The sequence below is a fragment of the Emys orbicularis genome, chromosome 1, assembly GCF_028017835.1.
Source record: "Emys orbicularis isolate rEmyOrb1 chromosome 1, rEmyOrb1.hap1, whole genome shotgun sequence".
Classification (NCBI taxonomy): Eukaryota; Metazoa; Chordata; order Testudines; family Emydidae; genus Emys; species Emys orbicularis.
The window spans coordinates 231,146,735-231,435,092 of record NC_088683.1 but is presented as its reverse complement, the minus strand read 5'-3'; the positions used below and the strand labels follow the sequence as shown (position 1 = coordinate 231,435,092).

Here is a 288,358-nt window from a genome sequence, read left to right as displayed (position 1 = left end):
AACAGATCATAAGGTTGCAGTGAACTGAGGTTTCAAGTTTGATGTTTGTGTGCAGAGAAAATTGCCCAACTTCCAGAGGATCTGACCGATATTGTAGCAGTGACATCCCTGTTAGCATTAAGTCTGTCTGCATGGTCACCATAGAACCCTATTCTTAAGGATTTATAAATAAATGTTGGTTTAAATTTCCGCTATGCCAATTTTGGCTAGGCATGAATTCAACAAAACAACACACATCCCAGCCTGTTGTGTCTAGGAATAGGGGACTGTCCCTTTAAATAGTTTGCAAGCTTTCTACTGGCACTTACTGTGTTCTGTTTTAGAACCCATCTGGAGCAGCAGTGTGTGTGTAGCTAGCCCTAGCATGTTTGTGTTTAGTTAGTAAATGTGGTTATTTGGGACCCAGGTAGTGTGTTTGTGTTCATGTTGTTGTATAGCCAGCAAGAAACCCAACATTTTGTAACCAAACAAAAATGAAATAATTATACTATTCTGAGATTACATGGGTGGAAATATAAATTACTGGGCCAGATTTTCTAGCACACTCAAGTTGCTTTGCGCTCTTCTGGCGATGCATGCTAACTGTAAACCTGGCTAGCTCAGCTTGGTTTATAGTTGCTCTGTGTCCCTGGAGTAGTGCAAAGCAGACAGAGATGACTAGTGAATTTAGCCCACTGTTTTTAGATACTTTTTTGAACTCTAATAACTTTCACAGCAACTGTGAATAAAGTGGATTTATACCCAAACTCTCAGCCAAATTCTGACCCCCAGAAATGCAATGTATATCTGAGAATTTTGCTGACCTCTGCTTTAATCCTTTGTTGATGAGACCTGATTTGGTATGGCAATACCTATATACTGCAGGCAGTAGAGAATTACCGCATCCCATTGTGCCATATTGTTCTCATTCTCCACATGGAATTTCCATGAATAGTGTTTTGATGCCAGCCGCCATTGGCTTGACTGAAGGAAGTGTCCTTAAATCAGAAATATTTCCACACAATGCTAAAAAAGAGAGCAGAATTTGATGTTAAGACCATTTGTCCAGACCTTCTAATTGAAATCAGTGGGATTTAGGCACCTAAATACTTTTGGGGATCTAGGCCTTTGTGTTGAATCTGCCTGTTTCTCATCAATAACTGTTTTGTGTAGACTCTGTAACATGAAGAGTTAGCTGCAGAATCAGTGTTTGGCATTTTGCCCTCCTGGTGGTTTTGCTCAGAAAAATAAACATTACTATTAAGTTACTTTGTTCAGAAATGTTGCTTCTGCACTATTGTTTTTGTTTAATCCCATACAGATTCTAGTGCACACGAGCCTCAGCTAAATTACTATAGATACAGCAGCCCCTGGGATACATTGACACTATATTCACATCCGTGAGAGTTCACCTAAATTTACATTCCCTGCATTGTAATGGCTTGTGTCAAAGCCTTTATGTTATTTAAAAGGACACCGCCAAGTATTTTTCATACTTAATGTTTATGTCCTTTCTTTCCCAAGGTTAATAAAGTAGCCATTGTTTTGTTTGATGGTGGGCAAGGTGGCGGTCAACTATTGAGTAAACTTTATACAATTAAGAGGGAATTCTAGATTTACTTACGTGACAACAATTGTACCTCTGCCCTGAAAGAGCTCCAAGCATTCCCTGAGTTAAATAGGATAACTGAAATGAAGTTATTTTTAGAGTGGATGGTGACAGCCAACCTGCAAAGAACACACTGAAGTGCACAACAGTTATGAGAGGGGACACTTTTGCAAGAGAATCAAGGCCTGGTCTTACAAATAGTGGCATGCTCATGCAGAGCAGATGGGAAGTAAAGTTTGCAAAGTTCAGTTTTGGACAGGGAAGCGACTATGTAAAACCGTCACCTGAATGGATCTGTCCCCTGTATACTCAGAGTCTCATAGCTGCTTACAGGACTCCTCTGACAAACATAAAGTTGTTTTGCTTTGTTGATTCTTGTTAGCGTTGCAGAGCCAGCAAAGCTATGGGAGAATGACCTGGATTCTCTTCTGGATCATGTAACAACAGCAGAATTGCTTTTTCTAATTGCAGAAAATCCCAAAAGTCCAGTTTATCTTTCAGATCTCAGGGTGAGTTTCTACAGCTGGCATATGGAAGAAAAATATCTTTCTACTTATAAACAAACCTTCCCACCCTGTTTAGGATAGTTAGGACCCACAAGGACCTACGTCTCTGTACAGGAATGTTTCAAGCCCTTTGTAGCCTTGCAGGGCCAGACACAATCTGATGCTATGTCTGTAATCCATTTTTATTACTGTTCAGTGATGGTTGGAACAGGCCTTTAATTTCCCTTGATTTCAGTGGGAGCCCAAAGCAAATTTACTTGGGGCCACCTTTCTAAGGAATATTACAGAAGTGTGTATGCTATGGGCAGAACCATTAGCACTCAGTATTAGGGTTTTTGTGTACAACCTCATTATTTTAGTAGGTGTACGGATCAGTAAGAAGACAGGTCACTGTCCAAGGAGCTTATAATTAAGGTTGGTTAAATAATTTTTTTAAATGGCTTTTGAAACAATATGAAAGTTTAGTGAAAATATCTGCATTGTTTGAAATTTTCCCGGTTTTCAATGAGATAGATCTAAATGAAAATTGAACAAAGGCTCTACCTACTCTCTGCCATTCTCCACCCACTTGTTGCAGTCCTGAAGCACTTGCTGTCCCATCCACCCTCCCGAGCCTGGCACTGGTGAACGGGGAATCTATTCACTTGTCTTTCCATCACACTTTGTCAAAGTCCAGGAGAACAGAACACCGCTTTGGCAAGTACACATATATTACTGTATGCTGCACTTTGCTGTAATGTATATGCACCTCTACCCCGATATAAAGTGACACAATGTAACACGAATTCAGATATAACGTGGTAAAGCAGTGCTCCGGGGGGGCGGGCCTGCGCACTCCGGTGGATTAAAGCAAGTTCGATATAACGCGGTTTCACCTATATGCGGTAAGATTTTTTGGCTCCCGAGGACAGCGTTATATCGAGGTAGAGGTGTACTTTGTTCCTGAAAAGCATTCTGAGCTTATTGATAGTACAATGCATTTATTTGCATCTGAAGTATGTGGATGGGGGTGAAGACCATGGAAAGGATATGCAGACATACGCTCCTTTAGGTTTCTTAAAAAACAACAACAACCCCAAACCTGCTATTTTGTGCAATCTGCCTCATTCTAGGCCCTCAGACCACTTTGGTGAGCGTGAGGTAAGAATCTGGATGGCTACACAGGCAAATAAGATTGCTCTTCAGAAACATTTTTTGAGCCCTACGATCTCTTTCCTGGAAGGGATAGTTTATTAGTATCCAGAGATGGAGTGGCTCCATCAGAGGCAGGGAAATTACCCCAATCTTCTCTTTAGGTTGGTGACAGCACATCAGCACATTTCTATCTATCTTGACACTATTTGAACTTTTGATTTGTATGGGTTTATGATTTAGAAACACGCCAAAGAGAGTTAATGTTACATTCAAGCAAAATATTAAAATGTACAGCTGCAACTTGGAGACATAATGCCTCAACTTAGATATGGGTTGCACTTACAAAACTTCAAAAGCTTCTTTAAATGTCATGGTGTTCTATGTGATTTCCTTTACGATCTGTGACTGCCTGCCTGACATGATTTCATTTTATTATGCTTTGAAGCATTTGCCATCTAAGAGCTTTGTGAGTTAACTTTAGCAATCGCTGGAATGAAAAGTTCTCTGTGCTGCAGTAGCTGCTGAGTTGTAAGCATTATTTCTTTTTATAATAATAAATGGAGATATACCTATCTCATAGAACTCGAAGGGACCCTAAAAGGTCATTGAGTCCAGCCCCCTGCCTTCACTAGCAGGACCAAGTACTGATTTTGCCCCAGGTCCCTAAATGGCCCCCTCAAGGATTGAGCTCACAACCTGCAGTTTAGCAGGCTAATGCTCAAACCACTGAGCTATCCCTCCCCCTATTTTAATTTGTATTATTGTTCAGTGTGTTTTAAAGGTGGATGAAAAAAAATTAAATGGATAAATGAGAAAACTTTCATGATCCCATATCATTAACAAAATCCATAGGGTGTCTAGAAATCAAAAGTAAACACATTTTAAAACAACATATTGGGGGTGAGGGGTGGAATCCCTTTTATACTTACCTGTCAGGACCTAAGTTCAAGGTTCTGGGGTTGTTTTGGAATAGTTAATGATATTAGAAGCACGTGAAGTCCCAGAAGGACTCCCTTCTTTCCTTTGGGGTATAATGTTATCACCTTTTGCAGGGGAAATGTGGAACCCTGAATTTAGGACTAGGCTAGACCTGTGCGGAATGTTTTCAAAGAAACATGAAACCTTATAAAACTCACTTGGTTTTGGATTTCATACATATATAGGGCAATTGAAGGGTTTGCATCAATAGGAGAAATTCTTGGTTTTGCTTAAACCTGTGTTTACTCAATGTTGCTTTGAAATTTTGCATTCATTCAAACTCAGAGTGAAACTTAGTGGGGGTTGTACACCCAAATGAATGGAAACTGAAGAAAATATTGGCACAAATCCCTCCAAAGTGAAGAGAACAAGTCTTAAAAAAATGTTATGATTTAGTTCAGTGTGAGCAACGAAGTTTGGAGCGGTTCTCAATTTATTTAAGCTGGTTTGTCACTTTATGAATTTGACAGCCTTGAATAATATTAAATATTGTGAGAAAATGTTTTCATTGCATATGATTTGCAGGCATATTTCTAATGTTTTATCAGAATTTTTCCTTGTGTTTCTTATCTGTAGTGACTAGCATGTATACCTACTATACAACTCATGTACTGGTTTCTGCAGATGTGCACCTTTCCCTAATTAGATGGAAGTCAGACATGTTCAAGTGTATCATCAGCTTGCTACATAACAGTTAAAGTAGATTTTCCTAAAGCTCAAGTGATAGGGCCTGTGCCTCAATTTTATTCCCACTTCAGCCTATGAATTCTTGGACATCCACTATATACGTTGTTATAACAGCTGTGAAGTGGTACTCAGACCCAGAGTCATTTTGCTGAATGGCAAAGAACTACCCCAAAAAAGCAGTGTGATATCCTGACATTGCATCTCTCATTGACTCAAAATCATTTTGTGTTAATGCAACACCTGAAAACATGCCTCCCCAAATGTCAGCACATCATGCTGTGATTATTTTATGGTTTTCTGTAATACCATCTGATAAAATATCACCATCTTATCTCTGACCTTCATTAGTCCTTTCCGTTGCTTTGTATCCAGCAGCTTTGGAAACAATCCTATTTGCTCTGTTTGGGACCAAAGATAATGTAAAGTAGCCCCAGTTCAACCCATGGAGCACCACAAGATCCCACAGGTATCTTTAGACCACCAGGTCTGTTGTTAGCCTCATGAATTAGAAGTGTGAATTAGTGTCAACTTCTGTGAGTCGTGTTTTCTGTTAAAATGCTTCCTGGATCTAAAAATATTTCAGGGTTTAGATTTCTAAGTCTATACTATGCCTTTCCAATGACTGTTCCCTTAGTTTGGTGTGTCATCCATGGTTATTAACAGTATTTTTCCTTATTCATGTTACAAAAAGGTAACCCACATCTCTATACCATATTTCATCTAGAGCTTTAATAGCCTAGTAACTAATCCACCAAAGCCAAGCAGCTAGTGTAGAGTGAAAAGTTTGGGAGAAGGCAGTCTATGTAAACTTTTCAAAGTTCTGCTATAATCAAAGATGTCAGAACCATATTTTTATACGTTCTCCCATTGTAGGGAAAGCTATGGTGTGTAGGTAACCTGTGACTCATTCAATAAATTAAAATAAGTACAAAAGAACTTATAAAAATGCAGGGCTTTGTATTTAGTTCAAAGTGTAAATGGAAGTTCTTAAAAAGCTCTTTATGAAGACAGGAAATAGTCTCTTTCTCTCAAACTCTGAATTTATAAACCTTGCATGGACCAAGTTTTTAGCTGCAGAACTACAGAGATCTTCATTCGCCTTGCGTGCTATATAATACTTTTGCATATGCATTGGCCATAAACTTGGAAACTTCATGATGTGCACGTGGCTAGCAGATATAACTGGGTGATTCTGTTATCATTACCCTGTTCTATCCTTCCCGCCTATTGATTGTTATACTCACTTATTTTCATTATCCATATATTTAAGTGAAAATGAGAGACATAAAAGACTACAATTTGATCAGTCAGCCACTGTCGATGGTTTATCACATATGCCAATATTTCTAAATGCATGTAGGCATGGTAATTTTCAAACTCCAAATGGCAATGTTTAAACTAATGACTAAATATGACTCTTAATAGTGATCAATAAGAGGAAAAGGTTCAATGAAAATACCTAATTTTGTTTCATTATATGTTTTTCAGCAAACCTGGAGCATCATTGTTAAAATCTCATCCACACAAGGAAGGCCAGCATGACTAGTTTTAATTCTCCCTATTTAAGTTATCTAAGTTAATTTAAATGATCAACTAAACCAGGGGTCGGCAACCTTTCAGAAGTGGTGTGCCGAGTCTTCATTTATTCACTCTTATTTAAGGTTTCGCGTGCCAGTAATACATGTTAATGTTTTTAGAAGGTCTCTTTCTATAAGTCTATAATATATAACTAAACTATTGTTGTATGTAAAGTAAATAAGGTTTTTAAAATGTTTAAGAAGCTTCATTTAAAATTAAATTAAAATGCAGAACCCCCCGGACCGCTGGCCTGGACCCAGGCAGTGTGAGTGCCACTGAAAATCAGCTCGCGTGCCGCCTTTGGCTCGCGTGCCATAGGTTGCCTACCCCTGATCTAAACAATATTCTCCATCTTACTACTGTGGGGCATTAGCAAACCTGACAAGACAGTGCTTGAAGGTGAGGTAACATGTCCGGCCATAACTCTAGAATGTTTTTTTGCTTGCTGCTTTATTTTTCATTTAGGATCTACAACAGCTATGGCCTTGTCTAGACAAGGATTTAAAGGTGGGATGTTATTCTGAGCAAGGTAACTCAAGCTAATTAACACCTTCTAAAACTATAGTCAAGGCAAAGCAGCTGTACTTTAGAACATGCTAAACTGGTCGAATTGAAACTTAGGATCTACCAGTTCTTTAGAAGATGCTGAAGTGATAGGTCCTAGGTTTCAATTCAGCCAGTTTTAGCATGTTGTTAAGTACAGCTACTTTGTCTTGCCTAGAGGTTTCAGAAGGTGTTAATTAGCTTGAGTTACCTATCTAGAGCTGACATTGCACCTTTTAAAATCCTAGTATAGACATAGCCTATAGCTATATTTCTTGGTGGGAGGAGAGGGAGGTTGAAGAATAATACTTCCTTGGGAGGGCATTATATAATGAAGGGGCTAAGAAGAACTATAATTTAGCTGGCTTGGAAATGAAAAGAACATAGGTTTTTGTTTTACATGTACAGGACTCTGTGTGTGTGTTAATTACAGGATGAGGTAACACCAACTGATGACTGAGATTGCTTTGACTCAGTATCTGGGCTTCTACAGCAGAATATCGCTGTAAGTGAAGGAATGATAGTGACACAAGGACACACCCTTTTGAGCATGTGATACAAACACACAGAAATGACAGAACTTTTTGGCTGGATCAGACAAAATACTTTTGGCCGTGTGTCTTGGTTTAGCACCGGTCTAGCAGTGCTTTCCATAGTATTCACTGAGGTGGGTTTGGCCTTGACTTTATTTTTTCTCTCTTTCTGAAAGCTTGCCAATAAAATATTCTTCTCTTCAAGGCAACAGTTCCACAAATCAGTTCAATTAACTGGGACAATTACTGATTGTGCAGTACAATGACTCTGGAGCCAAAGTGTGATATGACCTTGATAGAGTCAGGGGTGAGGAGTATGTTATAGCTTGGGCCTTAGGGATGAAGGAGCTGTGATCTGCCGTCAAAAGAAGGCCATAAGCTGGCTGTTGTGAACGTGGAGAACAGCTGAATGACTTGAAAGACATTGGTATAGTTAGCCATCTTGCCACACAAATACCACCAGTGGAATTCAACATACAGAAAAGAAAATCCTTTTGTCTATAGTAACAATATATTTTTGGGGGTTGTGTAGGATATGAGAGCTCAGAAAACTGGCACTATGTTTCTCCATGCAGTACACCGAGAGGAGAAATTAGAGGCAAAGGAAAGGTACACAGAATCCATCACCAGCATAATAACTATTGGTCTATGAGCCATATAACCATCCTAGCACTGGATCTTATTAAAAAACATGTCTACTACAGAAGGTAAAAAAACCTCTCCTGGCGCTGATGAAGAAAGGCAGAGAATGGCCAGTAATGGAACTGAAATATATAACATCCATGCCAAGATTGCATAACCTTCTTGTTCCTACCAGAGGTTTCCAAAGTATGAACACTGGATAATGTTTTTATTGAATTTGGCTATCTCTTTTCCATGACACTCTAGTGTCAGATGCGCTGTACTGGTGCAAGAGTGGGAGCAAAGATTGCTTTGTTTTGCTCCCTCAATCCTGAAGCCAGCTGAGGACCAATCTGGTCCCAAGAATAAGTTAGAGCAGCCATATAGCTGCTCAAACGTACACCCAGCTGCCCACAGCCACAAGGGTCTGTTCTGGCAGCAGGGCCAGCTCTGGCTTTTTTGCCACCCCAACCAAAAAAACCCCCCCAAAATGTGCAGGGTGGCCGGAGCGGCGAAGGAAAAAAAAACAACAACCGTGGAAGGCGGCCGGAGCCAGGGTGCAAACTTTTGCTGCCACTTACTTGGCGGCTCATGGCTGCCTCCCCGGGCTGTGCTGGCTAGCGGGACTCCCTGCGCTGCAGACGTGCCCGGGCAGCGGAGTGCGCGCCCCGGCTGGGGGGGGGCAGTGGGGGGGAGAGAGAGAACGGGGGTGGCCAGAGCTTTCTTCAGCCGGGGCGCTCGCCACTCGGCCCCTCCCACCGCGCCGCCTGCTGGAAGGGCTCCACGCCGCTCCCGCTTGCAGGTGAATTGAAGGTCGGCGGGGAGGGAAGGACACGGGCTGCTGGGCTTGCTGCAGACCTGGCACCGGCTGGGGCAGACGGAGTGCACAGCCCGCTCCCAGCAGGGTGCTCCCCTCCTCCGCACCACCACCCCCTACAGGGTGGCCGGAGCGGCGAACCAAAAAAAAAAAAAGGAAAAAAAAGGGCGGCCGTGCCACCATAGGATTGGACGGAATGCCGCCCCTTAGAATCTGCCACCCCAAGCACGAGCTTGCTCGGCTGATGCCTGGAGCCGGCCCTGTCTGGCAGTCAGAGATTACTTTGGGCATTTCCTAGCTATGTTTCTTTTCTCCCAGCCACACCCCCTGCACCTGGGATAGGAGGGGATGGCATAGGAGCTACCAGGCAGGGTGAATCCTCAGGGGTCAGATACACCAGCTTTATAGCTGCTTTGCTCTGCTATAAAGCAGCCAGAGGGGAAGCTAGTATCTGGATATCCCTTTAAAAATATCACAGGGGTAGCCAAATCATTTGAAACCTTCCTAACAAATGCCGAGAAAAAGATTGGCTTGTCAAGCTGTTGGCTGGGGGGGGGGTCTCTGCTACCAAAACTAGCAATTTCAGCTTTTTATTTTAACTGCACCTTTTCCCCATTTGTAATAAAGGGTGTTCTCTGGGGTTCTGTTTTATTCTCTTGTGCTAGTTATACATCTTTATCTTCAACAATTAGCCAAATGCACTTCAAAATAGAAAACTTGTTTCATGTTGTATCTACACCGGACAGTCAAAGAACATTTTTGGACAATTCCATTAGAAATCATGTCATAGTTTTGATGCTTCTAGGGTGTTTCGCCTCAGGGGCTCAGCTAGGGCATTGACGAAGATAAAACATCTACGACACTAATTCAATGAATTAAAACAACTTTGACAGAAAAAAGCACTTTCTGTTGTTTAGTCTGAGGATGCTATCTAATTAAAAACAGGGAAACATGCAAACACACAAATGAGAGGAATAACCTTCCTCATGGCTATGGGTGGTTTCTGTGGTCTGACCAGCTGATCTGACCTGGCAAGCTTCCTGACTTTGATGGTGGCATTATTAGGGATGGGTGAAGTAGGTTCATTTCTGATTGTACCAGTTAAGACACAAAGTTCTGTGAACTAGTAATACCCAAGCTCAAATTCCTCTGACAGAAGGGTTTTATTTGCTTTGCTGCTTTGCTAGTAGCCAGCCCTCTGCCACCATGTACTCTGAGGGTGGGCTCATGAGCAGAGACTCTTCTAAGATAACTGTCGTGTAGCAGAAGCACTGACCTGCTATGCAGATGGGCTTCTAGAGAGCAGCCTTCTTATTAGGCAGCTGCATTCGCCTATAACTCATAGACTCATAGACTTTAAGGTCAGAAGGGACCATTATGATCATCTCTAGTCTGACCTCCTGCACAACACAGGCCACAGAATCTCACCCACCCACTCCTGTAACAAAACCCTAACCTATGTCTGAGTTATTGAAGTCCTCCAATCGTGGTTTAAAGACCTCAAGGTGCAGAGAATCCTCCAGCAAAAGACCCGTGCCCCACGCTGCAGAGGAAGGTGAAAAACCTCCAGGGCCTCTGCCAATCTGCCCTGGAGGAAAATTCCTTCCCAACCCCAAATATGGAGATCAGTTAAACCCTGAGCATGTGGGCAAGACTCACCAGGCAGCATGCAGGAAAGAATTCTCTGTAGTAACTCAGATCCCATTCCACCTAACATCCCATCACAGACCATTGGGCATATTTACCTGCTAATAATCAAAGATCAATTAATTGCCAAAATTAGGCTATCCCATCATACCATCCCCTCCATAAACTGGGTTCTCCCTTTCCAGTTGTGCTTTGAGGATTGGTTCCTAAAGCCTAAAAAAGTACCCGAAATGTCCAGCATCTCCCCTCATATAGAAATGCAGCCACAAGAATAGATCAACTGAAAGGACATTGCAGCTTTTGTAATTACTTGAAATTCTGAACTATTCAAAAGTGCTGTTCACCTACTGCTGCTAAATATCAAGGTAGATAGAAATACAATGTATGATCCAGCAATTGAGTAAGGTAGGAAGACATATCACCTAGTCTGACATAACACCGCCATTTTGAAACCCTTTGCCTTGGGTTGTGATAAATGATTCAGGAGCAAAATATATGCAACCTAAAGGTCACTTTTATACTTCAGTGTAAGCAAAGGCAAAGCTGAAGGGAGTGATAGTGATTCAGGGCCACATGTGGATCTCTGGGTCACTGAGTTCTGAATGTGATGTGATGTGTACAACAAGCAAAAATCCCTTTCCTAGAACCGCATAGAGGGAATTTGCTGTTGCTAAGCTGGCACCTGATAAAATGATGGAGTCGATTTTCAGTGCTCATTGAGCAAAGCATCCACAATCGATCTTTCAAAAAAATGTGTGAGATAATGAAAAGTAACTTTCTGATGTGTTGTACAAATGGTCTGCATTACTGATGAAAAGCTCAACCCAAGTGCAGTCTGATAAAAGAGGAACAATAGGGTTAGCAGCAATGGAAACTGTCAGTGAAGGTGAAACAGGTGAGAATGCTGTGGGCCATGTAGAAACATGTCTGTCTATTTCAGAGTTAATTACTAGCTTACTGTTTGTCTCCATTTCAGCTAAATGCTAATGCAGCCTTGAAATTATTTTCACTGAGGCTAATGGATCATGGGTATTGCTTTCAGAAAGAGTATAGCTTTTCTACAGAGAACACTGTTCTGTTTATCCATATCCCAATTAATGGTAACTCCTAGGGTATACAAACCTGGGGTACCCCCAGGGTCTACAGAGCTCTAAACGATCAGTCTGTAGCTAACCAGCTAGGAAAACCTATTTAACAATTTAACATGCGTCAAGACCTGAAGACTCAGTCAGACTGATCAAAGTGGTTCCTTTCCATCTGAAATACTATCAGTATCTGAAAGTTTCAGGAGACGTGAACAGGATGTTATGGTATTTGTTATACTGTTTTGCAAAATATATACAACATAAAAATAAAGAATGTTACAGTATAACATCAAAATATTACAAAGCATCATGGTATTGGCAATCTGCTTGGCACAACAGTTTCTCAGACATTTCTGCGTGCTTCTAATGTAATGAAAATACAGCTGTGCTGTTATTGTTTGTTCCTTGCAAAAACTTTTATATGGTGCTGCAAATATATGGAGAACATATATGTTGTGAACACTTTTATATTCTTTATTGGAAATAGCTTAACTGGAATGGGAGCAGGACTGGGCTCGAAATGAATCAAAGGACTTCAAAACATTTTTAAAATAACATTTTCCCTTTATAGAGCATGGCAGCCCATTTTTCTTTGGTTTTCCTCTCTTTTAATATAAATATTGGATGTTTTGGCTTCTGCTGAAGGCAGAAAGAAGCCGGGGAGGTATCTTTGGTGCTGGCAAACCACTGGAAATATCTGAGAACAGGAGCTTATCAGAGTAGAGGAATTATAGTAGCCAGTCAGAGTAGGGCGACTTGGGTATTCCAAGCGAGGCTGTCTTCAGTGGTTCAGTAATGATCTACACTGGCTGAAGATCTGTTTTTGAATGTAGAATTATTAGGAAATAACCATACACTGATTGTACAAATCTCTGACTGAGAGCCCATTATTAGCTAATAACAAAGCAGAACACAGGGATTTGCATGCAGTATGGGTATCAGATAAAAGGGAAGGATACGGACTCAGAACTTACTTAGGCATGCAGGTAAAAATGAATGCTTCATTCAGTAAGTTAGGTGGCCACAGGGCACCATAGACTGACTTTATGGAAGATAATACAAATACCCCCAATCCTAGTCAAGGAAGCATTCACTTCTGTGACAGCAGACTGGGACCATTACAGAGAAGTATGCCCTTGAATGCCATTTGGTTGAGGATCCAATCAGCTGGTGGTTGGGCACATCTGCAGGATGACCTGAGAAATATCTAAAACTGCCAGTGAGGAAAATCAATCCCAGAGCTCAATGACTGTGCAGAAGGCCAAAGTCAGAGTATGATTAACAGTGAGTAAAGAGGAAACTGCACCCTGATGCTATCTATTTCAGTAACACAGAGCCCAAAGTGAGTGCATAATGCTAGGGAGACAATATTTCTTAAAGCATTCATGGTCCTGGGATTCAGGAATCTATCTGCATTAAGAAATAAAATCATGGCTATCAGATTACCTTCTCAGACTCAATAATGTTGGAGAAAAAGAGGCCTTAGCAGCGATTCTAGCATCTAATGAGTGTAGAACTGTATCCTGCTTGTGAGTGTCAGTCTGCAATACTTTAACATTTTCAATTCTTCCATCACTTGTGACAGATATGAGCCAGAATAAACTTGGAAGAAACCCAGAGGGATACAAATATAGCATTTGCCTCTGTAAACATACTATCTCATTTATACATCAAAGTGCACCCAGGTAAGCAGTGCTATCAGTAGTAAGGAACAGTTTCTCCAGGGTTTGAATAGCTAAACATGGATTACTTGATTGGCATAAGGAAGACCTAATAAGCCATTTAAAAATGAGCTAAGTAGAGCAGGAACTAGGCATTTCAAAGAACAAGCGACTCACATAGCTGTGAGAAATAGTTGGAGTGAAATCCTGGGCTCACTGAAGTGAATTTCAAAACTCCCGTTGACTTTAACAGGGCCAGGATTTTACCCTTGGTGTTAAAAGCATCTCCTCTCTGAAAGGTATTAGTAATTATATAAATATCCAAGGGGAAGTCAAAGACCATATCGTACAGCAGCAAGTCCTCATTGAGCAGGAATCAGGTAACCCTGTTATCCTTCTCCTTTTGTCACTAAGGCACAGATCCTGGAATCAATGGGAATTAGGCTCCTAAATACTTTTCAGAATCTGGGCCGGAGTTCATATAACACCAAGGACTGATTTTGCTTGCAGAAGCGGAATCAATATTTAGGTAATGTCTAGCATTTACTGGCTTGGAATCTCTGGGTTATATTACCATAGGTATCCAGAGCCACTGATGGCCCACATTATCCTACACCATGATGTGAATAATAACAGTATCTTAAAAATCCATGCTCTCATGTGGTCCCTGCCTGCTACTTGGTGGGTATTTCATTGTCTGAAGCAGATTTCTGGGTGAGAAGATGCTGACTTTTACTTGGAGGAATACCACTAGTTGGTTAGGAAGTGATGCTGTGTAGAGAATCCAATCCCTTCTGATCCACAGAACTAAGCTCTGTGGTTTATCCATCAATTGGCTTCCAATGTTTTTCCTCCTTCAAAATTGCCCACTCCAGATGCACCTGATCTGGCTACATTGAATTACTGGTAAAAGACGGGACAATCAGCCCTATATTTTTAATGCACATTTTGTTATCTAAAATGTTCTTGTAAAATATTCCGCATCTGGGAACCTGCAATCTCTGCTTGCTGTTAAATTACTTCAAGTGTCGGTATCAGAAACGGCTGCTGTAGGTTCCTCCTTAACACTGTTGTATCTAATTTGCTTGTTTACGGTAAAGCCAAGGATTAGTGCTACTAACAGTTCAGATAATTTGACAACACGAAGTGAAACCCACGGGAACTCAAGCATTAATTACCACATTTTATTCTAAGAAACCTGCTTTTAATAATTGATGCAAAGTATGTGTTGCTGCCACTGTTCATTGTTTAATTACTTTTTCTGATCAAACACATTAATGAAGGAAGACCTAATAAATCATGCAAGAACACAGCGAAGTACTTAATTAATATGTGTTGCATTGATTGATGGTAATAGAAAACCACAGCAATCTTGAAACGGTGCTCATATGTGACCATGCACAATTACAAGGGCACCTTCAAACAAGTTCATTTTTTTTTTTAAAACGAAAATGAGAGACAAGGAGTCCTTTTTAAATTAAAGCAGTGGGAGAGATTTTCACTGGAATAGTCTGGGGGAGTGGATTAAATCTAGTTTAGGTCCAGCTTGAAAGCTGGAGCTGTGATGTATGTAAGCGATTGTGCAGCCTGTTCGGCGGGGGGTGGGGAACAAACTCCACGCTCCCAACAGAACAGCCCATTTCTTTTCAACGGTCCCTTTCAGTGGGTTTTCCTGTGGGAGAGGCCCTCAGTTATCACTGGGCTGTGACCAATGGCAAATGCTGACTTTTAAATGGTGATCACATTACACCCCCATCTCCTCACATGTATAGTTTACTTGTCATCAGATCAGCTACAAATAGGAACAGGTCCTCTCCAATGTCCTCTGTGCACAATTCCCTCCTTTTGAGGAAATAGCATTTCATAGAATGCAGTCTCTCCGCTGATATCAGGCACCAACCCTTCATCCTGGCAGTTGCTGCAGCTCAGTTGCTGCTCCCTGGGTTCTGGCTGTGCCTGTGGGATGTGCTGCTGGGACTTCGCTGTCCCATGTAGCTCTGGGCAGTCGTAGGGAGGGAACACTCGCACCATGGGGTGGATTTTCAAAGGTATTTATGTACCTAAAGTTACAGCTATGTGCCCAATAGGATTTTCAGAAGTTCCTAGCTGCCTAACTCCCCCTGAACTCAATAGGAGTTAGTTGCCTAACTGTCCAGGTGCTCTTGTAAGTCCCACTAGGTTTCTCTGTCCCTATGCAACTGCCCTGACATGCCCTGGATGTACTTATTTGAGTAAACGTTGCTAACCTACCCCATACCAGGGTGTGGCTCCTCATGGCTGCTACTACAGTTCAGTCTCTGCTCCTAGGGGGGTGACTGTGTCCATAGGAGTCAGTGTTCTTTCTTTCTTTTCCCATATGGCCCGAAGGGCTTCCCCGTTGGAGGTTACGATCAACATACTCACTGCCTATTCCCCCCCCCCCAAGAACTTTCTTTTCTTTTTCTCTTTGTTAACAAACAAAACTAAACAACAAAACACAAAAGTTCCTCATGTGTCACAGAAGCTGACCTGTCCTTCCCCAGAAAGAACAGTAATTGCTGTTAAAAAGCAAATGAGCTGAGAGTTTGGCTAACGAGGCCTTCAGAAACACTCAATCTGCTGTGTTCCAGATTTCACCAACTCTCAGATAAGAGATGTGGGGTTATTTTTTCCCCCTTGCCTCATATCAACACACACATTCCTTTATATGCTTCTGGAACTTCTTCATAACAGTTTTCTTAGTTTTTGGTTCTGAAAGCGATAAACTTTGGAAGTGAATTCTGCCATTTTTATTTAGGGATGACTATGTCCTGTGGATTTGAATATAAGCTTGGAACGTAACAAGGAAACCAAAACAAAATGGCCAAGGGGATTTCAGACTTCACTAGTGGTTCACTTCAGAAGCAGGGAATTGATAGTCTCTATCAGTCATAAGATCATTCATAGAGTACTACATTCAGTTTGGAACACTGCTATTTAGAAATGTTCTTGATCAGTTGGAAGGAACTCAGGGAAATAAAGGCAACCAACAGAGGGTGTGAAAAGAACAAAATCTGTATAGCATGAGCAAATAAAAACTAGGGTATGCAAATATAAGGTGAACTGTTTTTCTAAGGAAAGCCAAAAGGGAAAATAATACATAATGTAATGAGAAAAGAAATGCCAAAAAAGTCACAAACAGACCACTTTTAGGTTTATACATATCAGGTTTGATTCATTAATTCTGTTGGGGTTTTTCTGGAAGACATCCAACAAGTTGGTGGGTTGGGCTGGGAAGTGATGGCAGAATGGTGAAGTGGATAGACGTTGAGTCAGATTCTCTGTCTTTTCATGGGGACTGCACTGAGGGTCCCTCTGAAGTTCATGCTATTGTGGATGGGCTTGGGAAATCATTCTCAAGCTTCATTTGATCATTCTGAGTTGAGTCATTGTTCACATTTAGTGCAGATATGTGCGTCATATTCCTTAGAGGGGATGTGCAGATGAGTGAGTGTGATGGGGGTTGGAAAGATAACCTGCAATAACAATTCTGTCATCTTATTTTATGAACGAGGTTGGTTTAAAGTAACAAAACTAAACAAAATCAACAAGCCAAACCAATCAGTTTGTGCTCTGCATTCCCAGCATACCTAGAAGGCTTTGGGAATCACAATTCCAGACGATTGTAACATATATTTATATGATCAGATACAGCATTTGAAAGGGAACAATTTATCTGGTATAATCTGTTCTCTTCCCATCATGCTCAGTTAAGCATACGCCAGATATCTTGCATGCGAGGGTGGAATAAATAAACTGAACCAGTCTCCTCTTAGAATTGAAGATGAAGCAATAGGCATGTCAGATGATTACACCAGATCTGTCTCAGGGACAAATGTCAAACTACCCTATGCATTCTTCTCTTTAGGGGTGATCTAATGGCTCCATTGATATCAGTGGCAAAACTCCCACTGACTTCAATAGACCCTGGATTTCACCCTTGATGTTTTAACCCAGCAAACCTCAGGTTTGTCTGAAACAGGAGTTTTGGGTGTACTAATTTAGCTATTGTAGTTATATGGAGAAAAAGTAACCAACACCTCAAGAAGAAAATAAAAGGAAAATGCATACATTTTTCACATGGACTATTCATTATTGGGGAGTTTTCAGCTGTCATTAGTTACACATCCAAAAATATGTACCGTCAAACCTAAACTGATTAATCAGATGAACCATAGATCAGTAAAGCAGTTTCTCCCCTCCTTGCCAACTCTCTTTAATCTTGTTCGGACATAATTAATGGAGTGGATTGAAATTTTTGATGAAAAGTATGGGGGGAATTGAATGAGTTTTTCACATAAATTGTTTTCCATTTTTGGACCAGCTCTAATAATTTACTCCTCAGATTAGTTAACCATGGGTTTGCTTCTCACCTTTATTACTAGTAAAAAAGGGAGTCTTTGCCAAACCATTTCAAAATATCTCCCTTCCTCTGTCCCTTGTAACCAAAATTAGGTGCCACATTGCACCACATTCCCCTTCCCACCCATATGGATCCATGAGAAGATACTGCTGATGCTTCTATTATCACCTTCCACGTAAGGATTCAGACACAGATCCACACAGGGACTTAGGCACCTAAGTCTTAAGCCTCACTAAGACTTAGGCCTAACTTAAGTCAACTAAGTTTTAGGCCTCACTGTGATCCATAAACCCCCCACTTGGCTGCTGTAGGCACCTAAATTCACTCAGCACCTTAATTTTTGTTGTAAAATGTCCCCATGCACCAATTTCTACCTCTGGGTACGTGCACTGCTGCCTCCCTCTATGTACCCAGGTGCCTATCTCATGCCTAAACCCAGTGATCAAGAAACTGGGGGAAGATAGGCATTCTTCTGCCTGTCTCACCTGCAGGGCCTATCTGGTAGTAGGTGTGCTTTGAGCATGGCTACCAGATTGGGGCCCATTCAAAATCTGGCAGGAGAGAGAGGTTGTGGTGATAGTGGTGCCATGTGTAAAATTTACTCCAGTGGTTAGAGCACTTGCTTGGGATGCAGAAGCCCAAGTTCAATTCCCCTCTCTGCCTGATGGTGAGAGCAAGGATTTGAACATGGTAAGAGCCCTACCCACTGAGCTATGGGATATTCTGATAGGGGGCTCCCTCAGTCTCTTCTGTTGAAGCTGTTCTATTTGGATGGCTAGAGAGAAAGAGAGTGAGAATAACTCTATAGCCCAATGATTAGGGCACCTACATGAGAGACCCCCCCCCCCAGGGTCCAGTCCACCTGCTCCAATGACTCTTTAGGAGAGGGGTTTCTGCTTGTGGATTGCTAGTAGAGCTAGGCATCTACCTGCAGCCTGAACATAGGCACCTAACTCCATGAGAGCAGCAGGCCTTAGGAAACACCCTTCTCACAGACATCTGCTATTGGCTAGCTTAGGCAGCTCCCTACTTAGCATGCTGGCTTTCGTGCATCCTGTTATTAGGCACCTCTCTCCCCCCAGGCATTGTGTAGGGAGCCTAGGCACCTAACTCAGGCTTTGTGGATCGTAGTGGTGTTCTTGTGGATTTCTAGACACCTAAAAGTTAGGTGTGGCCATGCTGAGCATGGCAATGCCTAAGCTCCTTTGAGGGTCTGGGTTCCAGGGAGAAGAAAGTCTTCGTAGTAATGATGCAGAGGGCAGGTGTGTAGAGGAGAAAGGCTGCTAACATCATTAGAATCCCCTTTCAGAAAAAGGCTGATTATGCCCGGGCCCTCCGTAGTATTACAAATGATAGGCAGATCTCAAGAATCTAAGTTCAGGTTTGGTTAACCACCTTGTAGTTTGGATGATTGGGAAGCAGCTTACCCCCTATGGGCTTTTAGGCAAGCCAACGGTCTCACTTCCTTCCTTCCACTCTGATCTTTAGACCTGCCTGATAGGCTTGTCGATCCACATCTGCATAGTTGGATGGCTGGCCCTAAAATCCTGGAGTGGAGGACAGCTAAGCCAGAAACTTTATATAAAATAACACTGGTCTACAATTTTTGAGAAGTCGTCTGCTTCAGAGATAAATTGTGCTATTTATTATGTATTTTGATGTGCTGAATTCAAATATGACAATTAAAACAACTGATTGGCTACTGTTTCTAAGATATTTAAGTTTTTACATTTTATGTCTATGTATATTGTGTAGATAGTAGAGTTTTAATCATAAATTGTAAACCTAGGTTTTTTCATGTGTTTATGGTTGCTTTACATAATAATATTTCACCTGTCCTGTTTATGTAACACTTTAAAAATCAGCAAAAGGGTTATATAAATAAAATTTATTATGAAACAAAAGGCAAAAAAACTATTCTGTACATAGTTTAGTCCTATTCAGTGTCTACTCGGCGCTTCTTGGCTTGTCTCTTGTATTCATTAAATGGAGCATCTCTTCTCACTGTCCAGCAATAGTCTGCAAGCATTGATGGGCTCCATTTGCCCTGATAGCGTTTCTCCATTGTTGCAATGTCCTGGTGAAATCGCTCGCCGTGCTCGTTGCTCACTGCTCCGCAGTTCGGTGGAAAAAAATCTAGATGAGAGTGCAAAAAATGGATCTTTAGTGACATGATGCAACCAAGGCTTTTGTATGCCTTGAGGAGGTTTTCCACCAACAACCTGTAGTTGTCTGCCTTGTTGTTTCCGAGAAAATTTATTGCCACTAACTGGAAGGCTTTCCATGCTGTCTTTTCCTTGTCACGCAGTGCATGGTCAAATGCATCATCTCGAAGAAGTTCACGAATCTGAGGACCAACAAAGACACCTTCCTTTATCTTAGCTTCACTTAACCTTGGAAATTTTCCACGGAGGTACTTGAAAGCTGCTTGTGTTTTGTCAATGGCCTTGACAAAGTTCTTCATCAGACCCAGCTTGATGTGTAAGGGTGGTAACAAAATCTTCCTTGATTCAACAAGTGGTGGATGCTGAACACTTTTCCTCCCAGGCTCCAATGACTGTCGGAGTGGCCAATCTTTCTTGATGTAGTGGGAATCTCTTGCACGACTATCCCATTCGCAGAGAAAACAGCAGTACTTTGTGTATCCAGTCTGCAGACCAAGCAAGAGAGCAACAACCTTCAAATCGCCACAAAGCTGCCACTGATGTTGGTCATAGTTTATGCACCTCAAAAGTTGTTTCATGTTGTCATAGGTTTCCTTCCTATGGACTGCATGACCAACTGGAATTGATGGCAAAACATTGCCATTATGCAGTAAAACAGCTTTAAGACTCGTCTTCGATGAATCAATGAACAGTCTCCACTCATCTGGATCGTGAACGATGTTGAGGGCTGCCATCACACCATCGATGTTGAATGATGTTAGTTAGCTAAAAATGTCAAAAGTGGCCTCAGTTCTTTGGGTGACCAACATGAGACTATTTTTTTGTTTTAAGGGGCCTAGCCCTCTCAGCTCCCAGTGACTTTAATTAGAGTTGTGGGAGCTGAGTATCTCTACCATCCCTCCATGTCTGAGATTGGATCCCCACAAACTTGAGCCACCGAAAATCACTAGTCACTTTAAACAAATGTTGCTGCAAGTCATATGCTCAATGTGCTACAAAGAGCCAATGGCAGTTGAGAATGAGACCCAGGTCATCTGATTTCCAAGCCCCACAAGCCAAGGTTGAGGACCAAAGAATGGAATAGTGGACTTACCAGCTGCCCCGCAAAAGACACGGAAGAGGAAGTAGTGGGTGCCTGGCCAGTCTCCATAATAAAGCCGGGGAGAGAAGTGACAAACTGGTTACAGTCCAAAGAGGGATTGAGGGGTAGTGGGCCTGCTGACCTATGTCCTACAAATGCTGATGGGATTAGCGGACTAATGAGTCATCCTCTGAGACAGAGACTAGGGTGCCGAATGGGAGCTGCAGGCTGCTATGACTTCTCCAAGATGTACCATGTGTTGAACAGCCAGCTCTACATAGTATCAGTGTGGAGTTTTTGGTTCTAAACAAATCTTACTATTGTTTTCAGACCCAGAGCCTACTTTGTGTGCCTTATGTGAGGTGAAGGGTGTTCTATCTGACTGTATTTTGTTCCTCAAGGTTTTCTTCCAAATGGCTTTTGGATATGTTTATTGTTTATACTTAAACATTTTTTCCCTCTCCTGTTGATCTAATTAGTGCCTGAGTGACAACAACTTGTTTTTGGAAACTTGCCTGCTTTAGAACAAGAAAAGGTAGTAAATAAAATAAGGGTAGCACCATAATATTAGCTATTGCATATGCACATTAGACTGCCACTAGCAATGAGCACTGGTAACTTGGGGTCAAATTGTGGGGACCATAATATATATCATCAAATTACCACTCTTATTCCTGCTGTTCATGCACATCATTGTCCACTAGGCCACAACAGAACAAGACCTCTTTTTGTGATGGTATCCGCCTTCTGGCGGACAATACAAAATATAGGTCCAGCCTGCAAGTGGTGGAGCACCTGATGAGAGGTACTGAGTGCACCCAGCTCCCATTGATTTCAAAGGGGTTGAATGGGAAATGAATTTAGTGGACATAAAGGGTGCTCAGCACCTGGTAGAAGATACTTTGCACCTTGCCATTAGGAAAACAGCAAATCAAATGCCCCTCCCCACTTTCACAGCACACAAATGAAAGCTCAATGGACTGCTTGACTAACCTTCAGAAAGTCTGAGGCATAATAAAAAGGGCATCTGCTTCACATGTGTAAAGGTTTGGAACGGCTTAGAATTCTATGATATCACTTCCCTTAGGAAATCAAAGTAATGATTTGGATAATTGCTCTTTATTTTTATACCCATTTTAATATTGTAAGACAGACACCAAAGGTATTTGTGTCCTGTGACTCTGATGTTTTTTGGAACATAAATGAAAGGAGACGGCTGATCTACATTACCTAGGCAAAAGATCATATAGTAGTCTCTAAACTTGAATTATTCATAAGCAAGTAATACATAATTAGAACAATGAAAAGCTGAGACACTGCAGATTTTTTTTTATTTTTAAAAGCACAAATTATACTAGCACATGAGCATTGTCTTAGGGCATCTCAAGAACCACGTATATAAAATGACACACAATCCTCATAAGCATCAGTCAGATTAATTGAATAAATATGTTAGACTAATGCACATTCTGGAATGATGCCACAGGGTGAAATACAGTGAAGGAGGCCACCTCTCTCTTTCAAGCTCTCTCTCTCCCCACCCCTCTTCAGCTGAAGTTTTGCTGTAACATACCTTAGGGCTAAATTGAACCCTTGTTCAGTGCCATAAATGTTGGGTGAAGCACAATTGCACTACCCCGTGAGCAGTTCAGGGAAGGACCTGGGTCTCAATTACAATTCCTTCCCTGGTTCCTCTTTTCTGGAGAAAGTAATTTGCACTATCCTTTACCAGGTGCAGAATCCTTCCCCCACTCTTCCCACTTACTGACTCATCTCCGCTGGCCCATGCATAGGGACGGAAGGAGCTAACCTATTCTTTGCTCACCCACTCTGGGGAGAGTGTGGAAGTTCTGGGCGTGCAGCCCATGTTCTTCCCCTCTTCTACCAACTCCTGCTTTGTGCCTGGACCTCCCCTATAAAGAGGCCATGCAGAAGTCTTGCTCCTTCTTATGTCCCTGATCAGCCACATTGGGGCCAGTCACAATCTGACTTTTAGAGAATAAAAACACTCTCAAACTCTTCAGGAATAAATTGTGATGTACTTTCTATGTCCCTGTACTCTCCCTCCTAGTTGAGGATCCAGCATTGTTTGAGGTTCCATGAAAGCTTTTGAACAGTGGATTTTTTGGAAGGGGGTTAGTTTTAAATCTTTTCTAAAACATTTTCTAACTTGAAAAAGTAAATACTATTTAAAGTAAAGAATTTTAAATTAATCCTAATCTGGGTGTGTTGCTGAGTCAGCAAGGGTTAAGCAACCAACAGGCTGAGGCCTTGGCTACACTTGCGAGTTACAGCGCTGTAAAGGCTCCCCCAGCGCTGTAACTCACTCCCCGTCCACACTGGCAAGGCATTTGCAGCGCTGTATCTCTGTGGTTGCAGCGCTGCATGTACTCCACCTCTCCGAGAGGAACAGCGAGTATTGCGCTGCCGCTGCAGCACTGCGGTGCCAGTGTGGCCGCCCAATGCGCTGTGAATGGCCTCCAGAATTATTCGGCAGTATCCCACAATGCCTGTTCTAGCCACTCTGGTCATCAGTTCAAACTCTACTGCCCTGGCCTCAGGTAACCAACCATGTGACCGACCCTTTACATTCCCCAGGAATTTTAAAAATCCCCTTCCTGTTTGCTCAGCCCGGCATGGCGTGGAGTGCTATCAGCGAATCTTTCCAGGTGACCATGCCTCCACGCGCCAAGCGAGCCCCAGCATGGAGCAATGGCGAGTTGCTGGACCTCATCAGTGTTTGGGGGGAGGAAGCTGTACAGTCCCAGCTGCGCTCCAGCCGTAGCAATTACGATACCTTCAGGTCTCAAAGGACATGATGGAAAGGGGCCATGACTGGGACGCCCTGCAGTGCGGGATTAAAGTCAAGGAGCTGCGGAGTGCCTACCGCAAAGCCCGCGACGCAAACGGCCGCTTGGGTGCTCCCCTCGCGACCTGCCGATTCTAAAAAGAGCTGGATGCGATACTTGGGGTTAACCCCACCTCCACTCCGAGCACCACCATGGACACTTCAGAGCCGGTGGGGGGAGGGGGGGAGGAGGAAGAGGAGGAGGAGGAGGAGGAGGAGGAGGAAAACGGGAGTGATGGTGGTGGGCCGGATGGAGACACCCCGGAATCCCTGGAGTCATGCAGCCAGGAGCTCTTCTCGAGCCAGGAGGAAGGTAGCCAGTCACAGCGGCCGGTACTTGGTGGAGGACAAACAGAAGAGCAGGTTCCCGGTAAGCGGGTTTTTTTTTCGGGAAGGAATTTTTTCGGTGTGGGCTCTTTGGGAGAGGAGGGTTAGGCATGCATGCCTAGATGCGGAATAGTGCATTGATGTGGTTTATCACATCGCGGTAATCAGCCTCGGTAATCTCCTCGAATGTCTCATCCAGAACGTGTGCAATGCGCTTGCGCAGGTTTATCGGGAGAGCCACCGTGGTCCTTGTCCCAGCCAGGCTAACGTGTCCGTGCCACTGTGCCGCGAGGGGCGGGGGGACCATTGCTGCACACAGGCAAGCTGCATATGGGCCAGGGCGGAAGCCGCATTGCAGTAGAAGACCCTCCCTTGCTTCCCAGGTCACCCTCAGCAGCGAGATATCATCCAGGACGAACTCCTGTGGAAAATGTTGGGACAGTGTTCAGTGTAGGTGCCCCCTGAAGCTGTTGGCTCTCCCCAAGGCACAGAAACCCAGAGGACAGTGCAGCCCTGAAACAATCAGTCCCCCTTACTCACCATTTTGAGGCTCCCGTGGGATATGTGTGCTCTGTTTCGGACGGGAAAATTATGCTATTGTGTAGACCCTGTGTGTTTTCTACTCCTTAAGTGCGGGGGGGATCATTACTCTGTCTGGTATGAACAATGCTGCCTCTGTTAAATGTTGCATTTTGCCTATACAGCTGCATCAACCTTGAGACCTCAGCCGTCCCTCTTATCGCCTGCTCAGAGACTGCAAAGACTCGGGAAGAGACCGCGAAAAAGCAAAGAAGACATGCTGCAAGAAGTGATGCGGCAATCTATTAAAGAGAATGAGAAAGCACAGAACTGGAGGGAGAGAGAAAGCAGGATCCGTCAGAAAAACGCAGCGCACCGGCGGCAAAGCACCGCGCACCGGCAGCAAAGCACTGATAGGCTCATAAGCATCCTGGAGCGCCAAGCAGATGCTATCCAGGAGCTGGTAGCCATGCAGAAAGAGGAGCAGTACCGCAAACGCCACCCCCCCTACAGTCCTTGTCCCAAAACTCTTTCCGTTGTGCCCCACTGTCACCTCCAACCCACTTTCCCCAACTTCCGTGTTCTTCATGCCACCCGCTGCCTCCAACACCAGTATCTTCACCACCCAGCCCTGAAAACCACGACCCTTACCCTCTGCACTCAACCCCCATCACCATGCAGTATAGCTGTCCTGAAGTGCAGCACTCACTGCACAGCACACCAGACAGGACATACGCGAATCTGTGATTGTACTGTTCCCCACTCCACCCCCTTGTTTCTTGTCAATAAATATTTTTTTTTTCTTTTCAATAAATGGATTCTTTGGCTTTGAAAACATTCTTTATTATTGCATAAAGTAAAAGCCTCCTTAGCCCAGGAACTAAACAGGCACTGCAAGTCTGCTTGTCTGCTTAGCAAACACTGATTCCTAAAGATTGGAACTACTGCACTTCACTCCTGTGCAGGGCACCAGACATCACTGCTGGTTTTCAGCCTCAAATTGCTCCCTCAAGGCATCCCTAATCCTGCAGCCCCGCGCTGGGCCCCTGTAATAGCCCTGCTCTCTGGCTGTGCAAATTCAGCCTCCAGGTGTTGAACCTCGGAGGTCCATGCCTGAGTGAAGCTTTCACTCTTCCCTTCACAAATATTATGGAGGGCACAGCACGCAGATATAACCGCGGGAATGCTGTTTTCGGCCAAGTCCAGTTTCCCATACAGAGATCGCCAGCGGGCCTTTAAACGGCCAAAGGCACACTCCACAGTCATTCGGCACCGGCTCAGCCTGTAGTTGAACCGTTCCTTGCTGCTGTCAAGGCTCCCTGTGTAGGGTTTCATGAGCGCCGGCATTAACGGGTAAGCGGGATCTCCAAGGATCACAATGGGCATTTCAACTTCCCCTACCGTGATCTTCCGCTCTGGGAAAAAAGTCCCGGCCTGCATCTTCCTGAACAGCCAAGTGTTCCGAAAGATGCGTGCGTCATGCACCTTTCCGGGCCAGCCTGTGTTAATGTCAATGAAACACCCACGGTGATCCACAAGCGCCTGGAGAACCATAGAGAAATACCCCTTCCGATTAACGTACTCGGATCCTAGGTGGGGTGGTGCCAGAATAGGAATGTGCATCCCATCTATCGCTCCTCCACAGTTAGGGAACCCCATTTGTGCAAAGCCATCCACTATTTCCTGCACGTTACCCAGAGTCACGGTTCTTCTCAGTAGGATGCGATTAATGGCCTTGCAAACTTGCATCAACACGATTCCAACGGTCGACTTTCCCACTCCAAACTGGTTTGTACCGACCGGTAGCTGTCTGAAGTTGCCAGCTTCCAGATTGCAATATCCACCCACTTCTCCACTGGCAGGGCAGCTCTCAATCTCGTGTCCTTGCGCCGCAGGGTGGGGGCAAGCTCCTCACACAGTCCCATGAAAGTGGCTTTTCTCATCCAAAAGTTCTGCAGCCACTGCTCGTCATCCCAGACTTCCATGACGATGTGATCCCACCACTCGGTGCTTGTTTCCCGAGCCCAAAAGTGGCGTTCCACGGTGCTGAGCATGTCCGTGAATGCCACAAGCAATTTCGTGTCGTACGTGTTACGCGGCTCGATAGCATCGTCGGACTCCTCACTCTCACTGTCACTTTGGATCTTAAGGAATAGTTCGACAGCCAAACGTGACGTGCTGGCGAGACTCGTCAGCATACGCCTCAGCAGTTCGGACTCCATTTCCCGCAGACAGATCGCGCTGCACAGAAACCGTTGAAAGATGGCGCCAAAGGTGGACGGAAACAAAGGGATTTCTGGGATGCGAAGCGATGCATCACAGGGCATTGGGACAGGACCCAGAATTCCCCGCACCCACGCCCCCTTCCCACAACCCACGGCGCCAGAATGGGAAAAGGTGCTCTGTGGGTTAGCTGCCCATAATGCACCGCTCCCAGTAGCGCTGCAATTGCCGCAAATGTGGCCACGACAGTGCGCTGGACAGACTGTGGACAGACTGCAGCGCTTTCCCTACTCAGCTGCACGAAGTCAGGTTTAACTCACAGCGCTGTACATCTGCAAGTGTAGCCAAGGCCTAAGTGACCTAAATGCAAACCTTAAATACATATTAGAAGAGTACTGAAACAGGGCCATTCCTTGTAGATAGTTAGCAAAGCCATGTTAAATAGATTACAGCCCTTGAATGGTAAGCCTGTATTGATAGAGAATTAAGAATAGATTTGTCTGTTTTTACTTATATCTTGTTAGAAGTTTAACAATGTGATCTAATTAGCTTGTAGGTGCTAAAATTCTATTCCTGACTATAATGTATCATTACTGTATTCTATTGATTCAGCTATCAAAAGGGGATATTATCATTTAGATGGGACTTGTGGTGTAATAATATTGTCTTCATTTCTCTTTGAAATTTATAGTAAACTACCTGTGAAGTGTTTGATGGTTAATGAATGCAACTAAGTTACTGGTGTATGCCTAGGAAATAGATTCGCTTCAAGGCAACAATATACATTTCCTATTCTTCAGCCAAGGAGGGCCTGCTGAACTTCAGCTATAAAGAAAGTCTTGGACCTGAGCCTTGCTATCTCAGATCTGCTTAAATTTTGTCAGGAAAAGTCTAAGTCTGTAAGACTGAGGTGTCCAGGTCTACTCTGGATTAACCCTGCAGTTTCTCATGGAAGAGTTTGAACAAACTCTGTACGTGGACTGCCTATTGGACCATAACCTTTTAAATTGATTGTAGAAGGATTTTACAAATCAGCAGCCTCACCATCTCTGCCATGAAACTGACCTAAGAACCTTACTCGTGTCTTTATTCAGACACATATCATTTTTAACTACAGTAACTCTTTTTATTAAGAAATCTTACATTTAGGTCAGAAGGATTGTCTGTAAGCCTGTATTTGGGTGAGATCTGAAACATTCATTGTGACCTGGTAGGTAATGTGTCCGATCTTTTAGGATTGATGGAACTTTATATATGGTGAATAAGGTTTTTAGTATATAATCACTATCTTAGACTTGGCTGTCTAGGTGGGAGCCAAAGGCTGAATTGCTTAAAGGGGACTGTATTTTGACTTCTTGGTAACCAGTAAGGTATTAGAAAAGCTGTTTTGTTGCTGGCTTGGTGAAATCTAGTTACAGAATAAGCCATCAGTTTTGGGGGTTGTCTACCCTATTCTTTGCAGTTTGCCTTGATTGAGCTTTCTCAGCATAGCCCCTCCAGCGACCACAGTCACTATGTTATTTTATAAATGAAAGGAAACAGGTATTTTTCCTAACCAAAACCACCCCTTTGGCTGACTTGGTAGCATAAGCTGGATATGTTGGTGGGGACATTTGTCAAACAGGGCCGGCTCCAGGCACCAGGCACCCAAGCACATGCCTGGGGCGGCAACTGGTAAGGGGCGGCGGGGGGAGCACGGTGCGGCATTCCACGGGGGGGGGGCGCTCCGGCGGCGCGGCGCTCGGCGGGGGGGCAGCGCAGGGCGCGGTGTTCCGGCGGCGCGGGGCGCTGGGGGGGGGGCGGCGCGCGGCGCTCGGGGGGGGGGTTCTGGCGGCACTCGGCGGGGGGGCTCGGGGGCGGCACTTTTTTTTGCTGCTTGGGGCAGCAAAAAAGTTAGAGCCGGCCCTGTTGTCAAAGACTTCCCCATGTCAGACACCTCAATACCTGCTAGTCAGCATTGGCCCCTATGGCTCAGTCTGACACTTGGAGGAACATCCAGGTTGATCCCTTCTCTGGTACAAGCTCCTCAGTTTGTTGTGGTGTGAGATCAGGGTTTTGCTGTGTGTCATGAGATGTCTTTCCAGTGCTCTTCCATCTGCCCAGCCAATGGGTTTGGCAGACCAGCCAATGGTAGCAAATCATACCTCTCCATCACAGTTCAAAATGGTTCCATTGGTGGGAGGTGGGGAATAGCAGGAGTAATTGGAGGTAACCATGTAAGATTGTGTGTGTAACCTACTTGTCAGTGTGTTACATGTCCCACTCTTTGACCCTATCCACTGAGGATATGGGTTTGTTACAGCTTTTAACCTGAGAGCCTGGCCCGTTAATTCAAACTATAGAGATTCATGCATTTAGCTCTAGCGGTCTCTGGTTCAGTCCTCAATGTTGGCCAAGATGACAGCTGTTGCATGTGCAGCTTTCTGCTGCTGAAGGGAGAACAAGTTTTACTACCCCTTTTGGCAATTGCTGTGGGGAAGGGGTGTCTTTCACGCCCATCTCTTACAGAACTAGCCAGTGCCGAATATGCTACCTGGGCTGTGCACTAATTCCCAGGTTTTGGACCCAAAATGTGCAGATTCTCTTAGGGATGGTAATGTGACAAATGTTTGGTTTGGATCTAATTTGTATGTTAATCTTTCACCTCAGAAGGTATTTGGAATCACTTGGATAGTTGCCTGGAGAAAAGTATAGGCCGTATATAGTTATTAAGGGCTTTCTGAGCACCTGCACCTGCAATTGGAGTCATTGGGAGCTTCAGGTTTATGTTGGCGTAGGACAGAATGAGTTTCAGAAAGAAAAACATTGGTGAATTTTTCCTGTTCCGGATTCAGGGAAACACCTACGTCCATGGGAGTTAAGCAGGTTCTTTAGTGCTGTCCTGAATAAGGATGCTTTCCTGTACACTAGAGTTGATTGGAAAATGGTAATAAAATTAGTGCATTTTTTTCAACTTCTTCACCCTCTCTGTAAAGACTTGTGATGAGCCCAGTCCCACTCCCTAAAAAATGCCAAAGCTACACGGCACTGAAGGCATCAGATAGTCTCATCATCACAGAAATGTAACTAGGTGCAAAAAGACACACACTCCATATAATATCTCTCCCCAAAACCACTATGTATTCAAAATCCTATCCAGCTTTTTAAGAGATGGTAACAAAAGTATATTATAACATTACTTGTAGGGTTTTTTTCTTCTTGCAGTGCTGTAAACAACTTCTAGGTGTTTCAACTCCTTTATCTCATGTTGTCTTCTCCTGGTTTACTGAATTATTAATCAGATTGTTCAGTTCATATAGTACCTTCTATTTGTATGGGATTTTAATTCCAGTGGGTGGGGCAGTTTAACCAGAGCTAGCGGAATGGGAATTCAGCACGAAGAGTAGACAAGTAAATCAGAGAGAGTGGCTAACTGAAAGGGGAATGTTTCTTTGTGACCTGACTTAAGTTTCCGTGACACTGAGAGTATGTCTTTGGTGGAGTGTTCTTTTTTTTTTTAATTCAGTCTCATCTGACGGGAAGGAGTTGAAAGACCCAGAATTAAAAAGAACCTCTCAATAATTAATTTAATAAGGAAATGTTGAATGCATACTCTCAAAAATGAATGGAGGAGAGAAGGAAAATTAATATAAAGCCCTACATATTTTGACACCTGGAATGGCTTTCAGCTGATTTTTAAAGCCCTTTAGAAATACTCGAATGTGGCAGCATAATTCTAAATGTGTCACTTTCCCACTGCAAGGTGGAAATTAAAGACCAAACTTCAGATGCTGTGTGTAGATGACTTAATTTTCAGTGAACACAAATTAAGGCCCCAGTCCTGCAATATTTAGTGTGCAGGTGAATTGCTTTGCCTGTTCAGAGCCCCATTGACTTCAGCAGGTACCTTCACAGACCCCCCAAAAAGGTCTGCCTGTATGTTACATGTTGCAGAATCAAGACCTAAAATTGTGAAAACGCCTTATTTCTGACTTGCGCTTAATTATCCCTAAAACAAGTATGTGCTTGGTGGGCCCAAGTCTGCAACCCTATCATATGACTAGTCCACCTGGCACCATATCTGTAAAAATGTTCCCTTTCTTACTGTGAATGACAAGTAATCTTCAATAATTCACCATATTTATTTCCCATAATTAATAAAGCCAATCCAGTAAAAACCCTTTGAAATATAATTAGTATTCCATAATGATGAGAATAAAACCCATCTAACAATATAAAAACTGCCAATTTTTAACAAGAGCAACAGAGTGGGTGAGGTTATATCTTTTGTTGGACCAACTTCTGTTGGTGGAAGAGACAAGCTTCCGATAAAAGGTATTACCTCACCCACTTTGTCTCTCTCATATCCTGGAACCAGCACTGCTACAACATCTCTACAGTACAAATTTGTATTGCTTCATCACTGATTAATCTGCAGGCACATAAGCAAGCACTCATATGCCTAGCAGAGCCGATTATGAATGAATATTAGATAGAAATCTGTGAGGAATACTCATTGGACTAACTGTGTATAATGTGATTTACATTGGTTAAAAACAGAATAACAACACAGGATGAATTTGACCTAAGTGAACACGTCTTGCTTAGAGCTGGTCAAAAAAATGTAGACTGAACAACTTTCTGTTGGAAAATGCAGTTTCATCAAAATTGACATATTTCTGTAAAATATATTCATTTAAATTAAATTTGTGATGGGAAAAAGTCAAAATGAATCATTTCTAGTTATTTCAATAATGCTGAAAGGTTTTGTTTCAATATGGTAAAAATCTCCTGTTTTGAATTTATTGTTTGATTAATTTTGTTTCAACATTTATATTATATTTAATATGAGTTTTAATATTATATTTCATACATTCAACCTTATTGAAATGAAATATTTTACATTATGGGGAAGGTTTCAACATTACTGAAATCCCAAATTGATTTTTTTTAGAATTCTTGTTCCCTTGACAATTTTGAAATTTCAGCCTTTCCCCCCCATTTGGAATGAAAACAAATTTTGAATTTCCTATTGGAATGGAAATTCCAATTTCTGACCAGTTCTTGTCCTGTTGCATAAAATCGTTACATTAAATATAGTTAGGCTGACTTTAGTCTCCCTCTGCTCCCCTTTTTTGATTCTGCTCCCACCTCAAAGTAAATCAGGAGTAACTCCTTTGAAATCAGTGGGTCAAATTCTCTGCTTGTGCAAAGGGGTAAAGCTCTATAGAAGTCAATGTTTACAACAGCAGAGCTTGTTTATAACAGGAGACAATCTGGCCCAATGGAGTTAAACTGCTATAAAATTGGCATAAGTGAGATCAGGATTAAGGTCCTGATACAATTTACTCAGATTGACTTCTTTGGGCTTTGGATCAGGCCCTAAACACACAGAGTCCAGTGCCAATATTCTGATTCTTAATGGTGCCAGTTGCACCGATTACCACCAATCATGTTTCATGTTAGTTACAGAAGATAACTGAAGTGAGTTTTAAAGCCTTTCACAAATGGTCCAAGTTACCCCTTCAATTTTTAATGACATCTCACTCTGCTGGCCACCAGCTAATGACAAATCTTCTTGCACATTGAGTGATAAAGTGTATTACTTTGAGTAACTTCAGGAATATATGTGGCTTCCCCTTATTTAAGACCAACCTAAGTGGAAGACGTGTCTGCTTTTACTGGCTTTTACCTGATTGTAACTAAGTGGTATCTCTGCGGGGTGGAATCACTTAATGGGAAAGCTACCGTAAAGCACCTTGATGTGATAAAGCACGATGAAAGTTTGTTGGTTTTGTTCACTGCTGGGTTCTATTACCAGGGATCATTTAAAACCTAAATAGGAAAACAATCCCTTGCTCACTGCAATAGTTCAGAAGAATCTGGCCCAGCCATTCTAAACCTAGAAAAAATTAGAACTAAGTTTTCAAAACAAGAAGGGATAGTGTTAAAGTATATGCTGGTCATAAATGTTCTCTGTTAGCCTGAGCAAGGCACACTGCCAAAAAATTCATTATACCAGCTACTTTTAGGCTAACAAAATCTAACTACAGTGTGATGAAGAATTCCTTTGAATAGATTACTATTAGTATTTTATTTTTATTATGCTTTCCATGCAGGTTTTTATAAAACCTGGTCATCAATGTTCAGCTAAAAGTAATTGTAGGGTTTTCTGAGCCTGTTGAGCTTTTTATTACAGTTGAAATAAAATGTAATGCAAAATAGTTTTATTACTCTGATGCACAGAACTTTGCATGTTCAGTATGTCCTGACAGAGCTGTTATTAAATGATGTTAAGGACATTTTACCACTATGTTTAATGAACTAAAAAAGAATACGCTGTATCAGATCGTCCTTGTGAATTGTAGGCTGGATCCTGAACTGTGGAGCATTTGGTATAGCTCAGGCAGGGGGATACAAATGTATTTTTGTGCCCCACTCTCCTGATTAGCGCACCCTCAAGGCTGTGGTAATCGTTGTTAGCTGCCAAGAGCCCTCAGCAGCAAGGGTTGCTGGGGTATAGAGAAAACCCAGCCTTATCTCCTGTGCTGGGGGCCAGGCCGAGTGTGGCACAGGAGCCACTATCATGGTTCTATGCCCCTGAGATTTTCTGTGCACATGGAGAATTCACAAGAGGCTAGACTTTTGGGTAAGCCAACTTTAGGGTTTCTTGGAATACTGCATGAATCATGGCCCAGGATCTGGCCCAGGATCTAGCCCAGGGGTCGGCAACCTGCAGCGTGTGAACTGATTTTTCGTGGCACTTTGCTGCCAGTCAGAGTCTCAGCCACCGGCCCTGTTCAGCTTGCTGCCTGCCTGGATGAACGGAACCCTATGCTGGTAGCAGGCTGAGTGGGGCCGGCAGCTGGGACCCTGGCTGGCAGCAGGCTGAGGGGCTCAGTCCGCTGCCGGTCTGGGGTTCCGGCCGCCAGCCCCACTCAGCCTGCTGCTGGCCTGGATGGACGGAACCCCGGGCCGGCAGTGGGCTGAGCGGGACCTGCGATCAGGACCCTGCCTGGCAGGGGCCGGCGGACAGAACCCCAGACCGGCAGTGGGCTGAGGTTCCCAGTCCGCTGCTGGTCTGAGGTTCCATCTGCCGCCCTCGCTGCCAGTCTGAGGTTCCGTCCGCCGGCTCCTGCCAGTGGGGGTCCTGGCAGCCGGCCCCGCTCAGCCCACTGCCGGCCCGGGGTTCCGGCCACAAGTCCCTGGCACGCAAAACCTTAAATTACAGTAAATAAATGAAGACTTGGCACACCACTTCTCAAAGGTTGCTGACCCCTGATCTAGCCCAATGACTTTGTAACTACAGCTACGTCTATACTGCAGCTGGGAACGTGTTTCCCAGTGCAGGTAGGCAAACAGGTGGTACCTCTGCATGAGCTAGTGCACTAAAAATAGCAGTGTGGCCACGGTGGCATAACAGGAGGCACAGATAGAGGCTCAGGCTAGCCACCCGAGTCTAAACCCACCTGACCTCCTGTGTACGTACTTGGGTGACTAGTCTGAACTGTTGCCCATGCTGCTGTGGCCACACTGTTATTTGGAGCACATGAGCTCAAACAGAACTAGCGCTTGTCTGCTTATCCGCACTGGGAAACACACTCCCCACTGTTGTGTAGACATACCCTGGATTTCGTAAAATATTTTAAACATGTGAACCTTTTAACTGCTGGTGGTTCCAATATATAACCCTACCGATTGACTAAACACGCCCATAAAATTCAGCACAGGCATAAGTGCTTTGTTGGATCAAGGCCTTTGTGTACTCTCTCACTGCTAGTGAAAATGGTGGGCTGCTGCTGCAGCAGGGAGTGGCTCCATGACTACAGTGACAGGGGTGCAGATCTGTTTATCACCCCACTTTCAATCAGCCCTATTAATAAGGTTCTGTATTTGTTATTGTGGCTTTTACTGTTGTTATTTATTACCTGTATTAGAGTATAGTCTAGTGCCCCAAACAAGATCAGGTTTCCACTGTGCTAGGCATTGTACAAACAAATAGTGAAAGTACCAATCCTAAAGAATTTACAGTCTAAGTAGACAAGAGGCCCAGAGAGGTGAAGTGACTCTCAGTGGTCACACAGCAGGTTAGTAGCAGAGCTGCAATAAGAACCCAAGACTCCTGCCTCTCGTACAGGGTCCCTTTCACTAGACCACATTGTCATCCCAATTTTTTATCTATCTAATCTCTCTATCTTGGCTTTTATAAGCTGCAAATTGCCATGATATCTCAGTTCCAGGGATGAGGCCCAAACGCTATATTATGTTTGGTTTTATCAACCTGCATTGAAAGTTGATTTGATGCATGTGAACTCTGAGGTAAACTGAGTGCATACTGATTTAGTAGAAAAATGGAACAATATGCAGCAAATAATCTATTTGACAAATGTAACCTCTGTATCTGTGCCTGGAACATCTGGAGTAGGACTGAGAATCTGACCAAATATATCTAAGAGTGGCATATATCTAAGAAGGACTGGGTTCTACTATACCTCTATTGTCTCCTAATGAGGACGCTGGAAATGAAACCCCAATATGGAACTTCATTTATTAAATAGTTTCCATGTAAGACTGTATTGATTGTTGTGTCCTGAATATCCGAATGGAAATGATACCAGGGCAATTATATCTATTTCTGGAAAATTATACAGAAGTGAATTCTGAAACATGACGTTCTGATTCAGTAATAAGTATCCGGAGACACATACAGCACAACATTTAGAAATCCAGGGGAAAGTGCCAGGAAAAATGAAGCATCAGGAGCAGGTGGCAATTTAACACTGTTTATCTCAAGATGTAATGGTCTGTCTCTTTTTGGTAGAAATTGGATTCCAAAGCTAAATTTAGGCCTGTTAGGAGCTAACCAGCTCATTGACCCAGTAGAGGAATTATGTATTAAACAGACTTCTCTGTTCAAACCAGGAATAGGTTTTGTTGATAGCATTGAGGCAAAAAGTATATTTCAAAGAGAGCAATTCCAAAATTCTGTAAAGCTAGACCAAGCTTCTGAAGTAAGAGACTCTGTGAAACAGCAGTGCAGGGAGGTAGGAAATGAAGGGATAATCTCCCCTGTTATATTTGAACTGTAGCGAAAACAGATGGTGGTGTACCAGTACATGAGGATTATAAAGTGGCAATTAATCTTTTCTCAGATGTGGATCAATACCCCCTTCCTAAAACTCAGGATTTATTTTGTATGTTGGCAGGAGGACAGACGCTTACCAAGTTAGATTTGACACAGGCTTACCAGCAGGTGGTGCTGGATTATAAATCTATTTTGCCATTAATTATTAAAAGGATTATTCCAAAGTAACTCATTGCCCTGTGGTGTAAGCTGGTGCAACAACTTTTTTCAAATCTTTACAGAGCAGCCAGTTACTGGAGAAACAGAAGAGCACTTTTGCAAATTGAAAGTGGTACTAAGCATATTGCACAGCTGAGTTGGGAGTAAAGAAAACAAGCTAGAAACTTTTGCATGAGAGTGATATTACTTAGGCACCAGAACTAGTGGTGCAGGAATTCAACTACTTAAATTAAAAATAGAAGTTATAGAGCTAGCACCAGTTGCAAGTTTTCCTGGCATTAGTATACTACTGTGGAATACACATTTAATGCTTTCCACCTCTGGCAAAACCCATGAGCTAATTGTTACTGAAAGGCTGATCATGGGTATGCCAACAAGTATACATTGGCCACTAATTTATTGAAGAACATATGCAAAAAAGTGCCACGCTCAACCTCCATTGCTGAGTCTGCATAGTGAAGGCATATAATCAGGTACTAGCAATGTCTGTTTGTATCTTATTTTTTTGAATGACGTTTTATTATTGGTATAAACTTTGTAATACCAGAAGCCAAATGAATAAACTGGAACAGATTGATAAGAGCATGAAAAAAAATATTCTGACTAGAAATAGCTGAAAAGTGAGTGGGTTATTTTAAAAAAAAAAATCCCCCTATTTTTCTACCGACAAGTCAAAATACAAAAAAATTTCAGCCACCTCCACTGTTAGTAAAAACAAGCAAACAAAGAAAAACAGGTAAAACAAAACTGAACATCTTATTTTCCCCCAGTTTTCCTCAAATTTTTGAGTGTTTTTCATTCAAATTCAACATTTGAAAACATTCATCTAGTTCTACTTCCCACTCTACTTGCACCATTATTGTTTGTCCCTGTACCCTAAGGATTCCCTACTCCCTTTTTTGCTCTTCTCCCCTTAAAGTCCTCACCTGGAGGTGGCTTTCCTTCTGACAGAAGAAGCCAGGGTGCAAGCTGCCTTCAGAGTCTTGAGTCAAGACCTCTTTTTTTGTCTTCCAGGGGGGCAACAAGAGAAGAATTTGAATTGTTCTTTCCACCAATAATAATAATACCTAATTCTTAGATAGTACTGTTTATCAGTAGATCTCAAAGCACTTCATAAACTTTACTGTAACAATTCTCATAACACTCCTTGTGAGGTATTATTATCCCCATTTTACAGATGGGGAACCGAGGCAGTAAAGATAAACAACTTGAGCAAGGTCACACGGGAAGTCTTTGGCAGAGCAGGGACTTAAACCTAAGTTTCCCAAGTCCCAGGCTAGTCCCCTAACCACTGGACTATCCTTCCTTTCTACTTGGAGGTAGAGCTTCCTATTTCTACGGCCTTCCCACCTAAAAGCTTGGGACAGGTTACTTGCTTGCATTTCTACAATGGAAAAACAGACTGATTTTTTTCATTAAAACTGATTCCACACATGTCAGATTAAGTCTAAAGTGATATTGTTTTCTCTATTCAGACACAGCCTCGCTAGTGTTGTTCAAGGAGGTCACTGATAATATGCTTCTGAATTATGTTGGCCTATTGCAAAAATCATTACACTTGTTTCGTAGACTGAATCTACAATAGCACTCAATACTTTTACAGAGCATTTAAGTGCTATACAGCTATTGTCTGAAATACACCTACAATTTCACAATGAAGAACCTTTTCGTGATTCATCCATTTCACAGAGCTGAACAAACAGTTCTTTATCTCTCTGACTCTCAAGTACTTTATCAGCAGATTGTGCAGATGTTACCACAGTCCCATTAAAAGTAATTGTAGGCAGTAATACAGACAATTATTTCTGACTGCCTGAGCTGTTGATCATCTCAGTTCAAGGAAACAATATGAATATCCTCTGCCTTCATTCCATATCTTGTCCTGTTTAATTGACAGGCCTGCAATACTTACGCGTTGCTGTGGATTGTGCTTTCCTGTCAAAAGATATTTTGAATTCAAGATGTGGATTTACATTGTTTTGCTATTATGGTAAATTAGTGCTTCTTTCTGCGGATAGTTACAGAAATGTGAAAGAACTGAAGGGCTGGAGTTAATGGGGCTCCGGCTATAATAATCTGGACACTTGCGTTCAAATATTGCTGACAAATGTGTTTATCTTCCCAATCTAGTTTACAGAAGATTTTACAAACCAGTATTCATTCCTCAAGCACAACAGCTCCATTGCCTCTGCGTTTTATCTCCCTTTTCAACTCAGAGATCTCATTTGCTTCCACTTGCTAACCTCTGTGTTATCCCTAATTCTGAATTCTCTTCCCTTCCCACATCTCACACAAATCTGCCTATTATTGTCTTCACAATACTGCCAGTGCATGTCACTCCCTTTGCTGCAGCATGGCTGAAATATTCATCATTGCTTAATCTCATAGACTTTAAGGTCAGAAGGAACCATCATGATCATCTAGTCTAACCTCCTGCACATGGCAGGCCACAGAACCTCAGCAACTCCTGAAATAGACCCCTAACCTCTGGCTGAGTTACTGACGTCCTCAAATGATGGTTTAAAGTCTTTGAGTTGCCATTTACTCTTGTTTAAACCTGCAAGAGACCTGTGCCTCATGCTGCAGAGGAAGGTAAAAATCCCCCAGGGTCTCAGCCAATTTGACCTGGGGGGAAATTCCTTCCTGACCCCTAATATGGCAATCAGACCCTGAGCATGTGGGCAAGACCCACCAGCCGGATACTTGGGAAAGAATTCTCTGTAGTAACTCAGAGCCTCTTCCCACCTAGTGTCCCATCTCCAGCAGTTGGGGATTTTTGCTACTATTTTTTCCAGAGCCAGATCAGAAGTGACGATGGTCTTTATACAACCCACCACGGTCTTCCCTTCAGCAAGAGGGTAAACTCCATTCCTCCAGCCCCTTCTTGATGAAAAGAAATTGTTTGGGAAATCAAAATGTTCCCATTTGTAAACTTGCCCCAAGTTTTGGGTTTGTAAAGAAACACACAGAAAGGTGAGTTTTTACCCAGTCTGGGGTTCTGTTATGAAAGTAATTTTCCATCTTTATCTGCACCAGCCCTAGCACAGGTCCCAGGGATGAATTCCCACATGAGAACCCAGCCTTTACTTGTTAACTAAGCATATTTAACATGGGAATTATTGACACACTAAATATGGAAAACCACAATGCTAGTCACATTTTAAGTGCCACATGGGAAGCCTCTGGCACAGCTGGGAATAAAATTCAAATCTCCAGACACCAGGCACTCGTTCACTTCTGTTAGTGTGGAGGCAAGCATCAGAATAAATAAACATATGTGTTTTAAGTAACAAGATTAATAGAAGACAAAAAGTACAGAAGAAGATCAGTGCTTTGTTTCAGGTGCCTTTTGAGAATGCAGGCTGTTGTCTTGGTACCAGCCTATGCCCTGTACTGCCAGATTGACTCATCAAAATAAGTCACTCTTACGTGCTGCTGGCTTTGTTTCCAGAAATGCCAAGCACTCAAAAAATCTCATTGGAGTCAATGGGGATTGCGGATATTCCTTTGAAAATCAGGCCATAGCATTTCTCAAGGTGAGAGGTAAGGAGAGAAGTTTTAATTCACATCCCAAATAATCTTTAATACACAATAAATTCAGCTAGCTTAAAAAAAAGTTCTGATACATTTTGTTCTTTTATTAAAAATTTAAAAACCAGAGAAGCTGAACATTTACTTTCCATGATGTCCTTAATATTTACATTACATAGCTTATTAAAAAGAAACTAGATTGCTCTAGGGATTCCTTAGTGGTTATTTTATGCCAGTTTTGCATTTTAATGTGTTCTCAAATCCGAGGCTGCTGTCTATAGCTCACTGTCTAGAGAAATGCAAATTAGTTAAAGCCTCAATATTTCTGGAACAAAGCTGTCTAGCATCTAGTTGAAACTACATCTGCAGTATCTCTGTTTATCTTAACCATGTTTAACACTGTCATTAATTAAAACCAGTAGCAGTGGTGCTTTCAGAACAAAATTTTCAGATCTGGGTGGTGTTTGAAACTCCGCATAGGATGATGATGTATCTCTCTTCAGCTACTCCTGTTAATAGAGCAAACTGTCTGGGAACTAGACATCCCAAAAAGTCTGTTTTTTCTGAAAAATAAATAATATATAACTATTTATTGGAGAAGTGGGTGAGGGAGAGGAAAGAGGAGGGGGGAGGGATCTATAATCTTATTAGGAAAGAGCTTTTGGAACTAGTAGAAATATCACTGTTCACCATTTCACTGAGGTTGTTCCAGGGAACTCTCTTCCCAAAATCTTGCAGTTTAGAGCTTTATAAGTGAACAGGGAGATTTATACAGGACAGAGCATGAAGATCTAGCTGTTGGCACTTCAATTGACGATTCCAAAAGTCAGTTGATTCAGATCAGTATCATAGTTCTGCAAAACCAGCATCTGTTTAAAATATTTTTCTACATATTTTTGCCCGTGGAAGCTTGAATTCAAGAACGTGTTTCAATAACCATCCTTTTTCGCTGATGGTGGAGAATTGTATTTCAGAGCGTGGTAGTAGATGAAACCCCACAGAGAATGGCACAGACAGATGTAGCTCTTTATCTGTCTCTTAGGTGTAGAAAGCTATCTGGGAGCAAGGCTTCAGAAAGGGCCATCCATTTAACTGGATTGGTGCCTGTCCCTTTAACTGAAGTGGCATTAAAAAGCACAAGTTCAGACTCATTAGTAATCCAGGGGAAAGGTGGTGAGAAATGGAAAACTGACTACTGCAAAACCAGTAAAAATCATCACAAATATTTTCCTCTGCAACTAATAGATAAATAATGTATATTTTCATAATTGCCTTTAAAACATATGCATGTCTGACTGAAATATATGAGCTTGTCTAGCAGGAAAACAAATGCCACTTAAAACCAGAGGACTATCTTGGAGTGCATTTTCAGTTAATTGATGCAAATTGTGCCTAAGTGCAGTGTTTTGTAATTGCTATCAGAAGGAATAGCAGGCTTCATCAATGCGAATGATTCAAAGTCAAATGCATGGAGCGTCACCTCCAGTTGTGGTACCTCATCATGACTTTCCTTGCTAATCCTGGTAATGTGCCATTTGTGTGCTGTGTTGTCTGGAACTGAATAAAATTGTCCATAGGTGTGCTCTAAGAGAAGTCTAGAAATAACTAGGCAACTTTGAGATGCTCTCTTTCCTACTGACAAAATGTTATAATTGGGCCTTCTGGAAATGGAAATGGAATTGGGCCTTCAAGTTTAAATTGGGCCTTCTGGAAATGCGTCAGGAATATTTATATGCGGGACTGAGCACCTTCTAATTACTAAAAATGGCGATGCCCACTCGTTACTTTGTGACTCACCGCCCATTGTTTTGATGCCCAGTCTGGAGTAGATCTTTCTTGGCTGCTGTCTGCTAAACATTGTCATCCTTTCAGCTGCTCAAATATTGTAATGAGCCTTGTTGGTTCTATACAACATAGAGAGCTTCTAGAGAGCACAGGAAAAGGAAAGACCACGCTCAAGAGAAGTGAAAGCCAGAGGCTACGAGATCAGGTGAGAGGCAGCATCCTGGGAGCAGAGAGAAACCTGGGGAGTAAGCAGCTTGGGAACTGGGACCGAAAAGTTGAGAACCTGATTCATTCCCTCTGCAGACAGGAGAACAGTGTGAAGAGGTTATTCTTATACACCTCTATTTTGTGGCCTGGTTTGTCTCCGACTTTCAATGAGAATTAGACTCCTAAGTGCCTAAATCATTTTGAAAACAGCACTTTGGACAATTTAACCCTATATCTTTTGTATTCTATTTGTTCTGATTGTACTTTTGGATAGACCAGATAGTTCTAACATCACATAAAATCAGTGTAGCTGGTGCCCTAATTTAGGAAAAGCGAATAACCAAAATATAGGGAAATTCTTCTCACACTTTGAGAAGCAAAAATGACATTATACGTTAAATCTGATTATCATGGCATTTTAAAGCACTTTTATGTTGGTATGCATTAGGGAACATGCATACAGTTACTTTGTACTGTGTTAAGCTCAACCCTGCAGCCATTCTGAACAAGGAACTCCCATGAGCAACTTCCTTTTTCTATGCACTAAGTGGCTACAAAACTGAGTCACTTGTATCCCTTATATAATATTCAATATTTCAATTCACTTTTTCTCCTGCATTCTTTATACCAAGGGTGGCCAAACATACTGACCCTCCAAGCCAAATAAAACAATCTTCAGAAGTTCGAGAGCAGGGGCACGCCTGCCAGGGCTCAGGGCTTCAGCCCTGCGGTGGGGTGGTGGGGTTAAGGGCTTCTGCCCTGCAGGGAAGGGGGGCTCAGGGCTTCAGCCCTGTGGGAGGCGCCTGCCAGGGCTCAGGGCTTCAGCCTTGAGGGGAAGAGTCTCGGGGTTCCAGCCCCACTCCTGCTGAAGCCCTGAGCCCTGGCAGGCATGAAGCCCTGAGATGCCCCTCCCTGCTGGGCAGAAGCCAGAAGTGATGCATGAGGGGGCACATAGGGTCACGTGCCTCCCCAAATTTTTACCAGGGTTTGCTGGCCCTGCTCAGACACATGGTGCCACTGGACCCCCCTCCCTGCACAGCAGCTGTTGGAGCCGGCAAGCTGGCAGCTGCGGCCATGGGAAGAAACAGCAGCAAACATCTGGGAGCTGCAGGGAGAACCGCTGAGGATAAGGGGGTGTATGCCTGGCAGGTGTGTAACTCAAGTTGTTGGGGGGGGGTGAACCTTGAAATTGTGCCCCCCCATTCTCAGCAGTTATCTCTGGCAGAAGCCCTGAGCCCCAGCATCCCACCACAGGGCAGAAGCCCCGAGCTCCCCACTCCCAGTCTGGTAGGCGGAGAATGGGGGGATGGGAGGGCTCCACGAGCCGTACTTTACCTGTAAAAGAGCCACATGGAACTCATAAGCTGCGGTTTGGCCACCCCTGCTCTATATGTTTCTATTGCATTAATGAAAAATAAGTGTGCAGGCCCTCTGGTGGAAAACATAATAGCTCTAAACTCCCATAGCTTCTAACTAACGCTGGGCAAATTGTTATTCAATGCATTGTTTTTTCACCAAGAAATGCTTTTTTTTCAGGGTCCAAAACACCTATTTTGATCAGGTGGGGAAAATTTATTTTAAGAGTTGAAACCTTTTCATTTTAACTATTTCATTTTGACTTTTCTCTTTAAAACAACATTTCGATTTTAAATTTGGTGGTTTTAAAAAAGAAAACACAAAGGGTGAAAACCACCCAAAATGGCCAAATAAAAATGAAAAACTCAGTGTCAAAAATTCATTTTCAGTTGACTGAAATGTTTTGGTGACTCAGAATGAAACAAAAAACAAACAAAACAAAACTCACCCCTTCCCCCCTGTGCCAAAAAATAGTCTCAGATCAACCTGAAACATTTCACTTGACTTGAAATGAATTGTTTCAGATTTTTCATTTGACAAAACATTTGTTTTATTTTGCATGAAAACAGATTTTTTCCAGATGTTTTTGTTCAGTCATTTGTACTAATCAAAAACCTCTGTAAAACAGGTGGATTTATTATAGGATGGATTTACTTCAAGAGTTCTTTATGGTTCCAGAAGGGGAAAGGTGGGCAGATTTGGGCCATGGGCTAAGATCCCTCTGTCCCTGGCTTCCTCTAAAGCAGGCCCTTCCACTGCACTGGGTTCTAGCCCAGCGACCCTATAACCATCAGCCATGGTCTACACCGTTCCCTTCCTTGCTGCGATTTTCCTGGGCTTCTTCGTACCCTGCTTTCTAAGGCTTTCATTCTCCACAATTCCTCTGGGGTTGACCATTCTTCCACGGCTGGGATACCAGGGCTTATTCTTCCCCCAGGTTTCCTCCTCCCCACCTCTCTGGTTGCAGCGAATGACTGCAGACTCTTCCCCTACAGCCCTCCTGCTAGCATAGGCTTCCTCTCTTTATTCCTCTCCCATCTTCTCCCCCAGCCGGGCTTCATCCACTATTAGTATTTATAAATCCCTGGGCCTCCCTTCAGGTGCAACTGTGAAGGTTAATTTGCCTCTTCCGGGCCAGTGCTGGTGTGGGGGTAAATACCGCATCACAGTATGGCTTATACTTTCAATAGATGGCAGTCTTTATTCTACGTCAGTACAGAACTAATGCCGTAGCATGGTATTAGGGGGAGACACTGCGCTACTGGAACTGCCAACGTTTGGATGAGGCATAATACTCAGATCCTAAACAACTGTGGTCATTTAAATATTCTATAGCTCTGTTCATCCCAGAACAGTACTGTTAACTCCAACCAGCCAGCTGAATCCCAACTGGATAATCCTGTTCTGGTGACCTACCTTCCTCCTACATTTTGCTGGATTAGCGACTCTTCACTTTTTCTGTCCTGAACTGTTGTATGGTGTTACTGTACACTGACAATGCAGATGTGGCTGCATTTTAGTGGCAAGTGAACAGATCCTTGTGCATAGATAGATAGTGCATACACTTTGTTGTGCATAATGGGATCTCTGGATGTAAGGGAGTAAGAAATTCAGTGGGAGTTGAGTGCCCAGTCCCTTAGGCTCCTTTGCAAATCCCAGTGTATATAACTAATACTACATCAAAGAGGCATCTTCCTATCTCAATAGTGTGTTTTCATTATCCATGTGTATTATGAAGGTTGGGATGCCTTGGACTGTCCCTTCTTGCAACACAACTGGAAATAGCTGATGAATTATGTTTTGTACCAAAACGGTAAATCTTTGAGACTAGAGAACATGGAGAGTGGAACGTAAGAGAAATCTAATCTTTATACATCAGTAGTAATGGAAAATGACAATTCAGGACCACATTTATCAATTATTTCATTAATCAACTATCTCATTCAACATTCCATGAATGGTCTAATTTCTGTAATAGGGGAAGAGGGCTGTGGATCATGTCATATAGCCATGGTACCTGTTATACTGTGAGGCTATCTGGGATCTGAGAGATTTTTTTTCTATGGATTAGGCTTAAAATTCTTTGCAGTGAGCAGCACTGGCTTTGGGGACTGAGTGACAGCCTAGCATGTGACTAAATGGGCAGATTGGAGGTTACTTGGAGAAATCTGTCTTTGAAAATAAAGAAATAAATAAAAACAGTGAACTACCAATCTGTTGCAGCTAGACAGTTTATATCGGACCTAATGTTTTATGATATGTTGCAGCACATCCATGACTTTATGATTGATGCTCAGTCACTGGGAAGGAAATTAAATGACGAAAGATTGTGTTCCAAAGAAAACACAAGACAAAATAAATGAACGTTTGCTAACTGAAAAATGCTAACATGTGTAGCTAAAGTAATGTTTTTGTGTTTATAAGAGGATGTTACAAATAATGTAAAAAACAGAAATAAATGTCTAAATTCCCTTCTATAACCCCAGGGTGAAGCTGAACTCTGTTTGAAGGCAATAGACAGGCTCTCCTTGATTTCAGTGTGAGGTGGATCAGGACCTAAATGTCAGAACGCCCACTGATATTAACATGAGTTCTACACAAAGCCTTCATGAGCTCATCCCTGCAAATCAGGAAGAAGAATTTAGCCTGAAAACTAAAATAAATAACTTTAAAAATTAAAAATTCTTTACCATGCTTCTGTTAAAATGTTTATAAAACTTATTTAAGCCTTTATTCATGAGTTGAATGTTCAACTGGTTTTATTGGGTAAAATTTCCTTTAGAAATTGAGGGTAGTTTCCACTTCTTGCACTGGAATTGGCTAGTGAAGTAATAGGAAGATTTGGGCAGAACACTCATAAAATAAATCTTTTAAATTCTGTGCATTGCATATTTACAAAAAACATCACCAATGCCACATGATAAGCCTTCAGAGAGTAAAAACCAGGATGAATAGACTTCTTTAGTGCTACTCTAAAGGGACCATCTCTGTCCACTGGGTAAATAATTTGAGATTTTAAACCATGAAAGAAAACTTATCTTCCTGATAGGCTTGAGCTTTTAGTGAATACCACAGCTTGACGTGGACTGAGCTACTTTTTACTACCCATCTAGCTTTAAGTATTTTAAACAAATGCCATAATAGTTGAAGGGAAAGGCTTCAGCAGATATGCACCAAAGAAGATCTGTCTAAACAAGATGAATTCCTTTTCTTCACATCCTAGTCTCTTTGCCTTAATCTCACTGCTGTCCTTTAAACCTGAATGACAAACTTGATAGATGTTCAAAAAATCACATCTTCACTTCTCCCCATCTTGGCAATATTTTCTTAAAAACAGAGGGAAGGGATAGAAACAGAAGATAATGAGGAGCTGGAATATAAGGCTTATTATTTTGATTCAAATGCATGAATTAGTTTCTTAATGAGCATTGTGGATACCTAATGTAATTTGAAGGGCATAGTTTACCACAGAATAAAATGATTTGGTTAGGTGACTTCACATCTTGAAATGCTCAGTGATCACTGTCAGAGTTACAAGGTAACTGAACCTGTATCGCTCTTCCCCTGGTCCACTCCAAGACTGCCCATTCAGGTCTCAGATCTCCTAATGTAATCTGTCTCTGGACAGGGACCCTTGCGCCACTCCCTTCTGACTGGGGTTTTCTAAGGCTGCACAGCTCCCTGCCTTACAGTGTGCTATCCTCAGCAAGCTGGGCCGCCTAACTGCACCTGTGTGTTACTTTACTGGTTACCACAAAGTTGTTTCTAAACAAACACAGTTATTCATGAAGTAAAAGCATTACAGAGAAAACACAATAAAAACAATAAACAGATTTAAACAGTAAATGCACCAGGAGTCACCCATCAGTCTTATGGAGTCCTAGTCAGCCAAAATCTCTCCAACCCTTCCTCAAGGGTTGGGGTCCTCCCTTAGACACAAGGTCCGGACCATTTGCTGGATCAGAAAGAAGGCCTGAGTCAGTTTAAACCCAGCCTGTTCTTTGACTGTTGGTCTCTGGAAAACCCAGTTTGAACCAGTATATGCAAGCCTCCCTATCATGTGGTGCCTCTCTGGGGGGGTTTACAAACTAAGGGATTCGCCATAATCACCCCCATTGTTTTTGGTTCCTGGAGGAGTTTTGGTAACACCCTCTAGGAGAGCCTTCACAGTACAGTTAAAGGGACACAGCAGTTCAATAGTCCAGATTGTACCCTGGGGAATGTCATAGTGGTGCAGCGAACAGATATGAATTTGTACAGGACTGTTAAACCACTGTGTCCCTTTAATTCTGCAGCCCAGGGTGCCTTTTACACTGCTTTGCTAGTGAAAAGCACATCTCCTGGCTCTGCTCACACAGAGCCATTAGCATGTAAAGTCACTCCCAACAAAGGTCCATGAATGCTTGCCCAGCCTCTCATGAACTGCATACAGGGTGACACCTGCAAATTCTTAGCCCTAGCCTTGCACCCCAAGAAATGGGCATCTTGTCCTGTCCAGCACACTACTGAGCAATGCAAGCTCATTAACAGTCTGTCATTTCATCAAAGAAAATTATTGTGCGCCAGCCATTGTACCAGATTTTGCACCACCTAACCTGAGTAGAGTTTCCCCAAACACTTCAATCAAAACACACTAGTTTAGCTAAAACAATAAAACAAGTTTATTAACTAGAGAAAGATAGATTTTAAGTGATTACAAGTGGTAAAGCATAAAAGTCAGAATTGGTTACAAAAGATATAAAAAGCTAAAACCGCAATCTAATTCCTAATCTTTACCAAGCTAAATAAGATTTGAAATCAAAAAGGTTTCTCTCACCCAAAAACCTTCAGCAGTCCATACTAACTGGAAAGCCTTCCAGCTGGGACCTCTCCCCCCAATTCAATGATGCTCCTATTGTCTTTCAAGTGATCTTGTTGCCATGAGTAGAGATGGGGAAGAAGAGGTGGCCAGAGGCCTTTTTTCCTCCTTCTTATATTCTGACGCTTTGTACTGGAAAAGACTTTGCTGCGTAATGGGGTCAGCAGTTCCATTGCATATGTGCTCTGCCAGCTGTCTATCAGGTGAATTGCAAATACTTTGTTTATATCCTCCCCTCCACCCCTCTTTGAGGATTACCCCCAGCTGGGATTCAGGTGACAGTCAGTCGGTTTGCACTGGACTGCCTGTTGTTTTCCATTGCTAATATGTAAAGTTCTCACTTACACCCTTCTTCCTGCCAAAGGATGACCACTTATCTAGGTGATAGAGGCGATAGTTCCTGGTGGTTTCATTTGATTATGCTGATCCCTCACTGTGCCTTTGTCTTTGAAAAACTAGTTTGGCCCTGCTTTTCTAACCCGGTAACATGCTACAGTAAAATCATTGTTATACAGTAGAGGCTCATAACTTTACATACAAAGTTGCCACACATATTTTACCAGGATAATAATGTTCAGTAGATTCTGTGTTTAAAATGATACCTCACAAAACATACTTTGTATACAATATATCATAATCATATAATAGGGCTGAACATGGGCTACAGAGTGTCACAAGGGGTACAGGCTGTCACACCTTCCCCTCTGGAGCTGGCCCACAGTGATGCATAACTTAATACAGCACTGTCCTCTAGGGGACTACATGTGGTTGAAATATCTGTTGCAATCCCATTCAGCCTGGAATTTTCAAATTGTAAACTCCTAAGTGAGGGAAGCTAAGACAGCTACTTGGATGTTACCTGGAGTTATCTAAGATGTCTTATTGAGAGCCATCTTCAAATGCCAAGAGGTTATTCTAGTGCAATGATTGAATATGATGATGAAATTCTGTAATTTCATTGGAAATAAGTAAGGTATGAACTATGTAGTGTTGCTGTAGCCTTGTTGGTCCCAGGATATTAGAGACATAAGGTGGGTGAGATAATATCTTTTATTGGACCAACTTCTGTTGGTGAGAGAGACAAGTTTTCTGAGCTTACATAGAGCTCATCTTCAGGTCTTGGAATTGAATGTAGTGGTCAGAGTGTTATAGATGGTGAGAACTCTGGGGATGGTGTTTTGTTTAATGCATTTGGTCAGGAAATAGATGTCACTGTTTAGTTTTGTTTCCTTTTTCTTCATATGTGAAGTTTGCATTTCAGATGTAAGCTTGAAAGCTTGTCTTTCTCACCAACAGCAGTTGGTCCAATAAAATATATTACCTCACCCACCTTGTCTATCTAAGGCATGAACTGTAATTTAAGGTTTAAAACCCTTGTGGATAATGATATTTTCCTCCTTTATAAAGTGCTTTGAGAACTACTGATGAAAGTGCTATGTAAGATCTTTTTTATATTATTATTATTTATTATTAATTTATTATTATTTCTATTTATTTAAGTTTGTTTTACCCGGGTTTAAAGGATACAAATTTAGATTTATAGTGTGGGATTTTCAAAAATAATGAGTGGGTAAAACTCACATTTACTTCAGTGGGAGCAGAGTTGAACCAACACTGAGCATTCTGTGAAATCCCACCCCCATGAACTAACCCAGAGGTAGCAGAACTGTGGGACAGGGAAGGCTCCCACCCCCCGCAATGGAAATATTGTAGGGACTCCACCCCTGTGTAGACTCGTGCATGTTCAGAGCGGATGGAGATGAGAGTGGGATCTGAAGTGGTTGCCTTGGGGCCCAGCTGGGAGCCGGGAATAGGTTCTGGAGAAGCTGGAATGGGCCCAGGAGCAGGAAGGAATCCCCAGGACCCTCCTTCCCAGCTGGGAGCTGGCTCCACCCTCCTCCCCGAATAAGTATCTGTACCTCCCCCTCACTCCCAGCCCTCCACACCCACCCCATTCTCAGGATGCTGCTACCCTCCTCCCTCCTGAGCTAACCACTAGTTAGCATCTGTCCTTTGAAGAAAAAATAATTAATACAGAAGTCTTTTTTAATGCAGATATCAATAGCTGGAAAAGAAATTTGATTATTTTTTTTACCATAAGTTGATGGGCTGCTTTTTTTTCTTAATTCCACTGTCTCTGTTCACACTAGTCAAGCAGCAAAGACTCTGAACATTTCACTACTACAAAGTGAGTACTCAGTTGTTGGAATATACTCTTTCAGAGCTATCTGGATGGGCAGTTTCCTGGACAGTGTTGTCAAGAATCACTAGCACCTAGATTATTTTAGGGGTATACCATAGGTACCTTATTGTAAACCATTACTTTTCATTGTGAAATTGACTAAAGCTTTGCCATAAGCAGAAAAAGTTGCTGAACTGGTTTGAAGGCAAAGAAAGCCCTTTATTGTTAAATGCCTTAAAGACTGACCAGTTTAACAAGCACAATTGTTGTTGTGGTGAGCACTTACAGGGGCTGAATGAGTTCCAATTCCAATTGACTTCAGTTTGGCTTATATTTTGCCAGGAAATGAGAAAAGGCTGGGAGAATGACTTTTGTTTTTTTTGTAGTGTGTAAACAATTAAAGGATAGATATGAAAGGATCCACAATCTCTATAGGAGTCTCGTCTCCTCTCAGTTTGTACTGTGTAACGAATGCATAATTTATCTATGTGTCAATAGTTATTGTCAATAGTAATGCACTGAGGGGGGGACATTGGTAACTCTTCACCAGACCTTATTATTTCTACTCTATAGACTACTGCTTAATACACTGATTTAATATTTATAAGTCAGATTTATGTTGGTGCTGCAACAATAATATGAGTACAATGTTATTGATGCAAATTTTGCTTGGTTGCTTAATTATTTCTCAAAGATGAAAGAGAAGAGATTAGCACATAAATATCTTCTGTAATGTATTTTTCTTTTATCATCGCTCTGTAAGCTGTCACTCAATATTGGAGGACATCACCAAATGTGAGAAGAGGCCAGTTGATATTTTAAACCTTTGAATATTGACGTCATATTTTTTGTTTGAAATTTTAAGTTAAGAGAATATAAAGGTTGCATAGTTAAGCACTAAGAAGTTAGGAAATGCACAGGCAGCCTTAATTTTGGCCCGCTATGCATATACATTATGATATGTTTTTTAATTGTATGACCATATACATCTCAAATAATACTTTTTATACAAATGTGGATAGCAACGTGTTCCATTTTGTAGTACCATGTACTATTCTGTATATGCTGGACAGAGTCCATGAATGTCATTTATATGAAAAGTCCATAGCATGCCAATCTGACACAATATTTGATAAATAAATAACATACTGCATAGCAGCTTTCATCTTTGGGTTTCAAAGTCCTTTACAGATATGGGCAGTCTGTGGTGTTTCTGTATGATGACCATACAGATGTGGCTGCATTTCAGTGGTGGGTGAAACACTCCTGGTGCATATATATATGCACAGAGAGAGAGAAAGTGAAAACTTTGTTGAGCATAGTGGGATAATATATGGAGATATACCTATCTCATAGAACTGGAAGGGACCCCAAGAGGTCATCAAGTCCAGCCCCCTGCCTTCACTAGCAGGACCAAGTACTGATTTTGCCCCAGATCCCTAAAGTGACCCCCTCAAGGATTCAACTCACAACCCTGGGTTTAGCAGGCCAATGCTCAAACCACTGAGCTATCCCTCCCCCTTTGGATCTTTGGATAGCAGTAATAATATCTTAAGGGGGAAAAAAAGGAAACAGATCCAGCAAGGATAAATGACTTGCCCAAGCTGGTGGCAGAACCAGGGATAAATCACCACTTTACGCTCTAATGCTCAGTCCCTTGCCCTAGCCACAAGACTGATAGAAAAGTTTGATGTTATAAAGTTTATGAATACAGTAATCGCTCTAAAATTAATAATAATTTAGATGATACTTTGCAGGTCACCTTTAAGCATAGGGAAAACTAATTTTGAACTTCGAAACCAGTGATACTGAGCTTATGGGTCCAGAACTACCAAAGATTTCCTAGGGTCTTTCATCCAGTTTTGATATTTAATGGGAATTCGTATCACTGGAATACTCACAACTCTGCTTGGTGCCCATGAGGTAGTGGGGTTACCGGGAATAATTGGAATGAAGATACTGAGATTGCTCCCTTTCCTTCCTAGCTGCCAGAAGAGGTAGAGAGTGTGTGAGATAGAGAAGAGAAACAGCCCTTCATCCCAGCAGCCAGAACTGTGGGGAGAACACACATACACACCCATCCCTCCTGTTCTTAATTAAACAATTGAAGGTTGGAGAGAGAAAATAAGAGAGGACACATTACGTGGAATGAGGCCATGAAGAGCCACAAAATAATCAGTGTTTCATTGTGTGACGGGTTGGATCACAGAAACCCCCTTGGGAGCTGCCACCTAATGTGCAAAGACTACCCCTGCTCCTGTTTTCCCTGCCAGCTCAGGACTCCAGCACCCTGTCTTGCTGAGTCAGACACTCCTGTCTGGCTCCAACACAGACCCAGGGTCTGAATCACTTGTCCCAAAGCTGCAAGTTTACCTGAAAACAGCTCACAGAAGTGTGCTTGTCTTTAGCACTCAGATGCCCAACTCCCAATGGGGTCTAAACCCAGATAAATCCGTTTTACCCTGCATAAAGCTTATGCAGAGTAAACTCATAAATTGTTCGCCCTCTATAACACTGATAGAGAGATATGCACAGTTGTTTGCTCCCCCAGGTATTAATACATACTCTGAGTAAATTACTAAATAAAAAGTGATTTTATTAAATACAGACAGTAGGATTTAAGTGGTTCCAAGTAGTAACAGACAGAACAAAGTAAGTCACCAAGCAAAATAAAATAAAATGGGCAAATCTATGTCTAATCAAGCTAAATACAGATAATCTCACCCTCAGAGATGCTTCAGTAAGTTTTTCTCAGACTGGACACCTTCCAGGCCTGGGCACAATTCTTTCCCCTGGTACAGCTCTTGTTCCAGCTCAGCTGATAGCTAGGGGATTCTTCATGATGGCTCCTCTCTCCCTTTGTTCTCTTCCACCCCTTTATATATCTTTTGCATAAGGCGGGAACCCTTTGTCCCTCTGGGTTTCCACCCCCACCCCCACTGGAAAAGCACCAGGTTAAAGATGGATTCCAGTTCAGGTGACATGATCACATGTCTCTGCAAGACTTCATTGCCCACTTGCCAGCACACACATATACAGGAAGACTAACAGGTAAACACAGCCATCTGCAGACAATGGTCCTGGTTAATGGGAGTCATCAAGATTCCAAACCATCATTAATGGCCCACACTTTACATAATTACAATAGGCCCTCAGAGTTATGTTTTATATTTCTAGTTTTAGATACAAGAGTGGTACATTTCTACAAATAGGATGATCACACTCAGTAGATTATAAGCTTTGTAATGATACCTTACAAGAGACCTTTTGCACGAAGCATATCCCAGTTACATTATATTCACTTATTATCATGTTTTTATAAAACCATATAGACTGCACAACGTCACACATTGTAATATTTGTGTCTTGATATTTCATCAATACTGAACATTCTGTTGGACTGTGACAAAGAAATATCATAGCACAAATATCATAAGGCAATGTCAGGATATCACTCAGCAAGTTTTTTTCTTTTTCTTTTTTTACATTCTGGGACACTGTACACAGACGTAGTGGCGCCCACATTTTGGATTTACTGGGGCATACATAATCTTGATGATATAGAACCAGGACAACTGCACACAATAGCACAGACTCCAACATGACTAATTATCTAAATCATTCATATTTTGTATTACTATTGTTTTCGGCATGTTCTTCACCAGGCATAAAAAATTAAAAGAGCAGTTTAAGGAAACTCTTGTAATCCATTTACAAATAAATTAAGCTTTGCCAGTCTTCTTCTGTCTGTAAACATGATTATACCATTCTAGATCTCAACATACTTAAGACTTGATAGGATGCCATATTACAAAGACAATTTAAATAATGTTATTGTGACTAAGCTTAGCGAGCATTAAAAGGAGTAAAGTTAAGAAAAAAAACAGTTTTGTTGCAAATCAGGGAGGATGCAGATTTGATTAAAATATCAAAGTCCAAGACTTACAAATATCAGTATCACAACACAGGCATATTTAGCTTGATGGCTTTAAGGAAAGACTGTATAATGTGTGGCATGGCTTAGTATATCATTTTTAGTGTCTACTAAAATCACTAATCTATAGTACAAAGCAAGATGTTCTGTACATCAGATCAATGTACAACAGCTGGAGCAAAGTAACTGCTGGAAATGAAATGAAGAACTGTGACAGAGTTTTTATGTACATATGTACTGGAATCTAGTGTTCGCTAGATAAATCATCCTACTAGTCTGATATACCAGAACTCTTTGTTAGCCACCCAATCAGACATATATTAGACAAACCTTTTGTGTCGTTCTTTCTTGCTGTGGTTTTCTGTAATGCACTCCTTCAGAACTTAATAAATTAGAAATGTTAAAAATGACCTCTGGTCAAAAATTCAATTCAGCTATCAAAATTAAAAGATATGGTTGCTGACTTGACTTGTCTTTCATGGTTGTGGTTAGCTCAGATAAACTAAACAAATGAGATGGGCAGGAGCATGCAGATGCGTAATACTCATAAGCTTGTTGAGTGTAGGTTCATGCATAACAAAAGAAAGAGAATGATTTAGTTTACATTATTGATCTTAATGGGAATGGCCACAATTAGGTGATGTCTACTCTACCCTGCAGTTCGAACTACAGGGGTATGAATAGCAGTGCATGCCAAAGGGCTGTGCTGTAACTCCCCTGTGCGGACGCTGCAGGTGCTAACTAAAAGGTTCCTAGTTCACATTACCAAAAAGGATTACCTAAAGTATTACCTAAAGTGAACTAGGAACCCTTTCATTCACAACCATAGTGTCCACACGAGGGAATTACAGCAGTCCTTTGGAGCACACTGCTATTCACACCCCTGTAGTCTGAACTGTGGGGCAGTGTAGACAAGCCCTCAGTTTACATCTGAGGTAGTGTATAGAAATTGTACTTGATGTTTCCACTCACTTGAGATAAAAGCCATATTTGGTGGAAAGGCAGCTTTTTAACATTCTCCTGGTATTTATTATGGGCTAGACTGTGACTTAGACTGCAAGCCCATGAAAGGGGAATAAGACTCTCCATCCACACCAACCAGACCAAGTGTGTAGAAGTACACAGGGTTGCCTGCTTATTCCCTCCCCAGAACCGCTGCAGGGGGAAAGGGAATGAGAACAGCTATGGCTCCACCCTCCCTGCATCTTGGCTAGGGTACCTGAATCAGCACAGTGCAGGGGGATAGTAATTTACTGCAGGTCTACGCCAAACTACTTTTGGATGTCATGGCCCATTTCCCTCCAAATCAGCAACTACTTTCTAAAGTGAAGAAGGCTCAAGCTTCATAAGAAGAGATTTGCAAAGCATCCACGTAGGCATCAGTTTATGACCCACAACATAGCCATGGCTGGCCTGGGTCAACTGGCGTGGGCTTGGGTTAGAGAGCTATAAAATTGCAGTGTAGACATTTGGGCTTGGGCAGGAACCCAGTTTCTGAGACCCTGTGATGAGGGAGAGTTAAATAATGCAGCTTTGCATTATTTCTCAGGCATCTGGGTGATCAGAAGATTTGCTGGGCCAGATCCTCACTTAGAAATCAGATTAGCTCCATTGAAGTCAATTTATACAAGTTCAGGATGATACCGTTTTAGTTTAACTCAAACATTTCTGTTTTAGCACATCTATTAAAGATCATATATTGGACTTGATTATTTTTCTATTTGACTCTTTGGGCCCCATCTAAAGCCCACTGAGATCAATGGAGAGGCTACCAATTGCTTTCAATGGTCTTTGGATCTGACCCTTTCTCTACTCTACAGCAGACAGTGCACACTTAGAGTCAGATCCTCATCATCTGCTCTGAATTGGTACATTTTTACTGCGATCAACTGAGCGATGTCAATTTACCTCAGCTGGGCGATCTGGCTTTTAATGTAAGTCCACGATTTTGGCCTCCTTTTTAATCCAGTCACACCTTTTACATTTTTCTTTTTAATTGCAATGACTTATATTAAACAGTTTCAAGATGCTCTAGATGACTTTTGACCCAAAACATATGAGTTCATTTATTTCTGCCTTTGAACTTTTGAGTTTCATTAAGAATGCAATGTCTTTTGAGGTTGCTTCGGGAACATACCACAAATAGATGTGTGTGGTTTTTAAATGAGACCTCAATAGTAGAACATTTTCCAGCCTATTTCTTATCATCCCCCTAGGCACTCCTCTGTGATAAGGGTGTTGAATGTGGAGGGATGATGTCCTGAGGCCGAATGGCATGTGACGAGATTATGTGTATTCTTTGAGCCATAGAAAGAAATGGCATATGTCAGAATACTATGAAGCCTTCATCAACACTAAGGTTAGGTATTATTCAAGTTTTAGGATCATAGATACAGATATAAAACTTCTTCTACTAGAAGGAGCCTTCCACTGTAGGTTGCTTAATAACTGATGTCCATCAGTGAATGTTTGTGATAAGGTTTGTAACTATTTTCTGACTATGCTTTGTAAAATAGTCAAATATTATCCTTTTCCTAGTTCATGGATCTATCATGAAAATACAGTGTTTCCTGTCAACAGTTCATCAAAATTGGATACAACTTTCTCCCTCACTATCTGATTAGCAGCATTCAAAATTCAGTACAACTTTTCATGGTCTGTTTTCAAGTTTTGGGTTGGTTTAGTTGGATTTTGTCATATGGTTAAGTCATATGTTGTTGCTTCCTGATGCCTGATTGGCTTGAGTATCTACCTAAGTTGCTCAGGAAGGTCAGCAGAAGCCATTTGGACTTTGATTTTTCATGCTTTGTAGAAAAATGGGGGCAATGTATGCTCCCTAAAGATGCCAGAGGAGGAAACGGAGCTGCCAAGAAGCAAAGAAGCCAAGGAGGGAAGCGGGTGATGAGCCTCTCCCTCTCATGAAGACAACACGAGGTTGGGGGTTAGTAGGTTGTCAGTGGGGTGGTTTGACAGAAGACCTGTTGAAGCAAGGGAGATGAAGTGCTTTGCTTAACAGGGATTCATTTAAGCAAGTTTAAATCTTATGATGAATCAGGATCATTGTACTCATAGTGGAAAGAAGGAATTTATAAGGGAATACTCTCTCTATAGACTCATTGACAGAGATATTTTTTTTCTCCCTTGATGACTTGCCAGTTAAACACAAGCTCCCTGTGTCCACAATCAGAAAACTATACCAAATTTAAGAAGGTATTTCACAGAATAGCTGATTAGCATAAGGATAAAATCTGGACACTTTCCCACTACATATTTAGATCTAGATTGTGGCTCTTCCTCATGAATGAAGAGAGCAGATTGCACCCCTGGGTGTGTCAGAGCTGCTCTGCAGGCCAGTGTGTTAGTATGCATGTCAAAAGCAGGATGCGGTCAGGACCCTACATCTTCCACTCCTCACCTCTTTCTTGGAATCCTGCTTTCTATAGCACAGAGGCTGATATCAGGAGTGCCCCTGTACAGCTAGAAAATGTGTGGGTGTATGTGTGTGTGGAGGTGTGGAGTGGGGGGAAATTGGGGGAAGCTTCTTGAATGCATACAGAAATTTTGAAAGGGAATATATCTAAAATATACTGTATCAGGTGACAGATCACATCAGTTGCTAGTGAAGGAAACACAAATCTGCATGCACAGATCATGTAGCAATGGATTTAAATGTTCTCAAATATTTAAAAATAATCCCTCTTTCCATAAACGCTGGAATGATGCTAAAATGGCTGTGGCTAGATACAAAATGACAAATACTGTGAGAGTAAATTAATAGTAGGAATATACAGATCCTGTGGGAATGTGGAATTATAAAGTAATCCTGGAAGAAGCACTTAGAGGGATCAATCCTGCAAGGTCCTGACCAATGTGTTGAGCACCCTCAACTCCCATTGACATCAGAGGGAGTTGAGGGCACTCAACATGTCACATGAGTGTTCAGCACCTGGCACAGTAGAACTCGGAGAGAGTAAATATGGAGTGTGGCTACTGTTTAGTTGTGACCCATTTGTACGATTATTTTTTCTTCTCCTCTGTGTAACATGAGAAAATAATGAGGAAGGGTGACTCCATAGAGTATTAGTCAGAGCTAAAGCATATTCCTAAAAAGAAAAAACCTCATGTATTAAAAATGTTTGCAATAAGTGTCACCACAATTAATGGCCTAGCAGCCTGAGAGAGGGTTCTCCTCAGATTCAATAATCTGTTGTTTATACAGCACCATAGGTTTGCATGGAATCTTATAGAAATATAAACAACAGGCCCCAAGGAGATTACACTGTAAGGGTACGTCTACACTACCCATCTGGGATCGATTTATTGTGTCTAGTGTAGCAAGAGGTGGAAGCGGAGTCGATGGGGGAGCGGCAGCAGTCGACCCCACGCCATGAGGACGCGAGGTAAGTCGACCTAAGATACGTCGACTTCAGCTACGCTATTCTCGTAGCTGAAGTTGCGTATGTTAAGTCGATCCTTAGCCTGCATCTAAGGCCTGGTCTACACTGTGGGGGGGAGGGGATCGACTTAAAATACACAACTTCAGCTACGAGAATAGCATAGCTGAAGTCAACGTATCTTAGGTCGACTTACCTCACGTCCTCATGGCGCGGGGTCGACTACCGCCACTCCCCCGTCGACTCCACTTCCACCTCTCGCTGTGGTGGAGTACAGGAGTCGATGGCAGAGCGATCGGGGATCGATTTATCACATCTACACTAGACGCAATAAATTGATCCCCGATAGATCGATCACTACCCGCCGATCCGGCGGGTAGTGTAGACGCACCCTTAGGCAGTTGTTCAGTGGGGTAGAGGGAATAAGGAGCTCCTGGAGTAGGGGGTTGTCCCAATAGCAACCTCTGAACACAGGGGCATGTAAAAGAAGCTGCCAAGGTTGTCCCTTAGGAGCAACTCACCAAAAAAGGGGTAGAGAGTGTCCCATCATGTGCTGATGAGCCAGCCAAGCAGGGTCAAGAGAAGTGCACTGTGCTCCTTGAAGGTAGCAAATTACTCTCTTGAGACCAGCAGAAGGAGCATTGGGAGACATGGTGTGTCTCTGAGGCAGAATATTTCCCCTGTGATTTATGGTGCTCAATACCACCCCTCACAAGAGGCTAGGCCTTAAAGAAACAACCCATTTCTACACAAATGTAGATATGCCCCACATTTCTAGTGTGGGGCATATCTACATGGGGGCACTCAAGAAAGTTAAGATGAATCAACTAAAGGTGTGAAGTCAATGTGCACTGAGTGTCAACCCCCTGTGTGGACACTTCCATTCAGGGATAAAGTGGCCTTAGTTCCCTGTAATTTAAATCTTCCTCCACTGAGTGAGAGTATTGGGGGGATGGGATGTTAAAACACTTTAATTTATGCTTATTGACTTCACACCTTTAGCTGATTAACTCTAAACCAGGGGTGCCAATCTATGGCATGCGTGCCAAAGGCAGCAGGTGAGCTGATTTTCAGTGGCACTCACAATGCCCGGGTTCTGGCCACCGGTCTGGGGGGCTCTGCATTTTAATTTAATTTTAAATGAAGCTTCTTAAACATTTTAGAAACCTTATTTACTTTACATACAACAATAGTTTAGTTATATATTATAGACTTAGAAAAAGAGACCTTCTAAAAACATTAATATGTATTACTGGCATGTGAAACCTTAAATTAGAGTGAATAAATGAAGACTCGGCACACCACTTCTGAAAGGTTGCTGACCCCTGCTCTAAACTTTCCTGAGTGTCCCTGTGTGGACAAGTCCTTAGAGACTGTCCCTATTTCTTTGCCCTCTATAGAGTTTGCGTGGGAGGGAAAAACACTTGCAGTGATGACTGACCCTCTCTCCACCATCACTTCACAAGAGAGGGGGACATCTGTGCATGGAAGGTCCTCTCTATGTATGAATGATAGTAGCATGCCCTGAATCCTAAGACAGAGATCCTCGTTGTTTTGAGTTGCTCAGATAAATAGAGCTATTCACATAAAACATGCTGTTATTTCTTATTATGGTTTATTAGACCAAATTTTAAAACATTTACGCACTTTTTTTATTCAGCCCTTCAATGTATTCCATCCTTAATCAGAAAAAAACTCATTGAAATTAGCAAGAGCTTTTCCCCACAAAGGACAGAATAAAACCCTGATTAAAACTTCAGGATTTGAACCGTTGTTGTTGTTATGCCTCTTGTGACATTTTTACACATACTTCTTTTAAAAAAATTGAGGACAGGATATTTGGAGGAATGTTTTGAGAAAAACAGCTGAGAAACACAGAAACAGCTGTTAAGAGGCACCGCTTGGAAAAACTTGGCTAGTTAAAAATGTTCAGAACTTATTTAGTTACAATTTATACACTTAAAGTATCAGTTGCTACCTCTTGAATGAATATCTATACATCTGCCTGCCCCTAAAAGCAAGAGTCATGTCACAAAAACTATTTAAATACCCTCCACAAAGAGATACCCGAGGTAGGCAATGATTTCTTTGGCATGACATCCACAAGCATTCCTGAGATTCCTCACATTTTTAAGCAGGTGGCAGTGTAGGTTAAAGAGACATAATAGATATTTCCTGTTGTTGGAAGAAGTTGTTACTTCACAATTTTCCTTCAGTCCAAATTTTTAGGAATAATTTACCTAGCATTATCAGCAACTGCCTGCCTGAGAGTGGGAGCTAGAAAGGCTTTTTTAAATGTATGCCTTTGTCTAAGGAGAGAGGAATCCCACTATGTTATGATATTTCCAGGAGAGTCTCCCAGGCAGCACTTCCCAGAATGAGATACCACAGTACCAAACATATGGCTTCTCTTGTTTAATACCATTTTAATCAGAATTATCTGCTGGAGGTATTGTTGGATGTCAGAGTACAGTGATTCAGCATACATTTGTGATATGTTGTTAGATATTGGTGGTCGTGATTTTAACAAATACACTCTGTCTTTGACATTTCATGTACTGGATCTTCCAAGCTGCAGCTGATGTTGTTGTCCTGGTGGAGAAAGGAGGGGAGGGAATTGTGTTAGGTTTATATTTGTACATTTTACTCCTTTTGTGGTCTTTTAGGAGAGTTGTTGTATTATCATAAAGGAGCAGAAAATCAATGACTGGTAACTTCTGTGCCTGGCCAATAAGTCTTTTTTTTTTTAAATGGTACTGTACCTGACTAAATACAAACAACTATTTCCAGTTTAATGAACAATGCTAAATAGCCTTGATCCTTGACTAACTTGGGAACACAGCAACAGCTCTTCATAGGTAATTTTTAAAGATGACGACAATCATTAGAAAAAATGTGCTATAAACTGTGGATTTTTTCACATCAAATGTAATGAGAAATATCTTTGTATTTGGCGTTTTAAAATATTTGTTTTGTGGGAACCTATTTAAATGAGTGAAATAGTGTTTCCGGTGAACTGAGTTAATGGAAGGGAAGGAGGATGAGGATATAGCTGAACATAAAGCGGAGGTAGGAAAAGTAACTTGTTTGTTTGGGAGGTGTTAAAGGGGATAAATGCCTTTTCTTTCTCCATTGATTGATTGATTTCCAGAATGCTAACATAGCAGGTTCCAATAAATTCATTTATTTACCTAAAAGAAATTACTGAACTATTTTTATGACAGTCATAGGCTCCATCCTCAGGTGTGCTGGGCCCTGTTCAGTGTACCTACAAGGGATAAAGGTGATACTGTGCTACCTTTGTACCGTCCCCAATGCTGGGACCACCTATGGACTGCTTCAGTCCCTGGTGCCCTTCAGGGCTGCTCTAATGTGTGCCAGCTTGTAACAACCTCAGAAAGGCCATAGCAATTATCAGTACCAATGTTAGCTCTTTATGTACCTCAGATGCACCAAGTGATGTGGCACATCTTCACTGAATTAAGTTCTCAGTCACACCAAGTCTCACTCCACTTTATTACATGAAGACATAACAAATAAATAAACAATACAGGGGCTGGGAGACACCTTGGATAGAGCACTGGACTGGGAGTCAGGAGACCTGGGCTCTGTCACTGACCTGCCGAGTGACTTTTGGCAAGTCCTTTCACCTCATCTTCCGTGGGAACCAAAGGCAAGAGAAGTGGGGGAGTGGATGAAGGAACCACATCACCTGTCTCCTCCCTCACGAGGGGCAAACTGGCCCTCGCTGCTCCCACAAATGCTCTGGGAGGGCTCTCCCCCCCTTCTCCACAAGCACTCAGGTCTTGGGGCCCCTTCTCTCTTTTTCATAATGGCTGAGGAATGGGCCTTTTCTGTCTGGAGAGAGGCCATTCACCAGCACACACCTCCCCATCAGGCAGAGGGCGCAGGGCTGCATTCCTGCCCTACAGGTAGCCCTCAGATACCTGGCCAGAGGTCAGGGGCTGCTCTCGCCTGCCCTTTCCCACTGGGACAAGGGGGCAGCCGTTTTCTCCCCCCATCTCCTGGGGCTTGGGGGGGCGGTGTTCCCTCTCCCCGGGGGTGGCTGAGAGCCACGGCAGGAGGGTGATATTTTTTGCCTCTTCCCTAGGGGAAGCAGAGCAGGAGGCAGCTTCCCCAACCTTCTCCACTGGGACTGGCAAGGGGGCCTCCTCTCCCCCCCCCTTTCCCTTTCCTAGGGCCAGTGACCCGTCTCCACAGGGGCCAAAGCAATGGAGGCCCCTGCTGCTTCGGGGGGGCGGGGGTGCAGAGCCACCCAGGCCACCTCCGCCCTACCCTTCCTCCAGGCCGTGTAGATAGGTTCCCCCAGTGTCCTGCCTAGGGCCCTGCCCCTGCCCCTGCTCAGCCCCTGGTGTGGAGGGGCCAGGGAAGCGTTCCACGCAGAGGGGCTGGGAGTTTTCTGAGTTACCCTGTTTCCACCCCGCTTTGCCGCTCTGCCCTGTCACCCTCCTTCCTCCTCCTTCCCCCCCCCTCCCCCCCGAACAGCTGGGCACGGGAGAGGCAAGCAACATCTGCAACATCTGGCTTCATCTGCCGGCCGGCGCCGGGCGCCTCCCTGCCCCTGGCGCAGGGAAATGGAGCCAATGCGATTCTGTAGCACACAAACGGAGCCCTGCAAACGGGGAGGCGGCGGGAGAGTTAGTCACTCTTTGGGGAGGAAACGGCTCTGAACTCGAGTCACGTTCTGTGCTTGCTGCCCCTCTCTCCCCCCGCTGGAGAAAGATGCATGCGCACAAGCTGGGCTCGGAGCTGTCCAAGTGCTGAAATTTATAGGCAGGGTAAGCTCCCGTCTCATTCCGGCACAGGAGCGTAGCTTTTTCTGCAGCCCACACCAATCATTCCACAGCAACATTTACAACTCGCTGCCGGGAGTGGGGGGGGGGGAAAAGGAAAGAAACAGCCCCACGACGACTCATAGATACTGATTTCCAAAGCAAAAGGGAAATCAAACAAACCCACAACAGATAGCTCTCCAGCGCGGCAGCGATTTCCTTTTGCATGATGTTCTTAAGGTAGCAGGGCAATTTTTATTTTATTTTTTCATCATTCCGTAAAAGCAGCCGGGGGAACCACCAGTTCTGATGCTTTGTCTCTTTTGTATTGGCTGCTGGGGATGAGCCTGGGTTTGACCTGACCATGATTCCGAGGACTGGCACTTCTTATTTTTTACCCCCAATTTGTAGACATCCAGATCTCCTCTTTTTGATTGTCAAGAAAATCAAATTATTGCTGGATTTGGGAATCTAGACAGCACAAGGTACTTCCCCCTGCTTCTCTCTGGAATCGTTTCTGGGATATTTTCCATAATCATCACACAAAACAGGAGGAATGAACGGGAAGCTAGTGAAAATTTTGACAGCCTTGTTTGCATTTTTCTTAGAGACAAACCACTTCAGGTAGGTGAAATAACTATATGCTGATATTTACCAAAAGATGTGGAAAACATAGCTATAAGCAACCACGTTACATTAACCTAGTTTATTTGCTACGTCTGAAAGTATTTCATATTAATTTTATATAGGCAATACCTCTTACACTGGAAGAGCCCCGTTGCTTGGTAACACACACCAAAAATCCAAGTTTGTGCAATACATTTTCCACTCCTCTGATTTAAAGACACGTTTTTACAATGCCATATTAATAACGTCTACATAGCTGAACAACATTTTCATCGTTTTTTCCCTTTTGGAATGCAATATACTCTCTCCACTCCCAGTGGAAGTTATTTAGTAGGTTGCCTTGTTTTTATCTCCCAAGCTTGTCAGGGATGTGGTTATTTGTATCTACAGAACCAGCCCTCTGATTCTGGGAAGACCTTGGACCAATCAATAATTCCTTTACACTCCTTACTTCAAGCAGCAGTATATAGGAATGTTCTTGAAATTTCAAAGAAGAGAGGAGATATTGCTTCAGTTAATTGAGTTTTTCTTACCATTCCAAAAAAACATTGGAGGGTTATTTGTCAAAGCAATGGTTCACCTGAGTTTCATTAATGTAATATGTTGTGTGTGTGTGTGTATAGTATATATGTATGCACATATAAAAAGTGTGTGTGTGTGTACAGTGACAGAGTGAAATATTATTTATATTCACAAGTTTGGGATGGCCACATCATTCAGCATGGTGGTTCCAAGTGGAAACACAAGTGATTTGTGTTAGGTCATTCCAAATAAGTATACTGAATGGCTACCCACTTTTTTATTATTGTATATTACATTTATACCAGTTAAGTGGAGAATAATTTCTGTCGTTGTTAAAATATCAAAAGCAGTACCACGTCATTGTCAGAAAAATGGAACCCGCAATATCACAAATGGAACCTGATAATATCACAAATGTTGAAGACAACATAGTATTCTAACAATTCTAATATTTTAGTGGGGGGAAATAGTATTTTATTTCCTTTAGATTTCAGATCATCATGTTTGTTTAGCGGTTTGCAGATAGGTACACACGCATTGATGATAAAAAATAGTAACAAGAAATACTGCTCAAAGTGAATGATGTCTTTTGGGCACATATTTAAATACACCAATACTGTAGAAGACATTGTGATAGGCTTACTTCTGATACTTCTCAGAGATACTATTAAAATATAAAATAGATAATTTAGGAACCAAACGAATTAGTCATATTTTTAAACTCACTGATTTAATAATGGTTATGACAGAATTCATGTCCCTGCAGTCCAAATTTGTTCAAGTGCTTCTAGTTTATTTTTTCTAGGGAACAACCATCTGAGATTCCCTTCCCCTGAAATATCTAATATGCTGTATACACAAAGCTACAAAGGCATGGTGGTACTATTAACTTAATGCTAAAACCTCAAGACACAGACCTATTCAAAAAAGTCTGGATATAAAAACAAATTAAAGGGAAAGATGGGGGAAAGGACCATTATCATTGTTCGCTGTGGGTAGAAGATTAAAATCAGATGTGTTTGCTTCTCAAACCCTTTTCAGGGAAAATAAACACCCAGCTGGTAAAGAATTGGGTCTTTAATTAACACAATTTAAAACCAACTTAGATGGAATCTGTAAAGACTATTGCTGCTCCCATGTTTTTGTTTTGTTCTGTTTTGGATATTAACAAAGTCAACAATTTTCACTGTTGTGTGATGAGTTTTGCCAATCATGGTATGGAAGTTTGAAGCCACCTTAGGACCAGCTTAAAGTGAAAATGGTTTCAGTAGCATACATGTAACTCTGACAATAACATGAATTCGGAGATCAAAGTCCTCAGGAGAATGTTTTAAACAATCAGATAAGTTGAAGACATCTATTTAAAATCCTACAGTTTTAACAATTTTCTTTTTATAGTCTAAGTATTCTATAGAGCAAATTGTGATGCACTGATATATTTCTCTTACTTGAAACTTATTTTCACTTCTAAAATAAAGTTTTCTGATGAAAACAAGGATCCATTTTCTACCTATCTATTCATTAGTACAATCAATGTTGACAAAGATTTTTGTAAAGAGTATTATAATTTCCTCCCTAAAAATAAAGGCAACGAGAGCTGAATAGTCGCTAATGGTGGCTAATAATTTGTTTAGGGCGGCTTTCTGTAAAGAACATGATTCCAGATCTGGAAAATCCCCCTCACAGACCCTGTCTCCTTCAGATTTTTTGGACAAATTGATGGGAAGGACATCAGGATATGATGCAAGAATCAGACCAAATTTTAAAGGTAAGTTTCTCTATTGATCAACTAATTGGAAGTCTTCTTGACATACTATGGGTTTTGATAACTTTACATCTGTGGCCCGATTCTCCTTTCCACTATTCCACTTTTGCAGAATAATCATTCCATTGAAATCAATTATTTCATTGACATAAAACTGGAGAAGCACAGTGGAGAATCAGGCTCCTGGTGCTTTAGATGGAGCCGTCTTTTGGAATGTAGCCATACATTAAATAATATTTGTAAAGGATCCAGGTTTTGGTTTTGCTAGAAGTCACTTCTGTAAATCTCTCTAGTTACTGAGCTAAACAATAAACAGAAGTATGTTCCAGGTTCCCTTACTAAATACAATTGGATTTGCTGATTTCTGAAGTTTCTAGACATACAGGGCTAAATCCTGAACTCTCAAGCAAAGCCCAAGTAAAAGGGCTGTGCTCATGTAAAACTCTGAGGGAGATGAAGGAATTAGGGGCCAGGGCACCCACATAGTAGACTTCTTCCAGCCATTACTGGCTATGGGGTAGGATAGTGGACATAGCCCAATTCTCCTTTCCTGTGCTGATTTAGGGTTGCCTAGGTTTGTGCTTTGGCTTGGCCACTCCCTGCCCTGCCCTATTCTCACACCATTTTCTTTGCTGTGTGGAGAATGACCATAAGCATCTTAGCATCAGCACATGTGAGGCTGCAGATGCTGAGGCTTCCACAGCTTTGGCCACTAGTCAGTGGATAAGCAGTGTTTCCACTGCTTTTGCCCTTTCAACATTCATGCCAGTGAGTTCAGGATTCGGTCCCCAGACAAGAAGAGGGGACATCAAGTTTTCTCTTAAGCATTTAGAATGGCTCAAGAGCTCTACAGTTCTACCAAACTGCCTTTTTTAAAAAAAACAAAGAAATCTAAGCTCAAAGTGCAGTTATTTTTTGAAAAGTGACCATGTGAAAATGTGCTTTTCCTCAATAGGTCTGCTCCCCTGTGTGTATTTCAGATGCATATCTGCTGGCTCTGGTTACCATTTTTTTTTACTACTTTTTACTCCTATTAATTCTGCAATGAAAGCTGTTGGCATGAAAGAATATTGTTCAGCCAGTGGATGCTGCTAGTATGAGAGAGGGAGCTCACACATCAGTGACAGCAATGTTAATTAAATTTCAAATCAAGAACCATTTTCTGCCTTCACTCCCTCCTGTGCAAACTGCTGAATTTGGAATGTGGAATCTTTTTTACTGTTTATGATGCATGAGCCAGAAAGAAGCTAGTGTGAATTCCAGATTCCAAGTAAAGCTGAAGAAACTGCCAGACAAACTGTGGCCCCAATTCAGGAAAGCACTTAGGCATTGACATTAATGGCGTCTTAGCATGTGCTTAAGTGCTTTCCCGTAGCAGGGGCTGTGTTGTTATAGTAAAAACAACAACTCCAAATCATTTTCTGCTCTCACTCACACCCCATGCACTCACATGGACTTCAGTGAAGTTTGACAGGGTGTAAAGGAAGGCAGAATTTGTCCTGAATTGAACAGATAAATAATTGTTAAGGACAGATTCTGCCTGGCCATTCCATGGGGGTATAGTTGGGGAGGAGAATGCAATAAGCCATCCCATGCTACACCTTGTGTACATCAGACCAGACACAATAGCAGTCTGTATACACAAGGGTGAACAGATTGCTTCTTCCCTACTTCCTGGGAGACATGTAGCACCTCCAAGGGAGAAGGGTGGGAGCAGAGAGGCCTGTGGCTCTCTCTTTCAGTGCACTGGTACGCAGAGCTGACTGGCTGCGTCGGAGATAATAAGCTACATCCAATAAAAGCAGGGATGCTGTTCCATTCCAAAGTGCTTGACATGAGTTACTTTCAATGTTCCCCCAGGGAGGTGGTGGCTCCCCACTGATTCCAAAGGAGGGCTGTGCCTGCAAGGCTCAGTTAAGCCTTGGAGGTCAATAAACACAGAACCCCCCCAGTGCTGTTTTCACAAAGTCATTTTTCAGAGCAGAACTTCACTTTGTAGCATTTTAAAATCAGAAATTCAGCTTCGATATTTGCACAAGTTCCCTTCTTCTGAATCTTTCTGTGAAGGGTCTAACAGGTCATGTCATTCTTTTCTATCATCCTATCCTCTCTACAAAGCCATCATGTTTGGTGAACCAGAGTGAAGATGCTATGCATGGAGTTTTGAACTTCACGCCACCAGTGAAATCCCTGAATAACCATAAGCAGCCTTGTGGCCTATTTACTATAGATTCCAGGTTCCAGTTAGTTAGCTGAAAAACACAACTTTGGCCAATGTCCAGATCTCATTAAAATTTTCCCAAAAGTACAAAAGTAGAAAGCATTGTCTTTCTAGTTTTGCATAATTTCCCCTTAAAATAAACACATGAATAAATAAAAAGGCAGATGGCTTGTGGGGAGGATCATAGTGAATTTCTGTTACGAATCTGGATATTATAAAGGTGTTTTTGTACTGAGTTCAGTATTATGATCATGTTACAAAACATATTTCAGTTTCTAAGATTTTACTGATCTATTTTACTTTGCTTTTGTGATCGGATCCATCAATACAATAGCAACATTCAAAGCAGCAGAAATGTATTAAAGTGTAAAATGTCAAATTATTACATTCTTGATTACACTGTATATTTGAAAACAATATATTCAATCATTTTAAGCCAAAAAGGTGTTCGAAAGAGAAGTCTCTTAAAATAGATCTATTATTTGACTTTGCATATGGTTATGGAACAGGTAAATATTATTAACTGAATTTTAAAAAAGAAACTGTGAACCAAAGTATTTTGGATATTGTTTATGCATTCATCCAGATTACTTCTGCTTCATATCAATAACAGTTCAATCACACAGCTTTTTTTCTGGTCTATAACTGCTATTTTTTGCTTTGTCAGAAAAGAGTCTGGTATTCATGAAGAAGGCAATTCTGTTGCATCCTCTTATTTTATGCTACTGAATGTACATTAATTTAAATACATTTATATGACAGGTTTCAAAGTCTGAGTCACTGGAAAACAGCTATTTGATTAACTTCTGACATAAAGGCAACTCGCTTTAGCGTAAGGGAAAAATGATTGTTCACTTAAGCAAAATGTTTTATCCAAATAGAGTAATTTTTCTCATTTGCATTCTTGAATAAAAAATTCAGATGGATTAAGTGAAAGCAACAAAGTGAATATCAAATAATTTAAATATCAGACATTGATGACACAAGGCGACATTTAGCTCTTTTAGCAACAATACTGTTCAGTGTAGAGTCTTTTCTACTCTGATGACCTTATGAATTATCACTGTCATTTGCCATTATTTTGAATAGAAAATTGTTTCCCAGTTCCTATAGGCCTAATAAGAGATTGTGTGCAAAACCACCAGGGGATGAGAGTGATTGTCACCATGATGGGCACCACAGGGAGAGTTAAGGACACAGTGGCAGTCTCAGCTAAGAATTTCCTTGCTTTGAGCCTTCTAAGTCAAACATGTAGGGTATGTCTACACTTCAATTAGACTCCTGTGACTGGCCTGTGCCAGCTGACTCAGGCTTGTGGGGCTCGGGCTAAGAGGATGTTTAACTGCCATGTAGATGTTGGGGCTTGGACTGGAGCCCAGGCTATGGGACCGTCCCCCCTTGCAGGGTCCCAGACTTTGGGCTCCAGCCCAAGCCCAAATGTCTACACCACAATTAAACAGCTCCTTAGCTTGAGCCCTGTGAGCCCGAGTCAGCTGACACAGCCAGCTGCGGGTGTTTAAATGCAGTGTAGACATACTCCTAGGTGGCCTGCACTTTATCTTGCATTTACTTAATTTGAAGGTCCTAATAGCTTAACAAAGGCCAGTGAGATGAATGTTAAACCATAAATATTTAAAGGCCCAATCCAATTCTGATTGAAGTCAATGGGAATCCTTCCATTGACTCAAGTCAGCATTGGATCAGGTGCTATTACTCAAGTTGATGTTTCTCTCTTTTAGCTACCTTGTCAGGATAACTTTGTTTCTAAAAGATAATAAGTGCAAGTTGTCCCGCACATACAGTTCACTAACATAATATTAACATCCTGTCTTAAATTACAAAAACAAAGAAATTCTAAGTGGAGAGGGGCGCTTTCTCTTTAACTTACTTCATTTTTTTTAGGGATAGCTGTAGTAATGGAAGAGGGCATCTGTGCTGTAATATGATAGCCAAGGATATGCTTTCTGGTAGATAAGACCAGGAGATAATGAAATAATGTTGCAGTGTTCTATCATGGATTACCACCTGTTCACCTCAGGCTGACTCAGCATGACGTGCAAAAGCACATGCAATGGCATGATGACCATGCATATCAACAACTTAATCACAACATGGATCATGGGGGTGACAGAAGCCTAAAATTAGAATCTCCTTGCATTTGTTGATCTTTAAAGTTATTTTAATTATTTTTTAATTTCCATTTGTTACAACTGTATAGTCTAAAAACAAATTTAAAATTTAAACACACACTACAGCAAATCAAATATGAAAAACCATTTTCCAGCTATAATAATCTGTCCTTCACACCAAATGAAGTAGGAATGAACACATCTGACAGTCTTTCAGCAGAAGTTTGCACTGGATTCTCACTATCGTTCAATCCTGCAGGCTGCTGAAAGCAGCATGAAGAGCCAACCAAAATATCAGTATTGTGCTGGGTGAAATCCTGGCCCTGTCAAAGTCAATGGCAAAACTCTCATTGTCTTCAATGGGGCAAGGATTTCATCTCCACTGTTTGCTCAGTACCTGTACACTGAGGTTTAACAAAATAGGAAAAAATGAACACAGCCCTCACCAATGTGGGCAATTCTCTACATCCACACTGAAAAGACCACAGGGGAGGCAGGACAATGGGCATGAAAGGGAGTGGAGGTAAGATTCTCAGCTGGTGTAAATAACACATCTCCATTCATTTCAGAGTAGCTATACTGATTTACACAAGTTCAGGATCTGGTTCAGTGGGCATAGGTACTTATATGCAATTCAGTGAATGTCTTAGATTTATTTTAGGATTTTCAATTACTCCTATTGCCAGCCAGGAGCAGCTCGCTCCAGTGCGCTTAATAGTTGCAGCTAAAGGAAAATATGAGTAGGTGAAGCTGTGAGGAACTAACCATCATATTCAGCCTGGCTGTGTTGACATAAATTCAGAGGCAGGGAACCAGTGGCTTTTGCTGGGGGTGGGTGGGTGGGGAACATAGATGACAAAGACAGCCCAACAAGTGGGCAGTGCTGGACAAGACGGGAAAGTGGTCTGGGTGACCTGAAGATGTATTAACACATCTTTTCCGTAGTCTATGCCAATGAGTCTTCCATGTAATCCTGCCTGTAATCTAAAACCTAAGTGGAAATTCTGAGGGAGGGTGGCAGTAAGAATACAGGACCTCTTTGACATGCTGACCTCACAAGACAGTTCCCCTCTGGGGCACAGGAGAATTAGCTGGTGCAGTGGGAAGTAACATGCATCTCCCTGCACGAGCTTTGGTGAATCTATTTTTCTCACAGCCAATGGCTCATGATGGCTGTTGAGCGCAATGTTCTCACCAGCCCACAAGCACCATCTCCCTTCAGCTTTACTCCACTCTCCTCGGCTTAATCCTCATGATTCTTTAAGGAATTAACAAAGCACCAGGCTCTATCAGTGATTCAGAGTCACTCTCTCACAACCCTTCTCAGCTTCCCTGAAAAATCCAGCCCTATGTGTTAATTCACCAATCCAGGGACCGATCCTGCACATGCCTCTGCAGGAGAGAGTGATGGTCTAGATCCAGTTATACCAGAGGCCTCCCCCTCTGGTTGACTAAGATGATTATCTGCCTGCTTTGAGCTGTGGGGCAGGGGGTGGTGATGTCTGTGTGTGGCATGGGGTGGGGAGGATTTGGCCCCATTGTTTCTGAGGGTACACTCTATTTTGGCATAGAAGAGGTTAACAGTGTTGGTTACAGTGATGCTGTTAAACTTCATGTTTAGAGCTATAGTTACATCTAGCGGTTTTCCTTTAAGCCATGATTTGTTAAAGAATCTTTCCATTTTTTGTGTGCACTTACATGGAGGGGTCCAGCAGCAGTGCACTTTCCTTTTCCACCAGATATAGTGCTGCTATTGCAATATATTGTGTGGTATCTTGCCCCAAAGCTGTTGTTTCTGGGGCAAGAGCGCATGTGAAACTCACTGAAGTCTTGTGAAGAGAGAGGAAGTTTGGGCGTGTGATGGCTGTAGTTGTGAAAGATTAGCTTGCTATTATAATTGTGCCATGTCATTTTCGTGCTTAGTCAGTGGGTTTAAATCGGAATAATAAACATGGACTAAAAATTAGCCTCACAAATGTTACAGGAAATGCTGTTTATGCACTTTAACTCCTTGGCATCAAATTTTCCCTTATGTTTGAATCCATTGCTTGTTTGTCTACGGCACGTACCTGAAATAAATTAGCATGTAACAAGAGGAAGAGAAGCATTATGTGACAAGGGAAGGGGAATGAATGGAGCCACAGTTGACACATGACAATGTCATTTCTTGATGTGCTAAGAAGAGGCACTGTATGCAAATGACTCAACATGGATCAAAAGATGACAATTTAAAATAAATACCTTTTTATTTATTTTAAATAAAATAAACTCCTGTAAAATATAACAGATAAAAATTGAAAACCTCACCATGCAGCATTGGCTGTGAACCTGGAGAACTATATTTGAGCATGGCTAACAACCTTCATAAGGCCAGACTTCAATGGCTAGCAGCTAACATCCCTCCTAAGACCAGACAAAATGAGTATTCAAAAACTGGGTATTTGTCATACCATTCAAGATCCATAAGGGACAAATCTAACAGATGGCAAAATCCTGTGATCTCTTGATTGGGTGCATCAAAGGAGCCAAAGGGTGCAGCTTACCCTCCTGCTAGTGCATCCACATTGTAAATAGGCAGGCTTCTCCTTTGAGAGCAGGTGGATGGCCCTGGCCAACGATCTGTCAGTCTGGGGACATGGCCATGCAGTCATCCTCCCTACATATATGCTGCCATTGCCTGTGAGCGTTAGGGGGAACACCGCTATGGGGATAAATGTCATGAACAATATTCTGCCCTGAAATACTTCCAATTGATTTCTGAGGAAGTTGTGTGCATATCTGAGTGAAGAATTTGGCTGTATATAAGGACAAACTATTAATAAACAATTGTTTTATCCTTTGTGTGAAACACAGTAAAGGGAATGCAATCCAGCCTCAGTCTGTTGGCATGCACCGCTCATTTTCTGTTTTAATGGATAAACCTATATTTACCATAGCTATGCAAGGAACATCCTCTTTTCTATTTCTGTTTAAATTCCTGTATACCTGCTATAGTCTGCAAGGGCACTGATGGGGGCTTATGTTTCGTGCCCATCACTCTTTAATTTAGGGTTCTCTTCCAATATACCAGTGAGGCCAATAGGAGTTCCATGGACTGAAAGTGATCACTGTCATTATGGTGTGTTGTCTTTATTCAGAATCAGTGATTTAATTAAGTGATATCAGTGGATTTGACTGTTGCTATGGAATATTGGTCTGCTGCTGCCACTTAAACTACAGAGGGAATTTATGAAAAACAAATGTCAAAGCAAAACCCAAGATCTTTGATATCAAAGAAGGAGACAGTGATCTTCCGATAAAATTCTATTTAAATTGTTTTATTTTGATGATATCAAATAGCTAAATATCCTGCTTAGATTTAAATATTTCATGCAATGGAGGTTGATGCACTGGAATTACTCACCCAGCTAACATCTTGATGTGTTCCGATTGCCTTAGAAAACACATGCAATTGACATATATATATATTTAATGTGTATAGATATATAATGTGTTTATGTATTTATATATAAACTTACATATACACAAGAACATAAGAATGGCCATACTGGGTCAGATCAATGGTTCACCTATCCCAGTATCCTGACTTCCAGTAGTGGCTGGTGCCAGATGCTTCAGAGGGAATGAACAGAACAGGACCTTCTTCTGAGTGCTGGTCCCTGTGTGTATTCCACACATGGGGTACACATGCACACCAGGCGCCTGAATCCAGAAATTCTTCAAAGCAGTGTCCATTGGCCCGCACATGCCCAGTAGCTCTCCTTGTGCTCCCAACCAAGGATGTAAGAGGCAGTGTGAGTCGATGCCTCTCCTGTTCCTTCTTACCATTGCATGGCCTGAGTTGGAATGGTGTCCTCCTTCACTCTTTCGTATAACTTGCAAAGAAAGAAAACATTTGTAACTAGTAATATATCTTGGCTTAGTAGTTAGTATTTAAAGTATTTATTTTCCCCCGGTTGGGGAATCCCTCCCTGGCTCCAGGACTATGCACAGAGTCCTGGGATTCAAGAATTGCATCTTCTGCCCTTTCTCCTTCTCCATTAGTAATGAACATCAGTGGTGCCTGTACTGTGTGGGTGAGGTGCATATCTCTGCAAAGTGCAGTATTTGTTGCTCCTTCCCACCCAGAACTCAAGAAGCCCTGGAGCTTAACCTATGAAAGCACCTGATGGAGAAAGCTATGAGGCCCCTCTCCCATCTGCGCCAGGGAGACACCCCCCACCCAGTATATTTGCACAGTAAGTTACTCAACTATTGGATCTCTTTTCATCCCAAATGAACATAAAGTTGTGCTTATGTTGTTCCAGAGGAGGCATGGGTTACAACTCCAAGGGCAATGCTTGTCTGCTGTCTTGGGTGAACATCCTCAGATATGCCTTTCTTTCCATTCCCCTACTTCCACAAGTCCTGGGGAAGATACGTCTGACAGAGCCAACATCATTCTTCTAGCTCCCTACTGGCTCAGACAGTTCTGGTTCATGGAACTTCCAACAATGTCTTCCCACTCACTAGTCAGAATCTGCCCATTACTAGATCTCCTAACCCAGGATGGGGGGGCGGGGTGGGAAATCAAACATCCCAATCTGAGCTCATTCGACCTCATGGCCTGGTGTTTGGATGGAGTCAGAAATAGAATGCTCATGCGTGGCCCCCATTCAGAAGATCCTCAATCAAAGTAGAAAGGATTCTTTTAGAACCTACTATCTGGCCAAATGGAGATGCTTTTTGGCCTGGGCACAACTCCACCAATGTTCTATGGATACCTTAAGCATCCTGGTTATCCCTAGACTATCTTCTGTGTCTGAAGACTTCAGGTCTTTCTATTAGTTCGCTGTGAGTAAACGTAGTAGTGATTAGTGCCTTCCTCCCTCTGGTGGAAAGATGTTCCATCTTTACTCACCCTGCTACAATATGATTTATGAAAGATCTCATCAGGACCTTCCCACCAGTGCTTAAACCTACATCTCAATGGGACCTTAACCTTGTCCAGTTGACACTCATAGGTCTGCCTTTCGAACCCCTGGCAACGTGTGCCATGAAGAATGTGGCATTCTTAGTGGCTGTCACTTTGTACAGGGGGATCAGTGAGCTCAGAGCTACCATGGCGGATCCTCCTTATACAGTGTTTCACAAAGAAAAGTTTTCTGTCCAACTACACTCCACATTTCTCCCTGAGATTGATTCAGAACTCAGAAACAATCAAATAATACACTTATCTGTATTTTTGTCTGAAACCCCACTCTTCCTCTGAAGATAACAGACTTCACTCCCTTGATGTTCGGCATGCCCTAGCGTTCTACCTGCAAAGAACCAAACCCATTAGGAAATCACTGAGACTTTTTAATCGCCATAGCAGCGAGATTGTGTGGGCAAGCCATATCCTCCCAGAGGATTCTAAGTGGGTTTTGGGATGCATTTTACAGTGCTAAAAGGTAGCAAAACTTCCTCTCCCTGGAGCTGTCACAGCTCATTCTATGCGAGCACAAGCTGCCTCCATGGCATCTCTATCAAACATTCTGCTGCAGGACATCTGCAGAGTGGCCACCTGGAGTTCTGTCCACATGTTTGTGACACACTATACCCTAGTTTATGCCTTGGTAGCAGTGGGATCAGCAGTATTGCAAGAATTTTTGCTACCAATTTCCTCGCATCTACCTTCAGTCTGACACTCCTTGCCAATCACCTATGTGAGAAAGACACATAGGGACCATCACTTGAAAAAGAAATGGAGGTTACTTACGGTAACTGGAGGTTCTTCAAGATGTGTTGTCCCTATCTGTATTCCACTACCCTCCCTCCACCCCTCTGCTTCAGATCCTGTTGGATTTGTGGTAAAAAGAGGAACTGGAGAGGCGTCGACCTGCACTGCCTCTTATACTCTTGGCTGGGAGCACAAGGAGAACTACTGTGTATGTGCGGGCCAATGGACACTACTTTGAAGAATTTATGAAGTTGGGCACATGGTGAGCATGCGTACCCCATGTGTGGAGTGCATATAGGGACTACACATCTCAAAGAACCTAAGTGATCTCTCTCCTGCCATCTATCTCCACCCTCTGACAAACAGAGGCTAGGGACACCATTCCTTACCCATCCTGGCTAATAGCCATTAATGGACTTAACCTCCATGAATTTATCTAGTTCTCTTTTAAACCCTGTTATAGTCCTAGCCTTCACAACCTCCTCAGGCAAGGAGTTCCACAAGTGGATTGTGCGCTGTGTAAAGAAGAACTTCCTTTTATTTGTTTTAAACCTGCTGTCCATTAATTTCATTTGGTGGCCCCTCATTCTTATATTATGGGAACAAGTAAATAACTTCCTTATTCACTTTCTCCACACCACTCATGATTTTATGTACCTCTATCATATCCCCCTTAGTCTCCTCTTTTCCAAGCAGAAAAGTCCTAGCCTCTTTAATCTCTCCTCATATGGGACCCATTCCAAACCTCTAATCATTTTAGTTGCCCTTCTCTGAACCTTTTCTAATGCCAGTATATCTTTTTTGAGATGGGAAGACCACATCTGTACGCAATATTCAAGATGTGGGGGTACCATGGATTTATAGAAGGGCATTAAAATATTCTCTGTCTTATTTTCTATCCCTTTTTGAATGATTCCTAACATCCTGTTTGCTTTTTTGACTGCTGCTGCACACTGCATGGACGTCTTCAGAGAATTATCCACGATGACTCCAAGATCTATTTCCTGATTAGTTGTAGCTAAATTAGCCCCCATCATATTGTATGTATAGTTGGGGTTATTTTTCCAATGTGCATTACTTTACATTTATCCACATTAAATTTCATTTGCCATTTTGTTGCCCAATCAGTTAGTTTTGTGAGATCTTTTTGAAGTTCTTCACAGTCTGCTTTGGTCTTAACTACCTTGAGCAGTTTAGTATCATCTGCAAACTTTGCCACCTCACTGTTTACCCCTTTCTCCAGATCATTTATGAATAAGTGAATAAGATTGGTCCTAGGACTGACCCTTGGGGAACACCACTAGTTACCCTTCTCCATTCTGAAAATTTACCATTTATTCCTACCCTTTGTTCCCTGTCTTTTAACCAGTTCTCAATCCATGAAAGGATCTTCCCTCTTATCTCATGACAACTTAATTTATGTAAGAGCCTTTGGTGAGGGACCTTGTCAAAGGCTTTCTGGAAATCTAAGTACACTATGTCCACTCGATCCCCCTTGTCCACATGTTTGTTGACCCCTTCAAAGAACTGTAATAGATTAGTAAGACATGATTTCCCTTTACAGAAACCATGTTGACTTTTGCCCAACAATTTATGTTCTTCTATGTGTCTGACAATTTTATTCTTTACTATTGTTTCAACTAATTTGCCCAGTACTGATGTTAGACTTACTGCTCTGTAATTACCAGGATCACCTCTAGAGCCCTTTTTAAATATTGGCTTTACATTAGCTATCTTCCAGTCATTGGGTACAGAAGCTGATTTAAAGGACAGGTTACAAACCATAGTTACAAACCTCCAGTGACAGTAAGTAATCTCCACATTTATCAATGATCCATCCCCTGTCATCCAGTCCCATCTTCTGGCAGTCTGAGGTGTAGGGACACCCAGAGACCATGGGGTTGCATCCTTGACCATCATGGCTAATATCCATTGATGACTCCAAGATCTCTTTCTTGAGTGGTAATAACTAATTTAGACCCTATCATTTTGTATGTATAGTTGGGTGTGACAATGTTGGGACTCACCACCGCAACGCCTCCTGCTGGTTGTCTCCAGGAATTAGCTCAGTCCAGTGGAGCGACCTCTCCTGGTGGTGTCCCACCCACTGTCTCGCCCTTGGTTGGCGTCTGAGCCCGCATCGCTCCCCAGCTCGCGGCGTCCTCTTCCGGACCACTGCCCTCCGGCAGTGCCCCTTTGTCCATCCACACCCCCTTCTGGGGGGCTGGGTGATCAGCAGTCTTTCAATGCCCCAGCCACCATGTCCAACCACATCCCCAAAGTCTAATCCCTCCTATCAGGGATCTGGCGTAGTCTGAGATGGCCGCTCCCCATGGTCGATGGCTGGGTGTACTGCAAGGGGGGAAGAGGGGGATCCAGGCCCACCCTCTGCTCTGGGTCCTGGCCCAGGGACCCTCTGGCAGCAGCCTTGCTGTCCTCCTTCTCTCCCCTCATCTGTCCAGTTCCCTGGGCCACTTCCCCTATGGCCCCTTGCACCCACTAGGCCAGGGGTCGGCAACGTTTGGCATGCGGCTTGCCAGGGTAAGCACCCTGGCGGGCCGGGCCAGTTTTATTTACCTGCTGACGCGGCAGGTTCGGCCGATCGCGGCCCCCACTGGCCGCGGTTCGCCGTCCCGGGCCAATGGGGGCGGCGAGAAGCCGCGGCCAGCACATCGCTCGCCCGCGCCGCTTCCCCAGCTGGAGGCCGCGATCGGCTGAACCTGCCGCGTCAGCAGGTAAATAAAACTGGCCCGGCCCGCCAGGGTGCTTACCCTGGTGAGCTGCATGCCAAAAGTTGCCGACCCCTGCGCTAGGCCCTTCCCTTCAGGGCCTGCAGCCTGGCAGGCTACGGGCTAGAGTTCTCTTCTGCTCCTTGAGCCTGGCCAGCACTGTGCTGTCCATGGTGCTAGTCTCCCAGCTCTGGAGACAGACTTTCCCCTGTCAAAGGTCTGGGACAGACTGCCTGCTGCTCTCTGGTGCAGCCTTTATATAGGGTTTAGCCTAGCCCTGATTGGCTGGCTCTAATGTCGGCCCTGATTGGCTCTCAGTAAGCCCTTTCCTGATTGGCTGTCGGCCTGCGCAGGCGCTCTGGCCTACTCCAGCCCCCTCTCACCTGGGGGTGGGGCACTCGCCCCGCCACATTGGGGTTACATTTTCCAATGTGCATCACTTTGCATTTATCAAAATTGAATTTCATCTGCCATTTTCTTGTGAGAAAATGTGAGATTCCTTTGTTAACTCTTCGCAGTCAGCTTTGCTCTTAACTATCTTGACTAATTTTGTATCGTCTGCAAACTTTTGCCACCTCATTGTGTATGTTTTTTCTCAAATCATTTATGAATATGTTGAACAGCACTGATCCCAATACAGATTCTTGGGGGACTCTGCTATTTACTTCTCTCTTATCTGAAAACAGACCATTTATTTCTACCCTTTGATTCCTGTCTTTTAACCAGTTACTGATTTATGAGAGGGCCTTCCCTCTTATCCCATGACTGCCTACTTTGCTTAAGAGATTTGGTGAGAGATCTTGTCAAAGTCTTTCTGAAAGTTCAAGTACAATATATCCACTGGATCACCCTTGTTGTCATGTTTGTTGATGCCCTCAAAGAATTCTAATAGATTGGTGAGGCATGATTTCCCTATACAAACGGCATGTTGACTCTTTGCCAACATATTGTGTTCATCTATGTGTCTGATAATTCTGTTCTTTACTATAGTTTCAATCAATTTGCATGGTACTGAAGATAGGCTTGTTGGCCTGTAAAAGCCAGGATCCTTTTTTAAAAATCAGTGTCATATTAGCTATTCACCAGTCATCCTGTACATCTGTACAGAGGCTGATTTAAGCAATAGGTTACATACCACAGTTAATAGTTCTGTAATTTCATATTTGAGTTCCTTCAGACCACTTGGGTGAATACCATCTGGTCCTGGTGACTTATTACTATTTAATTTATCAATTTGTTCAAAAAGCTCATCTACTGACACCTCAGTCTGGGACAGTTCCTGAGATTTGTCATCGAAAAAGAAAAGCTCAGGTGTGGGAATCTCCCTCACATCCTCTTCAGTGAAATCTGATGCAAGGAATTCATTTAGCTTCTCCACAATGGCCTTATTTTCCTTGAGTGCTTCTTTAGCATCTTGATCATTCAGTGGCCCCACTGATAGTTTTGCAGGTTTCCTGCTTCTGATATACTTTTAAAAGTTGCTGTTAGTTTGTGTCTTTTGTTAGTTGCTCTTCAAATTCTTTTTCAGCCTTTCTAATTACACTTTTACACTAAAGTTGCCAGAGTTTATGTTCCTTTCTATTTTCCTCAGTAGGATTTGACTTCCAGTTTTTAAAAGATGTCTTTTTGTCTTTAACTGCCTCTTTTACTCTGTTAGGCATGGTGGCATTTTTGGGGGTCCTCTTACTGTTTTTTTATTTGGGATATACATATAATATGAGCCTCTATTATTCTGTTTTTTAAAAGTTTTCATGCAGTTTTCAGGCATTTCACTCTTGTGACTGTTCCTTTTAATTTCCATTTAACTAGCCTCCTTGGTTTTGTGTAGTTCCCCTTTTCTAAGTTAAATCCTACTGTGTGGTATTTCTTTAGTATTTTCCTCCCTACAGGGGTGTTAAATTTAATTATATTATGGTTGCTATTGCCAAGTGGTTCCGCTATATTCTCCTTTTGAACCAGATCCTGTGCTCTACTTAGGACTAAATCAAGAATTTCCTCTCCCCTTGTTGGTTCCAGGACTAGCTGCTCCAAGAAGGAGTCATTTATGGTGTCTAGAAACTATCTCTGCATCCCATCCCGAGGTGACATGTACCCAGTCAATATGCGGATAATTGAAATCCCCATCACCAGGGTCTGCTGCTGCTCCCCAGCTAGAAGCATGGGCTGCCACACCCAATCTCAGTTAAGGAGGTTTACTCTTTTATAACAAAGGTTGACAAACAAGCAGAAGGCAGTCTTAAGTCAAGACCTTGTCCCTAGCTTCAAGCCCACCCCTCCCTGGGGTCTCCGGATCGCCAGCTTCTGGAAACTTCCTTGTCTCTTCTTGGAGCCAAAGCTGCCTTCTCATATTTGTATACAAGCAGTTATAACATTTGTCAATATTTAGTTGTCTGTCTTTATGTGATGTAACTGAATGGGACTCTCTCGTTTGACTTTGGTTCCTACCTGTGTTTAATCAATGTCTGCCCTCTCCTCTTTACTAGGATATAGAGTATCCCCTTTCATGAATCCTTCCCTGAGGGATGTGTCTATCTGAACTGTGTGCTCCTCCACACCTGTCAGCTTTCCCCTAGTCCTTAGTTTAAAAACTCCTCAACAACCTTTTTAATTTTACATGCCAGCAATCTGGTTCTGTTCTGGTTTAGGTGGAGCCCATCCTTCCTGTATAGGCTCCTCCTTTCCCCAAAAGTTCCCCAGTTCCTAATAGACCTAAATTCCTCCTCTGAACACAATTATCTCATCCATGCATTAAGACCCTGCAGTTCTGCCTGTCTACCTAGTCCTGCACGTGGAACTGAAAACATTTCAGAGAATGCTACCATGGAGGTCCTGGACTTCAATCTCTTATCTAGCAATCCAAATTTGGCTTCCAGGACCTCTTTCCTACCTATCCCTATGTCATTGGTACCTATATGTATCACAACCACTAGCTCTTCCCCAGCATGGCATATAAGTCTGTCTAGATGTCTCAAGGATTCCACAACCTTTGCACCGGGCAGGCAATTCACCATGCAGTTCTTCCTGTCATCACAAACCCAACTATCTTTATTTCTAATAATTGAATCACTGATTACTATTCCCTGTCTCCTCCTAACACAGGGGTCCCCTCCCCCCGAGAGGTATCCTTAGGATTCCATGACATCATATGGAAGGAAGGTCCCCAACTATGCGATTGTTTCCTTCCACTCCAGTTGGATGTTCTCCTTCCCTGAGACTTTCATCCTTCTCAACAGCACAGAGGCTGTGAGACCAGGGATTGGACCGTTCTACTGGGTCCTGGAAAGTCTCATCTATGTACCTCTCTGTCTCCCTTAGCTCCTCCAGTTCAGCCACTCTGGTCTCAAGAGCCCATATTCGGTCTCTGAGGGCCATGAGCTGCTTGCACTGAATGCACACACATGCCAACTGCCCACAAGGCAGGTGATCTTACATACTGCATTCAGTACAATAAACTGGATAGCCACCACCCTATTGCAGGACGTCTGCCTGCATTATTTTTACTCTTGCAGGGTTGTTTGGTTGTTTATTTGTTCTGTGTGTGTGTGTGTGTGTGTGTGTGTGTGTCTTTGTTTGTTTTGGGTGGGGGGGGGGACTATTGGCTTAAGTTTAGAGAATGTTTATTGAGTGTATCTGGCTCTCATGCTCCATCTCTGAACTCTCTCACAAAACTCTCCTGTTTGCTGCTCCTATTTGCTAGCTCCTCTAGTCACTTAGGAGCTAGCATTTTATACCCTTGTTCTCCCTGAGTTAGCCCTGACCGCTTGTCAAGGGATCAAAAAGGGATTAGGGAATCAAAGGATGGCAGGCTAGAGCCTCCCTAGGAAGCGCTCAGCCTTGCCTAGGAGGTCGCAAGGCTCAGCACACAGCTCCCCCCCCACCCCAAACAGAGCATATGACAAACTTCAATGAAGCAGGCACAGGGCAAGCAAACAAACAAACAAACTAACAGACAACAAACTCACCCCCAGGGTCATGTAGTCTCCTCCTTCGCCTGGAGAACTCCCTTGCAAAACTGCCCTGATTTGCTGCTCCTGTTCGCACATAAATGCACACACGCTCATAACAAACTGAAAGTGTGGAGGGTCCATGGCTCGCAGGGACTTCATATCATGGGAATTGAGCTGCAATTTTCATTTCCAAATGACAGTAGCTTATAAGATCAGGCTAGTCTGAGGTGTTTTTCTGGGGAAAAACCCCTCAGCATATTTACCTGTGCTCAAATGTTAACTTCCTGTCTCAAAACAAACCTTTTTAAAAGTTTGATCAGATTGAATGGACAAGCTATAGCCACATAGAAATAGCTGTGAAGGAGAATTTTGCACCTTTCATGATACATACCCCCTTGGAACTATAGTTTTGCCACGCTTTTAAAGTGTGTGTGCTTATTTTGTATGTTCAAAGCAGAATGTTAATTCATTTTTTCTATAGATGAAAAGGTAAATATTCTTTTATAAATCACTGCAAATATAATTAATTTAGGTTAATTTCTGCCACTCTTACATTAATTAGCTTGTTCTGCATGAAGCTCCATTGCTTCATGGGGCTACTTGTACAGTAAAATGCTATTCAACATGAATAAGGGTTGTATAATCTAGAATGTTCAAAATGCAGAAAATCTAGAACCTCTGTGCCCATGTGAAGCCTCAATGAAGTTCCTTGTAGCCTCTAATGAGCACCCTCTCCCAGAAGACATAATTTCAGTAAAGCAGGTAATCTAGCACAGATATAAAATGCACCGGTTAGCCCAGTTTACAAGATGGTGCCATTCTTTTCACTTAATATACAGGAAGAATTGGTGACAATGACAGTTTATTGGTGAAATGAATCACTGAAGTGCGTTTTAAGAAGGAATCTGAGTGAAGAGAGAGTGGTTGTTTGGTGCATAGGGAATGGGAAACTGTTGCATGCATAAGAGGTAGCACAGAAGGAAAGTATAAAGGTGAGTGGAGAAGGATACAAGTGAGCACTAATGTAGAAGGCTGTGGTAGAGTTTAGAAACAATTTAGAGAGAGTAGGATGAAATGAGAGCAGAGTTATACAGGGTCATAGAAGTGAGGCCAGTAGCTTGAGAATAATACATAAGTTAATAGGTAGCTAATGAAGGCATTCATATAGGGAGTGATATGAGCTGAGAAGGAAGGGGAAATTTATTTTCAGAGCAGTATTCTGCATGGATTGCAAAGGGAACTAGTGGCAATACAAGGAGGTTAAAGAGAAGGAGATTGCAGTAATGGAGGTGTTCAAAATGTAGATAACTGTTCTAATGGTAGACTTTGGAAACAATGTGAAGGAACAGGACCCAAGCAGAAAGGAAAAGAGTCAAAATTGTTTCTGAGTTTGGCACATGGGTAATAGGGAGAATAGTGGAATTATTGATCAATACAGGTCTTGATCCTGTATTCACTGAACTCCAAAGCTCCAATTCACTTCTTTGGTAAAGGATCAGGCCTTAGAGAAGGGAAGGAGTGGGAGGATTTGGGTGTGAAACTAAGGAATTCAGAAATAAGACATCATATGGTTTGTGAAAATGTATATGGGTGAAAGTGATCATGAAAGAATAGATTTCATTATTCTAATGAAAGAAAGGAATGGGAGCAGCAGAATAAGAACATCAGACTTCAAAAAGCAGACTTTAACAAACTCAGAGAATTGGTAGGTAAAGGCCAATGGGAAGAAAATATAAGGAATAAAGGAGTTTGGGAGAGCTGGCAGTTTCTCAAGGGAAAATATTAAAGGCACAACTGCCAACTATTCCAATGTGAAAGAAAAATAGGAATAGGGCTGTGATGGGTTGTCCCCCTTTAAGGTGCCACCTGATGTACTGAGATACCGCTGAGTCTGCCTGCTCTGCCTGCCTGGACCCCCTTTACGCTGTCTTGGTGAGCCAGGCTCTTAAACATCCTCTAGCACACACAGGCAGGGCCACACCCAGCTGCAGAAAGACACAAACACTGAGATCAGCTGTGGGAAGACTCAGCTTAAGGGACTTGCCCCAGCACTCAGGTGCCCATCTCCCTTGGAGTGCAGACCCAAAGGTATAGTGTCTTGTGCTGTATAGAATAATCTGCACAGTGCAAGCTCATAAAAATTCGCCCTCTTCCTCAATGTGAAGAGAGATGTGCACACCTTCTTGCCCCGCCCCCCTGTTAGAAATGGCACAAACTGGGTTTAATAAAACAAAATAAATTTATTCACTATAAAAGGCAGATTTTAAGGGATAGAAAACAGAACAAAGCAGATTACTAAGCAAAAAAACAACAAAAAACAAAAACAAAAAAACAAAGCTAACAAACTAAGCTTGGATCACTAAAGAAATTGGCTACAAATAGTAATTTCTCACCCTAAATGTTGTCTCAGGCAGATTACAGAGATTCTTGGAAGCCAGTTGCACTGCCCTGCAGCTTGAAACTTCAGGTATTATTCCTCACAGGCTAGACACCCTTCCAGGCTGGGCTCAACTCTTCTCCCCCAAGTTCAGTTCTTGTTTCCAGGTGTTTCCCAATGTCTGTTTGGGAGGGGAGGCAGAGGAGAACCTCGATGATGTCACTCCCCTGCCTTATATAGCTCTTGTGTATGGCAGGAACCCTTTGTCTTCCAGTGGAAACACACTGGCAATCCAAGGGGGAGGGGGGGTCACATATCTTTGCAAGGTCATAGCAGTCATTGCTTGCAGGCTGCTTGGAGCATCCACAGGAAGACTAAGCTCTTTTACAGTCCATTGTCTTTACTGATGGGCCATCAGCCCTGTCTGACTTTTCCATTGTTGTACCTGAAGGGCTAGTTGTGGGGGTCACCCAAAGTAGCACATTTGAAATACAGATACATGGTCAATATTCCTAGCTTCAGATACAAAAATGATACATGCATACAAACTGGATAAACACATTCAGTAGATCATAACCTTTTCAATGATACCTCACATGAGCCATCTTGCGTAAAGTATATCTCAGTTATGCCATATCCATATCATAAGTATATTTCCATAAAGAATATGGAGTGTAATGTCACAATGGCTCCATCAGGAACTCTTTAATGACCTGAAAAGCAAAAACATATCCTATGAAAAGTGGAAATATGGACAAATTCTGAAGAAGTAGGACAAAAGAATAGTACAAGCATGTAGGATAAAATCAGGAAGGCTAAGGCACAAACTAACATACACAAAGGGGATGTAAAAAGCAATAAGAAGTTGTTCTATAAATACATTAGGATGAAGGGAAAACTGAAGGAAAGTGTAGATCCTCTACTTAGTGGGGAAGGAGAGCCAACAACAGATGAGATCAAGAAGGCTGAGGTGTTTAATGCCTCTTTTGCTTCAGTTTTTACTAAAAAGGTTAATGGTGACAGATACTCAACACAATTAATATTAACAACAAGGAGGAAGAAATGCAAACCAAAATAGAGACAGAATTGGTTAAAGAATATTTAGATAAATTAGATGTATTCAAGTCGGCAGGTCCTGATGAAATTCATCTTAGGGTACTTAAGGAACTAGCTGCAGCAATCTCGGAACTGTTAGTAATTATTTTTGAGAACTTGTGGAGGACGGGTGAGGTCCTAGAGGACTGGAGTACCTATCTTTAAAAAGGGAGAACAAAGGAGACTTGGGAAATTACAAAGCAGTCAGTCTATATTAGATGTCTGGAAAGATACTGGAACAAATTATTAAGCAATCAATTTGTAAGCATCTAGAGGATAATCAGGAATAGCCAGCATGGATTTGTGAAGAACAAATCATGCCAAACCAACCTAATTTCCTTTTTGACAGGGTTACTGGCTTAGTGAAGCAGTAGTGATATATTTTTATTTTAGTAAGGCTTTTGACACAATCCCACAACATATTCTCATGAGCAAACTAGGGAAATGTTTCTAGATGAAATTCCTATAAGGTGGATGCACAACTGGTTGAAAGACCATTCTCAAAGAATAGTTATCAGTGGTTTGCTGTCAAACTGGGAGGATGAATCCAGAGGGAGTCACAGGAGTCAGTCCTGGGTCTGGTACTATTCAATATTTTCATTAATGATTTGGATACTTCTGGAGTATACTTATAAAATGTATGGATGACACCAAACTGGGAGGAATTACAAGCACTTTGGAGGAATGGATTAGAATTGAAAATGGCCTTGAGAATTTGGAGATTGGTCTCAAATCAACAAGATGAAATTCAATAAAAATGCATGTATGAAGTATTTCGCTTGGAATGGAAAAAATCAAATGCATCTACAAAATGGGGAATAACTGGCTACGAGGTAGTATTGCTGAGAAGAATGTGGGGGTTATAGTGGAGCAGAAGTTGAATATGAGTCAGCAACATGATGCAGTTGTGGAAAAGGTTATTTTCGTTCTGGGGTGTATTAACAGGAGTGTCATCTGTAAGACACAGGAGAACATTGTCTTGCTCTGCTTGCAACAGGTGATGTTTGTCATTGAAGGTTTTTAAGAACCGGTTGGACACACACCTGTCAGAGATTGTCTAGGTTTACTTGGTCCTGCCTCAGTCCAGATGACTTCTCAAGGTCCCTTCCAGTCCTACATCTCTATGATTCTACATTAAGTGGGGGAGTACACAGAACAGAACAATAGAGCAGTGCATTATGAGTGAAAATTGAATTGTAGACTGGATTGGTGAGAATTTCAATATGAATCTTTTTTCACATTAATCCACAAACACCTACCTTTATTTCACAATGCATCTTTTGTTTATCACCTGGTTCTACTATGTGGTAGTTTGGATGAGCATTCATAAAAAATATTAAAAATAATAGTGGATGGGAGGCGTTTGGCTGATCCCATGCTGGAATGCAAATTTCATGATTTTTTATTTGACCATATTAAGGAATTTCTCATTGTAACATGCTTCTGGGGACACCCAAAGCTGTGAGCTACTGTGTTACCCATCTGCCTCAGCAAGAGTGAATTTTGCTAGAGATTAGACTGTGTCAGCTCCCTGACACACCAGTCTGTTTTTCTTACTGGCAAACTTCTTGAGACTCTACCAGTCTTAACCTTGTCTAGCGGTAATAATCAGTGTGAATTCCAGCCCCCGAGCTCCTCAGAGATGTCTCTTTGCACTGCACAGCACTTATCTCTGTACATTCACAGACAATATTAAGTTTGCTGCTCTTTTATAGAGTCAGTAAATTAAAGCTTATTAACTTATCAAGTGGAAGCACATCCTCTCCTTCAAACACAGCGCTGAGGTGGTTTATAGTAAAAATAAAACACATTTATTAACTGATGGTCATAGGTTAAGTGATAGCAAGTAGAAGGAATAAAGCTAGAAATGGTCACAAACAAGTAAAAGTGAAGATACGCTTTCTAATGTGACAGACCTAACTCTACAAGCTACAGTCTTTGTTCAAGGTAGTTTCCTCACTACTCTTCCTTTCCCAGAAATAGCTGCTAACTCTTAGAGTCCTCAAAGAGTCCAAGGTGCTGGTTTTCCTTGTCTCCTCAGGTGAAGGATAACTTAGTCTTTCAGTGTGTCCTTATATCTCAAAGTCTGCCCATGTTTTGAGGTTTAAATTGATCCCCTGGGGTTCAGTCTCCTGCCTCCTCTCAGGGGCCGACCCCATCTTGATTAAGGTGTCCCTGGGGTGCTCCCATGTGATGCTTTTCAGTGATGAGCTGCCAAAAATCTTAGGAACCAGTTCCCCACCGGGTCTTCGGCAGCACGGCAGCAGCGGATCCTTCAATGCCGGAGCGAGTGAAGGACCCACCGCCAAAGTGCCGCGGAAGACCCAGTAGGGAACCGCCCGGTGAGTACAAGCCCCACCTGCCTCCCAAAACAGCCTATCCCCGCCCCCCATCCAAATCCCACCCATGTCCTGCCTCTGACTGCCCCCCTCAGAACCTGCAATCCATAACCCCCCCCCCACTCCTTGTCCCCTGACCACTCCCACCCTAACTGCCCCCCAGGACCCCACCCCCTACCCAACTCGCCCTGCTCCCTGTCCCCTGACTGCCCCGACCACCCCGACAGACCCCTGGAACTCCCACGCCTACCCAACCCCCCCCCCATTCCCCGTCCCCTGACCACCACCACCCAGAGCCTCTGCCCCCTCCAACCCCCCCGTCCCCAAGACTCCCTGCCCCTTATCCATCCTGACCTCTTACAATGCCACTTACCCCCGCCTCCCCGCTCTCCCAGAGCCTCAGCGCATGGAGTCCAGGGGCGGCCCTGGACAGTGCTGCAGCAGCCTGGCTCCAGCGGGGCCTGAGCTCCCACCTGTCGGCCGCAGCTCATAGTCCTGCCCTGGCCTTACCACGCGGCTCTGAGCCGGGGGAGAGCCTCCGATTCTCGTGGGGCCCCTGTGGGGCAAATTGCCCCACTTGCCCCCCCTCCCGGGCGGCCCTGGAGCTCGCAGCCCCTTACCTTGCCGGCGGCTGCTCAAAGCGGCAGGTCTGGGGAGCTGAGCTGCACCGGCGGCTTGGCATGCTGCAGCTCTGGGGGAGCGGGGGAGGGGCCGCGGGAGGTCCCAGCTGGGACTCCTGGGAGCTCAGGTGGGGGACCTGAGTTGTTTGCCCACCCGCCCGGCCCTTTAACAGCCGGTTCTCCACCGGTGTCTAATTTTAGCAACCGGTTCTTGCGAACCGGCTCCAGCTCATGCTTCCTGATGCAATTTTACAATATAAATGTTCTCTTCCTGCAACTCTTGATACAAATGAATAGTCCATTGAATTTAGTCACACCTGGTTTGAGGTGTTGGGACTCTTTTCTTTGTCTGGAGAAAACCTGTTTATCAACTCCTGACATGCCTGGTTTAAACACCTTTTAGTCCCAGACTTTAAAGGATAATATCCATGAGTATCCATAAAACCACCCCCAGCATTGTCATATACATTTCCCAAGGATATTATTGACCAGTGTGTTATTTCAAACGATCCCTTACAAGGCATATTGTGTACAAATAGCATTGCAGTAGTGTGTAGGGTGCTGAGGCTCACACTCATGCCTTGGCACAGATTATGCACTTTACATGTTGATCAACAGCACAGAGCCATTAATGCAAAGCAACTGGCTGTTTTCACAGACTATTGGGAAACAACTGCCTTTGCAATCTGCTCACACTGATAGTCCTGGAGCTGTCAGCTCTCATGCCTGAAAAGCTGCTACCTTCCCATTCTCTGGTTCCAATGAGCACTCTCTAGAGCCCAGACAAGAAGAATACTCCTGGGTCTTCACACACCAATCAATAATAAAGACAATCAATTCAAATTCCCAAGAGGAAGAAATAAGTGGTAGCAATTGCTCTGTTACAATGGAGTAATGAAGATGGATTTGCAGAGCTAAATGGCTTGCAGTGGAGTGGGTCAATTAAATTGGAATGGAAGGGCATGAAAGAAGAGGACTCACAAGGTATTTTTGGGTTGAAATATATAGGAAGAATTAAAGGTGTAAGACAAAGTTTTCAAAAGTGAGTTAGGCATCTAAGAATCTAACTCCTATTGCAAGTCAATGGGACTTAGGCTCCTAAAACAGCTAGGTGCTTTTAAAATTTTTACCCATAGTCTATTTTCATGCACAGAGATTTATGCGTGTAACTGTATATTATGAAAATAAGGAGACTGGATAGTTCAGGAGATTGGCAATTGCATATAGTGCCTTCACCTCTAGATCACTGGTCTGGGGGCAGAGCTGCTAAGCAAAGACTCAATGTTAGACAGCCTAAGGGCTTGTCTACATGTCAGGTTACTGTTTGCTGCACAGTAACGTCCCATGTGATCACTGCTACAGTGCAGTGAAAGTTCTGGAGAGCAGCTTAGTGTACTACTGCTTCAAAGCCTAGTATACTAAGCTGAGCTGCAGGACTTTCGCAGCACTGATCGCAGGGGATGTTATTGCATGACAAGTTGCTGTGCGGTAGATTCATACGTTGGTTTGCTGCAAAGTAACTTTCTGTGTAGACAAGCCCTAAGTGAAATGATCTCAGTACAGTAACCCCATAATTGGCTCCTACATGCATTTCTACTGGGAATCTCATCAGAAAGGGACAGAAATTAATAGGCATGGTGAATGTACTCTCCTATAATTCCAAGAGGTGGTCCCTCTAGTGCAGAGCTGAGGCTCTTGTGTGGTGTGAGGAAACTTACCCCGCTCCTCTGGTTCCTGTCCTATGGACAGAGGTCATCACTCTTCAGGGATGTTAATCCAGAAACTTTCAGGAGCTCTTTAATGCACATAAAAATTGGACTTAACTGAGATTTTCTTTCCTCAAAACTTTGCTGGGATTTTACCTACATGACTCTCATTAAATTCAACAGGAGATACTCAGCCAAAACCCTATGCAACACTTCAAAACTGTATTGCTGAATGTGTAGTGTTTGACCTCAGTGTATGTCAATATGCAGATAGCTCTGGTAGTAGCTACTCGAGAGGAAATGCTTCCTTTTTGTGACTCATTCTGTAATCACCTTGATCTGTCATGCCTCTGTCTTTGGTGGGAGGACAGGACATTCTTGGTGAAGAACCTTTAACTCTGGAACTTGCATCTCTTTGGTCTGACAGTCTGAGTCTATTGACATTGAGGGTATATGTTGCAAGGCTGTATATTTGCTCGGGTTTTTTCCTGAGGTCAATCAAAGGCAGGACACATGTTAATCCTCTGTGTGAGGAAAAGAGTTCTGTTACTGTTGCCCATTATGTTTATTTAGATTGATTGATTGATTGATTTTGGGGGGGGGGGTGCGCAATTTTTTATTGTTCATCTGCACAGGCGAAGGATATTAGGCACAGGATCTACAAATTGCAATGTAAGTAAAATCAAAATGCCTCTCAGATAAATAAGGACATACCTAAATTGTGGTGCAGCATGTCAAAATTTATGGATTGTCATGGGGAAAAAAGGCAAATGTGCCGAGGAAGTCATGAATATTTTATCTTACATTTACCCTGCTTATCTGATTGGCTGTAATGATCACAGTGGGTGTGATCCAGCTCCAGGTGAAGTCACTGGAAAGTCCCCCATTGAGTTTAGCGGGAACTGGACTCACATGCTGATGGAGTGCATGCATTCAGTACAAGGACAATATATAAAACAACAGTAGTATCACACCAAGCCACTCAAACCAACACCATGCAACCCAAAGCATCTAGCAGCCCGACTTTCCATTTGCCAAATCCTTCCCCCAAACAATCCCAAAGCACACTAATCCAACCATTCAGCTTCTGAACCAGTTTGCCATCCCTGGGTCCTAACAAGTACAATTCACATACAATCAACTGCTGAACCAGGATTCAGCTCTGACAATAAGCCAGACTTCCATTCGAGGTACCAACCCTGTTTTCCCTCAGTTCTGTAGGATAAACACCTGACATAATTTCTCAGATGATGAACACTCCTACTAGGAACACATCAACCCTACCTTTGAGCTGTGAAGTTAAAAAACAGAGAGAATTGGCAAAAATTTTAAAAAATCACAGAAGATGGAAAAAGGGCCATACTGATAAAGCAGTAAGCTGCCAGCGCACCATAATGTCAAAACAGATTTTTTTCCAGGCATAAGGATACATTTTATACACACCACATAAAACACACTCAGAGTCAGAAGGGCCAGATTCTACTACTCTTATTGATTTCAGCAGAACTTCTTGCAGAGCAAGGCATTGCTCAGAGTGACTAAAAGTGACAGATTCAGGCTCTGTATTAACACAGTGCCAGTAAAGGGTGAGATGAGTAATTTACATAAACCCCTTTGTTGGGAGCAGCATGAAGCAGCAGTGGCACAGATAGAGCAGTAGGAGGTGTTCTGACTCCTGGCATGTAGGCATAGGGTGTCTCTCATGTAAAGGATCCTACCAAATTCACAGTCCATTTTGGTCAATTTCAGAGTCATGGGATTTTAAAATTGGTCAATTTCACGGTTTCAGTTGTTTACATCTGAAATTTCATGGTGTAGCCGTAGGGGTCCCATCCCAAAAGGGAGTCGTGGGGGTCACAAAGCTGTTGTCGAGGTCGGGATCATGGGATTGCCACTCTCACTTCCGTGCTGCCTTCAGAGCTTCCTGCAGCCAGGGGAGGTTCCCAGAGGGGGTCTGATCTCTCGCATGCTGTTGGGAGTGCTCCAGCTGGGGGCTCCTAGCTGCTAGTCCCAGCTGGGCTGGGGAGGGATGGTACTTCCTCTTCCCCTGCATGGTCACTCTCAGGGGGGAGATCAGACCCACCTCTGGGTACCTCCCCCAGCTGCAGGAAACTCCACAGCAGCACAGAAGTCCCCTCACTCTGAAGGCAGTGCAGCCGTGGAGTTTCCTGCAGCCAGGGGAGGTACCCAGAGGCAGCTCTGATCTCCCCCCAAAAGTGGACATGCAGAGGAAGAGGAAGTCCCATCCCTCCTCAGCCCCGCCGGGGTTAGCAACTGGAGCCTGGTGCCCAGTAGGAGCCCCTGACTGGGGCACTCCCAGCCCTGCCCCACCCTCTTCCCTCCAATAGCTAGATTTCATGGGGGAGATCTGATTTCATGGTGTCAGGGTTCCTTCCCCACTCTGAACTCTAGGGTACAGATGTGGGGACCCGCATGAAAGCCCCCTAAGCTTATTTCTACCAGCTTAGGTTAAAACCTGGTACTCTGCCACCACCAAGTGATTTAACAAGAAACAGGGAAAGGACCACTTGGAGTTCCTCTTCCCCCAAAATATCCCCCCAAGCCCTTACACCCCCTTTTCTGGGGAGGCTTGAGAATAATATCCTAACCAATTGGTTACAAAGTGATCAAAGAGCCAAACCCCTGGGTCTTTGGACAATAGAAAAATCAGTCCGGTTCTTAAAAGAAGGATTTTATTAAAAAGAAAAGGTAAAAATCATCTCTGTAAAATCAGGATGGGAAATAACTTTACAGGGTAATCAGATTCAAAGAGCCCAGAGGAACCCCCTCTAGCCTTAGTTTCAAAGTTACAGCAAAACAGGGATAAACCCTCTAGCAAAAGGAACATTCACAAGTTGAGAAAACAAAGATAAACTAATATGCCTTGCCTGGCTATTACTTACAAGTTGAAAAATGAGAGACTTGTTCAGAAACATTTGGAGAACATGGATTGATGTCCGGTCCCTCTTAGTCCCAAGAATGAACAACACCAAAACAAAGAGCACAAACAAAAGCCTCCTCCCACCCCGAATATTTGAAAGTACCTTGTCCCCTTATTAGGCCTTTGGGTCAGGTGTCAGCCAGGTTACCTGAGCTTCTTAACCCTTTACAGGTAAAAGGATTTTGGTGTCTCTGGCCAGGAGGGATTTTATAGTATTGTGTACAGAAGGCTTGTTACCCTTCACTTTATAGTTATGACACATGGTCTGTGAGGCGTTTTTCATGGCCGTGAGTTTGGTAGGGCCCTACTCATGTATCATAGTGAGTTTGGTAGGGCCCTACTCATGTATCATAGCTTTGCACCCAGCGTGCTTCCTGTAGGCCCTGCCCTATGAACTGGTGCCCCATGGACATGGAGAGAGTTAGAGCCCAGATCCTATGTCCACCTTTCTGTGCCCACTTTGGGGTGCTGTGCACCATCAGGGGAATAGAGGATGGAACACTTCCTGTGCTCAGGAGCTGCATTTCTGCCTGGCCTTCTGCTCCTTGCACATTTCCCCCCACTGTGCACCTATGAAAGGATCAGGCTAGGTCAGGGGTGGGCAAACTTTTTGGCCCGAGGGCCATATCGATCGGGGAATAGAAATGGTATGGTGGGCCATGAATGCTCACAAAATTGGGGTTGGAGTGCGGGAGGTGATGTGGGCTCTGGGGTGGGGCTGTGGATGAGGAGTTTGGGGTGCAGGAGGGTGCTCCAGACTGGGATCGAGGGGTTTAGAGAGCAGGAGGGGGATCAGGGCTGGGGCAAGGGTTTGGGGCATGGGGAAAGGCTCAGGGGGTGCAGGCTCTGAGCGGTGCTTACCTTAAGCAGCCCCCCGAAGCAGCGGCATGTCCCTGCTCTGGCTCCTATGCGGAGGCGTGGCCAGGTGGCTCTGTGCGCTGCCCCATCTGCAGACACTGCCACTGCAGCTCCCACTGGAGCACGTAGGAGCCGGAGCGGGGACATGCCGCAGCTTCCGGGAGCCACGTGGTACGGCCCCGACTCAGCGCCCCGGCTGGAGCGCCGGAACGGGACTGAGCTGTGTGGTGCAGCTTGCGGGCCGGCTGAAAACGGCTCACAGGCCAGATTTGGCCTGCGGGCCGTAGTTTGCCCACCCCTGGGCTAGGCAGAATAAGTTTATTCTATTGTTGATACACGTATGTCAGTTCCACAAAATGCAATTCCATAGTCTCAGTACTACAGCAGGTACCCAGAATTGTGCGTTGTCATAGTCAGATGATACTAGACACAACGTGTTCAGTTAACTAAGCTATTGTAAAGAAGAAGGCACTTAAAGATGATATTGGCTTTAGCTTGATCAAGCAGAATAATAATTTTGGGTCTATTTGTTTGTTCCAGCAAATTGGATCCTCGTAAAATACCATGCAATTACTGCATTTCAGAGGTCCCTGAGATCTTTGTCCTCTTTTTGTGCTTAATGGCTGAAATTGTCATCAATGAAGAACAAAAGAGATTTAAGGCTATTAATGGTTACAATATATTGCACTATGGAGAATGTTTCTAAATAGGCCCTAAAGGAAAGGGATTTCTATTTTTATTAGGCACTGTCATACTTAGGGAAACAGCATGATGCACTCCAAAAAGACATCAGAGTAAACAAAGTACATTACTCTTTGGTGAGAAATGTCACATTTATAAGTAAGCATTCAGGGGACCACATGTGCATTTGGTCCCCCTACTTCTTGCCTCTTGTGAGTGACGTGTTGCTCCCTCTTTCCTCACAGTTAACACTCTAGCTAGGTGTCTCTGTTTAGATGGAAGAAAAAGTTGTATTTGTCCAAAGCTCATGGCAGCTAAAATCAATATATGTTTTCCTGGCTCTTCTTCTAGTTTCAACAGTCTCGCTCCTGCAGGCTGGTATGGCGAAGAGGTGGTGCTATGGCCAGACTTTCTCCTCACCCCTGCTACGGAGCATTAGACCCCTGTGGAGTGCAGATAGTAAGCAGAGCCTGCATTCTTCTGAGCATAGGCACTGCAACTTACATGGACCATGCAACGTAGGAGGAAGGCTCCTTGATTTCCCCACTCTTCTCCTGTGCACCTCCATAAAGGCCAGCTACAATCTGGCTCTCAGTTTTTCACCTGGTCCTTAGGCAAACTCACTGATTTCAATGTGAGTTTGTCTGGTATAGGGCTAGATTATGCCTTTAGGTATATCCCTGAGCAAATGCTGTGTAAATTGCATCACTTCAGGAAGGCCCTGCACCTTAAAACTGGCACCTTTCTGCAGCAGTTACCTCCTTACTTCTCCCTTGCTTTGGGAGGTGGAGGAAGTAATTTGCTGCTGTCCTCTATCACCTGCAAACTGCAGAGTTCCCAGGCCAGCTCAGCTGTGCTTACTGGCATATTGGTGACTGGAGTCAAGGCTCTGCTCATTCCCCATCCATTCCCTGCCCACCTGCTCCAGGTGGGGGTAATAATGGGTGCTTAGCACTCACTCTCTTATTCCTGTATGCCCAGACCCAAGATGTGGGAATCCCACACTGGGCGATTAGCGGTGTTCTTACTTCCCTGTGGGAGCACATAGTTCGAGGGAGACTCTAGGCCTAAGGAGAGAATTTACAATGAGTTGTGACCTCAAGGGTAGCCCCTGAATATGCTTGTCATTCTTCACTCAGCCTGTTAGGATTTTCACATTCATTTTCTGTGTATGTGAAAAGAAGTGTTTTTCCTTCGCTATCTCTGATTGTGCTTACGCATCTTTCCACTCCCCCCACCCCCCAGTTCATGTATTGTGCCTGTATCCCATTCTTTGATTTTCAATAATTATTCTTTCCTTATATACCCCTTTGCCCAAATAAATGTCCAAGGAAAATTGTCAAACACCTGGGAATTGTTTTATACCTCTCATATAATGACAACACCATTGACATTGTAGTTAAAGAGAATCTGATTCACGTGAAGAAAAAAGTCACCATGTGCAGACTGAATACTAGAGAGTACAGACTTTGGATGAAGGTGAAAAAAACTCTCCAGGGCAAGGAGAAAAGCTAAATCTAGAAATGACCATATCTAGTAAATGAGGCATTCAACATAAGACACCAGCACCAGAGAATGTGCATCAAAGGCCACTGACAAAAACAGAGTTAACAACTGGAAAAGCCTCAGCAGACAATTCTATGCACACTTAATTCAATTCAGCAGTACTCCTGTGTGATGGAGTGTACAGACCCCCCTCTAGCAGCTGGCAGGGAGAGGCTTACACGCTACTCATAGAGAGGAAAGTCCACAGCTACATATCATAAATATGGGAACTGTCAAAAAAGCATGTCTCAGCCAACTCTGGAGAATTATCTCTAGGATACTGAGGGCTCGATTCAGGAAAATATTCTGTGAGGTACTAAGTAGCCTCTAGTTACAGGAGGTGTGCTGCACTTTAAAGCACCAGGCCTCTTTTAGAAAGATGCACACTAGGAAGTCTGGTTAGCTGGCATTAGGCTCAGGCCTGCTGGGGAGATGATGGGATCATAAATACTATGAAACCCTAGCTATCTGGCAGACAAGCAGTTGCCCTCTTTCTGATGGATTCACACTTCAGCTATCCTTTTTTGGGACTAACTCCATTCGGAAACCAGGATGAAGATTTTTTTAAATTTTAAATAATCATAATAATACCTAGCTCTTATATGGATCCAAAATGTATAGGTAATCCAGTCAGTAGAATGTCAAAACCCTGGAGTATGGTTGCATACTCAGCCATGGTTTATCCTATTCTAGAAGACTAAAAAGTAGCCAAAAATAATGTAATAATACTTAATGAAAGGATTAGATGCATAGCAAAACAGAGGACTTGATTTAACATCCAGTTTTGCTTGGTTTTTAGAGGTAGGGATTTGATTAGTCAAATCAGGTGAAAGCTTGTGGGTTTTGGAACAGACCCTTATGGGTTTGGAACAGGCTCTGAAACCTCAAGTGCAGTTGAAGAGTTTTTGCCACTGTAATGCCAAATGCACTATTCGATGAGATAATCTTCAAGAAGGGATACAAGTGTATGAAACTTTTTTAAATTAAAAGTGCTGTGAACACTCTTTCCTTAAAGCCACACTTCCCCTTTAAGGCCAACAAACGATTATCCCCCACACCCTCTGTGAACTACTAACAAAACCAACAAAAGAAAAATCTTCAAAAGAAAAAAATAGAGGGAATTAAGATGTGTGCCAAACTGGACCGCGGAGTCATTTTGCTTTTTTATTACACGTATCTCCTATTCTTTCCCTAGACATTATTTAACTAGGCCCCCATTTACAATGTGCAAACAGACTAACTTCACTGGGGCTCTCTGCAGGTGCAGCCCCCTATCCCACATTATGCATGTTGCAAGACTGGGGCCATAGAGTATAAGTTTATTTGGCAAATGCCTTTTTTATCTGTAAAGTACCTATTATAAATCATATGATGGATTTATAAATAAATGCAAATAAGGAACAACAAATTCATGCCTCATTAATAAATTGGAATTATTTCAGGATAGCAAGGCGAACGTGCAGAAAAGGAGAGTGGATGCATTGGCAATATTTAGATATACAGAAATGTTGGCCAAAATTCCACAGCTGGAATGAATGCCTTGAGTGAGAAGATATGAAATGAGCAAAATGTTGGGTTTACTAGACTGAAACTTGGGAGAAGGGAAGAAAAGGAAATGCTGTTAAAAACTACACCTCTGACTGAGAAAAAGAGAACAATGCAGCACTTCATTTGCAGTAGCTTTTAGGCTGGTATTTGTTCCAAGACAAAAGAGAAATTTGCACAAAAACCTTTTGTTAATAAAACTAAGATTGCTGGACTCCACTGAAATGCACTTTTAAACACCCCAAAGGAATGTTACTTTTTTACTTTTACAAATATTCTATGCCTTTCATAAAAATGCAAATGTGAAATACAGAAATTTTAAATATCAGGAAAATTTTAAGATTAAAAAATTGGTAATGGGAAAATAGAAAAAAAGTATGTAATATTAACTGCATATGTGAAATCTGCCACTGCCTGAATTCAATCATCTAGCCTTAGTCCAATCTGATTGATTAGGAATTCATTTAAAACCACCTCTTTGTTACATCATAGCTAAAGAGCTAGTAGTTAAAAATTAAATATCATTTAGGCTCCCTTCATGTTTATACACTTCAGTGATTCCTAAATAATGGGGAAGGTTGGAGTGGGGGACAGAGGAAATAGTGTTGCTGTCTACTAAAAGCTGTGCCTAGTCAAGATTGGTAGTGACCAAACATTGTTATGCTTAAGAGGCATCTTGGTGTCTGATGTGAAAAGGGTTGGTTGTCTGAATCCTGTTTTTAATGGACAGGAGTCTACATTAATAGTTGCCCTTGTTGGAAGTCTCAGCAGAAAGGCCAAGGACTGAATGGAATAGGCATGATGACTGAACCGCCAGAGATGGTCTCTTCATCGCTGGGCTGAGATGTGGGGCAATGTGGGAAGATTACAATGCTGCTGCCTGTGTTGTTCTGGTTTGGTGGATTAACAAAGAACTTTTGTGTCTAATGTTGTCAATCGAACACTTTTCATAAATCCTCACATGAAAAAAGTAAAAATATTTTCTGACAAAACCAGTCTAATCAAAGTAGTTGTGGTGATATTGTTTCTTTGAGGGACATGCACATGACTTTGACTGTGAAATCTCACTTTTCTACTTAGTTTCATCCACATCTGTACCAGTCTGTACAGATGTCGATGGATCTGTGCTTTTGCTTCACTGTATATTGCAACATTTTTATTGCATTCCACAGGTCCTCCAGTAAACGTTACTTGCAATATTTTTATCAACAGTTTTGGATCAGTCACAGAAACCACAATGGTAAGTGTTATGATGCCACTGGCAAGAAAACAACAATACTTGATATGTCATGAACAGAACCTGTCAATTTTTCTATTTATTGTTCAACTTGCAGGTCCTCCTGTAAATGTTACCTGCAACATATTTATCAACAGCTTTGGTTCAATAGCAGAAACTACAATGGTGAGTGGGACTGACCATTGAAGCCATCTTGTGAAGGAGTGGGATGTGGTATAGAATGGTGCTATTATAGATGTGGGGATACTTACTGAGTTCCTAAGCTACTAAGAATGTACCTATAGTATTAAAATACAATAAACTTTACATACCATAGTGCTAAAGGTTAGGAATAGCTACTGTTGGTGTTTGCTTTTTTTGTCAGAAACGGTGCTCTAAATAATAAATACTTTGTCAAAGTAGTAAAAAATATGGTTATGACTTAAATAAATGTATCCTCTGGATATACACATGGAAATCAAGGTTAACTGTAAGAGAAATGTCCAATGGCTCTGTCTCACATTTGCATCATAATGCTACAATTAGAGCTTTACATATTTTAGTAATCTCCAGGGCTATAAATTAGAGTTGTGTGACATTTCAGTAATGAAACTGAAATGAACCAGATACAACTCTTCTGACTTCAGGTTTTGTTACAGATGGGAAACTTTGACCATTTCACCAAAACATGTGTGAACCTATAGGGACAATCTTAACTACATTTAAGTGAATTTGGCCTATTTATGGTTTTGAGATTGAAACCAGGAAAAACTCAACCCAACATCAGGTAGACTGAGACAATTTTCTCCCAGATTTGCTTTGAGTCTTTGCTTTTGTTTGAACCTGACAACTCAAAGCAAAGTGGAGTGGATGTTAATCTATACAATTAGGTTCAAAGAACAGATTCCCCACAAATCTTTGTGAACCTTAAGTGCTGAGATTCATACATCTCTACTATAATTTAAAAAGAGAAGAACTTTTGGTGCACATGCTCCCTTCTAGTGCTCATAATTCCTGTTAATGCTGAAGGGACTTTTTTTAAAATAGCATAGCGCTCCGGACAGGTAGTATTTGGCCATCTTCCCATTCATGGATTCTTACGCTACAAACAGGCCTATAGACTTTGATGGGACTATACATGGAGCCAAGCTACGGTGATTGAGTGTGGTGGAGTCTTGTCCATAGTACTTTAAGTGTTCAACCCACTACAGAAACTAGAAATGGGTTGGCACCACAGAATGAATTCATATTTGAATACTTGAAAATTCCGGAGTATTTGGATCCAGGGATTTAGTTCAGTCTACTATAGATAAGGTTAGGTTTTGGAGGGGGCATATTGCAATTTGGATTCAGATTTAACCTTCCCCTGCCCCCTCCTACCTAAAAATCAGGTGTATTCACAACCCCATTGAAATGAGAATATATCTCACTCCACAACAAAATCCAATGAGATTCCTGTGCACCACTTTAAAGAAAGAGCTGTGAGCTATTCTGAAGTAATCACACAGCAGTTCTGACACTGTGTTGTTTAGTCCCCTTATGGCTCCATCCTATGCTGCTGAGTGCCTTATAGACCTGCTGAAGTCAAAGACAGTAGAGATTTCTCAGCACTTGGCAGGATCAAACCCCTATAATCAACATCAAACACATTATCTATAAAAAGACATGGCAAATCAAGCACAGGTTTTAAATAATATGGTTATAAATGTTGCCCTGAAATGTTTGCATTCTGAAAGAACATGTGTGTATCTTAGCTAGTTAATAGATACCTGATTTAAATATTTATTTAAATTATGCCATCATTTTAAATTTTAAAAAGCACTGAAGAGATTTAGGAGCTCAAGTCCTACAGAAATGAGTGGGACTTATTCTCCTAAATCCTTTGGTGCTTTTGAAAAACCTCTATCTAACTTTTCACTAAAGAATCAATGAACTGCATTTTTAACAAACTAGACAACTTTCTTACATAATATGGAAAGAGAGTGTCCCCAATATAAACAATAAGGGGATACAGCAGAGTGGAGGCAGTATAGATTATAACTTACAGCAGTGGTTTTCAACTTGTGGTTCATGGAGCCTGGGGATCCGCAAACTATGTCTAAGAGGTCCGCAAAAGGTGACAGTGAAAATAAAGTTTCAGATCCCAGAAAAGGCATTCCATTTTTCTGATCAGTCAAAAGTATGTGAATACCCCCACCTACAGGTCAAAACCTGGGATTATTGTTGTTACCATAGAAACCCACAGTTTAGCGCCCTTTCTCACATTGCATCAAATGCCGTGTCAAGCCTGTGCAACATTTATAGCTGAATTCTGTTCAGTCAGTTTTCAGTGTAAGACTTCTATAGTGAGGGACCACAGGTTGAATTTCCAAAGGAGACCGCAACTCCTTTCGAAATTTTTTAGGGGTCCGCAAATGAAAAAGGTTGAAAAGCATTGACTTACAGTATTTATACATAGTCTTTTAAAATGACCTTGACAAGAAAATCAAAACAACATTGAAACTCAGAGGGAGGGGAAAAATCAGAATACCACATAATTTATAACAATCAACGGACTTTATTTTCAGTATCCTTAAAGTCTTGGTAAGATTTCCTAAATCTAAAGGATTCTGAGAAGAAAGTTCTATGCACATAGTCATGGGTTTTGCATTCAGTCACACATTTTTCTGTTGGTCTTAGCACATAGAGAGAGAGGCACAGCATTAAGTAGCAAAAATCCTGCACGTCACTGGCTTTACAAGATGGCATTCAATGAAAATATTTGCACGACCTAATGCTGATTGCATTAATTAGACTCCTTCATTGCTTTGATTAAATCCCCTCATTGCATTTTATTATCTATCAAATATGTTAATGTGCACCTTTTCAATGTTCATTAACACATTCTGCTGAAAAAAGCTAAACACTCAAGTAAATGAAAACAAAGACTGTTGGCTTCCTTGTTTTGCTTTATTCATAATATCTGCAGATAGTGTTGAATGAGTTCTGTTAAAGTGGGTGCTGTTTCAGCCGTTTGATATTGATTTTCCTAATACTGTTATCACATTAATGACTAGTTTAGAGTATGTTTTTAAAATGTTCCTAGAGGCAGGCATCAATTACTGCTCATCTACTTTGCTTTCCAAAGTAAATTTAATTATGTGCTGAAAAGTTTTGCATCCCTTGTGATAAATAATGAGGGCTTTTTTTTGCTATCTAGAACTCATTTTGTTCCCATCAAATGCTCTTGATGATTTTGACATAAAACTAAAATAAAAAAAATAAAAAAATTGTAAGTAGGTTATACATTAGATTGAAAATCAAAAGAAGACACTTATGTCTCAGAGGACCAAAATGCTTAAAGTACTTAGGTTTTAAGTACTAAAGGCGATATTTTCAGAACATTGCTTGGAAGAGGCATATTGAAAACCTTTGGGGACCAAATTCGGCTCTCAGATGAGCTCACTGGGAGAAAGGCAGGATTTGGGGCCCAATTCTGCAGTATTTGCTCAGGCAAAATTCTTATTAACACCAACAGGCATCATTTCTGACTTCTGAGTAGGACGGATACAGGAGTGAAATTCAACCTGTAGGTCAGCATAAGTCTCTTGCCTCACTTAAGTCCCACTCAAACCCTCTTTTGAAGGTTTAAATGGAACTTAAGTGGTGGATATACCTTGTGCAAGTTCCCTGCAGAGGCGTGAATTTCATGTGATCTGAATGCATGAGAACAATTTGACCCTGGGTAAACTGGTGGAATGGGCCCTTTGTCCTTAAACAGTAACAGGTTCTGTGTTCACAGTCAGCAGTGGTTTTGAAATGATACCTAGTTTGATACCTTTGTACTAATGATGAAAGGTTGGTGGGAAACTGAAGTTAATTTTGTATTTTGTTGGTGGGCTTTTCTTAAAAAAAACCCTCCATATCAGCCCAACTCCACTCCCTTTGAAATCAGTGGGAGTTTTATTGATGATTTCAATGGGAGCAGAGTTAAGCCAATGCTAAGGACTTTTGAAAATTCCACCTTACATGTTTACTACCCTAATTTACTGAAATTTCTCAGCTTTGGGTTTTTTTAATTGTAATGGTATGAATACATTTTGAAGTATGCATTTATTAAAAATATTTATTTTAAAAAAATTCAGTTTATAAAACACAACTTGCAGTTCTGCTGTGAGTTTTCACTCTCAATTCTATGAAATGATCCATAGAGACAAAATGCAGCCTTGTTAATTCTTCTGAATTGTATTACACAAATGGGACGGTATCACTTTTTTTTTTATTCCAAAGGAAATTGTTTTCTTCCCTGTGAGGATGATGTACATTATGCCAGAACAGTGGTAGATAACAAAGGGCCTGATACAAAGCCATTTTATGTCAATGGGAGTTTTTCCATTGTCTTCACTTTGGATCAGGCCTTATGTTATGAAGAGTGGGCCAACTCATCCTTCATGTAACTCCACTGATCAAAGCAGAGATACAGCGGGGACGAAGTTGGTCCGCTGACATAACTATTTTGAATGCTTTTACACGTGCAGAATTAATTAGCAAAACCTCAGCATGAAATAGCTGTGATTAAATATCATAGATGAGTAATCTATCTCAAGTTGAGCAACACTGCCAGAGAATTCAGTTGTTCATTGTAGCTAATGACCAGGGGGTTTTAGCTATTGCCCATGGAGAAGCTAAGAGCAGTTTATAGATTGACAAACTAATTGTTCATTATAGACATGCCTAATGGCAAGGATATTGTATTGCTGGTGTGTACTTTAATCAATGGTTGACATTTGGGATAAGTTCTCTGCTGGCTTCAGTGGCATTCCACCCACTTACTCCAGCAAATAAATTAGCCCTTTCTTTACAACTGGTAAAGTGCAAGAGAACTTTGTTGTGGCTGCCTGGACAGTGTCATCTTTTCACTATAAAAAATGGGATGCCAAGTTAGCCACTTAGGCCCTGGTTCAGCCAGGTATTTAAGCATGTGCATTACATTAAGTACATGAGTAGTCTCACAGAAGTCTGTGTACTCAAGCACCTGGCTGATTCAGGGCCCTACAACAGGTCATTTAACAACTCTCTGCCAGATAATATTAATATTTAGAATTTATATAGCATAGTTCTCTGACCCTCTTGCAAATGCATTGTGCTGCTGAGGCTGGGAGGGGCAGCTGATTCCCCCAGACACCTGAATCACATCCTTGGGTGAATAAAGCCCTGTTGGGGGAAGGGTGGGATGGAAAAAAGCCCCACGGAATGCACAGCACTCTGACAGATCTCCAGCTAGCACAGCAGCTGTCTGCAGTCCGAGTAATTTAGAACAGTCCTGCAGCTCTTCTAAGTTACATTGCTGGCTATTTTGGTCCCCAGCTGGCCCAGGACCTTCTACCGCCCTTTCTGCGCAGCCAATTTCCTGAGTTGTGTCTAGTATTAACTTGGTGCATCCATGGGTTGAGCCCATAATCTTCAAAGAATTTTTGACTATCAACTAATAAATAATAATAATATTAACAACAATAATTAATATTCAACCCTCCTTTGTGAAAAAGTGTGTGCGGTTACCCCCACTTGATAGTGGGGAACCGAGGTAAACAAGTTAAATGACTTGCCCAGGGCCACAGATGGGATTAGAACTTGGAGTTTTTGTTTCCCAGTCCTGTGTTCAGACCTCATTTCTCTGTGACGCCAGCAAATGCAATTAGCTAAAGTTTGTGAATCGGTTCTTCAGCTGGTGTAAATCAGCCCTCTGTGAGTGGTTTAATACCTTCCACCCATTCCTGCCTTCAGGAATTTACCAAATAACTCATGTGCTGTCCGATACGCCAAATTGTGATATCATTCTCAGAAAAGACTGCTTTCCAGGATGATATTCATAGCATCAGCAAAAAAACATAATCTCAGAGAAATACAAAATTGTAGACAAGATACTGTATCATTGTACGTAACCTACGGTCCTCCTAGCATTCCACACCCTCCTGCTTACCCTGTTGCAAAGAGGCAGCAGAGAAAGAAATCCAGGACTACCTTTTAAAGTTTGTGTTTCATTTTAATTTTTCATCAAGACGGGAAGCAAAAATAATTAGAGACAAAGAGGGGCTATAATAATGCTATTCTGCTTCTCACAAAAATGTGCTGAGAAAATATTTCCAAATATACCAGAATGATCGATCTGAATATTATCCTTCCAGCTGTGTCAGTAAAGGATCATTTAAGGCTGTTGGTATTTAAATTCAGCTTTGGTATAATGTATATCATCCTATACTAACTCTTCTAACAAAAAGTACTTGGCAGTTCATTCCTTCTAATCTAAATTAGTGTGTACTGCAGCTGATGAAAGCATATTTCTTTTATAGGTTTTTAGGAAATTTAAAGACTGTAATGATTTAAGTGAACAATTATAGAAGTGTCCTGGAAATAAAAAATCCCTTTGCTTTCATTTAACTTCAGTATGTGTCCTACTTCAGAGAAATTAAAAGCCACTCACACAGTTGAATATATTAACTTTATATCCTAAGCAATCTCCCCTCTTTCCTGCTAGCACTTCCCCTCTTTCCTGTAGTAATTTTGTTAGAGTATTTTCATATCTTTGTAGTGGAAATTGTCCCATGTACATTTACAAGATAATTACTGTATTTCTAAGGCTGAGAAAATGAGTAAAGGAGACGCCTAGAGTGTGTCTCCGTATGTGATACAAAGATGCTTTGGCAATTTAGAACTCAAAATATTTGTTTAATCATAAACCATATGAAACTACATAGCACAGAAAAAAATGGCTTGTGAAAAATATATGTAGGCTTTTCTTTGAAAAATTCTATCAGTGCCTCTAATAATTGACTTTCCATGAGCTCAGCCCCCCAATATCAGCCCCTTATTACTCTCTGACACTCATATTTGGCTCATATCCACACAGGCAAAATTAAAAAAAAAAATCATGCTCCCAATGAAATCCCAAAACATTATCCTATGGTTTCAGGAGCTTCATCAGTCGCTAAACTTGGAGCTGTTTGAAATGTTTTGTCAGTACAGCAACACATTTTTCATCACAAGCCTCGTGAATGAACAGTGGGAAACTCAAATTTGGAGGGGCTTATTCGTCAGAGTTTGCATATTTAGCTAATAACTTACGGCATCACTAATCATAGGGAGAATATTATCTTATTTTTCAGTGATGATACATTCTTTAGACTATGCAATTCAGTGGCCTAACTAAACAAATGTCAACTCATACATTTTCCAAGTCAGAAGCATATTGTTGCCATTTTCATGTATTCTAGCTACTGCAGAATAAATCCTAAATGCAGGATTTTTGTGCAGAAGATGGAATTATTTCGAGTCCCTTTCACTAACAGATTTCTTCTTTCAGATAATATCATCAGTTTTAATATCCTTAAATATTTTTGAAACTAAAATATTCAAGATGAATGGCATGTGGATTTCTGATAAACTATTCTCAGGGCAGTTAAATGTAGGGGATTTGATGTCAGTTAAATATATAACTACAGCAACAAAGCGATCAATGCCACACCTGTATTTGTTGAGCATGGAACCTCTTTAGAAATGATACACTCAGAATATATGTAACTGTTTTTCCTATCAACTTGAATGGGCTTTGGATCAGTACCTACATGCTGTTATAGTTATAACATTCCCTCTTAATGGCCGGTTTTGCCACAGTATTAAAGTTAGCTCTAAATGAACCACTTAATAATTTCTGTCCTCCCAGTTGTAACTAAAAGGCTATTGGGCAGAAGAATGCAATTAACATAAAGATAAGTAGAAAAGATGTGGAGAAGGAGAGAATTAGAGAACACACAGAGAAAAACATACAATAGGTACACAAAGGTTATGAACAGGAACTAAGATGTAGATAGGAGAAATTATATCACATAATCAGCTCCTATGGAATTAGAATCAGAATATTAAGGTTGGAAGAGACCTCAAGAGGTCATCTAGTCCAATCCCCTGCTCAAAGCAGGACCAACCCAACTAAATCATCCCAGCCAGGGCTTTGTTAAACTGGGCCTTAAAAACCTCTAAGGATGGAGATTCCACCATCTCCCTAGGTAACCCATTCCAGTGCTTCATCACCCTCCTCGTGAAATAGTTTTTCCTAATATCCAACCTAGACCTCCCCCACTGTGACTTGAGACCATTGCTTCTTGTTCTGTCATCTGCCACCACTGAGAACAGCCAAGCTCCATCCTCTTTGGAACCCCCCCTTCAGGTAGTTGAAGGCTGCTATCAAATCCCCCCACACTCTTCTCTTCTGCAGACTAAATAAGCCCAGTTCCCTCAGCCTCTCCTTGTAAGTCATGTGCCCCAGCCCCCTAATCATTTTTGTTGCCCTCCGCTGGACTCTCTCTCCAATTTGTCCACATCCTTTCTGTAGTGGGGGGCCCAAAACTGGATGCAATACTCCAGATATGGCCTCACCAGTGTCAAATAGAGGGGAATAATCACTTTCCTTTATCTGCTGGCAATGCTCCTACTAATGCAGCCCAATATGCCATTAGTTTTCTTGGCAACAAGGGCACACTGTTGACTCATATCCAGCTTCTCGTCCACTGTAATCCCCAGGTCCTTTTCTGCAGAACTGCCGCTTAGCCAGTCAGTCCCCAGCCTGTAGCAGTGCATGGGATTCTTCCGTCCTAAGTGCAGGACTCTGCACTTGTCCTTGTTGAACCTCATCAGATTTCTTTTGGCCCAACCCTCCAATTTGTCTAGGTCACTCTGGACCCTATCCCTACCCTCCAGCATATCTACCTCTCCCCACAGCTTAGTGTCATCCGCGAACTTGCTGAGGGTGCAATCCATCCCATCATCCAGATCATTAATGAAGATGTTGAAGAAAACCGGCTCCAGGACCGACCCCTGGGGCACTCTGCTTGATACCGGCTGCCAACTAGACATCGAGCCATTGATCACTACCTGTTGAGCCCGACGATCTAGCCAGCTTTCTATCCACCTTATAGTCCATTCATCCAATCCATATTTCTTTAACTTGCTGGCAAGAATATTGTGGGAGACTGTATCCAAAGTGTTTAGTACCTATCTCCTGGAGCACTGGAATCTGTTGATTTACAGATTGTGAATGACTGCGTTAAGTTACTCTTTGGGATATTTTCATACCTGTTTATTTTACATTGCGATTACTGAAAACTCTACAGCTAGTAATACTTTGATATTTCTGAGTTTCATGTGAATCCACAGTATTGGATAGGGGGTTGTAGTTAATATTATGGCTGTAGGTGATATTATCTTCATCAGCTGAAAAGGGACTATCGTTTTTGATTTGGAAAATGTACCTGTTGCACTAGTTTGGTGCAGTATGCCACTTGCACTGCCTTATTTTTAAATAATAGCTCTCTCATTCAAAGGGAAGAGTAATATGTAGGTTTATTATATCATTGGTACCGCACCAAACCTAAAATCATTGTGAGCATCAGGAAAGTTAAACTGAACTCTCACCTTGGCAAGAGATTGACTTTTGTGCATGGCATTTCCGTAGGACTACAGAGTGAACATCTTTTTGAGACAGCAGTGGAACGACTCACGCCTGGCTTACAGTGAATATCCCGATGACTCCTTGGATTTGGATCCATCTATGTTGGACTCTATTTGGAAGCCTGATTTATTCTTTGCCAATGAGAAAGGTGCAAACTTCCATGATGTTACAACGGACAACAAGTTGCTGAGGATTTCTAAGACTGGGAAAGTGCTATACAGTATCAGGTAAACCAGCTTTTTTGCTTCTTAAGTCCCCTTGCTTACATGTCTTTCTTGCCATGGCCACACTCAGGCTACGTCTACACTACGGGGTGTAGTGTACGCAAATTCAGATACGCAAATTCAGCTACGGGAATAGCGTAACTGAATTCGACGTATCTGATCCGACTTACCCCGCTGTGAGGACGGCGGCAAATCGACTGCCGCGGCTCCTCCGTCGACGGCGCTTACTCCTACCTGGGCTGGTGGAGTACGCGCGTCGATTCAGGGATCGATTATCGCGTCCCGACGAGACACGATAAATCGATCCCCGAGAGATTGATTTCTACCCGCCGATCCGGGCGGGTAGTGTAGACTAGCCCTCATAGAATTTACATCTTTAAGTTTTGTTGCCCCTTGTGTACACTCTAATGAGACATAAGCTCAGCAGAGTAGAAGGAAAATCTGTCTTTGTGGTGAGCTTTTACTCTTCACAAATTGGAATATAAGTGGCACAGCAGTATCTCCTAGCCATGCTGAAAAATGAAGGGGTCTAGTGCCCTATTGATGTGCATCAGTAATTCCTATTAGCATCAGTTGGTATTACTCTCCTACTAGGAGGAGAAAATCAACCTTTCAATCTTTTGTGGGTTGAATTTTAAAAATAAAGGGGAAATGTTATTTTAAATGGCTGGAGAACATCTTAAGTGGAGTCGTTCCTGCCATGTAATAACTTGGTATGCAATAAATATGAAAATCACCCAGGTATCTGCTGGCCTTTGCATGCATTTAAAAATCAGTGGAATTGCTTTTCATTTTTGATACAAAGTGCAATGTAGTATATGTCATGCTGACTGAGTTTAGGCTGAGTTAATAAATGCTATTTGACACAACATAACTTGATGTGACCTTATGAAATGGGACACATGCAGGGAATCAGAATGCTAGAGAGGTAAAAAAAGCATTGCTTAAGAATTGGCTGCAGCAAATAATCTACAGCACTCATTTTATTTGATTAATTGCTTAACGCTTGTAATGGGATCTGAAGATGTAAAGCACTCTAAACGCTATTACTATTATTATAGAAATTAATCATAATTTCTGAATTCCTGCATAATTCTTTTCTTGCAGTGCTTGGTTTATATAATGTTTACATTCTTTCAGGTGTTTACCGAGTTGCTTGATGAGCTGTTTCTTCTTTATGAACCTGAACAAAATTCTTATTAGCTATTCATGTGTAAGAGCTGTAGGGGAGTGAGATATTTCACAGTATGGATATTTCTGACTGGGCATTCTTAAGCTTATGGAAACACAGATTTTTAATAACTGATTATTATTGTTCTGTGTAATGAGAAAGTAGATTTGCTGTGGACAAAAAATTATGCCTATTCAATTTGCTTAATTCCCATGGAAATTCTGCAATAGGAACACCACAATATGTTGGTAGGTAATGTAACTGTTCAGTGGGCAGAATTTGAAATTGACATATCAACAGTGGGAGAAAAATAACAGTATGCAAGGGTGAAAACAGAACTCACAGCGTGATATACCATACATTAAACATTCTGTCATGTACAAATATCTCTTATTTAATCTCAAGAAAGAAATGAATGCTTCTGTTCATTTGAGTGACATCAGACACCATCTTACTGGAGGCAACAATGCAGCTGGGTGCCATTGTGAGCACAGATGGATAATTTTCCTGACATTTGTCCATGCTGCAAAAGTAATATTTCAAGCTGTCATATCATATTTGTAAAATTCACAAACCTAAATGAAAGTTAATTTGAAATAGAGTAAACACTGGTAATATTTTGTGCTAAGGAAAAGTGTATTGTTTCTCATCTGCATTGCACAGCATTAGCATATATTGTACCTGGTGCTTCTACAACACGACAGCATAAAATGTACACATTAATAACATTTATAGTGAGCAAAACCTATGTTTGAAGGGTAATTGAGAGTTACCAATTAGAAACAATTTAAAAAATAATTATTTGACTCTGTTCTCCATATACTGGCCTTGATTGATCACTCCATAACTCAACTGATTTTAGTGATGTTACACTGGAATAAAACAGAAGTAATGCAATGGTTAGTTAGTCCCATTGCATTAGGATGTTATAGTTGTAATTGCTACACCATTTTCACTACCATAATCATAGTACTTAGCACTTGCATAATAATAATATGTAGCATTTACTTCACTTTGAGTGTTCAAAGCACTTACAAATATGACTGACAAGTTACATCTCAGACTGCTCTATCATATATTTGTAGATGTCATAAAATCATGAGAAAGTTAATATGAACTAAACATAAACCATATTTTCTCTAAAATAAAACTGTAACGATTTCCAATATGCACTAAATAAGAAGCTAGGCATTTCTATTGTGTCTGGCCTCCCCACCTACTGCACTGGTAACATTATAAACGTATTTAGGAATGCTGTGAGATGCTCCACCACAGAGACAGTCAGCTTATTTTGTTGTGTGCTCTAAGGTGCAAATCCTGCCCTTTGTTCTGCAGGCACGGAAGGGCCTCTGGCAGTTACAATCAGTAGTTACAATAAAGTCGCAGTCACAGAACAACTTCACCATAAGCAGAGGTGCACTGTAACTGGGACTGTAATTTTTCGCATTGTGAATGCATTTAACTAATTGGGACTTTCATTCACCTTCCCTACAAATAGAGTTTCACTATTCCAAAGTTCACTGTGTATATTTTATATAATAAAAATAAACCGAAAAGCAAAAACTAGTCAAAATTAAAATATAAATCAACAAAATGTAAACCCCTAAAGTTGTGTGGTCATACCTTTCTAAAGCTCTAATCCTGCAATGAGCTCCATGTGGGTGGATCTCTGAGTAGAGGCCCACCCTCCTACAGCTCATTGCAGCATCTGGGCCAACGCAATATGACATTGTTGAAAATCCTGTCTTCTGTTCCCACGGCCTGTTTCCCACAGTACATTTTGTTATATTTTGCATTTGCTTTTTGTGTCATGCTCTGTATAGATTTTAAGTACTTTGGGATGTGGATCGTGTCTTCTCTAGCACACTTTGGGCACTATAAACCACAGGCGCCGACTCCATGGGTGCTCCAGCCCAGGAGCACCCACGGAAAAAAAAAGGGGGTGCTCAGCACCCACCGGCAGCCCTGCCGATCAGCTCCTCCCCCTCCCCCCCCAGCACCTCCCGCCTGTCGCAATCAGCTGTTCAGCGGCATGCAGGAGGTGCTGGGGGGAGAGGGACGAAGGGTGGGCAGAAAGAGACGGGGAGGGGGTAGAGTGGGGGTGGGAAGCGGCAGGCGGTGGGGGCCTGGGGGAAGAAGTGGAGTGGGGGCTGGGGCTGGGGCTGGGGCGGAGTGAGGGTCGAGCACCCCTCCGTCAACTAAGAAAGATGGCGCCTCTGCTACAGACAGTAGATAATAAGGAATAATAGTATTATATGACAGAAGGGTTAAAAGATCTAATGGAATCCCTGAACATAGGTCTGTTTAGAAACCTTAAAAAGGCCATCAGCACAGTTCTGACTACTCAGCTAGCTCAAACTATTAGTAACAGCCAGCCAGCGTGGGCTTATTTTACTTGGGTGAGAGGAGATTGAAGACTTTTGCTTAAATAAATGGGTTTCCTTGCTGCACTAGCTGCCCCCTTTGTCATGTTCATGTTACCAAGTGATTTCAGCCATATCGACTTGATGCAGAATGTGATGCACATAATCTAGGATCTAAGAGATTGGTTGAAGTCTTCTCCATCCAGAGTAAATTATCAAGCAGACCATCACACTTTAAAAATATGAGAAGATGTTTGAGTTTTTTTGAGTTATTTAGTAAAGGGCTATTTGGAATTGCCTTGGAAAGAACTGTAGGGGAAGAGATTTGTTTTAACTATTTACCCTTCTTTCTCTCCTAGCTCCGGTTATAAGATACCATTGAGGAGCTGCCCAGGAAACTACTCAAAAATTTCAAAATAGCTACATCCATTTTCAGATTAGCGATCTCTATTTTGTTTGTTTGTCTTCACTGTGTGGATGTGATGTCACTATTTAGGCTATTTCCTCTTTCTGGTCTCATGCCCTGACCTTGATCCAACTGTAAAATGTTATTATGGAGCAGGGCAGAGAATCGAATAGGGAAATAGTGTCGGGGTAGGGGATGTAAAAAGGAATAATGCTGCTGAAACACCGTGACATGGAAAGGAATCAGGCTCGTTGATTCCTTTCTATTTATGCAACAGAACCCTACCTCTGTACCCTCCATACTGTAAAAAAACAGCTGCTATTGCTAGCTGCAACATTCAAAAGCCATCACTGGCTTGCCCATCCAAAAGAGCTACTCTATATTCAGACAAATGGCAATCCATCTGGAATACAAGCCCATGTGCCAGTTGCTTTATCTAGTGCAAATCAGGAGATCACAATCCAAAGCACAATCAATTCTCATTCCACAGCTTCTTTCTTTGTACTGCCTCTTCTTTCCTGTTTGTTCTTTTTCTCTTTCATACCATGGCAATTGTGCTGAGTGCTGGAGAAACTGCTTTGGCTCCATCCCCAGCACATGGTTTTGGTTATATTATGACTAGACTTGGCAGAATTCAATTTTTTAAATAATTTCAATGGAAAATATCACTATTTTGAGATTTTTTTATTTTATTTATTCAAATTTTCACTAGTTGAGCAACATTATGGGGTTTAAGCATTTTTAATTGATTTTAAATGTTCAGTTCTGGGCACTTGTGAGGGACAGACAATAATTATTCTTTTATAGTAAAGCTGAGATTCAAAAGGTTAAAGCTTTAAATCTGTTAAGACACTAATTGTCAAAATCACATCAAATACATACATAATAAATAGCCTTAAATCAAACTCTAATAAGTTCTCCAGCAGCCATTTTCCCCCCTTTGCCTATCTGTAAATGTCTGTTATAGATGGACATATTTTTTCATCATTTTGTGTGTGTACAGTGAAATCAACATTTATCAACATTTACCCATAAAAATCTAATCTTTCCAAGCCTAATTATGAATAATAAAGGTTACAACATACAGGATACTTAGTGCCAAAAGCAGTCTCTAGCCCTGTAGTATTTTGGATTTCCTACTACAATGTGGGCAAGTCAGTGCTAGTGGAAATGCAGTGGCCACAATGAATGAAGCTGCAACCATTTAATAATCTCCTCTGTACCTGTGTCCTTTGTCCTATATGAAGGAAATACACAACAGCTAAAAAGCTGGTAGACTCAAAATTTATCCTCTGGTGGTGAATTTTACTTTAAATATTATTTTTTCAATAGACACTATTAGAAGCATACCCAGACCCTTTGTCTGCTACTGCAGAGGGTCCTTCGGCAGTGGAACTGGTGTCATCTACTGTGCCAAAGGTTCTGGGTGCAGGAAGGAGGTTCAAGGGACTAGGGCCTGGGTGGCTCTGAACAAAGTCAGTGACTGCGCTGTGAAATAGTTCCTTCTGTTCCTGCATGTCCCGATGGGGTGTGTGTGAATGGTGCTCATGTGTAACATTCACTGGGCATTACTTCAGCACTGGGTTGAAATAACCTCTGAGAGCTCTTTAGTTTGGCCACTACAGAAGCTGGTAGCGCAGCACAGTCAGCTGGTCTAGGTATACACTTTCCAAGATTGTCTTGGGGTCAGATTCTTAGTTGGTGTAAAATGGTGCAGCTCCATTTACTTTAATGGAGCTATGCCAGTTTACCCCAACTGAGAATTTGGCATGTGGTACTTAAATCATAATGTCTGGTCCAACTGAACGTACTATGTGAAAAGTCTAGTGTGCTGTAAAGAATATTCCACAGATCTAAAATAAGGTATGAATCTCTGTGCTTACATTTGATTACTTCAATTTATTTTATAATCTAATGTTAGGATTTAAGAGGATTTTGACTTCACTAGCAGCATTGTATTGTCATGGGAGATTAACAGAGAGTGGGAGGAGAGAGGCCATTATTATGACTAACACCACTGTTTGCTATATAAGAAGCAGTGAATGTTGTGAACACTCCTCTCTGATCTCATTGGTTATACCAAATCCTACCATGATAATATTGTCCAGGTGGCATTTTCCCTTGGAAGCCAAGCTTTGATAGCATAGACTCCTGTTTCCTCTGGGGAAATTTGAGGTGCTTTTATCTGGCACAAGAAAAATAATTCCGTTCTCCTTAGGCAAAATTGTATATAAATTCAGTGTTCTATGCAATGACTTTTCAAAAACATAAAGCTCTCCATATGGGCTTGAAGTAACTTTCTGAATTAATGAAAGCACAGTCTGAGAATAACAAAGTGCAGAAATGCTCATTGAAGTAGAGCTTTTTATCATCTTGATAGCTAGCCTACCTATCGTAGAGAGATTATTTACACATAATATGAATCGTGCTAGAACCAACAGGTATTTTTAAATATACCCAATACTATAGGGACAAGGTGAATCCCTCAGCTGTAATTGATTCATACATGAATCTAGCAATTTTGCCAGATTCATCTCCACATGAACCTGATTACAAAAATTAACACTGGTTTCAAATACAGTAAAACCTACCTTAGAGACCCCCTCTGTAGAGAGAGACCATCTGTCATGAGTGACTATTTGCAGAAGCCCTGGAATGCCATCAGTCTCTGGTGTGCAAACCTTTGAAGAGTGACCACCTCTTACAAGTGACCACTTTTGCTAACTCCCGCGAGTGATCACTCTTGGTAGGTTTTACTGTACTTAAAACTGAGATGTCAGCCATCTTCATAATGAAAGAAACTGGTGTCCTCCTGCTACAATCCGATGTCCACAAAGTCTCTTCCCACCCATCCTTGCTCTCTTCTTCTTCCCTTTTTGGTTCCTTTTGTTAAGCTACCTCAGATTCCTTCCTGATATTTGCCTCAACCTTTGAAACAATTCCCCGCTTTTCTTTTGCTTGTTGATGGTCCCTCTCATCACCCTCTATGGACTCCTTTATTCTCACTCCCACGTTCTACAGTGTCCAGATCTATATGGAGGATCTGAATGCATTTGTCATATTCCTAACTTTCCATTGGCCTTGAGTACTTGGTTTGATTATGTTAAAGACTAGTATGAGTGTTTGTTATGCAAGCAGCACAGCTATTGTCAAAACCCCATAGACAGTTTTGCTTGAAGAAAAATTAGCTCTTTAATGACACCATTGGTTGCTCTTCTCTGATCATAAGACAGTTAAAGTGAATTAAGGAGCCTGACACTAGTAGCTACCTGGCAAAGCCCAATTTTATACCCCTTTTTACACACCCACACACCCACCACAGTGTTTCAATCAAAACTAGTGTCATTTTAATAAAAATTGATTTTCTTTGGCATATCATGTGAATAATTTGTATACATAGAGTTGTTCTTGATTGAAAATATTAAAAATTATTGGCCGGTGATTAGTTATGGAAATATGTGCTAATGGGATACTCCTGACTGGTTGCAGGCCAAGATAACCATTGCCTATTAGAAACTCATGTACAGAGATGTGTAAGTCTGTACTGAATTGTCAGTGACCCATGGCTACATCTACCACATGAAATGATCTCCCTGTAAACACAGAAGTAGCAAGATGAAATGTAAAAGGGTGTAGCCATGAGGCTGATTCTAAATGAGTGATGCAAAAAATCCTGTCCCTGTATCATGCATGCTTTCAGGAGTAACTGACTGCCTTCTGCCAGTTGTATTTAAACATATTGCTTAGGACAGAGGAGTCATGGTGCCAGAAGGAAAACAAAACCAGACCAAATAAACAGTGGTGTAGAGTAAGTATCCAGGTCCTGAAAACTTAAATATAACTAGGATAAGAAATGACATAAGAAAAATCAGAGATGGCAATTTATTCTTCTTGGAGAAGAAACAGGTGGGTTACATTATTTTAACTATCAAATGAAATCATACTCAAATTTAATTTCATGGCATTGCTTGAGTGATAATTGGAAACTCATTATATTCATTGGTATGGCATATCAACAGACAGTAACCGCATTACAATGAAAAATGAGATGCAAAATAATTTTTCACCATTAATGAAAAACCTACCACACCATTCCAATCCAGTCACTGGGTTGTTAAGCAATACGTGAACCAAAATGAAGTCCCGCAAACCACTAAGGAAGACTAGACAGAACATCCTGAGAAACTGAAGTATAGGAAGCTTCAGTCTGTATTTCGTGTTTTGCCACAATAGAGGATGTTCTATATTTCCATAAGCCTCAGTTTTTGTCTATCTCCACATCTCAGAAATGAAGTTGCACGAAAAAAAGATCAAAGAATAACTGGTATGACAGATTGACCATATCCTGAACAAACCTTATGGAATTAAGATAACCTTGATTGAATTAGGGTTAATACCTTTGGGGTATATTGTATTGAAAATGCAATTGTGTATGTGTTGCTGTGGCATTGTATGTACCTTCTCTAGTAAGAAGTGGGGATGCTACTAAACTTCCTTGTTATCAGCCTGTGAAGCCGTCCCTCTCGGATAGATATGCACATATTATTTCAAACTGGATTCTCCGGAGATCAACAGACAAAGAAAAAACTTTTGGAAAAATAACCTGGTTTTAGATGGACTCAGGGCCTTCTTCCTGATCCAGCAAACAGACAGGACCCTGCTCATGGAGGGCCCCAATCCTTAGGGTAAGGTTGGAAGGACTGGGCCTGTCAGAATCCATGTTGGGTTCCTGGTAAATTTATTAGCATGTGTATAGGTTTTTATTGTTTTTCATATGTTTTCTCTGTAGTGCTTTTCCCTTGAGAATAAAGTAGGCTTACATAGGAAGTGCTGTGTGATAATTTATAATCTGCAGCAATCCTTCTGTTATCAGTCTCTGAAGAGAAAGTGCGCGGGTCTGTTTAGGCAGACTGTGCTGGGAAATACACAGTGAAGGCAGGGAACTGTGGAGCTTGGACATACTCTGCTCAGAAAGGAGTGAGATGTGGGTCTCCACCCAAGAGAGGCAGCAGCTGGGGAGCTGGAAGCCTGAGGGTGGGTGCCCTCACTGGACCACTGAGGGGAAATACAGGTGCAGTTGCCTTGGACTGTGACAACTGGATCCAGAAATTCTGGAAAACATGAGAAAACATGCAGGTTGGCTGCGCCATTTTAGAAAGCAAGGGAAACTGCCAGGAGATTATACAAATACCAATTGCCATCCCCACGGAGCCAACAATCATGAGTCAGGCCCCAAATAATGAGATGGGCTTAAAAATGAAGAGATTTTTAAAACATAATGAACTTGTTTGTTTTTCTTGGCCTGGTCTCTGAACCATTTGGGTTTATTTGGATCAAATTTTCAAGCTTTTCTCAGCAATCTTGAGGGCTAGAAACTTACTTTAAAAAAAAAAAAAAAAACCCTGAGATTTTTCACTTAATTGCCTGCTTCCAGGGCTGGGGGCTTTACGAAAAAGCATCCAAAATTGAGAGACTTGTGATAAAATCGTGGGAGTTGGCCACATTGCTGTACGTATCTGCTTGTATATCAGGGTCCTTATATCATACCCATCACTGTCTTTGTGCTAACTCTGTGCTAGTATTTTATGCATATTAGTAAGGTAATACTGAACATTATATTGTTCCCTTTCCCACTAGTAGGTTACAGGTGGGAGTGGTTTGAGATATCCCTGATGCTACAGTATTAGTTTACATCAATATAAACCAGTGATATAATATACACCACAGTGACCAAATAGAAATACAAATGATCTAAATTGCAGTTAACACATGCAGATATATACTATCACATCCTCCTCCTACATGTGCACAGACATTATTCTGTTTTGTTTAAACAAACTGACCTGCCAGGCTATATTGTCATTTCTGGAACAACCCTCTTCCAGTGAGGGTGCAATAGTATCCACTAATAAGTTAGTAATTATCTTGTTAGGATTTGAAACTTTGTTATTTTTGCTATGTGAGCTGACGTTGAGCAGATTTGACCATTACAGGCTTTCCAAAGCTCACTGAAGTCAATGGAAAGACTCGTATTGGCTCCAGGGGAGTTTGGATCAAGCCCAGTAAGATAATACTGTTCTTTTAAGGCTTGAATTTGCAACCCTGACTGAGCACTTACATGACTAGTCCCAGTGTCTTCAATGGAAAAACTAGTGTATATGCTCATCAAGGTGAGCAAGGGGTCTTCATTCTAGGCATTAATTTGCACTATTGTGCTACTCAGGATATGACACCCCCCAAAAGTCAAGCAGTTAGAAAAATGTCTGTGCTACATGATGTTCTGAGAGAGCCACACTTTTTGGAGACAAAGAGGGCACAGATAAAAACTGCACATTTGTCTCCTGCAGTATTTCCATTTACCACATTAAATTCTGTTTCTCCCATTCTAAGTGTAAGGACTACCTCTTTAAAAATAAATCATGTGAAGTGGTAAACATTCTGTTTTAATGGCACTAATTCTACTTGTTTGTCATTGGATAAACTGTGTAAAGAGGCTGCTCTCCTCAAGACTATTTGCAAAACACTACATTTTCAGGGTAAAAAATGAAAATGCCATTATCCCTTTTTCTCAAAGTCATATATATGATATCATATTGTGAGTTCTAGGGGTCCTTTTTCTTGCAGGATCAATATTTCCTGTCTGTATGAGATTTGTCTTTTAGATCAAATGGGATTTTGGCTGTGAGTCATAGCACATCAGGCTAATGAAAAGTTAGCTCCTGAAAAATATGAAGTAGTTTAGTCAGTAGTTTAATGTTTGCTATAGATTAGCAATCTGTTAAATCCTAATTAAAGTTAGATAGTCTGTTATACTGTCAACAGAGTAAGCAAGGCTTTTATTTGAATTATGTACTGTACATATACAGTAATTCCTTAAAAGATTTAATCCATGTACTAACAGTTCTTGATTTTAGTTTTGCATAGCTCACCATTTACCAGGTATACTCCATATCTATATCAGTTATACACCATATGTATCTTGAAGTACTTGTCTAGTGCTGTCGGAAAATCAGAGGAAGAAATATAGATAGATAGATAGATAGATAGATAGATAGATAGATATACACACTATATTACCGTAGTATTTGATCTCCTAAAGTTTAAATCCCTATGCTGCACAAAAAGGATCCTTTCATTCATTCATTCATATGTATTAACTTTAGGAAATCAACTACTGCCTTAAGGTACAAAACTGCAAGATTAGATAGGGAGATTGGACGATGATCCATTGAAATCATAGAATCATAGAATATTAGGGTCGGAAGGGACCTCAGGAGGTCATCTACTCCAACCCCCTGCTCAAAGCAGGACCAATCCCCAGACAGTTTTTTACCCCAGTTCCCTAAATGGCCCCCTCAAGGATTGAACTCACAATCCTGGGTTTAGCAGGCCAATGCTCAAGCCACTAGTTTTAAATATTTTACTATTATTGGATTTTTCATAGTAATGTGCCTGACTTGGGCTTGCGGGGCTCAGAATAAGGGGCTATTTAGTTGCTGGGTAGACATGCAGGCTAAGATTGGAGCCCAAACTCTGGGACTCTGTGACGTGGGAGAGTCCCAGATCTTGGACTCCAGCCCAAGCCCAAATGTCTACACAGCAATTAAACAGCCCCTTAGCCTGAGCCCTTTGAGACCAATTCAGCAGGTATGGACTAGCTGTAGGATTTTAATTGCAGTGTAGACATACCCTGGGAAGCCAAGGAAGTTTGTGGGTAATAGACAACTATGTTAGCGAACAAAACAGGATACCATTACAACTATATTTCTACAAAGGAAGTTTTCTTGATGACCAGCCTCATCTTTTTCAAGATACATTGATTGAATTAGTTCCCTTATGGCTGATATTTTTCATTCACATCCTATTTGACTCTTAATTTGGGAGAAATATCTTCCATTGGTTTTCTGTAGCACCCATCACCATAATGTTTAAATACTGATCTAAAGGCCTGATCTCATTGAAGTCAACTGAAAGCCTTCAGTGACTTCAGTGGACTTTGGTATAGGCCCTAAGCAAGGTATTGGATTGATTAGAACTGGGAGACTAATTTGTAATGAAAAATGTATTTCATGAATTTTGCCTCTTTGCTATCAGAATTCTCCTAGAAATGTTTTTCTGAAATTCTTGAATTTCTGTTTGAAATTAATCACTAATTTCTTCAGTGAATAATTCTTGGTCTGCAGATTGTTTGCAACGAACTATTCATGAACATTAAAAATTCATGCCATGTTATTTAAATTATGCTGTACTGGGTCTGTCCTATAATTGGAGGACTTCTGTAACTAATCAACAATGGGACAAATTTCAAGTTGTATATTCAGGTATAAAATTAATTTCACAATTCAATTCAAAATACATTTTCAGGAAATATTCAAACATACAAGCTTAACATTTTATTTTTGTGAGCATTCTCACAAGTAAATGGTCATTCATAGAAATACTTCTGAAAAGCACACATAAAAGGGGCACAAAGATATTCAACATGCATTTGTTTTAAATTTTACCCAACCATAGTTGTGGTAGCTAACCAATCTACTGATGGCATGTTATAGTACAGTAGATTTACTGCAGATACTTTTGTGGATTTTCAGTTTGTTTTCTTGTAGTTAATACCTCAAATAATATAGTTTTTGAAATGCCAATATATATATATTTTTAAATGCCAAGCCCTGTCCATCTTCAAATCACTTAAAATCCACCTATTAAAATCCACCTATTCACAAGGCCCACCAACACTGATGCTCATATGCCACTCTTTGCTTGGTAGCTGAAGTGTGTAGATAAGATTGTAAGTTCCATGGGATAAGGACTGTCTCTATGAGTCCCAGTTCTTCCAGGAACCAGTTTATAGTTTGTAAACGTGTCTAGAGAAGTACCACCCCCTGGGGAGGGTTCCATATACTTGTTAAAACTGGGTTTTCCAGAGACCAAGAAACAGTGAAAGGGCTTTTGATATAAAGGCTGGGTTTAAACTGACTCGGGACCTTTTTTCTGATCCAGCAAAAGGGCAGGACCTTCTTCCAGCCCTCGCAGAAGGGTTGGAAAGACTTTGGCATACTAGGGCCCTGTAAGACTGATTGGGAACCTCTGGTTATCTTTTAGCATGTACATAGGAACTTTCATTGTTTTTATGTTTTCTGTGTAATGCTTTTACCTTAAGAATAGATGCGCTTGCATAGAAAGAGCTGTGTAGTTACTGGTAACTGCTGGCAATACAGTGCTCATAGCCCTGTGAGAGAAAGCAAAACAAAGGCACTGGTCTTTAGGCAGACTGGCTTGCTGAGATAGCATAGTTTAGGGCAGGGAGCTGTGCAGCCTTAAAACACCCAGTCAGAAGGGAATGAGATGAGGGTCCCTTCCCATAGACAGGTGATGGTAGGAGACCTGAGACCTGGCTGGGAACTCCTGGAGTGGATCAGGTATACAGGTGTGACAGACTCTTTCTATATTTTTGTACAGAACCTAGGCCATTGGAGGTGGCCTGAATCTGATTGGAGCCTCTGGAGTCTACTGCAATATAAATCTTAAATAATATCTCAGAAATAACTACAGCTTAAAATGATCAGACATCCATAACCATAACATTCATTTTGGTGGTAAGAATGATGGCAACATAGCTTGAAGACATTGTATCTTTAAATCTAATCATGGTTTTTTTTAATATGATGTAAGTCATTTTGGTTACTACACCTGTATATGAGTCCTCCTGCTCATTTTTATGATTTTATCATCACATTTTCTTATTTTGGTACAAATGTTTTTCTCTCCCTGTACAGGGGAAACTAGTGAAACTGACTGTAAACAAAGTCCTGTCAAATGCAAAAAGTAAACTAAAAAAAAATGAGAAAATTTAAAAATTCTCTCAGTTAAAGTATTCTTGGGTGTTACTTGTAGCAGTAGTAAGTAAAAAAAATTCAGAGTTGACAAAGTCCCTTTAAGCTTACTTTTCCTATCTATACTCTTTGTCTTTTAACTTTTACATTCAATGTCTAATGTTGCAGATTTAGCCTTTACTACCTTTTTGTTTTTCAAAGGTCCGTGGCAAAGATGATGGGCTCAGCATTCACTTTATATGCATTACACTTTCTGTTTTCAAATATCCCTGTGATTGTGTTTTCACCATTTGCCCCCCCCCCAAAAAAAACAAAAACAAAAACCAAAAAAACCAGAGGCTACAAGAGTTAAAATCCTAGCGGAGATGACCTATAACTCAAGATGCTACATTGTTTGGGTTCGTTGTTATATGTAAAACATACAGATTGCACAATAACACATTGGCATGCCCTGCTATCTTTCTGCAGCCCCTGCTGGCTCTGGGCTACTATAAGCCACTGCAATCAATGAGCATCCTGCTTGCTTACGGGCACTCTGTCTTAGAAGTTAGAATTCTAACACCAGTGCAGGACTCATCCCAAATCGCTAAGAGGATGGGGCGAAGGACTAAACCTCTGGGTCTCTAAAGCTTGACTGCATCACTTTAAACATTGTTGGCCTATAAATGTTGTGCTTAGGATATAACTTGCAAAGATTTCTAACAGCAGTTTCCTTTCTTGCCCATATTTAGGCTAACATTAACCTTATCGTGTCCAATGGACTTGAAGAATTTTCCGATGGATGTGCAGACTTGTACAATGCAACTAGAAAGCTGTGAGTAACCAGCTGACTTACCTAGTGAAGAGCTGTGTTTTTTAAAATCAAATTTCACAGCTTCATTATTGTGCCTTACAGCGGAGATCAGCACTCCAGAAAGTCTCTGCAATCTGTAATCTGCCTAGTGAGACACAATGCTGCTGTATCATTAGAGTGAAACAAGAGCCGGGAGTGTTTTAAGTGACTGTCCTTTTCCATTTTCACTCTTTTTTCTCTCCATTGTCCACTCTGTTCTCCACTTTTCTCTTTCTACTGTGTATTTCTCTATGCTGAGTTTCAAAGAATTATAGAAGTCGTTCAATTTTGTTATTGATAAGATCCAACATATTGTAATCTAGAAATACTCATGTTGGTAGAATGCAATAATTCTGTAACCAGAGTGACAAAAATAAAACAAAGTACAGAAATTGATACATAGCTACAGTGAAATATAATTTGTGCTGTGAACATTAATATCTTTGACAGGCTATTAACATTGACTTTTTATTAGAAATAAACCAAAGCAGATATGCCGCACGTTTGAGATTTTAGTTGAATATTTTGCCTCTAGTACTATTACATATTTGATGCTATTTCAAAGTTTTAATGATAACTGTAGTCAATGTAGTTCAGCTCCTGGATCAATTAGAAACTCTTGTATCGAAGTTTGCCCATTCAAAAGTGAGGATATTTTCTGAGTCATAATTTGTTTCCATCTGAAACTGTACTCTATTATCTAATGAACTGCGATTTGTTTATTCTAGTTGGGTACACTATGAATGATCTGATATTTGAGTGGCTAAGTGATGGTCCAGTGCAAGTTGCTGAAGGCTTAACCCTGCCACAATTTATTTTGAAAGAAGACAAGGAACTTGGTTATTGCACAAAACACTACAACACCGGTGAGCGTTCTTCTAATTTTTCCATTAGTAATTACTTCTACTAGTATCCACAAGCAGTTTTGTAACGGATCTCATTTATTAGGTCTGGTGTTTGAAAGCTGGGGTTTAGGCAAAGCAGGAAGGCGAAAACCAGTAAAAATGTTGGAAAATGTAATATTTTCTCAGTACTTTCCCTTTAAATATGTTAAATCCCTGTGCTTCATACCTTGTGTCCAGAGCAGGAATTGTTCTGTTGGAGTATGGATTTGGCTGTTCCTTCTTCTTCTTATGTAGAATCCCTATTACTGGAGGTTTGCAACCATGGTAGCCCATTCTCTATGATTCTCTGCTAATCTATTTGTGGATTAATAGTTCTTTTGATCCACTCAGAATATCACATTGTCCATTCCAGATATTGTTTTTCTTCCTCATGTTCTCCTGCCATTAACTTTCAATTCCAGTGCCTATAAATATGTGTCACCCTCTGAACCTCTTAAAATGTGCCCTGCAAATCAATTTTTTTTCCATAGGATCACTGACTACTGTTTGCTAAATTCTGATAATCTCCGATACTTTTTCCTTGGTTATATGGTCTTGCCATGATATTTTCCTAATTCTTCTATAATACCATAATTTGAAGGATTAGAGTTTCTTTATTATCAATTGTTTGAATGTCCATGTTTCACAGCCATAATTTATCACAGACCAAATATAAGTTTTTAAGCGTCAGAATTAATCTTCAGATTTATGTCCCTTTTCTTCAGATGTTTGTTCTTCCATAATGTCCCTTTTGCTCTCGCTGTTCTGATGCTGACTTCAGTATCTTATCTTCCAACTTCTGTAATGATGCTTCCGAAGTACCAATCATTTCTTACTTTCTGTATGGCTGTGTTGTTCACTGGAATCTTGTGTGTTTTCCCAGGATCCTTGCATCCCACCACAGATTTTGTCTTGTCCACATTCAATTCTAGCCCATATTCTTTGACATATTTGTAAATAATCTCCACTAACTTCATTGGACCTTCTGAATCAGCCAACAACACCGTGTCATCTTCATAGTGAACATTATTCACTCATTTTCATTCATCTTAATACCTTCTTACATTTCTTCAATTAATTTAATCAAACACTCACTATAAATGTTGAATGAAGTCAGTGACATTATATAACCTTGTCTCACTCCTCTCTGGATCTCTATTAGATTTTCATTTTCATCTCCCATTATAACCGCCTTCTGACTCCAGTAAAACTGTTTTATTACTTGGAGTCCATATCAATCAATCCCAACAGATCTTAATATGTTGATAAATGTATAGAGTAGATTTTGTCAAATGCTGTTTGGAAATCAATAAAACACAAGTGTATTTTTTCCCTATTTCACTTGATATTTCTAATATGAGCTTTAAGCTCATAATGACATTTATCATGCCCTTTCAGGTTTGAAACTATATTGTTGTTCACTTATTTCCTTATCTATCTTTCCTTGTATTTGGTCTTGAACAACTCGCAAAAGAATCTTAGAGGCATGAGATACTAGGCTGGTTGTTCTGTAGTCTTTACAATCCATAGTGTTTTTCTTTTGAGGGATTTGGATACACAGTGAAATTGTAAAATCTTCTGGCAAATCTCTTCTCTCAAATATATTCTTCATTACCTCTGACAGGGCTTTCAAGCCTCCATCTTCTGTGCTTTTTAACAATTCAGCCAGAAATCCATCATAACCTAGTACTTTTCCATTCTGAAGTTGTCACACTGTCTGGAATGGCTCGCAACAGTGAGTGCCTACCTCAGGGCAGACTGTCAGAAAACAGGGCAGACACTGGTGGTGTGTCCTGTAATTAGATTTCACCAAGCCAGTACCAAATGTGAACTCCTGGATCACTATTCCAGTCTTACCATGGAATCACAGACAGTCCACTCAGACTCTCCAGTCTATCTTGCCATCCAGACAAACTGGACTTTGTGATAATGTACACGTAAACCAAGAATCACATCACATCAGGTTGCTCCCAGTCCCAAGGTACCAGTCACTTACCCCAGATCCATTGGTACTCTGGATCTTACACCAAAGACAACGCTGCCAGCCAATTCTATAGTAAAGTAAGCTGAGAAAAAAAATGAGTTATTGAGAGGTTAAAGCAGGTAAAATATATATACAGGTTGATCACTGTTTGTAATTCCAAATAGTGGCAGTGATGTAATAAACTGCCAGTTTCTCACAAATCTTTTCAGGGATATCTCCACTTTGCATCTGGTACACTTCCCTGTAGGAGTCCAAACAGTCCAGAGATGAAGGCTCTTTCTTTGAATCCCTTCCTACAGCTTCTTCTCACAGAAAATAAGTTTCAGAGTAGCAGCCGTGTTAGTCTGTATCCGCAAAAATAACAGGAGTACTTGTGGCACCTTAGAGACTAACAAATTTATTAGAGCATAAGCTTTCGTGGGCTACAACCCACTTCTTCGGATGCATATAGAGTGAAACATATATTGAGGAGATATATATACACACATACAGAGAGCATGAACAGGTGGGAGTTGTCTTACCAAGTCTGAGAGGCCAATTAAGTAAGAGAAAAAAAACTTTTGAAGTGATAATCAAGATAGCTCAGTACAGACAGTTGATAAGAAGCAAGTGTGAGAATACTTACAAGGGGAGATAGATTCAATGTTTGTAATGGCTCAGCCATTCCCAATCCCTATTTAGCCCTGAGTTGATTGTGTCTAGTTTGCATATCAATTCCAGCTCAGCAGTCTCTCTTTGGAGTCTGTTTTTGAAGTTTTTCTGTTTTAAGATAGCCACCCTCAGGTCTGTCAAAGAATGGCCAGACAGGTTAAAGTGTTCTCCCACTGGTTTTTGAGTATTATGATTCCTGATGTCAGATTTGTGTCCATTAATTCTTTTACGTAAGACAAATCTGACATCAGGAATCATAATACTCAAAAACCAGTGGGAGAACACTTTAACCTGTCTGGCCATTCTTTGACAGACCTGAGGGTGGCTATCTTAAAACAGAAAAACTTCAAAAACAGACTCCAAAGAGAGACTGCTGAGCTGGAATTGATATGCAAACTAGACACAATCAACTCAGGGCTAAATAGGGATTGGGAATGGCTGAGCCATTACAAACATTGAATCTATCTCCCCTTGTAAGTATTCTCACACTTGCTTCTTATCAACTGTCTGTACTGGGCTATCTTGATTATCACTTCAAAAGTTTTTTTTCTCTTACTTAATTGGCCTCTCAGACTTGGTAAGACAACTCCCACCTGTTCATGCTCTCTGTATGTGTGTATATATATCTCCTCAATATATGTTTCACTCTATATGCATCCGAAGAAGTGGGTTGTAGCCCACGAAAGCTTATGCTCTAATAAATTTGTTAGTCTCTAAGGTGCCACAAGTACTCCTGTTATTTTTGAGAAAATAAGTTGACAGTCTCTCTACCCATGTGGGCTTTTCCTTTGATGAGTGAATGAGGAATGCACTTGAGTCTCTGACCTCAGGGCATCACACACAATGGCCGTTTGCTTTGGAATTAGCACTTTTTTTGATAAAGTCCCTCATTAGCATTCTACAAGGCTTCTTTGATGTATGATGAGTTATTTAGTTACAGGGGATTTACAATGTAAATGTTTGCTATTGCATTATGACAGGACACAGATAAGTAAAAACAATGCATTTAACATTCTATTCGTTTTAGGAAGTTTTAACACCTAAAACACTTATACATTTAACAATCGCTTTGATCTATGCTAATACACAAGTGAACTGGCCTGAATAAACCCTGACATGACCTGGTCTGCCAGCATCACAGAAGTCTTTTTGTTGCTGCCATGATTTCTTCATCTATTATTTGTGGGTGTACTTGATTAATCTCACCGTGTCACAACACCATCTTTGGACTTTTGTGGCATTTTCTAGGGGCAGCAGTGTCATCTGCTGCTCCACCACACCCTGTTAGTACTGGCATCACATTGCCAATGGCTGCTTATTTAACAGTTTTCCCTACTTATATCACAGCTAGCCCCCATATCTGAACACCATTCCACTATCCACCGCCTCTGGACATGCTTGATGTCAGAAACGCTGCCCCTGGGAAGTTTACCCAGAGACAAGTTTGGGTGTTTGGAGTCTATGATATGCAGCTAGTGTTCAGAGATTTTTATGAATGGTTTTCTTGGTAGCTGCTGGGTTGAAATATAAATCCTTCCCATCTAAAAGAGGTATTTCATTGTGTCAGCAGGAGAGTCAGTCTGGTTGCATCAGTTATATTTTTTCATTCAGTGAAATGACAGGACATGAGCAGTTCAGCCCCAATCCGTCAGTTAATGTTACATTGGTTTTTATGAAACAAAACTACTGTTTAATTTTTTTAGTTTGGTTTTTAAAACCCCCAATGCTGCTTCAAAAATTGCTTCTAATTTCTATGGCCCAAAATGTCAGGGGATGAAAACCCTGAGGTTCACTGTCCCCAAGAGCTGTGGAAAGGGTTGAAATTCTGCTGGAATATGGGAGAAGACAGGCTGGAGCGGGGAGGGATGAGTAATCTCTGACCAGCAGCTTCCTAGCAAGCCCATGGGGATTCCCTGCATAGGATAATACCTTATATCCATGGTGTGGCAGTTCCAGCCCAGAGGAAAGATTTGGGGGCAGTGGTCAGCAGTCAATGCCTTGACAGCCTGGCAGAGCATGCTGAGAAGCAGTGTGCATTCTGAAGGGCCCCTTACATATGAATCAAGTATCAGAGGGGTAGCCGTGTTAGTCTGGATCTGTAAAAAGCGACAGAGTCCTGTGGCACCTTATAGACTAACAGATGTATTGGAGCATAAGCTTTAGTGGGTGAATACCCACTTCGTCAGACGCTTTGTTGCATTTTATATATGAATAGCTTTTGTCTCCAGAAAATCCTCTCAGAACTGTAAGTTTGGAGAGTTGAAAACTGTGGTTGCTCTGAAGGGGACAAATACTGCCTTCCCTCCGAGAAACAGTCCATAGAGAACTCTCTAAAAGGAGGCACATGGTGTTTCCTTATTTGGGGTTTTCCAGCACTGGGGAGAACTGGACACACATGTTGTTCTTATAATTACTAATAATACTGCTGTTCATTTGCATGAAAAGTACATAAGAACATAAGAATGGCCCTACTGGGTCAGACCAAAGGTCCATCTAGCCCAGTATCCTGTCTTCCGACAGTGGCCAATGCCAGGTGCCCCAGAGGGAATGAACAGAACAGGTAATCATCAAGTGATCCATCCCCTGTCGCTTATTCCCAGTTTCTTGCAAACAGAGGCTAGGGACACCATCCTGGCTAATTGCCATTGATGGACCTATCCTCCATGAATTTATCTAGTTCTTTTTTGAACGCTGTTATGGTCTTGGCCTTCACAACATCCTCTGGCAAGGAGTTCCACAGGTTGACTGTGCGTTGTGTGAAGAAATACTTCATTTTATTTGTTTTAAACCTGCTGCCTATTAATTTCATTTGATGACCCCTAGTTCTTGTGTTATGAGAAGTAGTAAACACTTCCTTATCTACTTTCTCTACACTAGTCATGATTTTATAGGCCACAATCATATCTCTCCTTAGCCATCTCTTTTTGAAGCTGAAAAGTCCTAGTCTTATTAATCTCTCCTCATACGGAAGCCATTCCATATCCCTAATCATTTTTGTTGCCCTTTTCTGAACCTTTTCCAATTCCAATATATCTTTTTGAGATGGGGCGACCACATCTGCCCACAGTATTCAAGATGTGGGTGTACCATGGATTTATATAAAGGCAACATGATATTTTCTGTCCTATTATCGATCCCTTTCTTATTTATTCCCAGCATTCTATTTGCTTTTTGGACTGCCACTGCACATTGAGTGGATGTTTTCAGAGAACTATCCACAATAACTCCAAGATCTCTTTTTTGAGTGGTAACAGCTAATTTAGACCCCATCATTTTATATGTGTAGTTGGGATTATGCTTTTCAATGTGCATTACTTTGCATTTATCAGCATTAAATTTCATCTGCCATTTTGTTGCTCAGTCACCCAGTTTTGAGAGATCCTTTTGTAGCTCTTCGCAGTCTGCCTGGGTCTTAACTATCTTTAGTAATTTTGTATCATCTGCAAATTTTGCCACCTCACTGTTTACCCCTTTTTCCAGATCATTTATGAATATGTTGAATAGGACTGGTCCCAGAAGAGACCCCTGGGGACACCACTATTTACCTCTCTCCATTCTGAAAACTGACCATTCATAAGTAAGCAGAATTACCTGTGGATGTCAGGTGATTCCTGTTACCAGCTGATTGAAGGGGCTGAAGTTTGAAGTTATCAACCTATTCAAATTATTTAGTCAGGACCTAGCACAGAAAACTATACAATTTTTCTCTGCTAAATGTTCACAGAATATTATAGTTTAAATTTTAATTTGTGAAAGAACAGGAATATTATTCAGCTGCAATTTCCCCCTGCCACTTTCCTGCACTCCATCTCATTGCATGGCATTCAGCCCTTGTAGATCCATAGAACTTCGGGAAACAGAATTCTTGAGTGACTAGGGTACACTAATGCCCTCTGTATTGTACTTGACCATTCAACCAGTTCCTGGTGAGATAATGCTGTCCAGCACCATCTGTTCAGCCAAAAAACCAGTCCCCTACCCACATCTGAGTGTCTACTTTTAACAGCATCTTCTCCAGCCCCAATAAAGTGTACAAATTTTGTTTACTAAGGACGGAGCAAGTTCAACATACTTAGATGCAGGCAAATGACTGGTCTACTGGTTAGATGGAGAGAGAAACACTGGATGAGATGAGGCCCACCCAACCAAAGGAGAATGGGACTCATTTGTTAAAAAAGGTTTTTTTAGGGGACTAGACCTCTTGTAAAGTGATCACACTGTAAAGTAATAAGATTCAGTCACAAAAATAAATGGCCGCTGTTTCAAGTGAACATTATGATGCCAACTCCACCAAACTATAATGTTACCAAAAAGCTAAACCAGAACAATGTTTTCATATCGGGGCCTCTGCTTTTGAGCTAAGACATTATGATAGCATGCTGTGAAATCTGTATATGCCTGAGGTCAGGAAGCTAATTTATGCTCATAAAATAAGACAAAATGTGCAAAAACATTTATAAAAGCAATTTCATGTTCTAGGAAAGTTTACATGCATTGAAGTCAAGTTTCATTTGGAACGTCAGATGGGATACTATTTAATCCAGATGTACATTCCTAGCCTGCTGATCGTCATTTTGTCCTGGGTTTCTTTCTGGATCAACATGGATGCGGCTCCAGCCAGAGTCGCTTTGGGCATCACTACAGTCTTGACAATGACTACACAGAGTTCAGGATCCAGAGCTTCTCTTCCAAAAGTAAGGAGTCTCTGCCAAATACACATTCCTTGTTGATTGGTATTTTGCCAAGACATGTGTGTACATTTTTTAGAGATTCTGCAAACCCAGTTTAATATGCTTATGGCATGAGAAAATTGCACCAGTTTAACTAAAGCTGTGATGATGTAGTTAAACTGGTGCAAAACTCTGTGTAAACACTTTTATTTTGGTTTGAACAGGCTTTTATTGGTTTAAGTTTAAATCAGTTAGGAATCTGTTTAAGCTAAACAGAAATAAGCCACTCTTAAACCAAAATCAGTGTCCATATAGGGGTTTGCACCAGATTAACTAAAGCAGTTTAAAACCTAATTTAAGTTAGACTGGTGCAATATTGTTGTGTAGACAAGGCCTAAGTCTTGTGTTGAAATTGCAAAGATTTGCTTATCAGTGGACATTAATGGTGCAATATAATGGTGTGATGTCCACTACATACACATCCTTGCACTTTCACTAAAAAAAGCAGAGTTCCACAAATCTGAGGAACTGTAATGATCAGTGTAGACAGCACCTCCACCAATAAACGGTGCTCTATCTTAATGTTAAGTTGTTGTTATGTATGTTATTATGTTGATGTATTTGATTGGGGGAAGTTAGTAGGAAGTTTTAGTCTTGCCTGTTTGTGGTAGAGTTGTATGCAGTGTAGTAGCCGTGTTGGTCCCAGGATATTAGAAAGACAAGATGGGTGAGGTAATATCTTTTATTGGACCAACTCCTGCTGATGAGAGAAACAAGCTTTTTTTTCTTACACAGAGCTCTTCCTCGGGTCTGGTAAAGGTACTCAGAGTGTCACAGCTCAATACAAGGTGGAACATATTGTTTAGCATAAGTAATTAACACATATTTCAAGGGACCATTCTAGATGACATGGCCAGTTAACACCTCTGCACTCATAGGGAAGAAGAAGGGGAGAAAAAAGGAGGGAGAGTTAGAGGTTATAGATCAGTGGTGGGCAAACTGGGTAATCTGATTGTGGGCCGTGAGACAATTTGCTAAAGTTGACCGTCCACAGGCACAACCCCCTGCAGCTCCCAGTGGCCATGGTTCCCAGTCTTCTCTTTTGAAAGTATTGTGCAGGATGAGTATTGAGAGGTCAGATGTGGAGTGGTCACTTTGTGAAAAGTGTTCACCCACAGGTAATATGGTGTTTTTGTCTTTTATCATTTTTCTGCATCAGTTCATTGAAGAGCATAGTGATTTTCTGGTTTCATCCACATAGTTATAATTGGGGCATGTAGTGCACTGGATGCATGTTGTGATAGGCAAGTGTAGGACCAATGGATCTTGAATGTGGGGGTGGCTGTTCCATGATGTGATCTACTTCTCTGGTGGAGTGTCCTTGTTTGGTGAAGGTGGTTTTAAGTATGTTAAGGTGTGTATCCTGCGCTTTCTCCTCCAGACATATTCTGAGGTACCTGAGTTCCTGACTGTAGATAACAGATTTCTTGGTGTGTTTGGGGTGGTTACTGGATCTATGACGGTAGGTGTGGTGATCCCTGGTTTCTTGCATATAGTTGCCTGTAGGGTTCTATTAGTGAAGCTGATTGTGGTGTCTAGGAAGGTCATTCTAGTTTGGGAGTGTTCTAGAGAGAGTTTGATGGATGGATGGTGGTTATTGAATTTGTGGTGGAAGTTTATGAGCAAGTTTAAGTCGTCTGTCCAGAGGATGAAAATATCATTGATGTATCTCAGGTATATCATTGGTTTTGTGGTGCATTTGTCCAGAAATTCTCCCTTGAGTTGGCCCATGAAGAGGTTGGCATATTGGGGAGCCATCGTAGTACCCCTGGCTGTTCCCATAGTTTGAACAAAGTGTTTTTTGTTGAATATAAAATTGTTATGGATGAGGATGAGTTTGGCGATGTGTTTGGATGGATATGTGAGTGTTGTCCATTGTCTTATAGATATTTTAGGCTGGCAGCAATGCCATCATTGTGACATCCATGGTGGCAAGGATGATGTTCTGAGGGAGGTTCTTAATGTTATAGAGTTTCTGGAGGAAGTCGGTTGTGTCTGGAGGAAGCTCGTCCTTTGTGTGGTGAGTGATTTGAGGGTGGTTTCTATGAGTCCTGATAGTCTTTCAGTAAAAGTATTGTGGCTAAATATGATGGGTCTGCCTGTGTTCCCTTGTTTCCTTGTTTGTGTGTCTTGGGAAGAATGTAAAAGGTTCCTATGACTGCAAGGGTGTTAACTGGCCACTTCTCCTTGAATGGTCCTTGAAATATATGTTAACTACTTATGCTAAAGAAACTGTTCCACCTTGTATTTAGCTGTGACACTCTGAGCATATTTCCCAGACCTGAAGAACTGTATAAACTCAAAAGTGTGTATCTCTCACCAACAGAAGTTGATCCAATAAAAATTATGACCCCACCCACCTTGTGTTATTTGCAGTGTTCCAGTAAATCCTTTGATTCAGTAAGCATGTGTTACAACTGGAGGTAGCTGCTTAAAGATGGAAAAGCACTTTTGCTTGAGGGAGAAAAAATTTATTGTCATGCAAGTGAGACTGGAATGACTTTAAACAACTCAGGAGCTGATGGTCCTCCAAAGCCTCCACAAGTCCTCCACAATTACTCCCATGTGTCCAGAGGTTCAGACAAGTCTCATCACAATTCCCCAGGAAAAAATCACAGAATGAGCCAGCTTACTGCAGCACAAATAATCATGGGAAATGCCCCCAGAAGTCCTAGTGCCATACACTGGGAGAATGACAGGTGAGAACCCAGTAATTTGGGTAGGTTTTTGACTGTGTCTGCTCACTCCTGATGTTAGCTAACCCAAGTGCCAATCATCTGGGCTAACTCAGGAATGAAGACATACTCATTGTGTGTTTGCACAGAATAAGATCCATTCCTGAAAGTATGTTGTATTCTGCTCTGCTGTACCCTCAGTATCATATCTTGTTTTATTTAAAAACACTGTGATGTGCTTAAGTGGAGCATATGTGGGGAAACTTTGAAAATTGCACAGATTTTGTTGCTGTTGCTGTTCAGTCGGTAATGCGAACGGGCACTTAAAAATCTGGTGACTACAACAGTTGGTTCAACTTCACTTGTTCACTTAAAATATGTATAATTTTTCAAGAATACTGTGAAGAAGAAAATCTTTCATGTATGAATTTAGGCTTCCAAGTGGATGATTTCCAAACATATGCACAGTTTATTTTATTTGCAGTACCAAGTAAAGAGTTTGAAAGAATGTTACCAAAGAATTAACTTGATTCTGAATCGGTGTGTGCCAGTGGGCTTCTGGATATCGAGTTAGGGACAGGATTAGACAAAATGTTTCCTCAGAATGAGATCTCATCATGCAACCCCTGTTCTTGTTGGAATATTTCCTCTTTTGTTTGTATCCTCCTTTGTGGGGATGGGAAAATACTGGGCTTGATTCTGTGCTCTTGCTGGTTTTACACATCTGTTGGATAGGGGAGAGGAGGAGATACAAAAGAGCTGGTTGTGGGTCCGTGATTCTTCTGGCAGTTCTAGTACAGTCTCAGCATAGATTAGACTGCTAGTGGCTCCCAAATGGCCAACTGCCAGCCAAGGATTGTCAAAAGGCAGCAATGCTCTGGCCATGCTCCATCCTACCCCAACACTTCCCCAATATCCTTACACCACGGGATTGGTCAAAGGGAGATGGATCTTGCTAGAAAATCTGGTCCATATATTTCATTGGAGTTACGATACCAATGTAAGTGATATCAGAGCCAGGACCACGGTTTGCAGTTAAACAGAGTTAAACCCTTATAACTACGATTGGCCTATGTGTGGAGTTTGAAGTTGCCATTGGAAGAGTGCTCTTATATGAACTGAGAGAAGGCCAGCATGTCTGTCTGCTGCTCATGAAAAGTGTCTTTGAATTTAAGTTAATGAGTATAATAGGTATCCTGTATCTTGCAGTTCTTGAGGTTTGTCCAAAAGTAGTTTGCCTTTGTCTTCATTGGGCCAAAATGCCACCCTCAGGATCTAATCCTGCATTCCCAAATTCACAAGCAGTCCTAATTCATGTTAGTACTCCTGTTGATATCAGTGGCATACTACGTTGAAGGCAATGGGACTATTTTTGTGAATAAGAATTATTCATATGAGGTGATATTCTGCACTCAGTTACTCTGGTGTGATACCAGAACAAGAGTAAAGTCAATGAAGTGAACCTGGATTTACATGCCTGTAAATGAGAATAGAATTTGGCCAGTGAGTAGACACTTAAATTAGCATAAATAGTGATACTTTACTAGCTGGATTTGTGCTAATATTTTGGCTTGTCTGTGGTTACATGTACTAGTAACATTAGAGCATGTTTAAAACAAGACATGCACATTAATTGAAATAAATTTACATAGTACATGAAGCGGACAAATCAGGATTAATAGATTATAAAGACAGAAGATGTTGCAGATTAATGTGGATATAAACAGTTTGAAATACCTTTATGTTTCTGGAGTTTGAACATATTGAGATGTTGTGTCTTGTTTCCATGGGGATCTTGACATTAATCCCAACAGGTGCGCCACTCTCCGATGTGTAATTAAAGGGATTGCTTCCTACCCTAAGAAATACAAATTCAGAAAAGTGCCACAAAGCTGATTGTACAATTGTACAGTACACATGTAGCTAGGTACTTATATGGTCTCCATCTCTGTAGCACCTGACTGCCTACAAACCATTCACAGTTAGTTAAAAAAACCAGCCAATTTTTGTTTGTTTGTTTGCTAAAGGGAGACAATTATTTTAAAGGTTCTTGTGTAATTAAGATAATAAATTATGTTTCTTAATAAAAATTAGGCATCAGTCTACCAATGATGACCTAGGTGCCTTTAAAGAAAATAAAATTATGAATCAAATCAGTATCAAATCTGAAACCCCAAATGACTCTTTAAAAATGATTTTCCAAATCCTGTCTTCATATCTGCCAAGATATAAAAAGCTAATCTGCCAACATTATATCATTTTAAAAATTGCTTCAAGCATGAATATCTAGCAGAATAATAGAAGCCAGGAGAATTATTATTGTAAGAACATTGTGAAAAAATAGACACTACTTTGCATGGAGCTGTTGAAATCAGCCCAGCTTTGAATACATCTTGCTGTTCAATAATTGTTTCCTTCATTGTTTCCCCCACATCCTTTTTATTAATGTGTACTTATCTTATTTACATCTTACTTTTATTTATGTGCATTTAAAGAGCTTAGCTTTGCCTTTAATTTATGGACTGCGTCATAGGGAAAATTTCTTCCTCTTCTTTATTTTATTAGAACATTACCAAACATGCACACAAAAAACAAACAAAACTCCCAAAACTTTTGAAGCAATATTTCCTTTCCTTAATGAAGTCCAAGAGAGAATAGACTGAGGAGATTCAGAGCTAGCTTGCTTTTGTATCAGTCTCTGAACAGTTATTCTAAATGACGAGAAAGTGCTGTTTAGAAGCAATTACCCATCATAAACCACACATTTTACTGTACCAGTATATGAGATTATATAACAGAGCTGCTTGGAATCACTCTTCCCTACATTAATAACAAACACTCATTTTGACCCACAGTCCTGCATAACAGTAGATCACAGGCAAGCCAGGCATTATGCACTCAAGCTACAGAAAAATACAACATGAACTTCTGACTATAAAAAGAAAACAGAGAATACTGTAACCTGAAATGGATGTAATTCCAGTCTGTGATTGTGGATGCTGTGCAATAGGTAAACATTGTCAAAAAGCTTTTTCCAAATAATAGTTAGTATTACCTCTGTGGTAAACTATCATGTTAATTCTGTGGATGCTCTGATCTGTACAGTATATTGAAGCAGTTATATATACATGGCCATGTCAGTTACATTGATCAGAACTTGGCCCAAAATAATATACAAAATGTTGAACATTTTGGAATACTTCTACTTGGTTATAAACAAAATAGCAGACAAATCGGACTCATTTTTACAGAAGCTGCAGCAAATCACAAGGTATTACAGCTCCTAACTTGGCTACTCTTCTGGGGAGTGAAAGCTGCAGAGCCTGCTTCTGAGTGCATGAGCTTTCTTCCTTGCAGTTCCAGCATGAAGTGTATCTTGGCTGTAAGGAGCCACTTAAACCTGCTCCCTTCCCAGAGTTGGACTACTAGGGCTTGTCTACACTACCCGCTGGATCAGCGGGCAGCGATCGATCCAGCGGGGGTCGATTTATTGCGTCTAGTATAGACACGATAAATTGACTGCTGAGCGCTCTCCCGTTGACTCTGGTACTCCACCAGAACGAGAAGCGCAAGCGGAGTCGACGGGAGAGTGTCAGCTGTCGACTTACCACAGTGAAGACACTGTGGTAAATAGATCTAAGTTGTGAGTTCAATCCTTGAGGGGGCCATTTGGGGATTTAGTTGGGGATTGATCCTGCTTTGAGCAGGGGGTTGGACTAGATGACCTCCTGAGGTCCCTTCCAACCCTAATAATCTATGATTCTATGATTTGGGGGCAGACCAGAGAGGAGAGCAGACCTGCTACCGGCAGCTCCAGGGGAGACGAGCTGAGGGAAGGCAGAATCTCTCCCAAAACAACTGCCCAAAGGCCCCTCCCTGAGGGAAGGGAGGGCCTGCTACAGAGACAGCCAGAGAGGGAAACGTTCCCTTCTGTGAACTCTGGACTAGATTGAGCCCCTCTATTTTTGTCCCCAGCAGAGGAAAGCCTTTGGACTGGGCTGGCCCACGAGGCTGGGCCGTACCACAGGAGGAGGCAGTTGCCACGCCGCTGCCAGGAGGTGCCTTGTGGTGAGCAGACAGACCTGGTGCTGCCTTACCTGAGACAGCGACCTTGGGACAATAGCACGGAGGTGGTCGGAAGTGGCCCAGGGAGGGCAGCCATGTCTCCCCGGCTGCCAGAGCACTGATGCCCTCAAAGCATAGGTGCTGACTCCGTGGGTGGTCAGTGGCTGGAGCACCCATGGGAAAAAAATAGTGGGTGCTCAACACCCACCAGCCACAGTTGTTTGGCGGCTGGGGGAGGTGTTTGGGGGAGGGCGGAGAGCCATGGGCAGGTGGGGCCTCAGGGAAGGGGTTGGAGCAGGGTGGGAAGAGGCAGAGGAAGGGGGAGGGGGCGGACTGGAGGCAGAGCCTTGGGGTGGAGCCCCCCTGGGGAATAAGAAAACTCAGCACCTATGCCTCAAAGGGTCCTGGGTCAGAGCCTGGTGTAGTGGGAGGGCCCAGGTTCCCCTACTCCCCCATCGCACATCACTGGCCCTAACCACTATGCAGAGCTCCCCTACCAGCCAGCGCCGAGCAAGGGCTGTCACAGTCCTTTCCTTGTTGCCAGAGAAGAATCCTAAAGGGTCATGTGACACGAAGCACAACTCCCCCCACCAACAGCTCTGATGGGGTGTGAAGACATGCCCCAGTGATCTGAAGAGTTCCCTCCCCCATCAATAGATATTGGTGCAGGGGAGAAGATGAGTGAGCCTCTGAGCTCCCTTCTCAAACAAGGAACCCACAAAAATCCTGATTGGGTAACACCCGCCCGCCTCAATTACCATAGGCAGGAGGCCCACTCCTACCCTTACCCACATAACAGTCAGAGGCTGAAGAAGTCTCTGCTAATTTATCAAGCCCCTTCCAAGGGATTAAGGCAATCCACCACCAGCAGAGGCCTTCCCAGATGTTCACTTCACCAATCAGAGTCGATGGGTCCTCCTCTGCCCATCACCAGGGATATGAACACACAGGGGGGGAAAGACTGTCCCTCCCTCCTCATCCAGAGCCCTAACTAAGTGTACACCCTGCATGGCCCCAGCAGGATTTATGCGTTGAGAGAAAACTGTCTGAATGTAGAACAGTGTAGGACCGCTGAGGAGATGGCAGAGCTGAATCATGAGAGCATAGGTCCCTACTCCAAAGAGCATTGTATGGACTAACGGCCTGATTCAAAGCTCACTGAAGGAAGGGGGCTCTTTCTATTCACTTCAGTGCTCTTTGGGTCACTAATTGGGGCCCTTTGGAGCACTAAATTCTGAGAGCCACGGAGACATGAAAAACTTAAGTCAGTTCTGAACATCTGCAAAACTGAAGTCAATGAAGTTATAGGTGTTTCCAGTACCTCTGTGGATGTGGCCCTATGTGAGAGTGATGCCAACATGAAAAAACAAACAAACATGGATGAGAAAGAGGTGAGGAATGAGAACAGCAAATAAAGTGGAGGGACACTACTCTTGGGGAACATATTCTTCAGTGTCCAACTGTTTTCTGTGGGAAGTATATAGCTTACTTTTTGTGTAACTAATTTCTGTTGTTTAAAATCTCTTTAGTAAACAGAAGGGGTTTTTCCTTGATGTAGTTATATCATAAAAACATTAATAAAAATAATTGAGAATGGGAGTCATTTTTGAGGTCATAGTACTTTTAATTTAACCACAGTATTCTTATTATATGAAGATAAAAACTAATAAATAATACAGATTGTGCAACTATCATCAGATTTGTTAACTGGGCACTTGGCTTATCCAGATTTCAGAATATTTGAAAGGCTCTTTAAATGGTTATGTTAACCTTATATTTATTGGTGAGCTAAGGGGACATCATATAATGGACAGCCTGATGAGCCTTAAAGCCTACAGTTGCCACCTGTCTTTCTTATTCTAAAATGAGGCTGATTTTGATGAAACAACCCCACAGCAGCCTAGCTTACCAGACTTTAAAGAGTCTGGAAATAATTTTGGGGTCACAAAACATCATCAAATTGTACTCAGGCATTCATTGTATCCTGATATTGACACATTTTCTTGGCTTTAATAAATAAGTAAATAACAATGACCAGAGGCGCTGGAACAATTTGTTTAGTGGGATGCTTAGAGCCATTGAACCAAACTGTAAACCCTGTATATTATGGAAACCAGTTCAAGCCAGGGGGTGCAACAGCACCCCCACCACCCGTAGTTCCACCACCTATGCAAATGATACAGCAGGACAAAACCCACCTAAAATCATAGCCCATGGCCAGATAACCACCAGCTTCTGCTTTTTTGTGTGCACAAACACATGAATAGGTTTTAGTACTTATTTTATTTTGTTCTTTTGTAGTGCTGTTGTATCTTTTCCCCTTGCTTTCTCTATTATGATTTTTATGAGTCAAATCATGTATTCCCTCCTTTATTCATATCAGTAGCCTTGTTCGTTCTGTGGGACTTGTGCCCTAACAGGGATCTCTCTTTGTATCTTGCTCTGCCAAGCATAAAACAAAATCTTATTGCATTTGTATTTGGACAATGTTCTGCAATGTCCATTGTCATTCCCCATGTTGGTATTTGATTTTGGTTATGGAGATTTGTTCAGTAAAAATCTACAGGACCGTGAAGTCACCTTGTTCACTGAAGAGCTTCAAAATAAAAAGAGGCTCAAAACAACTGGATAGACATTTTGCACAATGCAATGAATTGAAACAACTACTTCAGTATAAACAGATTGTCACTGAATCCAAGGCTCTGTGCACAATGAATGCAGTCATGCAAATGGCCATGCAATTCACCTTTGTAAGCTTGCTCATAAATCCGTACTTGTAACTCATAGCCACAAGAATATTGCCTTCTTCTGCCCTTCAGGTTTTCCACTTGCCATCTCACCTTTCTGACTTCTTGCTCCTTTTGTGGGTGCGTTTTTTTTGTTCTATGGTTTCCCAGTGAAGGGGGAGTTCCGTGGATTTCATGTTCTCCTGAGCTGCTGCCCTTAAAAGAACAAATTGGGAAGCAGTGTGAGAGAGAGCCTTCCAAAATGAGGAGATGAGTAATTTCCAGCCTGCTCAGACTTTCTTGCAGAGGCATGGGTCTATGTGAGTGTAAAGCATAAATGTCTGGCTCAGCTTAAGGGAGATATGCCCCAGCTCCTTAGTTTCTCCCCTCCCATAGGCTTGGGAGTTTGGGGTTACTGGAGGAGTGAGCAGAAGTGGCCAACAGAAGAAGCTATGATACTTGTGGGGACAGTAAAAGCAAGATAGAGGATTTGGGTGTCGCATAGAGCTCCTCAACTCAGTTGCAGCAAAGTCTCACTCCCACAAATTGTATTTCAGTTCTCACACAGTTCTGACACGTCTGCACTGCCTTCAGAGCTGGGCCTTTGGCCAGCAGCCACCACTCTCCAGCCACCCAGCTCTGAAGGCAATGCAGAAGTCAGGATGGGAAAACTGTGACCCCCCTAGAATAACCTTGTGACACCCCCCTTTACAGCCCCTTTTTGGGTCAGGACCCCCAGTTTGAGAAATGCTGGTCTGTATAGTATAGGGTAAAAGCACACAAAAGACCAGATTTCATGGGGAGACCAGATTTCATGGTCCGTGATGCGTTTTTCATGGCTGTGAATTTGGTAGGGCCCTAGTTATATCCATGTTCCAGATGTGGCTGATCCTGCAGTCCTTGCCCATGTGAAATTTTCATTTGAAGACAGATTGCCTGAATAGACTGCTGCATTGGACCCCTATAAATGGGTTCCACTGGATGGAGAAGAAAATCCAAGTGCTCAATAAGTATGTCGGCCAAACTTTTCATTGTTAATGCATTACATTTACATTGTACTGTAAAACTGACTAGGCTTTATAGTAAATATTCTGGTATTTACTGTACTATAAAAACAGTAGTTGCTGTTGTGCATGACTGCTAAAAATACACAAAAAGATGTGTCTGAATACCTCTGGGATGGAGGTTGAGTACTTCTGGTACATTCTCTGAAGGTTTGATAGTGCTGACATTTAGCAAGGCCCATTTCAAGCCTCAGACAAGACACAAGTTGTTGTGTTTCATAACACTGGTGAGATACTAGTGTTCTTTGCTTTATTCTGCACACCCTCCAGTACCTTCTTACAGGTTTTAGCAACTCTCAGAGGGGTGTGCAGTACTACTATTGCACACACACCAGTGCCATGAACCTTCTTTAAGATCAGCAGTGTACAATACTGCAGCTCACTCATTTACATTAATTACCAGTTCTTCTGGAACATTACTTATGAAAATTTTGCTGTTAATATTTTATTTGAAATAATGTTACTAGAAACCCTCCTGGGTTCTGTGCAAAGCATTTTCCTTTGCAGACCCCAAGATAACAAGCTGCTGCATTCCAATCAGCGTATTACTGTAAAACAAAGTGTATTGGGCAGTTGGCCCTTGTAAGTTTTATTCATCAAATATTTCTTGGAACATGTGACAGGGTGCTGACCTCTGTCAATCCAGCTCCAATTAAGGGAGGTGAACCTGAGCTAATTGGCAGAGGCGAACAGCTGCCAGCTGATTAGCCTGGGGCTATATACAGGCTCAGAGTAAGGAAACAAAAGGGAGGAGAAGAAGCCGGTGAGTGGAAGGAGAGGGGTAGCTCTACCCCTTCCTGGCTGCAAGAAAGAAGCCACTAAGGCTGGAACCCCCCGAGATATATGATGAGAGGTGGTGGGTTTGCACTGTGTAAATAAACTTCACAGTGACTGCTGAGCCAGGTCTCTGAGTGATTTTTGGAGCAGAGCAGAGGCAGGACCAAGGGGGGCTCTGCTATGCCTTGTTACAGGACACAATTAAGTTGTTTGAAATAACCGATCTGAGAACTTCCAATGGCTTAGGGTTGCCAACCCTCCAGGAATTAAAGATTAATTTTTAATTAAAGATTATGTCATATGATCAAATCTCCAGGAATATGTGCAACCAAAATTGGCAACCCTACGAGTGGCTTCATCTGCAACTTTATTGGACCCCAGTTTATCTAGTGATGCTATCTTATAGAAAATTCAATTTCTGAAGATGGCTTCCCTTTTAGTTATTTGAAACTGGACTGAACAAGCATTAGAAAATACAGTGTACAGAACAATCCTGAACTGGCAGGAGAATGAACTAGATGACCTAACATCCTTTTCTTCTATAATTTCTGGGATATGACCTCACTAACACTTCATTGCTGGTAGTGCCGAAAAATGCTTTCCTTTTCAGTGTTAGGGATGTCAGCTGTTGCTGCAGCAGAGTATTCTAAACATGGTCTTGGTATAAAAACAATTTAGTTTGCCTGCTAAGGCATGAAAATATGGTATGTGTCTCAGTCATGACTGCAGTTTATGAATCATTGTCATGATGCCTAGATAGTAAAGCTAAAACCACAACAAAGTTCTTTCTTTTCCTCCTTAGTTATCCTTTCTAGAAGTTGGGAGTTTGCTATTGATTCCACTTATGATATTTTATTGAAGGGAGAGGGAAGACTAGGCAAAATGAGCCTTGTTCTTCACTGCTTGACCCTTTGTGCAGTCCTTTACGCCTGTTGACAGTGGGCATAAAACACTGTCATTCTGATTTGCTCTACACAAGAAGCAAGGCAGTAGCAAATCAGGCCCCGTGGTTGTACAAATTATATTATATGAAAAGGTTTAAGATAACTATGTTCTGAAAATATTAAATTGGAACTGATTTAAGGAGTTGGTTTGCATAATCACCAAACAAAAAGTAAACAAATTGAAAGATTTTTTTTTTTAAGTGGGAAAAGTTAAAAAAAGAATCCCTTCTCAGTACATGTATATGTATAAATTAGTGGTGCATGCATATATAATTATAAATCATTAACTTATTGTAATAGGGAGGACAAATCAACATATGGAATACATGCATGAGAGGACTTTTTTGTCAAACAAGTCTCTAGTTTTCACTTGCCTGAGATTGCAAAGAATTGGGGGGAGGAAGGGTGTAGTGTGTGTGTGTGCGCGTGTGTAAAGACGCCCATACTCTTAGAGCCAGGCAATGTGGTCAGTTGCTGTTTGTTATTCAAACAATCAAATCATTTTCTTTTCTTTAATGGAGCTGTGATTGTCTGAAAAGTCCTGTTTTATGAGGGTTTTTGTTTGTTTGTTTGTTTGTTGCATTGTGCTAAATATGCTCAAAATGAAAATAAAATCCTGCCCTTGGGAGAGACTCAAGTTAACGAGAAAATTCAGGCAGTACTGTCATTGTTACTCCTTGCCATTTTGTCCCTAAGGTTGGGATGATATCTAGTGGTTATGCATTAAGAAACCAATGCACAGTAGCTTGTTTATGCACACATCTAGTAGGATCCCTGGATGTGCAGACAAGAAATAGCATTGCTTGTCCACATCCAGAAATGTCTGAAATAGTGATCCACACAGCAGTCTTAACTTCTTTTTGTGTCTTGCTTTCTCTCTTTGTCCTTTCTAATGAGTGGCAAGGGTAATGCATTATTGTTATTTCTTACTCATTTGTGGTGTATTTGTCATTTTTCAGGTGGTGTTTGTAGGGCAATATGTTTTCTAGGTAGGCAGCTGCAAGAGACAGATGTTTTGTAACTGTTTGTCCTGTTAAAACCTTGACAAGACAGTAACAGCAAGTGCTTTTTATTGGTAAATTGGTTAATGTAAAACTCTCTTGGTGAGTGTGGCTATGAGAGTTGATTACCTGCACATCTTCCATATATTAATGAAGTTGCAGTAAAAGCTTTTCACAATTTATAAGATAGGCTCAGTCCATTTATCTAATTTAAAGACTGGGCTTCTTGGATATGTGTAATGCACTACACAGCGAGTTCATTTGGTCAGGTTCATTCATGATTTGGATGATTAGACTGGCTTCCTCCAGATGTACTTGCCTTTTATTTAAAGAATGGCAGCCTTAATAGCAGCTGTTGAACCCAACAGAGTTCAAAAATGTCTTCACTGATTTCTTCTCCTGCCAGCTGTTAAGCAGTATTTTTAAACAAATGCCTGCCGCTGCTAACCATCATCATCATCATCATGTGCTTGTAATTCATACGCTTTTCAAAGATGAAAGCATTGTAGTAATTGCAAATCATCTTGAATAAAGAATGAACGTGAACTCTGAGCCATAGTATTAGACTTTGCTCTTAACTCCTCTTTGCATACAATACACATTCTACCAGTTTTGAGTTTCTATTGCAACAGAGGTGGGTATTCGAGCTGGTTGGGGATTTTTCGCTGGAATGTTTTTTCATCATAAAATGCTGATTTGTCAGAACCAAAGGAAAAGTTGTGTTTTGATTAATTTTTCAGTTTTGAAATAGAACTGTCCCATTTTGACATTTTCAAAATGAAAACGTTTCATTTTTCAGTTTGAAACAACTTTTTCTTTGAAACGTTAATGTAAAGTAAAAAAAGGAAACAAAATTTAAAAGGTTGAAATTGAAATGAAATGTTTCAAAATTATTGAAATGAAACATTGATTGACCAGATCTGAAAACTCTTTTGGATATTCGATTTGTGGAAAAAAATTGAGATTTTGGTTTTTTGTCATGATTCAGGACAGGAAATATTTTTGAAATCTTAAATTCTCAAGGGATTGGAAAACCATATCCTCACCCTCTCTGAGTATTAAAATGCTTGTGGGTCATTTTTGTGCTTGGAATGATATTAGGAGTCTAGAGGCACACTTTAATAACAAATCTTAGTTCAACCACATGAGCAAGCTAGAGAGCTGGAATGTTCTGAGTTTAAGAGAACGAGTTCCAACTGGTTTAAGGAAACCAGTTCAAAGAACTCCATCCACACAAACTCTAGAAATATTACTTTATCAGAAGAAAATATCATTGGCTGTTTCTAACTTCTGGGCAGAACAGTGCTGCTTAGCAACTTCTGAGATTCATAGAATTTAAGTCCAGAAGTGGCTATTAGATACTCTAGTCTGGTCTCCTGTGTAACACAGGCCACTGAATTTCATCCAGTTGTTGTTTTTTTAACCTGGCTCTTATATAGTGTTTTTCATCTTTAAATCTCTCAGTGATTCTTGTAATGAGCCCAATAATCCATGTTTGATTAAAGCACATCTTCCAGAAAAACATCCAATCTTGATCTGAAGACATCAAGAGATGGAGAAACCACTGCTTTGCAGTGATTACTCATCCTATCCTCATTGTTAATTTTTTTTTTTTACCTAATTTGAATTTGTCTGGCTTTAACTTTCAGCCAATGGTTCTTGTTATGCCTTTCTCCACTAAATTAAATAGCACTTTAGTACCCAGTATTTTCTCCTCATGAGGGTGCTTATAATCAATAATCAAATCATCTCTTAGTCTTCTTTTTGATCAGCTTCATTCTTCAGTCTCTCACTGTAAGGCATTTTCCCCAGTCCTTGAATCATATTGCAGCTCTTCTCTGCACCCTTTCCAATTTTTCCATCATCCTTTAAAAAAGGTAGCTACCAGAATTGGGTGCAGTATTTCAGTATCTGTCTTACCAGTGCTGTACACAGAGATAAAATCACCTCTCTACTCATACTCACTACTCCCCTGTTTGCTCTGCATGACTGTCCCATAGTCATCATTCTTTATCTTTGCCATCCACACATTTTATCAGCAGTGATTTTATATTTATAGGGTTACCATATTTTGAGTGTCCAAAAAGAGGACACTCCACGGGGCCCTGGCCCTGCCCCCAGCCCCGCCCCCGCCCCAACTCCACCCCTTCCCTAAAATCCCCGCCCCAACTCCGCCCCCTCCCCTGCTTCCCGCGAACATTTGATTCGCAGGAAGCCTGAAGCAGGCAGCAGATAAGCGGGAGGGGGGGGCGGGGGGGGACGAGGCACGGCCCAGTGTGGCCCCCACAACCGAGCGGCTCCCTCCGGTGGCCGGCCCCGGCGTCTCCAGCCTGGCTCGGCTCGAGCCCTGGGGTGCCGGCCCCGGGCCAGCCCCCGGCCCAGCACCCCCGGCCCCTGGCCCAGCACCCCCGGCCCCTGGCCCAGCACCCCCGGCCCCGGCCCAGCACTGCCGGCCCCAGCCCGGCCCCGGCCCAGCGCCCCCGGCCCAGCACCGCCGGCCCCGGCCTGGGCCCGGCCCAGCACCCCCGGCCCTGGCCCAGCACCCCCGGCCCGGGCCCCGGCCCTGGCCCAGCACCCCCGGCCCCGGCCCAGCAGCCCCGGCCCCGGGCCCGGGGACAGCACCCCCGGCCCCGGCCCCGCACCCCCGGGCCAGCCCCCGGCCGAGCACCGCCGGCCCCAGCCCGGCCCCCGGCCCAGCACCCAGTGGCGCCGGCCCCTCCCTATTTTCCCGGACATGTTCGGCTTTTTTGGATTTCCCCCTGGACGGGGATTTGAGGCCCAAAAAGCCGGACATGTCCGGGAAAATCCGGACGTATGGTAACCCTAATATTTACTTCCAGATCAATGGTAAAAATATTATACAGTGTTGGGCCTAGAACTGATCTGAGTGGAGCCCCACTAGATGATTCCCCATTAATCAGAATGTCATGCAGGACTAAGTCAAACGCCTAAGCAAAGTCTAAGTATGTTGCATCTACACAGTTACCTTTATCAACCAAATTTATCTCATCAAAAACTGAAATCAGATTTGTTTGGCAAGGCCTATTTTCCAGAAAACTATGTTGACTAGCATTAATGACATTCCCATCCTTTAATTTTTTATTGATTGAATCTCAGATAATTTATTCCGTTATTTCCACTTGGACTGATGTCAGACTAACTGGCCTATAGTTACCGGGTCACCCCCTACCCCTTTTGAATATTGACACACCATTAGCATCCTTCCAGTCTTCTCAAATCTCCCCAATATTTCAAAATTAAATAAAAATTAATATCAGTGGGCCAGAGATGTCCTCAGCAATCTCTTTTAGGGCTTTTGGATGCAAGTTATCTGGGCTTGCTGACTTTAAAATGTTTCTCCCTAGGCCTGAAGAGCTCTGTGTAAGTTCAAAAGCCTGGGTTTGTCACCAACAAAAGTTGGTCCAGTAAAAGATATTACTGCACCCACCTTGTCTCTTTCTAGAAGATGCTGTTTAACATCCTACTTAATTACCAATAGACTGGAAAGTAGTTCATTATACTCGTGCAATATGAATATATCATTCTGCTTCCTTCCAAATACAGAACAGAAATATTTATTGAACACTTTTGCCTTTTCTGCATCCACATAAACAATTTTACCATCTCCATCTAGTAATGGATATACAATTATGTTTTCTTTTGTTTCTGATATACTTAAAAAACTTTTATTGTTCTTAGCCTTCCAGTTATGGATTTTTCCCTGATCTCTTTAGCTTTCCTTATCAATTTCCTACAGTTCATAACTTCTAATTTATATTTATTGCTATCTACTTCCCCTTTTTCCCGCTTGTTAGATGTTGTTGTTGTGATTTTTTTAAATTTCTAATTGCTGCATTTATTTTCCCTCTTAGCCAGGATGGGCTTTTAACCAATGTTGTAGTCTTTTGCTCTTGTAGAATTGTGACTTCTACAATCTTTTATAGCTTTTGTAGTTAAAACATTCCTAACATCACTAAAAAATAAAATGTTTTGCAATGACTTACACTTGTCCAGAACAAATTCAAGCCAAGATCCATTTGCTGTATAGCCATTTCAGCAAAATTGGCTAACGTTAGCATTCTGAATGGGAGGAAACTAATAAAGCTCAATATCATCTGCATTTTTATTAGGAACAGGGTGGGGGTTTTTCAATTGTAGGGTTCTATGTGTTTGTATCACTATACAGCAATGGTTGCTGGTATGTATTTGCTGCTGCAATTTACTTTCTTTAAGGCTAAGCTTGTCCGTGGCACTGTACTGACTCATAATGAAACACAAACTGTTTCATTAACTTATTGTATAACTTCCACACAGGCACCAAATAGTTAAATATCAAAATCTCGATGATAAAGACAGCTGTACTAGAACACTAATAGGAACAAAAAACTGGACTTTGAAAGCTTCTATGACCATTTTCTTATCAGTCACGGAATATGTAGATGTACTGCTGATGAAACTGAAATCAAAGAGCAGAACAATTAAGTAAAGTCAAGTAATAACTTGCAAAGAATATAAGAGCAGTTATATTGTACAGTGATTCAAATTCATGTAGCTAATGAAATACAGATCGACTCCAATACTGTATTAAGTACCATGCAGGTACACCCCTGAACCTACCAAATCCCAATGAGCTAAATGGAGCTCCAAAAGGGGAAATGGCAATGCAATACCAAATTCCTAGACTGAATGTCTGTCTTGAACATTAAACTCACTTTAAGAAACAAGTGGATTAGATCTCATACGTCTGCTAATATGATGCTGACCAAAATAATTTCAGCTATCTAAATGGACAGTGGGAATGTTTAGCAAAGAGGATATCAGAAAGATATGCTTTATTGTTTGCCTATATATGTGTCTGCTATTCATTGAGGTGAATTTTTTAAAAAGGGCAAGTATATGTAACATTAAATATGAATGATAGGGATCAGGAAAAAATAAATACAAGTTTCTGGTTTTCATTAATTATGAGACAATGAAGTGCCAGTGGCAATTTTAGCCTTAGAAGAAAGAAAACTGATAGAGAGCTTTTCAGCATCAAAGGTATATAGATGACCATTTTGGCAACTTGAAACGAACAAAGACTATTACAACCTTTTTTTTTTAATATTGCCAAAATAAAAATGCACATAGGCTTTGGCATTTAAAACTAGTAAATTTACAGTGTAGATTTTATTTTGTTCACACATGCTAAAGAATAAACAGCAAAAAGAAGAAAACTGGCCAAGCATAAATGAGAGAGAGAGAGAGGGAGAAAAATAATGAAATAGTCTTAGTGAAGCTCATTTAAAATAAATCAATAACTATGCATGCATAGAAATTGCTCAAAGCAAATCTAAATTAATATTTAGGAGATGGGTATGAGATTATTTTTGCTTATGTGCTTCATAATAGGAGATTAAAGGGAGAGTAATGAACATAGACTTTTGCCCCTATGGGCTATTTTACTAGGTTTTCATTTCTAACACCTAAAACAGAAAGGCAAAACTGGGTCGTAGCACCTATAGTAATGACTTTTTACACGGTTTCACGAAAGCTTCTGTATGTTACAACCAATTTTAAATCAAAGGGAAAATACAATAATTTTTAGACCAAATGTACACTATGAGGAAAAAGTAGAAATTCCTGCATAATGCATAAACACTGAAAATACTAGGGTTCAATTTTTACTCTACAAAGTGGCCATTTAAAATTGGTACCTTCTTACCTAGATATGGTCCTTGTGTGTATCAGAGTCTGATCCACTGATTTTACTGATAAAAATGTTTTCACAAAATTTGTTTACTCCTGTTAGACCTGCAGAGTCAACACAGCTAAGAATGAGAGAGCTGTGGGTGATATTCCATCTCAAGTATCATCCAAACAACTGTTTTAGTTCCAGTCAGTTACACCTCTGCAAACCCACTGAGGGCAAGTGGGTTACACAAATGACACTGCAGGTCTGATATAGAGACAATGGGGATGCATAGGGTGCATAATTCAGCATGAAGAACCTTTATTACAGGTGAAGAAATGTGTGACCAACAGGACTCAATTTTACTCTTGCAGCTGGAAATGAGAGAAAAGAAAGAGTCATGTTTACTTGTAAACTGGGCACATTTGAACTAAAAATTACTGAAACAACAGGTAGCTACATGATAGTTCCCTCCCCCCCACCCTCCCACCCCGAGTGGACTGGCCCTTTAAAAAAGGCTTTTGTATGGTCTAGTCAGTGATCGCAGAAAAGGGCTGTGATATTTCTCAGATATAAAAATTGTCTTGCAAGTTGAAATCATTACACATTTCCGGAATTCATAACCACTTGACTGTACTTGCCCCAAAAACTTTGGTTTATAAGCTGCTTATATTCCATCTTGATTATTGTTTGTGACCCAGGTTGGTACTTTTGCATAGCAGAGAGTAGTGTGCCAGAGTCCTTGGCTTCATGTCTACATACATTTGCCTATATTTTGGAGCATTTATACAACTGTAGATTATAAAGCCAGAAGGGACCAATGTTATCATCTGTCTAGTCTGACCTCCTATATAACTAGGTCAGACTTAATTTTCTGAATTAATTCCTGTTTGAACAAGACCATCTCTTTTAGACTAACATCATAGTACATTTCACCATGGCATCAGAGTACCTAAGGTCTCAATTATTCGCACACTATCTGGAGGACTTTGTAGTGAATCTGCATGTTTGAATGAGGATGAAGTCAGATGCAGGCATATCCCGGTCACTGTAACAAGGGTGGCCAACTCCTCCTTTCATAACACCCATACTCGTTTTTTACTTTCTATTTTTACACAACTTCAGCAGGAGTTCTGGATGCAGGACGAGGGTAGAATGTGGCTCTCAAGATTTAATGTAAGCTCATGGATGCTCTCTAACGCTTTAGTTGGCCCAATCGCCTATAGAACAAATTGTAGATGCTCTCTGAAAATCAAATGCTGAGTTTGTCTGGATAAATTGGATAAAATCTTGCAGTTTTATGAGCACTGTAGCTTTTTTATCTGCACAGAACACATGCAGAACATACAATAGAGATCTGCTCTGTGGAAAGGGGGACGGATTCTCAGCTGGTATAAACTGGCATGGCTCCGCTGAGTTCAATTTACACCAGCTGAAGACCTGGCTTGAGGAAGCTGTTTTTTGATGGAAAATTGTTTTTTTGATTAAACCAATTTTTTTTTTTTTTTTTGAGAAAAAGGTCTGCTTTATGTGGAAACTTTGGTTTTATTTTTCATTGACAAACCAAAGACCTGAAAACACAAATATCTGGGCCAATACCTGTATATTTCTATTTGAATATGCTGCCACAGTGCCCGACAGGAGTTGGAGCTCCATTGTTTTGTGTCCCCATTCTCCTCTACGGGCTGGACTCTTAAGGTGCACCACCTCCCTTCTCAAAAGGGGAAACTAAGGTGCACCATAGAAGATGTAGTCTGATCAGGAAGCACAGCCTATACAGAAGAATGGGAGCATGAGGCAGTGAAACGAAAACCCACAAGTCATCCCAGCAGCACTTCCTAATAGATTTTGTTGTTGTTGTTTTGGTTGAAATTTTTTCTGGTTTTGAATTTGCCAAACTTGAAATTTTCCATAGGAAAAAATAATATTTCCAACTTGCTCTAGTTATGTGACATCAATGCAGTTCTTGGCTACTACTGAGGCATTTTAACACCATTAATATAATTTCATTTCAACTTTCCCTAGGTTGTGCTCTCTTGGTCCCCTTTGAGACCTGATCCTCTGTGATCCTCTGTGATCCTGAATCGACAGGGACTTTGGCTGTTTGCGGAATACAGTACTGGATCCATAGTCAGTGTCCAGTACATCCCAATCTTGTGCAACACTGGTTTATTTTTCTCATACCTAACTAGATATATTTCACTGCAACATCATCAGTTCTAAAGCTAGAAACTGTCTTGCATCTTGGTGTAGCTGTTTAGTTTTTCTAAATTTCACTATTCACATTCGTATGTATGTAAGTCAGCGGTGGGCAAACTTTTTGGCCCGAGGGCTACATCTGGGTATAGAAATTGTATGGCGGGCCATGAATGCTCATTAAATTAGGGTTGGTGTGCGGGAGGGGGTGATGGCTCTGGCTGGGGGTGCAGGATCTGGGGAGGGGCTGGTGATGAGAGGTTAGGGGTGTCGGAGGGTGTTCTGGGCTGGGACTGACGGGTTCAGAGGGCGGGAGGGGGATCAGGGCTGGGGCAGGGGGTTGGGGCAGGGGGAGGGTGGTGACTCAGGGGTGCAGGCTCTGGACGGCGCTTACCACAAACAGCTCCCAGTAGTAGCGGCATGTCCCCCCTCTGGCTCCTAGGTGGAGGTGCAGCCAGGCAGTTCTGCTGCACACTGACCCATCCCCAAGCGCCACCCCTGCTGCTCCCATTGGCCATGGTTCCTGGCCAATGGGAGCTGCGGGCAGTGTGTGGAGCGGAGCCTCCTGGCTGCCCCTATGCGTAGGAGCCAGAGGGGGCACATGCTGCTGCTTCCAGGAGCCTCACAGGCCCCTGACCCTGCTCCCCAGCTGGGGTGCTGGAGCAGGACAAGCCCCAGATCCCGCTCCCCAGGGGGAGCTCAAGGGCTGGATTAAAATGGCTGGTGGGCCAGGTGCAGCCCGCGGGTGGTAGTTTGTCCACCCCTGATGTAAGTGATCTTAGTAGATTTCAAAAAGATGGGTTTTTTATTTAGTTTTGTTAATATTCTCAAAAAAAAGTAACACTATTAAATGACGGGAATAAAACAAAAGTAAGCGTTAAAGTATATTTGACAAGTAAGCATGCAGTTTGCCAGGGAACTGTTGCAAACAGTTTTCTCCTGCTCTGGGAATATTGCCAGGGCAAGTTGTATTTTGGTACATTTAAATACCTCTGTATCACAGTAAAGTCTTCCAAGAGGGCCCAGAATACTCAGTAATCGCCATTAACACCTAAGAATAAAAGGTATGTGTAATGGCAGTTAAAAGCAATATAGGAAGGACTTTCAGCTTTACATTGGAATTTACATCCTTTTTGTCTTTAAACAGATTTCTGAAGGTGACTGGGCTGGCTTAAAATTTGTAAATTAGATAAGGTGGTTCAAAAGTAAGCAGAAGTAAAAACAATTCGCTCCACTGCTTGCTAATATGTCCATTTCTAGAAGCAAAGTTGAAGTGAGCATATTTATTTAAAAATTTTTTATTGAAAACATTCTGTCACACAAACACGCTTATTTCATTTTTCTGGCTGGAAGTGGAGTTGCTAGGATACCACAAGAAAGGTTGTTCTCTCAGGCGTTCCAGCTGTGACCAGGAACAGAAGTGCCTGATATCTTTGGAGAATGCCTGTTCATGAAATTTCCAGACCACTTTTGCAGACCCAAGAGATCCGAATACCGTAGTTTAAATGAGTGTCAAAGTGGAGTTATTGGAAGCTTCTCCTTTAGCATCATTCAAGTGAGATATGGCACTGTCTTTTCCTTCTATTTGTGATAAATGTTGTTCAGCGAGAAGAGGTTGATGATTACATGAACACCCTGAGGCTCCAGTCATGATCAGGGCACGATTCTGTTGGTATTGTACAAACACACAGGAAGAGACAGTCTCTGTCCCACAGAGCCTTCTAAAATCTAAAACATTAAAAAATAAATATAAAGTTAATGGCAAATCTGCTCATTATGGATATTTAGGAACAATCTTCTATTTGGAAGTTTAAAATTAAAACTCTAAACCAAATTTAAATAAAATTGGGAAACCAGAATGTTTCATCTGGTTGAACAGGACCTCATCTTTTTACGAGATAAGTATATATTGTGAACAAGATGACTGAGGAAAAGCAAAGGAACTGGCAGAAGTAGTTGTAATATACTAGACAACTGGATATTTAAAAAGTGTTTGCAATCCAGCCACAAGTCACATGATACTTGTCTGCATGAAAGTGATCAGATGTGTATGTTTTAGTCAAAATCCTTTGAAAATTGTGATTTCAAAGTGAAATTGGGTAACTTGTGGTTACTACTGAGTTTTATGAGTTTTTATTTGCTTGTTTTTCAAATCATTGCCGAAAACAATGGTATTAGCTTGAAGGAAAAGTGAAAATGTAATTTCTTTAACAAAACACCCTCCCAAAAAACCAAAAGAAGTGTCATTTAAAAGAACAAGAATTAAGTGGTGGCGTCACATACAGGGACACTAAGAGAATGAGAACGAACAGTTTCACAATGTCTTAGCTTCCCAAAAGCAAAGTTCATATTGTTTTCTATTATGATTTCAGTAAGGGTGTGCAGAGAAGCCGGCTGAACCTCAGACTTCCCATAACAGTGAGGACACCAAAGCCTGAGACAGGGTCGAAGCCTGAAGCAAACACTGAAACAGCACAGTAGGACAGGAAGGATTTGGCACAAGTGTGTAGACCTGGTTTAACATGAGTACTTGATCGGCGTGAGGCTTCATTTGTTGGGAGTCGGGATTAGGGTGGTAAGTGGATCAGCAGGCTGGAAACAGAATGGCTGTACTAGCTAAGAGAAGGTGGAACACCCAGGGAACCATTTACAGTGGACAGGATAACAATGGATAAGATAAGCCTTGAGTGTAAGATGAGGTAAAGAGTAAGTCAGGCATGGACAGAGCGTGCTGTACAGGGATTACTTCCTACAATGTGACCAAGCCAATCCCAAAGCATGCAATGCAATATATAGTCAATGCAATGCAATGCAATGTGTAAATGTATATAAAGGAAGAGGTTGTCTGCGGAACTTTGGATGTGTGGTATGCCTTATACCCTCCCCCTCCCCCCCGTGCTTGAGTCTGATCAACTCAGCGTAGATTTGCTGTATGCCAAATAAAGGACGTTCTTGAGGAACCGAGTGGAAGTGGTCTTGGGGGAACCCCCCAAAAGTATTATGAACAATATTTCCCTGCTCTCGCCCTTTGCCAAACTGCTTTGTGTCTTCTCTGAAGTGAACTGGAAGCCATTAGGACAATAGCACATATTCATTTTTTATAAGTACACAAGCCTTGATATAACTGAAGAGTAAAAGTGAACAAGTCCTCAGTCCCCTTTTGAAAAAAATGACAAGCTCCAGCTGCTGCTGACTTGTTTGTGATTGATGATAAGGCAAACCCCTGAGAACATTCGGGTATTCCTTTCTGACATAGTGCTTGTAATAACATTTTATCACTTGCTTAAAGACCAAGCAGATTCCAGTAGTTTGTCTTATATGTTGGCTCCTAGAATTAAGCCAGTGTGCACACATCTGCCACAGAGCTATCAAAATTACACAAAGAGAGTCTATCATATGGCTAGGAGAGTAGTAACCCAGAGGGGGAACTGAGATACCCAGCTGCCACTTTAGGTACTTAAGGCCAACATTTAGGCCATTCATAAAACTCCTGCTCAGCTGGTGTAATGGAATGTAAAACTGCATTAGACTATTTAGCCATTGAGCAGTGTTATGTTTAGTATCTGAGCTGGTAATAGCCAGAGTGAGCAGTGTATTAAAGTGTCTTAAAGGGTAAGCATCTCTTGTATCTCTCTATAATGGAAGCTCTGTAACCAGTTCATATCTGGTACATCACATGATGTCGGAAGTAAAGGCACCCTAACTGCCAGAGGAAAACAGAAGCAAAGCAGCAACAAATTTTGCAAACAGGAGAAAAAAAAAAAGCAAAAAAAAAGTTGCAGGCTTGATCTCATCAACATGCCACTCTTCAATGCCCAAGAGAACTTCAGCTTTCACAGGCCTTTAGAATGGACAGACTGGAAACAACATTTTGCAAGCTTTTGCATTGCAATCAAACTCCACAAGGAAACTGGAGACATCCTGGTATCTCTTTAATGTATGCTATGGGGAAGAAGGTAGGGCATATCTTTAAATCTTTGACCTTTACTGAAGACAGTTACAAAGATGACTATGAAAGGGTTCTGGCTATGTTTGATGCATACTTTATACCTCAGAGATATGGGGTTTGTGAAAGGGCATGTGTAACCAGAAAATTCAACATCCAGGGGAATCGGTTGAATCTTTTATCAGAGCTTTACATACATTGGCTGAAAACTGTAATTAGGGGCCTATAAAACATGAAATTATGAGAGAGAAATTAATCATAGGGTTTGCAAATAAAAATCTTTCACAGCAGCTACAATTACAAACAAATCTAACCCTGCACACAGCTATTCAATTAGCAAAGCAGTCTGAGCTGGCGAAACAGCAAAACCAAGAGCAAATTGCCAAACTTGAGAAACAAGAAGCTAGCTTAGAAGCTGTAAAAAGACTCAGCATGAGTAGTAAAATTAAGTATCATAAGACCCATGAAGCTAAGAAGGACAAATCCAGGTTAACTACAAAACCTTTCAGACTAAATGCACAAGATGTGGGAAAATTCATAGCCCAAGTGATGTGTGTCCAGCCAAAGGCACAAGATGTAATAAATGCACAAACTATGGACATTTTGCAGCTGTTTGTCACACCAAAGCAGTCAGGAGTTGACCCACAATATAGACAGTCAAGAGCTATTGTTTCTGGAATTGATCACGCGTGATCACAGAGACTGTCTGGAGAGTGAAACTGAATAGTAATGGAAAGACTGTTGACTTTAAAATTGATTCAGGAGCAGACATGACAGTCATATCAGAAGGGACTTACAATCACTTTCAACCCCTCTCCCTCTGATTTAGCCCTGGAGGTATTCTGAACTATATGGGCCAGTTCACCGCAGAACAACTTACATTCTGAATGCAAAGTTTTTGTCTTTGTATGTGATCAAAGGATCAAAGACCAACAACCTTCCCAGCCACGGTGTGACAGCTATGTTGGGGTTGGTGAGAAAGGGGGAAGAATTCTATGGAGTATTTGGTGATATTGGACTTTTTAAAGGAAATCCAATACAAATAACCCTAAGTGACAATGCTGAACCATACGGAAAAACAATACCTGTACCAGACAGACCTTGGAAGAAACCAGCTACAGATTTCTGCAAATTCAGAGGACGTTATTACCTGGTCCTAGTGGACTATTTTTCCAGAATAATGCACTTGAAAGATATAACATGTTGCAGTGTTATCAAGAAACTGAAGTGCGCTTTTGCTCATTTTAGTATTCCTGAACAACTAGTGATGGACCCACAATTCACTGCAGTGGAATTTGTCAGTCCAAGTGAGATATAATTTTTATCATATTATTAGCAGCCTACATTACTGACAAGTGAACAGAGAGGCTGAGAGAGCTGTACAGACAGCCAAGAAAATCCTTCAGCAGGAAGATCCATTCCTTGCTCTTCTGAGGTATAGACAACACCGACAACAGCTACTGGATATAGTCTAGCACAGCTCCTGATGGGAAGACTATTCAGAACTACTGTTCCAGTTTTGGAAAAGAAACTATCTCCAATGTGGCCAGACATGAAGAGAGTAGCCAAATCAGATAAAAAGGGGAAAAAAAGCTTACAAACACTTGCATAAGTGCAAGAACTGCTGGGTCTAGAACCTGTTGACCGTGTTTGTGTCACACTGGCCAAACTTTCAAAACTAGCTGCCTGAATTTCATGTGCAAATATTTTCTATTCATCCATTGCATACAAAACCCCACTTTTGTATCCCCATAGAGGAATTTGCACATTCAAACTGTGCCTACTTATCAGTTTGTTTGTTTAAATACAGTCTTGTTTGCATAAAGGAGGACTTCGAAGATCCATAAGCATTTTTGAAGGATGTCTTTTATATCAAAATTTGGTCCACTAGCTTCAGGCTTCTAAACTAGTCAACTTCCATGAGTTTTATTACTTGTAAAAGATTTAGCATACCAAACTCATATTAAAAAAGCAGAGAAGCAAAATGCTGAATAGCTTATTTCTAATGTTCTTTCTCTAGCATTTGGGGCTTCTCAATCACACAACATATGTAAATACAGTGAATGTGCTTCTCTCTTCCTTCATTGCAGTTCAGGGCTTGTCTACACTTAGAATGCTTCAGTGGCACAGCTGCATCAGTAGCGCATCAGTGAAGACCCTTATCTATGATGACGGGAGAGCTTCTCCCATTGGTGTAGGTACTCCACCTCCTGAGAGGTGGTAGCTATATCAATGGGGAAAGTCCTCCTGTTGACATAGCACTGTCTACACCAGGAGTTAGGTTGGTATAATTGTGTCGCTCAGAGGTGTGGATTTTCCACACCACTGAGTGACATAATTATACCGACATAAGTTTCTAGTGTAGACCAAGCCTCAGGCCTGGTGTAGACATCCCTGGTGTGATCAAGAGTGTGCAGAATAGGCCAGTTGCTGAGGAAAAGTCTTTTGGGGTCTTGTCTTTACTAGACAATTTTTTGCATGTGAAAATTGTGAAAAGTCACGTTAGCTGAGACAATGGTGAGCACGACTGACCAAAGAGTATAAATCAGGGAAACTGTTCAGCATTGGATCAGCATATTGTGTCATTAAACAGTTAGTTGACAATCAGAGATATCTTCTTAGATGATTCTGAATGAGATCTGCTCTCATCCACACTAACCAGTCTGTTACGATTAGCATCATGTCAGCTAACTTGGCTGTTCATGATAAGGTTTGTGCATTTTGTAATGTAGGCCAGCCCACAGAATCAATGTGGTGTTTGATTTATAAAAGCGTGCTAAATAGTTTCTGGAGTAAGTGTACAGAACATATTACAGGTTGCCATGTGGCCAGTTTTGCACTAATGGGGCTTGATTATCCCATCAGTTGCACACGTGTCCTTTTGGGAGCCATGTGCTTAAAACTGGCAGAATAATCAGTCCCCTGAATACAGATTATTTTTCCAAGTTAAAACTTGAACAGGAATTGTAGTAATTTAAGCAAAGGTTTAAAACTAAACATTGTTTTTAGAGAACAACAAAAAAAGCAGTGAATCAGTATGTGCTAAGAGGCACACTCATTCATTGCCTTCCCACCACCTACCCACACTTTATACATAGGTAATTCAGAAATGTCATTATGTCAGATACAATAGTCATTTAACAAAGCCCCTTGCAAAATGAGTGCAAATGATGCTACCATTGTCATTATTTCACCGGCGTGGTTTCAGATAACTTACTTGAAGGAACAAAATGCCAGCTGTGAATGTTAATATCATGCTGCGTTTGTTAAAGGTGCTGAATAACTATCTTTATTTTTGCACATAGACCGTGGCATTTCAAAAATATTTTAATGTGGACATTATTTTTAAGACTTTCTTTTGAATCACTGTTGTATGGGCATCTTTCACTCCATTTTTTTACTGACTTCATACAACCTAAGAGTTTCTTCTTGTAAAATTGTTTTTCAAAATGAGATCAGGAGCTATAAAAGGAAAGGAGTGTGCCTGTTCTCCATAAAAAAAAACCAAATACTTTTAGCATTAGTGCAAACTGTCTGTTATATTTTACTTGGGAAGACAAGTTGACTGATATAGATAAGATTCACATTTGCCCTGCTCAGTAAAAGAATGAAAGAGAAGAAGTCTCCAGTTGTAAATGTGTCATCATTATTCACCCAAGGGTCATGGGTGTCATTTTTCAAACATTGGTAAATGGGAGCAAAAGTAACCAAAGACTTTGGGATGCTTCCTCAGCCACAAGGTGGCTTTGCACCATTCCAGCACCACAAAACAGCCCTAAAGACAGTTTACCTGTCTACTTGAGGAGTCACCAATGTGAGATCCTTGGGTGGCATAAAGTCATTGTAATGGTTCCTATGCTTTCCCCCCCCCCCCCCGGCCCACATACTTACACCCGCATCACAGTGAATGGAGCATAAGCATGGGAAAGGGGGTCAGAGTGTCCTTACAAGTGCAGTGTACAGAACCGCAACCAGGTAGGGGACTGGCTCAAGACTGGGCCAGCTGAGAATCACTGAGTGTAAATGGCACCTTTACACCTTCCCCCTTGATGCAACTCAGGATCTGGGTCATTATTCTGGTGTGCACTACCATAGACAAAAATATACATATAGGCAAAGAGGGATCTGAGTTTCTCCTATCTGCTTTAGGCAAGGCACTAACACTTTGACAAAAGAAAATAATAATCATTTGAAATGGCATCAGAGGCTACTGTTCCTTTAGATCTACTCAAATGAGGCTTCTGCTTGGTGTTATTGAAAACAAATAAAGTAATAGCACCTGGAAATATTGCAAGGACTTCCATTTGTCAAAGGTCACCTTGTCGTCTTTGCTGGCATGGCTCTGTTGGGGCTCAATCTTGCCATGTGATGAGCACTCTGGCCCTGTTCCAGCAAAGCCTGTAAGCTTTGTGAGTGGTACAACTGGAGTCTTGTAGTGTGGCCAGGAATCTGTTGACTAAAGGTGTTTATATGGAGAGGTGAGTGCGTGTTTTTATTTGGTTGCCAACTGCTGAAGGAAAAACACCTTAATAGGGCTGCATAATATGACATGTTGCCATGACATCAGGTTTTCTCAGATGCTAAGGCATCATCATTTTACTTCACTTGTCTTGACACAACTAAAAAAGCGATGTAGATAATATGTTACATTTCTCAATGAAGACAAATGCGGTATTGAAAGAAACAGTCACTACCCACAAATGATGGGTATTGTGCCATTACCTAAGGGTAGAAATGGAGACAGGAGATTCCACTATTACACATGAATGAAGATGAGCCCATTAATGACAGTGATGATGATGAGAAGTGAACTACAGTGAGCTGTTCACCAGAAAATTTAAGGTCAGGTAAAGAAGCCCCAATAGACTCCCTTAAAAATTGCAATTATGACATCTTTTCACATGTATATTTTGGGTCAGGCTCACAGGGGATTGGGGGAGAGGGAAATTCCATCTGAGGTTGTGTGACCTGCTATGCAGGGACTCACTAAAGAAGTTTAAAAAAGAAAGAAAGTGTTTAGCTGGGGGCAGAGTCTTCTGGGAGCCTCAGACATGGGTCACTAGAGAATAGAAGTAAAGGTTGAAAATAACACTGGTTTGGGATTTATTATATTCACTCCTGGACCAGTGCCAGAAAAGTACCTTTAGACTGAGAAATAAATATGCCCATGCCATAGTTTTGCAGTCTGCTATTTTACTGAACACCCACAGCTAGAATGTAATGCTGTATGCTTCTTGAAAACACAGATTTCATATAGTATAAGCATTCATTATTATTACTGGCACGTTGCAAATTATGAGACCTTAAAATCATGTCATTCTGATTACCAGCTTTTCTACTTGAATTCTAACATAATTAAAGTAATTATCTCAAGATTCATTAGAGACAGAAACCAGTTATTTATACCTTTTGAATACTTGGAAATCCAGCTCTCAAATGTTGTAAGGCATTGATCACCAGTAGTTTCAAGATTTGCAAGACATCTGTTGCTAAAACTGTAAGGGAAAGACTGTTTTAAAGTTCACAGAACTATATAGCTGCATTTATGACTAAATTATATTTTCCAAGCATTGGTCCTGAACTATTGCTCAAAAAGGAAACTAGTTCTCTAACTATAAAAGGAAATGAAAAGGTAACATTTGGGTAGAGAGGGAGAGAACTGTTGTTCAATTAAACAAGGAAATATTCATTCAATTATGGCATTATTTGGGAGCAGAGAGAATAAAGCCTAAAAAAAAATCAGAAAGTTCCCCAAAGACCCTCTCCTTCCATCATCATTTCTTCTTCTGAGGAGAAGAAAGGAACCTGAAAACAGTTGATCCACTGCCCGAGGGGCAATATTAGCCTAAATAGGATGTCTAGCAGCACAAAAGTCTGTGTAGGTGGCAGAAAACTTTTAAGAGCTGAGGCAGTTTCTTTATGGAGTATTTGCTGTCTTGCAAAGTCTTATAGTGCTAGTGATATTGTTGACACATAGTGGAAACAGTGACTTAGCTCATGCAGTGCTCATGAATATCCTGCCATAAATTCTGTATATTAATAGTTGCTGTTTGTGCTGTTAAAGGGGTTCTTATGTTGCTCTCTATTTGTTACCAGGAAGGGCCTCGTGTTACTATGAAGTTGTTACTAGTTCTTCTTTCTTCCTCAATATTGAAACTGTGTACAAGTTGAAGTCCAATATCATATCCCAATTCCCTATGCATGTTCTCCAGGCTCACTAGTTGAAAACACTGTAACTGCACGGATGGGTTCATACCACTGCTACTGCTGTTAGCAAAATGCGCCCTCCCCCATGAAATATTGGTCTTGGGTGGGATCTGTATGAATAAAAGCAGTAATTAAACAATATATGATAGTAATTATCCACTTTTCATTCTTAATACTGTTCTTAATTGTCCAGACTCCAAAAATAGACAGTTTGTATATGTAGCATTGTATAATAGGTTATATACTGGTTTGTACTCCAGTTTGCACATGCAAGAAATTCTTTGTGAAAAATACACAGGGATATTGACAGGTGGACATCAGTGGATATACCCACATATAATGATGTAAATCATAAATGATAACACATTTATTTACCTTTTTTACATCAGCAGCAATTTGGTGGTGTTGAAGGTATATTACAGCTCATGAAACCATGTCAACCTGGACTCATCTGCTAATCCTCTGTGTTTAATGAAGCCAAGATAAACATTAAACTCTGCTGTGATCAATGCAAAGTAGCAGAGCTATACGAAGAGCAGGTCAATCCTTGTAGCCTAATGTCCCTGAGAAGGGCTCATTAATATATGTGGAAAGAATCTGGCTGTTTACAAGAAGACTTTTTAGCATGGATTTTGTGATTTAAAAAAAACCTCAAACAATTCACAGACCAAAACAGTAATTACAAAAAAGTTACAAAAGAAACAAAAACAAAAGTAATGATTATTTTTCAAACTGGAAAAGTGAGCTGCAAATACCATGAGAAAAGCACATCATGTCAGCGGCTATGTCAGTAATCTATGAAATTTCATTTTATATTTATCTGAACATCTATTACAGGTAATTCTTCTATGATCATAACTTCCCTATTAGTAGACTTGGAAGGATTAGATTTTTATTGGGAAATGCTGGTAAACATCAATTTCACCATGCAAGCACAACCGACAAAAAAAATATTTCCACCAATAATAATCAAAATCTACTGATAGGCAAAGTAAGAAAAATGCTGCTTCAGAAATATATTAGAATTTTATTTAAGGTATTTACTTTGTATATTTTGAAATGTGATGTTGACAATTTGTGCTTTAACAGATATAAGCTTTAACTTTTTGAGTCTCAACAGCTGTTTTCCTTAATTATTGTCTGACTCCCCCATTGTCTGATCCCACCATAAAGTTCCTATAACTGTGAAACTTTAAATAGATAAAAATTAAAAAAAAAGATTAAAACCAATAATTTTTTATAACTATGAAAATTTAAATTGATGCAAATCTAAAAAAATGCTTTAAAATCAACATTGATATCTGTCAAAATTATCTAAAAAATAAAAATCGAATTCTGACAAGCCAATCAGCCAAGTACATTGTAGAAGAACGCTTCCTCTAAGTGTCAAGTATTGGTCATTGCCAGAAGTAAATTACTAGATTAGATGGTGAGATCTTCTTAGCAAATACTAGGTATTTAGGCATAAACTGTATGACAATGCCTCCGTGACATTTAGTATACATAAGAAGGTATTGTATTTCAAAATGTTACATTGGGAGAGGAGGGAGGAAGATGGCTTTGAAATTCAGAAATATCAAATTAAGCACCAAATGATGTGATAGATCAAAGAATTCTGAGCAATGGTACTTGTGTTCACAATTCTTCATATTATTCTGTCTCTCTGTGTTAATGGGGAGTTATACATCAGGGATGCATGCTAAGAGGCATATTCCCATCTTAATGTGCAATGATGTACAGACTACACCCTTAAATTGTTCCAATTTGTTGTCCTAGTGACCTGAAATACAAAACTATTAGGAAGGAGACGGTTTAGCAGTACCCGTATTCTATTTCAATCAATGAAAGTAGAAGGCTTGTCCGGCTAACACATATCTGGTCCTTGTCTGCAATCAGGGGTTGTGGTTTTCAGTTTAAACCAAAATTTGTTTTAAAAAAATGGCAATAAAAAAAACAGGAAATGACAAGGTCCCTTTAAAGGGTCATTCAGTGGAGTTAATTATTTTAACATACAACTACAGTCTGTTGCATACAATTTCATTAAACATATTTGCAGTGAAAAGTCACGGTCCTAAAACCTAGGTAGGTAACAAGGCTTCCTGGTTTTGCTAACATTGTAATGAGAGAAAATACTTTTAATAATTCCCCTGAACATCATATGCATGCACAAATTATTAGATTAGACTATCATATTATTTGGTTATTACAAGGCTTCTGCACTAATCACACCAAACCACAACAAAACACCAATTTAAAAAACCCCAAAGCCTAAGCATGAGAAATCTGTGATTAAACAATATCATTTATAATAAATGGAAGTGTTGAAAGCCTTCTCAAACTGTGTTTTAATCTTGTTTGTCTCTGTAAAGCCCTGAAGTTAATTAAAGAGGTATACCAGCTTATAACAAGGGAATTGCTCTTCTCCATAGGAGGCTTTGTCTCAAGATGGTCTGAAGAGGTAAGAGGAGGGAATCAGTCATGGAGCAATATTTCTTAATGGTTTGTAAATTAAACTCCAGCTTGGTAAATTTCAATAGACTCTTCTTTCCTTAGTTCCCAGCTATTTTTCATAGGAATGCTGGAATTGGCTTCTCAGAGGATTTGCTCATATAGTTCAGTGTCCTATCTCCAACAGTGACCAGTGCCAGATCCTTTAGAGGAAGTACCCAAACTCCATAATGGACAACTGTAGTATAACCTAGCCATAGGGGTAGTTTCTTCCTTGCTCTGGTTAGTGGTTGGCTTATGCTGTGGGACATAAAGGTTTATAGCTCTTATTTTTCTCCTATCTAATATTAATGTGGAGTTCTCATTGATATATCTTTTTTAATCCTACTGAGCGCTTGGTCTGAATGCAATCTTGTGATAATGAGTTCCACTGTATAATTAAGCATTCTGTAAGAGGAAGTATTTCCCTAAATTTTGCTTTTCAATGTTATTGAATGATCCCTTGTCCTTGTTATGAGAAGCAGTAACTAGAAGCATGTGCCTACCTTTCTTATAACATGCATTATTTAATATATCTTTATCATGCCCTTTTTTATTAGTCTCCTAATAGTCCTGATCATTTCAATCTCTTCTCACTCAGAATGACCGCACCATACCTTTAAGCAGGGAGGAAGTTGTCCGGCTGGCCGAAGGAAGGGGAACAGTGCTTTATGGCTGCGGTGGAGGGGGGGAGAGGGAGAGGTCAGAAACTGCTGCAAAACGGGGAGCAGGGGTCAGCCTGGTGATGCAGACTCATCCCCTGAGAACTGGAAGGGTGGAAAGATTTAAAACAGGCAGCCCTGTGTGGTGACGCCCCCTTTTACATGGAGCAGACTGAGGCAGTACCCTGCCTCCCTCCCTTTTAGGTGGTGAAATACCAAGACCTGCTGTGGGCATAGTGCTAGCTGCCCCTTTTTAGGGGGCTGTGAAGGAATTTTTCCCTCACCATCAGATTGGCCTAGGTGGAGTGTGTGTGTGTGGGGGGGGTCACCTTCCCCACAGTGTGTTTGGGGAGGGCTCTGTTAAGTTGTGGCATGAAGGGAATTAGGCTGTATGTTGCAACTCATGATGTAAGTGTGGGGTGGATGTCCAGTGCAGGTACTCCACAGGGAAGGTACAGTGACCAGATGAAGGCCTTGGTAAAGGACTTAGAAAGGAGGTGTTGGTTAGAGCAACGGAATGGGGTGGGGGGGGGCTCCTATGACTGGTAAGGCAGGGAGCCAACCCCCCTTTCCTAGCCCACCTTAACCCTCCTATGAGGGAAGTAGATGGTAAGGTCCCAGCAATGGGTTGGCTGAAGGACCTGGATGAAAAAAGAGTGGGGGCGGGGGAAAGCCCACTGGGGAGTTATTGAATGAACATGGGGTTACCTGCACTGTACACTTTTATCTGCCAGGTAGTTCCAGACATCTAATAATAAAGTGTCTCCTGTCCTTTTGGTATAGCTGGACAATGACATGCGAAGTCTTTCCAGGCTTTTCCATGTCACTGTCAAATATGTATTGCATTAAAAGTAAAATCTAAACTCTGCTAAAGATTGAGAGACATGCCCCACTGCAATGTGTAGAGTCCATGTGGTTAAAAATCAGTGTTCACAAACTCTATTTATAATGCTACTTAGCCATCCACTTGGGACCTTCTGAAAATAACTGTATAGAACATTCTGATCAAATATGATACAAGTCTATCCCGTCAGAAAATCCATACAAAACCAAGGCTTTGTTTCTATGCATTAGCCTTGAATTAGGTTGCATCTAAAATTCTGTGTTTTCCATTCTGCACAATTAAAGTTCATTCCACAAAATACATTTACCTAGTTATTTCTAGCTTGTGCGTTTTCTTCAGTGTCTAGAAATGGCCTAATGAGCCTGTATATTCACAAACATAATGGAAACAAGTTCAAGTGTTTTCAGAATAAGAATGATATGTAGAACTAAGGTGGGGGACTGCAAACGATAGGTTGTGATCTGCTGAGATGTCATGAGGCCTTGTAAAGTAGGAAATAAAGGAGGTGGCGATTTATCAGCCATCAGCACTAGTAGGGTTACCATATCTTGAGTGTCCAAAAAGAGGTCACTCCACGGGGCCCCGCCCCCGCCCCCAGCCCTGCCCACGCCCCCGCCCCAACTCCACCCCTTCCCCAAAGTCCCCGCCTCAACTCCGCCCCCTCCCCTGCTTCCCGTGAACATTTGATTCGCGGGAAGCCTGAAGCAGGAAGCAGGCAGCAGGTAAGCTGGAGGGGTGGGGGGAGGAGGCGCGGCCCAGTCTGGCCCCCTCCAGCGGCCGGCCCCGGCCCCGGCCTCTCCAGCCTGGCTCGGCTCGGGCCCTGGGGTGCTGGCCCCGGGCCAGCCCCCGGCCGAGCACCCCCGGCCCAGCACCCCCGGCCCAGCGCACCGCCGGCCCCGGCCCCCGGCCCCTGGCCACCCAGCACCGACGGCCCTGGCCCCCGGCCGCCCAGCACCGCCGGCCCCGGCCCCCAGCCGCTCAGCACCGCCGGCCCCGGCCCCAGCCCCCAGCCGCTCAGCACCGCTGGCCCCGGCTCCCGGCCGCTCAGCACCGCCGGCCCCGGCCCCCGGCCGCCCAGCACCGCCGGCCCCCAGCCCCGGCCCCGCACCCAGAGGCGCCGGATTTTCCTGGACATGTTCGGCTTTTTGGGATTTCCCCCCGGACGGGGATTTGAGTCCCAAAAAGCCGGACATGTCCGGGAAAATCCGGACGTATGGTAACCCTACGCACTAGCAGCAGACTGGATCTCTCTCTCTACGGTGCCTCCTGCTGTCTTTAGGACAACAGGAGCTGTTGCAAAGACGGAGACATCATGCTGCAGCTAGTCTACCCAACTGAGAAAAAAAAGGGAGCCAAAGATAGTCCCCTAGGTTGAAGAGGTTGAATATCTCCAGCTGTTGCCCATTGCACGCTGGGGAATGAGAAGATTTTGCCTCTGCCTTCCTCATCAGATTTTTGATAAACACATCATGAAAGGAGAGGAGCTCTTACACTAAAGTGAAGGGGGCTCATATAGTAGCTAGATAGGCTACATGGATGTAGGTGTGGTCGGTCATTAAACCTGCAAGAGACCAGAAGAAGATACGAAGGGGAGCACTGGGCAGAGAAGAAAGAGTAATGTTCTCTTCTTCTGCTAAGCTACCGTCTCTTCCTCAGTTCAGCCTCCAGCTGGAGAGGAGGAAAGCAACTGTTGAGAGGAGTTGGGGCTGTGGAGTGGGTGCGGGGAGGGAGAAACCCTTTGGGCTGAAGTGGGAAAAAGAATAGAGATGTGAGGGAGCAAATTTACTTACAGATCTTCAGATCAAATGTACTCATGAGTGACTTGACTGGGCTTTTGAAAAAAGTAATGTTTTAATGAGGAATGGGAACATGATTCTTTCAACACTATCATCTCTCCTTTCACTCGGGGCCACATCTTGGGGGATCACCTCTGATTCTTCCATCTCCCGTGTCTACACTTTCATCCATGTTCCAATCCTGCTGCTTTTCCTTTTATAACATTTCTAACCTTTTTTTCCCTCTCCCCCCACATTAAAACACACAAAGAAGCACAAAGCACACAACAAAATTCCTCCCACTGACACCCTAACATAGAATCTGAACTCAGACCTTAGACTTTGCCCATATAACATCAGACAGCAGCCCAATGCACATGTTTACAACAAACGAATGTTAATGATCAGGGTGGTATTATGGTTTTAGTGAATTACAGGAATTTGGTGTGTGCAGTGTTTGTTTTTATATGCTGAAGGACAAGAGAGTTGCAGGTGGAGCTCCATGTCTGTGCAACTGGTTGCCACATGTGGGTGTTAAGGTATTATGTTAAAAAAGCTTCCTTTACATGGATATTTCCTTGCTGTCAAGTGATTGTGTCAGCAGGTCCTGCACTTAAGCATCCTGAACTATAATCAAAGGATTGGTTGTTGGAACAACATTCGGTTCAAGGGGCTTTTTAGGAAGGGAAAGTGTTGTGAACCTGACAAATATGTTTACAAAATAAAAATTAAAGTGAAAATGAGACCTTATGCAAAATATATCTTCTGCAGCAGTGAGGAAAGAAGCACTTAAGTATTACTGTAGCCTGTGCTTTAAAAAATGGAAAGTCCTTTTGAATATCTCTTTACTGCTTGACTGGTCTCATGTCATAGCATAGAGAAAAGTACCATAAACAATAAAAAAGCACTGAACATATTTATGTTGAGGGTTCCTTTCCCTCTTGTAATCTGGGATTGTTTACCTCACAAATACTAATTTTCTCCCAAATCCCATTTGGAATGAGTTCATGATGCAGTGATCTTACCATGAAAGTTACCCTGCGTTTCAGCAGCTCCCCAGAATTCCTAAAAGTTGTGCTCAGCAAATTGTAGCTGGATGGTGAGGATAGCCCTGTGTTTAAAGCACTAGTCTGATAGGCAAGAAAGCTGGTTTTCTATTCCCAGCTGTGTTGCTGACTTTCCATGTGGACCTGGGCCAGTTGTTTAGTAATAATTTCTACCTTGGTTTTCCCATCTGTAAAATGGGGCTAATAGTACTTTCTAGTCATGCAGGGATAATATGAGGCATAATTAATGTTTGTAAATTACTGTAAGACCCTTGGTAGGAAGAGCTATAGAAATTCTGAGCATTGTTATTTAAATCAGTGGTTTTCAAACTTGGGCTGCCGCTTGTTCAGGGAAAGCCCCTGGCGGGCCGGGCCGGTTTGTTTACCTGTCGCATTCGCAGGTTCGGCCAATCGTGGCTCCCATTGGCCGTGGTTCGCTGCTCCAGGCCAATGGGGGCTATGGGAAGGACGGCCAGCACATCCCTCGTCCTGCGCCACTTCCCGCAGCCCCCATTGGCCTGGAGCGGCGAACCGCGGCCAGTCGGAGCTGCGATCGGCCGAACTGCAGACGCGGCAGGTAAACAAACCGGCCCGGCCCACCAGGGGCATTCCCTGAACAAGCGGCGGCCCAAGTTTGAGAACCGCTGATTTAAATAACCACGAAGTATAGTCTATTCCCTCCCAATGTGATGTTCTTTCATGCAGGAGTTTTTATTTCTCTGGATCTTCTTCTGGCTTGGTGGCCTGATTTTTAATTTGTTTGTTTTTCATCACAAGCGTTGTGGACTCATAATGGCAGGTGAGTAAATGTCAGCTTATGTGAGAAGCATTTACGAGGGTTCACCAACAAGGCAAACACTTCACTGCAGCGCTAATAAAGAATGATAGTGGAAGTGTTACTGAAATTCCTGACATCTATTAATAACTTATCAGCCATAAAGATATCTTTTAAATATAGCTTTGAAGTTTTTCTCTTCTAGCCATGTGTCACTCCTCTCTTCAATCTGCTAGCAGGGCCATTATTTTTAAACAACAATTTTTCAGACATACTTATCCTTAATATATACATTATAATAAATATATTCTTACCAGGCTGGTATGTTCTACAGTTCTGCATAGAGATACAAGACTCTTCTTTTGGTCCATACAGGAATTAGAACACTGCATGTTGCTGCTAACTCTGATGATTTATTACGGAAGATGTGGCTTATAAATTTCAGCTGGCTTCCAGAGAGGTGGGTGTGAACCTTTTCTCTGGTCAGAAGGAACTAGAGGCAGAAAGAGATTGGTGCTGCAGGAACCCATAGGGCCAACTGGTGTTGCCGAGAAAACTCAGGGAGAGGTCCTGCTGTTGTTGTTTGATTTACCAATAAAACCAGTGCCCCGAAAGTAGGGTGGGCATGACACCTGCTCACAATTAACATTTGTCATCTTCTGTACCAAAATGAGCGTGTCCTGCGAATAGAATTTTCTAGTAAACAAATGTGAGTGTTTTAAAATGTCAGGAAAGAATTGTGATTTCAAAACCCGAGGTACATGATTTAAAACCCTGTGCAGTGTGTTTTCTGAGCTTCTTTAAAGTGTTGAGAGTTAAAGAAAGAGATAAAGTGACTCATTACATTGCTGGTAAAACTTCAGGCCTTCACTGATCCCTGAGGAGGCAAAAGGGAGGCAGCTTGTGCCCAATTCCAGGGCAACCAAAGCCATTTTCTTACCTGGCACAGATTAGGTCAGCCCTGACATTCTTCTGAGTTACACTTTGACTGCAATAGCCCCTATGAGCCATTGCAGAATTACCTGGACATAAGAATGCCTTGGCCCATCCCCCTTATGCACTCGACATACCTTCCCCCCCCCCCCCACACACACACACCAGTCCATGCCAGCTCTGACTTGTCCCTGGGCCTACTGTGGGGAGCGAGGCACAAAGCTGACTCTGTGACATCCTTGGAGGAACTCTTGCACCAACGATATTTGGTTACCCTTTATACTGGCCCTGCAGGGCAATGGTGAATCATATTGGTGAGCAAAATCTTCCTTTCTTCTTCCTTAGAATCATAGAATCATAGAATATCAGGGTTGGAAGGGACCTCAGGAGGTCATCTAGTCCAACCCCCTGCTCAAAGTAGGACCAATCCCCAACTAAATCATCCCAGCCAGGGCTTTGTCAAGCCTGACCTTAAAAACCTCTTAGGAAGGAGATTCCACCACCTCCCTAGGTAACCCATTCCAGTGCTTCACCACCCTCCTTGTGAAAAAGTTTTTCCAAATATCCAACCTAAACCTCCCCCACTGCAACTTGAGACCATCACTCCTTGTTCTGTCATCTGCTACCACTGAGAACAGTCTAGATCCATCCTCTTTGGAACCCCCTTTCAGGTAGTTGAAAGCAGCTATCAAATCCCTCCGCATTCTTCTCTTCTGCAGACTAAATAACCCTAGTTCCCTCAGCCTCTCCTCATAAGTCATGTGCTCCAACCCCCTAATCATTTTTGTTGCCCTCTGCTGGACTCTTTCCAATTTTTCCACATCCTTCTTGTAGTGTAGGGCCCAAAACTGGACACAGTACTCCAGATGAGGCCTCACCAATGTCGAATAGAGGGGAATGATCACGTCCCTCGATCTGCTGGCAATGCCCCTACTTATACAGCCCAAAATGCCGTTAGCCTTCTTGGCAACAAGGGCACACTGTCGACTCATATCCAGCTTCTCGTCCACTGTAACCCCTAGGTCCTTTTCTGCAGAATTGCTGCCTAGCCACTCGGTCCCTAGTCTGTAGCAGTGCATAGGATTCTTCCATCCTAAGTGCAGGACTCTGCACTTGTCCTTGTTCAACCTCATCAGATTTCTTTTGGCCCAATCCTCTAATTTGTCTAAGTCCCTCTGTATCCTATCCCTACCCTCCAGTGTATCTACCACTCCTCCCAGTTTAGTGTCATCTTAGTAAAACAGTAGCCCAGGGAGTGTAGAAAGGAGAAGCAATGGAAACACCTACTAACTCCATATGTAGTACGTGAGTAGCTGGGGATCTACCACAGGACATCATGACTTTGTGCTCTGTGAGATGGTATGTACTCTCAGCAAGTGGCCAACCTGCATTGACAACCCGATATGTTAGATGTAACAGCACAGGTCTACCACTTTACAAATAGAGGTAAGGGAACCTGGAGGGGTTTTGTGTGTACTGGAGAGTTCAGTGAGCCTGACCCTGAATGCTATCTTTTCCCTGACAGTGGAATACACTCTTCACCAAACAGGGGAGGGCAGAGAGTGGGTGGCTTCTCTCAAGCCTTATTTGCTCTGAGAGTTTGTGCTGCACTATCATGAAGTTGTACGGCAAACATCAAGTAAGCTTAAGCTTTCCTTGTTTGGGTTCAGCAGACTTGAACATGTCTTGATCATGTGTGGTCAGATTCCCATGCAAACCATTTCCCCCAGCCCTGGTTACAATGCTGTGGTCCTACAGTTCCTAAGACAACTCTTCATTGAGGGAACTGCAAAATCCTGCTCATAAGCTTACAGCTGTAGTTTTGATGCATCTGAAGAAGTGGGTTTCTTACCCATTAAAAGCTTATGCCCAAATAAATTTGTTAGTCTTTAAGATGCCACCGGACTCCTCGTTGTTTTTATAGCTGTACTTTTGGATTGCCTCCATCTGTGGAGAGGAGCCCCTGCAGACACTTTTACAGCTTGGCGATATTCAGATACAGGCTTTTCCAATCCAGAGGGAAGAAGCTCGTTAAGCTGGAACTTTGGCTGCAGGAAATACAGAATATTATCACACACCTGGTATGTTTAGCAGCAGCCAGTGGGTTAGGAACAAAGGATCAAATCTTGAAGCACGGGCCTCTCTGTTTAATCATGCATTTCTGTCATGCGGGGGGAACGGGAGGGGAGCTACCAAGAACCCAGCCAAGGGATCCTTATGCCACAAAAAGTGACTTATTTATTACTCTGGACTGTGGAAGGGAGAAAATAGATGTATCCCCTACAAATGAATGCATAGTTAATGGGCCTCTGCACAACAGACACCAAACATCCTTCATGGAGGAGGAACCTGCGCACGCCTCTCATCAGCCTCAGCAATTGTCATGGTCAGGCCACCTATGCTAGATACCTGGCCCTGCAACATCGGTTGCCGCTGAGGATTCCTTCCCTGAGCCTGGCTTTGAGGTAGCCCAGTTTCAAGCAGACAAAGCCCTTGGTAATAGAGTACAAATGAGAACGTAGAGTTCAGATGAAAATATTATAGTGCAGATCAGAAAGTAGAGGTGAGAATGGAATTTTACCCAAAGTTTGCCACTTGCAGACAAAGCCCTATCACTTGGCTCTGCTTCCAAACATCCAAATCCCTGCCAATCGGAACCGTAATTCAACAGGCTACTTTATATCCCTAACAGCACGGGAGACCACTGCATTCTGATCTGCTGTGTTAGCATCAGTGTTTCAGAAAGTGATTCTTGTCAATCAGCATCATCAGAGAAAATGAATATAAAGTGTGGTGCTATCTATTCTGTTCTACCCTGGCTGCAAGTGCATAGTGGTCATTAGCACTTCTGGGAGTTACGCATGCGCACTGAGGGGGAAAATATACTCCCAGTCAATTGGTTTTCTGCTTCTTCATTCCAAAGGCTGAATTTATTCTCTTTAGGTTTGTAAATACAGCTGGATCATAATTAACTTTAATTAAAAAACAGAAAAGAAACAAGTTTCTGGGTCAGACATCTCAGACCATCCAGGACAATTAGAACTTGATTACAAATACTGCTCTGAAATTGAAAAATGAATTGATTGAGTCATTCAACCCAGCATAATGTGAACAGGAAAAATATCATGTCGGTTGGTTGTTCATGGTCTCAGACCTGCTTTGGGTTGTTTGGGCCTGGTTTGATCTCAGAGGCATGCAACCCAGGATGCAGACCGTTGGCCAGTTAGTTCAATTGTGTGGTAATGCAAGACACTCATAATATCCTGTTTGTCAGTCTTTTTTTCCAAATATACGAAGAGGATAATTTGATAGGATGCACATTCAGATACTTTTTGTCACATGATCTTATCTAAAAACTACCCACAAAGAACACACTTGCCTGGCTTACATGCTTTGATCTGATGAAGGTAGCAATTCTGAATATAATGCCAAAAGTATCAGACAGGCTTACATCTAAGAATGATGATGCTTAACCCTTCCAAGACCATAAGCGTGTGCTCAAGTAGCAGATTAGGAAAACAGTATGTGTGGACAAGAGTGAGCATAATGTAATGGGGCATCTGATTTCCCCATGCTCAATTGTTTAATCTGATGTTGTTGTTAGTGTTGGTAGGGCAATTGTCACTAACCAAAAGACTTGTTTAAGTTATCTGTTACTAACACGGAGAGACTGACAGTCACAAAAATAAGCAAATGCCTTTTATCTCCAAATTATGCCTTGGAGGAAGTCTACAACTTAGGGAAGAGGAGGAGCAGAATGAGAGGGAAGAAATACATGAGTCTTTTGTCTAATCACAAACAGAAGAGATCAAGAGTTAAAAAGCGTATTGCCCTAGGCATACTTTTTCTAATTTTAGGTTCTTGTTGTTTGGTTCAGTGAACTGGATCACTTTTAATGGTTCGTTTAGTTGTGACTACCATAGAAACTACAGTATGGTAAATGTGGGTTAGAATGTACTGTAGTTACCTGAACAATAGCACTATGTTTGTGCTATCGAGTAGAAAAAACAATAAATACTTGTACACATACACACACCTGGTATCAGTCACAACAACTACATTGTCAGTTGTCAATTGTGTGGTTATTATTTGGCTTACATGGAAGAATGGGGTTCATTGATTCTGACTTCTCATTATTTGAAAACAGCCATGCACGAGGTCATTCTATTCAAAGGTCAAAGAATACTACGATCTGGAGCAATTCTGCCCAACCAGGTAGCAAATATGACAGCATCCTAGCTGGCAGCAGCTGAGTTGAATGAAGATTATTACTCACCTCAAATGAACCAATCAGCTAGTATAAGTAAATGCTACATATTCTGCTTGGTTCTTCAGAGGAAAATAAAGAATTTTCTGGACTTCAGTTAATATCCACTTTGAACAAATTAAACTTCAGAAATTAGTGACCACAGCAAAGAGATTTACTGATGTTTCTGATGCAGCCATTCAGAATGTATATAACAATGCATGTACTGATTCCTTGTTTCAGTGAATCTTAAAAATGTTTAAGTATATTATCTCTCAAGATAAATACTGGCCTTGATCTTGGTCAAATCGTACCTCTCAAGTTAGTATATTTTTGCAGTGGAAGTTAGTGTCAGCATGTTGCTCTGTGTATGATTTTTAACAATTGTGTTTTTGTTTCAAAATCCTATTAGCGGTCTTTGTTTCCTGAAGCATACCATGGTGTTGTATCTTCTATTTCATCTTTCAGAGTTGTTTTCATCAGTGGTCATTCTACCCGTGTCCATATCTACCTAGGAACTTAAAATTTAGGGCCCACATTTTCATATGTGAGTACCTAAATAAGTGTTGACTTTATTGAGAGCGAGGGTGTTTGGCACTTCTGAAAATCAGTTTAAGTTCTTATGTTTAGGCAGTTCTTGAGTGTTGTGCACATCACACTGATTTACAAGAATTTTAAAGTTAAAAATTGCAACTATCATACTCCAGGAGTAGCATGCCCAGGAGGACTCTGGTAGCACAGCTGCAGTGGAGCTGCACTGCTGGAGAGAGAGGGGTCTTCTGAGGCTAGAGTTGGTGTGGAGGTACAGGATCTACACCATGGATGGCCCTGTCCTTCCATCATCCTCCTGCAGGATCAGCCAGGTTTGGGGGTAGGCCCCAGCACGCCCAATGGAACAGAACTCTGCAAGTGATCTTCATGGAGATTTCCTCACAGAGTTCCATCCCATGAGTTTTAATATTGGAGGGGGTGTTCTAGGCTAAAGCATTTACTAAGGCAAATCCAGTATATACTTGATGCCAAAGTTCAGTACTGGCATAAGTAGGTACCGCTTTATTGTCTTCAGTTATGACTCATTTTATGCTGGCTGTCACCCAGAGAATCTGGCTTTTGAAATTAGAGGGTACAAATGATAATAATCTGGAAAGTATTGCAAAGACAGAGACTAGCACAATATATCAGGGAGGTTAGGAACATGGACTTGAATTAACAAAATAAGATTCAGATTGGGAAAATGCAAGTTAATACATTAGGCCCAAAATAAGTACAGTTACTACGCGGGAGACACTTGGAAAATAGTAAAGCCAAAAATGATCTGAAGTGAGAATGGGCAGCAAAACAGATATTAGCTTGGGTGGCAAGCTGGTCCCTCCTTGAGTTCCCTCCTGTGGCAGGCCATGGCACAACAGGTGTACCTATCTCTGTCCCCATGGTTCAGCCTTAAAAGAAATATAATCTCTCTGTGTCCAATTTAAAAGCCCGCTTCCAGGTATAATTTATTCCTGTGCATGTACAATCATTCACAGAACCCTCATGATAAAACCAGTCTTCCAAACCACCAAACTACAACTGGTACAATCACAGCCATTTTCCATGCCCTCTCCCAGGACATAATTTCCAGCTCACCCTCCCATGAGTCCATCTCCAGTCTGTTCCCAGACACTTTCTGCCTTTGTTCCAGGGCTACACTCTCCAAGACATCCAACTGAGAGCTCCCAGATTTTCTTCTTTCCTGCAACTCTTGGCTGGTACGTAGCCCCAAGTCAGGAATCCCATGACTAAGACATCCACTCACTCAGCCAGGCATCCCTACCAGTGAATCCTGTCCCTGCCCAGAGAACATCCCCCCGGATCAACTCTTGATCTGGGCTCAATTTCATGCAGCCCTCCATTCAGGCCTGCTTCCTGCCTGTGAGTCCCAACCTTCCAGCATCAACCCTCCTGAGTTGGGCTCAGCTTCTCCTACCCAGGTTGGTTCTTCCCCTTGTTTCTCAGGGTCTCTTCACAAGCACTCTTGTAACTCAGCAGAGCTTCCCCAGCCTGGCCATTCCCAGGGCCGCCCGGGGGGGGGGGGGGAAGTGGGGCAATTTGCCCCGGGCCCCCCAGGGGCCCCACGAGCCCTGGCCGAGAAGCCCTTTCCTCACCCAGCGACGCTCCGAGTCTGCGGCGGTGGCGGCAGCGGCATTTCGGCGGCGGCGGGGGGGCCCTGCAGTCGCTCCGGGTCTTCGGCGGCATTTCGGCGGCAGGGGGCCCTTCAGCACTGCCGAAGACGTGGAGCGACTGAAGGACCCCCCGCCGCCAAAATGCCGCCGCCGCAGACTCGGAGTGCCGCCCAGTGAGTACAAGATCCCCCGCTTTGCCTCAGGCCCCCTGAATCCTCTGTGCGGCCCTGGCCATTCCTCCAAATCAACCTTTTGTTCTTCCTAACAGCGCTCCTCTCAGCTCCTGTTTCTCCCCTGGGTCTCTCCTTTCCTCCTCAGGCAGCTCTCACCTGCCCTTCTCTGTCTATCTCACTCGGTCTATTGTGAGGCAACTCTTTCTTGTCCGTCTCCTTGCTCTCCCTTTATAAGGTCCTGTTGCCTTCTTTTAACCCCAACTGGGAGGCAGTTTATAAATCACAGGTAAACTGAACCCTGCTTCCTCTTAAAGGGGTCAGTCACCCTATGACAGCTTGCAAACACAGCTGACTGAAATTTTTCATTCATAAAGCTTTTCTGTGAGGAAAATATGGTTTCATTGAAACCAAAGAATTAAGCAAATTGTCAGTTCCAGTGGAAATTGTTGATTTTTGTGTGGAAAGAAATGTGGAAATGTAAATTTTCATTTCAAATTGATGTTTTGAAACAAAACAACAATTTTTGTTTTGTTGTCACACAAAATGTCATTTAGGTTTTTAAAACTTAAAAAGAAATGACATAAAATGTTACCCTTTTGCACTGAAATGTTAATTGACTTAACTATTTTTGTTTAGTTTTGATCAAAAGTGACACCTTTCCAATTTGAAATTTTTTAGAATTTTTCATTCCATGACATTTTCCAATTTGGACCAGAAACTAATTTCAAAGTGTCAAAATTTGCCACTGGATGAAAATTCAGTTTTCTAAAAATCTTGGCATGCAGTGTGAGATGCTGCAAAAACAAGACCTAACATGATTTTGTACTTCATATCACAAATCCGAGAGTATGTTTTTGATACGATTCTATCTAACAATGCAGGTATTTATATGGTTCTCATCACTACATCATCTAAGCATTTACTATCATTAATGCAGTTACACTCACATCTCACCTGGGAGAAAGGGAAGTATCTTTAATCCCCAGTTTACCACCTACTGAACTAAGTCAGGGAGACTAAATGATTTGCCCAAAGTCACACAGGAAATCTGTCCTGAGCCAGAAATTGAACTTTCATCTGGATTGATCCATGAATGACAAGTCAGTGAATGATAGAACAATGCCTTAACCACAAGATCCAAGACCATTCTTTCTCCCACATTCAACCAAGAAGAATGCTGCATTCAGTTTATGGCACTTGGATACATTTAGCAAGATATAAGATGGAGGAAATTCAGTGAATTAAAATTAAAATGATTAAGAGGTTGGGGGATTAATTTGAGGAAACATTTTTAAAGGGCCAAATTCTGTGCTGACTTACAACTTAGGGAACTGGTTTGCAGAAGTATGAGTCAGAGCAGAAATTAGTATAGTTTGGCCAAATATCAACTAAGAGAAGATAAGAAAGGTGTAAATGCTAAAAAGGAAGAGGAATTGCTCTGTCACATTTATTATGTTCAGCCTTATCATGCCTGGTTCTTGGTGCAGACAGACCTCATTCTGAAAAACTTTCCTCATTAACTCATCCTAAAACATTTACAGTGCATCTGAATAATTTATATCATTTATGGTGTGATTGGTAGGGAGCCATTAACTCTCTAAAAAAGCCACTAGAGGGGAAGCTCTGCAACATAAGGTACATGGCAATTGAGTGAGTTAAAGAAAGAAAAATACAAGAAATGCTTAATGGACTTTCTGAATGTGATAAAACTGAACAAGGCGACGGTTCCAAACATCAAATTCTAAAAATACTCTAGAGTAGGATGAGCCAATGTGCTAAGACTTTTTAAAGGTTTTCTGGAGGTCACTCTTCAAAAAAACCAAACCTTTTCAATTACACTAGAGAGAGAGAAAATATTTCCTCAGAATTTGTAGTATTTCCTATATAAGGAATTACAGGAAGTGCTGAAAATGCTGAGGTAAATTGAACTAGATATCAAGGGCAAAAGTGGAAAGTTTTCAAAGGTAACCACTGTGTTTTTTGTGTCCAGGAATTACCTTGGGGCATTAGCTCGCTGTAGACGGATAATGGCACAAGTAGGGAACAATCTCACCACATATGCAGACTGTGGCAAATAAACAGCTGGGATTGTGGGTATGGAAATCAAGGAGGCTGGAGAAATAGTTCTGTTTGGTGAGGAATAGGGCAGAATTGAAGGAAGAGAAAATAGACTTGTAGTGGAGGAAGCCCATAGGACCTCTTATGTTACTTTTTTTTTTTTTTGCACCACAATGTGACTGCCGTTAGTTAGTTTGTATGGGGTTTTTAGCTACATCAGTCACTTTACTAGGATTACATATGTAAAATGATGCATAGTGCTTTGGAAATGAAGGGATTAATGTTACCCTATTATAGGACTTTTGCCTTTTTTAAATGTAGCATTACATTGTGATTGCTTTCTTTTCCTCATTGAGCACTGTGTAATGCAGAGGCATGGGAGTCATAGAATTATATATCAGAGGGGTAGCCATGTTAGTCTGTATCCACAAAAACAATGAGGAGTCCGGTGGCATCTTAAAGACCAACAGATTTATTTGGGCATAAGCTTTCGTGGGTAAAAAGCACACTGAAAGCTTATGCCCAAATAAATCTGTTAGTCTTTAAGGTGTCACTGGACTCCTCGTAGTTTTTATAGAATCATAGAAGATTAGGGTTGGAAGAGACCTCAGGAGGTCATCTAGTCCAACCCCCTGCTCAAAGCAGGACTGACCCCAACTAAATCATCCCAGCCAGATGAGTCAATAGAGGGTAACACAAGTTAGGCAGCTATCAAGTATGCTGCTGTTGCCACTCGCGAGATTCCAGCTGAGCAAGATGGAGTTAAAATAATCCAGCTAGCTCAGCAACTGTGTGGATGCAATTTACAGCAGCACTACATAAGTGGCAGGAAGGCTAACTCAGGAGTTCCTTTATTATGTTGCCCTCAGTGCCTTATGCACATGAGCATAGGATTTGCTCAATCAGAAATGCTGATCCTTGGGGCTTCATGTCCCACAATGCAATGTCTCTGGCAGCACATTCCAGGTGTTTGTGTATTCCTAATATGATTACTAAGGTATTTTTACATGAAAACAAGCTGCACCTTTAAAGATGGTAACAAACAATCAAAATGCCAATTACAGCTACGTTTTTGAAGAAATTATAGTGGCTTGAGTATTAATATATGTCAGCCTGTGGCCCATGTTTTCCAGATTGCCTGGAACATGGAGGGGTTTACACTATGCTTTGCAGAATGCCTAAATACTGCTGCTGAACATTCCTACAAGGGTGTGGCCTGCAACTTCAAATACACAGACTTTGCATCTAATTTAAATGCCTGGTTTCCTAACTTTATACCAGGCTACTAACCCCACCATATCTCACCCTACTGACATATCTAGTTTGGCCACTCTACACTGCGAGTGGTGAGCGTGACTAGACTCATACACTCTGGGCAGCAGGTGAGCCTCCAGTGAATGCTAAGTAGCAATGCTCAGAATCTCTGAAATTCTCTGCATGCTGCCCAGTGTCATGCAGGACAAAGCCCTATATCCTTTCTACAATTCTTTAAATACACAATTTAATTCCTCTGCACATAGGGCCTTCTAAGCCCTCCATGCATAGGGCCATCCTTAGCACACTGATATTAATGGAAATGCTCCGATAGACCACTAGGGGTTTTCATAAGGCTGAAGCTGTTCATATGCAAAAACAAATGAAATGGGCAGGCCCTGTTAGAAGTGTGAAAAGGTGACCAATAGCAAAGAAACAAAGTAGCTTTGATAATATGTGCAAAGGGGCCCACTGTAGAGAATTGGCCAATGTGTCTACTAAAAGTACTGAAGAGTTAGACAGATATGATGTGTCCTTACCTGTTCTGTCATCCAGACAACTGTGAGTACTTATTGAGTGCAGATGTTCACTTTGCAGTATATTGTTCAGCCACTAGATGTGTCAGTGTGCTTTATAGTGTTCTAGACATAGTGTGGAGACAAAGCTGGAACTCATGCTATGTTGAAGTCTGTTTGTTTGTGTTTGTAGTTGTAGATGTTTTCTGTAATAATAATCTCCTATTTAAGAAGAACTGTGATTCCATATGTGAGTCTTATCAGGCATTCTGTTTCTATTCTCTTTTAGGTCTCCTATGTAAAAGCTATCGACATTTGGATGGCTGTGTGCCTTCTCTTTGTGTTTGCTGCATTACTGGAATATGCAGCAGTCAACTTTGTTTCAAGGCAGCACAAGGAGTTTCTGAGGCTTAGAAGAAGACAAAAGAGACAAAACAAGGTACTGCTACTTTAAACTCACATTCTAAAGCTTACTTTCCAGTGACTGATTACTCCTTGAAAAAAGGAGTTGAAAACTTGCAACAGGTTCCATCTGCAGTTCATTACCCTTATAAATAGGTGTCCGTGGATTGGTCATTGATCCTATGCGTCTCATTCTCCAACCAGACTTCCTGAGGCAATTGTGACTTCATGTGTTAAATACCAGATATATTAGGCTGTAGATATTTTTAATTTTCAATTTTTACACTACCATGGATGCAACTTCATTGGTAGCCAGGAAACTGGGAGTGCTACTGTAAACAGGGCATCATTTTTTGTTTTGTTTTGTTTTGTTTTACCTCTGTGCCTTCTAGACCTGCTGAGGCCAGAACCTTCCTGAGACTTGTCTAATGCTCCCACTGTACTGCTACTAGCATTGAAATGGAAGGTGTTTTTTTTTTTTTTTTTTTTTTTAATCTAGTATAGGAAAGATCACCATTCTCCTTCATTTGTACTGGTTGGAATTAGGAATGATTCCATTGAGTTCAGTGGAGTTATGTGTGAAACTGGTAAGAGAGAGATCAGGACCAGGGATTGATCTTTCTTGTCCAGATTCTACTACTTTGCAATTTGTTGACCTATACAGACCTGAAATTGCTTAAAAAAACAAACAAACAAAAAACAAACCAAAGGATCAAGTCATCCCATACCATTAACCTGAAACTTAGATCAGAAACTTGTTTTATCCTGAATACCAATCTGTGAGCATTTCCTAGTTATTCAGGAAACAGAAACATCTTTCCTGAAGTTTTATTGTAATATAAGAGACAGAAATACTTGGAAATAGGCATTACATTCAATTTTAGGACAGCAGAGCTCATTCCCACAATTATAAGAACTTTGCATTATACAACTTCTTTATATCTAAAGCTGTCTCCGGTGCAGCATGCTTCCTGGCATGGGTAGACAAACACACACTAGCTCTGCTTGAACGTGTGTGCTAAAAATAGCAGGGTAGCTGCCTGAGTGCAAGTCCACCCCGGCTGACTAGCCTGAGCCGCCGTCCATGCTACCCTGGCTACACTGCCATATTTAGTGCTCTAGCTTTAGCACACTCCCAGCTGCATTTTAGACGTACCCTTAGTCATCACAGTAGGAACATTCAAGTTTAACACTGTGTTTGAGTTTATAGTAGGTTGTATAAATGTATCAGGCAGGAAAGGGGCTGACAACAATGGCACAGAAACATTTGTGTTTGGAGAGTTTTGTTTAACAAATGAGCTGTAGTTTAAGTGTTACTGTGTTACTTACGGGGTGGTCTTGGAAGGAATCCAGTCTTGTCCTCTGATCTAGTGCTATTGTCAGGTGAATAGAGATTCCCATTAAGATTCAATTACCCCGAAGGTATGTGTAAGATACAATTCCAAATCTGCAGGCATGTGTGCCAGAATTGCTACCACTGGGGGCCTTTATTTCCAAGAGTAATGTGGTGGCAGCAGAAGCTGTTTTATTTGTATTGTAATTCCAGTTTGAGAAATACTGACTTCTCTGGAGGGGAATGAGTTGTTAACAGGCTAACATTAGCAAGTGACAGTACTATAACTACACAGGCCTAAAAGTGTGTGTATTGATCAGCAATAGCAATAGTTATACAGTAGTTGTGCTTTTCTTCTTTCTTCACACAATACACAGCCAACCTGTGGAACTCTTTGCCAGAGGATGTTGTGAAGGCCAAGACTATAACAGGGTTCAAAAAAAAACGAGATATGTTCATGGAGGATAGGTCCATCAATGGCTATTAGCCAGGATGGGCAGGGATGGTGTCCCTAGCCTCTGTTTGCCAGAAGCTGGTAATGGGCAACAGGGGATAGATCACTTGATGATTACCTGTTCTGTTCATTCCCTTTGAAGCACCTGGCATTGGCCACTGTCGGAAGACAGGATACTGGGCTAGATGGACCTTTGGTCTGACCCAGTATGGCCAGTCTTATGTTTTTATGGTCTAGGATCACTTGCTGTGAAGACCTGTCTTTACTCTTTGCTAATTTGATTCTTGTAAATAAATCAAATGTGAAAGATACAGGAAACTTTTTTTTTTTTTTTTAAATAAAAGAATGTCAAATGAGACAAGGGCAGTTAGCCATTTGGGTTGGTTTTGCTTGACTTTCCTAGGAACCCTGATGCTAGTGTTTCACAATGAGGAATAAAGTTTCTAAGACATCTTTTTTATTTTTTTATTTCCACTGTTATTTGTTTGTTTGACTTTCACAATGTATTTCCTTTTGAACTGATCCATGTGGTTTTGCATGATGGTCTTCTCTCACTGTGCCATTCTTCTTTTCTTTCTTTCTTTCTTTCTTTCTTTCACTATTGTGCTATTTCCATTCTCACTACTGCTATCTGTTCTGACAATCTGGGGACAGGCACAGACTCTGACTGTTGGGAATGAAAGCATCCAGTTGGTGCGGCGCATGAATGGCTTGCGAAGTAAAGAGTCGTCAACGTATAGGAAAGTGAAACAGATTTACAATTCAAACTCAAGGGTAAAACCATAGAGAGAAAGAGGGACCAAGAGAGACACTTGGTGTGAAAACAGTGTCATAAACCAGCAGCACAGCTTGTTTTCATAGCATCACATGTAACCTCTTGTGTTCTCTTTACTAAATGCCACAGTGAAATATATAGTACTATTCCCAGCATGAAAAGCTGGTTCATGTTATACATTTTCACCTCTCATGCCCCATCTTTATACCCCCCCCCCACTACATTCATGGTACAGTCATCACAAATTTTCTCAGGAAAAGTGCATTTTCATTGTGTAGCTTGGTTCCCCTGTAAATGTACTTACTGTATAGTGAGTGGAGACAGGAGAGTAGACAGTGCCTGGAGACAGAAAAAGCCTCTTTTATCTCATCTTTCAAATGAATGTATTCCAACAAAACTAGGTTCGTGTAGTGAAATGCACCTTGACATGACATTCATTCCTAAACCTGAAACCCAACAGTGTTCCTTCTCAGCATGCTCTGACTCTTGTTTATGGGGGTGTGAACACCTATGAATTAAAAAGAAACTGGTTTACTGATTTTTTTTCTTCTTCTTCTTCTTCCTTTGTGAGGAGCAGTTGGTCTGAAACCTTTTATATTTACAGTATACACCAGCCAGAGCGAGTGTTATTTTAGCAGTTTTGCAGTAATGTACTGGCAGCTGATAGACCCAGATTATGGGTGAGAAGTGGGGGTAATAAATTCAGCGCTGGAGGGAGAAATAATTTTAGGGATATTGCTCATTATACAGTGCTGGTGGCTGACCTATAAAACTGTGGTGGTGCAGATAAAATGGAACCAGAATCTAAACCTCCCTGGAGTTGGTTTCCCAAAACAAAAACAGCTCCTCTCTGCTCTAAAACTGGCTATTGTTTTATGCTTCTGACTCTGACTCAGTAAAAAAGTGATTTCAAGGGATTTTGCTGCATTATAAAAGAAGCATCAGCTTTCATGATCAAAGCAGAACCACACAGCTCCTGGTGTGAGCCCTTTCTTCCATTTTCCCTGTATAATTCAATAAGCTGATTGTTGTCAGGTGGAGCCACTAGCCAGGCTGGATTCCATACGCAACCCAGAAGATTGAACAGTGGCATTGCAATGTGAACAGAGTGTTTTTGCCCTAGGTGTGACCATATTTATACATACACAGAAGTGACAATAACAAAAGAATTGTCAGGTTCTCTTTACAAGGTAAAATTAATTGGTTTATACAGCAAACATAATGTGCATTCCTGGAAACCACACTCATTATAGCAAAACTAGTTGTAATAGGTGCTCTGCTGTGCAGTTCTTATAAACCTTTCGGAGACACCTAGATGAGACCAGCATAGGGCCTGATTTCCCTTTTTCCTAAGGAAAATCCACAGAGATCTCTCTACTGAATTTCCATGATGGCATTGCCCCTACTGCACATAAGGCCAGGATCATTCACATAGAGGCTGTGTACCTCTGCTGTATTTTTGGCACCATTTTTTGGCAGGTTGGGCTCCAATGGAGTTGCATTATCAAGGTTTCTGTAGCCATGAACTGGGTCCAGAGAACAACCAACATAGAAAGTGGTCTGCTCTTGGGGAATCTTCACTGGGACAGTGGGAGGTGATACATATTCCCCAGGGTCATACACCAGGCCTGCCACTTCCTCCCCCCAGCACCAGTTCACCAGGTGAAGATCTCCAGCAAGTTCCTATAGAGATGCTGCCAAAGAGGCAGCTGATCACCCATCTGTACAGTGTAGATGATTGCCAAGCAGAGTGAAACATAGATTTTGAACATAAGAACGGCCATACTGGGGCAAACCAAAGGTTGATCTAGCCCAGTATCCTATCTTCCGACAGTGGCCAATGCCAGGTGCCCCAGAGGGAATGAACAGAACAGGTAATCATCAAGTGATCCATCCCCTGTTGCCCATTCCCAACTTCTGGCAAACAGAAGCTAGGGACACCATCCCTGCCCATCCTGGCTAATAGCCATTGATGGACCTATCCTCCATGAATTTATCTAGTTCTTTTTTGAACTCTGTTATAGTCTTGGCCTTCACAACATCCTCTGGCAAAGAGTTCCACAGGTTGACTGTGTGTTGTGTGAAGAAATACTTCCATTTGTGTTTTTTAAACCTGCTGCCTATTAATTTCATTTGGTCACCCCTAGTTCTTGTGTTATGAGAAGGAGTAAATAACACTTCCTTATTTACTTTCTCCACACCAGGCATGATTTTATAGACCTCAATCATATCCTCCCTTAGTCGTCTCTTTTCCAAGCAGAAAAGTCCCAGTCTTATTAATCTCTCCTCATACAGAAGCCGTTCCATACCCCTAATATTTTTTGTTGCCCTTTTCTGAACCTTTTCCAATTCCAATATATCTTTTTTGAGATGGGGTGACAACACCTGCACGCAGTATTCAAGATGTGGGCGTACCATGGATTTATATAGCGGCAATATGATATTTTCTGTCTTCTTATCTATCCCTTTCTTAATGATTCCCAACAGTCTGTTCACTTTTTTGACTGCCGCTGCACATTGAGTGGATGTTTTCAGAGAACTATCCACAATGACTCCAAGATCTCTTTCTTGAGTGGTAACAGCTAATTCAGACCCCATCATTTTATATGTATAGTTGGGATTACGTTTTCCAATGTGTACTACTTTGCATTTATCAACATTGAATGTCATCTGCCATTTTGTTGCCCAGTCACCTAGTTTTTAGAGATCCTTTTGTAGTTCTTCGCAGTCTGCTTGGGACTTAACTATCTTGAGTAGTTTTGTATCATCTGCAAATTTTGCCACCTTACTGTTTACCCTTTTTTCAGATCATTTATGAATATGCTGGTCCCAGTACAGACCCCTGAGGGACACCATTATTTACCCCTCTCTACTCTGAAAACTGACCATTTATTCCTACCCTTTGTTTTGTATTTTTGAACCCGTTACCAATCCATGAGAGGACCTTCCCTCTTATCACATGACAGCTTACTTTGCTTAAGAGCCTTTGGTGAGGGACCTTGTCCAAGGCTTTCTGAAAATCTAAGTACACTATATCCACTGGATGCCCCTTGTCCACATGCTTGTTGACCCCCTCAAAGTATTCTAGTAGATTGGTGACGCATGATTTCCCTTTAAAAAAAACTTGTTGACTCTTCCCCCAACAAATTATATTCACCTTTGTGTCTGACAATTCTGTTCTTCACTATAGTTTCAACAAGTTTGCCCAGTACTGAAGTCAGGCTTACCGGCTTGTAATTGCCAGGATCACCTCTGGAGCCCTTTTTAAAAATTAGCATCACATTAGCTATCCTCCAGGCACTTGGTACAGAAGCTGATTTAAATGATAGATTACAAACCACAGTTAGTAGTTCTAAAATTTCACATTTGAGTTCCTTCAGAACTCTTGGGTGAAGACCATCTGGTCCTGGTCACTTATTACAGTTTAGTTTACCAATTTGTTCCAAAACCTCCTTTAATGACACCTCAATCTGGGACAGTTCCTCAGATTTGTCACCTAAAAAGAATGGCTCAGGTTTGGGACTCTCCCTCACATCCTCAGCCATGAAGACTGATGCAAAGAATTCAGTTAGTTTCTCCGCAATGGCCTTATCATCTTTGAGTGCTCCTTTAGCATCTCAATTGTCCAATGGCTCCACTGGTTGTTTAGCAGGTTTCCTGCTTCTGATGTACTTAAAAAATTGCTACTACTTTTTAGTCTTTGGCTAGCTGTTCTTCAAATTCTTTTTTGGCCTTCCTAATTATATTTTTTTACACTTCTTGGGACCTTGAGAAGGCTCATAAACATATAGCTGCTTTGCTGGGTCATCATTCACTGCACTGATAGGCTTGGACAGAGTTTACAGTGAAATGCACATGCTGCAGTCAGAAGACAGTTTCTAAATAACACACCTGCAGAGGAAGTTCTTACAAGGCCTCTTTCATTGAACTAATGGAGATCTCCTTTAATTGCCACTAGCTCTTGTTCCTCTCTGTGAGGCAATTGCCAGAGCACACCATGAATACATACACAAAACCAGTCCGTTACAGATATATATACCATCAGCATAGGTTTACATGTGGTACATGAACAACAGAGTAACCAACTAGGTTCCTACACATCCTTAGTGGGGAGGTCTCTTAACTTTCATGGGGGTTTAATGCTTCACGCAGACATCCAGCTTTAAACAGAATGCACAGACATCTTGCTAACTCTCAGAGTCTTCACTAGAGCCTCTCTTTATGGTTTCATAGCACTTCCTGCTTCCTCCCCTCTTAGCAGGGCTAGAGGAGAAAAACAGATTGTGATCTACAAGCGTAAAACCATGAGATGCGGCCTAAGGGGAAGAAAACTGCAACAGTTCCACTCATTGAGTTTGCTCTGAGGTCTTCTGTTTGTGGTGAAGGGATTGTCTGTCCATGGAAGAAACAGCAAGCATGACCTGCACACTAGAGATCCCCCAAGATCCACATATATCTGCATAGTTTCAAAGGGACCTGCTGGAGAGCCTGGACTTTCACGCGCAGGCTCTGCATATCCACTTTACCTGTAGAACCCCTGAGACGTCTTACAACAGCTGCCTCCAGGTTCTCTATGAGTAGGTCACCAGGAACCTTCCTATAGACTTTGATGATTGGTTCTATGTGTATTTCTCACCCTAAGAGAAATAGGAGAATTGTAATTCTTCTGTGGAGAAGTGGCCCGTGGAAAAGATACTATAGTCAGAGGTGGAGTTCCAGTGGAGAGCCAGGAAATATGAGCTTATTTAGCTTACGAGATGAGAGTTGGACCCAATCAGTACTTGGCTAAGTGATCTCCAAGGAAAACCTAGGTTGCTGCAGGAAGCAATATTGATAATCCAGTAAGTAGCTTTCCTCTCTCTGATTCAGTAGCGAACCAATGCCTCACCATTGCAATGGAGAGCATTGAGTTATTGGAGGGAGGTGTCAACTTTCATACATAATAAAACCTGAGCTGCTCCTGACCGTGTGTGATCATTAAAGATCCCATTGTATTTTCCCAAGAATCAGGAGATTGCCCAGTATCTAAATTGCATTCTGTGTGATCACATTCTCTCTTTGCAGTTTCAGGTGGCTATAGTAGTCGCTTCCTGTCCTAAACAGTTGTGTAGTTTTCCGTGCAGTGTTAAAAACCTGCAGATTTTATTCCATGAGTGACTATATTTAAGTGACAGGTGAAGTTCTTCAGCTATATTAAATATATTATTTAATTATACATTAAAGTTAATTACATTTGTAAAGTAAATTTTGGAGACCATTTGCAGTGATATATATTATACATGTACTATAATTTTGTTTATTACATTAATGTATTACTTTGCAAAACTCCCAGATTGCTTGGCTGTGGAACACTTGGGGTTTTTTTTAGTATTATTTGTGATAATTACATGTAAAGTTTGCTTATATTTCCAAACAGTGTGATTCTAAGGAAGCATAAGAATTTAGTTTACATCAGATTTAATTTCCCCATTATAAAAGGAATACCACTTACATATATAAAAAGGAAACAAGGTGAAGGTAATAGGAATAAGTGGATATTTGCACTTTTGGATCTTACAATAGTGTTTTGTTCTCCTCTGTGTGTAAGTACATTGCAAAGAATTTGATAATTATTCCCCTAGCACTAATTTATATATTGTGGCCACCATCTTGGCTAAAACCAGGGATTGAACTGGTGATTGGCAGCACTAAATGCACGGCTTTTCACGGCTTGAACTAAAGAGCTCAGCTCTGCAGTGGGAAGCTATAATGGACTTACATCCCCTGTGGATCGGGCCCAGAGGGATGTCTCTAGCCCCCACTAACCAGTGGGTTACATATAAATTGGCATGAGTGGGCACGGTTGGCATGTTCTACTCAGATTAGAGAATTAGGCCTGAGATTAAATTGTTACAGCAGAAAAAGGCAATCTTACTAAACCGGGGCTGAGATCTTTGGTAGAGCAGAATAAAGGGTATGTTTTGCGGGTGGGGTGGTCAGTTGATAGACAGGCGGCTGCAGTGCTCAAACACAATCAGTGTGACTAGTTGAGAAAGTAAACACAGACTAAGGTTGTTTATAAAGAAGTGTCTTTACTTGCATTAACATATCTCTATCGGACGGCCGAATAATTCATTTTCTAAGGTTTCTTAGCCTTGTGTGTAGTAATAGTCAGCTCCTGAAGCCTGACTTTGCCTTTAAAACATTCAGTACTACTGTCCCCAATGGACATTTTTATACTCTAACATCCTTGTGTACAGCACTTTGTGGCCTAACATGCACAGTTTGCATTATGTAACATGCTGCATAATGTGAATAATGGAAGTGCTTGAGGAAAACCCTTTTTGCTGTGCTATTTTTGGCACTCACATAGCAAGCTCAGGCACGTGAGTTTCATTGTGAAAAACAAGAGTCCAAATCTGAATGACTTTCTCTCTCTTTAACCTCTTGTTTACTTAATGGATTAAAGAGAAAATAGGTTGTATTGTAGATAAACACCCTAGAGATATTCTGGTAATTTTTCTTTCTGGAAAGCAATTACATTAGCACTCTACTGTAACTACACAGGAAGGCTAGCAGAAGATAAATACACCAAAATTGGTGTTTAGCTCTGAATTACAGTGAGACTTATACTACTTAGGGTTACCATACGTCCTCTTTTTCCCGGACATGTCCGGCTTTTCGGCACTCAGACCCCCGTCCGGGGGGAATTGCCAAAAAGCCGAACATGTCCGGGAAAATGGCGGCTGTGCTCCTCCCCTGACTCTTCGGCTCTGTTTAAGAGCCGAGCTGCCCGAGCGCTATGGGCTTCAGGCAGCCCCCTTGCCTCCGGACCCCAGCCGCCGGCCGGGCACTTCCCCTCCCGGGCTCCGGCGGCGCAGGGTCCGGAGGCACGGGGGCTGCCCGAAGCCGGTAGCGCTGGGGCAGCTGGGCTCTTAAACAGAGCCGAAGAGTCAGGGGAGGAGCAGAGCCTCCAGCCGCGGCTGCTCTGCTCCTCCCCGACTCTTCGGCTCTGTTTAAGAGCCGACCTGCCCGAGCGCTATGGGCTTCAGGCAGCCCCCTTGCCTCCGGACCCCAGCCGCCGGAGCCCGGGAGGGGAAGTGCCCGGCTGGGGGCGCAGGGTCCGGAGGCAAGGGGGCTGCCCGAAGCCCAAGCGCTACCGGCTTCACAGTTTGCCGGGCAGCCTCCAGACCCTGCGCCCCCGGCTGGGCGCTTCCCCTCCCGGGCTCCAGCTGCGCTGGGCAAGCGCCGGCCGGGGGCGCAGGGTCTGGGGGCTGCCCGGCAAACCGTGAAGCCGGTAGCACTCCGGCAGCCCTTTCCCCATGGCTGGGAGTGGGAGGGAGGAGGGGGCGGAGTTAGGGTGGGGAAGGGGCGGAGTTGGGGCGGGGCCAGGGCCCGTGGAGGGTCCTCTTTTTTTATTTAATAGATATGGTAACCCTAATACTACTGCATAGAGCCAGGTGAATAGTGGGGACAATCTATTGACAAATATGTTAGCTTAAACCAACTTGTGATTTCATCTGCCTATGCATGCCCTTTTTTGTGTGAATGGGGTATTTATATGGGAATGAACATATTCACACTAGAAGGGTTTGCCCAGCTACTCTGTATTTCTTGTTTGTGTGTGTTAGTCAGGGAGGGTCTCAAGAGATGAAGGAGAATAGGAGACTGAGAAAGCCAGTGATTTTGAAGCAAGGAGGGCTCTAAGCCTAGTGAGTGAGTTTTGGTGGCTCCCACAACAGGAGAGGATGAAAAGGATAGCATGGGCTGGATCCCACAAGAGTTCCAGCCCCCACAAGTCTTCTGGGATGGGCTTGAGGTCTTTTGGGATTTGGCATGAAATTTAGAGCCATGATAGGAGCCTTGTTCTCAGGGCCACTTACTGTTTGTTGGTTTCTAGCAGCCAAAGAGGACCAGAGCATGCAGATCACATGGATCATAGGAAGCAGTCTGGCAACGACCAAACCCTGCTTGATTATGCAGGACACATGGGTGTCTGGCTGCAGGGCTGCGACTAAGATCTATTGGGACAGCAGAACAGGCTAACAGACCCACTGCAGCCACTTGATGCAGGGAAACGTGTTGCTTATCCTGGACCAGGATGCAACTGAGGAGGTCAGGAAGGAGAGAGAAAAGAACAAAAGGCCAGGAAGGAAACCATGTCCAAAGTGACATGAGATAGGGCAACTCATGGAGATGATGCAGTCCATTTCAGATGAGCTCGTTGCCCAGGTGCAATATGAGACTCCTGATCCTTGCTGCAGGGTCGACAGATTCTGATCACTAGCACGGGAGGCCACAGAGGTGCCAAACCAGATGCTGGTGGCCCTATAGAATCTTGATTCCTAGAAGCAGTATCCATGGCCAAGGGATCACTAGCATCATGCACCTTTTTGGCTCACACAATGGCATTTGAAGAGTTTCAGACATTCTGGGGGGCTGTGGGTCTACCCAGGGCCTGGCTTATATCAGAACTCCATATCTGACAGTTCATGGTCTTGCTACATAGGCAGGAGCTGTCCCCACTGACAATAATAGCTAACCAGTTAGCTGAGGTGTCCTTTTATTGCAGGTCTGTGTGTCATCTAGACCACTGTCAGGGATTCATGGCCTATAGAATGCTGGAGGGTTGAGCCCAGGCTGCTGAAACATGAAGCAATGTCTACAAGCCAGTGACTTGTAGATCCTTAAGTAATTAGTTGAGGTTCTTCCTCAGATCTGCCTTTCAGGGGGTGAGGCTGAACTCTTCAAGGCAGCCTTTCTGTTGGCTTTCTTTGGGGCCTTTCAGGTCAGTGAGCTGGTCCCTTCAGCCAAGGGAGTCTCTTCAGGGCGGACTCTTGAACTACACAACATGCAGTCAGAGGCTGACTGTCTACAGCAGAGGCTCTTAAATGTATTTGCTCGCACCCCCCTTCTTTGTTTCTGTAGTATTTTAAGTAGGGTGACCATATTTCCCAAAGAGAACACGGGACACCCCCAGCCATGTGCAGAACAACCCCTAGTTCAATATGTTCATAAAAACCATTCTTTAGCTATTCTGAATATTGAACAAATTTGTAATAATGTCGAATGGCTCACATACAATTCCCAAACGCAAGGGGGAAAAGAGCAAAATCCAACAAATAATTTGCCTATAATGACTAGTTGAACCAATTCTATTACTGTACATATGAATGCACAGTCAATTTGATTCATTAATACTTGTGACAGATTAGTGTATGTCCATATGTATCTAGATCAAACTACAAACTCCATGTTCTTTTGTGAGTGACATTTTGATTGTAAGAAAGTATTTTGCCTACACTTTTGCCTTTTGCCTCCTTGTGTTGAAAGCTCCATTGAGCTGTCAGAAGAAATTCTTGTGCCTAGCAGTAGGCTAGCAATGCAGAGCAATCAAGGGCTGTGAATAGAGCTGGGCAGGAAAGTTTTCCTGGCCCATTAAAATTTTTGAGATTTCAAAAAAGTTTCCTTTACCAAACTAGAATGAAAAGTTGAGATGGGAGGAGGGGGGGAGGGAGAGAAGCCAACCAAAAATCCCCTAACAAATTCAGTTTGGGGCTATTGAAACATTTTGTTCTGACAATCTGGAAATTTTTCATTTTGGCCATTTTCTATTTAATTTTTCTTTTATGATACGTAGCTTACATATTAAAAAGAAAAGTCATTTCAAACCAGAAAACCATATTTTTTTCATTTTGAAAATGTTGAAACAAAATGACTGAAATAGATTGAGCGGTGTATATACTGTGGAAAACAATATGAAAGGCATAATGAAAAATGTCCCACCTATGGGCAATGGTGCAAGGGATGTGGGCAACAGATCACTTTATGTCCCAAGGCCACAGCTACTCCAGGAACTAAAAAGCAGCAGTAAAGCAGTGATTGAGAATGTAGAGACTTCCAATGAAGAGGAGGATGTCTGCAGTGTGACTAGCAGATCCAAAGACTCTCAGTACACATGCATTGCAGAAGAAGGCTGCCAGCCATCTGAAACCGTGCTATTAGACCAATGAACAATTTGATTCCAGATGGATTGTGAAGCCAGCTGCAATATAATCTCAGCAACACTGATAAGCAGCAACATTACACTGGAGAAATGTAACCAAGTGCTGGTGATGTACAGTAAAACTATTCTAATGCCCATTCTGAGGCCAATGAGAAAATGTAGGCTGGTGATAAGAAACCCATGAAACAAGAGATGTTAGTTGACACACAGGAATACCACCCACTGTTGGACACCAAGGGTAGTGCAAGCCATGGATTTGATTGCTGGACAACACCAGAATATCCTCAGTGTGAGAGAGGAGAGAAAACAGTCACAGTGGGCCCTGCCCAGCATTCTAAAGGAATACGAGTTCATACTGCAAGGAGATGGACATTTAGAGGGAAAGCTAAAGTTAGACTGTGCAGCCCATGAGACTACCAAAATGCAGAGTTCCCTTAGCCACTGAAGAAGGAATTGGCAAGCTTCAAATAAGAGGCATTATTACACCCACTGAAACTAGCACAGAGTGGACGAGTAGCCTACTAGTGGTGAGAGAACCTTCAAGTAAACTGAGGATCTTGCACTGACCAAAACCAACTGAACCATGCATTGAAAAGAAGTCACTACCCATTACCAATTATATCCAGGGCAAAAGTGTTCATTGTGAAGAATGGATTCTGGCATATTGAGTTAGATGAGCCATTCAGCCATCTGGCAACCTTTTCCACACTTTTTTGCAGGTACTTATTTTGCTGGGTATGAATGCCTATGGCCATCAGCTCAGACTTAGGGGCAGAGCCAACAGGTGTTGGCGGGGCCATGTGGGGTCACATGCCTCCCCCCTCCCCCGGTTTGCTGCTTGGCTTGTACTGAGCATGCTCACATGGACTGAACATGCTCAGTAACACAACTAAAGCCAGCTGCCCTCACTCTCCCCCCCATTATCAGCAGGCATGGGTCATCTCTGCTCAGAGGAGTTCCAGCGTAACTGAACCGGGCACTACAGGGGCTCCCAGGCATCCAGATTGTAACTGATGACATTCTTGTCATAGTAGAAGGAGATGAAAAGGAAGAGGCAATCCAGGACCATGATACCAAGCTGCGACATCTTCTAAATAGGTGCTGGGAGTAGAATATTAGGCTGAATATAGATAAGCTGAACCTGAAGAGAACTACATTGAACAACTGATGACTTCTGTGGGACTCCAGCCAGACTGTGAGACACTGAGAACCATTAAGGAAATGAACAGACCAAAATATGTTGAAAGGAGTCCAGCAATGTATAGTGATGGTCAACTCTCTTTCCAGCTTCTGTGCACTCTTATCAGAAGCCTGTGAATTCTTGACACAGTCACACACAATGCTGCAGTGTGGGAATGGCTAGAAATGCAAGAACAGGCATTAAAAGAGTAAGGCACCAGTCCTGAAGAACCCAGGGGGAGCAGCTAGAGGTACAGCGTGATGCCCGAGAAGGCGGCCTAGGAGCAGCACTGACGCAAAGCCAGCAGCCCACAGCATTTGCCAGTAGAGCCTTGATAGAAAGAGGATATGCTCAGATAGAGAAGGAGCTACTAGCGGTGCACTTTGGAATGGAATGATTGGGCACAGGTGGACATGTAGTCTGAGCACAAACCAGTAGAAAGTGCCTTGAAGACACCACTGCTGAGTGCACCCAAGTGACTACAAGAAGTTATTGAGACTGCAGTGCTATGAGGTGAAGGTAAGGTACTGCCCAGGAAAGTCACTACTGGTGGCAGATGCACTGCATAGGGTAGACAAATGGTTCTGTGAAACTGGAACTAGAATCTATAGACATACTACAATACCTTCTCATCTCTGATGGGAGGCTCCACACAATCCAGCACCGCACCAAAAAGGATGGGGTGCTACAGGCAATAAAACAATTCATTACCTAGGGTTGGCCAGATCACAAGGAGCAAGTGTCACAGGAAGTTACCCCCTACTACTAGGGGAGGGATGAGCTGTGTGTGCAAATCGAGATTGGGGTTTTTTTTGTTTTTGTTTTTTTTAGAGAGGACCAAGAAGTAATCCCAGCAGATTTAAGAGCTGATATGAGATGGATGCACGTTTCAAACCTGGGGATAAAGACATGCCTGAGATGATCCCAGGAGTGTATATAGTAAAGTGTATCTCTTAATAAAGAGCCAGTTTAGCTTTAGAAACAAGTCGTATCGTGTTATTACCAAACATGTAGTGCATGAAATAAGAAGTGCTAGGGTGACAGGTCTAAATTACTAAAGAGTTTGCACTTCACTTGGGTGACTTTGTCATAGAATTTGCTCATAAACAGCAGGGAACACATCAGAAATGAACTCTTCAGTTCTCCAAATTGTGAAAGGTGCTCTCCTGCTGGGTGCAAATGTCTCATTCTTTATTGTACCTAGAGGAGAGTGCAACTGCAAATAGGGCAGGCTAAACTGGAAAAAAAAGCCAGGAAGCAAAGTGAATATTTTGATGTTTAAAAGCAACAAGAACAAACTTTAAATGCACCTGTTCGAAGAAATGTGTTATATTTAAGGCCCTGCTTAATTCATGAAATTGCGGATCCCGCAATATTAGGCTTTCACTGCAATTTTGATGTTAATTAGCTATGGCTTTCAGTCCTGCCATGCACTGGGCTCCCACTGTCATGTGCAATTAATAAAGATCCATTATTACTTTTCCACGATTTTCCATGTCTTGTCCGCAACTCAGCTGCAATTATTTGACAATCATCCCATGATTCAAGTAGGGCCTGAGTTATATTAGCAAACCCTTATTTTTCCCAATGTTTTAAATAAGGTAATCATAGCGTTCTTCAGCTCAGATAATTGCATTCCATCTACCCAAGCTCCAAGTCTTGCTCCCACTAAGGGTACGTCTTCACTACCCACCGTATCGGCGGGTAGCAATCAATTTATCCAGGATCGATATATCGCGTCTCGTTAAGACGCGATATATCGATCCCCGAACGCACTCACCGTCGACTCCGGAACTCCACCAGAGCGAGCGGCAGTAGCGCAGTCGACGGGGGAGCCGCGGCTGTCGATCCCGCGCCATGTGGACCCCAGGTAATTCGATCTTAGATACTTCAACTTCAGCTACGCTATTCGCGTAGCTGAAGTTGCGTATCTTAGATCGATCCCCCCACAGTGTAGACCAGCCCTAAGTCAATGGCAAAACTCTTTTAATACTGATTACTTCCACTCATCTTTTGGAGTGAAGCTGGTTGGAAAAATTGTCATCAATTTTTTTTTTCAACAACAAACTGAGGGGAGCTCCAGGGAGTATCTCTGACCTTAGCTGCCCCCAAGACTCCCAGGGGGTAACGGACACCCTGTGGAAAAGATAATGCACTCCTGGGATTTGTTACCTTTTTGGCTGAAGCTCCATAGGGCTGGAGGGGAGATGCTGTTTGCCCTGAACCTGGCCCACTCACTCCGCCCCGCCCCGCCCCCCCCCATCCAATCTCTATCCCCTTCCTTGCCAAGATCCAGGACCCAGGGAACATCGTCCCTAGGACTCAGGAGGATTAGTGTTGTAAAGATTGCTGAGTCCCCACTTCCATTTGGGAGTGAGGAGATCCATGTGAGGAGGGGCCCTTCTGAGCTCAGATTGTCTGGGGACAGTCCAAGCCATGGAACTGAATACATGTCACCTTCATAGCACATCTGAATTTAGCATTTTTTTTAAACCACAGTGTTTCAGAATAAATAAATACAACAGGATTCCTGCAGGAAAGTGAGGGAGTAACAAACAGCATTGCAGCCAGGCATCATGTAGACAAGGTTTGTGCAAGTTTACCAATGTATTTCAACCCTGACCTGCAACGAGACCACCACACCAGTGCTGAGCCTCTTCAGAGCATAGAACACCAATTGTTTCAAATTATGTGGTAAATGTAGGAGGTGCGCCAGTGTCTAATAGGATCCATGAAATGCACACTTACATGTGACCCAATTAATCCCATTCTCCAGAGGGGAAAAAAGGCTGCTGATTGAATGTAATCAGTTGTGAAGCATTCTGTAATGATTTTGTCCAAACAACATTGTGCAAAAACAAAGGGTACATCTACACTGTGATAAAAGACCCGTGGCACAGCCGTGGCTGGCCCGGGTCAGCTGACTCAGACTTGCAGGGCTGCAGGGCTATAAAATTGCATTATAGACATTCAGGCTTGGGCTGGAACCCAGGTTCTGGGACCCGCCCACTTCTGGGGTCTCAGAGCCTGGACTTCAGCCTGAGCCCCAACATCTACATTGCAATTTTATAGCCCCGCTGCCCAAGCCCCACAAGCCCAAATCAGCTGACCTGGGCCAGCCATGTGTCTTTTCTTGCAGTGTAGACCACACCAAAAGTGTATTATATTAATTAGGCTGAGAATTTGATGGTTTGCAAAACTTCTTGGGTGAAATTCTGGCTCCAATGAAGGCAGTGAGTTTTGCCATCGACTTCAACCGGGCCAGGATTTCACCCCTTAATCATTTTTTTGGGAGTGGAGGGGGTGAAAGATTCGTGGTTTTGTAATTCCGGTTCAAATTTGAAAGCCTTACGACTTGTAATTTAAACTCATGGGGCCAGATTCTGACACCTGTACTCTGATTTAGTTGCACCTCACTTCTTGGTCAGTCCTCGCAACCCACCCTTCTGTAGGTTCTGCATGTAGTTTTCCAACATGATCTCTCTCAGCTGTCCGTGTGGAGTAATTTCATTTACTAGAACACTCTGTGAGTCACTCATTCATTTTTAATGCTGTGCCTCTTGAGCAGTAACAGAGAGTTGCCTCCTGGTGCTCCATAATCTTCATCTGCCAAAATAATTTCTAATTAAGAATAGAGATTGCAGTCCATGTTCATTAGAGAGGAGCTAAATTACAAGAATCTGTTAGAGTCAAAGCTCCCATCTTTCTAGGAGAATAAGTTTTGGTTTTTTTATCCTCCTGGATAAAAAGTTCTTATGTCTCTAATTGTGCAGAGCTGAACAGACTCCCTCTGGCACATCGCTTTCCAAGAGATTCGCCTAACTGCTCCCTGGTAACCTGTAACAGGTTCCTCATCATGCTTGCATTGAGGTCTCGCCCCAGTAGTGTAGTTTACCTGTGTCTTCAAGCCGATAAGAGTGAGCTATACAACAGATAATTCTAGCATAGACCCAGCTCTGCTATGATCACTGTTTTCACGCTTAACAGAGCATAGGGTAGAATCAAATACTGTCACTCTTCTTGTCTACTACATCTGCTGAGTTTCATTCTCACAGGCTTTGTTCTGTCCTTACCCCAGCAGGCCAGGGAGGCTCCAGTACAGACTCTAATCCCCATTTTAAAGGGCCAACAGAGTGATGCCATTACCAGCTGGCACAATATTATATATTAGAGAGTTCTCTATTTTGGCACCCTCAGTAGCTCCTACTGTGCCCCCGCCCCTGTGCCAACAAAAGGGGGCAGCAATTTGTGTGAAAATCAGGTAGTGGTATGCCTGTGTTTGCAGGGGCCATCTCTGATATGCAAATACAAATTACCTTTTTGTGGGTGCAAATGTATGGAATGGCAGAAGCAGCAGGTGCATGTACATTTTTCAGAGGGAGTTATTGTACCCAGCTTTGAAAGCTAAGCCCTTATTAAGCTTCTTACTCAAATTGTGCAGGAATCTTTCATCTCGACCTGGACTGCAGCCTATTGTACCATCATCTTCTGTGACCTCCCCAGGACATAATCATCTTCACCACACACTGTCCTGGTGTAGCAACAGAGGAGTGGCAAACCTGGCTGCAGCCTCATTGCAGTCTGCATGCTAGACTCTGAGTGCTGCCTTCTTTCTCCCAGGAGGTGGATCCACTTCATAGAGAGTTAAGGAAGTAGCATATTTTAGATTCTGTTCTCCCACCTGTCCTACATTGCTTTCCCACAATGACTCCCATATTTGTCTTCTGCCTTTCCTTGCCCCTACCTGACTCTTCAGTTACCACATAATTTCCCTTACCTCTGAAATCCTTGTGTGAAATTCCCTCACCTCTGAAAACCTAGTTTTATTGTCCTGTTTTAAACCTTTCCAACTTCATCTATTCTAGCTCTCTCTTTAATCCCATCAAAACTGGATTTCATTCCCTTCACTCCAAAATCAGCCTTACCAAGACTACTAATGACCAGGAAGCCTAGTTTTCCATGATAAAAAAATCCAAAATTCTCCAATAAAAACACATAAAAATCCACGTTTTTCTGTCATTAAAATGAAATGCAGAACTTTTGTTTCCCTGGCCACTATATACATTATATATAGATATAAAATAGTATCAGTGGAACACAATGTTTTATTGATACAGTGAAACCCCGTTTATCCACTCTAATTGCCAGATCAGACCATCAAAAATTTGGATAACCCAGAGACTTTAAGGCCTGCTGTCCAAGCCCAGTCACCCGGGGCTGACAGCCTGAGCCCCATGGCCCAGGGCTTGGGCAGTTAGCCCCAGTTCAGTTAACACAGAAAGCTGGATAATGAAGATTTGGATAAACGAGTTTCTACTCTATATGTTTTTATTTTTTCTCAAAATGTAAAAACTAAAGATTCTCTGTAAAAATACAAATTCCACATTTTTCTGTGGCAAACTCTGATTTCTAGGATTCCTGCTAATAACATCTTCCTACCTAAAGTGAAGGCATTCTTTTCTTCTTGATTTGTCTGCTGCCTTCAAAACGGCTGGTTGGCCTCAACGCCTCTTCTATTTCTGTACCTTACGATTCCAACACTGTGCTTTACTACTCTTTCTCCTGTCTTTCTTTAACATTTCCTCTGGTGGCTGAACAACCTCTCCTATTTATTTTCTATCTCCAGATGTCCTCCTACCTAGCCATATTTTCTGATGTGTGTGTTTGTGACTAATTTCTTGTAGCAATCCCAGCAGAAGTGAGTCATCATGCAGGATCTGAATAAGAAGAGGGGAGTAGTAATAGTTATTTATTACAAGTAATATCATTATTGGGTGTAATGTCTGTACTTGAAAACAATTTTAATAATGTGGCCAGAAATGCTTAACTGTGAAAATATTAATTCAAATTTCACACCGAGAGCAAAAGGAAGGTGTTACCTGCTTGAGCTAAACAGTCTGTAGTCCTGCATTGTAATCCATAGTTAGAATACAAATAGGGTTATGTCTACAGAGTGCTTGATAGGGATGTCACCTCTTGGCTATTTCTTGTACTTGCAAATAAATTAGACAGTGGAGCTTTGAAATTCGCAGTGGAGTCATGCAGCAGTCTGCTGTGTCTCCTCAGCATGGAAAGCCCAATCCAGAAAGGTGCTATCTATGGCTAGACCAGTCAATTCAGCACTAACATTTATGAATTATTTAGCACCTTTCTAAAATTGGTCATGAAGTACTTAGTAGTACTTAACCTTAGTGGTCTTAGAACTGAGTGAGTGGGGCAGCTGGGAATGTGCACATATCCCACTGTGAATGAAAAAGGGGTGGGGATGAGAACATAGCACGTAACATTAATCAAGAGAGGTAATAGGAAAAATAAAGAAGCTAAGTATTAGATGAAAGCAGGCTGGACAGATTAGTGATACAAAGTGCTCGAACTCTGATTTTGCAAATGCTTGTGTCTTATTAAGGGCCCAATCCAGAATTCACTGTGCACAAAAGTCTCACGGACTTCAGTCGGCTAGGAGAGCAGGTGTGACGCTGGCAAACCAGGTGCCAGCTCTTGCCAAGTCTGTGGGGCCAGCTGAGCACTGCTTTAACCTGTAAATAACTCTCTAATTCCTTTTTCCTAGTTAATAAATCCTTAATTAGTTTACTATAGGATTGGCTACCAGATTTATCTTTGGAGTGAGGTCTATGGTGCCAACTGAACTGAGGTAAGTGACTGGTCTCTTGGGACTGGAAGCAACTTGAATATGTTGTGATTATTGGTGCAAGTGATCATTTATCACTAAGTCCAGCTTGCCTGGGTGGCAAGATAGATGGAGTACCCAAGGGGGCTGTCTGTGACTCCATGGTAAGACTAGTACAATGATCCAGGAATTCACATTTGTGAAATCTAATACCACCAGTTTGGGATCTCTGCCCTGCTTTTTGACAGTTTTCCCTGAGGCTGGCATTCACAGTTGTGATCCACTCCAGACAGCAGGATTGGGTTCCAGCTATGCAAGGAGTTCCAGTTCTTTGTATTTTCTCTGTGGGGGCGGGGGAGGGGGGAAGGGAGGGAGAGAGAGAGATTGGGGATGATGCAGGTTGTCAAGGTTTTTACATCACACCTGCGCTATCCAAGCATTTGGAAACTGAGTTTCCAGTTTCAGCCCTTTGCTGTGACTCCTACTTTGTACAAAGTTAAAGTATGACATAAATGCAATTGAATGGCTAGTAGTAGCAATTCTCTTTTAAAATGCATTCAAGTCCTACATTTCCTTGTTTTGGAGGTGGTGTAGATTTGTTTGTCATGCACAGCAAGTGAAGCAGTTCCATTTTTTTAGACATGGGTTGAGCTCTTCATGTTCTGTTCTTGCCGTATTTATGTTCTGGATGTCAGCGTGGGGGATTAGTAATGCTGTTCCTCCTTCTAGTGACCAAGGGGATTGTTGGAGTATTAAGAGTCTGACGCAAGCAGATTTTGCAGGCACAAAAAATGATGTCCAGAGTTCTTGCTGCAGATAAAAAGATTCTTTTTGAGTTTATACAAAGAAGGACTTATGTGTCTATTTTTTTCAAATATGCAACAGCCCTTTTAAGTTTCACTACTGCTGCCCACTTCTATTCCTTTATTATTTTTATATGCTGGAGATGCATCTTTATGTTGTCTGTTTCTCTTATTTGCTCTTTGATTGTCATTCTCTTTTTTCTTATGGCTCATGTTGTGTTGTTTTGAGGTAAATATAATCAACTTGTATTTTGCTTTCTGCCACGTGAAGACTCAGGACTTTGTCATCCTTCTTTGTTCTGGCCCTGTGTTATCATGTGAGTATTTGTGGAATCTGGGCCTAATAGCAGACACAGGATCTTTTTTATCAGCTGCATAAGTTTGATCTCAACATTTGTTCTTTCAAGAATACTTTTCTCATCCTATATGATCTTATGTATTGTTTCATTCCAACAAAAAACATATGTTCTTTGAGTTCTGTTTAGTTTTTCCTCTCACATTTCACTTTCCTTACTGATATCCCACTGTTCTAAAGAGAATGCCATACGCTGTCTGTAGCCTTGCATTGTAAATTATACCTAAGTTCCAGTGGGCCAGATCTGCAGCATTGAGACCTACTCAGCACGCAAGGGAGAGAGAGGTGAGGGCTGTTAGGGAGCAGATTACAACTCCTTGATTCTCACACTGCAGCTGCTCTGGCCTTGGTGCAAGTTAGAGCAGGCTAAGAGCTGCTCTGATTTATGTCAGGTGATTCTGTTCCCTAAGGGACCATATGCCAGCTGACAAGTGGCAAAGCACTGTGCAGTGGAGATTTTATTCTGTCCCTGTTCTGTGCCCTTCTTACCAAAAGGAGGGAGTGGTGGTTGTCAGAGCTGGCATCAGCTTCATACCAACTGAGAGTTCCGCCCAGCCGGGGTAATTCTAAGCTGGGCAAGTACTGCAAGATTCCAGCTCTTTTGTCCTGCTCTGGATGTACACACCACTTGGAACTGGTGAAAACAATTTGGCCTTGTAGGTTGTTCATTTTTGTCCCACTCTTAGGGACAGAACTATCATGCAGCATATTCAGAGGTTCAGAGCAGGTGAAAATATTAATCAGTGCTTTCACATAATTTGTTCCATCGCGTGGCTATCACGTTATATCAGTCTGTGAATTCATCACTGAGGGTATGTCTACACCCAGCCGCTAGTTCGGCGGCTGGGAATCGAAGTTCTGGGTTCAACTTATCGCGTCTTGTCTGGACGCGATAAGTCGAACCAGGAAGTGCTCGCCGTCGACTGCGGTACTCCAGCTAGACGAGAGGAGTACCGCGGCGTCGACGGGGGAGCCTGCCTGCCGCGTGTGGACCGAGGTAAGTTCGAACTAAGGTACTTCGAACTTCAGCTACGTTATTCACGTAGCTGAAGTTGCGTACCTTAGTTCGAATTGGGGGGTAAGTGTAGACCAAGCCTGAGACTTGTGAGGGTTCCACTCCTCAGTGAGGCTATACCTTCTTTTTGGATTTGCTGACCTCAAGCACAGTATTTTTTGATGACGTCCTATAATTTTCCTTGACTTCCAAGGAGACTTGGAATAAAGGTCAGTTTTAAAAAAACAAGTATTGTCCTGGCCAAGAATATGAATAATCTTTTCTATTCTAGGACTGGGTCTCTCTAGCTTCTCTTTCTAGTCTAACAGCAGAGGCTAAACAACTTTTGATACTCAAATAATGTGATGTGAGTTAAATAGGGATATGATTTCATATTTGAAAAAAATCCTCCCATCAGCTTGTCTGTGTTTTTTAGTCTTTGCCTACCATCTCAGACTTGAGAACTGCCCCCCATTATCTAGACCCTTTTAGAAGTTACTCCCAATTCTAACTTCTGCTTTGGTTGGGGAAGCAATTTTCAAGTTTTGCGTCATGAGCAAAGATTAATCCAATAATTATTTATTGGTGGCACAGAAAAACTTAAATGCACAGTGCAGTCTCAGAAAGCAGATCTGACTGTACACTGTTTGCAGTTAGTTCAGCAATCAGAGCTCTGTAAAAATTGGTGGTGAGAAGGCAGAACTATGGATTAAAGTGCCCAAATGATTTTTTAAGGTACACCTCTACCCCGATATAACGCTGTCCTCGGGAGCCAAAAAAATCTTACCGCGTTATAGGTGAAACCGCGTTATATCGAACTTGCTTTCATCCGCCGAAGCGTGCAGCCCCGCCCCCCTGGAGCGCTGCTTTACCGCGTTCTATCCGAATTCGTGTTATATCGGGTCGCGTTATATCGGGGTAGAGGTGTATGTGCAATTTTCATTATGGTCAGGCAACATTAGGTAAATGAAAAGAAAGTAGAGACTATGCTGTGCTTCTATAATTCTATAAATGACAGCAGCTAGCCATATTGGCTACTAACACTTGTGGTTTGAGTCAGAAGGACCTTTACAAGACTCTGTAGACAACGCTGGCAAATTGGCAGGTCTGAACACAATAGCTATTTCATTTTGGGCCTTGCAGCAGTATGCATTTTAGATAAGTGCGTGACAAGAGGGCAGTATTGGATTTCTGCACAAGGATTTGACAACTCAAACAAACAGCAACCACATATAATGGCAAAAAAATCATATAATTTATCACCTTTGAAGCAATAGGCAAACTAAACACATCATCTTATAATGACCTAAGGAGGAACTGCCTCTCTATTTTTTCTTTGTTATATAGAGTTATTAGAGCAGGCCCTGCTGAGCAGAAAGGGAACATATGACTATATGTCATACCTTGGATATAATCTCTTAATCAGAGAGTCATAGGACTGGAAGGGACCTCGAGAGGTCATCTAGTCCAGTCCCCTGCACTCATAGCAGGACTAAACAGATTGTTGTATTTCTTATATTTTCATTTACTTTAGGAGCTATTCCAAGACAGAAGTTGAAAGCAACTGTTTAAACATGACAAACACATTTAAAATGTCCCCTGCATAGCTGACCCTTGTGGTGATGTCTTAGTGGCCCAAGCATCACATTTTGAAATACCTAGATTCCCTCAAACCAGTGCCAGGGATGACAGAGTCCTTCATCCCTTTGAGGCAGAAGCATTGCGTTCCATGCCACTTATTTGTACGTGAGAGTTAAAAAACAGAGGATATTAGAGACTCCATGGCACTTTTTGTAAGAGTGGGGCTTTGCCTTGATCTCCTTGGCTAATATCCCCCCCTCCCCTCGTTGTTGTGCAGTGTGATCTCAGTTTGGCAGCTGCATTTAGTCCCAAAGGTGGCTTTATTTGAAGATTGCTATATTTTCCTGCACAGTGGGACATATATTCCTCTATATTGAGAGGCATTTGAAAATGAAACTTTGCTTTGATGTTAGCTCTCACAGGCTTATACTTAATTTCAAATTGAAATCTGCCTGTTGTACCCACAACTGTGCTTTGAAAACTTGCAAAGGAACATCGCGGGGGCGGGGGGGGGGGAGAATTCATACAGTAGGTGGTACACTACATCACTGTAAGCTGGGCAACTGCTCTAGATCTATACACAATGTCCTCTCATTTTAATATCTGTCCAGTTACTTGGTCCCCGTCACTGTAGTATCTAAGTGACTCCCAGGGGCATGCACAGGAATTTAAATTTCACCCCTTTTGACATGACCAATGGGAGTTAGGCACCTACATACCTTTGAGGATCTGGGACTGCGAGATTAAGAGACTGCTCAGACTCAGAGTCTGTGGCAGAGCCATAAATTGAGCCCAGGTGTCCTAAGACCCAGTCCTCTGACTTGCAGCATGATGGAGAATGATGAGAGGGAACACCAGAGATGGTCTCCTGCACCTCCCTTGCTGATTACATGCTTTCAGGGAGATCTGTACCTGTTCTGTGGAGGCCCCGGCCTCTCTCAAGTGGTCAGACAGGGACAGCATTTCCAGCAGCCTCGTTCCCCACATAGGAGAGCCCCCAGGAAATGCGGGCAACACCTCAGCAGCAAAATCCTGCGGGGCCTGGCACAGCCAACAGCAGCACTTCGAGATCAGCCAGGGGAGGCTCCTTCCTTCCTATCCCCCATGCAGTAGGAGTGCAGATTGATTCAGAGAATCAAAGAGCCTGGGAAGCTTCTGACCAGCCACTGGAGCCCACATTCACAGCCACCTCCGTTATTCACAGAGCAGCTCCCCAAATGGGAGCAATTGAACCCATCCTGTCTCTTCAGAGAAAAAAAAAAAGCCTTATATTATATTGTTCCTTGTTTTTTATATATATATATAAAAAGGTCAGAACGGCTACAGAGCACGTCTCGACATCAAGTATCTCTACAGATCATTAAAATTAATAAATAAAATAAAATTTCAAAATGGTGACCTTAAAATCCATACTCGCTGCCATCAATGGACGGGACTGAATGACCTCTATAGATGTGAAGGATGCCTCTCTCCAGATCCCAATTCAATAGTCTGACAGATGCCTCCTCAGTTTTGCTCTCGGAGCACAGCATTACCAGTACAGGTCCTTGCCCTTTGGTTTAGCTACAATGATGCAAGTGTTTATGAAAGTGCTGGTAGTGTTAATAGCAGCTGTCAGAAAACAAGGGTTGTATGTTTATCCCTTCCTGGGTGACCTCCTTATCCAAGTCTCATCCAGTGTCAGCCATAGCCTGTGCCACCGAAGCAATAAAGATGCTGCAGAGCCAGAGTTTTGTGAGTCAGTTTCATATGCCTCTGTCTCAGCTGGGATCTGTGGTCCCCCATGTAGATATTCTTAGTGGGTCAATGCTCACATGAGGGCATTATAGAGATTTTTCTTATTCCTCTCTCAATTATCTTTTATCCACCCAACAGCAAAGGCATCTCACCCAGGAGGATTCTAGGGTCATTCACACAGGTTAAGGACTGTCCAAGGAAGACTGTCCAATCTGGTCCAAACAAGAGAGCAAGCACAGCATAAACTTGTGAGAGCTCAGGGCAATCCATATGGTCTCAAGACTCTGCTCCCATATTTGGACTTACCTCAAGTGCTAATCGTGGCAAACCACACCTCAGCCATATCATACATCTACAGACAAAGGGAACAAGGTTTGCAGTCCTTCAAAGAGAAGCTCACCTCCTGATGACTTGGGAAAAGGACAATGCGCAGTTAATTTGCTCCCAGATCCAAGGCAAAATTGAATGTTACAGCTGACTGGGGGGCTTAGCAGGCAAAAGTTAGATCATCCAGAATGGGAACTACACCTAGAGGTGTTTCATCTCCTGGTAAAGAAATTTAGTCTCTCAGTGACAGTTCTGTTTACCTCCTACCTAAATGACAAGGTTTCAGTGTTATTCTTTTGCTAGTGGGATCTCAGAGACATGGCAAAAGATGTCTTGTTGCAAAGATGGCCAAAAGGTATTCATATGCTTTCCCACCCTTTCCTTTCCTCACCAAAATATTACAGAGAAGCAGCACTGGTAATTCTGGCATCCCCATTTTGGCCAAGGAGACCTTGGCTTTCTGATCTCCTTGGCAGGGTACAAAGACCTCCCATCTGCTTTCCATCAAGAAGGAATATGATATTAAAATGGCCAGTTAATCACATGCATCAAATTGCAGACAGTTTGAGCCTAGCTGCCTAGTTCTTGAACAGAGCCTCGTAAACCAACAAGGTTATGCAGAAAGCTGATAGCCAGTAAATCTACTAACTGAGCGTATGCAAGGGTCTGATGGAGCTTTAACCTTTGGTGCCAAGACAAGGGTCTCAAGTCCTCCCTCAACCCCCCCCCCCCCGCCCCAAATCTGCATTGGTACTATAGACTCTTGAATTTCTTCAAAATGGACTCTATCAGTTCATACTCGCAAAGAGCAAGTTACTGCTTTGTCTTGCATCCTTTGTGCAGTAGAGATATAGTGAATCTCTTCTGACCCAGATGTCCGACATTTTTCTTATGACAGCAGCATCTCTACTACCTTCTCCTGACATACATAAAGTTCTTCTATGAAATCTTACCTGGTTCTCAGTGCCATTACAGACCCTCCGTGTCAACCACTCATGAAGGTGTCATTACTTTTTAATAAGTAAATGGCTTGTTTTATGACAATCATGTCTGTTCACAGGGGGTTGGGGTTAGGAGCTCTTTTCCTGGAACTTCCACACTGCATATTCCATAAAGCTAAAGCGGTCCTCAGAATTGACCCTGGCTTCATACTAAAGATTAGTTCCAGGCTCTATAAAAGCACAGGACATTGTTCTTCCATCCTTCTGTTCAGCTCCAACCCACTCAAAGAGAAACTGTGGCATACAGTGGATGTCTGCAGAGCTCCCAATGTATCTGTTCATTGCACAGCTCAGGACAGAAGGACAAAAACTTTGTGCTCTATTATCCGGTGTCAGTCTTTGAAAACATCCATTTCCAGATGGCTAAGATACCGTATATCAGAAATTTACAACTCAAAGAGCCTACCTCCATCGTCCAGTGTCAGAGCTCACTCCCTCAGAGCCAGGGCAAATTCACGGGCAGAGAGATCATATTCCTCATACAAGTAACGCAGTCACCTGAGCAACTGTTCATGCTGCCTTCAAAATTCTACCAACTGAACATCCAGCCATCTGGTGCTGCCTTCAGAAGAGAGATGTTCTTTCCTGTGGGATCCCAGTCACTATTAGGAAAAGGTTATCCTCCTTCACACCTGTACATAACTGAATGCTGTTGCCCGCCCCCCGCATCCCCCAAGTGGGCACGTCTATGAAAATCTCAACGTCATGGATCTATGGACCTCATTACACATAAGAATAGGACCTTTTTTTCTGTCTTACCTGAAAAATTTCCTTTCTTGGAGTATTGAGGTCCACAGATCCCCCTGCCCAGTATGGGGTGTTAATTGGGAAAATATATTGAATAATTAATTGGCACTCAGTGTTTGTTGTTCATTGAATTCCTTGCTCTACAGGAGGGTTGTTCTATTTTGTCTCAAATCTTAAATTTTCCTTACTGATATAGAGTGCTAGGCTATGGAAGTGTCTCAATTGGCAGTTTCTCAGAGGTGGAGCCACAACTCCCCTGCCTCTGATTGACAGGTTTGGCCTTCCTCCGAGGCTGCATAGAGCAGAGTGCCCTTTGTCCTGGATCTGGGGACCTTATTACTCCAAGAAAGCACAGTTTCAGGTAAGACATAAATACATTTTCTTATTCCTTTGAACTACCCAGGCAAGCATAAAGTGGCTTTATAGAAACCCTCTCATGTTTTTTTCCCTTTATTGCTACATGCACATTGCAATCCTTCCAGACTACACATCTGTGTAAGAGAAGGAGGGAATATGTGCTTAGATGCTGTTCTCAGTTTGGGCCTCCCAAAGATTTAGTGGTGCCATGCACTACCTTGGATAAAGCTTGTCATACCGAGACCATTTTGACCTGCATCACATTAATAGTTTGATCTCCAGCTCTGTACAAAAAAAAAAAAAAAAAAAACATTTAGAAACTTTTTGAAAAAAATGCTATTTTTAACAGCTTACCTCTCCACGACCCCTAGCTCAAAGGACCCCAAATTTGGGTCACTAACCTTACCCTGCATCCTTCTGAGATGCACCGAATTTTCAAAGGAATCCAACGAAACATGTTGATTTTAAATGACTTAGAAAGGTAGACTTTTAAATAGAAGTTGTGACACAACCTTAACTGTAGTGGCGCTGCTGCACCACTTTAATAACAGAGACGCTTCCTGCCACAAAGAGCTACAGTTTATGGATGTGGATGTGTGCAGAGTTTGTGCATGGATTGGGGTACATTGGCAGAGCTGTGGGGTGCAGGAAGATTTGGGTGCAGAGGGTTGGGGTGCACTGGGGGCAGGGGGAATTTGGGGCTGCATGGTTGTGGTGCACTGGCAGAGCTGGGGGTGCTACACCACCCTCATCTGAGCCCCCAACCTCCCTCCCCTCCCCTACTTCCCATCCCCATTTATCCATAGCCCCCCTCCCCTTGCTGCAGCCCCAAATCCCTCTCCCCTTATTCCCCCACCCCTTAATACACCACCCCTCCCAGGAAACATTTATATGTCTATTTCCCCCCAAAAAAGACTTTGATTACATTCTCCCCCTAAGTAAAACTGCCACCCATGACTCACAACTTGTATCAACCTCCATCCTCTCAGCCCAAAACTCCTTTTCTGAGGTGGGGGCTTGTAATTATCTTATCCTTAGTTATGTTAATTGGAGGGTGAGTTCACAGCCATCAATCTCAATGAGTTCCTGATCCATCCAGTTGTCATCTTAACTATACAAGGCAGCAGAAAGTTACTGTTTTAGGTGGAGCCTGTAACACATTGATCAAGTTACCCCAAATTTGCTACTCCCTCGCCATGAGACACACCAAATTTCAGAGCACTCTGATTAACCTTTTGGATTTTAGAGCACTTGTATCGTGCTTTAAAGCATATAAAAAGGCAGGAACGAACCCCTCTAGCCGTTGTTCTGTATTGGCGCATGCGCATTGTAAAAAGAGGTACCTTTTCTTGGGTCTCCCAAAGCTTTAGTGAGTTCCATGCACCAACTTGGGTAAAACTTGACAGATTGAGACCACTTTGCCCTGCATCACGTCAGTAGTTTGAGCCCTAGTGCTGCACAAAAAAAAACCCCGCTTAGAAACGTTTTGAAAAATGCCTATTTTTTTCCTGTGGCTTATATCTCCACACCCCTAGCTCAAATGACCTCATGTGGGTCATGACCCCACACAGTCCTGAGGCACACCAAATATCTGGACTAACTATGTCAGTTTTAGAGGACATGGAAAGGTTGACCTTAAAACAGAAGTCGTGACACAACCTTAACTATAGTGGCACTGCCATGCCACTAAAATGTGTTTTATAGGATTGTTTGCTTACAGTGTTCCAGTCAATAAGGCAGTAATTTTTTGTAGCAGGAGACTGAATTATTAACATCAAGATTTCTGTTCTGTTTGTTTGGGTTTTTGGTACAGTTAAAATGGCTTCTGGATACATCATGAGTTTGTTTTCAATTGGCTGTGTGAAGAATAGTACTAGTATACAAACTGTAGATAGAAGGCAAATCACCTCGTTACCTTTTAAAATGATATCTTCTTGAAATTCCAGCCAGATTTGAATAAACAAGCACCTTAGGGACATAACTATCCAATTTCAAGACACTGACATTCCTTCAGGGATAAAAAGAATATATGCAGTCGATGTTATTGAGTGCTAAACTTCTTTCTCTAAGAATAGAACCAACAGTAGTTGAAAACACATCAGTTTGAGTCTTATCTTTAGAAAACACCTAAAGCTTAAACAAATATTGCTTATCTATTAAGCATGTGTTGCTGTAGGCGGTGTGTATGCTAATATAGAATTTAGCACACAGTTATAAATTTAGAACATATAAGAAAAGGCAGATGCCATTACTGTACCTGTTATTACTGGGCATGGCACTGCAGTTCCAGCAATATGCTGAATCATTAATCTCTCCTCTTATGGATAATTTAGCAAGTTATTGAGTTTTGCGTAGCATAGAGCACCACCTAATATGCATGACTGGCAACTCCTTTTGTTAAGCTCCAAACTTAGAAAAATAGCAAAATCCCACATTCTGGGTTTGAATACTTTTAATATTCATTTTCCAAAATTCACTAAGCAGATCATGCAGCAAGTTTCTGAGCCATCAGAACAAGCCAAGATAGGGAAGGGTCGATAAACATGATTTAACTATACTTCAGTTTTTCGTGTCAGGATCTGGGAATGTCCTATTTAGTGAAATGTAGTACAAATAAATCATGAGCTGTTGCAAAATATCTTGCATAATTAGAACTATTCTGAGATATGGGAAACTATATGAATTTACAAAAACAAATGTGTTTTCTTCTATTTAACTATTTTTCCATTCAACTTTTATTTAAAAGTCTACATTTCTAAGTTACTTAAAATCACTGTAAGCATTCAAGCATGTTTAGTTATTCTGAGAAATTAAAGAGAGAGAAATTCATATACCTTATTAGCCATGTCTATATTTTCACTAAAACAGTTTTGGCAATCAACAGCCCGTGACCCAACAACAACATTTTTTATGCTAGGAAATGTTAGTGTTCTTAGGAGTCCAACTGGACCTCAGAAATGTTCCTCTAAGAGCAATAGCTTTTGCCAAAGGATGAGGATACAGAAATCTGAAGTCAACAAGAAGCTCGAATGTTGAATGTGATGGCACTGGGTGAGGTTATTGAGCTAACAAATATCTAAAGGTCAAATTCACCAGAATGCTCCAGCTGCATTGTACCATCCTAAGTGACCCAGTGACAGAGAAAGGTGATAATGGAGAGGATTTGGAGGGGGAAGATAAGGAGTTTGTTTAGGAGCAAGTTAAGAAAGAGAAAAGGAGGTGCAGGATTGGATGGACAGACATGAATTTGGGGTACAGAAATAGCTTTCGGCATAGAGATGATGGTTGAAACTGAGTGAAGTGATGAGAAAGGGTGTAAAACATGAAGGCAGGAGGAGAGAGCCCTGTGGCACTCCTACTGATACTGGAAGGATGAAAGAGAAGGACCCACCAAAAGAGATGATGAAGTAACAGTTAGAACATTAGGAATAGAACCGGGAGAGGACAGAATTGAAGAAGCAGTGGACAGGTCAAGAGTGAGGATGCTGTGGGGACCTTGAGATTTGGCCAAGAAGACATCACTAGAGACCTTTGTGGGGTGGTTTTGGTGGAGGGAAGGGGACAGAACACAGACTGGCAGAGATCAGTGAATTTTAGGCAATAATTGTAAATGACATATTTAAAGAGCAGGAGTACTTGTGGCACCTTAGAGACTAACAAATTTGTTAGTCTCTAAGGTGCCACAAGTACTCCTGTTCTTTTTGCGGATACAGACTAACACGGCTGCTACTCTGAAACCTGTCATATTTAAAGAGGTTAGAGATAAAGGGAAGGAAAGAAATTTGGTGGAAGCTGGACAGTCTGGTGAATCCAAGGACATTTTACTGAGAATGGGGGAGTCCCCTGTATGCTTTTATTTTGAGAGGGAGGATCGAAAGCGTAAAGATAGATTGAGGAGGAGGGAGATGTTGGGGTTAAATCAGGTAAAGAGGCAGGAGGGAATGGACTCATAGGAGCAGGGTGAGGGATTAGAAGTATTCAGCATGTGAGAGCATTAATCTTGGAGGAGAATGAGAAGAGTATTGGCATAGCTACATCAGTGCATGCCCACCCAGTCTAGTCATGGCCTTAGAGAGGAGAGGAAAGGGGCTGGAAAGAAAAATCATGGAAAAGCTTGTTGCTCTTCTCTTTGGAAAAGCTAGCGAGATCTTGTATGGAATGGAAGGAGCGGGCAGGAAGAGAAGAGGATTTGTGAAGGGAGTTGCATGTGGCAAATAGACAATGGAGGTGATTGTCACTGGCTCCCAGGCCCATGGCAACACAATGCTGTTTGGCCAGGACCACTTTGGAAATGAAGGATGAGCAAACCAGCCTTGGGAAAATCTGCATGGTCTTGAGACTTTCTCCAGAAGCAGTGGAATGGGAGTGGGAGCAGAGAAAACAGGCATTGGCCAGGGCTGAGGGTTAGTATGCAGATGATGTGATGGGAAAAGGAGTAAAAGGGAGAGAGTGGACTGCTGAGATTTAACTACAGCCAGAAGAGGCAAAGCAGGGGGCAGCTGGGAGGAGGGAACTGGTAGTGGCATGTAAAATGTCTCCTATTTCCATAATTCCCTTGCTTCCATTAAAGGCACATGTATCACTGCTCCTGTTCTCAGGACTGGGAAGTAATAAAGTGGGCTGGTGTTTGCCCACTATACAGATGAGTTAATTTTTATCCCATTGAATATTCCCCAAACTCCTTCCAAATCTATCATATCATAGACAACAAGTAAGGGATGCAGTCCATTATAGCAAAGAGATGTCCAAACACAAATACATGCAATGCAGTCTATGTGGTAAACTATCAACTTTACAAGAACATGTGTTATATAGCAAACTAGGGCTTGGTGTACAATCAGGGATCACCAACCTTTGGCATGCGGCCCGTCAGGGAAATCCGCTGGTGAGCCGGGATGGTTTGTTTACCTGCCGCGTCCGCAGGTTCGGCCGATTGCAGCTCCCACTGGCTGCGGTTCGCCGTTCCAGGCCAATGGGGGCTGGGGGAAGCGGCGGCTAGCACATCCCTCGGCCCATGCCGCTTCCCGCAGCCCCCATTGGCCTGGAACGGCGAACTGCAGCCAGTGGGAGCTGCGATCGGCCGAACCTGCGGACGCGGCAGGTAAACAAACCATCCCGGCTCACCAGCGGATTTCCCTGACGGGCCGCGTGCCAAAGGTTGGCGATCCCTGAGCGTACATGTTTATGGCCAAATTTTACACAGGACCTTATTTCATTTCCATCCTATGCATATTATTAATGACCTTGTGGGAGTTTGCATTTATCACTTACCCAATGAAAAAACACTTGTGTAAAAGGTTAGCAGATCAAGTTGCTGTATCTTTGAGTGCCTATTGATTTTTAACCTTATGATGTCTCATTTGCTATGAATAAAAAAATTGGTTTTAATAGAATGATCCCTTTAGAAAAGCAAATCAAAATGAAAAGACAATGGAGAATTTGTGGTAGTAAATTTCTAATAGCATCAAGCTGTCAGGATGTTTTTAAGATGCAACAACTTTGTTTCACTCAATCTCACTTCAGAGCCTTGTAAAAACAGCCAGTGAAATCCAGATGATTGAGATTTTGGCTAGCAGAACATAAATGATATGCAAAGCCAGGAAGGAGGATAATCTGTGGTATGGAAGATATGGAGAAAACCCAACACTTTATTTATGGGAAGCTCAGTGCTTAAAACTGATAATTGGAGAAGGCATTGATTTTTCAATTGTCTTTATTTGCTGCAAAAAAACCAAGCAAGCCTAATGGAACTTGCATTTGAATACTTTTAAGAGCGTGCAGACATTCCTGTCTATTTTTAGCTATGGATTTTAAATTATTAATATCATTTGAAATGTTTAATTAGTTTTGAGAAGCATTTGCATAAATTAAATGCATGAGGTCTGTCTGAGGAAGCTGTGGTAATCTCTCTCTGGATGTCTGTGGTTTTAGTAAATAGTTTAAAGGAAAGCATCCATCAATGGAGGAAAAAGGCATGTTCTTTTCCTTCTCCACATGGCTAATCTTTAGCTGGAGGAATTATATGCACATATTTGTTATGTTTGACCAAAGTAAGTGGCAGTGATATGGGGCACACTCAAATATGGCAGGGGAATTCGGTTTGTTCCCCACATCCCCCCAACCTGGCATGGACGGTCCTCTTTTATCATTCCTTCTTTTGCTGTTCGTAGCTGCCAGGCTTTCTTCTTTGCTGGGGAAGACTGTTGCTTGCTCAATGCACCTACAAGGGGAGTACGGGTGCATAAGGTACTCCCTTACTTTCCTGTATAGGCTACCTACATCGTGAGTCACAGCTCAGGTTGGGGAACCCTCTGTGGGGTTGCCACTCTCCTTTCCGTGCATATAAGTGGGGTGTAGGTAGGCAGGCAGGGCATGGATGAAGCCTTAAATCCACCCTCCCTCGCCCATTTCACCAGCCAGCAAGCATAAAAAGGGAAGTCATCAGTGTCTAGCAAAACGCTGCTGCAGATGACATTACTTCCCTAGCGACCACACAGTGGTCTAGCCCTAAGTATGGTCTCACTGAAAAGAGGGAAAATTGAAAACCAAGGCTGAAAATTAGGAAAAGATTCCTAATAGTGAGATCAGTCGGGCTACCAGCCATGCTAGAACTATAACCAAGTCCTAGGAGTCAGTTAAGACACTACAACGCTACATCATTTTGTCCTCTTCACTGTATCACGTGAACGGGGCTGTACAGGTCAGAGAACAACAGTGCTGTAAACAAGTCCCTCAAATTGATTCTATCTGAAGCATAGACCATAGAGTAATTTCCCAAGGGAAGTTGTGGAAGCCACATTGCCTGAAACATTTAAACCTGGGCTGGGTGAAAGCACTTGGGAATTTACTGTCAAGGAATAATCCCAGTGCAGTCGTCAACCTCAGGATCTCAATTGTTGGCTCTGGTGGAGGTGTTTCCCTTACCAGACTGTAGCAGTGAGGGATACATGGGAGTGGTACCTGGAGCCTGCCGTGCAGCAGGTGCACAGGGTGAGCAGGATTAAAGCCCCTTTAAAAATGGGACCCTACTGAAGCAACCATTTTCCACTCACTGAGAGCAATTAGGCTGGTAAGAAATTCATTTCCCATAGAAATCAATGAAAAAGGCAGGCAGACTTGTGTCAGGGAAGTTTCTCCTATGTATTTACAGTTTTAGCAAAGGTAATTGTAAGTTAAATTGTATTTGTTTGCCTTGTGGGCAGATAGGGTTCTGGAGTTCGTCACTGACCCAGAGACCTCATCGAAACCGACCTGGTTTTACATTGGTCTAACTACACTGACTTCTGTGGAGTTAGTGCGGCTTTAAACTTAAACAGAGTGGAATCAAGCCCAAATCAGCTTTGCTCCCACCACACCACTTCCCTTGAGTCTCTGTGCATCTCTGATCTCTGTCTCTCTGTTCTTCAGGTATTTGCCTCTCTTCCCCTACGTGCTTCATCTCAGCTGGGATCTCTGTATTGAAGGATGTTCCTGCTTGCAAAGTCACTTCGTTAATAAAACTCCCCATTCCCTTTTGTCACAATTTGGCAGCCCTGTTAATGATTGTCTCACATTTTAATTAAAATGCAGCACTAATTACATACATTTAAAATAACCACGCTAGAGTCTACTCAGACCTGCATAAGCCCAGACAGGACAAGGAAAGTGAGATGGTTATGCTGTATCCATCTGGTGCAGAAAGGGGAATAACCCCCAAATCAAAATAATGTGAATAAATTCTTCTGCTATGTATATCCAGAGGCAGACTAATGTGAGATTCCCACTGAAATGCTGACCAGATGACTTTGTGTACATCACAAATGGACTGGCAGAACTGTTATCCAACCTGGTAATGAAATCATAAGAACAGCCATACTGGGTTGGACCAAAGGTCCATCTAGCCCAGTATCCGGTCTTCTGACAGTGGCCAATGCCAGGTGCCACAGCGGGAATGAAGTCTCCAAACTCCATTGTCCTGAGAGACTTTAACATCCAGACAGGTATTGCCCAGACAGAATCATTCACATACCGCAGAGGAGCCCAGATAGTTGATTCTCCAGGCAACCCACTGGATTTGATCAAGCTTAATGTACAAGTAGAGAGCACAGTAATTATGCCCTACACTATGGTGTCGCCTCCTACAGACGAGTGTCAAGTCTTTCCCTTTATTTCATCTAGGAGGTGGACTGTTCATGTTAGTCAACTGTTGAAGAGTCACAGATGCAGTGAGTATCCAGACTGCTTTAGGGGCCACACTACCCAGCTGTATTACCAATGTACCGGTAGACTGGTTAGATACCAAAACCACAAGCTGGCTACACCTCTGACTCCAAAGTCTCCTCTCCCTACCAGAGACCAACTTGGTTCTCTTCTCCGCAAGGAAGGTAAAGAGCCACTGAAGAGTAACCTCCCTCCCTCAGCCCCCAATTTCCACTACAGTGTCTGGAGTATCTCATGGTGAGCCACATCAGTGCCTGCCAATAGATTACAAGAATACCTGATCAGCAGCTCATAACTAGTTCAATACAACATTGATTTATTTTTAATTATCTAAGCAATGGTTTATTTCAGTTTTGAAAATACCGATCTGAGTTCACTGTTGTCATTGTACAGTATAACTATAGCTGACATCTCTAGAAAATACATTCTAGTTAACAGTCCTGAATCATCTGGGAAATGGTCTGGATGATCTAACAAGTCTTCCCAATCTCTTAACTTCCACAAATTAACCTAGAGCCCAGACTTGCAGGCAGAGCTTTAAGTATGCAGAGACTGCAGGACTAGGCCTTAGAGGAATCAATCCATAGCACCTTTCATCCAAAACCAGTGTTTTACACTGAGGTGGGGAAAGGAAAGCAAGAGAGTTAATTTTCCTGAAATGTGCCCTTATATGAATACTCCCTACCCCGTTCAAGATCTAATTCAATGGGATTAAAGACATTCACTTGTGTAGAACAAAAGCTGATCCCATTCATGAAGAAGAAAAAATAATACTAAACGTGTAGAAAAATCTCCCACTTCTTAGTATTCTCTCTTTCCATTATAAAAATTGTTTAGAGCCAGCACCTAAGACACAATAAGAAAATATAACTGCATTAGGAAATAGATTCCTTTGCTACAGTTTCAATGTTATCTTCCTAGCACCTAGAAAATATATTTAATTTTCATAGCACAATTCTTCTGAAAGTCTGGGAATGAACAGTTAAGGGACACAGCACTTCAATCTTGCTCATATTTCTTTTTCATTTATGATAACCCCCTGCAAGTTACAGCTCTCCACACAAACTAAACTACACGCACACACCCCTTATTTCCATAAATGGACATAAAATTAAGAAGAATATATTACAGGGAGACTGTTACATTGCATTTCCATATCATGGATCCTGTTTCTGAATGTTTCTTGGCCACAGTTCAGGATCTGGGCCAACAGATTTGTTACTCGAGTGAGGAATTTGGGAGTCTTCTTAGACCATTACCAGTGAAAATGGCTGTTTTTTTTCTGTCTGTGTCTGGCTAGAAGATTCGGACTGTTTCACTCAGCTGTGACCCTTCTCTCCATAACCCACATCTTTAATACATCTAGACTGGCTAGTGGCAATGTGCTGTACTAGACTAATCTTGCATTCATTTAGCAGTTGAAGCAAGTTCACTTGTTAAGTGAGCACATGACACTGACGCATTTTCTTCTGCAGTGGATGTTTGTTGGCTTCTAGATGGAGTTTCACATAGATTTTTAATTTATAAAGCCATAAATAGTGTGGGGCATGACTATCTGAGGCCTTATCTACACACACACACACTTGAACTGGTTTAATTAAATCTATTTAAAAACACACTATAGTTAGATGGTGCAAGTTTGTGGTTAGCCAGTTTCTCAGGTCTGAGCTTTCTGTTTCTGGGCTACAAGTACATTGAGGAGCTTGAGCTGAAAGGCACCTTAAATTTGGAATACACTCCCTCCCTTGGTCTGATATAGCCTGAGTCTGCTGATGTTCAAGGAACACAGCAGAGGGCATCATTCTGGGAAGAGCTAAAGTGTGTGAGATGGAGGGAGCTGGGGGTGGATAGAGAATAGAAGGATGTGAAGTTGGGTTATGTTTCCTGCAGAAGGGCTTGGTTTGTTGGGAGCTGTTGCTATTTCTCTATTGTTTTATTATAATGGATTGTATTTTGCATGTCATCAAGGCACCTAGAAACTACAATTGTATATTTTCAATAAGTAAAATAACTATTCCTCCCCCGCTCTTTGTGCTGTTAGGCAAGAATAATTTATCATGCAACAGAGAAAAAACAGTTTATCACCTGTTGTAAGAACATCTTGCTGCTTGCATTTCTATGTATTTCTTTGGTATTTTTAAAGGTTACTGGAAAAGCTCTTTTTAAAAACAAAATAATAAAGTTAATACTACTGTATTCCTACTGTATAGTATTTTCTATCTTTGATATCCTGCACATATAACAACTTATTCCTCACAATTCATGAGGTAGGTATTTATTATACCCCTTTTTCAGATACAGGGGCTAGAATCTGCATTCAGTTACACTGGTATAAATTGGAAGTGACTCCAGGGGTGTTATCCTGGATTTACAGTAGCAGAAGATCAGAATCAGGCCTGGAGCATTTAAATGATTTGCCCAGCGACACACAACAAGGCAGTGGCTGAGTTGGGGCTAGAACTCTGGAGTCTCCTCGTCCTGTGCTCAGTCCGATAGGCTATTCTTCCTCCTGAAGCTCCCTCACAAATTACAGAATATATGTATATATTTAAAATAAATACATGTGATAACACAACTGCTGTCCTTTAATCATCTTCCACATCCTGCGTTTGTATTTTGTCTACAATGGCTAGTGACACAGAGAGCACTGCAGGCAGTGCCTCTGCCTGTATTGTAGCAGGGTTTAGGAATGTCATTAGCTAATGCAAGAGAAGCACCATGCCCTGAACTCATGTCTTGGCAGTCTCATTTTTAAGCACTTTACTTCTTTATAATAGTAGGAACAGAACTTTTACCTTTTTAGCTTTTCCCAGAAGGACTGAAAACTGTAAATGAACAAATCGCAAAAAGAGAGCAAAACATTTCACTTTCACACTGCTGAAGATTTGAGATGTAAAGGACCCAAGTGGTAACAAGCCCTGTGTTAATACAAGTATACACCTACTGGTGAGTATAGCATATGGCAGTCTTCACACCAAAGTACTTGGGTCTCAAAGGTACTATTTGTTGCCTTCACTTTTTTTTATCCTCACTCAGTATAACCTATTTCTTTTATCATGCCTTGTGATGCATTGTTATTTGCTCACATCAGTATGTCAGATCTAAGGTAAGCAAAGCAAGCTTGATGATACAGGTGGTACAGATAGGTGATCCTCAGCTGAAGAAGAGACAGTGGAGTTATAAAGCTTCACACCAGCTGTGGCTATGGCCCATTGTTTTTTGCAATCCCTTGATCTGTATTGCCATCAGAAAGCTGTGGGTTAGAGACATGAGAGAGCACTCTGCACTCGTGAACCTCAGGAGAGTTTATTTAAAATCAACAGTGAAATGTCTGTCACTCAAAAAAAGTGAAATAATAATAATAATAAATCATTAATAATAACAACAATACTGAAATAAATAGCACAGCAAGTGGGTTCTCTATGCTCTTCCTGACTTTTCTGGTCCTCAGCCACATCAAATTTAGGAACTAGGGCAGCTTCTGGGCTTGCATTTCATCCTGAGTAGAATGCTGGAGAATAGAGTCACTTGTTTGGTGGTTTTGAATCATTCATGGACGGCTGCCAGTAATTGTAGCTCAAACATTGTTATTCTATCAGCTTGGCAAAACGGTCATGAAAATTTACCAGCTCAGGCACGAAGTCTTCATCACCTAGTTATCAGGATGATGATAAAGGGCATGATATTTACTCACCTGTCAAAAAATATTATACAGCTTGAGGCGAGCGAGCCAGTGGAATTTTGTAAGGCAGTGTTATATTAACTCGAACCAAAAAGCTTGTCCATTGGTTTGTTAAGGAACTTTGCAGTGCTCCTGGATGCTACAACCTTAATTGTATTCTACACAGACAATTGATTGTCTCTTATTTCTGTCCTTTATCCTCCAGGAAGATGACGTTACCCGTGACAGTCGATTCAATTTCAGTGGTTACGGGATGGGTCACTGTCTCCAGGTCAAAGACGGCACCGCAGTCAAGGCCACTCCTCCAAACCCCCCTCTGGCGCCACCAAAGGATTCAGAGTCCATCAGAAAGAAGTTTGTTGACCGTGCAAAAAGGATTGATACAATATCCCGAGCTGCGTTCCCACTAGCCTTCCTCATTTTCAATATCTTTTACTGGATTACGTACAAAATTATACGGCATGAGGATATTCACAAGAAATAGGCAACTCTCTGGGGGTGCTGGGACCTTGTAGCCAAAGCGATTTGCTTGTAAATAAACAGTGAAATGTCTTTCTGTCATTTGGACTGAGGATTTTTTTTCACCCATGCTACTGAAGAGAATAAGACAAAAAAATGGAACGGAAGCAAAAGCTTAGGAAAAAAGTGATTGACAGCAAAAACAAGATGCCGTGGGACCATGCAATACGGATCCCCTTACGTACACTCAATATTGTTCTTCCAGATTCTGCATTGATCAGACGCTCTTAAACAGGGCCAAATTTTACTCAACAATGTCACTAAGATATTGAAAAAAATAAAAACAACCGACCAATCTGAAACACCTACTATGGGACTGTACTGGCTACAGTACAGTGAGTTATAAGAGGACCAAACTTATTCAGGATAATGCTGCCTTTCTATTTGAAACAAGTCTACTGAGCTACATTCCATTAAAATGTCTGTAGTTAGCAGTTCACCAAGAAGTCCTTTTGTGCGTTGTAACTTATTTCTACTAACAGGGAAAAATGATTTATACTTTAATATCCTTGTGGGTGTGCATTTTAATATTATCTTGCTTTATTAGAATTGTAATTTGGGGGTCAAACTTGTGTATTGTGCTATTTATTTGATAGCTGACACTCATAGAAACCAGTTAAACTGCCCATTTTATTTTTGTTCTAAGAGAGTGCACTTATTTCATTTCATTTCTGCTGTTTTTACATGCAACTTGAGGTGCCAAACTGTATTTTACCTGTTGTGCTACCCTGTACCACACTATTTATTAAGAACTTGTTTCCTGGCTGGTGTAGCTCAGTTTAGCATTGACTTTCTATTTCTTTCTATTACTGCTCTCATTGTAGCTGCAATTGATAGCTCTGTAGGTAAACACAACTTGTTTACAGACCTCTAATTTATATCTTTACTCGAAGTGGCGATCATTTTAAATATCATTGACTAACCTAAGAATTTTAAAACTGTACTGTGATTTTCATAACCTGTTACCTTTTGGTGCCAGAGCTACGTGGTTCAAATCCTTGCTACATGTTTTAAAGTAGAAAAAAATAAAAATTGAAATAAAAAAGGTATTTTTGCTTACACAGAAAAAGAAACTAAGATAAAACATAACAAGATCATTAAAAATTTTACACTTGCTGTAAAAGCATTTATTAAAAAAGTTATTTGTTCAATTTCAATAAAGCTAAGTGTGCTACTAATTTTTCTTTTCTTTTCAAGCTCCTTTTTCATTTGGGGTAGTGCCATTTGCAATAAAGGCCAGATTCTCAGTCACTCCAGCAGCAGAAAAAGGACTTAAAGCAGCAGCTGGGGGAACTCTAGGGAGGCCTACTTTAGTCCTCCTGAACTCCCCACCCCCACCCCAGCAGAGGAGGGACTCCAGGGAAGGCTAGGGGTGAGTATGGATCTTAACACACTTCCAGCAGTCCTGTTTGAGCAGAGCCTTGGGGGCTCTTATCCACCAGCACAAGTTATATCGGCTCTGTAGTGCCTTTGAGGAGAAGTGTGCAACCCAGGCAGACCCCTGTACTGCAGGATACAAACGGAGGAAAAGGAGACCCTTCCCCCTAATAACCTGTAGCCTTAGGGGAAGGTACACTGAACTACAAGTAGGGTGACCAGATAGCAAGTGTGAAAAATCAGGATGGGGTGGGGGATAATAGGACCCTATGTAAGAAAAAGTCCCAAATATAGGGACCATCCCTATAAAATCGGGACATCTGGTCACCCTAACTACAAGCCAAAAGCCTCTTGGCTCTAAACATCTCCAAACTGGTCTTAATATTTCTGTGCACTTCACAACTTTAAGGCCTCACATACCCCTATCCTAGGGACTATCACTTGCCCACTTAACTGCTAAGATAACTGAGAGGTTGGATGTGGTCAGTGCAGACAGACTGAGAATAGAAGCCAGCTTACTCACGGGACACAGCCAAGTCTCATCCAGTTTGCCACACCGCCTGTCAGAGAAAATGGCCCAGATTATGTACTTGTGTAGCCAACAGTCACAATAAGGACCTTTGTCCCTCTCTAGTGGCTAGACTACATATAGAGGTTAGTGCTATATGTTACTGCTACAGCCCCCAGGCTAATAAGCATTAATTTTTAGGTCAAATGGGAGAAGCTCATGCTCAGAGATTACAGGTTCATTCTCTACAGCCAGCCCAAAAAGGATGTTGTTACACTTAGCTACTCTCTGTCTAACCACTAAATCATATCTGTGTTCCCAGAGCCAGGAAGAGAAGCCAGGAATCCTGATTACCAACATTCTAATTCACAAATAGTTACATAACTCAATGATAAACTGTATTGTCATCCCCCCACACACACACACACTGGACTTGCCCACTGGATACTCATATGGTTGAAATGGAAGAGGTCTTTGTTATGTATTGTGGCAGAGCTCCGACCTTGTCCCCGTGGGTCCCGCACTTCCAGGAGGTTTATGCTAGCCTCAGAGGCTCACTGCGACCCTCCACTTAGCCCTTCTCTCTCTAGGGCCAGGGTTACAGTCTACTGAGCCCTTTTCATCATAAGCCAGCAAGGAGGTTGATGAGAGAACTCCCACAGTCTCTGTTGTCCCTACGGGCTTATTCCAGAACAGTTTAGCCTTTTGTCCTGACAGGAGCCTGTCTTCCCTCCCAGGAGGTGTTTCTGTAGTGGTGGGTTGGGGGGAACCCGGGCCTGCCCTCTACTCCGGGTTCCAGCCCAGGGACCCTTATGGTAGCAGCTCTTGGCAGCCGACCTTTCACCGCCAGAGCTGCTACCCTTCCCTGGGTCACTTCCCCACAGCTCTCCCGCTTCTCTCAACGCCTTCTTCACCCTTACCTTAGGGCTCCCTTCCAGTGGCTTGAGGGTGTCTTCATTACCCAGCCTGCAGCTGCACTTCCTCTCCTCTGGCTCTCTCAGCCTGACCGGAGTGAGCCCTTTCATAGTATCAGAGGGGCCTTAATTAGAGTCAGGTATTCACATTAGTCTAACAGCTTCAACTGACACTCTGCAGGCTAATTGGAGTCATGTGTCCACCTAGCCTGGAGCAGCCCCTGCTCTGGTCAGTCAGGGAACAGAAAACTGCTTATCCAGTGGCCAGTATATCTGCCTTCTACTGCTCTGCTGTACCCAACTGGCCTGGGTCTATCACAGTATCTAAAGGTTGTGGCTTCAAACCTGACTGATGAATCATGTGGATAAAATATGTAAATTAAGGGGAGGATGCTGGAATAATTGTCAAAATTACTTTTTAATTGCACAATTATATTTAGAGGTGAATGAGGATATTATGTTTCTTTGTTATATTTGTAGGGTTAATATTTCAGGAAATGGGAGTTAATGTCCTTTTAAGAACTAGGTGGGACACAAATTACAGGGATAGCTTAAGAACACTAAAGGTGAACTCCTGGTCCCACTGAATGGGAGTTTTGCCATTTACTTCAATGGGGGTCAGGATTTCACCCTGACAGCAGTGGGTGAAAGATGTCGCTTGTATGTGCAGAGAGTGGAAGATCCTGCCTACCAGAAAATGCACTTCAATCTCGAAGGTGTGACAGTGTTTGAGGGGCATGGATGTCTCAAAACATTGCAAATGAGCTTCAGAGCCTGTTGGTGACCAGTATGAATCCAGTCCAGTTTAGTAGAGATTAAAAATTACTCCTACTGAGTGGATGTTTGGCGGTCCCTATATGAGATGAGTTGGTGGGTCTCAGGTTCAGCTGCCGCAGCACCAACTCACCAGCACACTTTGCACTAACTGGCTGTTAGCAATGGCTAAACAACTTCTTAGCAGATGTTCCCAAGATCGGGAGAACTGTGAGTGGGAAGCTTGCTTTGCTGTTGCCCTGTAGATAAACCAAGGGCTTCATTCATTACAGCAATACAAGCTCTAAATCTATAAAAAAAAATTAAAGATAAAGTTTATGGCTATAAGGAAATTAATTGCAGACACACGAATTAGCTCATTAAGTAATTTACATACCTGTCACAGAGAGCAGCACAAAACGTGTCAGTTATGCTAGAAGTGGGGAGGGAAAGACAGCAGCCTGTTTTGTGTACTCCTTACCTCTCCCACACCAAGGAAAATAAAACCTACGCTTTTACTTTAAAAGTTCCTGGTAACATAGAGTTGCCAGCAGCGAGATAAAAGATGAACCACAAAAAAATGGACCATACTGATAAAAAAAAAAGTGCATCAGAGGATTTACCTAACAAAGAAACAATGGTGGCTCAGCATCAGGAACTCTCTCACAGGAAATTGTGGTGCTCAGAAAAATGATGTCCACACAGTTAGCCCTGAATTCTGGGGATATTAAAACCCTCTCAAAGGCTGCTTCTCAAATGAATGCTCATATGGGTTTATCTGGGGGAATGAAACTAAAAAAATTAAACAGCCACAGGGCAGATGGATTAAATGCTGAAGCAGCTTCTTTTAAAGGCACGTATGGTGAAAATGGAAGAGAAACAAGGATTTTGAGAATAGGTCTCAAAGGAATAAGCTTCACATATTAGGACTGGCAGAAGGGAGAGAGGGGGGGAAAAGAGCCAATGTCCTTGCTACAAAAACTGCTACCTGCCTTGTTAAAGTTGCAGGGGCACTTTCCTCCAATTGAAATAGAGAATATCAAATTCAGATAAGGAAGTCAAGAAAAACCAAGCCCAGTGATATTTAAGCTACTCACATTTAATGACAAAATGATGATAATGAATGCAGACTTCCCAACAGAGCTTAACAAAAAGGGAGCAGCATTCCGCTGTCTGAAGAAAAGCCTCAAAGGAACTGACATCACGTAAGTAAGGCTGCAAGTCTGTCACAGAAGTCATGGATTCTGTGACTTTCTTGGACTTCTGTGAATTCTGCAGCAGCTGGTGTGGCTGACCCGGGGGCCACTGGAGCAGCCCCTGGGCCAACCACACCAGCCGCTGCTGGGGCAGTCTCGGGCCACCGCGTGCCCCCCCCCCCACCTCCAGAAGCGGCGGGGGGCTCCGGCTAACACGCCCCCCCCGGCCCCCATCAGGAGCAGCGGGGGACTCCAGCCGATGCGCCCCACCCTGAGCAGCAGCGGGGGTCCCGGGCTGCCCCCTGCCCCAGAGCACCCACAGTACCCCCGGGCTGCCCCCGCCCCAGAGCACCCACGGCGCCCCGGGGCCACCCCAGAGACCCAAGATTTAGTCAGGGGAATATAGTACAAGTCATGGACAGGTCACGGGCCATGAAATTTTGTTTACTGCCCATGACTTTTACTAAAAATATCCTGTGACCAAAACGTAGCCTTACACATAAGCTCTTAGGTATTTTGCTATTTCACACTGTACTTGGGTAACTCTACTAAGTGCTTTAGGCATCCAGAAGAGGTTTTAGCAAATGCTTCACTAACAGAGACCAGGTGCTACCAAGAACAAGAGTATGGCTATTCAATTTAAATCTTGTTAATTGATTTGTAAAAAAGACATTTTTTCTCCTCATAAAGCTATTCAGCTATTTCAAGCTTATAGAAAAAGAAGGGGGTCTTTTAAAAGACTACATTAACTGGAAGAAAATGGAAAAATGCACAGATAGTAATACATTCACATTTTCTTCCCCCTCCTACCCCCTTTTCTTTCTCTTTCTTCCATTTTGTTCATTCTGTAAGACAACCTCTGAGGAGATTGAGTTATATTGTACAAATAGCGGGTCAGACGGATTCTGGAGTCTCAGTCATGAGTTAGGGGCATAGTTGTGCTGTTCTAGGAGAAGCTCCAAAAAGGAACTATGCCTCAGAGAGTCATTATTCCTCCTCTGCCCCAGAAGTGGGAAGTAAGTCTCTGCAGTGCAGCTCATCCCATTCCCTGCCTATCCCACCCTCTCCTCAATGAGAGATGCTTAATTCAGCAAGAAGGTACTGACTTGACAATAATACAACGTTCACTTACTACATACAGGCCATGTTCTGGGTTTGTACAGCACTAACACAATGGGGTCCTGGTACGTGTCAGGTGCTACAGTAATATAAATAATAAATTTACCTTCCCTTGATCTTTGTGCAAAACTACTGTTGGCATGAATGGGAAATGCAGTGCAGATTAAGGCTGGTATGCCAGACTAAATTTATATGTTGTTTTATGGACCATCATTAAAAATGGAATTTGACCCTCTCCACAGAATGAGTTTGATTCTTCAGGCTTAGTAATAACATTACACTTAGCACATATAAGGCTAGATAGGTAACGCTGGAACCAGCAACATCATCAACCCAGTTCTAGAAGTTCGACAAATTTCTTTTTGCTACTAACAGATATTCTAAGCAGTGTTGGTTTGATTTCAAATGAATACATTTGATTTCAGTGCACTCTCTGAGAATCGGGTGCATCAAATAGATAGGTTTATAATACTCGGGGAGATTGAAAAAGCCACACAGGACCAAAATCACAGGAATAACACCTGGTGCAGATGACTTTCTAGCTGACTTTTTTTTTTTTTTTTAAACATTCTGGGCACAGCTGGTATGAATCAGACAATGGATTCATGGAAATTTCTCAGAAAAGAATCCTGTCACATGGCATGAGAAAGGCATTTTGATTTCATTCATTTAAAGCAAAAAGATAAGGACGAGCCCAGCTATGGCAATTACTGATCCATCTCCTTCCTGCAAATGGCATGTAAGGATGTCCAGGAAATTAGCAATGTGACTTAGAGAAATTATTCCTATCCTAATACAAGAGCACCAAGCAGGGTTTGTAAAAGGAAGGCTTGAGGCAGATAACACGCACAAAAATATTTCACTTAATGTTCCAGGCACAAACTGTCAAGAAATCCATCTGTAGCCTTATCTTCTTCATGCTGACAAGGCCTTTGAGAGGACTGACTGACTGTATTTGATGGCAGTGCTAAGCAAATCTGGATTTAGTCCATCCTTTAAAAGATGGCTAGAGATCCTGTAGAGCTCCGTGCTTGCATCAGTCTTAATGAATGGTGTTATGTCAGAGGTCTTCCAGCTACAAAGTGGAAAGCAGCAAGGTTGCAATGCTAGTAAAACAACACACAAAATTAAAAGGCATGCAGAAGACATTTTACACAATCCAGCTACCTCACTTCCACACCTAATGGATTTAATTGAAAACTCTGGCTCTATGTCAAGATTCCATATCAAAAGGAAGCCACACTTACTGGATATATTCAGAAGACCAGACCCAATACAGTATTAACATCTACCCTTCTGTATTTGGAAGTAGAATAGACATATGGGCATAAAGGTGTGTACACAGCTTTTGACTCATCCACTTGAATTTAGATCACAACATAATAGAAATAAACAAAGATACAGAAAGATGTTGCAGCTACCCTTGTATTACTGAGTAGGAGGGAAACAGCTGAACTGAGCATATGTCTTAAAAATTATTTGCAACCTGAGATTATTGCAAATGAAAATTTCTGCTAAAATTTTCAGCCAACTAAAATTAATTTAATGCTTTTAATGGGAAAATAAAAATCCTCTCCTCTAAGATTTTTTTTGAGGGGGTGGAGGGGTTGGGGCCAAATAAGGCTGTCTGGAGGAAGAGTCAGTCTTACCAGACTCATACTTCTTTCCATACTTGCCCTCTCAAAAAGAGGGCTTTTTAAAAACTAGTAATCTATCCCAGTTTGGCTGCAAATGGATAATATGTTCATTACACTATCTGGAGCACCGTATAGACTTCCCTAGTCAACCAGACTACCAGCTTCACTGCCTATGAATCCAATTTTCACCGCATTCTGAGCTGAACTCCAGTGCAGCAAGAACATCACCAATTCCAAACTAGTTAGTTTGCTTCTAACACCTACATGAAAACACCTAAATTTTCCAATTCAATTTCAGACCATTTGTAAAAAATATTGGAAAGACAAGGTATATTAACAAAACTGAATAATCATCCTTAAGGCTACGTTTATGTCACAGAGGTCAGGGAATCCCTGACTTCCAGAGACCTCTGTGACATTCTCTGCTTCAGCCCCAGGGGCTGCGGGACCAGAGCTGACAGCCAGTGGGGTCCTGGCAGGATTTCAGCAACAGGTGACAGGGGGCCCCCCTGCAAAGTTCCAGCAACCGGTGACAGACTCCTGAGGGGGCCCTCCTCAGGTTCCAGCAATGGGGGGGGAACGGGGATGCCTCAGGCGAGCGGCTGGGGGTGTCCCATTTTCTGTTTGGGAAATATGGTCACCCTGCAGCTTCCACCTGCCAGGAGAAGAAGGGGAACCCCACAGCTCCCAGCCACCACCATGGTGGGGGAAACCATGGAGACGCAGCAGAAAAAGTCACAGACAGATTATGGCTTCTGTGAATTTTTGTTTATTGCCCTTGACCTATCTGTGACTTTTACTAAAAATAACCATGACAAAATCTTAGCCTTAATCATCCTATATATGCAGAATAAATCTCATTGTCCTTTAAAAACAACAAGGAGTCCGGTCACACCTTAAAGACTAACAGATTTATTTGGGCATAAGCTTTCGTGGGTAAAAAACCTCACTTCTTCAGATGCATCCTTGTTGTTTTTGTGGATACAGACTAACACGGCTACCTCCTGATCATTGTCCTTTATCACTTAGCTCTTTGTATCAACAGTTATACACGTTTATTAATATATATATGCAAAGGCAACGGGCCATACTAACTGGAGACAGCATGGTGCAGTAGATATGGTCTAGGAATCAAGAAAGCTGAATTCTATTCTCAGGTCTGCTGTCACTTCATTTCTCTGTGTCTTTTCCCCCTACTCACTCTAATGGTCTTGTCTGTTTAGAAAGTAAGCAATTTGGGACAGGGACTGTCTCTTACTCTATATGTATAGTGCCTAGCACAATGCCCTGATTCTTGTGGAAGTCATTCAGAACTACTCTAAAAGAAACAACATTCTCTGAGGGCCTGATCCAAAGCTCACTGAAATCAATGGCAGTCTTTTGACTTCAGTAGGCTTTAGATCAATCCCTAATAAACGATTGCTTTAAAACATTTGACAGTATGATTCATTTAGCAGGGGAAAGGAGTAGATGGCTCAATTCTTTTCAATATCTTCTGGACTGAACACTCAGGAGAAATGGGAACAAGAACTCAACATATCTCAGACAGTAATTGGAAAAAACATTCGACAATATGTCAAGAATACTTCTAGTTCCTTGACCTTAAGATTCTACCAAAACAAAATACTGAATCAATATTATTAGTCCCCCCCAGAGAAGTTCTTGAAGGGTAAGTTAACATAACACAGCCAGTGCTGGTGGTGCTGACAGCAATATGTCCATTTATCTTAGAGCCCCATTTATTTCATGCCAGAAACAATGCTTTTACTGGGACAAGTTATATAAGAGGCTCTATAGCCTCGGGAACTAATGCACAACTGTCACAGATCTGGTGAGGTACTTCCAGCCAGACGCCTACCGGATTGCTATGAGGTGAATCCAAGTTTCTAAGCCCCCTGGTGTTTTAACCTTGCCTGGGTTACAGCAGGCTGCAGTGTTGTTTCTTTCCTTGGCCTCTCTGACACATTTCCTGGGGATCAGCTCTCAATCTGCTGCCCCTTCATGGAAATGGAGCCCCTCAGCCCAGCTGCCATAGGCCCCAAGTCCAGTGCTGATCCCCAAATCAACCCAGTATCTTAAACATACACTCTCCCAGACTACCACCAAAGATCTGAGCCTTCTGAGTTACAGTTTTACTATCACAGGAGGCATGTGGTAGTTTTGAAGTACACAGCACACACGGACACTTTGTGCAGAAGCCTAATACTACTTTTACTAATAGATAAAGCACAAGTGAGTACAGCTCATTTAGAAAATGCAAAGCCCCTCACTAATTCACCCTTCCCTGGGAAGTTATTGGGGCACCATATGTGTTTAGGTTGTCAGGATTCCCCCTCTCTTAGCAGGCTCCTTCATGCAGCTGTTTATCTTGAGCTGGGGAACAATGGCTGGAGATGATACCCAATAGAGCAGCATCTGTCTTTTTATAGCTTCCAGGCCCTCTGTCAGGTGGCTCCTGGATTCATCTCCTCAGGTGATCAGAGACATCTACCAGGTGATTTTATTGCCAGGTGACCTCTCTGGTTTGGGAGCCAGTCTAGTATTTAGAACTATTCCATTGTAATGGCAGAGCACTCAAGAGTTAATGACCTTCTACTGTCAGCCTTGTACCGCTATCCTGTTGGAATTTCAATCCAATCTGGAGGTAAACAGAGAAGGCAAGGGCTGCCCATTCAAAATGGAGTTCACAGCTTGGTAAAGACACATGCAGAGAGCTCATAATCTCACACAGAATTCATAAATTGTACAGACAGATTCCCAAATCATCACAACAATCCCACCAAAACAGTCTTATTAGGCCTTCCAGGAGATCTGAATCTGCCTTTCAGCATCATAAAGTGGATTTCTGTTGCAAAGATATTGGCAAATACAAGTCAAACTGAGAAGATGGTAGATGGAAGCATCTTCTATAAACTATATGGTAGAAAGAACTGTATGGTAGAATACAACACATGGGGTCACATGGAAGGATTACATTCCTTAGTATTTTATGCAATATACTTATAAATATAGGGTAGGATTTTCACAATCTCTCTCTGTGCTTTGGCTTAACTCTTAACATTGAAGTCAATGGCTGTTTTACTACTAACATCAATGGCAACAGAATTAGGCCAATGCTGATCACTTTTGAAAATCCCATGCCTGTCTTTTTCTACAAGATCTCCATTTTCATTACCATCAGTTCCAACATTGGTTGCCCTTCCTTTTGATGAGTGCTCTCTTTGTAACCATGATAGAACAATCTGAATGGTCCTTTGTAAAGTACGCTATGGTACTGAATGTTGTGATTTAAGGCTCTGAAAATATCTTCCTCTTTTTTTTTAATGTGTATTTATATAAAAGATGAAGAAGGATATAATTACAAAGGAAAAAATAAAATTATTACTGTTATTTATCATTGACATTACAGCTGTTCCAAGAGGCCACAACTGAGATCAGGGCCCCATTGTGCTAGGTGCTGTAAAAACACACACAGAGAGGCTGTTCCCTGCCCCAAATCCTATAATCTAAATAGACAAGACAGATGAAGGGTAGGAGGGGAAAAGAGAACCACAGAGATGTGAAGTGACTTACCCAAGATCACTCAGTGGGTCAATGACAAAGCCTGCAATAGAACCCAGGTCTCCTGACTCCCAATCCAGACCTGAAACTTTTTAACACAACTGGCATATGTTCTGAAACATTTTGGTAATAGGAAAAACTCATTCGCAGTACTCTAAAATATATATTTACAATGCTATGCTAAATAGCATTATCATTTCTTTCAGGATATCTTCTAGGAACAACTTTCAGCTAATGTAACATAACTGGAAACCCTATTACAAAAAGCCTAATAAGACATAAGGTGCCACAAGCCAGAGAAGAATATAACGCCATAAATAGGGGGAAAGAGTTTTTAGCAGGGATTTTCATTGATGAAATGAAAGCACTAGTCATTTATTTCACATAGGAGACACCACATCTTTTTGTGTTGTTAGGCAGAGGATGTTAACGAGCATAGGAATCTGGAAATGGAGAAGTCTGCCACTGTGCGGTTAAAAATGCCCATTAGACAGCAGCTGTGCAAAAGGGAGTGTAGTAATTTTTTTTAAGAGACTAACAAGACCAGACTTTACTTGCACCTTCAAATGCCTGTGATGATCAAATAACCCTTACCTGACTGGAAATTAGTATATCCCTCCCATGATAAGCTAACAAATGCACTTCTGTGGGGGAGAAATGGAAGAGGTTGCCATACCTACTTTCAGAGGAATAAAGAGGAAAGGGTTCATTGTTCAACAATTAGAACAGGAAGAAAGAGAGCTGAAAGAATTACATGCTACAGGTAAATATGATGTCACTTTTTTGGGGAGGAGGGGAGAAAATCTGTCCCTTACACTGAAGAATATCACAGTGCTCTACTTACACATGAAAGGAGTAAATCTTGAACCTCAGTTCTTGAGACCTTTCACTCTTACAAAAACAAAGGAGGGCTCATGCACTTACCAGGGATGAAATCCTGGCCCCCTACTGAAGTCAATGGCAGAACTCCCATTCACTTCAACAGGGCCGGGTTTTCCCTCCTCATCTCTACTAACTTTTCACACTGTCTTTCCATTTTGGTGTCCAATAATCTCAAAAATCAGCTCTAAAAATTAAGGTCCACTGCTTTCTGAAAAACAAACAAAAAACTAACTAAAATCAAGAATTTGCTGAGAACATTTACTATGTTTAACCTAATTTTCCTCTGATCAGAAGCTGGGTCACGACTCTGTTTTAATGGGGTAGCCAGGACTAGCTTTGACTTTTTGGGGCCCGGGGCCGAAGCCGAAGCCCTGAGTGGCAAGGCTCAGGTTCCAGGCTTTGCCCCATCCCCGTCTGGAGTGGTGGGGCTCGGGTGAGCTCAGGCTCTGTTCGCCCCTCCTGGGGTCGTGTAGTAATTTTTGTTGTCAGAAGGTGATCGTGATGCAATGATGTTTGAGAATCGCCGAACTAAGTCAATGGAGGCGGATATATTATCAAAGCAAATTTGCATATTTACCAGTGTAACAACAGAGAAAATTTAAATGCTAAGTAAGTGAGACTGTCTGAAAATGTCAATATCCCAGTCACACCCCCTTCACCTTGCTTCCTTTAATCTCTTTAGTCTATCCTGCTGGCTGATGTCCCTGAAAATTTCACTTGCTGTAGATATTGTAGCACAGAACAATCTGCCTTACTTATCTCTGACCTGTTTATGGAAAAGGTCCAAAAGCTCCCTTAAGACTGATTAAGTCTGATCTGCTAATATACTGCAATGGATTAAAATACATAGATCAGCTGAAATAGCTGAGGTACAGCTTGGACATCCAGCAAACTACAGGATACAGATAACTATAGTGTGTTTTTCTAGGCAGGCATTTTGTCCAGTGCTCTTGGATAAAGTTTCTGGGTCACACTTTAAGAGACAAGAGTCTAAAATAAAACATGATTTCAGTTACTAGTTTCCTTTCAGCAAATTAAATACCACATTAATATTACTGAACCATAAAAGAAATGTGTACTCAATAAAATCCAGAGGGAGATCCTTACCACCACCCCAGACCCTTTATGGTGGGTAAAAGAGTGAGTGGAAAAGGGAGTCTACAAACCATGGGTTCAGTCAGGGGAGGAGTCCCAAGGTGCAGGAACTGAGAAATCCTTCCAAGGATCCCATTGTAAGCCCTGGCATACATAGGGGGCATGACGGAGTGTGAGAGGAATCAGTGGCAGGTCTGCAGCACACAGGGCATCACTCCGCAAAGATTCTGAGCAGTGCTGCTGCCCACAGGGTAGCCTGGGAAGGCTGCTGTAACTGAGATGGGCCCTTGGGGCTGTCTAAATTCAGCCAGGGGTCATGCCAGTCACTGAAGCAGCTCAGGATCAAAAGGGCACATGGGTGGCTTAAAGCCATCACAGCCACCTCCTAGAAACACAGCACAGTATTTCACTCCCGAAATTCTACAGATATGAACTGTTCGCTTGAATTGCAATTAAATGTTAGTATTAAATATTGTTACGCTGGAAGGTGTCAACGGCTGCCATCAAGCCTGATTTTGATCTGTGGGCAATCACAGACCTTGTTAAAGTAATGAGTGTGCTAGCCACCTGCATTCAAACTAAGGCTATGTCTATACTACAGCCTATGTCAGCATAATTTATGTTGCTCAGAGGTGTGAAAAAAAACACATCCCTGAGCGATATAAGTTACACCGACATAAACACTCACGTGCACAGTGCTATGTCAGCAGGAGAGCTTCTCCAGCCACCATAGTTTCTGCCACTCATGGTTTTATTAAGCTGACGGGAGAGCTCTCTCCCATCGGCATAGAGCGTCGTCACCAGACGCACTGCAGTGGCACAGCTGTATCGGTACAGCTGCGCTGCTTCAGCACTGTATGGATAGACATGGCCTAGATCAGTGGTTCTCAAACTGTGGGTTGGGACCCCAAAGTGGGTCATGACCCCATTTTAATAGGATTGCCAGGGCTGGTGTTAGACTTGCTGGGGCCAGGGGCCCAAACCCAAGCCCCACGGTCTGGGGCCGAAGACTGAGCCCCATTGCCCAGAGCCAAAGCTGAAGTCTGAGTCCCACTGTCCAGGTCCGAAACCTGATGACTTCATCCCTTAGTGGCGGGGCTCAGGTCACAGGCCTCTGCCTGGGGCTGCAGCCCTTGGGCTTTGGCTTTGGTCCCTCTTCCCGGAGCAATGGAGATCAGGCTTTAGCTCCTCCCCACCCCCACCCCATTCCGGGGCAGCTGGGCTCAGGCTTTGGGGTCATGTAGCAATTTTTGTTGTCAGAAGTGGGTCGCGGTGCAATGAAGCTTGAGAACCCCTGGGCTAGATAGAAGAAGCAATTCATCTTCTTTATGGAGTAAGATAGCTGAAACAATAGAAGCCACTGCCTAAGGCACTAGCTGCATACAAGGCTGATCAGCAGCTGAGCCATGTTGGTTGAAGGGTTTCCCTGGGGACTGATTGATGGAGCTGTGTGTGTAGGACTGGTAGAAAGCAACGAGAAAGCCCAGAGAAAGCCAGCAGAAAAAGTCGTGCGCAAGGCCCTGAAGATGAAGAGAGATAGAACTCCATGGGCACAGGACTTGCTGACATGGCAGGCTTGAAACTATGAGCAAGGAACCTGCCTGCTGCTGTTCATTCCTACTATGTTCAGGGAAACAGGACTTTGTGTACATTCTTTATAAACAGGATTGTGCCAAAGAACAGCTGACTCCTTCCTTTTCCTTCCAATGGAAACAACCCGACAAGGCCCAGAATATAGGCTAACTGCTCAGGCCAAAAGGCAACAATATTATTAGAATGGGCTCCTGGTCGAATGGCCAAGGTTCATTTTACCTTCATGAGCCATAGATCTGACAGGCCTCTTCTCTAGTGAATAAAAGCTTTGATGTTTAGAAATACAAATTTATCTAAAAGATAGACAATAAGGTAGTAAATAATTACAAATATTGTATTCAATACTATTCTTATTATATTAAAAATACTATTCATTTTACTGATGTTCGTATTTCTGGTTCAAAAGAATCATTCCCTCGCAGAGATGAGCCAGAACTTTAAGAGAATAAGAAGCCTGCTACTACTAGCTAATGATACTACTCTTTCAGCTCAAGAAGACAATGCTTTTGGAATTGAAGACCCTGGGCTTCAATTCCCACTAAAGAACCATTTTGGTGCATTTTTGTGCTAGCACCACTGGAATAAAGGCCACTGAATATTTCTATTATAAACTCTTATTTTAAGGCATATATCTGTTGGCTGCAGAAATCCAATACACGTTGAAACATGGCATACAAAATTTCAGCCCAGGAGTAATGATTTTACCTACTGTAATACTCACTTATAGAAAGCAAAGGATTTATTGGGAGACTCAGAGTAACAACTCCAGCCCACCTAGCCAGAATTAACTTCTTCCTAGCACCGCTTCCCCCCCAGCCAAGACAACCTCATAACATAATAACAAGACAACACAAAGATAAATATACAGCACCACCTGGTGGAGTTTCTGTCTGCGCTGGGGCTTTGAAGATGAAAAAGTGCTATGTAAGACTTAAGCAATATCATTTTATAGTCTGCATTCATTCTGGATGAAATTCATCCCTGTGCAGAGGGAGGGCCATACGAGGTCTATGTACTTAAGGCCTAAAAATAGGGCTTCTATGGGAGTTACATGGTGTATTTCTAGCCCTTGTGCCGGCTCTCTGCACAGGCCTTGATTCCACCCTCTCCGTACAAGCCTTCCACTGACACGAAAGAGTTCTGCATACACAGTACACAGCAGCTGAGACCTGTATTGTGGTTAAAAGATCAGCAGTGGCATTCAGAGAGGATAACTTTCCCATACAGCCTATTTTTCCAGTTTACACACCTTTAGCTTCAATTTTCATAAGGAAATATTGCAAGTCATTATTAGCCTTTAATATGAACTTATATCTTTGGGTATTAAAACCCACTAAATCTCAATTTAAACAGCTGAATTTCATTGCAATTGCTTTTCTGCTCAAGTAAGTATAGCAATTACTCAACTTTTTATTTTAAAAAAAGAACCATGTAACCAATACAGAGTTATAGTGCAGATCCAATAGTTAAAGACTTTCCAAGCATACATCGCCATAGTTAATTACTGCAGCTCCTTTAAAACAGGTGTGAGCTAAACTATTCTGTCACTGTTCCAGGAATATTGCCTGTCTGGGAGAATTTTTTGTTAAACTATACCTTTCAAATCCTGCTGCCAAAGTTCTAGGATGCAAAATTTTTTGTTCAAGGCATCTTTAGAGCACCTTAAACTATGTCTCATACAGATTCAGAAAATCAGACTGCCTTAGTGAATAAATCCTTCAAAAATTGTGATATTATTAGCTCTTTCGTGTCACTGAACAGACAAGCTAAACACTGAAAACAGCTATTTCATTAAAGATTAAGGGAATATCATTTCATATTTCACCTGCTCCATTAATATCAAATAAAAATTCTGTCCTTCCTGATACAACTAAAGTACAGGATAAGATTTCAGAGATAATATTGTTTATCTGACTTCCAGAGAAAAATCTTTCAAGGAAAACTCTTTCAAAATCCTTGATGGTTGGATCTCAGAAGGTGTCTAGACCTAGCATTATTCTCTTTTTAAAAGATTGTGCAGTTTGTTCATTCTGAAAATACTAGGTCAGATTTTCAAAAATCATTAGCTGATTTTAGATGCCTCTGTTTTTTGGGATGCCCCTAAACGGACCTAAATTTCAGAAAGGGCTGAGGGCTCATTCTCTGAAAATTAGGCCCCTTTAAAATGTTTCAAGTTGGGCACCCAAAAACTGAGGCACTCAAAATCATTAGCCACCATTGAAAATTTTTGCCTTAAGTTTTACAATAAAATAATATATTTTAGCAAAAAGTTCTGTTACACTATGCACTAAGGGAATTCCATCTTAGAGCATTATTTTGTAACATCCTTCCGGGATTTCTTTCACAATTAATAGTTTGTGGACAAAATTCTGACACCCACAGCAGTGCAAAACAACTGGAAAGCTGGTGGATCCAGAATGCTCTGAGAATGCTCCTTGCATGGGGGATTCCCTCATGGATACTGGGCACTGTTCAAGAAGGCATAGAGAAGCTCGTGAGAGAAACTAGCAAATGGACGGAACAAGCGGGCGTCACTGGCACAGCAGGGTGTCGGGGAGGAAAGAGGAAATGAGAAACAAGATGGAGGCTGATATTTATATTACAGTGGCATTCAAAACGTACTATGCACTTTACAGATACATAGGAAGACACAGTCACTGTAATGAAGAGCCCGTGGGATGGTTAAGTTATAGCAGCCTGACCCTGCCTGCCTACAGACAGCAACACTATGCATCTCCTCCCGCCTTCCACTTGCTACCATACCCTCTACACCAGGGCTTGTGAGAGCCTGTCTACTTCAGTTCCTGTGCCACACACACACAGTTTAGCTTAGTCTACCCACTTTTTTTTTAAATCACCTGATATATTCACACACATACACCAGCTTCATTTGTCCCTGTATCTAACCATTATTAGTTCTGCTACTGATTCCAGTGAACCAGAATGAACAGGCATGACCCTAAAGCTGGCCTATGGGTTTGTAATGAGTTTCAATTATGGGAAATCCATATTCACGTGAATTCATTTTTTCTAAGCTCAGGGCCTCTGAGCCAATTTTGAGCAGTTCATGGCACAGCTTTAGACTCCTCTGTTTTCATTCTGAACAACAAAAGTTAGCTGAAGACTGATTACAAAATATGTCTTCCACTTAAACACGAATCAAAATCTGGAAGGAATCTGGACATTTGTCACAGCCTACTTGTTCTTTATTCTTCTGCTATGTTGCAGGACCCAAGTCCACAAAAATTGAGGCCCAGATCCTAAACTAGTATAAATTGGCAGTGGAGTTGTGCCAATTTACACCAGTTGAGATTTTAAATCCTTCAAATTTCCAGGCCTCCCTTTTGTAAAATTACAGACAAGACATTACCCAGCCTTGTAAACCAAGCAATATGGTTATGCTTTCACAGGGCCCTTCCACTTTTCAAATCTCAGTTATCTTTGCCTTGTATTTCAGTTTACTCATTTGAATTTATAAGAACAAACGTGAAGAGGTGCCAAGGCAATTTTGGCCTTTCTTTAAGAACACACATCTTACCAGGAAGACAAATCCAGCAGGAGACCCGGCCATATGCTAGCAATAAGCAGCAACAGCCTCACAGCAAAACGATTTTTAAAATACCCTCTTGTCCACAGATCTTCTTAAAGCAACGCACCTTTCCCCCCACTGCGGGGGCACTTTTCACTCCAGGCTTCCAAAGGAGCATTACAGTAGTTCTTAGGAATATCAATATCAAAAGAAGAATTTCTCCACATAACTGGGTTAGGCTTATCCTTTCTGGCAGGAACACAGCATATCCAGATGCTTTTGCATTTGATCTGATCCTTTCTGAGTTCAAGCATCCTGTCAGTAGCCATATGTTGCTGTACCAATGATTCTTAATGTTCTCCATCCCTGTCACTACATTTAAAAAAAAAAAAAAAAACTCTGCAGTTTTCATAGATATCAGGGTGGAGTGGGGGTTTATGGAACTATGGTGCTTCCAGTCCTGGAGAGAGGGGAACAGCCTCCCTACCGACCTACTGCAACACTGCAAGGGAGCTTGGGGAGAGGGATAGAAATCTACTTCAGAATAATGCCAGAAGAACTGACCAAACAGCATTTCTGCAGGGAGAGTACCTAATGTAGTGACAGTGGAATAGACAATTTTCCAATCCATTTATCAAAGAACTTGTACAGTAATTTCCATTTTAAGGAAAGAATAGCAAGCATTAATACTGAACCAAGAACATTCATCTGTACGTGCAGAACTGTTTGTAAGTTTCTGCCCCTAGGAGGGTACTGGAGGGATTGTGCCTCAAGAGATTCAGTTTCTCACAGACCTGCTTGGTGTGGTCATTGTGCCATCCTTAAGGATTGTTCCCTCGGTGCTTCAGCCCCACACTCCATGCAGAGAGATGAGAATTCAGGACTACAGCCCTACCTTTTCCATTTCTGTTCCAGCCCTTTTCTTGGTATGTGGCTTCTTGGAGGGAGCAAGGAGTGGGCTCACAGGGACTATTATTGTGTCTCCCCTTGCACAGGTCACACAAGTGGGGGGAAGGCCTCCCACTCTGTGCACCCTTGCAAGGACAGATAAGCTGTCCCTAAGTGCTCCTACCCCTCTCATCAGTGTGGATTACAGATGGAGGGAGAGTTCACACAATGCTGCCAAACCTGCAGTGACAGGTCATTGGGTCCCCATAAATGTTAATGTGATGTTTACTGCTCATACTCCAGCACCACATGGAGTGCAAGCTGTTTCATGCTGGCTGAGAGCTCTGAGAGGACAATACTTTGAGCTTCCTAGGGAATCAGGACATCTCCTATCACTGCCGTGGCTGGGGAACATCATGGGTTCTTTCTCCTGTTTATCAGGAAAGCTCAATCTACCGCTCCCTTAGCTCCCCCCCACAGACACACACACCAGTTCTGGACACATCATTACTTCTCCTTTCAGTTCCCCGCAAGACTCAATCTCCTGGAATTTGTATGACACAAGAGTCTGTGGCAGGTGATGTGAGACGGTCATACACAACCTTAGGCCTTGCAGGAAGAGATTGCAATTTCCCGACTTCACAGGGAACTCCAGATTTGTTTGAATTGACCCTACATAAATAAATACAAGCCTTCTTTTAACTGTGAGTGATCACAGTGCCCACCATTTGGTAATAAATAAAATAAATAAATAAATAAATAAACTCTCTCTCTCAGCCAGGGCCGGCTCCAGGCACCAGCCCACTAAGCTGGTGCTTGGGGCGGCACCTGGAGGGGGGCGGCGCGGCGCTCCGGCCCGAGAGCGGGGCCGCGACTGGGCTCTCCGCCCTCCCCCCGGCGCAGCCTCTGGCCGCCGCGGAGAGCGGAGCCCCGGCTAGGCTTGCCGCCCTCCCCCCGGCGCTCTGGCTGCCGGGGAGAGCGGAGCCCCGGCGGGGCTCTCCGCCCTCCCCCCGGCGCAGCCTCTGGCCGCCGCGGAGAGCGGAGCCCCGGCCGGGCTCACCGCCCTCCCCCCGGCGCTCTGGCCGCCGGGGCTCCGCTCTCCCCGGTGGGGCTCGCCGCCCTCCCCTCCCGGGGGGGGGGGAGCAGGAGGGTTTTTTGCCTGCGGCGGCAAAAAGCCAGAGCTGGCCCTGCTCTCGGCCTCCTCCAAATCCCCATCTAATGCTTTTTGATCCCTTAACTGCTTTGCCAGGAAGATTGCTGAAGTTGTTCCACTCAGATCTTAGCCAAAGAGCAGTGGAAGAGCACCTGGGGTGCTTAGTCTGACCTAATTTACTTGTAACTATAAGAATTATTCAGTAGTACAAACGGAAGAAAAAGAGTTTTTAACAGAGAAGTATGAGCAAATGTAAAATATTCGATAAGGAGGAGAGAAGGGCTGTAGCCTTCTGTTTTCCTCATAGAACGAAAGCCAAAGATTTGTAATGGAAGAAAGGAATCCCAGAGTGTTTGCACAAGGATTTTGGCATTAAGTCTGTAGCAATTCAAAAGCATGAATTTAAAGTTATCCTGAAATTGTTTTAGAATCGTGTACATTATCTTTCAAATCCTTCTACAAATGTTATGTTATCCTTCAGAAGTATATCAGAAAAAGTTTTCATTAAACCACTGCTGAAACCTTTTAGGAATAGTAAATGTAACCTTCAAAAGTAATACAGCATTCATTAAAGAAAACTATTAGCATTATAGTAGTATAAGATTGCTTACCTAGAGTATGTTTAAAACTATTGGTTTAGCTCTGATAGCTCATGAAAAACACCATCTACTGGAGACAAGAGCCACCTGGCAAAGGCCAACTCACCAAGGACGTGGTGGGCTCTCCATCACTTGAAGTGTTTGAATCAAGATTGGATGTCTCTCAAAAGAGATGAAGTAGCTCAACCACAAATTGTTGGACTCACTGGGTGAGTTTTCTAGACTGAGTTATACAGGAGGTCAGACTAGATGATCACAATGGTCCCTTCTGGCCTTGGAATCTATGCATTTAGACAGACAATTTGTGCCTCACTTTAGCTCTGGAACTAAACCCTTCTGGCAGGGCTGTTCTAGGGTTCTTCAGGAGGCGTACTAACAGTGTTCCTTCCAACAGTGGCTGCCTCTAAGAACCTCATTAAAGTGTGTTTGCACGCACAAAGGGCCATGGAAAGGGTAATACAGCCTAAGGACAGTGGGTAATACGTCTAGATACACATATACATTTGCAGCCGTACCATCTCAGACAGTGATCTACTCAGCACTTCAGCATACACTAAGCAGCACAGGTTGGTCAGTATTTTGATGAGAAACCTTCTTGGGAAAGCTCAGGAAGCTGCAGGCACTTGGATACTATACTATGGGAATAGATTAGATAAATATATTAGGTAGATAGATGTGTTGAATCACTTTCTTCAGAGTCAGCACTGAATAGAATGTCTCCATCTTGGTTCTAGGAGACTGAATGATGCGATATCTTATCACTCTTCTCTATATGATCCTGGAGATCTGGCCAAATTCAACTTGGATAATTGTGTTGTGCCTACCTCGAATTTCCCACACTAGTCAGGGCAGATTCAAGTCAGTGGTTTAAACAATTTAGTTACCTCTTTTTATGGAGACTGTATTTTTTAATTAGACTTGTTTAAAACTCAGATTATATTTTACAGCCATCTCCTTCGAATATGTTCACTCTAAATTATCATCACTTAAATGAACTGAAAAAAAAAATTACTTCCATAAGTTGAATCAATATGTCATGAATTGACGTGCAACAGTAAGCAAAGCAAATAAAATTGGATAGAGCAATTATATATCCCAGACTACAAAATGACTGGTAGTGTTCTCTGAATCTCAATATTTGCAACTTAATGATGGTTGAACAATTGCAACAGTTCTTTGTAATTGAGTGGGCTCACCACATTTTCTAGAATAGGATAAATAAATCCCTTCACATCCTCATCTTTTATTTTGCTTGAAACACGAAGACTAACTTTGCTGCTTTGTCTATTTCCAATCAGATTCTGAAGTTTAAATGAAGTAATCCAACTAGGAAGAAAATTATCTATTTCCCTCTATTAGGCTTTTCTCAAGGCATCATCAGCATAGTATCTAGCACTGGGATTTTTGAGAGAATTTGATTTCCAATTTAACATGATTGCTCTTCAGAGGCAAATTGAATTTTCTTGGATGAAATCATTTCTCATGTTTCCAGAACATCTGAAAACCTTTTAAAAAAAATTCATCATGAGTTGTCTCTTTTTTTTTGTTTGTTTGAATGAGCCTAACAAAGTAATAAAATAGACTCTTCAAATTTTCTTCATAGTTAAATTGCACCGAAATCTGAAGCATAGGCTACATTTGAATAATTTAGGTTGTAAGTGATCTAAATTATTAATGATTGTTGTAGCTAATCTAATTGTCAGAATTATAGTCAGAACTAGGTCAATAGCTCATGTCATTCTTATTCTTTAAATGCCTATATGTTAATGCTAGGATCCTGGGTAACAAACAAGGGGGATTGGAATTATTCATTTACAAGCATGAATTTGATCCAGTTGGTATTACTGAAACCTGGTGGGATGATTCGCATGATTTGAATGTTAAAAGTCAATGGTTATAACCTATTTAGGAAGGATCAAGTGGGCAAAAGGACGCTGTGTGTACAAAATGACATGAGCGGTTTTCGAGTCACTGACAACTCAGAAGAAAATGATCTTGAATGCATGTGGATCATCATCCCAACAGATAAAGCACAAAATGGGGTATTTGTGGTGTCTGCTACAGGCCACCAAATTACACTAGGGAACAGAATGACCAAATCCTTCTGTACCTATCTGTAATGTGTAGAAAAAAATGCTGCATGATCACAGGGGACTTCAATTTCAGTGACATGTGCTGGGGGTCTCATGCTGCCACTACTAAAACGTTCTTGGAACTTCTAACCATTACAGATGACAATTTCCTAACTCAAAAAGTGTTGCATCCAAAAAGGGAAAATTCTGTATTGGACCTCATCTTGACAGACAAAGATGAATTCATCACAGAACTAAGAATTAGTGGTGGTTTAGGTGCAAGTGATCATAACTTGATTACTTTTCTCAGAAGGGTAGCCGTGTTTGTTGCTTTTTACAGATCCAGACTGAGTCCTGTGGCACCTTTAAGACTAACAGATGTATTGGAGCATAAGCTTTCGTGGGTGAATGCCCACTTCGTCGGATGCATGTCGAATGCATCCGACGAAGTGGGCATTCACCCACAAAAGCTTATGCTCCAATACATCTGTTAGTCTTAAAGGTGCCACAGGACTCTCTGTTGTTGATTACTTTTATATTTTGTGCAAACCGAATAAAGTTCAAACCAGTAATATATATCATGATTCTTTAAAAGAGCCAGTTTCACAAATCTGAAAACATTTATGAGCTATAACAGTTGGGAGACAATTTAAATAGAAAAACATGAATAATAATTGGTAATTGTTTAAGAACATTTTATTACACTCCCAAAAAGCCAATATCCTGCAATCAAGAAAGAAGGCTGCATTGCTTAAAAAAACAACCAAATTTAGAGGGGAAGTGAAGGCAGCTATAAAATATATATAAATAAAACAGATGGAAAAAAGGGAATATTAATAGTAATGAATACAAACCAGAAGCTCAGAACTAAGAAAATTGATAAGGGAAGCAAAAGGACACAAGGAGCAATCTAGATTTAAGGCTAAGAAGAAGTTTGGTATGTACATTGGACCAAAGAGAATCATAATAAAGGTGTCGGCTCATTCATGGGCCATGGAGATAGGGCAGATACCCCAGCCATGGCCTGATGACCTTTTGGCTGGGTCAAACCTGAGTGGTATTGATACCCCACATGCCAAGGTCACAACACCACTCACTCAGACTTAGCCTGGCTGTCCCTCCATTATGAGGAAGAGCAGCCGGGTCAAATCTGAGAGAATGGCATTGTGACCTGGCCTCAGCTGCCCCTCCATCATGACCAGGCGGGGGAGCGGCTGGGCCAAAATTTGAGTGAGTGACATTGCAACCTCGTGCAAACCTGGTCCAAACCTGAGTGGCATTACCACCCCATGCTCCAGCTTGCCATACCACTCACCAATGTAGGAGCTCATGGGCTTGGGGGGGGGGGGGGGGGAGTCAGACTGCTGGTGGAGGGGAAAACGCCTAATGGGGAAACGGAGGTTCAGGCAGGGGGGCAATTTGCCCCTCCCTCCCCTCCCCCCACACACACCCTTTAAATGAGGCTTCACACCCTGTGGGTCCATTACTAGATGGGATTAGGTAGAATTGTCAATAATAATCCAGAAAAGGCAGAAGTGTTCCGTAACTAGTTCTGTTGTCTATTTGGGTGAAAAACAGATAATGTTGTCATAGCACATGATGATGATGATGATGACGACAACGACGATGATGAAACGAAACATTTTTCATTCCAATAGGAACTCAGGAGAATGTTAGACAGCAGTTACTAAAGTTATACATTTCTAAATCAGCAGATCCTGATAACTTGCTTCAAATAGTTTTTAAAGAGCTAGTTGAAGAGCTCTCTGGACTGTTAATGCTTATTTTCAATAATTCTTGGAACACTGGGATAGTTCCAGAAGACTGAAGGAAACCTAATGTTGTGCCAAATATTTAAAAAGAGTAAATGGAACAACCTAGTTAATTATAGGCCTATAAATCTGATATTGATCCCTGGGAAAATAATGGAACAGCTGATACAGAACTCAATAAAAAAATTAAAGGAAGCTAATATAATTGGTGCTAATGAACAGGGGTTTATAGAAAATAGAACCTGTCAAACTAATTTGATATCTAATGCAATCCTTGGATGAATAAACAGGGGAATATCAAGTAGGAGTAGGGAGCTTCTATTCCCTCTGTATTTGGCACTGGTGTGACTGCTGCTGAAATGCTGTGTCCAGTTCTGGTATTCCCAGTTCAAGCAAGAGTACACCAAAGCACACTACAGAACTTTTAGTGCGTGGTAGCAGGGTCCATAGGGCCAGTTAGTGTGCAGCAAGCTAGTGGGCTGTTGATTCACACCCTGGCCAGCCACACATTAATTCATCATGTAGACAAGCCCTCCAACTAGAAATAAAGGTACAGGATTTTAACAGTGTGGGCAATTAACTATTAGAACACTTTACCAAAGGTTGTGGTAGATTCTCCATCACTGGCAATGTTTAAATCAAGACAGGATGTTTTTTTTCTAAAAGATCTGCTCTAGTTCAAACAGGAACTAATTCCGGGAAGTTCTATGGCTTGTGTTATACAGGAAGTCAGACTAGATGGTCACAGTGGTCCCTTCTTGCCTCTTAATCTGTTAATCTGATATGAGAGGCAATGACCAATCCTCACTTTCCTGCTCCAAATAATTTGCGTGCTGCATTTCTATTGGTTCTGTTGCATACAGGTTGGGTCTGTACACACATACCAAGACTTTCTAGTGATAGATTGCTTAATCATTTAAACACAAACAGAAAGGACACAGGACTTGTCCCATTGTCAGGGCTCCATGAGGCTCTGTGGCCCCATCCCCAGGCTCTGGGCAGAGCAGAAGTTACAGCAGGTCCATAGCTGCCCTTTCTGTGGTCAGAAGTTGGATGTGACATGTTTTATGGCTCTCTCATCTTAGCTGGTGTCTGGCTGCTATGTGCTGGAGACGGCAAACTTACTGATGAAAGTGCTTCAACAATGGAGCTACCAGCTTCACTCTCAAGGCAGCTTCTCTTTCCATCAAAGTTCCTGTGAGTCCAAGGGGATCTCCATGCTATCAGAACAGAGAAGATGCACAGGAGAAAATCGCCTACTGGGAAAGAGGAACACTTCTTCTCAGAAAGCAGTGCCTGCAGGTAACCTAACGAGCACAGCTGGCCAATAGTAGGCTGCCTAATTGGCTACACTGCCTGATGGGTGAGAAGAGTCAGCAGATTGGTTCTTAAGCCTAGCAGTAGCAGCAGTTCAGAGGCTGCCCAAAAGCATTCGCCCATGGCTGTGATAGCCCCTGTGCCTGCTTGTTCCCAGCTCTGCTCTTGCATTGTCCCCAACCAAGGTAACCCGGTCCTAACTCTCAGCTACGATTCCTAACTTCGGCTCTGATCCCTGGCCTCTGAGTCCAGTTCTGACCCTTGGGTCCTATCTCTGACTTTGTCTTGGAGCCTTGGCTCTGGTGCCTGGGTGCTGACTCCTTCTCTAACCACAAAGTGGGACTGCCCAGGTCTAGGACAGTTTGAGTAGCCCCAACACAAACTATAAGAGAACTAGAGCTGATATGGCAAGCAAGGATTCTACAAAGGCCTATCTCTCTGATGGAGATAGTGGTAGACCTACAGACCTTGCTGGTCCAGCTTGCCACCATGTAGGTGCAGAATGTGATCTTACAAGCTCAAACCACACTGCCTTCAGCTCCAAGCCCCACTCCCCATGAACCCAAGATCCCCCTACCTCACAAGTTCAATGGCAATTGTGACAAATGTCATGTGTTCCTAGGGCAGTGTTGGCTCCTTATTTTTGCTGCTTCCACCATCGTACCCCACTGACCAAGCACAAGTGCAATGGATTAACAGCCTGCTTACTGGGGGAGGCCAGGCTTTGGCATCTCCAATCCTGGAAAAATCGACACCGCTTCTGGGACAATTTGAGGACTTCATTTGAGCTATGGTGGTGATCTTCAATGTCCTGAGTCAAGAGCATATGGCTGAAAGCAAGTATCAAGTGTTGCAGCAGTGATGCCAGCCAATTGCTAAATATGCAGCAGAGTTCCAATGCCTGGGAGTAGATATGAAGTGGAATGAAGCCACTCTGCAGTATCATTTCTGGCTCAGACTAAATGATGGTATTAAAGAATAGAATCCCCGTCTGGCCTGGATGCCTTAGCCAATCTGTGTATCAAGATCAATGACTGCCTGACCAAACACCACCAGAATAAAAGATGATCCTCCCAACTCCCACCAATTCTGGCCCTGCCATCACCAGTCCCTACTCTGTCACCTGGAAGCTTGCAAGTTGGTCAGGTCCAGCCTTTCCAACATGGAGAAGAATCTACACTTGGCATCGGGCCTATGGCTATACTGAGGGGAGCAAGGACACTTTGCAACAAGCTGGCCTGCCTAGGTCCATGGTGCCCCCTGGTTGGGAAACCCCAAGCCCCAGCCCCAATAGGGGGGTTTAGGCTGGGGTGACAGCCTTCTCCTCTGCCCAGCAGAGCTCACACCAACTCTTGTCTGCTTGTACCCTGGTGAGGGCCAATCAGCATCCAACATATCTCCAACTCCCTCTCCAGCATCCCACAATGCCCAACATCAATCTGCAGGTGCTGGGTGTACTTGGGTGCCTCGGCAATTTCATGGACTTGGAGTTCACCCAAACACACAATATCCCCACCAAGTGCAAGGACTTCCCCAAGTTAGTGGAGTCCAAAGACAGGTCACTCCTTTGTCAGGACCGGTTACCCACCAGACAGCTCTCCGAGAGATAACTACCCTTTGAGGTCACCAAGAAATTCTCCAGTTTGGAGAAAGTTGTGCACTGCATTCATCAGTTGTCCTTGGCATCCTCAGGCACATCGCCCATGGTCCATGCGTCTACTGGCAGTTGGGTATGGTATGCTTTAACTCCTCATCTTGCTGACAATCCTGTTTCCCAAGAGCTGACCCAGGACAAGCAACCCCCTTTGGCATACTCAGCCCACCAAAGAATTCAGAGATATGAAGGGAGGGTCCAAAGGCAACCCCTAACAGCTCCTGGGATTCCTGTTAAATATCAACACTATGCTCATGTGTTCGACAAAAAGAAAGCTGACACTCTACTGTCCCATTGCAACTATGACTGCCCCATTGACCTTGAGCTGGGAGAAGAGGTTCCCTTTGGGTTCATTTACTCCCTCTCCAAATCCAAACTATAGGCTCTCTGGGGTTATCTTGAGGAAAACCTGAAGAAGGGGTTTATTCACCCCTCCATGTCCCAAGCGGTGTGCTAATCTTCTTTGTGGTGAAGAAAGACAGCTCCCTCCATCTTTGTGTGGACTACTGAGCTCTGAACAAGATTACAATCCAAAACCAGTACCTCTTGCCATTTATTAAACGAGCTGTTCAAAAGACTCTGCTCTGCCAAGGTCTTCACAAACTTGAATCTCCGCAGAGCTTACAACCTGGTGAGGACCTGGAAAGGGGCCAAATGGAAGACCACCTTCTGCACCAAGTATGGCCATTTTGAGTATTTAGTCATTCCATTTGGGTTGCGCAATATCCTGGCAACCTTCCAGACAGTGCTTAATTTGTGCCAGGGCTTGCCAGGGCTGAGCCCCCCCAGCCCTCTATGGTTGGCAGTTCATAGCCCTGGCACCTCTGGGCTTGCTGTATCAGTTATGAAAGTAAAAAAAATTGCTTGAGCCCCACGCCCCTTTATTATAAATTAAGCACTGCTTCCAGCATTTCATAAATGACATCCTTAGGGACAGGCTGGACCAATTTGTTGTCATTTACCTGGACAAGACCCTCATTTTCTTCAAAAGTCAGGACCTCCATAATCATCATGTGTGCACTGATGCCAAAACCACCTCTACAAAAAGCCCCAGAAGTGAGAGTTCAATAAGGACATTGAATTCCTGGAATGTATAATCTTGCCCAAGGAACTCACCAGAACCCCATGTAAGGTGGCAGAAATATCCAACACACCCAAGGACATATGCAGGGTGCAGCAATTTCTGGGGTTTGCCAATTTCTACAGGAGATTTATTGAAAAGGATTCACTAGTCTCTAGCCTTGCACCCATAATGGCACTCCTGCAAAAGAGGACCCAGTTTTCCTGGTCCATGGAAGCTCAGCCTTCCCCATATCAACTGAAGAAAGCATTCACCTCAGCACACATTCTGATTCACCCAGATCCTACTAAACCATTTATGATTGAGGACGATGCCTTGAACTTTGCCATAGGCACAGTATTATTTCAGCATGCAGGCCCCTGCAATCTACTCCACCTCTGTCCATTTTACTCTTGGAAGCTAACGCTGGGAAAAAAATATATTTGGGACAAGGAACTACTGGTTATCAAGGTGGCTTTTGAAGAGTGGCACCAGAAGGAGCCAGATTCACAGTCCAAGTCCTTATGGACCTCTAGAACCTTGAGTACCTACGGACTGCTAGGTGCCTTAACCAACACCAGATCCATTGGTCCCTCTTCTTCATTCTCTTCAACGTTGTTGTGACCTGTCACTCAGGGACGAGAAATGGGAAGGCAGATGCCCTATCCCACAAAAATGAATATCTCAAACCCAGAAAAGAGCCCTCTGCCACCATGCTCAGAGCCTCCAACTTTGTCAATAACACAATCAACAGCAGTATGATGTCCTCCATCCATTCCCTACTCCCCGATGACCCATTCACATCCCAGATCCGCCAGACCCTGCACAATGCGGGTACCCAAACCAACTCCAAGTTCTGACTATGGAATGGCCTCTTCTATTGCAAGGGTTGTATTTATGTTCCAGAAGGACAATCTAGGTTTCAGATATTGAAACTATGCCACAATTCGCTACTTGCAGGCCATTTTGGCCAATTCAAGATCTGTAATTTGGTTGCCGCAGATTTAACCTACACCGGGTGCATCGGGAGCCCAAGGAACACTTGCAGTCTGCCAAAGAAGCCTACAAATACCATGTGGACCAAACCTGTCATGCTGCCCCAATCTGCCCATTGGGGACAAGGTGTGGCTGTCTGCCCAGAACCTTAAATCAATCCATCAAACTAGACTACCCACACATTGGCCCTTTTAAGATTATACAACAGGTAAACCCAGTGGCCTTCAGATTACAGCTGTCTGAGTCTGTAAAGATCCACTCCGTCTTTCACATCTCACTTTTAAAGCCCTACACTGAGAACCCATACCCAACCCTCTCCAATCCTCCACTGCTATCCATAATAGCCTATGGACAGCACAAGTACTAGGTCCACCGAATCCTCAATTCTTGGTGAATTAGGGCCAGGCTCCAGTACTCAGTGAAATGAGAAGGCTATGTGCCAGACGAGTGGACTTGGGAGCCAATAGAGAACATCAGCGCCTCAGAACTATTCTGAGAGTTTCATCAGACTTACCCCAAGAAACCAGGCCCCAAACAGGTGCCCTTGGGGGATGGAGAGTACTGTCAGGAATCAGAGCTTGAAGCAGAGTGAGTTTGGAAGCAGATCCTACAGCAGAGTTTGTCTCTGGGCAACCTAATGAGTGCAGCTGGCCTGCATAGGATGCCTGATTAGCTATACTGCCTGATTGGTGGGAAGAGTCAGCAGATTGGCTCATAAACCCAGCAGCAGATCAGCAGCTGCTTAAAGCGCTTGCCCACGGCTGTGATAGCTCCTGTGCCTACTTGTTCCCAGCCTTGCCCCTGCCTTGCCTCACTCCGGGTAACCCAGTCCCAACCCTTGCCTCGGATTCCAGACTTCTGACTTGGCTCTGAGCCTTGGCTCTGGCACGTGCCCACTGATTCCTGCTCTAAAATATAATTAGGAAGGCCAAAAAAATCTGAAGAACAGCTAGCCAAAGACTCAAAAAGTAATAGCAAAAAAAATGTATGTACATCAGAAGCAGGAAGCCTACTAAACAACCAGTGGGGCCACTGGACGATCGAGATGCTAAAGGAGCACTCAAGGACGATAAGGCCATTGCAGAGAAACTAAATGAATTCTTTGCATCCGTCTTCACGGCTGAGGATGTGAGGGAAAGTCCTAAACTTGAGCCATTCTTTTCAGGTGACAAATCTGAGAACTGTCCCAGATTGAGGTGTCATTAAAGGAGGTTTTGGAACAAATTGATAAATTAAACAGTAATAAGTCATCAGGACCAGATGGTATTCACCCAAGAGTTCTGAAGGAACTCAAATGTGAAATCGCAGAACTACTAACTGTGGTTTGTAATCTATCTTTTAAATCAGCTTCTGTACCAAATGACTGGAGGATAGCTAATGTGATGCCAATTTTTAAAAAGGGCTCCGGAGGTGATCCTGGTATGCCTGACTTCAGTACCAGGTAAACTAGATGGAACTATCAGGGGTCAACAAGCATGTGGACAAGGGGGATCCAGTGGATATAGTGTACTTAGATTTTCAGAAAGCCTTTGACAAGGTCCCTCACCAAAAGCTCTTAAGCAAAGTAAGCTGTCATGGGATAAGAGGGAAGGTGCTCTCATGGATCGGTAACTGGTTAAAAGATAGGAAACAAAGAGTAGGAATTAATGGTCAGTTTTCAGAATGGAAAGGGGTAAATAGTGGTGTCCCTCAGGGGTCTAAATTAGCTGTTTCCACTCAGGAAAGAGATCTTGGAGTCATTGTGGATAGTTCTCTGAAAACATCCACTCAATATGCAGCGGCAGTCAAAAAAGAGAACAGAATGTTGGGAATCATTAAGAAAGGGATAGATAATAGGACAGAAAATATCATATTGCCTCTATATAAATCCATGGTACGCCCACATCTTGAATATTGCGTGCAGATGTGGTCACCCCATCTCAAAAAAGATGTATTGGAATTGGAAAAGGTTCAGAAAAGGGCAACAAAAATGATTAGGGGTATACAGCTTCTGTATAAGGAGAGATTAAAAAGACTGGGACTTTTCTGCTTGGAAAAGAGACGACTAAGGAGGGATGATTGAGGTCTATAAAATCATAACTGGTGTGGGGAAAGTAAATAAGGAAGTGTTATTTACTCCTCATAACACAAGAACTAGGGGTCACCAAATGAAATTAATAGGCAGCAGGTTTAAAACAAACAAAAGGAAGTATTTCGTCACACAATGCACAGTCAACCTGTGGAACTCTTTGCCAGAGGATGTTGTGAAGGCCAAGACTATAACAGGTTTCAAAAAAGAGCTAGATAAGTTCATGGAGAATAGGTCTATCAATGGCTATTAGCCAGACTGGGCAGGAATGGTGTCCCTAGCTTCTGTTTGCCAGAAGCTGGGAATGAGCGACAGGGGATGGATCACTTGATGGTTACCTGTTCTGTTCATTCCCTCTGAGGCACCTGGCATCGGCCACTGTTGGAAGACAGGATACTGAGTTGGATGGACCTTTAATCTGACCCAGTTTGGCAGTTCTTATGCTCTTATGTTCTCTAACCACCAGGAATGATGCCCATATCCCAGTCTCTGGCACTCTGGGAGCATTGGGGTGGGGGTGGGAAGGCATTGCGTGGGAGGCATCTTTAATTCTGGTATTTCCTAACTTTTGAGTGCTTGATTTGTTATATTGAATGTTCTTTTAATGTAATTTGTGTGTGTAATAGTTTGCATAAACTGACTTAAAACAGCCATCGCAATTGCAGTCACATAGGGAGGCTGAACTTCACGTGTCATAATTGAAGGCCTCTTTATATTTCAGACAAGTGTGCTTTAACTCACTACCCCAAGTAAACAGATCTACTCAATCAAAAAACAGGCGTGGGATCTTCAAAACAGATTATGACAAAATTAAGACGCTATCGCAACCGGAATAGGAAGAAGAGACGAAAACTGCGCAAGAAGAGGCGGGATAAAAGGCACAAGAAGAAAAGTCACGGGAAGAAGAGGAGAGGTAAAAGTCAAACCTACTTTACAGTGATATCGGGATTATTACTGTAGCTCTTTAATATAATTTGGAAAAGGTGTGCCAAATAGTTGGATAAGCAGATTGGATAGCAAAGGGGCCCAGACTGAACAGAGACAAAAGTCCACAGAACAGGATCAGCATGGGTATTACCAGTACAAGCTTTCCCTCCTGCTGCCAGGGTATCTTCATGGACATAGCTCCTCAGACTAACATGGTAGTTCAGTCTCCATGCCATGTCCAAACCACACTTGCATCGCTATTGAAACCGCCAGCAAAGGTGAAAATTAGTTCCAGCTACTGCTATGTTTTCTGTGATATGGACAGCTGTCCATTGGGAACTGAACTAGGAGCATTCACTCATATACAGGATAACACACAGTCGTTAGAGGGCCACTGAGCAATATATGAATATCAATTGAGTGGGCTTTATTCACTTCTCCCCTTTTCTGTCATCTACACAGCGTACAAGTGCTTCCACAGGAGGTCTTAAAGAGTCAGCTGTATCCTCTCACCTATCTCTGCAACATGAAAACAAGCCTTTCAAGTCCAAAGCAAGCTGAGGAGACACTTTGCAAGATCGTGGAGCTTTTGTAGCATGAGACTTAACTAAACCATATATCTTATTCTGACTGTTTCCTGATGTATTTTTTTCCATGGTGAACTGCTGAAAATGAGTGTTCCAACTTTAGGATAAGTAATGAACGGCAATTTGATCTGGTTTTTTTTAGTCATGTGTGAATTGGTTTATACAAATAAGACTTACCCATACTGCTTAGAGCTGTGATTATGTCAGATCTAAGATACAGGACTCATTACTGATCACTACTTGAATGGGAGACCACCAAAGAAAACTGAAGTGCACCAGACAGTTGAATCAGTGATGCAATAGAGTGTGTAGCAATCTCACCACTGAGTCCGTATTGAAACACAATGTCCCAAAGTGACATTAAAGGTCATTGTGATGCTGGAAAATGTGCTGTCCTTTGGATGAGAAGTAAAACCATTGCCTTGACCACTCATTATATTAGAGACGTATAATAGTGTATTCCCATTCAAAAAACGATGTGAAAGTGAAGCTAAAGTTGAAAGTCCATATCAATAATTTAGGGGAAACTATGCTACAGCAATGTGTAATTATTTCAAAAAACAAGCACTATAACCCAGAAACTTCATAGTTAAGTTTACACTTAAACAAAATCCAAACATGTTATGGTATGAAGATATACAATTAGAGCACCCAAACAACCTTGACTCTGCCCTGTACTTACACCTTGAGGGGAAAACAATATTTAAAACAAACTATCTATAAAGAAAATCAAAGTAATCTAATCTTGGATCACAGACAAACTGTGTTTGCAACTGTTTTGTTTTGCCAAAGCAGCACAAAACAGCTGGACAGACTGTACACTGCAGGTCCCCCCCCCCTCCTGTTTTCCAAGTTCCCACTGCCTCTTGCACCTCCCTACAATCTCCTGCACATGCATACAGGCCAGATTTCCCCTCCATTTTGCCCTTCCTGTTGAGCAGATGTGGTCCAATGGGTAGCTTCTGAGCAGATATTCATTATTTTTTATATTGGCTTGCATGACTTTCTCATAAACAAACTAGGGAAATACAACCTAGATGGAGCTATTATAAGGTGGGTGCATAACTGGTTGGAAAACCGTTCCCAGAGAGTAGTTATCAGTGGTTCATAGGGAAGGGCATATCAAGTGGGGTACCGCAGGGATTGGTCTGTTCAATATCTTCATCAATGATTTAGATAGTGGCATAGAGACTACACTTATAAAGTTTGCAGATGATGCCAAGCTGGGAGGGGTTGCAAGTGTTTTGGAGGATAGGATTAAAATTCAAAATGATCTGGACAAACTGGAGAAATGGTCTGAAGTAAATAGGATGAATTTCATTAAGGACAAATGCAAAGTACTCCACTTAGGAAGGAACAATCAGTTGCACACACACACACAATGGGAAATGACTGCCTAGGAAGGAGTACTGTGGAAAGGGATGTAGGGATTAAAGTGGATCACGAGCTAAATATGAGTAAACAGTGTAACACTTGCAAAAAAAAGCGAACATCATTCTGGGATGCATCACCAGGAGTGTTGTAAACAAGACACAAGAAGTTATTCTTCCACTCTACTCCATACTGATTAGGCCTCAAACTGGAGTATTGTGCCCTGTTCTGGGCACTACATTTCAGGAAAGATGTGGACAAATTGAGAAAATCCAGAGAACAACAACAAAAATGATTAAAGGTCTAGAAAACATGACCTGTAAGACAAGATTGAAAAAATTGGGTTTGTTTAGTCTGAAAGAAGACTGAGGGGAGACATGATAACAGTTTTCAAGTACATAAAAGGTTGTTACAAGAAGGAGGGAGACAATTGTTCTTCCTAACATCTGAGGATAGGACAAGAAGCAATGGGCTTAAATTGAAGCAAGGGCAGTTTAGGTTGGACATCAGGAAAAACTTCCTAACTGTCAGGGTGGTTAAGCATTGGAATAAATTGTCTAGGGAGATTGTGGAATCGCCATCATTGAAGATTTTTAAGAGCAGGTTAGACAATGACCTGTCAGGGATGGTCTAGATCAGGGGTGGGCAAACTTTTTGGCCCGAGGGCCACAATGGGGTTGCACATTGGGGAGAGGGTTAGCTCAGTGGTTTGAGCATTGGCCTGCTTAAACCCAGCGTTGTGAGTTCAATCCTTGAGGGAGCCATTTAGGGATTTGGGGCAAAAATCTGTTTGGGGATTGGTCCTGCTTTAAGCAGGGGGTTGGACTAGATGATAATGAGTGGGGTTCCACAGGGGTCTGTTTTGGGACCGGGTCTGTTCAATATCTTCATCAACGACTTATATATTGGCATAGAAAGTATGCTTATTAAGTTTGCAGATGATACCAAACTGGGAGGGATTGCAACCGCTTTGGAGGATAGGATCAAAATTCAAAATGATCTGGACAAATTGGAGAAATGGTCTGAGGTAAACAGGATGAAGTTTAATAAAGACAAATGCAAAGTTCTCCACTTAGGAAGGAACAATCAGTTTCACACATACAGAATGGGAAGAGACTGTCTAGGAAGGAGTATGGCAGAAAGGGATCTAGGGGTTATAGTGGACCACAAGCTAAATATGAGTCAACAGTGTGATGCTGTTGCAAAAAAAGCAAACATAATTCTGGGATGCATTAACAGGTGTGTTGTGAGCAAGACACGAGAAGTCATTCTTCCGCTCTACTCTGCGCTGGTTAGGCCTCAGCTGGAGTATTGTGTCCAGTTCTGGGCACCGCATTTCAAGAAAGATGTGGAGAAATTGGAGAGGGTCCAGAGAAGAGCAACAAGAATGATTAAAGGTCTTGAGAACATGACCTATGAAGGAAGGCTGAAAGAATTGGGTTTGTTTAGTTTGGAAAAGAGAAGACTGAGAGGGGACATGATAGCATTTTCAGGTATCTAAAAGGGTGTCATAAAGAGGTGGGAGAAAACTTGTTCATCTTAGCCTCTAAGGATAGAGCAAGAAGCAATGGGCTTAAACTGCAGCAAGGGAGGTTTAGGTTGGACATTAGGAAAAAGTTCCTAACTGTCAGGGTGGTTAAACATTGGAATAAACTGCCTAGGGAGGCTGTGGAATCTCCATCTCTGGAGATATTTAAGAGTAGGTGAGATAAATGTCTATCAGTGATGGTCTAGACAGTATTTGGTTCTGCCATGAGAGCAGGGGACTGGACTCGATGACTTCTCAAGGTCCCTTCCAGTCCTAGAGTCTATGAATCTATGAATCTCCTGAGGTCCCTTCCAACCCTGATATTCTAGGGGCTGGTCCACACTGGGGCGGGGGATCGATCTAGGAAACGCAACTTCAGCTACGAGAATAGCGTAGCTGAAGTCGACGTTTCCTAGATCGAACTAAGTTTACTTACTGCGGGTCCACGCGGCGCAGGCAAGCTCCCCCGTCGACAGCACTTCCTCCTCTCGGTGAGCAGGAGTTCCGCAGTCGACAGGGGAGCGCTTCTGGGATCGATTTATCGCGTCCAGATGAGACGCGATAAATCAATCCCAGAAGATCAATCTCTACCCGCCGAATCGGGCGGGTAGTGTGGACCTAGCCTAAGATTCTGTGAAACTGTATGGAGGGCCAGGTAGGGAAGGCTGTGCCTCCCCAAACAGCCTGGCCCCCGCCCTCTATCTGCCACTGCCCCCCTCAGAACCACCGACCCATCGAATCCCCCCTACTCCTTGTCCCCTAATTGCCCCTCCCGGGACCCCCCACCCCTAACCGCCCCCCAGGATCCCCATCCCCTGTCCAACCCCCCCACTCCCTGATTGCCCCGACCCCTATCCACACCTCCGACCCCCGACAGGCCCCCACCCCCTATCCAACCCCCTGCTCCCAGTCCCTGACTGCCCCGACCCCTATCCACACCTCCGCCCCCTGACAGGCCCCCCAGGACTCCCATGCTTATACAACCCCCCCTTTCCCCATCCCCTGGGACCCCCCGCCCCTTATCCAACCCCCCCCCCGGCCTTGGCCCCCTTACCATGCTGCTCAGAGCAGCATGTCTGGCAGCTGCGCCACCCGGAGCCAGACACGCTGCTTGGCAGGAGCGCGCAGCCCTCCGCCCAGAGCGCTGCCCGCGCAGTGGCATGGCTGCGGGGGAAGGGGAACAGCGGGGGAGGGGACGGGGGCTAGCCTCCCCAGCTGGGAGATCAAGGGCCGGGCAGGACGGTCCCACGGGCCGTAGTTTGCCCACCTCTGATCTAGATAATAAGTAGTCCTGCCATGAGTGCAGGGTACTGCGCTAGATGATCCCTCGAGGTCCCTTCCAGTCCTACACTTCTATGATTAACAGTTATTTTTTGCCATTGTATTCATCTGGAAGTTTATCTTTTATGAAGAACCATCTCCCATTATTCTCAATGAGACTGAAGCCACAGCAATCCTCTGGCCCTCCTCTGCTGTGAGGAGGTGGAAAGGCGAAGTTTCATTGAAAACAAAGGCCTTCTCAAAATGGCCACCAACTAAGGGCATCTGTGGCATCAACCTTACTGAGAACAATGGAAGATAGGAGCCATTTTGAAAGAGGGCAGTTCTTCATGGAATTTCTGTGTCGCAAACATAAACCATAGTATCCTTTAGCCTCCGACGCAGAATAAACGTTTAGTTATAAAGAATAATGGGGGAAATTACCATTGATTTTTAAAAAAATCTAAAGTAGTATACACACAAGATTTCCGTGAGCTTTAACTATCTAAGAAATACTGTATGAAGAATCTGTGTGCCGTGCAGAGGCATAGGGTACTATCCCTTTAAATAGTTTGTGAGCTATCCAGCAGAGCTCACTCTTTTCTATATTTTAGAAGCCAGGGTAGCTGTGTATTTGTGGCTAGGCCTTTCATGTTAGTGTATAGTTAGTAAATACAGTTATTATGAATGCAACTGTGCCTGGCAGGTTTCTTCATATTATTATTATGTAATGAGCAAAAGACAACACAGTCATTTTACTACTGAGATTATTAAGGACTCATAAAAAAGTTACATTAGGTGAAAATTTCTTAAAGTCCTCATTTATATTAATTTTAATTCCTAAATTTCTCAGATAATTCATTTTGACTCAGAGTAACACTGTAATTTGGAAAGGCAATACAGTATTTTTCATACATAAGAAGAGGATAAATCCCTGCTTTTTATGCAAAACTCAACACAACCTTAGCTATGGAGTTGCTACTGACACCTCCAGAATTTAATATTAACAAGACATCACACATTAAACTTAGCTCAAGCCAGCAAACTACCAGTATCAATAAAAGAGCAATCATACATGCCTCAGATATTTGCTGGAACTGTAGCCTTGAGAAGGGAATCTTTTACACTTAATGTGGCATTGGCCACAATTATCTTGAACTAAATAAACACTAGACTATCAAAAAAAATCCATCCCATCATTTTTGGTCCCACTTTATTTTAAGGTTATATTTCTAAATAACTTATAAAGGGTTAATAAATGCTTTAATAAATGGTTAATCAATTCTTATAGACTGAACTGTTGGACTCTAACAATATGGTGCTTATAACTATGCCTTAGATTAAACTGATGATTTAGTTGGGAATTGGTCCTGCTTTGAGCAGGGGGTTGGACTAGATGACCTCCTGAGGTCCCTTCCAACCCTGATATTCTATGATTCTATGATTTTAATGACACGTTGTTTTTATATCTCTCCCCTCCCTCCCGGTGCTACTATGTTTGTGTGCTAGGGGAGTCTTAAGAGAATTTCACAAAGCTGTTAACATTTTCTTGTGCAATTATTTGGATTGCTCAGGACTGGAGTACATCTAAACCCCCCAGGAGCCACTAGCATGCCAGGTGTACAGCAACTCAGAGGCAAACACTGTAGGTGCTTCAGTAGCTACCTTTAGAGGCAGTAGCCCTAGTGGATTCCACCAACCACTCACATATATGGCTCAATGAAAGGGTGTTTTATTTGGGCTGGCAGGAAAGGGAAAGGTTGCCGATACTCCAGGTACCGAGGCTTAAAGAGTTCTAGTCAGGGGCGCGTACAAGGGGGAGCAAGCCGGGGCACCCCCCCATAATTGGTGAAAGCACAGCACTCCTCTGGCCCCAGGGCTGCGGCGGTGTCACAGAACTCCTCCGACCCACAGCCCGGCGCCAGAGGAGCTCTGTGACCCTGCCGATGCTAAGTACTTGTGGATACATTTATTCAGATGGCTCCACAGCATGTTGAAATGGTGCGTGTACTGCTGTTTATTTCTATGCATACGATGTATGTGCATGTGTGATAGGGTTTAATGTGTACAGTATATGTGTGTTTAACATGTCTGTCCAACAGCGATCAAATTTAAATTCCTGCGCACGCCCCTGGTTCCAGTGCAAATTGAGCCATAGCAGATCCAGTTTGAGCCCCTGTCGGGTAGAGAGTCAGGGCTCCTCAGGCCTAGTGCCTAGGGGACCCTCGGCAGTTCAATCTCTAGTCAAACAAATAGGCGCTTGCGGGTTTCCCAGTCAGGCTCAGTTAGTCTCTCTCACATTGGCACCCCTCTGCACTAGCTTCCCTGCCCAGCTGCTGCTCTGCCCCATAAGTCCCACATAGCCCTGCACTCAGCTGTAACATCTGGCACTCACAGCCTGTTCCACGGGTTGCTCTTCATTCAGCACCTGGGATTCCTCTCTGCATCTGGCTTCTTTGCAACTCCCTGCTTTCCATGTGGCTGCTGCTTCCAAACACAGCCAAGTCACTTCTGGGTTCAGGACCTTACCATGCCAGAAGGAAAGGGATGTGCCATGGGGAGGGACTGATCGGAGTTGTACCTGATCTGTCACATTTAGTAGAGGGTTGCACGGGAAGGGATTTGTCACCCATGTGCTGTTAACAAAAGCTGAGCATTTAAGGTGTTTGGTGCATAGGGTTGCCAATTTTGGTTGGGCATATTCCTGGAGATTTCATCACATGACAATCTTTAATTAAAGATTAAGCTTTAATTTCTGGAGACCCCAGGACAATCCTGGAGGGTTGGCAACCCTATTGGTGCATGGTGCACCAGGGAATACAAAGTTTCTTGTATAATGTACCCAAGGCAGAAATATGTTCAGAAATCAGGGTTTATACCAGAAAGTGATGATTCTTCAAAACTGAAACATTCCACGAGCGTGTATCAATTTAGATGAAATGCCAGTGGCAGCCACACAGGTTTCCAATGGGTCCTTGCCTGCCAAGCAGGTTTCCATCTGAATCCTGCCTAGTTTCCTGCAAGCTTGCTCACCTGCCTCCTTGGCCACCTGGCGGGTGAGTCCTGGCTTCTACCAGACAGATTGCCCCATCACTGAGGCAGTCTGCCACGTGGACTGTCCGGAAGCCAGGACTTCCAGGGTCACCTGCCCCAGGGCAGCCTGCTAGGCAGACTGTCCAGAAGCCAGGGCTCCCATAACTGCTTGGTTTCCAGAGTGTGGTGTATTTGAAAACAGTATTGGAATTGTAGGCTGTCACTTTAATTTGCAAGGTGTTTCCTGGTCCTGTTTGCAGGCTAGAGGGCATTGTAGGAAAGCATGCAATTAGAATCAGACTGGACTGGAAAAAGCCAGGCTAGAACAGGGTGGAGTCAGTTGTGCCTCCCTGCCTTAGGGAAGCACCTGCTTTCTCTCTCTTGGTTTTTGGTTCTTGTGTGTTAAACTTCTGGATTTTAAAACATAAAGCAGTGTTATGTTGCAATCTTCCAGAAAGAGTATTTCATGTTTTTATCTAAACTTGTGTGTGTATATGTGCTGTGAGCATAACACAGCTCCTCAGCAGCACAAGGTGCCCCAGGCTCCTAGCCTTACCAAACTCCCCAGCTGGTGGGCTGCAGGAGCTCAGGGCAACTCTGAAAGCCACAGAAGCAGTTAAAAAATGTAAACAAAATGTTCTGACTTTTTCAAAACAAAATACTGGAATTCCCATTTTATGGAAAATTTCAAAATTTCATTTTTCATTCTATTTTGGAATTTTTTTTTAAATTTTGGAATTTACCATAGTATGGGAATTCCAGTTTCTAACCAGCTCTGCTGGAGAACGCACTCTTCCTTCCAGAGTCTGGCTGCCTGGGAGAAGGAGGGAAGCAGAAGAGGAAGATCAAGGTGCTTACCCATGGAGCCCTCAAGAGCAATACAAAGGATTAAAGGTAGGGCAGGAGCACCTTGTCACCCAGCCCTAGAATGCCAGCCCCTGCCTCCTTTGAAGTATGTTTTAGGGGGGGTGCAGAGGAAGGAATCAGTCTTACACAGGCAGCGCAAGGCTAAGTAAGCCTCACTGAGACAGGCTACCACATCCTAGGAGCAAGACCTCACCAAGCTCCTCATATCGATAAGGAACTTGAGGGCACTGGCAAGTGCTTCATTCATAACAGGCTGCTCTTTGTGTTTGCAGTGGGGATCGCCACAGAGCTGTTGAACTGTCTTCACAGAATATTTTACTCTATAGTGTCATGATGGTCAAGAGTCACACCCAGCGGGCAAGGGGCCATTTGAAGACTGAAAGATCCTCCCCTCCCCCCCGTTTTTGAGGTGGGAGCAGTGTGTGTGGAGGAGTGGTGTTTTAATCTTGCATTGCTTTTATTTGCCTTCCAATCACTTTGGGCCAGATTGCAATGGGGCTGCTGGATAAGATACTACTCAGCGTAGTAGAGGGTGGCAGAATCTCACCCTTTCTGTGTTTGAAAGAGAGAAAACATGGTTCTCTTTTTTCCTGTCTTTTATTTCCAGCCACTTAGATTTTAGATGTATAGCAGCCTATTTCCTCTGAAACGCCTCCCCATCTGGATGCCTAGCATGCTGTAACACAGCCGTCTGAGAACTGACTTTTTTTGTTGTACAAGATAGCTGTCCGTGATTGGGTGAATGGAGCGGAATGCTGCTGAAGCGATCACTTATAATCTTCCTTTGAGAAAAGAGTACTGTGCAGACCTTTCAACTAGGGGTGAAACATACAAATTGCAACAAATAACATCTAGCAGTATGTATGCCAGTCTTTGTGCCATAGGGAAGACGGATATTACAGATGCTCTGTGACCCCCATTTCATCCTGTTTAAGTAGCTCTTTCCCACCATTTCCTCCACTGCTACAGCAATGGTGTTTAATAATGCATATGTAATTCTGGTGTTTTATGTGGTGGTTTGCTTGTAAAAGCAGGAATGAAGCCTTGTTTCCTTCCCTCTCCTGGAATTCACAATAGGGAATATACAGCTCCTATCTGTCATTCCTTCAGTGCTTCAGGAAACAGAAGACCTTATTTAGAACAGACATCACTCTTCTCTGTCATCAGTATCTCTGGGCTTAATCAAATGTCAAACTTTGTTATACTTTGAAGCGTCCAGTGCCATCTGTAGTAAGTATGGCAAATATATATACATCTAGATGATGCGCCAAACAGAGATCCTCTTTGACAGATTTTATTCAGGAAATAGATTTTGAGCACTTAGTTACCAAATTATGAACTTTTACTGTTTTTGGCTAATTATCATATCAACTTTCTAATCTTTTGGAAGAGATAGTTATTTAAAAGCAAGCTGCTCAGTTCCTGTAGAATGAAATTCCTAGCGAGACTTTTTAATGCATCATTGAAGAGTAAACCACCAATTCAGATACTTTAATGTAACCATAATGGGACTTTCATCTTGTATGATAGATGTACTCATAAGTGTAGGCAGTAAAATTATGTAAATGGGCACTATGAGGGTCAACTTCAACACATTCTGACAGGGTTTCTGCTCTGGTGCACACAGAGTAGTCACATAAAGGACCACATTCTTCCCTAGTGTAACTCCACTAACATCACTGAAATGCAAGAGGAAAGAATTTGGCCCAAACATTCTAATTCAACCCTGGTGCAGTCTATGTGGGGTTTTTTCCATCCTTTTCTCCTCTGTAATCTGAATCAGCAAAAAGATTTTTATTCAGCTGAAGAATGCATGTGCTTCTCCATTAAGAGGTCTGTCACGGTTTCCTTTGGGGCATTAACTGTCTTCCTCCATGTTTTAAAAGCAAATAGTCCATTCTAGGTGCTGTCTCAATCTAGCTAAAAATAATAAGAGAAGTTGCCATTCATACTTCCTGCTTGTATCATTCAGAACTCAATTTCATATAAAAGTGGGTGAATAGTCGACCTGATTAACAACTAATTGGCTGTATCCTCACCCTTTTTTATGTTTGTTCATTTTCTGTGAATACTCTAGAGAACAAATTGCAGGAATGTTCATAAACCCAGCAATTTTTGAGTGAACACCACAGAATATTACTGAAAAGCAAATTTCAAACTTTGTAAATATGAATTTTTGCACCAAAAACTTTAAGAATTGTATTCATCCATGCAGGGAACAGATGCAACACCATGTGACCAGTGCATCCAATAAAAAAAAAACAGTTGACATCAATTTTAAGATTTTTAAATCATTTAAACAAACTGCTTCGTAACCATACCCAGATTATGAGTTGTTCAGATAAATTTGGTGAATAATGTTAAAATGTGAGAAAAATGTAACCTGCTTACAGACAATTTGTGAAGAGAAAAAGACAAATTGATATATGCATTTATTTATTATGCATTATTCATTTAGGTTTAATGCTGCTTCTTCTTGGACGTATTTCTACAAACTTAATACACTCTCTCCACACCCCATATAAACCTAATGCTGAGGATCTAAAGTAAAGTGATAAGCAAAGACTATAAGACTCAGATATGACTCTTGAACTATATAGTTTCATACAAATCTATTTCATGTCTGTTCTCTCTACAATATTTTCTGAAATAGACCCACTAGCTATCCTCATTCTCAACTATAACTTGATCTTGATGTCTGCCCCTTAATATAAACTTTCACTATAATATGTATATGACAGAGAGAGAAAGACTCTCATAAAAGAGGTGAGGATACAGCAAATTCATTTTGTTATTCAAGTGAGTTATTCACTTTGAACCTTGCCTGACTATTGTAACTGGTCAAGAGCTGCTAAAACATGTGCCAGGGAGTAAGAAGGGTAAGCGGAGATATGCAAGTTGGAATGTAGGAGTGTTGACTGGAAGAAGCTTCAGTTATGTATGGTCTTAAAGAGGAGAAGAGACTAAATGGAAAGGTTGTACAGTTAAGATGCTACTTACAAAAATCTATTATTCAGGGAGTTTATCTTCCCAAAATGGTGTTGGAGTTTGTGATGGGGGTGCAACTCACCATGCTAGCGCCTCCTGCTGGTCGTCTTGTGGATCAGATCCACAGGTCAGTACGCCAACTCCCAGTGGTGTCTTGCCTGCTGTCACTTCTGCTCCTGGACCGTGTCGCTCCAAGGACTGCGGTATCCTCTTCATGACACAGCCCTCTGGCTGTGCCACAATCCGTGCTCCCCCCTTCCAGGGGAATGTACCACAGTCCAACCGTCCAGCCACTTCCTCAGTGGCGAGTGTGTGCGCGCGCGTGGGAGAGAACATGGGCCCACCCACTACTCCGGGTCCTGGCCCAGGGACCCTGTAGATGGCAGCCATGTGCTGCATCCCCTCCAACCTCTGTCTACTTCCCTGGGCCACTTCCCTGTGGACCCAGCACCTTCTCCACCCTTAACTCCAGGCCTCAACATACAAGTCTTAGCAGTCAGCCAGGAGCTCGCTCTCACTCCCCTGATTCTGCCCAGCACTGCTCTAAGATGCTAGCATTCTTCCTCCTGAAAGGCAGCCAGTCCTCCCTCCTCGAGCTCCAGGGAGCAACTGAAGCTGCTCTGCCCTGCAGCCCTAATTATATGGGCCTGCCAGGCCCTAAATGGCTGCTCCTCACAGCCCGCCTCTAATTGGCTGCCTCCTGCACAGCCTTCCTAGGGCTCTAATAACCCAGCCAGTGTGGGGCAGACACCCCATCACACACCCTCCCCCTCAAGACCAACTGCCCTGGGAATGGTGATAAAACCTTCCCTGCTTCCCACGCAGCTGTGCCCACAGAATGCCTGTTTCCTGCTTCAGGTTCTCCACTAGGACCAGCAATCTGCCTCCTTCCTCCAGGGTCTGAGTCCCTATATCACAGTCTGTCCTGCTCCTGTGTGGGTTCCCTTGTCCGTCTGAGTCCTCTCTGTCCCAGTCATGTTATTCACCACCTCCCTACTACCCCCTGCTGGGTGTGGGAGATGGCTCCCCACCAGGTCCATAGTCATCACTGCCACATCCATCTTGGCAGTCTCTGACCCAGCTGGGCACCCCTTTTCTACCCTGCCTCCTCCTAAGGGGGCAATGTCTATTCATATGGCCTACCTTGTGGCACTGAAAGCAACTTCTTTGCCTCCTCTTGGCCATTGGTCTCCCATTGTCTTTCCCTTGCTCAGCCCCTTCCCCTGGGCTAGCTTTGACCCTGCACCTATGATCCAGGCACTTCCTCTATAGGTGCCCTTGCTGCCCACAGGTCCAACATGCTCATCCCCTCCCTGTTCTCCTCACAGGTGGGACTCTCTTGGGCTCTTGCTTCTTCCCACTCTGTGGGAGAGGCTTCTGTCCCTCATCCCAGTAGTGGCAGTCTCCCTTCCTGTGTCCTTGATGCCTACAGATATAACATTCACTTGACCCCACCACTGGCCTCCTGGCCCTGATATGTTGCTTCCCCTTTCGCTTGCTGCAGCCTCTATTGACCCCCTCCCACAGCACTTTAAGTATATAGAGTTGCTGCTTAGCTAGCTGGGCCATGTAGGCTCACAAGCACTCCTGTGTCTCCCACTGTCTCTGTTGGGTCTGGAGTGCCTGCAACAGCAGGGCCTGAAGCTGCCCTTGCTGCTCGTCAGCCCCTTTTCGCAGGGGCACTGACTCTGAAGTCCAGTCCGGGAGGGTGTATGAGGCCTCGGCAAAACATGCTTCCGCATATGGTGGCTCCATTATCTCTCCGCCTTTACTGTCTCTGAAATAGTGTTAGAAGTTACCAGACGATCGAACTGACTGATGAGTGTTAAACTGTGTTGGGAAGAAGTAACTATCCATATAGTAAGTGGGTATGCAACACAGTTAGGAGAGGGTCAGAAGGTAAAAGAGGAGTTTTTCCATTGAGTTGTTGTTGTGCCTTATTGGAAACATACCACCCAACGAGAAGATAATGACTGGAAAAGACCTAAATGCACATTGGGACTCTGAAGGTTGGATACAAACAATCCATGGAGGGCATGGCATTGGAACCTGAAACTCTGAGGGAGAAGTGGTCCTATAGACTTTTCCGGCACTGAACATGATGATTGTAAATTCACACTTTCAGAAGAGAGAAAGCCACCTCAATTATGCCAGTGGAGGACACAAGTCCCAATTTAAACAAGAAGAAGTGATAGATCACGAATAATCAGCTGTAAGGTAATACCCAGCAAGTACATTGTGAACCAGCACAGACTTCTTTTTATGGACTTCAAAATGCAGAGACCTTGGAAACATCTGAACCCCTAGACTCAGAGAGATCCAAGAGGTAGAAACTTAAATATTGGAATAAAAAATATTTAAAGAAGTAACGTGCAAGCTTCCAGACTACACACAGGGATGGATGGAGGATAGCTGGTACAAACTAAAGTTATAATTGCTGGAAACGGCACACGAAGTCCTAGGACTGGTGAAACCAGTGCCAAGAAGGATAATAAAGGAGACTGCTTGTGGAATCCTCAAGTTAAAGAATTCATTGAGAAGAAAAAGGTAACCTTTAAAAAAATGGCAGGCCAGTGACTTGAGCAGTGATAAGATGGTGTATGTGGAGGTGAAAAAATAAGGCCAAAGGAAATGTTGAGACGGCTAAAAATTTGGGTTGTGATGAGCTATATAGCTGACTAGGAAGCTATGAGGGAGGAAAGACCATCTGCAAACTCACTAAGAGGAGAGAGGAAATGAAATGGGATATGAACAAATTTATTTATATTAGAAATGAACATGGCAAATTGCAAATGAATGGTGACAATCAAAGTCTGGAGTGATTATTTTGAAAAAGTGATGAATAAGGAGAACCCAAGGGAGGAACCAAGAACATGTAAGCTGAACCAGGGCACGATAGACTGCATATAGGAGGAAGAGGATATAGTGACACTTAGGAAAATGAAAAAATAGAAGCAACTGGGCCAGATGACGTACTGGTACAGGCGCTGAATTCATTGGGAAGGGAAGGCGTCAAGTCTATTCAATGATATTCTTAAGAAAGAGAATATACTGGATAATGGTATAAAAAACCTTATGGTGCCCATTTTTAAACATAAAGGAGATATTACACTGTGTGCTAACTACTGCCCAATTAAGTGGATGTCACATGCTGTGAAAATATGGGGGGAAATTATTGAAAAGTGTCCATGTGGAACAGTTGAAATTTAGAAAGGTCAGTATGGATTTATGCTCAGGAGTACAACTGATGACATATTCTCTATGAATCCTCATGCAGAAAAGACATGGCAACTGGTCACGGTCTTTTGGACGTAAAGGTGGCAGACAATCATGTAGCAAGACAATTAGTTGGGTGGAGTTTGCAAGGGAGAGCTATGCCGGAAGCATATGGAGTAACCACCATAGTCAAAATCAAATGGGGCTACAGCAGAGAATTTCCAGTAAATGTTGGCCTGCTCTAGGGGTCAGTATTGAATCTTTTTTTATTTGGGATCATCTTGGATGTGACAAGTGAGACTATACAAAGGGAGCCACATTGGAATATGTGGTTCACTGATGATTTAGTTATGTGTGGAAGATCGTGAGACCCTGCAAAAAACAACTTTGAACAGTGCCAACACAGTTTTGAGCAGGCAGGACTTAGAGTGAACATCGGTAAGACTGAGGGTTTGATAACTGAGGGAGGAGGATTCACCGTAAAGGATATCACAGGCAGAGAGCTTAGAAGAGTGACAGAATTTAAATACCTAGGATCAATGGTTGCTAACAATGCTGCCCTCTTGAGTGATGCCTGGCATTATACCAAAGCTACTTGGTGCAAATGGTGGCAGCTGATCCCAGTTCTCTGTGATAAAAAGATGTCAATATAGTTAAAAGGTAGAGTGTATAAAACTGTAATTCAGCCCATCCTAATGCACATAAAGATTTGACCAGACACAAGAAAGGAAATTTTCATGTACTCTACCATGGAAATGAAGATGTTGAGATGGTCAAATGGTTGGACACTCTGTGACAGGAAACAAAAATGAGGTTGTGAGTGCCTAATGCCAATTGCCCCAGTTGAAGACAAGTTGAGAGAGGCTAGGCTGCATTGGTATGAATGTGACCAACAGGGACCTGAGAGTTATATTGGTAGGATGGCCCTTGCAATGATTGTGGACGGAAGACGACCAAGTGGGATGCCAAAAACTCGGATATCAGCAGACCTTAGAGAGACCAATTTGCATGACAGCAAGGCATACAATCACGAGTTTTGGAAGAAGGCTATAAAAGTCGCTGACTGCAAATAGGAAAGTGTCAAGAAAGAAGACGAGGCCTGGGGAAAGAGAGAGTGTGTACGCACTGAATCTCTCTCTATGGGCCATAGTAAAAAAATCTGATACAGAGTGGCAGAAATTATGCCAAAGGGCAAATTATACTACACGCTGGGTTGAACAACAGAGATGAGGTGAGGCTTCATGTTACGTCAGGTGCAGTTCATGGCAAAAAGTCATATGTAAAGGTGTGGAGTGGGTGGTTGGCTGGAGGAGTGTGTACTGTAATGGACAGCTGCACAGTAGTGTCACTGAACATGCACAGAACTTTGTAACCCACAGCAGGATTGGACAGGATACAGATACCGACCAGTGGAAGCATTTACATAAAGTGATGTGTCATAGTAAAAGAGCAAAATTACATTATTCATATAATTATCTACTGTACCAGTGGAAGCAAGCACGATGAAAAAGCAATGCATAAGTTATACCCATCACAAGACTGTCCTCTAAGCAGTGCAAGATGAATGACATTCAGTTATCCTGTGATGATAAAGCCAGATACCATCCACCGAATTCCTCACAGAGCAGAGGAAGTATGCTCCCTTTGTTTACTGCTGACAAGTTACCCTTGAAGTGAGCACAGGCTGAAACATCCAATGTAATATCCTTTTTCCATGGCAAAGCATTCACTCTCCCACTGATGGCAGAAAGGTTTAGGCCTAGGATGACTATATTTCTCTAAACTGAAAATGGGACACCGGACCCCGTCAAGTGTTACCCACCACGCCTTGCTACCCACCTGGGGCCCCACCCAGCTGGCCTGAGCTGACATCAAGCCTTTTTTTGGCAGAACTGGGCATTTGTCCTGTTTGCTCTTGCCCAAATGTTCCTCTACGCCCCCTTAGGGCAAGAGCAAACGGGACAAATGCACAGTTTTGCAAAAGAAGGCCTGATGTCTGGGACAGAGTTTAAAAAGGGGAGTGTCCCAGCCAAACTGGGATGTATGGTCACCCCATTTAGGAAACACACACACGCACACATTCACCTACTGAAGGCAGCAGAATAGCGAAACACGTACCAGTTCCAAAGGAAGTGTTGTGGTGATGTAATTTCGTCAGAACAGCTCCTACGCTAGATTGGCACTCAGAATCCCACTAAGGCAGGGGACAACATTGACTCTATGCTGATCCTGACTCTCAGAAGTCTGTCTACACATAATATGGAAATGTTATTAAAATAGAAGATGAACAAAAGCTTTCCAGTAATATTCAACATCGTTTTATTCTCCAGAAGAGGCTTATCTGATCAACATCAGTTCTTCACACCACACAAGCTCAAAAATGTCACCCATAAAGTACAAAGTTAGAAAAATGCTAAAAATATAGATTGTACAGTTGATAAACCCATCATGATAGCCATCTCCCAAACAAGTTTATCCCTATATCTTCTCTAGGGCGTATATAATACTTTTGGTCAAATATAACATTTGGAAACGTTGCCATTTTTCACTGAATGATTTTTGAGCTAATATATTTTTCTGGTACTTAACCAGCTTTAATCATCCCTAAGCATAATAGTCCTGGCTATAGTCATCAGAGAACAACAATGAAAGACAAAAATCACCGGTTCTCTTTAACCACGAGTTTGCTTCTGACACAATATCACATGTCCTGTGGCCCATGTATTCGGACTGTTTTCAGCCTGCTTACTTTTCACCTTGACATGCTCACTTTGTGCAGTTTTTCTCCTTAAGTCTCTACTCAAATCACAGTTACAACTGATAGATCCATAACAACTTCCACCACCATTTATATCACCAGTGTATTCAGTCTCCCTGGTTCTCTCTGAACACTTTGCTCCATGTGACTAGATAACTTCCACCTCTCTCTAACTGTATAACAAGAGCCAGAGGTCAAAAATGCTCGGGTAGCTGGTATAAAGTTGCAATGCTCCATTGGAGCTACCTGAGCATCTGGCCTAAGTTTTATAAAACACTGAGTTTGTCACGGGTATAGTTTTTGGTCCTGTTTTAAGCAGAGTTTATTGATTGCCAATTCATTCAAGTTAGGTAACAACTGTAAATGCTAGCTAGACACTGTACAAAGTTTTGCTACAGGACACAGCTCAGCCTTGGTTAACCACAAAAATTTGTATCCTGGAATAAAGTCTTATGAAGTGCCGAGACTAGCATTTACAAGCAGGGGAGTTAACTCGTGTTAATTGATAATCAATTAAAATCAAATGTAAACAGGACGCAAATTCTAATCAAGACAAACCCTCTCTGAATGAGATTTGGATGATTATGCATCAGTCTCATATGTTAAACCCTTTCTCACACACCTGTAGGAGAAGACCCCTGCTCAATCTGCGTCTACTTCATATATGGTACAGCTCCAGGATTAAGCTCCAAGTAAAGCAAGGAGTTAGAGATGTTCTCAGAGTACAATACTACCAGCTCTCATCCTCAATTGTCACCGACATATTGACATCTGCTGCTCAAAAACAGACAAGAAAAGTAGGCCATCGAGTAAAGGAACTGTAATTTTTAGACTCTGAAATTACACTTGTAAACACTGAAATGCATCTTTGTAGAAGCAGTACAGTGTAAATGCCTATCCAAGGAATTTATCCTGTCACATGTGTGCACATCATTGCTCTGACTCAAGTTGCTCCTTCCTCAGCTATATTAGAAATCCCACGTGGAGCCAGGTGTGTTGTCTTCCTTGAAATTTCGATGCACAGATTGGAGAACAGAGCACCAATCAGAGATGATAGAGCAGGCCCACCATCCCACTCCCCCACAGCAATACTTACACCAGCTTAGCAGGAAAAGAGCCATAAAATGGACGTTTGGAGAGGTGTGGCTAGCCAAAAGCAGGACATTTGAGTGAAATGGCCAGCACACAACAGTACCAAAAGGCTTGTGAGAAATATTTTCACCAGCAAAACAAAACAATGCTTTCCAGAGGTTTCCAGAAAAATAAAGCAGTTGTCTGTTTTGAAATGAACTTTTAATTAAAAAGGCATATTCTGCAAACAGGAAACTTACAATTCTTAAGAACCAACTCTCTCTCCTTCCCCGACACTGTTTTTACTTCAAAAATGATTACATTGTTTACCTTGCCAAACTCACAAGCAGAAACTATCATTTTGGAGGAAAATGATGCTGTACTCAGAGGCAGGTATGGCTAAATATCACCTAATTTAAGGACATAGGAACAGACATACCTGACATCCAATCCTTTATCCTGTCTATTACACATACCAGAGGTACCTCACACAATATTTATATGAACATAAATTCACAAATTTTAGCAAAGTAGAGATGAGACTACTAAGAACATAAGAATGGTCATACTGGGTCAGACCAAAGGTCCATCTAGCCCAGTATCCTGTCTTCAGACAGTGGCCAATAGCCAGGTGCCCCAGAGAGAGTGAACAGAACAGGTAATCATCAAGTGATCCATTGCCTGTCACCCATTCCCAGCTTCTGGCAAACAGAGGCTAGGGACACCATCCCTGTCCATCCTGGCTAATAACCATTGAATTTATCTTGCCTGCATATTTATACCTGCCTCTGGAAATTTCCATTACATGCGTCTGATGAAGTGGGTATTCACCCACGAAAGCTTATGCTTCAATACATCTGTTAGTCTTAAAGGTGCCACAGGACTCTGTTGCTTTTTACAGATCCAGACTAACACGGCTACCCCTCTGATACTTGAATTTATCTAGTTCTTTTTTGAACCCTGTTACAGTGTTGTCCTTCACAACAGCCTCTGGCAAGGGTTCCACAGGTTGATTGTGCGTTGTGTGAAAAACTGTGTAAAACTACTGTGATTTATTTATGATTTATCATAAATCATGACCAGCTACATTACTATGACTAAAATAAAAAGATATTTTGTAACGGCAGCGTTTTTAATCAGAGGATGTCAAAGTACTTTACAAACAATTAAATAGACTAAGAAGTTTTTCATAACAGATTAGTCAAATCACAATGTTTAATTAGCTGCCATAAAAAGGATGGGAGCAAGATTTGGTGTAGCAATTGGCTACACAGTCAATTCTTAATAAATTACAAATTGCAATTCTAGATCTGGTCAGTAGGTGGCATGAGGCTGTGTATTGTAAAAGCTAAGTACTGTACAGTGGAAAAACAATAGTATTGCAAAAAAGTGTAAGAATTCTTTTAATGCCATTGATATACATTTTGCTGGTCTATCAGTTTCGATCTCACTCACCTCAAGCCAGGAATTCAAATACATGCATTTAACATACAGATTTCCATACTAAACTACACCAGCCACATAAAAATTCAAGTACCAATATTCAAGGAATTAAACATTAAAGCCCAGTTCAAAAAAGCATTTATGCTCATGCTCACATCCATCCCTATTCAGCAAAGCACTTAAGTACATGCTCACTTAACTTTAGACATGTGCTTAAATCAAATTGTGGGGCTTAAGCATATGCCTGAAATTAAGCATGCGCTTAGGTGCTTTGCTGACTAGGGGCAGACTTTGGAGCAGGGACTTTAGCACCTGATTCCCCTTTCACATGAGTGTAAATCAGGAATAACTCAGCTGAAGTCAGTGAAATTACACCAGGGTGAAAATGGTGTAAAGTGAGAAGAGAACCAAGTTTTAGACTTCAGGGGGGTCATTTGTGTGAGTAGAATGAGTGGGATTTAGCCCCAGGAGGTGTGGCTATACAATAGGGTTGCCACCTTTCTAATGGCTGGTAACTACACTCCTGAGGCCCTTCCCCGCCTCTTTCCCCCAAGGCCCTGCCCAGTCTCCTCCCCCCCCAGACCCAACCCCGCTGCACCTCTTTCCCCCCCCCCCCAGATTAAAAAAAATGGAGATTATGGCTTGTCAAATGGCACCCGGACACACAAGCTGAAACCCAGACTGTTCAGGTGAAAACCGGACAGGTGGCAACCCTACTACACAAGGATGCTGTTTGATTAATATGGATCCAGCTAGAAACAAATATGCAAAAGATTTTATAAAATAATCAAAGTTAGAGAATCTGTCAAGGACATTATAATCTATTATTTGGTTCTGATAGCACCCACACTGTGTTAGGCACAAAGAAGCACCCTGAAGCACTTACAACCTATACAGTTAAATATTAACATATTTCATAATTTTGGTATTATATGCAGTACATAGAAATCTCTTTTATAACAAGAAGGCTGGAGGTGTGCATGGGGAAATAGTCCTTCAATTCATTCCAGATTTTATTATGTGTAAAAGTGGACCTGAAGAGTAAATTGTAGATATTAAAAGCTTGCCCCCTTACCTCCCACCCCCCAACAATTATTTCTTGAAAGACTTGGCACTCTTTATAGAAATGGAGTTTGACACCACAGAGGTGTTAGCTAACAGGGTGCTAACACACACCTTTTAAAAGTCTAATATAGATTCATAGATTCTAGGACTGGAAGGGACCTCGAGAGGTCATCGAGTCCAGTCCCCTGCCCGCATGGCAGGACCAAATACTGTCTAGACCATCCCTGATAGACATTTATCTAACCTACTCTTAAATATCTCCAGAGATGGAGATTCCACAACCTCCCTAGGCAATCTATTCCAGTGTTTAACCACCCTGACAGTTAGGAACTTTTTCCTAATGTCCAACCTAGACCTCCCTTGCTGCAGTTTAAACCCATTGCTTCTTGTTCTATCCTTAGAGGCTAAGGTGAACAAGTTTTCTCCCTCCTCCTTATGACACCCTTTTAAATACCTGAAAACTGCTATCATGTCCCCTCTCAGTCTTCTCTTTTCCAAACTAAACAAACCCAATTCTTTCAGCCTTCCTTCATAGGTCATGTTCTCAAGACCTTTAATCATTCTTGTTGCTCTTCTCTGGACCCTTTCCAATTTCTCCACATCTTTTTTGAAATGCGGTGCCCAGAACTGGACACAATACTCCAGCTGAGGCCTAACCAGAGCAGAGTAGAGCGGAAGAATGACTTCTCGTGTCTTGCTCACAACACACCTGCTAATACATCCCAGAATCATGTTTGCTTTTTTTGCAACAGCATCACACTGTTGACTCATATTTAGCTTGTGGTCCACTATAACCCCTAGATCCCTTTCTGCCGTACTCCTTCCTAGACAGTCTCTTCCCATTCTGTATGTGTGAAACTGATTTTTTCTTCCTAAGTGGAGCACTTTGCATTTGTCTTTGTTAAACTTCATCCTGTTTAACTCAGACCATTTCTCCAATTTGTCCAGATCATTTTGAATTATGACCCTGTCCTCCAAAGCAGTTGCAATCCCTCCCAGTTTGGTATCATCCGCAAACTTAATAAGCGTACTTTCTATGCCAATATCTAAGTCGTTGATGAAGATATTGAACAGAGCCGGTCCCAAAACAGACCCCTGCGGTACCCCACTTGTTATGCCTTTCCAGCAGGATTGGAAAACATTAATAACAACTCTCTGAGTACGGTTATCCAGCCAGTTATGCACCCACCTTATAGTAGCCCCATCTAAATTGTATTTGCCTAGTTTATCGATAAGAATATCATGCGAGACCGTATCAATAAAAGACACTGTCTTTAACACCTGCTAAGGGAGTCAGTATAGCCTACTGGACAGCCTATTGTACACATGCTAACATCGCCCCTTTAATTCCTAGTCTAGACAAGGTCGAAAGTGCAACGCATCCCACCATTGAGGGGATGGGGAAATGCTAATCCTTAGGGTGAAATTGTGGCATTAAAGCCACAGGGCTGAAGAGCTGTGCTCCTTGAGTGGGAACACTGAAATGCATTCTGGAACTGATTGTGAGTACAGCTGCTGCACTGCCATGACAGTAAAAGGCAAGCAGCATGCACTCCCCTTCATGAGCAGGCCAGTAGGAGGACAGAAGGCCCATGGCCTCATCTCCTCCTTGCCCCTTGCCAACAGTGACATGACTCCTGTCCTGTGGTGTCCTTGCATGGCCTGAGCATAATAATTCCCATTGTGTCAGGCCCCAGGGAGACCAGCAGGAAAGAAAGGGGCAGAGCATAGCCTTTTTCTTAATGTGTGACATCTCAGATTTCAAGCTCCCTCCACACTGTTGCCTTCCAGATCTTCCACACAATATCCAGAAAAAGAGAACAATATTTTATTTGCAATTTGTAATGTAAAATCAAGCAGGAAAAAAATGGAAAGGAAAAACAAGCTCTCTCCATACTTCCTAAAGGAGCAGAATAGGCACAAACAAAAATACTTCTCTTTTCACTTGCAGTTCAGACTTCAGTAGCTCTAACCACAGCCAGGGGCTCCATCTGACCAGCTGTAGTTCCACCAAAATCATTGTGCCAAGATTAAACTCTGTGCTCTGGGGTTGTGAGAGGTTATTTCTTTTAAATATGCAGCATTGTATAGTGGGCACAAGTTCTTCACCATACCAGAGAAAACAGATGACCACCATGAATGCCATTTTTACTTAGTAAATGTATTAAATAAAAACAATGTTCCATAATGTCAAAGAAATATAATTAGACGGAGAGACATGGTGATCCCCAAAGCTTCATACTGCCTTATCTGTTGCATTGGGAAACATACAGCTTGTGCAAAAAAATAAAGAAGACTGAATTCTTAAGTCCATCCTCCAGTTGTTACGTAGTAGTATGTTAAAGCCTTATGATTATCTGCTAAATGGAAAGATTAATAAAAATGAAATCCTGAGCTCAAGCTCCACACTAGCTAGTCTCTGAATATTTCCCAGGTCTAATTTATATATCTAACTCTCTTCAATTTAAATACAACTTTGTCCAAGAACGATGGTCTGATCAAACTCCCATTTAAAGCCAAGACTCCCATGGACAGGTTCTAAAGGAGCAGAATTTTTCACATATGTATAAGCCTTATGGAATTGCTTAACCTCTTTTGCGTAGTATCACACATAGCACTTCATGAATAATCTAGTTAGTTAGGTAGATGCTACATGGAGAGCAGATGTGTTCCTCTTGGTGGAATTTAGGAGAATCAAGACTCAGATCTTGTTTGAGCCATAACTCAGTTCAAGATCAAGTATTTTCTCAGAAATTGTTCCCAGCAAGCTGTTTCTCTATATTCTCAAAAAAAATTGTTGTTTCCCTTAGTGCCTGATCTGGGTCAATTCTTGTTCATCTTATTTAAATGAGCAGTCCCTCTAAAGTCAACATTTATGAACAATATTTGTGAGAGTGACTAGTGACCTGAAGGGCCTCAATGTTAGGGTGCCCAACTTGAAACACTAAAGGTGTCTGACAAAGGTTGATTGCTCAGCACTTTCTGAAAATTAGGTCTTTTTAAGGTGTCAAGTTGGGGATCTAAAAACTGAGCCCCCACCCAATTCTCTTTTGAAAATTCTGGCCAATGATGCTTGCTTGCTTAAGGCAAGAAGAATTTGCTCCTTCAGTGTTTATTTAATAAAGTAATGCAGGCTCAGCTTCAATTGGAGTGTAGGAGCCAGTTTTAATCAACTGGATCTGTGCAATAATTTGAGAGACTCACTGAGACCCCAGGTTATAATTCAGATGTAAGGTAGATTGTTATTCTTGTGTGTTGGATTTATTGTAAAATGTTACCGCCTTGCAAAAAACCTGAAGCAATTATGTGGTCATGGAGTGTGAACTTCTATAAGTTTGGGCAAAGTAAGTCACACCATATCTATTCACCTGCACACATTGTGGAGTTTGCTAGCATGCCTTAAGAGAGTGGTGTTACAGTGATTTACATCAGAAAGATTATCTTCACAATACAAATGCAGTAAAGAAACATTTTATTTTAGATAAAGAGGCAATTTCTCAGAAACATACCACATGGTCTCTATTTGCATTGCTTGCTCCCTATTACATTCTACCATCTCTTAAGGAAGGCCCATAAATATTCAATTGGGACTAGTAAAACTAATTACTGAAATAATGTAGTCACTGAATTACAGTAATTTGCTACTTTCCACTATTGTACCTGTAGGTTGAATTCTAGCTTTTCGGAAATCTCTTTCAGAGAGAGAGAGAGAGAGGGGCGAAGCATAAGGTTCATATAAAGGTGAGACAACTGCATAATCCATTAAGCTACCCACAGCAAATTTCCCCCCATCTCAATCCCAATTATCGTACACTGTCAATCTCAATTCAGAATGCTAAAAAATTGTCACATGCTTTAAATACCAACATTTTGTATCCACCGATTACTAGATGGATCCTCTTGGAAATGGAACAGGCAATCAAGTGCCAGAGACTGAAATCTGGACCATAGCCCTAGGGTGTTTTAAGACTGAAAATATAGATGTCTATTTTGTACCACTCCACTCAAAGGTAGCATCTAATCATTAGTTTTATAAGTACTGTTTGGTCTTCAAGTCTAAATCACCCAAACAATCTAGCCAAGATAGTCACCAGGTCTTTTTACTAGCCCTATTGTGGCTGCAAAGTGGAGGAGAAAGACCACGTTAGGACATCCCAGATTGTGGCTGTAAGACCCCTGTGAGCAAGCAGGTGGCTCTGACTTTGTCTGTGGGTACCATGCAAAGTACTCACTGTCACAGTTCAGGACCACTTCCCCTATAACTCCCCTCAGTAGTCCACCAAGGACAGCAATTTGCAGGCTTCCAGTTCCCCAGTCATTGCCTTCCTTCAATGCAGACCCTGTTTCTCTGCCCTGCTGATTGGGGTATTTCCAGGCTGAAAAGTTTCCTGCCTTCACTGCGTTATTCGCAGCAAAAGACAGTCTGCCTAAACAGGCCTGTTTGTTTCTCCCCTCAGAGATGGCACACGGTGTCATTGCCCACAGTTACAAGTTATCACACAGCTCTTCTGAAGCACGCGTATTTTATTCTTAAGGTAAAAGCACTACACAGAAAACATTAAAAACAATAAAAGAACCTACATGCATGCTAATAAGGTTAAAGAACCTACATGCATGCTAATAAGCTTACCAGGGTTCACACCCTCCAACATGGGCTCTGACAGAAGTTCTTCAAAAATCCCAGTCAGGAGTTTTCCTCTGGTTGCAAGCTCATAACACCCTCAGCTCAGAACTAGTACCCTTGTGAAAATTTAGTCCCTCCTTTATATGGCGTGACAGTCTCTGAACTGGAGTTTTCAGGAGTAGGTAATCAGTAGACAATTGGTTTCTTTCCCCAGGGCATAGCTTCAAAAGGATGGCTTCGAAATGGGTCATTTGCATTCCCTCACCTTCAAATATTTCCTAGGAAATCCACTTCATATGTATTGTCCAGAAGAGTACTTTGAAGTACATATCTCCCAGAAACTGCATTAATGCTGCCTTTCTGCTAAAAAAAAAGTTCCATTCAATCCCATCATTTTTAATACATCAAACTCCAGAGATGTTCAACTTAATTCAATGGTTTAATTCAATGTGGTTTGTCCAGGATATTACAGGACATTGCCATAATTTGTCAAACTCACATTTTGGAAGTATCTCTAGAAATTTTACAAATGAGTTAGGTCCGTGTTCACTGTTAACAAGAAATCAGGATCTTTAAAAAGATTGATGAATTAGTTTGAGGGGGAGAGAAAAATCAAACTAATTCACAAAACACATCTGACACACTGCTACTAAGCCCACCAAACTTTCAGAGCTCTAAATAAGCTGACATTTAACAGTATGAAGAGCTAGTTATATGAGTGGGAGAGCTATTTATACCACTGCAACTTGAGACCATTACTCCTTGTTCTGTCATCTGCTACCACTGAGAACAGTCTAGATCCATCCTCTTTGGAACCCCCTTTCAGGTAGTTGAAAGCAGCTATCAAATCCCCCCTCATTCTTCTCTTCTGCAGACTAAACAATCCCAGTTCCCTCAGCCTCTCCTCATAAGTCATGTGCTCCAGCCCCCTAATCATTTTTGTTGTCCTCCGCTGGAATCTTTCCAATTTTTCCACATCCTTTTTGTAGTGTGGGGCCAAAACTGGACACAGTACTCCAGATGAGGCCTCACCATTGTTGAATAGAGGGGAATGATCATGTCCTTCAATCTGCTGGCAATGCCCCTACTTATACAGCCCAAAATGCTGTTAGCCTTCTTGGCAACAAGGACACACTGTCGACTCATATCCAGCTTCTCATCCACTGTAACCCCTAGGTCCTTTTCTGCAGAACTGCTTCCTAGCCATTCGGTCCCTAGTCTGTAACAGTGAATGGGATTCTTCCGTCTTAAGTGCAGGACTCTGCACTTATCCTTATTGAACCTCATCAGGTTTCTTTTGGCCCAATGCTCTAATTTGTCTAGGTCCCTCTGTATCCTATCCCTACCCTCCAGTGTATCTACCACTCCTCCCAGTTTAGTGTCATCTGCAGACTTGCTGAGAGTGCAGTCCACGCCATCCTCCAGATCATTAATGAAGATATTGAACAAAACCGGCCCCAGGACCGACCCTTGGGGCACTCCGCTTGATACCGGCTGCCAACTAGACATGGAGCCATTGATCACTACCCGTTGAGCCCGACGATTTGGCCAGCTTTCTATCCACCTTATAGTCCATTCATCCAGCCCATACTTCTTTAATTTGCCGGCAAGAATACTGTGGGAGACCGTATCAAAAGCTTTGCTAAAGTCAAGGAATAACACATCCACTGCTTTCCCCTCATCGAAGGCAATTAGATCCATTGGCCAACCCTTTTACCTCCATCCCTTCTGAGAGGTGGGCTATTGCTTTGTGGCCTTAGGGTGTGGGGAGATTCAAGTTCACTCCTTTCCAGTCCTATTGTGGTTTGGGTGAAATGGCATTGAAGCTGGTAGATGCAACTGCTGCCCTTCATTTAAGATGGTTCCTTTATGAAATAGTAGTGCCTCTATCCCAAACACAGGCACACGTCACTGCCCCACACAGAGGTACATCTGGACTGCTCAGGAATTTGAACTGTGTGGGATTGGCGCTTGGCTGGTTATTGTTTTTAGGACTGGGGCAGGTGTGTGTGTGTGTGTGTGTGTGTGTGTGTGTGTGTGTGTGTGTGTGTGTGTGTGTGTGTGAGAGAGAGAGAGAGAGTGAGAGAAGAGAAACAGCAGAGAAGTGAGAGAGAGAAGGCTGCAAGGAAGCACCAGACACAGCCTGAATAAGGAGTGTGTGTGTAGTCCTAGACACAACGTAGACAGAAAGCTCTTGGGCTGGGTGCTGGCTGAAAGGGGGCTTGGAGCTGTGAACAAAGAAACTCTCTCTTCTGTTTGATCCCTCCTATGTTCAGGGGAACAGGACTTTGTACACCCTTAGCAAACAAATAGAATTGCTTCAGAGATACCTGATTCCATCATCAGTTTCTCCTCCTAATGGAGGCAACCCGGATGACTCTAAAGTTTGAATAGCTATTTGGGTCAAAAGGGATAACAGACCACTGCAGCAATAACAGCACATATGCCCTCAGAAAGTGGGATTTGTGATCTCAGGGACAGTGCAGCATCCTTGAGCCAAAATATCCCTGAGAGCAGGGCTTAAATTCAGCTGGAGCTGTCCGGAGCGGAGCGCTGGTAAATATTTTCAAACCCACAAGGAATCCTGGTGCGTCCCCACAGCCGCTGCAGGGCTAAAGCCCTGAGCCCTGGTGCCCTGCAGGGCAGAAGCCCCAAGCTCCAACCGCCCATTCCTTCCTTCCCCCTGCCCCCCCAGCTGGGCCCTGGAGTTTTTATAGCATGTTGTGGAGGGCCTGAGGGGCTCCGGGAAAATAATCTATGAGAATTTAAGCCCTGCCTGGGAGTATACACTTCAGAAGCAGCATTTCTGTTAGACTATAAGATCAGTCTAATGAAATGGGACTTAAGTGGGGCATAGGTAAGCAGGGCCGGCTCTAGGATTTTTGCCGCCCAAAGCAAAAACAATTCCCCCCCCCCGTTTTTTAATTACCCCCACCCCCGGCCCCGCCTCAACTCCGCCCCTTCCCCAAATCCCCAGCCCTGCCTCCTCCCCCCAGGCTCTCAGGCCTGGGAGGGAGGGAGGGGGAGCAGCGGCGCGCGAAACAACTGTTTCGCAGCAGCGGAGGTGAGCTAGGGCGGCCGGGGCACATTTTTAGGGGCGGCATTCTGGCGCCAGCCATGCCGCCCCTAAAAATGTGCCGCCCCAAGCACCAGCTTGTTTTGCTGGTGCCTAGAGCCGGCCCTGTAGGTAAGGCCCTACCAAATTCACACTCCATTCTGGTCAATTTCATGGCCAGAGGGTTTAAAATTGGTCAATTTCATGATTTCAGATTTCACTGTGTTGTAACTGTGGGGGTCCTGACTCAAAATGGGATGGGGGGGGCGCTACAAAGTTGTTGTAAGGGGGTCCCAAGATTGCCAACCTCACTGCAGTGCTGGGCTCTGAAAGCAGCACCTTCCCAGCTTCCTGCAGTTAGAGGAGGTTCCTGGAGGTAAGTGGGATCTCTCCCATGCTGCTGGGCGCGCCCCAGCCAGTGACTCCTGACTGCTAGCCCATGCCAGGGACAGATTAAGGCAGGGCCCCCCAGCCAATTTGCCCCCCCCCCAGGAAAAATGGGTGCCCCAGCCCTGGAAGAAGCCCCAGGGCAGAAACCCCTACTGGTTCAACCCAAACCCTGCTGGAGCGGCAGGGGGAGGAAGCCCCAAGCTCAGTGCCTGGAGCCGCGGCAGAAACCGGGGCGGGGGGAAGGGGGGCAGAAGCCCAGAGCCCGGGCTGCCCTGAGCCCCAGCTGGAGTGGCAGGGGGCAGAAGCCCCAAGCTTGGCACTGGAGCTGCAGCAGGAGCTGAGAGAGGGGAGGGGCGCAGAAGCCCAGCACCCAGGCTGCCCCAGCTGCAGCCGCCAGGAGCGAAATCCTCCAGCCCAGCAGAAGCCACTGTGGGAGATAGCCATGAGGCCTGGACCTAGAGCTGTGGCAGGAGCTGCGGCGGGGGGAAGGAAGCCTGGAGCCCAGCTCCTGGGTTGCTCCAGTGCAGAACTGAGAGTGTACCACCCTCATTTCTGCGCTGCCTCTGAAGGTGGGTCTGATCACGCCACCAAGAACGGCTGTGCAGGGGAAGGACAATTTTCCCCGTCCCCAGCGCGGCCAGGCTCCCAGCAGCAGGAGAGATCAGATTTCACGGTCCAGGACATGGTTTTCACGGCACTGAAATTGGTAGGGCCCTAGGCATAGGCCTTTGGACAGGGGTGGATTTCACCCAGACTGAGCAAGGTTACATTGCTAACCTTAACACAGTACACACAGAATGAGGCATGGACTTCTGTATAGTCTTGCTTTATTGTCTGAACCCATTACAAGATATGCAGTGAATAAGGCAATGTGCACCAGACAGAAATTTCATTTTAAAGACACTATATCCATGTCACAGGGCAGGATTTCCTCACCCTGGATTCCTTGCTGCAAACAGTCCTCAATCTCTTATGTAGGTTCACCACTGTGTGCTTTATTTACGATATGCTATACAAGTCCTTGTCCCTCTACAAGATAAGGCTTTCCCTCTACACATAGGGAAAAGGGGGAGGAGAGAGCTAACTTCCCAGAGATCCTGGACTTCCTTGGCCCGTCCTGTCTGTCTGAAGTGTACTCAGCTGACAAGCTGAATCACCTCGTTAATGGGTTAATCAGCTTGTGCTTAATCAATTATCTCATCAAATTGGCCCATGTGGGGATGCTTACAAAGTACACAGACTGATGAGTCAGCCTTAGGCTACTCACTCTATCACAGCCCATTTCAAAAATGCTCCCATGGAGCTCAACCTCTTTCAAGGTACATAAAGTTTGCATTGTGTCATGCAGGCTTTCATGCATTAGACTGATATACACTTTATAAAGAGGATGTATTCCCTAATGCACATTTATAAGATGCATAGACTACCTTTGCTTTGAACATAGCTAAAAAATGCTAAACAATCATCCTACCAACCTCATGGTGTGCAAAGTTGTTTTCAAATGCAAATAATTTTGTTAAATCAAATCCAGTTTCCGCCAGAGCAGATATTTCTCTGCAAAGACCCTGCCAAATATTTACATACACACCCATTGATATCCAGAATGAATAAAAGGCCAGGGGAGTGGGGTGTGGGAGAAAAACCCAATTTCCTCAATCAAACTGGGCCACTGTATTTTGGCTCAAACTTTCACAAAGTTATTCATGTTCATGCAAAGACCAAGAATGGAAAATTTCAGCCTGAAAGATGAAAAATTTGGAAAAGCTAAAAGCAGCTGAAAATGGGGGTTTATAGAGTAAACAAAAACCAAACCAACCAAACAAAAAAACCCTTCAATAAAATCCTGGCCTTCATTGGGACCAGGATTTCACTTATAACACCCCCAGACACGATGCCTTTATAAGCTGGGAAATTTATTCAAAGGACCCCCAAGAGATTTACAGACTTATTAGGCCCCAATCCTGTAAGTGACTCTGAGCAGATGGTCCCCTGGATGACAGAGGAGTCAGTTTCAGGATCTGAAACTTAATGAATATATAGGCTGCACACAGGGATTACTTCATTTTCAACTGAAATACAACCACTAGTGGAATGAGAGGTAGCAGCTGTTTAATTGCATGCAGCAGTAATTCTCAACAGTTTAGGAGAGGGATTGCATTTATAACTACACCAACCATTCTAGTTAGGCAGAATGTAATTACTGAAATTTGAATTTGGCCAGAACACCAGACTCAAATGGATCTTAAATGACCAAAAGTCTTTGTGGTTCTTGGCTTTATATCTTATCAGAAACAGGTCATTCCTCAACATTATGATGGAGCAGTACTTCAATATGAACTCAGAGGGAAGAATGCCACCTGTCAAATCATCCCAGTGTTCCAGTGAAATCTAGCCAAGTAGGCAACACTGCTTGATTAAGAAAAGTGGCAGGATTACAGAAATGTGCGCTATGGCTGCAGGAACAATAGCCTATTTATTCCTCCCTAATATTCAGCTCAGAAATATTTTTATTGGTTAGTATTTGGATTCAGATAATGCTAATAATGTGTACTAATGGGTAAATTCAAGAAAACCAATTGGTAAGCACCAGGGAACACTAACAATGAAAAACTCTCCATTTACCTTTGTAGATCCTTGGAGAAGGTGGGGGACAAGGAGGGTGAGAGAAAGGAATATAGCCCCTCGAAAGGGAGTGTGTTCAGCAGTGTTCATATCAAAGAAAGTAGTAAGTCACCACACATGGACTGCGTGATCACCTCTGAGAAACAGAGCAGAGGATATTTGTAAATTAATATGCAGAGTA

General features: G+C 42.4%; 1 protein-coding gene across 2 annotated transcripts; it reads left to right on the top strand.

Moving 5' to 3' along the window:
* The first annotated feature begins 63,801 nt into the window (after positions 1 to 63,801).
* On the top strand, positions 63,802 to 223,594 carry GLRA2 (glycine receptor alpha 2). Of its 2 annotated transcripts, none has more exons than XM_065417458.1 (9): positions 63,802 to 63,869; positions 66,029 to 66,162; positions 99,928 to 99,995; positions 109,294 to 109,517; positions 124,019 to 124,101; positions 124,848 to 124,985; positions 132,118 to 132,332; positions 182,860 to 183,009; positions 223,316 to 223,594. In XM_065417458.1, the coding sequence occupies exons 1-9, from the start codon at positions 63,802 to 63,804 to the stop codon at positions 223,592 to 223,594; spliced, it is 1,359 nt and encodes a 452-aa protein (XP_065273530.1). The 2 variants fall into 2 exon arrangements, with proteins under 2 accessions (XP_065273530.1, XP_065273529.1); XM_065417457.1 differs by lacking the exon at positions 99,928 to 99,995 and adding an exon at positions 99,766 to 99,833.
* The last annotated feature ends 64,764 nt before the right edge of the window (positions 223,595 to 288,358 follow it).

What these genes read in the sequence shown, in the direction of transcription:
- GLRA2 (XM_065417458.1), top strand. Translation starts at nt 63,802, where the DNA reads ATGAACGGGAAGCTAGTGAAAATTTTGACAGCCTTGTTTGCATTTTTC. An exon ending in TTAGAGACAAACCACTTCAG is followed by an intron (nt 63,870 to 66,028) that starts GTAGGTGAAATA and finishes TAATTTGTTTAG; the next exon opens with GGCGGCTTTCTGTAAAGAAC. An exon ending in AAAGTGCTATACAGTATCAG is followed by an intron (nt 109,518 to 124,018) that starts GTAAACCAGCTT and finishes GCCCATATTTAG; the next exon opens with GCTAACATTAACCTTATCGT.